The sequence below is a fragment of the Astatotilapia calliptera genome, chromosome 7 (assembly GCF_964374335.1).
Source record: "Astatotilapia calliptera chromosome 7, fAstCal68.1, whole genome shotgun sequence".
NCBI classification, from domain to species: domain Eukaryota; kingdom Metazoa; phylum Chordata; class Actinopteri; order Cichliformes; family Cichlidae; genus Astatotilapia; species Astatotilapia calliptera.
In genome coordinates this window covers 28,730,140-29,018,497 of record NC_137428.1, presented here as the reverse complement: position 1 = coordinate 29,018,497, position 288,358 = coordinate 28,730,140, and the positions used below count along the sequence as shown (strand labels likewise).

Sequence of the window (288,358 nt, the reverse complement as noted above, 5' to 3'; positions counted from 1 at the left end):
TTGAACCCGGCTGCTGGAAGAGGCAGGGGAGCCCGTGGTGGGCCCTATCAGCATCCTGGCCACAGAGGTGGACCTCGTGGTGCTTTAGTTGAAGTGCCCCCGGCCCCACAGATGCCTGTGATGGGGTGGGAGTACTACGAGGGTGGTCCCCAGCTATAGGACACCCCACAGACTGCCCAGGACGGTGAAGGGACAACGGCGGACCCTATGCTGTCCATAACTGTAGATAAAAGAAGAAGCAGCTTTTTAGTGGACACTGGAGCTACGTACTCCACCATTAAGGATGTTGCTCGTGAAAGACTTACTGACACAGTGATTACAGTGGTGGGCATATCTGGGGAACCTAAAACTCTGCCTTACACCGTGCCCCTCCCCACAACGGTTGGAGATCAGACTTTGTTACACAGCTATGTTTGTTCAAAACAGGCGCCTGTGAATTTACTGGGAAGAGACTTGTTGATTAAATTAGGAGCCACAATACTCTGCTCTTCACAAGGCCTAACTGTGACTCTCCCTACTGGTGTTGTGCTTCCCTGTTCTGATGGGCCAGAGGGAGGTGGTCAGTTTCTGCTGCAACCCTCCTCGTGTTTAGCGGACTCTGCTGACATCTACTGGGCATTATTGGAAGTTGAAACACCTGCTGAACCAGGAGTTTGGACTGCTTTTCAGCAATGGCGGCCGTGGCTCTCACTCCTGCATCCTTATGTCCCTCCCCCTGACCCACCTCATGTTACACTGTTTTATGACAGGCATGACACCACCTGGTACCAGCACATGTTCCAAGAGCAGTGTGAGGGGCGGGCTTGGTCTTTGAACATGTCGTGCATTTTTGCGGCACCGGAGGGAGTGGCAGCAGCGGTTACTTTTACAACAGATCAATTACAGTGGTACATGATGTCTGATGAGGCAGCTCCCCATGTGTCACTGGCCTTACATCCTGGACACCAGGCTAAGGAGCTGGGTGGAATGGTTAAACGTTCCCTTGCGGCCACTGACTGGACACCTACAACACTCCCACAGGTTTTGTTTTCTCCATCTACCAAGACATACCAAATTTTAAATGATTGCTTTAATTCCGCAACACTGCAACATGGAGTAGTCAGCGGGTCACATGGCAGAGAACACACAGACCACTGTGATGCTGCGCCTTTACTCGACTCTCTTCCAGATTGTTTGTGGTCCCTTGGACCCACAGATGTAGGTTTAGTTGATGTGGAGCCAGTCTCTTTTCAACTGTCATCTGCTACCCCTTTGTGGCAGCCTCAGTACCCACACAAACCGGAGGCTGAGGCTGGGATTGCAGAAACAATTTCTGGTTTGGTCACTGCCGGTGTCCTGGAGCCCTCCTGCTCTAAGTGGAACACGCCCATCCTACCCGTTGAGAAAAAAGGCACGGGGAAGTTCAGAATGGCACATGATTTGAGAAGGATTAATGCCTTACTTGGCACTCCTACTTTGCCTGTGCCTAATCCTTATGTTGCCTTGACCAACCTCCCACCATCTCATGCCTGGTTCACCTGCATTGACTTGGCTAATGCCTTTTTCTGCCTCCCACTTCGTGAGTCACTGCGTGACATTTTCTCATTTACATTTAGAGGCCGACAATGGCGTTACACTCGCTTACCACAGGGATTTGCCCTCTCCCCAGGACTGTTTAATCAGTGTTTGAAAGAACTTTTACAAACCTGCCCACTACCATCTGACTGTATGTTAATACAATATGTGGATGACATTTTGCTGTCTGCCCCCACGGCTGACATCTGTTTGGAGGCCACCAGAGTGGTACTTCAACACCTGGCCAACACAGGTTTTAAAGTGAGCAAAACCAAACTACAGATTGCAAGAAAACAGGTTTCTTTTCTAGGCCGCATGGTCTCACAGTCCGGTATTTCCTTGTCCCCAGAACACAGGAACTCCATTTTGCACCATCCAAAACCTCTAACTGTAAAAGACATGTTGTCATTTTTGGGCCTGACTGGTTACAGCAGGACCTATGTCCCAGACTATGTTGGCCTTACTTCCCCTTTGCGCGCTTTGGTAAATGAACAAGGCATGAGAAACCTCTCTGCTCCCCTCTCATGGACTACAGAAACAGAACAGGCGTTTATAAAGTTAAAACAACAGCTTTCTGTCGCCTCTGACCTTGCTGTGCCAGATTATGCTTTGCCTTTTCATCTTGATGTTTCTGGAACTGGAACCCATATCAATGGTATCCTGTTCCAGAAAAAAGGGGGAGAGAGAAAAGTGTTGACATATGTAAGCGTAATGCTTGACAACACTGAAAAACGCCACCCACCGTGCACACAACACGTTTCTGGACTTGCAAAAATCATTCAGAAAACAGCACACATAGTGATGAACCACCCACTAAAAATTTTGACATCACACAGTGTGGTGGCCTACGTCTCTTCACAGGCCTTCACACTCACGTCACTCAGGCAGAGACGCCTCAGTACCATTTTGGAAGCACCACACATCACCTACTCACATGAAGGCATAAACATGGCTGATCACATGGGATCAGGAGAACCACATATGTGTGAAGAGGTTGTGCAGGTACAGGAGAAAATCAGGCCAGATTTGCAGGCAGAACCTCTAATGGATGCAGAAAAAGATTGGTTCACAGATGGATGTTGTTTCAGAACTGAAAGTGGAATGTTGAAGGCTGCATGGGCAATAGTGGAACAGACAGACATGAGATGGAAAACAGTGAAAGCAGAGCAGTTGACAGGACAACAGTCTGCACAGAGAGCTGAACTGAGAGCGGTGATTGAAGCCTTAAGGATGGGAAAGGGACAGAAAGTGAATATATACAGTGATTCAGCTTATGCTGTGGGAGCAGTGCATGTGGAGCTCAAGCAGTGGCTAAGAGCTGGTTTTTTGACAGCCAGCGGAAAGCCTATTAAACATGAGATAGAAATGAGGGAATTAGCGGAAGCACTGTTGCTACCTGTTAAGGTGGCAGTGGTAAAATGCAAAGGACACAGTGCCGGATTGGATTTAGTGGCATTAGGTAACAAACAGGCCGACTTAGTAGCTAAGCAGACAGCTGGTTACTTACCCTCCCTGATTATGGTAATGGACCCGGAAGCCACACCCCCTCCAGAAAGACCACCCATACAACTAGGCCTAGCCACAATCAGAGAGTTACAGGACAAAGCCAGCCCCCAGGAAAAATCATTATGGGTAACAAGAGGGGCCACAAACACAGATCTCTGGCGTGGCCCAGATGGAAGGCCCATTCTGCCGCCAGGGGTCAGACAGACAGCAATGGAAGAGGCACATGGCGTGGGGCATGTGGGACCTGCACAAATGATGAGAAACTTAGCCGTCTGGTGGCACCCTTATCTAAAAGACATGACAAAATACATGGTTAAAACCTGTAAGGAGTGCAACCAATTTGGAATCAAGCCCGCCTTCAAGCCAATAGCAGGGTACTTCCCCATCCCACTTTGCCCAGGGAAAGAAATAATCATTGATTACACAGACATGGTGGACAGAGTGGGTGGTTACAGGTACCTGCTGGTGGCTGTGGATGCATTTTCAGGTTGGCCAGAAGCCTGGCCGACAGCAAGTGAAAACAGTAGAACTGTGGTGAAGTGTCTGATTAATCATTATATACCACAGCATGGGTTTCCCGAGGTCATAAGGTCGGACAATGGTTCACATTTCAGGAACCACGATCTGCAGAGGGTTGAAGCCGCATTAGGTTTGAAACATAAGTTTGGCTCAGTTTACCACCCCCAGTCCCAGGGGAAAGTGGAAAGGATGAATCAAACTCTAAAAACTAAATTGGCTAAAATCTGTGCACAGACCAAATTAGATTGGGTTAAGGCATTGCCTCTTGCATTAATGTCCATAAGATGCTCAGTAAATCAAACCTCTGGTTACACTCCATTTGAGTTGGAGCATGGCAGGCCTTTTCCTGGCCCCTCCTCTCGCCTGTTAATGTCGGATGAAGCTGATTTAGACCTCGATCCGAGGACATATTATAACATGCTCCGCAGTTTTGTTGCCCAGTATTCCTCACAGGTCGCTGAAAGAAACCAGCAAGAGCTGAAAGAGGCGGCTACACCTGGAATGGACTACGTCCTCCTGAAAGTCACAAAGAGAAAGTGGGCTGAGCCTCGCTGGACAGGCCCTTACCGCATAACAGAGCGGACCTCCCACGCTGTCAGGCTCGAAGGTAAAGGTGACACCTGGTTTCATTACACACAGTGCGCTGCTGCCACCGAACCAGGAAGAACCTTGAGAGAGGTGCAGAAGGACCTGTCAGAAGGAGCTGCAACAGCATCACCAACCACTTGAGGGAGCCAAGACACAACCTACAAGCCGGCTGGTTACAAAAGGGGGTGTTCTTCATGCTGAACTAAACATTTTTATTTTTAACATCTTTTATGACTTTGCTTTTATATTGGCTTGAGTTTTTAAGATTTACATTTTACATTGCAATAGTTTTAACCGCTGAAAGCTCATTTAAAGTTGTGTCACTGATACTTTTTGTTGCTCTTTAACTCCTAGAACACGCCCTTGGCGAGGTGGGGGGAACTGGACCACCTTTCTGTGCCCCATCATCCTCTATTAGACGACATCCAAGCTAAGTAAACATGTCTTGGCCCTTTCCCCCTGAAATGACAGGCAGGCAAAGATGTTGCGTCTTTGTTTGCTTCCTGGCCCTGGGTCTCATTCCCATTGGCATAATCTTGATCTGTGAAGGGCCCCCGACACTTCTGACACCTTCAAGTTCAAAAGCTCCGCCCCCTTGTGACAGTCCCAATCTGACAAATGTAGCCCCTAGGGTCTTGCCCACCACTTCCTCTCCAGTTTTGCCCACGCCCGATCCAGTTAGAAAGAAACGAGACACGGTTACCTCCTGTACCCCAAGCACGACTAGAATGATTACTCTTTGTGTCCCCAACAATAAAAGTTGGGTAGTTGAAATAGATTTCGCTAGCTTCCCAGTCACTCCCGTCACCAAACACCAAGGGGGGGATCTTTTTAACCTTGCAGTACATCTCTCCTCCTCAGTGTGGTATATAACCCTGGGAGGTTGGCATCAGTGGAAGTGGTCCAGTTTAGTGTCAGAAACGGACCTCGATTGGTCCAAGCACTCTAAGGGTCAGGCTTTGCACTGGAGAAACCAAAATATGCTCAGAATAGCAAAAAAACCGGATCTTTCAGGCTTAATTTTTACCCTAAAGGATCTGACCTTGACCTCCTGTCAACAATTTATACTTGCCCCTTGGACTGATCGCACCGCCCTGTATTGGCAAATGGAAATATGCCCTAGCGTTGGTGCAGCTCCAAGCTCTGTAGTTAAAGATGATAACCCCACCTTTAATGGCCCCCCGGTGACATATACAAACGGGGGGAGAAACGGCCGAATACGCATTGTAGACACAAATAAAATGTCTAAAGATGACCTCTTCCAAATTCTAACCGGTATTTCTGGAGCAACAAACAACTGGTTACTACTAGCTGAACAAGCTGCTGACAAGACGGCTTCCGACTGCATAGTGTGTATGGGAGCCCGCCCCACTTTACGAGTTGTACCGGCGCCAGTCAATAGTGCATGCCTCCTGCATCTTATGAACAATACAAAACGAGGTCATTGCTCATATCTGGAAAACCACTTTCCTAAAACTCAACGCTCGGTCTCTAATAAACCACCTTTCTTTTCTTCAGATGTAGCTGTGAACAATTTCACTTGTATTAACCTGACTGGCAATGCAGTAAAACTAGGTAGCTTGAACTCTTCTTGGTGCACTGAGATGACGGTTATGAAACCAAACTTCCGACCTACGGCTAGGGCTGATTTGTGGTGGTGGTGTGGCAATAACAAGTTATATGATGGTTTCCCTCGGGATGCGTCAGGTCTTTGCGCTCTCATAACTCTTATTTTACCTGTTTTAGTCACTCCAGTAGATCTCTCTATAAAAGTACACGAAGTTGGCCTCCCATCTTCCTCTGAACGCCGCTCTAAACGTTCTCTAATCCCAGGTTCAGCTCATAATCCAACCTATATTGATGCTGTAGGTATACCCCGTGGGGTCCCCGATGAATATAAACTGCGAGACCAGGTTAAAGCAGGATGGGCCTCGATACTTTGGATGGTTGAAATAAATGCGAATGTAGACAGAATTAACTACATTCACTTTAATGTGCAACTGTTGGCTAATTACACTCGAGATGGTTTTGAAGCTGTGCATGCACAGTTATCTGCCACTTCCCTAATGGCTTTCCAAAACAGGGTCGCAACGGATTTTCTCCTCGCAGAAAAAGGCGGAGTCTGCAGCCTTTTTGGCCAGGAGTGCTGTACCTATATCCCCAATAACACAGCTCCTGATGGTTCCCTCACTAAAGCTATTACTGGTCTCACAGCTCTTACTGTTAAAATGAAGGAACACTCGGGCGTTGATACTGCCATGTGGGACTCTTGGCTTAACATGTTTGGCAAATATAGGGCCCTTGTAGCTTCCATCCTAGTTTCCATCTCAGTTTTTGTTGCTATCCTAGTCACCTGCGGTTGCTGTTGTATTCCATGCATTCGATCCCTCTTCCAGAGACTGATTGTTACAGCTTTCACTCCTGAGGATAAGGATCTCGCCCGGCAGATGCCTTTATTGGCTAGTCAACTTCCCACCTCCTCGCCAACGGATGATGAAAACTCTGATCGTGAGGGTGACGAACATTATCGTCTTTCTCTTGTTTAAATGCTTCTAGAATGGTTGTTTCTCTGTGGTGTTTTGTATTAGGCTTGTTATTAATTGTTTCCCTCACCCACTTCCTCTTGAAGGATATATCTGGTTGAATTGTGTCTGGTCGGGTTGTGAGGGTTAAGCGATGTTCTCAGGGTCTCCGGACTTAAGCCTGAGCGAATGTGTACTCCCACCACTGGATATAAATTGTTTTTTCCACACCCCTTCCTCACGTTTTACCATATTCACTTTTGAATGTCCTTAGCAGTTACCGTTCTGAGTTTATTTTACGATTGATTTATTCTTTCACATTTTCACGTTTATATCTCTCATTATTATAGTATACTCTGTACTCTCCACATTTTTATCATTACTTATGCTTTTTGGTTGCTGAGTTACAGGGACTGTTAATTTTGTGTCACTACCCTGGTTGCACTAACTCGTTGTATCCGTGTGTGCAGGACAGCTGTTACTGCTTTCATCGGGAACCGAGACTGCTTGCAGCCGACCCCTGGGCAGGGTGGTGCCTGGACTCTTTTCTCCTCATCTGCAATGACAGATAAAGACAAATGATAAGACCCGAGGAGTTTTTCGAGCCAGGCTTCGACACGTCTCTGTGTTCCTTTGAATGTTACTTATTTTTGTGTGTTGACCCATTTAAGATGGGTCAAAAGGGGGATTTGAAGAAAATATAATTTGATCAAACATTATTCAGCTTTAAATATTGTTCAGCTTTAAAGTTACTGTGCAACTGTGTAATAAAAATGTGTGCTCACGACTTTGGCCTTGAGAGCGTTAAGAAGGGATCGCCTCATCCTGCAGGTGCAAGATATCTGCAAGCGAAGAGACTAGAACACCCAAGGCCGCTTTCCTTTTATGGAGTTGTTTTTCTGCTAATGCAGCACTGTCCTCACAACCCCCTCCTGTAAGTTTTAGAGAATATATACCCATCCTCACAGCAAATATGAGGAATCTCCTGATGTGAGCTGTTTGAGAGGTTGTCTCTGTCTCAATAAAAGTTCACTGATTCCCCCATCTGCTGCAGGTGTCCGGTTGTCTTCATTCTCCGCCAGCCTGGTTAAGTCAATTCCTCCTTAACATCTAAAAGAACCTATTTAATGAAGGAAGACGGGTTCACTTTGTGTTTAATATTATTCTATTGCTGTTGTTTTTTTTATATCCTTCAGTTTTGAGCAAACTGTTTGAAAACGTGCATGTAGCTCCAAAGATGTATTTTATGTTCCCTTGTTTTCTGCTTTGAATTTTTTATTAATAGTTATTATTCAGTACTCTGTGGTTATTTTCTATCTGACTTTTAAGGTTGTTTTTTTGTATCCTGTGACAGTTTGGCTTCCTGTCTTCCTTCACCTGACTCTCTGATTACTTTCAGCCGTAGTTAATTGTGTTCACTTGTGCCTTGTTATATCCTGTTTATCCCTAATCAGCCTAGTGTAAATAAATATAAATAGTCCTGCTTCCCCCTTTGTCCTTGTCAGACTGTTTGTGTGTTCCTCCTGTGTTTGGCCGGACTTCTGCCTTTTAGTTTTTGTTTTCCTTTTTGAGGATTTTCTTTCATTTTGGACTCTTCATCAGTCAATAAATAGCAAATTGTTATTTAACTTCATCTGCCTACATGTTCTTCACACTTCACATTACTTGAGAGTGAATGGTCATTCCAGCTACCCCTTTATTAGTTGTATTGGTAGTTGTATGTGTTAGAGTGTTAGCAATCTATCTGCATATCTGTAATACGTTACAGATATGCAGGGAGTTTTACAGTGTGCCTATTGTAATATACAAAAACGGTTCATCACTGTTTATTTGTTTACCAAATAATACTGCCAGATGTTTTCTTGCGTTATGCTTTCCAGTGGTCATACTGTAATCTTCATAAGCAGTTTATTACTGTAAATACAACTGATGTATTGGCACATAAAGCCTGACATGTTGCCTGACTTCAGTCTCATGTTTTTCATGAACTGTAACAAGAAATCAGCTGTATGGCTAACTCCCTGCTCCTTGCATAAGGTGGTTTTGTGGAGATGAGTTTAACAAACAGTCTGAAGATGGGTGCTGGCCAGATGTGGTTAATCACCTCTAGCTCATGTTAATGGTGTCTCAGTGCCAACCGAAGCATAACACTGTCTTTGGCCAAAATAACTGATATAACGCTTCTAAATGAACGATACAAGTTTGTAACAATGTGGGAAATCTGGATGACTTTGCACACTACTACCGCTACTACATAAGTTATATTTTACAGTACATGTTGATGCTTAGTGTTCCTGTCGTTTAATTTTTTTCTGACACTTCACCACGCTTCTTTAAAAAAACAAGAAAATAAAGTTAATCTTTTTTTTGTCTTTTAGTAAGTCAGAGATACAACTTACGTAATTACCAATGAAAACTTGAAATCTAAAAGAAACCAATAGACCACATCTGTGCTTTGCGGTGTATCCCTGTGCGAATGTGTGTCTTTGCATGATTGAACCTGCTATACATATGTTTTACTGATCCTCCATAATGCTGCAGGCTCAAACGCTGTCACGTATTGTAACTGTCAGCAAATCCTATTCACACACACAGAAAGGTCAGGATCTGTTCTCTTCTTTCTAGCAGCAAATCATGTTTAGTAGCAGTCAAAAGAAAGACAAGACAGACCTGTTCGTCTGTGATTATCGTAAGTCCTTTTTTTTACCAAGTATGCGTTTCTAGACAGCATGCAGCTGATTACAGGAACTTGTATCTTATCACAATTTTCCATCACAGCTTGTAGGACATGCATCTACTGAGCTCACCAAACCAAAGAACTCCCTCTGATGTTTACCAGTTTCATGGACAGTTACTTTATTCACAGCTATTACCACCCGGACACTATAGTTCTTTTTATCATTTGTTTGCACATTATATTGTAAGGTGACACAGAGAAAGGACAGGCCACTGAGGAGAAGATAATTTTGTTGCTGGCACAACAGGGGTGACTGGGTTTAAGATTCATCGGCTTGATTGTGCAACCAAGAAGGCCTTCAACTGGGCGGCTTGAACTGAAACACACATAAAAACATATATAATGCCTGATAGTGGAGAAAAAAGTGAGAAATCTTATAAGCTTTAAGATGGTCTCACTGACATAGAATATCTAAGCTTTCTCATCCTTTTAAGCATTTTGTTGGCTGAGGTTCCACAATGTTTTAAAAAACACTTCATTTTTATTGCCTATTGAAGCTGAGTGGATTTACATCTTTTACATAAATCCAGGCTCCTTTTATTTTAGACAATCACCATGACTCCACTGACTGTTCTAAAGGCTCAAATGGTAGATATTAAAAACTAATGTTGAACAAAGTGTCAATTTATTATGAAAGCATAATTTAAAAAAGTATTAAGTGAAATGCAAATAAGTGTGCAGCTCATCACAGAATAGAGTTCCTTGTAAGTCTAGTTTCTTTCCCCCCCTGAAATGATCATTTTAAGGGCTTTTCGAAGCATTTTTGTGATCCATAATAGATTTAACAGTTTTCTGTAATGAGTAAATAATTTGAATGTAAACTATTTAACATTTTCATTTAGTTTCTTGCAAATCTTAATTCATAAATACAACTACACCCGGTGTATATTCAAATACACAAGATCAGAGGAGAATGGCCAGACTTTGAGTTGATAGCAAGTCAACTGAAACAGCAACTAAAATAACCACTTGTTCCAACCAAGGTATGCAGAAGAGGATCTCTGAATGCACAACACGTTGCACCTTTATGCAGATGAAACGCAGCAGCAGAAGGGCACACCTAGTGCCACTCCTGTCAGCTAAGAACACAAAACTGAGGCTACTGCTTGCACATGCTTGCTAAAATTGGACAATTGAGGACTGGTTTTCCAGTCCATTGCCTGGTCTTCTGAGTCTCAATTTCTTCTGCAATATTCAGATGTTAGGGTCAGAATTTGGCTCAAACAACATCAAAGAATATATTCAATCTATCCTGCCTCATATCAATAGTTTAGACTGTTGCTGATGGTGTAATGGTGTGGGGATTTTCTTGGCACACTCTGAGTTCCGTAAAATCAACTGAGCATAATTTTAATGCCAAAGCCCATCTAATTATTGTTGCAGATGATGTCAATTCCTTAATCATCCCAGTGTACACATCTTCTGATGGCTTCTTTCAGCAGGATAAAGCACCATCCTACAGTGATCTCTAAATGCCCATTTAAGTACAATGAAGAGGGACTTCACTGTACACAAATGACCTCCACGATATTGTATGTGGAATGAGAAATTTTGCATCATAGATGTGCAGCTGAGAAATTTGCAGCAACTGCATGATGCTGGTCTGGCAACATGGCTGAGAAATGTTTCCAGTGCTGGATTGAAGCTGTTCCATGAAGAATTAAGTAAGCACTGAAGATGATAGTTAGTCCAGCCTGTTACTAGCAAGGTGTAATTAACAAACTGTCCAGTGATTGCAGATATACATTATACATAAAGTTCCTTTATACCATTGAAAGTGTGAGTTAACCTAAAATGTTAATGAAAAAATGACATCCTCGCTTTAGCTCAGTGTGACCCGGTCACCCAGCAGCCTCAGACAGTATTGAACTGGAAGCCCCACAAAGCACAACGTGAATGAATTCTTAGATTAGCATGCAGGTAGTGTAACAGTAGACCTTTAGGAGCCTAAGAAGAATAGAGTAAGGATGCCTGCCACATTAGCATACACATAGGTTAGACCCGCACCATTCTACCTACCAGCTGTGATTTAAAGCATTACTAATATTATATTGAAACAAATGCTGCTCCCTGTTAGCAAGCTGATACTGCAATAAAAGTCATAATGTGAGAGCTTCTGATATAGGACCCCATTCTTCACTGTTATGTTTATGCATTCACGCACACCAAAAGAGCCTGCAATTCCCAAACTCTCAAAGTTGATATTGTCTGCTTGAGACCCGGCCCAGGCCTCGTGCCTCTGTGCCTCTGTGAGGAACAGAGCAGCCAAACAGCTTCGTCAGCTTCTTTCTCTCACAAGTCCTGCTGTTATTTCCATAATTCGGAAGGTCACAGAGGGCTTCAGTGAATACAGCAACAAATACACTACCACGGTGAACAAAAGCTATTTTAATGCTGAAATAGTAGACTTCATTATGCGTTAGAGCCAGTGCGTTCATGCTTTTATTGTAATAATGAATGGTCGATGCAGAGTTTAAAAAATCCTCAAATTCCCAATCATCGGAATCAACCTACATCACTGTGACTACTCTGTCTTTTATAAACTTTGAACTTGAATAAGTTTCTTGGAATCTTGAAACATCATTGATATCACCAGCTTTCTTCTTTTCATGGGTACACATACAACTTATAACTTATATCAGACCAATAGAGAAGCTGTTTTTGAATCAGGTGTTAATGGAAAACATTCCAGGGGTTTGAGTGTTTGAACTTACTTTGATGTTCTTTGCATTGATTGTATTAATACTAAGATGACTGATGGTTGGCGAATCACCCTCCGCTCATGAGAAGTCACAAAAAGCCTGAAGGTATAACTTACCTTCTTTTATGGAAGTAATCAGCACGAAATGTTATGCTTTTACTTCCAAAGAATTTTGGATGCCTAGTGTGCCAATGTAACTTCCATCCATCCATCTTCTTCCGCTTTATCCGGGGCAGCAGCCTAAGCAGAGAAGCCCAGACCTCCTTCTCCCCAGCCACCTCCTCCAGCTTATCCGGGGGAATACCAAGGCGTTCCCAGGCCAGCCGAGAGATATAATCTCTCCATCGTGTCCTGGGTCTGCCCCGGGGCCTCCTCACGGTGGGACATGCCCGGAACACCTCACCCAGGAGGCGCCCAGGGGGCATCCTTGTCAGATGCCCGAACCACCTCAACTGGCTCCTTTCGATGTGGAGCAGCAGCTGCTCTACTCTGAGCCCCTCCCGGGTGGCTGAACTTCTTACCCTATCTCTAAGGGAGAGGCCAGCCGCCCTTCAGAGGAAGCTCATATCCGCCGCTTGTATCCGTGATCTCGTTCTTTCGGTCATTACCCACAGCTCGTGGCCATAGGTGAGGGTAGGGACGTAGATCAACCGGTAAATTGAGAGCTTCGCTTTTACACTCAGCTCCCTCTTCACCACGATGAATCCGTCTGTCGATCTTTGGCTCCCTTCTCCCATCACTCGCGAACAAGACCCCGAGATACTTGAACTCCTCCACTTGGGGCAGGTGGAATGTAATTTTTTTTTCAATGTAACTTGAATTAACAAAAAAAGCACCAAAAATTACACTATGATACATTTCTGGCGCATCTTTGGTCTCTTGCCCGTTTAGTGACACCGTTTTTTCCTCCGTTTGGCACATTTCTTGGATCTTTTCTTTTTTAATTCTCAGCTTTCAAGATATTCAGATAGATAACCTGCAACAGGCCATAAATAACCCACTACATCTGTATTTAAAAAGACATATACGATTGATAATTGTTCTAAATGCAGATAATGAACATTTCCAAATCATATACACACACACAAAGAAACCCTCACAATATTTTGAATGCTCTTTTGAAAACCTCAGCTGTCATTTGAGAATTGAGTAACTGAGAAAAAAACTGCAACAAGTAGGGTTTTTCTGCATGTAGGAGCTATTTTTGAAGCTGTAGCTTCAGCACTGAGAACCTCAAAAAATGTTGTGAGAAATCTGCCAAAGCAGTTGAGAAAAACTATAAATGTGCTTTCCTGTACTCATATTACTGATTTACACCCCTGTGCTCGGCAATTAAATGTTTTTTCCTGCATGTGGTGACTAACACAGTAAACGAATACAAGCACATTTGGTAGAAACACGATCTATTTTCATCACAAAGGCATTTGAAATTGTACGCAGTTCTTTTCAGTTGTATGCCTGAATGTGCTAAAACATTTGCCTAACAATGCTAACGAAGGCTAAGAAATGCTCTTTCTGGTGTGCACAAGTAAAAGGAAAAATATTGTGAAGATTTCATGTTACTTTGACAACTTAAATAGTCTTTAGAGAATTGAGCGAGGAAAGCAACCGAAAAAGCCATGAGTAGATATTCGTATAATTCGGTACCATTAAGCTAAAACCTGATACAATAACAGAGACAGGACAGCAGAACAAAAAGAAAATACTCTTTGGAGAGCCAATTACAAGAATATTTATTGGTGCTTCAGAGAAAAAGGATCCATTTAGTTTGCTTTGTATGAACTCCACTTGAGCTGTCAGCACGTTTACACATGAGCAGACATGAAAATATTCTTAATGAGGAGCTGCACAACTCAACCCACAAATCAAATAAGTATGCAAATGCAGACAGTGGAATTCTTAACAAACAAACAGTGGGTCTCAGAGAGTCTTTCCCCCTGTGTTGTGCACACAGATCACAGGTGTGTGTTTATGAATGTGTGTGTACAGCTTTCAGGCCTTACATCTGCTCGTGGTGAAATCTGAACTAACCAACTGAACACAGTTTGAGTGACTCGAACCATATTTTTTTCACATTGAACTGTGGGAAAGGATATCATAAAAGGATATATATAGAACACAGTAGATATGAAGGAATTAAAAATATTGATCTTAATCAATTAGGAGAGAATGCGAGATTAAATCGAAGTTTTTTAAAGCTCAGTTTCACTATTAAATCCAAACGCGGTTTAACAGCATGGAAGAGAAATAGAGAAACTCACGATCGTTTCTTTAGTGTTCTCTTCTTTTGTTTTTCTTTGTTTTTCAGGCAATAGCGTTATTGTGAAGTTGCATCAAATAGGACTTCTGTCTGTCTGTCAATATACGCACTGCCCGTCCAAACCCCGGCCTCTTATTAGATTTCAGCCATAAATAATTGATGATTTGCACCTCCCCCATCTCCCTCGGGCACTCTTTCTGTGTCGCATCCTTGCAGTTGCCTGTGGAAAAAGGACACTCAAGGTTGAGCAGTGCAATTTTCTGCGTGTTGTGTGTGTGTTCATAAACCATGACACTGGGAGTTCAAAGAGCAGGGGGAGCATCCTGGCATGAGTTCAGGAAGTAGATGACTTACCAAAGGAAGTGGCAAAAGGAAAGGTAAAATGAAAAAAGAAATAGCAGATAATTACATAGAAAAAAAAGTACAATAAAGTCAAGAGCTGTGAGAAAATAACAACATGGTTTATTGGCTTTAGATTAGATTGGGGGGGGAAAAGGGCCAGATTGCAGAAAGTAGGTCATGGTGGAGGAAACATGCTATCTACATACTGACTGATGAATCTACGCATGTTTAGAACATGTAACGGGGGAAAAGATTATCAATCTCCATAGGCTCTTTTCTATACGTAGGTTTTTACATAAACAGGTTTGCAGAACAGCAGATGTTCTTGGTTTACATCTCTTCAGATTCAAAGACTTCAAACAGGCACAATTCACACAGATACGGAGTCATGATGGTTCTGTGCTCATCTAATATGCAGATAGAAAAACATAAATGGAGAGTTATGCAAATGTGCATTGTTAGCTCCTGACACATTTCATGAATTTCAAAACAGAGAGAGAACGCATTCCTTATCCTCTGCAGTGGTTCCTCTGTCAAGTTGAACTGTTGAAATTATTATTATGCATGCGACTGCAAAATAAATAGAAATGAAAAGCCAAAAGTGCAAGATAAAGGATAAAACTTTAAAGGTTTTAGCGAGCGGATTAACAGCCGCTTATTACTGTCGGTTGTAAAGCGATAGCAGAAAGAGTGACAAATTTCACAGTTACATTTTATACACACAGCTTGAATTTGAGACCAAAAGCTCAGTCTTGACCTTACAAGCAGGAGTTGGCAAAACACTCTCACCGTGAGGTGTATTATAGGAGCTGTTCTGGAGATTTCGATCGTGTCAAACAATGTCCTTTGGGAGATAGCTGCTGTGGTATTGTAGATGCTCAAAGTTTCTTTAAATTTTCTTTCCTGAGCATTAACAGATAGATAGAGGATAGATGCGGATAGAGCCATCTTGGATGTGCTGGTTTTAATATTGTGGCTGATCGGTGTAAGCAGAGAAGAGTCGAGTCAGATAGTTTAAGGAATATCAAGCTGTGCTTTGTTTTGGCAGCCGTTACACACAGAATGATTCCTGACACCATCTGCTGTCTTCCTGTTTTTGTTCTTCACTTTCCTTCTCAATACTAATCTCTTTGTTTTTCAGTCTCTCCATTTCTGGCACATGTTCTCCATACCTCTGTTTTTCATTCTCTTTGTTTTGTAGCTTTTTTAATGATTGATACTTCTTCAGTTAGGTTTAAAAGGACAGTTGTGTTGACTGGGCAGTTCACAGTCCCAGCTGTGTGGATACTAAAAGGATTATGACTACTCTCTCTCTCTCTCTCTCTCTCTGTGTGTGTGTGTCTGTGTATGTGTGTGTGTGTGTGTGTGTGTGTGTGTGAGAGAGAGAGAGAGAGAGAGAGAGAGAGAGAGAGAGAGAGAGTGAGAGAATGTATGAATAAGATAGAGACACCCACAGAGAGAAAGAATTAAACTGCCATTAAATATTTTAATTTTAAAACCTTAGTGAATCCTTTCTCACTCTTTTGTATAGTAATTTCCTTTTTTTATTATTAATTATGCCCATCTGCAACCAGCAGGATTCCTTTTAATATATATATATATGTATATATATATATATATATATATATATATATATATATATATATATATATATATATATATATATATATATATATATATATAATATATTAAAAAAATTTAAGTGAGTGTTAAGTGAGCCCTCAGGGATGAAAATAAATAACTTCACCTGGATTTTTTAAAACACACATCTTTTAAAATAAGATGTAATATAATAGAAATAGACATTGTGGGTGAAAATGTGAAGGTTTGTTGTCAGACCTGAATATGCTGGAACCAGTGCTATTGGCATAGTTTTTTCAAAAGAAGTCTCGCAGTGTATCTGTTTCTTTGTTATTCCCTTCCTTTTCCCCTCCTCCTGAAAATGTGTAAACGTGGGTGTGCATGAGAGCTGATTTGCTTTATTCCTCAGAGAGCTGAATGATGATGAGTTTGAAAGCACTCTCTGTGATTCTGTCTGAGTTCCTTTAGACATTGTTGTCAGGATCGCTTCTGGCTCTAAAAATAGGCATTCATCGCATCAGAAGTGTCATAATTATACACAGTGACGAGGAGAACGATGGAGTAAAACTTAGTCCGTCTTAACAAAGCTGAAAGGCATCTCTCTCACAGCCAGGAGCTGTGATATTATTAGGAATATCAATTAGGTTTTACAAAAGCTATATGGCTGCGGTTAATTTTTTTATGTTAACATTAAAGGGACCGACCCGACAACATCATACATGCAACCTTTTATTTCTCCTATACTGTCCATAAAAAAGCCCAACTGTCCAAAAAGATAAACCAACCAACAAACTAGCCAAGCAAATGTTGTTGAAATGTCCAGTAGAATTTTCTGTAAGAAAAACATTACAGTTATTATGCAATTATGAAATGCTACATTTTCACTCATGCACTAGACTTCACTGGGATTTCCAAGTGTTTTCGTACAGTTTTCAGTGTTTCCTGCATACTTCCCCCTCTGGACTGCTGTCCGTGGTGCTGATCACCTTGTCCTCAGATCCCTTGCAGAGAATCAGTACACATGAGAATTCAGTTTTGGCTCCTTTTCTGTGTTGTTTGTGTAACAGCTCTGCAAGGTCTCTCTCCTTGTTTGTGTAACAACCATGTAACGCCTTTGCTCCATCTGAAGCAGCGGGGGATTTAAGCTACAATGAAAGCAAACAGCATGTCTGAGTGACGTGATGCCAAGAATTTGATACAGATTATTCAGCCAGTGAACCATCTGTACTTAAACTTTTCCCCTGGGACACCAATCTAAGATTGAATCTCGGTAATTATCAAGATCCCTTCGTGTTAGACAGTTTGTCCGAAAATTATCATCTTATCAAACCAGTTACAATTTTACTGTGGATTGCTTTAAACTTGCTTTGACCTTGACCACTGCTGTTGCTTATTAAAAAACAGTATTATAATCGGCATATAATAATATAATAATGTAAACGGTCATAAATTAAGAGAAAACAGTGCCTTGTGACCTCGGTTCCATAACGTTGACATAATGACATTAAGTAGTGTTCTTAACCTTTTTCATTAATGTCACTCCATTCAGACTAAATGCATATTAAAGCATTTCATACTTAATACTAACAAACAACTGTGCATTCAATGTAGCTCTTCCCTTACCTGAACTCTGTACAAGTGTGCTCTCATTTATGAGCATATTTTCATATTTCATATCTGTGTTTTGCAGTCCTCTAGTGGTTTATTGCTGATACTACATGATGGAAAAAGTATGGTGTCAATTTACTGTAAAATGTGCCAAAGCATTTCATATTATAAACACAGTTAGGCTGATGGAGTAATAGTGCAGGAACATTTATGTGGTTACTACTGTTTGTTGTCCTGCAGTTATAAACCATTCAGCCTCTAAAGAGTGTTCTGGCACAAGAGCTTTAGAGCTGAGTGTCTGCAGTCTGAGATACCAACAAGCTCAGGAAACATCCATCCTACTTAATCCCGACTGCTAGGGTTAACTTGGTCGTGGGCCAAAGATGGCCCAGGAACACTAACTCTGCTCCTCAGTATAGTTAAATATATGTCCGTAACCTGCAGCTGCTCCCACTGCTGCTGTTGCAAATATTCCATTGAACATTGTAGCTTATTGACCGGCTTATTCTAGCATGTAAAACCATTTTAGAAGAACACATATATTATACATGCTACATACTATAAACAAGCATTTCTTTAGATTTACTGAGGATTATGGCTGCTATATATAACTGCTTAACACTATATATTACATTTAATAAAATGTTACATTTAATGTTTATACAATAGATTCATGCAGGTAGCTACATGTGTGAATATAGTGCAAGCACATAGAATAGATGTGTGAATGGCTGTCTTGCCCTTGTGCTTTTTTCTCTTTTACTCTGTGCCAGACCACACCAATCTTTAAATTCAACCTTTATTTTGATCTCAACACAACCAGATTTCATGACTGTATCTTGCACAGCTGGGCCTCAGTACCTGCCATAGTATCTAAAGCCACCTTTGAGTTAGTTGCTTCTGCAGTAGGTCTTACTAAAGCCATGTTTTGCTTTGTTGATGAATTTCAACCCAGAGTCAGACTAACGAGGTGAAAAAAACTAGCAAGGCACATTATGATTGAGAGCTCAGTGACAGACAAAGACAGAGACCTCCTTTGTAACCTTGTGCACTGCCGACTGGTTCCCTGATCTGACCTTTGTGGTCAGGAAGGAAGGAGAGCTAATGCAAGATATATTTATGGCTGTGGTGAGAAGTGGGGACACTCACAAATGCTGCCATTTTGGAGCCTTTTCTCTAGATATAGAGGATTGTCTCTAAGTGACTTTAAGTTGCAGAGGGCAAAATGCTCACTGTTGACTTTGCCTATGCTCTTCCTCCCCCTTGGAGTCTTTAGATGTGATCCTACAAGAGGTTAGAAGATGGAGAATCCTGGAGAGGGGTTATCAAGGGTGAGCGGTCTGACTGGGAGCCTGCTTGATCTAAAGCCATGTTTTGCTATCTATCTATCTATGAAACAACTTGGTGACAACTTGGCACCTTAAGGTGCAGAGCTATCAACTGATCAGCACCTAGGGGTGAGTTGGATCCAGCTCACTCATAGCAAGCTAAACTGCAGACCTAATAAACCTGGTATACCCAAACAGGTAGTGAGGGCAAACTGCAGTGGCTTCATGTGTGAGAGGAATTTAGGAAGGTCAGGACTTGACTGGCTTCAAGGAGCTTCTGGCAAAGCTTCTGGCAAACTGTTAGACAACTCAAGAAGGGAAATCAGGGCTTGATTCAAGGTAGAGTTGGAAAGAGGAACAGAGGCTGCTCAATGGGGACATTGCAAGGTGGTGGAAGAAGCCTTTTAACGAGTCAACACATCCTTGGCAGAGGCCGTAGAGTCTGAAAACTTAAGGGAAGCTGTTTTTGATACCAATTAACTTCATCTTTGGTAATAAACTAATAGGCAGTACTACTACCATAAATATACAGCAAAATATAAAAAGAGTAAAAGATCAGAGGTATAGTATATCAAATAAATTGCAGCTTACACTCAGGAGCGAGTGTCTACATCTTGTCATTCAGCCTCACCAGGGTGTTACTATGGAAGCTGCACCTGCTGCAGATGAGTCACCTTCAGCTGGCTGGAATCATTAAAGAGTTGTGTACACACACACACACACACACACACACACACACACACACACACACACACACACACACACACACACACACACACACAGGCCTCTTGACTTGTCTGCCAAACCACAAAGGGAATGACACAGAAACTGGACCAACACCAGGTGTCGGGTAGGTAAGCATCATCATTACATCTGTCCTATCATGTCTGTTTATTGACTCTTGCCATTTTGCTGATAAGGCCACTAAACAACACTTTTTACATTCCTGTTACATTTAATTTACTTACATTCAAATTAAATTTGCCTCAAATGTATCATTTTTCCCAGCCCTGTATCTGTGGAGTTGGTGCAACAGTAACACAGAGAAATCAATTTAATTTCATTCCGTTTAAATGTCACTGCAACCACTAACACATCTCGTGCGCTCATTAACTTTTTATTCTGGTCTAATAAAAGTGTGCCTCGTTTCATAGTCCTTCAAGACAGCAGATTTAAATTAGGTAAACAAATACAGCTTTAATTTTCGAGAAGTACACAAATATAACCATGACAACAGATATGCATTAAAGTAAATGTTTGGCTGTACGTTTTGCAATAGAGTTGTGGGTCCCTTAGAGGTGGTTTTCTTTTCATGTGAAATTCCAATTCTAATGAAACTGTCTTTGGCGCCCCCTACAGTCTATAACACACAGTGACAGACTTTAGTATTATGTGAATCCACTTTGCCCTGAATCGCACAAGTAATGAAGAAAACAGATGGATGGATGGAAGAATACACAAACTTTCACATGACAGTTTGTCACAGCTGAGACAAAACAAAGACCTGACTATAAGGTCATGGCGTCACGACTCCCAGAGTAGTTGCTTCTAAGGGTTTATTAAGCTCAGAGTCTACTGACTAGAATCATAAATGCTGGTGAACTTATGCTGCAGCGGTCTTCACTGATGATTTAACTGTGACATTTTTATATTGATGTAGCATCTGTCCAAGTCTGTCTTGGCTCTTCAAAGTAAATTGTTTCATATGTACCGACGTAGATCTGAACAGACAGCTTTTGCTGCTTAAAGGTATCCTGGAGCCCAACCATCTCTGAGCACATACTGTGGAAATATAAAAACAGGTCAATACTCTAAAAATAAAGTGGTAAATAAAAGGCGATGAAAGAATAAAAAATTTGTCTGGACACAGGTTATGTTTGCTTAGGTTTGGCGTGAAGCTACTACTTTTATTCATCTTCAAGTGGACATATAGTGACATCATTTTAACAATGACAAAAAAATAATAAAACACATTAGAATTCAAATGTACCGAATTCTTTTTCAATGAATGCCACCTTTTAGGTGGTGCATACTGATTTATTCAAATTCAGGTGTTAAAGTCACTTCACATTTCTATCCATTTATTTCACTCTCCATTCATGAATTCTCAGCTATTGTTTCTTATTCATCCTGTAGAAGGATCATTAATGTAATCAGTGAACAAAAATGGCTTTCATAGAAAATCCCACAACAAATGTTACACAAATTATTCAGATTCTTTACAATTAAAAAAAGGGGTCCTTAAAAAAGTGATCTCTGGTATGGGTCCTCACAAATGCAGCAAAGGATGGATCCATGTGCGGCAGGATGAAGGTGTGCAACTGTGCAGTGTTTGGCTTTAATTTCACCCTGATGACAAACAAGACTTCAATAATTCAGCTCTCGGCCTCCCTTATGTTGTGACAAATAGAGGCCACATCAATACAGCAAAGTGCCAAACCTGATGACAGCCCAATCTAAAACACTGTCGTCTTGACCCTTTTCTTGGCCACCCTCACTTTATTTTATGATTATTGTATTCTGCAGCATTTCTGTTTTTATTAGATAGTATACAGTGATAAGTGACAGGCTGGGTGTTTGACAATGAAAGTGGAGTCCATCACACAAAGGAGGAAGGAAGCACGAGACAAGGTTTCACGCCCACAGAACATAAAGAGAGAGCTTAAATTTAGCATAAGATATACTGCTATTGGTATGCTACATCTTGCCTTTCCAGCCTCTGGAGACAACACAAGGACAACAAATACACGATGTTTGGAAATGTAGAACAAGCATAATGAAAAAAAAAGGGCAACATAACAAGCGGTTGCAGTGCTTTAAAAGTAGAAAATCTATAGCATTTTCATGGTAAGCTATTCCATAATTCGCTTCAATTTACTGACAGAAGAGTTTCTCCAAATGTGATGTGACAATGTGAGACATGACATAGTGCCCTGTGTGGTGCCACAAAGTCAGACTACAGATACATTTTACTGATGCATTTCTACAGATTTATGGACTTCTATTTATAATGACACTGTTGTGAAGCTACCTGTATTCAGTAAAAGCTCTGGACACAGAATACTTAGCAATAAACATCCACACGAAATCGGATAGCAAGATCAACTAGAGTAGGGGTGTCAAACATTGTGCCAGGGGGCAGAATTGGCCCAGCAATGGCTCCAATCCAGCCCACTGGATGGATTTTTAACTATATTTCCCCACATTTTGCACCTACCTTCCCCCATGACCATCCATGCTACACCAAATTAATAAAGCAAATAGAATAAACCTGGTTTTGGTTTTTTTCACTACCTTCTATAGAAGCTAATGTTTTTGACAGTAGGCTCACAGTGGCTCTCTGAATTACCCAAAAACCTTCGGTTTTGACAGAACTTTCTCTGCAGTTTCACAAATTTATTTCTTACAGTTTAAATCCAAAGAGTCATACTGACAGATTTCACTTCTTTTTCTTCTTTTTCTGAAGTTTGAAAACAATCCATAAGAAATTGTGTGTAATATAAAGTTTTTATTGATTGATTGACTGATTGATTGAGTGTGATTTTGACCTAATTTTTACCAAAATGAAATCAGTTTCAGCTGTTATTGGTATCTACAATTCTAAAAATGAGTATTATGTGGTTTAACGTGATCCTAATAAAGGACTGAAAATACAGTACTTATTACACCACATATCTAAATAACATCTAACAAAAAGGAAAGGACTTCAGCCTAGATGACTGTTCTTCTATTTTCAGCTGTTCAGACTTTCTGTCTCACTGCAGCCTGTGTGTGTGTGTGTGTGTGTGTGTGTGTGTGTGTGTGTGTGTGTGCGTGTGTGTGTGTGTGTGTGTGTGTGTGTGTGTGTGTGCGCGCGTATATGCTTCTGTGTGTGTGACAGTGCGGCCTTGCCTCAAAGTGACTGATATTTGTCACTGTATGAGGAAGCAGAGAGCTGAATTATTGAAGGCTTGTTTTTCATCAAGTTGAAATTAAAGCTACACACGCGGAGGGTTCAACACACACATGCACACAGTCAAACACAACCGCACAGTCAATCACTTCGGCAAATTACTTCTGCTGAAAACCAGCCTAGAACACAAAGTTCAAAATGAAACTCGCGATTACTTCAGGGTGCGCGTGTGCGCGTTTACCGCACTATGTCACATTTCTCACTTTACTTCATCTACCTCCACACTGGGTTGCAGAGCAGTGATCAGCAGTCATTTGCTGCAGTTTGTAGGCTGCTGAAGGAAGCGCTGTACATGCTTGAAACACACGTTTTAAGTTACAAGAAGGATTATATGAGATATGAAGTGTACGTCTGATGGGATGCAACAAACCATTAAGCTGGTAATTGCACAACAATCCCGTGTTTTTTATGAGCCACTCTGAGTCATCAGTTGTCTTAATGACTCCTAGGAATTTGTGATGAGGAATTTATAAGATACAAGCAAAGTGCGTTTTACAGTTGGCTTGTGTTGCCATTCGGGTGACAATTAAGGATAGGGGAGGAGCTCTGTCTAAGTACTTCTGTATAATTTAGCATCAGAATTTCCTTTGCTGATGAGTTCAAAATTGCTCCAGGGGTCGACTTCTTTGACAAAATATTTTGTCTGAGACAGACTCCCCTATCACAACCCTGAACAGTTAAAACATCCATTTATTTTCTTAAGTGTGAAATATCTTCAGTGGAACTTTGGGTGAAAAACAGAAGAAAAAAATAGACCACAAACCTTTGCTTCTCCTTTATCTCAGAATGATAAACACATTAAAAAGGTGTTAGCATTATATCTGGTTCAGGCCACTAATGTTATCTTTAATAAAAGGACTGTTTGGGTGTTTCGCATGCAGTGCAGTTTCATTCTGCTATGTGTCTTCACTGTTCACTGTTTCTAATACTGGTGTGGTTTAATGCTGACAGGAAGATGAAACGCATCTTTTTTAGAAGCTGCACACAACGACTCAACAGGAACTGAAAGAGCACAAAAGCTTGTCTCTCATTCTAAATTCCATTTAGAGTAGCACACTTCACACTATAGTCTCCATGATTCATTTATGTTAATAAAGAAGCATCTTTATTGAAATTTGACACAATAAATCACATTACTAATAAAGATGTTATCTTATTTTTTATAAGTTCGTACACATAAAGAAATATAAATAATACGTGAAATCAAATTGTAAATTTCACATTTTAGGGATTTGTTTTCTTTATTATTTGATTAAATAATAATAATAAAACATATAAACTACTATATAGAAAAACAGAAAAAAAATTAGCTTTAAAAAAAAATAAAGGGACTGTATTTATTTTTTTGAACATTTATCACTTCCAGTAAAAGCACGTCCGTGTTAGGTAATTAAAACAAGGCCTGGTCGTGGTTAAGTAAAACCAACATCTATTCCTAGCATGGTACAAACCATACAACCATACACCTGCGCTGACCCTGCCCTACTTTTTGAGTCGACTTTGTGGCTCCAGCAATGCCACCTGACTTCCAACTCTGCTCTTGTCATAACTGCTAGGGCTCACACGACGACACGAGACAAAGCGTTTAATACAAATCTTAATTTTATTCTTTCCTTAAAAGTCAAACCTTTAAAAGATCTTCCTCATGCAGAAGTGTCACCATAAGAGATTTGAAATGACTCATCAAACGTTTACAGCTGCAGCAGGAAGATCAAAGGACTCTTATTCTGATAATCAGAGATATTGAAAAGTGATAGCGATTATTACCTCTGAATGAGTTTACAACCAGCTTTTTATTTGAATGAGGCAAAATGCCACCAATCAGCACATCTGCGTTGAACACTTTGCACCCCTCCTAGTTTCCACTGGCACGCTTTCTAATCTGTCAACACCTTTTCATTCCGGCCAAAAGCCACCCTCGCACGTTTCGCATGTTCATCTCTTTATCTTACCCCGTTAAGGCTTGCCATCTCATCTTGGCCTTTCATTTCCTTTAACCACCGGTGCTCTCAGCCTTACACAGGAAGTGTCAGGTCTGCCCTGCCCTGTCACTCTTCTCAGTCTCTGGCTGCTTGTCACATAAACAAAGTGTTTGCAGTATCACCCGCAGAGAGGAACTGCGGTTCATATCGAGGTTCTTCTCTTCGACAAGAAGTTATCCTCCCTGCCTGGTTCTCCTCAGCTTTTTACAGAAACCTTTCTCAGATGATCCATTTGTGAGCAGATTGAAACTGAGCTACAACATGAGCCTACGGAAACTAAGTGAGTAGCATGTGTGTTTGTTTGAATCTATTTGGAGGGCGGTTAAACTGTATAGTAAGCAGTTCAGTTCAGATCTGAAGATCAAACATTGTTCTGGTGATAATGTGACAATAGTGACATGTAAAAAAAATCAGCACCACAACAAATAAAGTCTACTTCAAATATTTTTTGTCTGCTTTTGTTAAAGCAGTCAGGTAAGATAAATACCTTATTTACTTTATTTTAATACTGTATGCATACATGTTCTTATATTAAAATGTCATTTTAAACGCAGTCCTTTTATATCTCTGCTTCTCGGAAAGATTAAAAAAAAAAAGCGTGTGGACATTTCTGCACAAAGGCAAATTTGTGGCAGCAAAATGCAAAGAAGAGGGTAAAAGTCCCCTCAGTGCCTCTTGAAATTGGCACATATTCAGCCAAGCAGAAACAAAAGCACAGCTATATAAATAGCATTCAGTTCAAAGCTGCAGATAAATGCAAAGAAAGCAGAACAAGCGGGAAAAGAATACAATATATTTTTATCAACTTACAATATTGCTGTGACTAGATATGTCACTAGAATTGTACCTTTGGGTAGTAATTTGTATGTTTTGACAAGATTTACAAAGGCTACTCTTCTTTTCTTCTTTTCCATTTTAAGAAGCTTCAGCAATTTGAGGGTCAGATTTTTTATAGCGGTGTTGTCTAATTAAACTACTTAACACTACAAAAACAACTTACTTAAATGAGCGAAAAGAATAAATATGAATCAAAGGTTTTAGATGTACTGCAATCTAAATCTGCTTACTGTCTTTCTTCCTATTCTTGTGGGTGCTACTGTGAAAGGTCACCCCAGCATACTTGTTTCACTCTGTCCCTAGCATCTTCTTCTGTCACACCAACCCTCTGCACGTCCTCCTTCACTGCATCCATAAACCTGCTCAGTGGTCTTCCTCTTTTCGTCCTACCTGGCAACTCCATATCCCACATCCTTTGTCCAATACATTCGCAATCCCTCCTCAGCACATGTCCAACCTCGCTTCTCTAACTTTATCTCCAAACTGCCCAACCTGAGCTGTCCCTCTGATTTTACTCTTTTATAATCCTGTCCCACCTGGCCACTCCAAGTATCCACTTCCAGCTGCGCCTGTATTTGTTTGATTAGTACCGTCGTCTCCAAACAATACATGATAGCAGATCTCACTACCATCTTGTAAACCTTTCTTTTCCCTCTTGATGTCACTCTTCTCTCACAAATCTCCTCTGAGACTTGTTTCCACCCACTCCACCCAGCCTGCGCTCTCTTCTTTTGACCTCTCTTGTGCACTGTCATTTGCTTTGGATGGTTGCCACCTCCTTGCAGCTTCACTTTTCCACCTGCCTGACTTTCATTTCTCTTCTCTTCAGCGCATACCTCCCCCTGTCCAGGGTCTCTTCCACCTCCTCCCAACTGTCACCACAGATCACAGTACCACAAACATCGTAGTCCACGGAGATTCCTGCTTGACATCACCACTGCCAGTCTCATTACTGTCCTATAATTCTGAAATTCTCACACCCGCCTTGTCCTCAGTAATGATCTTTATATCTCTTTTGCAACTATAAAGAGCTTTCATTGTTTTAAACAGTTGCATCTCACCATAAATGCTTGTTAACATAGACTGAGGTACAAGCATTTTTCCACGGTGTATTTAAAGTAAGAGCAGAAAAAAAGGAGACTAGATGAAAAAAGAAGCGACCAAGATCACAACCTGAACACTCGCTCTTCTTTAATTGTCTTTCTCTCAAGGTTTCAAATGGTTTGGCAGCCTAACCAACCTCAGTTTTCGCCGCTCCACTGAGAAATCACCTTCCAAGTCCTCTAAATCAAAGTCTGGAGCAGGAGCAGATGACACTGATGGTTGCACAGTCCTAACTCCGGTTGCTGAGGCGACTGTGGATGACCTGGGGGCCATGCGTCCCCGCACTGCCAGCTATGTCCGCTCCAGTGAGAGCTATACACACGTGGGCACGCTACCACGTCTTCTGACGAGGAAGAAGGACAAGAGCGCCAAAGGTAAATGCAGCAGAAGTTACCATCATCTCTCCAGGCTGGCTGAACTTTTGGGCTTATATGGGGAAATATTTAACATGCTAAATAACATGCTTTCTCTCTCACACTCATGTACCCAGGATGCCCGAGCAGCAGTAAGAAGGCTAAAGACAAGATCAACAGAAGTCAAAGCCAGCGTCCTGCAGGGGACCAGAGCTCACTGAGACTCAAAGATGCCAAAGAGGCTGAGGATGTAATTAACACTGATACTCGGCCCCATGCACTGCTTGAACCTGATAGTGAAAGTAAAAAACCCGAAACCTCAAACGTCGCCTCTGGGCCTACATCTTCAAGTGTAGATCTGCCGCCATCTGATGGCTGCGGCGCAGAACTTCAGCCAAAGATTTGCGACAAGCAAGGCGTCACCGAGGCAGGTGCAGACTCGAACCCCGAGAAAGAGAACTCGTCACCTCCCCTTAGCAAAGAGAATGATGAGGCGCATGCAGGTCATGGTTTAGAGCCAAAAGAGGAGTCCAGAGAGGCGACAGACGTTGCAGAAACAAAAAACCAGGAGTCTGACAGCATCTACAGGTGATCTTTTTTTTTATATCTTTCATTTTTAAAACCACAGTGTTTGTAGCTATTTGTTCACCTGCTACATGTACTAGGTCTACCCAATTTATTCTGTGTTTTATAAACTAATCATACCACAGCCTCGCGTATGGTCATGTTCCAGCACAGAAAAACTGAACAAATGATGGAGGAAGGGAGCCTTAATTAAGGCCGAGCACCTCTAGTCTGGTTGTGTTCTTTGAGTAAGCCAGAGGGCGCAGATCTGCGGGTTAAACTGCAAATTCGCTTTGTGCAGACTTTGCTGTAGACAGGACTTATCCGAAGCGATGCACGTGAAGTGGGAATATAACAGGATTCATTAAATTCTGTGGGTAACATCGATTCTTTTTTATCGATTGAATTCTGCTGGGAAACTCCTAGTTTTATGATTTTTTTCTCGCATTGATTTGTTCTTACGCACAAGAACCCAAGTGAAATAAGATTTTTGTGGGCTTATTGCATGCGTTTCATAATTTATCAACAAAGCCAAAAGTTGAAGAAGAGTTTGGGGAAATGTACTAAGACTTCAACCGATCTCATGTTCTCGTAACTTTCCCATGGCATGTCAGTGCGTGTCTCGTGTTAGAGTGGGATTTGCACTGCGTGTGTATGTGAGCGCGTGCTTGTTGGCTGTGGTTATGCTGGCACGCGGGGGCTCGTGTGTGTGTGTGTGAGCGTGCACTATCAACCCATTAGTTCTAGCCGAGGGACCGTGGGAAATGCAGCTCTATATAGTGTACTCCAACTTCAGTATAGGCACATCAAAGAGTTCTCCCTCCTGTGTCAGTTCAACCCTAAATCACAGGTCTTTCCATCGCTCAGCCTAACCGTCCATTTCCCTTCCACGGCCTGTCCACAGTGCAGCTCTTTACTGGTATTTCCCAGCTTTACTGGAAAACCTTTTTCAGTTGATTCTCAGTGTTGGTAGTGTGTGGTACTTTGGGATTCTGCTAAGAATGAAATGTTGTCATCTTGTTTCTGGGCAGCTGGCAGATACAGGTCCTCTGTGTCATTGTCTCTCAAGCAACAAAACATGGACATTCAGCATCTACTCATGTTGTCACTCATGCTGTTATGGCTGCATCTAAAACAAGTACAGGATAACCTCATTTCCAAATAAGTCGAGACTGTTTAAATTGCAAATGAAATGATAATGCAGTGCCTTAAAATCGGATCATGTTTAGCATGTTTCAGAACTGACGAGACAAATTTCTGCAGCTTTAAAAAGAGAACTGTTTCCTATTCTCACTTGATAAAAGGTTTCAGCTGCTCAGCAGTTTGGGGCCACATTTGCTGCACTTTGTTTGGTATACATGCCAAACATCTTCACTGGGTGATGGGTGACTTTAGCACATGGATTACTTTATTGCTTAGCCATGCTGTTTGAATAGATGTGGAATATGCCTTGACACTGTGTAGCTGAAATAAGCAAGACAGTCTCTGAAAAGATGACAGCATGTGTTATATCATCAACAGTGCAATTCATCAAATCACAGCTGTGCAAGTTAGCCATGTCAAGTATGCTAATACATCCTCGTAACAGCACAGATGCTGGCTTTCCAATGTCATTTTCTTTAGTTGTGGACTGTTGGTCAGACAGTTGGATTGTGTTGCATGACAGCAGATGTTTTTCCTTAACTTTCTGAGATTTTATGAACTACGCAATGAAATCATCAGCAAGACATTTTTTTCAGCGTGTCTAGTGTTTATCAAGTGAGAAGTCAGTTTAATAGAGTACATAACCCACTGTCCTCATCCTTGAGTAAGTTGAGGGCAACTTGAGGTAGCAGCAGGAGAACTGTGAAACTGAGTTTTAATGAAGTATATTATCCAGTAGATGAGGTACAATGTTGCAGGCAGATTATCTCTAATGAATTCAAAAATTCCAGGAAAGCTTTCTTTTTAGTCTTCTATGCACTTTATTATCAGTTTCAGGGCACTGAGTGGGACCTTAAGTTGCATCCTCCTTTATAAACTTTTCAGGCTTTTCCACTAGACGTGACATGAAAAACATGCACATACACAGCTGTGAGATTTTTTTGAAAGTGTTGGAAAAGAGCATATACATATTTAAAACAGACTACTGCTTCTGAATTTTATGTAAATCCGGGGTAATATTTGTTCTCGCTAGTGTTATCAGATGCATAGTTATGCATTAAAATATTCTATACTTATACAATATTAAAAAAGAAAATCAGGGTTAAAAGCATAGAAGCAACTGTGGCTGTGGCACTGTGGCGCTCCTCTACTGTGGGACCTATTAACATTCCCAAGCCTACTACCATGATAGGGGCCTTTGATCTGACCTCTCTGTAGTCATGTATAACACAGCTTTGCTCTGGGCCCTGTGAGACCCTTCATGCAAGTGGGAGCTGTGCTGAGTGATCTTAAAACTTGTCTGGGAGTGTAATTGCCCCTTTTGCTTGCCACTGCACCGTATCTGCACACTAGTGCCCACACTGAGGCTCCCAGGACTGCAGCACAGTGAGTTTTGACACATGATAGGGATCCATCATGAGTGTTAAAGCGTGAGTAAGAGGCCAGCTCCATATTTAGCAACCTTAGATGCTCAGTGGGATTTGTTATCTCTCTATTTTCCTTGAAGCTGCGCTGCAATAGTGTTTTACTCACTGGAGAGCGTGCTGCTGTTGTGGGAATACAGGCAGACCTTTTGTGTGTTAACATGTGCTGCACCTGTTAGAAGAGCAGATCAAACACAAAGCCACGATTGTGTGTATCAAAGGTTTATAGGCTTCCCCCCCTGTTATTACAATCCTGAGCATTTTATGTCTTTAATCTTTCTTTTCTCCTCTTGTCCTTCTTCATTATTCTCTTTTCAGCCACATGAAGCCAGCAGAGGACCGATCAGAATATGTTCAGGTGGGTCTGCATCTGTTTTTTTAATCTTCTTTTATGATTATGCCGTTTATTCTTCTGCTCTGTGTCTGGGCGTATTTTAAAATTGCCCTAAGGAAGCATTTCAAAAATCTCTACCTTTGACACACGGACAAAAAGCCCCAATAATTTTTCACTCTTTACCTTTCCATTATCATTATATTTTTTTTTAATATACTCTTCTGTCACAAACACACATTTAAAACCTTACACTTGAGCAGATATTAGTTGCAGTTTTCACCATGAATGTGCAGTTGAATTTCCTCCTGAACTGCATGATTATTAAGATGATTAAATTTGATATTTTTTTCATGTGAGTGCTCAGATGTAATTGTGGCAGATTATTAGCCCCTCAGTTTTCAACAGCTATGCTCATTTGAGCAGGCTTACTCTGCATTTAGCCTAATTCAGCCTGCCATTTAGCTAATTGAATTTGGAGTGAGGAAGTCTGCGCCTTAGAGCCGGCACTGTGTGCTGCAGCCAGTAGGTGGGGCCATCCACTTTGGGTGTGAGCTCCTCAAAGAGCAGAGATCGTGAGAAGCTTTTTCCACGACCTTGGAGAACATGGTACAGATTCATGCATTTTCTTTTTAAAACATAGCATGAGATCAGCTGAGATCAAAGTGGAAGTGAGAATAAGAAGGTAGGGTTGAAAAGGGAGGTAGAAGGAAGAAAAATAGAAAGAGAGAGTAAAATAAGCTGCTGGGCTCTTGGGATCTGTTTTTTTATTGATTGTACATCAGAGCCAGGCAGTAAAAGTATTCTCCTATGACCTTGACCCGTGTTCCTTCTGTAAAACAAATATGTTCAGATTTCACAGGCCTGACAAATTACCTACAGTTAGAAATGACCTTTTTTTGTAAAATGTTGAAAACCAAACATTTGTGTGTGTGTGTGTGTGTATATGTGTATGTATATATATATATATATATATATATATATATATATATATATATATATATATATATATATGTATATGTGTGTGTGTGTGTGTGTGTGTAAATTATGTGCATATGTCAGTATCTTAAACTTAACTAAAACAAACTTAGATCATTAAAAAAAACATTAAGCTTAGCAGTACAACTATTGTAAAAATGTGATCACTTCATTTGTAATTCAGTTTAAATTGTTTTTATAGAATTCCAAATCACAACAAAAGTCACCTCAAGGCACCTTACATTTTAAGGTAGATCCTACAATAATACATTCAGAGAAAAACCCAACAATCAGAATCAGAAAGACTTCATTTATCCCCAAGGGGCAACTAACATACAACAGAAGAGCATAGCGTTGAAGATAAGAACAATAAGAACAGGATCGTATGACCCACTATTAGAAATCACTTTTGTGACATTGGGAAGGAAAAACTCCCTTTTAACGGGAAGCAGAACCAGGCTCAAAACCCAAACAAAGCATTGTTCTATTTATGGCTACTGGCCTGTCTTTTAGTTGTTGTGACAAAACTATTTTAGTTACTGAGTTTTTCAACTCACAAAACATTTCTTCAACCTTATACTTTGTTATACTTTTAATTCTGCATTCTTTCATTGTGATTCTTCATGTTATTGTCCAGTACCGTGCCGAAAAATGACCATGAATGTTATGTATTGATGGTGACAGACACTTTAAACAAGTATCCACTGACAGCTTTAACAGACCCACAATGGTCTGCTAAAAGCAAAATCCAAACTACATCCAATCAACTCAAAATTGAAAAGAAAATATTTTCACAGGCGGGCACAAATATAATTTCATGGTCACTGGCTTTCTGAAATAGAGCCTCCATTCTTTTTCTAGAAGGTTAGATTAGATGAAGCCCTCACATTTTTATAAATTATATGTTAGAGCTCCAGTTTAATTTCAGGCCACATGTCCTGCATCCACTATGAAACACTGTGCATTACAGCTAGAGAAGTGTGCCTTGAAATAAGCCATGGCTTCACTGCATAAACTCTACAATTACCGCCTAGAAAATGTTGCTGTTTATGATGTGGTCATATAAAACACAGGGTGCCTCATGAGTGTGTTATTCACACCAAGTTTGTAAAAAGTCTGATATATGATCAACTCGTGCCAGTTTTCCCAATTTAAAACCCTTGCAATGCTTTATAACCCAAGTTTGTTTCTTTCTCCCCACCACCATCACCCACTGTCCCACCCAGTCCTTGAAAGCTGCCAGCAATCCCTCCATCTCCTTCCATTTCTCTGAAACATTTATGACAGCTGATGTTTAAATCAGGAGTTGGCCTCACTGTTCCGTGTTATAATGTGAGAGACGGAGCCAATGACTATCTCTGAGGGGGGTGTGGGAGGTGTTTTCACATGTGCCCGCTCACACACGTTTACATTCATTTGCACACAGACACATGCAAACACAGGATCGCACATAAAGTGAAAATGAGACAAATTGTAGCAGAGAAAGGCATACAAACCAATCTGATGTGAGAAAGAAAATAAGCAATCGGTGAGAAAACCCCAAAAGCATTCAAGACAAGCACTTCATCTTTTCAGTTTTATCATAAAATATCCATAATACCCAATATCATCTATTTTTCATGGCGACACATGGTTGGTCAAGCAGTACATAGACTGATTTTGGTTTTGGACTTTTAATGAGAGATGTAATAAGTGTCTTCAAATGGTTTATAGTTGGTCAGTAAATAGACCAGACAACACTGTTTTATTAAGAAAAAATCAAAAACGTTTAGCTTCAGTGTGAGTTTGTTTTTGTGCCCATTAAGTGAACGTGTGGTTACTGTCTTTATGATTGTGTGTTTATTTTTGCCTGTGACCCAGCCTGTGCTTTGGCTCCTCTCCTGTTTTGTGGTTTGGTTGTACTTTGACAAAAGAGGCGGAGGTGAGCTGGTTCATATGAGATTTATTAACATATGTTTGCAACAGGACTCTTAAAATGAATCTGTGTGTGCACGTGCGAAGGGGCTCAGCTGTGTGTATGCGCCTTACTACATGTTTGATTATGCGAATGGTTTAAATTTCTAAAGTCTGTGTGAGTCTTTGTGCTGTCTGATTAAATTAAGGCAGTGCCCTGTGGGGGCATGGACGAGTGTGCCCGTGTGTGTGTATGTGTGACTATTACAGTAGATTGAATTAATGTGGCGCCTCTGCAAATGGGAGTGGGTGAAAACCATCAGGGCTGGTAACACACCCCTGAAAAGTGTTCGTTTACTATCCCTTTTTTATAACAGACAGAATACACTCGTGCAGAAAGCTTCACTTTCTGTAATGAAAAAGCAACTCTGAGTCTTTTGTGATTGCAAGAGTTCAGATATGCATTATGTAAGCCAGCCTGTTTAAAGTGGAACTATTGTGCTTTTCAATATTTGTCATGTATATACACGGTTACAATGGTAAAGGCTGACCTAAAATTTTTTTTGCTATTTATATTATTTCAAGAATACAAAACATGAGCTGTGAAGGAGCATAATAGACTCATTTTAAGAGTCCTCCAATGCTAAATTCTTATTATTTTTTTTATCAAAACTGGAAAACCATTATCTAATCCACTGATTTAGCCTCTCAATCAACGGCCATTTTTTAAAAATTTCTTATGAGGTCAAAGAAGCTTTTTATGGCTGCTCTCTTGCCATAGCCAGTGGTTTCAAGATTGCATTTCAGGACATGGATTGTTTAATTACACATAACCCAAACCTGCAAAAGATTGTAGTCCAAGTTCTATGACCAAGCAGACTACAAATTGAAATCTCAAAGCTTCTACCACCATTGTCCCTTTCCAGCAGATTTTGGATTTTCATATCTGTATAGAAATAAATGCATTAGAAACTAAAATAGAATTTAGTATATTCTTGTAAATGTCCTTACAGTTACAAACAGAAGCAAGATTGATATATGGGTAGGCATATATTATAACCCAAGATTGGTCTATCATATTGCTATCAGAGTATAGTTGTATATTTCAGTATGTTGTGATATGAACAGTTATTATGGCTTCTAGAAAGGCAATGTAGAGGTAGTCATGATATAATTTGGGAAATACATTTCAGTTAAGTAAATAAACAATTCAATATTTAATTTTTATTTTTAATAAAACTGTAACATTTCTGAATATTAAATGCTACGCTAACATCCTCACATCGATGATGTTGATAGATAATATACATATAGTGTCTTTGTTTAGCATGCTAACATTTGCTAATTAGCACTAAACAGTGCACAGGGGACATTTATGGAAAGTGTTTTTGCTGCCATTTGGATATAAACCAAAGTAGTGAAGTAGTACAGTTATGAACAAAAGCTTTTAGGCAATCCTCTTTTTTTTTAATGTTTTGGAGGGAAAATTTGCACATGCAGCAATTTATTGAGACACATGCAAACATGCATGGAAATACAGCAGATAAAGTGAAAAACAGAGTTTGTACAATTCTAACAAGCTTGAAAGTCAGTATTTGGTATGACCACCTTTATTCTTCAACAGCACCTGAACTTTCTTAGTCAAGCGTTGTTATAATTTCTTTAAGTAGTCGTCAGGAATAGTTATCCAGTCTCCTTTAAGGACATTCAGTTTGCTTCTTTGGATTTTTGCTGCCTCTGTTGTCTGTGAAGATGATCCCTCACTGCTTCAAAAATTGTTGAAGTCTAGAGTCTGGGGAGGCCAGACCACGACAGTAATTATATTTCCATCTGGTTATACTTTTACTACACTGGTGTAAACAACTTCATTTTTTACTACCTCAGAAACTGCAGCCTCTGAGAGAAAAAAAATTACTACATGACCAGTGCATTCTCAAGTATTCCCACAACTTTATCCACTCTTTTTTGAAGGTCACCATGAAGCAGAGATACTTGTCTTGATGGTATTACACAGTGTTTAATTTTTGACTAAGATGTGTCTAGTTGCTACAGCAACCAATTTGTGTAAAGTGTAGTCATTTTAATGTGATTAAAGCGAGTGGAGTTTTAATTGCACTGTTTAACACTTAAATGAATATTTTTCAAGGCCTTTGTGTGGATGGAGGCACAGCATTCCCAACAGACCTCTTTCTCTCTTTGTATCATTATTGCAGGCTTTGAAACGCATATCTGTGGTTCGATATGGATTAACCAGATCTGTCCTGTGAAAACACACTGATGACAATCAGACCTGCAGTTCATTAGCTGTACCTGGCTAACCCCCAGTGGAGCCAGGCACAAACACACACACACACACACACACACACACACACACACACACACACACACACACACACACACACACACACACACATAAAGATGTGCTTTCGCTAATATTCTTGATCTACCCTCAGTAGATCTTTTCATTTCACACACGTTTTCATAAAAATATTTTCCTCTATTCCCTCACAAGCAAACACACTCACGTGCTTGTATCGCTATCTTTGTGAGGACATTCAATGAAAGTGAGGCCAAAAATGTCCTTACTTAAACAAAATCACACCAGTCCTCATAAGCATAGTTGAGCAAGTACATACACATGCACACACTTCATATCTTTGTGTGTCTCTCCACATTCACACATACTTTCATTAGTGTGATGCTTGCAGGCACATGCAGGGATTCTCCATTGTGTTCCCTATCAGCCTGCGGGATGGGGCTCACTAATTAATATTTAACTGAAGACCGCCTCCAACCAAGAGAGGAGATGCAGAGATAGAGGACTGAAAGGAGGGGAAAGTGGAAGGATCATGGTGTGGAGGAGAGGAGAAGGACAGGAGAGAGAATAGGCCGGGAAGGATCAGAAGGAAGAAAAGCCTGGAAGTCTGAGGTTAGGCTATTGATCACAAGGATAAGAAGGCAGGAGAGATGAGGGGAGGAGTACGGTGACAAGAGCAGTTGGAGAAATGCTGGATTTGACAGAGCCTAGAGAGAAGGAGATGACTGATGCAGAAGCACTGAAAAGAGAAAGGTTCAATGAATGGATGACAGTGAGAGCAACAGAGAAGAAACTGACAAGAATTTGAAGAAAATGTAGGAATGAGACAGACGTTTTCTGACAGAAACACTTCTCGTCAATGCAGAGATATAAAGAAAGATAGATGGATTTAAGGGGAAGCAGTAGCAGGAACAAAGTAAGGATGAAGCAAGGAAGAAAAAAAATGCCGCAGCTCCACACTGCAGCAGATGATATTTGTTTGACAAAAATTAATTCATCCAAGGATGAAGTTTGAGTTTTACAGAATTTGCTTTAAAACAATAACAGGCTGTGCTTCCTTTACCAGCTGTGTGAACCAAATACTTATTGAAAGGTAGCCAAACAGGCTACAATTATAGCAGCAAGCAGACTACCAAAGATACATATTTAAATATAAATATCAGTTTGTGGAGTGGCTTCAGGCTAGTCTAAGACACCCTAATTCTGACACATTTAATGATAAACTCTCTCCATGCATCAAATTGTAGATTTTTTTTTCTCCCACATGTGTGGCAGATGTAACAGGATGTATGTTATGATTGTTTTGCCATGGTATTACAGAGGATTGAGAATAGAAAGGCACAAGGCCCCCCTCTTATGAGATTATTTGTGTCCCCGCTGTGTAATCTGTCTAATCCAGCACTGTATGGTTTGAGATTACGTTAAGAGGAGACGTTGCAGTTAATGAATCCGTCCTGTGTCTTGTAGCTCCTTATCGTTCAGGCTCTTTGTCTCTGGCTGTGACCTACTAACATGCATTCAGGAGGCAGATTAGAAAGGTGATTACTGGTATCATCCGATTCTGTGTGTATGTTTGTGTTAGTGGGGCGAAAGATGACCTCAGATGACAAATTGAAAAGAAGGAGCATGTCGCTCTCCTTCTCAGCCGCTTTCTCTCTCCTGTATCCGCCTCTCGCTTTCCTGCATTGGTGCGGACCTGACTAAATGCAGTGTCAGAATTTTGGATGCTGTCAAGGCTCTGGCAGTGTTTCCATGGCGAGGCGTCCTCAATGATGTCACTCACTCGGGCCTCTGGAGACAGAGCCCCACCCCTCCTGACATCTCCCTGCCGGTATGTGCGCGTGTGTTTATGTGTGTCTCCATGTGAAATGGGCCGGTGAAAATCACACCATGTTATCCTTGAAACACCTGCCTGTGTGTTTCAGCCCGTAATGAGCTGTCTAGCTGCAGTCTGCATGGCTTTGTAGAGACACATCATTATATCCTGCAACACACACACACACACACACACACACACACACACACACACACACACACACACACACACACACACATGCACGGGAAGATTTCTGCCAACGTTATTTCACCACGGGAAGCCAATGCGTTTTGGAGGCTGCTATAGTAACATATAGTGGCATGTGAAAATGTAGGTGGAATAAAAGGTGTGAGTGTGCATTCAAGCATTTGTGGAGGGGGTGCGGTCTTGTCGGGTGTCTTTCATGGCAAAAGAAAGGTTAGATTCCTTTGGGAGGCTGCACACGTACTCTTCTCACCCTCCTTGCACCCTCATCTTCTTCATTCATCATCTCATCTCTTAATTATCTTTTCTTTTTCTCCTCCCCATCTTTTCCTTACTTTCTCTCTGTTTCACTCCCTCCGTCATCTCCTCCACCCCCCACCACTCTCCCACCCCCCCTGTCAGCATTGTCTCAGCCCTGGAGCGGGGGTCATCAGGAGGGTGGGTGGGGTTTCTGCCTTCAATACGACAGCACTCCTCTCTGCTTGTGCCTCCTAGCGTTCAACCCCCTCCCCTCTTCTCTCTCTCCCTCCTTCCATCCAACCCTCCCACCCTCTCTCCCACTGGTCCACCCTCCCCCCACCCACACTCCTTTCATCAGCAAGCAATGAGGTAATCCCTAGCAGCCGCGTGAAGTGCAGCAAGTGCAGTGAGAGGGAGAGAAGCGAGAGCAGAAGCGAGAGAAGCCGGTGCAAGGCAGAAGCAGCGAAGATGTCAGGAGCTGTAATATCACTGGCTGTTATCAGTACCAGCTGTTAGCAGCTCGCTCGTAGGTAATAGCTGATGTTGTCACAGGCAGCTGCATGCAAGCTGCAGCTTTGGTGTTAGCGGTTTTAGCTTGTAGCCTGTTTTTCTTTCTTTTCTGTTTTTTTTGTAGTGGTGGCACTATGTTGAGTGGCTGTTAGCCAGACAGAGAGGCAGGCAGGGGTGGGACAGGCTTAACCCAAGGGCTGGTGTTTAGATTGGACACCCCGGGTGGGGAAGAGAGCGTGAGACAGAAAAGGGAGAGGTGAAGTAGTAGAAGAAGAAGAAGAAGAAGAAAAAAGAGTGAGGTTTGAGAGAAGGTAGCAGAGGTGTGTGCCCACCATGACGGAGAGGTGTAGTCTGTGGAGTGCCCTCTCGGCTGCAGCATGCTGCTTCTATCGGGGATCCTTCATGCAGGTGCAGGTGAGTGAGCATTTGTGTGTGTGTTGTGCTTTTACTGTTTAATACTCTGCATATGTGCAGTATACGGTCCAAGTTTCCTTGTATTTGGTGCATTTGTGTATGCATGTGTGTATGCATGTGTGTGTTTGTGAAGGTTCACGCTTCTGTATATTTGTGGGAGGTGTGCTGACTGCTGGCTCCTCTTCTGTCCCGGCAGCTGGTAATGTCAGCCTGCCTGGTAGTTGGCAGTCTGATGATATCATAGACTTTGTACAGTACTTGGGTGTCAGATAGACTGTGTGAAAACAATGTGCGGAGTGAGTTAGAGGGAGCTGGTGAGGGAGGACAAGGGTTTGTGTGCGTGGCTTTGAGAAAGAAACCATGGGAATATGCGTTTGCACTTTGCATGGTTGTGTATGGGAGGCAGAGAGGGAAAGTGTGTGCGGTACAGTATTCTACGGTATCAGTTGTACTTTGGTCTAATTTAGTCTTGCTGCTGGAAACCCAATATCTGCCCTTATTCCTGGACAAAATGACACCAGCGGTATATTTGTGTTTGTGTCTGTAATTCCATTAGTGATGCTTGATATTGAATGATCATTGGCGAAAAGCTTGTTTCAAAATTTCAACTTTTTTTAAAGGAAAACAAACTAACAGCTCAGTTCGGGAGGCGTGGGTAGTGATGCTTTTTTGGGATCTACTGGGGCAAGGATGTTCAGAGTGGGAATAACAAGGCTTTCACATGACAGGAGTAATAGAAGAAGAAAATAACAGCAATGGATGAGATAATAAGAAATGACAGACTTTGGGGTACAAAAGAATGTTATTGCCTGAAGTTGTAATACTGAGCTGGACTGAAGTGGCTCTTCTCTTCTCTTCTCCCTGCTACATGTGTTTGCAGCCAACTGTGCTGATATAATTATGCCTTTACAATGAACAGGAAGGATGCAGAGTTGTTTACAACTCGCTGTGTTTAAGCAGGCTAATCCCCATGTTAAGCGTTGACTTGTCCCACCTTGTCTCTGGCAGCAGGACATTTTGTCAGTGTCACATCTAGCTGAGAGAGTCTTCATCCTGGATTACTTTGGTTGTCTTTTTGCATTTAATACATATGTCCGTCTTAGAGAAAGACACACGCAGAGATTGTTGGCTCTTTTCCTTCTAGTTTTTTCTTTGAGGCATCTGCTTTTGTTTAGAGTGAAGTGATTCAGAGCTCAGAGTAATGAAGTTATTTTAATTAAATCTGTCATGAGGTTCCTGTGTAGTGGTGGTTTTGGTGGGGCTAAGTGTGTGCGAGTGGGGGGTAAATTAATTAGCAGTCGTTGAACAGTTAGCGTTAAGTGGGCGCTTTCTAATGTAAGAAAAAAAAAAAGAAACATTCACAGCAACTCAACTTTGTTTACAAGCAATGTGATTTTTGTCTATAGACTGATATTGATTCCCCGATCCATTCCAATTAAACATAGACTGTCAAGCACAATACTGCGTGTCACGTAACCCAAACTGTGTGCGACAGAGACCTCAAGGCTTCAATCATTACCTGTGCGCTTCAACACCACACTGCTTCTTTTTCTTTCCCTCCAGGGGTTCATTTGTTAGATTATTTGCACTTGTTACACCTTTTGTGTTAGATACTTGCAACTGGTGATCTTCCATTATGAAATAAATAAATAAATGAATAAATAAAAACCAAAGTGATTGTTTCACTGGTGTGTGAAGCCATTAGAGGACCCACTAATGCTGTGATATCTCTTCTCTTGGTGCTTTATGTCCCTAAAAGCTGAAGCGCTCTGCTTGATGAATATAACATTCACTGCTGTTATGTCATTTACGGTACTTTGAGTGAGAATTAACTGGTGGTTTGAATATGTAATTTTACCAGGTAATTACAGTGTAACAAGCAATACTAAAACACTTATTCTGTACTTTTTATTTACTTCTCAGCAAAATGATTTGTTATAGAATCCATGTCAAGAAAAGACACAGATATATTTTTATGTAAAATTCATGGTTAAAATCTAGCAACAGTTGTGCTTTTTTTCCATAATGACAAATAAGTATGTTATTCAGTATTTTCAACATGCTTGTAAAGTAATTATTTATGGTGTATATTTGCGCTACCGGTAATAAATACAGACTGGTTTTGGCTTCACCAGTGCTCATTAATAGCAAGAAATAACAGAAAGAAAAAAAAAATGGCAAAAACTGAGAGTATTGTACTTTCTTTTAAACCCAGAGACAACCCAGATATACAGTAATGAACCAAAAAGCTCATAGATGAGATGAAGAATGATGTCAGAACACATTTACACTTGTCGAAGTAAGTGTAAGTCAGCTACACAATCAGTCTTCATATCTTGTCAGTTACACTTGAGTAAAACTAGGACAGCAATCTCATTGCGACTAGGAAACATTGGTGGTTACCCGGCAAATACACTGCCAAGGACCGATTTAAAGGAGTTGCAGTAGCCAACTTGTAGGCTGGAAATTGATCGTGCAAAACCATAACCTGTTGGTGACCACTTTCAATAGTAAGGTGACCACACAGGTCGCAACCTGACGCCATGCAGGTTGTGATCAGACTCGGACTGGCAATCACCGTCAGACAGATTGGTGAAGATTTGCAAAATGCAAACTCACTGCAATCGGTGTTAGTCAGTCTGTGCCAAAGAGTGGAACTTCTTTGCAATAGAGGACTGCCTTCTAGTTATATTTCTATGTAAAAAGCATGGTTGCTGAGTGCCTGTGTTATTGTGCAGTTTAATCGCCATCCTGCAGCAAGTACGTTGCTCTTTGTTGAGGAATTTCTGAATTTCCGTTTCAAATCTATGAGGCTGGACTCTGAATATAAGTAGTTAATTTCTATTTAATGTTAATAACTGTGTTTGTAGATGGCGAGTTTAGATTTTCACAAATTTATCACACTTAATCGCTGTATTATCACAAAAAGACTGCACGCAATCGCCAGCTTGACCCCATTCATTTGCAAACTGAAGCCATCGCCTTCTTGACACAACAAAGTCACTTTGAGGATGGTAACTGACTGTGAGTGGTTACAGACCTGCTCCCCATCTTCGAAGCAAACATTTTAAATGCAACAAGATCGCAAAATTGTTCCACACGGTCACAATAACTGTCTTCAACCACTGAATGTAGCTTACCCAATGCACTGGATTCAGGAGAATCAGGGGAAACTTTGGAAAGTTTTAATGTTAATACTTCTCAGCCAAGTTTTAAAAGCATAATTGCAGCCAAAAGGGTCATATACTATAATCATCTCTTAGAGTAATTTATGAATTAATTAATAACAGTACATTGTTGTGCGGCTGACACACCGAAATGATGTTAACACAGTGACGGTGTTCTGTGACCTCAGCTCATCAGCTGTATCAGTGAAGGGAGATTACACTTGATCCCCTGGTCTAGACTGCAGTATGAACACACACACATTCATACACACAGGCATGCAGCTTAACCATTGTATTCATTATGTGCCCAGTGCTTCCAGCGCGTCTCTGTAACTGGGACAATATAACTGCCTGCTGGACTCTTGCAGTGGTTTGAACCTCCAGAAAAAGACACACACATGCACACTAATGCACACATGGAAAAAACTTGAATTCATAAACAGATGCACGGACATGTAAATACACAGAATGATCTTTTCCTCTACTTTGATTGTTTTTAAAGCTAATCCTTTTTGTCTAGCGTCCCAACCCCCCCAGTCCACCAATTGTATCTCACTCGCCTCTGTAGCCTCATTCCCTGCTGACCTGACAGCATGTGGCAGCCATCATGCCAGCCAGCAGCCGTTTTCTCTGTCCTTTAGCATTCCTGCAGCTTTACCATATCTGGAACTGTATCTGTCAACCTCCAGCCGTGGTTCATGCCACCTCCCTGCCATCCAGTCCCATGGGCAGAGAGAACCAGTTTTCAGCAAACTGATACTCATTGATCTAGAGATTTAGGCCAGAATAAGGCGATGCATATGTGAAAATCTGGTAGTTTGTTTACACTTTTTAAAAAACAATTCTTTTTGCATAGTCTATACCAAAAGTTACTGTTTCTTTTCTTCAAAAAGACCACAATTAACTTTGAGAGTTTAGATTAGATTCAATAAGAGTTGGCCTAATTTCTTTTTCTTTTTTTGGAGAATGTCATCAGGGTTTAGGGACTGTCAGAACTTGACCGGGGTTTTTTATTTATTTGTCAAACTAATTAAGTAATTCAAAGCAACAATAGAAAATGTTGATGAAACAGTACATTTATGACCTACTGCAGATGGATTTTTCTAGAAATCCTGCTACAAATAGATCTTAAATATTAAACTAGCCAGCGTTATTGCATTGGAATCCCTTCTGTAATGTCGTGTCCATGTATTGTCTACATTCCCAGGAGGAGCTCAAAATTTAATAACCGAGATTGAACCTAGTAGCACTGTCCCTTTTAAGTCCTCTATATGATGGTCATATCGCTACACAGTCTCTGCTTTGACTTTATTAGCTTGAAAGAAACAAAAATCTCCTCTTGCATGACAGATGACGTTGTCTTAAATTGGTAGGAAGCCCTTGGTTGGTTTTGGTCAACTCGCTCTGTCAGAGCAGGTTTACCAGTAATCATTTTGTGAGTCAGATCCCCAGGGGGTCCTCTGTTTCATATTAGCTTTACCCATCACCCCAGTCCCTGTCTAGTCATTGCTAAGCTAGCTGTAGAAGATATGGCCCTGTTAATGCCTTTATGTGTGTGTATGTGTGCGACTCTGAGTGTGTGTATCTGTCCAAGCCAGAAACGGAGCCCAAACCAATTGGTATGTTTTAGTATTGAAATATTCACCATGTAATCCCCTCTTCTCCACTCCTCCTATCTCTCTCTCCCTCTCGCCCTCCTCCCCAAAGCTTTTCACCACAAATCCTCTTTTGGCGTGCCTGCCTGTCACACCCTGCAGGCAGGCAGTGTGAAGGGCAGCTGTGTGCGTGTGTGTGTCTGCTTAAATTGCCTTGTTTCAGAGCCCATATCCTCATTAGAGTGCTGTGATGTTTTTGGCACTAATGAGGAGCAAGGGGGTGTGTGTGTGTGTGTGTGTGTGTGTGTGTGTGTGTGTGTGTGTGTGTGTGTGTGTGTGTGTGTGTGTGTCAGCTACGTACGTGTGTTTCACGTCTGCATGACTCTGTGTTTGTGTGTGTCCGCTTAGTTATTGCTTCATAGTAGAGATGATGAAACAATATTGTTGGGGCATTAGCTGAACAGAAAGCATAGTTTAAGCCAACGTAATTGATCAGCAATTATTTAGAGCAGTTAGCTCTATAAAAACTGTTTAATACTTGCAAATGTTTTTGGTTTATTGAGTTTTTATGGCTCAAACTAACACATTAAGTAGGAATGAATGATAAACCCCTAATACAGTCAAAGAAATAGCTGTTGTCTTCCTAAATAAAACCTTTGAGCATTTACTCATTATATTCATTGCATATTGTTTTTCCTTTCCAAAAGGGCTTCAGATTAGTCTCTCAAAAACACTATTTGTGTTAAAAAATACAGCTGCCAGTTTTGGGAGGGAAAGATGAGACTATAGTACAGTTTTAAGGACCCCCCTCTATTGGTAGGAGACAAGAAAAGATAACATTGTCAGTGCTTTGGATCCTTATCTATCCGTCTTATCTCCTTACAGGCTTTACAAAACCTTCCTCTATCTTTGCTCCTTTAAAAGGAAAGCTATTTTTTTAGTGTGACTGCTCAAAATTTTTGTCAAGAAGGCATAAATATAAATTTAAATATGCTTACAGTAAGTCAAGGACTTGCTGCACTATAGAAAATGATTCCACAGTTGGATTCAGTAGAAAGTGCTCTGCTCTGCAGGAGAACTGTTAAAGAAGGGATGTACTCTAACTGCTAATTCTCACTTTATATACTTTATTATTCAGTTTCAGCTACATTAAGAGTACAAGTACACATATAACATAAGGAGGGGGCTGGGGGGTGGCGGCAGAGGAACGGTGTTGATCAGTCGATTAATACAAATGTGCTGTTAGTGGTTCCCTTGAATGCAACTCAAGTGTTTTATGACCAAATTTCTACTAAGTTTGTTCTTAGTCCTCTATAGAACGTCACTTTTCTGCACAGTGAAGTCTGGAAGTCTTTGACTTTCAACTAATCTGACTGTCCGACTGGTCAGGCCTTTGGTGCATGTAATTTCCTTGTCCATTTCCTGTCTATTCCTCCACTGCATCAATCCAATAAAGGCAAAAAAAAAAAAAAAATCCATAAAATAAAAAGCAAAATACCTGCAGCCCCTAACCAGCATTTAATTATGCTGTTACTCAACTTTCAGCAGCCAAAGCCAAACTGCGGACTTAATGCATTTGTGCTTAAAGCCTCTTACTGTGAAACTGATTTGGAAAGTGTTGAGTTTGCTTTAACAGCATGAGTCCACAAGTATTTAATTTCTTCAGCAGTAATTTGTCCCTCTGATACATTGTGCTCGGGCAACCCTTAAATCTTCATTTTGGCTTAGGACGTCAGATAAAGCACAGAAAGTTAAGTGGTTTTCCAGCTCCAGGTCACTGTCAGGCAGGTTACTCAAAAAGATAGAACAAGCGCTTCCATTTGTAAAGGGATGAAGTGTGGATTTACATATGTACTGACAGTTGGTTCACTGAGCATTTTATCTAATAACGGTAAACTGTTTACAAGGTTGATTGTACAAATTAAATGCTCAGCTCTGAATGTGATCAGTCTTAGACCTACAGGCAGTCACGTAAAGGCATTCGTTTCAGCAGTACTGCAATATGCATGAATGTGATCAGTGATATCTGTGTGCATAATACAGACTGTCTAGTAAAAAATGTATCTTCAGAAACTCTGTGGTTATGCAGACTCAGACTCATAACATACTCACTGTTCAAACAAGTGAAAATGCAAAAAAGGAAATGGTCTCTTCATATCGTGACTTGAAGCTGCAGGCCAGGATCATAGAGCTTTCTGGCTCAGTGCTGCATGTAATCGTCTGCTCTTTCCTGACATGATAGAAGAAAGCTCTAAAATAAAATAACATAAGAACATAAACCTGTGGTAAATGCTCCGATGCATTCAATTACAGTCTGGGCTTTTTAAACAGGCGATGACGGAGAAGTGATTATTCTCAAGAATACCTGGCTGCATGTGAAAATAAAGTGCCCTTTGGCTCATTATTATATATTTTTTCTCTTCTCTTTAAACATATACGGTGGAGGACTTAAAGTAATAACGTGAATATTTGCATTCAAGTTTTTACATCATTTAGTGCCGTTGCCTCTACAGACTTTGAAGTCACAGGTTGTTTTACTTCTTCAGATGTCTGAATCTACATATGGAGAGCTTGGTAAAACACACCAGATAATAGAAACCATTGTCTATAAGAGATGGATGCAGAAGCAAAAATCTATGTGTGGGAGGAGCTAGGGGTGGTAGTAGGGCTGTGCGATATGACCAAAATCTCATATTCCGATAGAAGACATCTGTTGTTCGATAACGATATAAATCACAAAAAATTGTACAATTTCTGTGAATCTCGGGCAGCTCGACTTGCGTGAAGTGTTTCCAGCTGGGCGTTGTGTACCCAGATCGAATGTTTTAACTGATGCATGATACTATACATTTTTAGACATAAGTTGTAACGGCCGCTGTTTTCTTTGTGAGTATTTATTACACGGCGTGCTGCGGGGAAAAGCCCGTTCTAAAGTTTGAGTCTAGGGTTTATTTTTTAGCACCTGACTCTTTTTTTGCTTCTCATCCGTAAACTCTCTGCATACTCTTTCACGTGATTTAGTTTATTTTGAAAAGTCTCAACAGGATCTTGAGCTTTATTCTGAAAGGTTTATGTGGGAAAATAAACAAGCGGACACGCGATGGTTTTACCGTCGTTGTTGCTAACGACAACGCATAAAAACAGGCGCTTGTCCGTCCGTAGTGTGTTAAAATTAGAATCTAGAAGTTGAATAACAATTCACATCCAGTTAGGATTGTGCAGTCTAATATCGTTAGCGATAATAGCTGTATACGTTTTTATGTGATTATAAAAATGTTAAGATGTGATATTATAGTGCGTGGAATAACAAGATAAGCCCAGGCATGAGAGCATGAGGCGTATCCAATGTTTTAGTATCTAAAAAGCGAGCTACTTTCCAAAAAAGCACAGTACTTTTCAAAATACGTGAGAAAACTGTTCTTGCATAAGGTGGAAACGACAAACTCGTTTCACCACTTGAAGCAAAAACACAGCAAAATGAAGTGCAACCGTGATACGTAGGAGGAGATGCTAGCAGCTGGAGATGTGCGATCCAAATGTAAACGAATGGCTCCACCAAAAGTCGCTGGAGTGCTCCAATCTGTGTGACAGGAAGAGCAAACAGCAGATGGAAATGACTCATGCTGTTACATGGTGGAAAAGCAGCACTTTAAGCAGCTTGTTTCAAAGCTTGACTCAAGATACAACATCTCAGGTAGGAAATATTTTTCAGTTTCGTTATGTGACGGTGTTGTGGAGCTCCTGAAGAGTTGCAAGGTTAAATTATTTTAGTTATTGTTAAACCAAAATGTTAGGTAGTTAGATTATAGTTTTGCTTAAATTTTCCATTGAAAAAGAACATTTACTTACATTTCTAAATGCTTCAACCTGCAAGTGTCAATTAAACACTGTTCAGTGTTTAGTTTTCTGGGCATTTTAACATGGGCACCTTTGTCCTTCTGTAGCCTAGTGTCCATTTGGAGAACTGCAGGTTTGGCACTTGTTTACTGGCTTCATTTTCTAGCCACTGAGGTTGCTGCATCCTCACAAAGTTTCAAAAAGGATGATTATATTAAGAGAGGAATGGATGCTAAAAAAGCATGGACGCGCCACTAAATGAAGAGAAATGATCTTATTGGGAAAACCTTCTCACTGTGAACATAAGAGATTAATTACAGACTGAACTCTAGGTTGATTGCATTGCCCATTAGCTTTAGAGTTTATGTATGTGCAGTCACTTTGTTCACCACTGATTGAGAATAATACACTGTTCTCTCGCCATCTCCAAGTCCTCGTGTCTTCATTCATTTACAAGTTCTAATGTTGAGTTTTAGGATGATTGATGGAAACTGTTGGTTTTTGGAAACAAACTTTTCGAAGTGAAATGGATGCTGAAAATCAACCCTCACCAGCGTCTCACCAAGGAAATCACACATGCCTGTAGATCCGCGCATACGCATTCAAAGCTCACAGATGCTGGGAAAAACACAGCTGAGAGGGAGTGTGGCATAGTGAAGGGATTTGAGGCAGGAGGTTGCCAATTGTTTGCTCTCTTCATCTTTGACCTCTTCTGACCTCGGAGAATGCAGAGGCTTTTGGATCTTAGGCTGCTGCAGCTTTAAAGACTCAGTTCTACCAAATGAAACAAATAGCCATTCTGGCATGGGCGAGTTGTGCGCACATGCTTTAATTTCCATTGTTTCATACAAAAAGTAGGGCCTTCTGGTTTGAAATGACATACAATAAGTGCAATCTGGAAGACGGCGCCTACGCAGACGTTGAGGTCATGCTGATAATGGTGAGAGTGTTCTTTTGGTGAATGAGTAAACTTGACCACAAAATCAGATCACAAAATCACAAATCACAAAAATTTCATTTTTATTAAAAAGAATGTGCTTTCTGGGATTTTTGATCTTTAAGTCTATATACACCCAATCCAAAGAGCACATTAGACAAATCCAACTGAATGAAGGAGTCCCTCCTACTTGGACGTTTGGGTTTTCCACATGTTTTCTGCAATATTGTCAAATATGTAAAAGAATGTTTGAGTAGTAATTCTAGCATATTAAGTAGCCCTATTCTGAAGCTTAATTTTCCAATGATTCATTCACTGATTTAGGCTTATTGTTAAGCGCAAACGAATTTTCTCTGGGAGAATTTTTTTTCTCTTTTTCGGTGAAGGTCTTGCAGCTCCCCGTGCCTTTGTAGCGTTTTGCTCTAATTTCTAATAAATCCCACTGGGTAGCGTGTGTTTGAGTTACAGAAGGCCCTGGACCTCTGCGGAGATTTTAATGCATCATTTTCCTTTATGAAAAGACCCGAGGCCATTAAAGCGTCTCTGGGTGATTTGCAGAGAGCAGCTGAGAATGCCGGCGAACGAGCGCCTTATCGCTTTCATCCGCACACGCGCTCACATAGGAGCAGATAGTCAGTACATGCTTAAGCAGGCATGCCTAGATTGACACATTATTGCTGCAACTGTCTTGTTTTTGGGTAGGGTTTTTTTTTTTTTTTTTTTTTTTTTTGTGTGTGTGTGTGTGTGTGTGTCTTGTGTCGACAAGTGAACAAGCTGCAGATACACAATAAGAGATTTAAGATTCCGCTAAGGTGCTGATAATATTTTTCTTTTAGTTACTAATGAAGCAGACTGGGGTGTTAATGTGAATCAGATACAGATACTGATTAGAGATGGGACAGATTTTATGGCTTAAGCAGTTTTTAGCTTTTTGAACATAATTACATTTCAAATTAGACAGATCAGAGTAACACTCCTGCCAGTAAAATGGAATTAATGCAGTGTGGACACACAGATCACGTGCTGGAACATCTGCAACTTAGGCATAACCATAATGATTCGGTTTTAGCAAAGGTGATTAGTTTAAGCAGAGAGACAGATGAAGAGGCTGTGTTGATATAGCTGTAGACAGCACTTATTATGCTTCCTGAATGCAATAAGGAAGTAATACAAGTGTCCAGATAAAAGAGAATAATGGACATGGCACAGGCAAATAACATCCCCCAGCAAGACAATTATTTTTTATATCAGGACATCTTAGAAGTGTGTTATTATGCTTGGTTAAGTGGCTTTCAGCATGTGTGGTATCGGTAATGTGCATGCTGGATTCATTCATTTACATCTACAGCATATGAAAATTAAGGCTGGCTTGCATCTTTTGTTCACACGTGAAGTCTTGGCAGAAATTCCAGCAGTTACGCTGGCAATTACAAGCCCATGGGTGACATCATTCTCTATAAAAGGGGTATCAGGGGTGAGGGATGGAAGGTGTGGGTGGTATGGAAATGTAATGGGGGGAGAGAGAGAGAGGAAGAGACAATGTGCAGCGTGTTGTAACAGGATACAACAGGCTAATGTCTCATGAGCATTTCTTGGAGGATCTGTTGTGGAGTTTCTCACGGGAGTGTTTAAACATAAGACTTTCATACACACACACACACACACACACACAAGCACTCTTCCACACTTGAAGAAAGTCCCTTTCAGTTTCCTGTATTATTATTATTATTTTTTTTTGTTTCCCTGAAAGCTGTGACAGAGGCGAGGCTGCTCTTAAAGGGAGTGCATGTGCAAGCATCAATGAAAAGTGGTGTTAGAGTGCGTGTCCATGTGTGTGCATTTTTATTGCAAAGTGAGAGTCCCAGCCAGCAGTAAAAGCTCCATCTGCATCACCATGACAACAGTCCGGTAACAACAGGGAGACAACACCCATCTCAACCCTCCCAACCCCCATCCGCTGTGTGTTTGTGTGTCTGTGAGTGTGCGCATGCTTGATTACATGCATATTTGATCGTGTGCATTGTAGTGAAATTTCATTGTGTGTGCGTGTGAGAGAAAGCTTCCATTAGGGAGCATCCCAGCAGGTAATGTCTGACTCTGAATGATGGACACAGCCCTAATAGCTGTGCCTCAGTGGGGAGTGGTCACACCCACAAACACACGCACACGTTTCTTTTCAGCCTTTGGATGAATGGAACTGATACCTCAGCAGTGCTCTCCTACTGTCTGCCTCAGTCAGCCAATTGCACAGCTTACTGCCGAACCTACAGGGAGCAATGACATCATTGCCGGCCAATGGCATCACAGCTTTAGGGCGTGCTTCTTTCTGCTGGTCTGCTTGGCTGTGGGTGACAAGGAGGAGTGTGTATATGTTTTTAAAAGGGAGTTAAAACTGACTAGCAGGCGTCTGCAGCCTCTTTGTGTGATCAAACATTTTTCTTTCTTTCTCTTGATCTAATTCTTCTGTCTGTTCATCATATTACATTTTTTTCTTACCCTTTCACTTATCTTCCTTCTTCCCTGTCTTTTCTTTTTTCTACCCTCTTGCACATCTTTTGATGTCTCTCTTCCACAGTTTGATCATCAACTACATCATCATCAACTCTTTCTGTGTGTGCTTGTGTGTCAAGTTACAAGGCCAGTCAATAGGTCTCTGTGTGTACTGTGACTTGGCAGAATTTATGTGCATGCATACTGATGCAGTAGGGAAAAGGATGCCACAATGACAAAGCTTCCAATAAGCGGGACTCGGTTGCATTGTAATGTAGGGTAAAGTGAGGATTTGCATGACACTGTTTGTATCTTTGTATTCAGGAAAAGTAATTTAAATTGAATCCAAAACTGGAATGGTGATAGAATGACATTAAAATCCATCTTAAGTGGGTGTGTAATATTCTAATATTGAATTTTGGAATCATATTACCTATTATCTCCAGTTTTGAGCCTTTGTGCTGGGCTACTATACTGTATGTGTCAGGAAATATAAAGCTAACAGAGCAAGATACAAGTAGTGGTGTCAAGTGTTTCTTTTTATTCTTACCATGAAAGCAAATAATTTATTTCAACAAGTGTTGAGCTTTTCCTTAGAATCGCTACAGGATTGCCATAATTGTAGTTCTCCAGGCCTATCAGTTGCATTCTTAACAATGCAAGTGTGATTTAGTGAAGTATCCATAAAGGAAAACAATGACTTCAGCTCACGCCATTGGAGCTTTTGTACACTTGAGTCACTGCACGCCTTTTTTCTATTCTAGTTGCACATTGTGTTCTGACTCACAGATAACAAAGCACAGGTGCTGATGCAAACCTACCTTTTTCCCTGCTCAAAAAAAGATCAGGAATAAATAAGTGAATTAATAAAGAATTGGACTTATAAGCTGATGTGTGGTATAATGATTGCAATACCAGTCTATATTTGAGCAAAATATACCACAACACACAAAAAAAGATTAGCCTGATGATGGGAAATGCAGTCACACTGGATTTATACTATCACTCTGAGCACTTTTTTTTCTTTACCTACAGCGAACACAGGGAAAAGTCCTCCTTTTGAAGTCTATCCTGATTTAATCCTATTGCAATTTTGTTTAAAGCTCAAACTTGAGCCTAATCCTTTAATACTTGTATACTGTAGGTGATTTTCAATCAGAAACACTGTGACCAACATAAAGAGATATAAGTCAACTGACTGACAACTCTGGGAGTAATAATAAAAAATGCATCAAAAGCTGTAGATGTGTTTGTCAGATGTGCGTCCACGTCTCTTGGCTGTGTTTCAAGTTGCAAAGCTGATTAATCCTTGTGCTGTCAGTTTGTGACTAATTAATTAGTTGCTGTGTCACCATATGTGTGTGAATGCCTGGTAACAAGGTTGCAGCTTAGGCTTCAGCTTAATCTGAGACATTTTTGACATGAAACACAAATAGAGTGACAATTAAATGAACACAAAGGAGTCAAAACTTTATGATGGCCCACAAGTAAAGCAAATGTGTTCTATTAACTCTTAACAGTAGATGTAATAGATGTGTAATATGTCTTCATTGTCTGTCATTTCCAACAATGTGAATGTATTTTTCTTTCTCCTATTTTGGTGTTACATGCATCAACCATCTAATCCTGAAAAGGGTGGGTTTTTCAGATGTTTGGGCCAGTGGCCCTTAACCAGCACCCATTATTGCCTCACTGTCGTGTGTCCTTCAATTGCTGCTTCCTTCCTTTTTGTCCCTTATAACCAGACCTGGAGAAATGAATTGTGGGTTTTTTTTCCCTCCACACCTGTCATTGTAAAGATAGATTGGCCCAGAATGGATGGTAATGGTAGTGGCTTGTGATTAAATGGCAAATAAGGAGTGTGTGTGTGTGTGTGTGTGTGTGTGTGTACGTGTGTCTGCATTTGTGTGGAGGTTGCAGTATGTTTAAATTCATACATGCATGTCTTCAGCTAGATGAATATGTGTTTCCATTGGGGGGTGGGTGTGTGTGTGTGTGTGTGTGTGTGTGTGTGTGTGTGTGTGTGTGTGTGTGTCTGTGTGTTAACAGAGGTGGGCTAGTATTGATGAGGCTTGAGACCTTCTATCAATCAATGTAAAGACCTTTAACCCCAAAACCCAGCAAATTAGCCATTAATGGGTGAGGCCAGAGAAGGAGGTGCAGAGGACGGCAAGTGGCAAAGCCCTTAGGGGAAATTGCATGTGTGTGCGTGTCCATGTGTAAGTGGTGGAGACTGAAGCGGTGCACAGTTGAGTCTTATTGCGACTGATTTACCATACTATAATTAGCCGTTTTCTCATAATGAGGTCATTTTTAGAAACAACCACAGTTTGCAGACAATCACCAGTCTCCCAGCCCTCTGCCCCACCAGCCGCAGCCTCTTCTCTGCACTGCCAAAATTAAAGATTAGATTTGTATTTCCAGCAGAGTGAATAAACTGCCCAGAGCATCTTTCAGCTGTCCCAGCTGGTCCTGGCTGTCACAGACACTAACAACTCTGGGTTTCAATTAAAGACAAGGTGATAATATTTTTAACCGGAGTGAAATGGAGGTTAAACTTCAGAAAGATCATATTTATCCTGCGGATTAAAGAATATTGGTATTTTAAATAAATAAATATGATTTCAGAAAAATACAAATAAGGGGAATAATTAGTAAATATTTCCTGGAACATGCAGGTAGATAACGGGCAGGTTGAACCAGCAGGCAGCAATGCAGCGCATCAGCAGTGCTGATGTGTCAGAGGACATGAAAGGGAAATTTTCCAGCTTAAAGAGACCATCGAATTGGCAGGTGTGTTTGGTATAATTTGAGGAGAACGAGGCTTTAAACTACAGATTTCCCTTACCTCTTTATTTTCTTGCTTTCTAATACATCGCTTTTCTCTCTCCCTTTGCCTTTCGACTGATGCAACAAGGTGATGCCTCGGCTGTTGTTTGATATCAACGCAGACATTTCCTTGCAAGCAACTACACACTGACATACCGGCTGAGTGGATCTGTGAGGGGAAGTGCACAGAGGCGGGAATGATATGATGGCAGAATAGGGCAGGTGTACGGGTGGAGTGAGAGGAAAAACTAGAAAGAATGACTGTGAAGATCAACTTTGGAATAAAGGAATGGGAGGAGAGAGACAAAAGGTGGAATGGAATAAGTGGGAAGGATACCAAAGTTCATGTTAAGACAGATCAAGCATGATGCAGGTTAGAAAAGCAAGAAATAAGACAGCTGACCTCTTTAGGCTTACTTTCTTAACTCCATCCTTCACAGCTCTCCCTACTTAACAGGTATGTGTCAGAGAAGGAGGCGTATGGGGAAAAACAAACAAACAGACGAGTTCAGGAAAAGATCAGTGTTTGAAGACGGAGCATAACATATCGAGATAAAAGCACGAGGCGCAGAAAAAAAGGCTGCAGTGTTTGCCCATAGCACGGTAGATGGAGGAAGCGAAACCTGATGAGAGGGGAAAATTGGCTAAAGCAGCGAAGTAAAGGAAAGCCATGTGATGAGTCAGACAAATGTGTACATTTGAGCGGTCTATAAATTGCACCGCAGTGAGGGAAAGGTGAATTATGAGCAGCAGAGAAAGGCAGGTGGAATTGCAGTGATTGACCAGCAAATCCTCAATTCTCTGAGATTACTCTGAGCTTTGGCCAAGCAGGAAAGATGGATAGGGTTGTTTTAGCAGTGCCAGCTGGGGTTAACGAGCATCTTGAGTTATATTATGTGCAGGCTATATTTTGAGAATGAGTTTAAAGGTTTTTTTGCACAGATGTGATTGAGTGTGGTCTTTCTTGACGTTGACTGTAACTACACTGGTTTGTTAAACTCCCATTTCCAGCTTCAATTTTTACGATTGTGGCAATTTTATTCTTGTTTTATTGAACTGCAAGTGAACGCATCACCAAGTTTTCATCTAACGGGGTCAGGGTGCTTAGTTATCAAGCTGCATCCATGAACAAAAAAGTCTGTTGATTAGGGTAAATAAGAAAAACTAACCAGATTTTTATACTTCAAAAGTGGACTTTTTGCATGCATGTTGTGACATGTGGCGTGATGGGGTTAGGGTAACTCTAACCCTCCCTGTTTTATCTTCTTCTCGAAAATCTTGTTTTTTTTTATTGAGATAATGAATTTACAGCACTCCGGGCACTGCTATCTCTTTGACTTATGTAATTAAAAGGCTCATCCCAAATTACTCCAACCTATCCAAATTGGAATGGGGTAAGGTAATTTCAGTAAATTGGGCATTTTTACATGGAAGCCATTGAGGATTGACTCCTTTCAGCCTCGGAGGTTGGTGCTTGTATCAGAAGTGTGACCAGACCAGTTCCTGTGCCTGATGGTCTTGTAAAAAGAACTCAGTTGGAAATATGACTAATAAATGCTGTACTTGTCCTCTCAGCCATGCCGGCAGAAACACAGGTCACCGCATATTGCAATGTGTGTAAATTTAAAGCATGAGTCATGGTAACAGAGCAACACATAGTGTGACTGAGTGGGCTGCTGAAGTGGCTTCATGACTTTGTTTTCATCTATTGTTGTGTTTTCACTACCAGCACTGTGCTGGCAGTAAAGGGTTTTGAGGCTTTGTATCTTCATCCGCTGTTTTGTCCATCTTCAATAAGACCTGAATTGGAAATCATCTTCAGTCAGGGGTGATGGACTCAACTAACCACTTGTCCGTAGGGAAAACTGATGACTCAAGTGTTAAGAGACTAATACTTTGGGAACAGATCACATGTGTGCATACACACACACAATTGTACATACAATGGGATACCATTATAACTGCTCTCAACCCGCCATGTTTTCCTCTTCGGTGCACGTCACTGCACATGACAGAGCAAAGCACACATGCGGCGCATTAACCTTCTCTCTGTCACACACACTTACACACACCCAGACATTTTTCCTCAGGGAAACACCAGCTGGGGCATGCAGGGTATGGCGCTACCATGACAACGGCATCTATAGGTGTGGCATTGCTGAGTCGACTGTAAGAGAGTAGTGTGAATGCATGCAGTAATATTGTTTGGTTGAGGTTCGTAAAGCCCTTTTTGTGTGTTTTCTTCTATGTAGTGATTCTGTTTTAACCAGTGCATCAGGATATCACTCTTACTTGTCTGTCTCACTCACATTTGTATTAAACAGTTGATCCGACTGTATTAAAAATGAAAGAAATGTTTTTTTATGTTTGTGTTTCTAGAGATTTATTAGAGGTTTTAAAGCATTGACATTTAAGCAGCGTGTTTTTAAGGCCCTTGGAAAGTTTTCTGTAACATTAAATAATAAATATTTAGCATTATCAATATCTTGTCACAAGACATCCAATAAGCAATCACTGAATTCATATTTAAATCTTACCATAGACGATTGTTTCTGAGATGTACATCGGAGATATCACTATTTTCCAATTGTTGCATACACTTAAGTTGGCTCAGGAGGGAGAATAATAATTATAAAGTTGGTCTTTCAATCCTGTGTGTGTAAGTTCAAGCGTCTTTGGGCATTTTGTACAACTGTGTGTGTGTGTGTGTGTGTGTGTGTGTGTGTGTGTGTGTGTGTGTGTGTGTGGTAGGAAGAGTGCCTTATTTATCGTATAAAGACAGTGTATCAGTGTGCATATGGAAAGGACAATGAGTGCTCAATATAGCTAGAAAAGTGCTACATGAACACAGTCCATTTACCTACAATCATAGTAAGAAGCTGATGGATTGAAGAGCTTAGAAAATGAGACTCAACCATTGCCTACACACTGAGCAACTCTGCAGCTGGACTTTGCACGTTTGTAAATTGTGTTAAATTTGTGGGTGTATCCAATTACAGCAATTCTTGGTGTGTGTGTGTGTGTGTGGATACAGTGCTTTGTCATCAGCAGAAGCAGCTATTAAGGTAATCTAAATTGAATTGCGTTGAACTAAGCAGTCTTATTTCATCCTGAGAAACATCTAATTAAATCTGTGTTTTCAGTCTGTATTGTACTCTGGGTGACTGTTTCTTTAATGACTAAACATGTCAGCGGTATCTGTAGCAAAATGGAATGGCGTCATCGCCAGCTCGACCTGGGTGTGCACTTGTGTCTGTGGGTATTTGTGTATATCTGCATGTGTCCTTGTTGCGGTATGATCTTGTTTGTGTCCATGTTACTTCTCTGTTTCTGGTTGGGTTTATTTTTGTATTTTCATTAGTGTGAAAATGGGGATATGTATGGGTGGGGGGTGTCTTTACAAATTCTTTTGGGAAATGAGTGTTTACTTCCCTTAGAGTTGTATGTGTGTGTCTGTGGGTGTGTGTGAGAGAGAGCGAGAGAGAGCAAGCATAGCCTATAGGCCTGTTTAGAGAAACCGTGGGTTAGGAGGCGAGCGAGACAAGTGTGCTTGTGCTTAACAGTCAAACATCATTAAAATCTTCTTCGCTCGTGTGTGTGTGTGTGTGTGTGTGTGTGTGTGTGTGTGTCTGTCAGCATTTCATTTGTATGTGTATAAGGGTTCCTCTGTTAAAGTTTGTGGGGATAAAATATTTTTTAGATAATTTTCTTTCTTTCTTTTTGGAATTTGTGGGATGTTTGATTACTTTTTGTGCACATTTGTCAGTGCCGGAGACAGTGCTGTCATGTGCAACAAATTCAACAGATTTAAGAAAAACAAAACAGACTAAAACAAAATAAATTTACCCAAATTCACTTCACCAGAGTGCTAGTATTGTGGTTGTAAGTATAACTGTGATAAACAAAACCACCCTCTCACATGGAGGACATTCAGCCCTTTAGGCAGCTGATTGTCATATATCTTTGGCTGTGGCGCGCGCGCACACACACACACACACACACACACACACACACACACACACACACACACACACACACACATTTTACTATCTGTAATGGTCTTCTCATCAAAGTGCTGATAGATGCTGTTGACCAGGTGTAGAGACAGCGAGAGAGAGAAAGAGAGAAACAGGAAACAGAAAGTAAGTGCATCACAGAAGAAGGGAGATTAAAATATGAATGGCAGAGTCATACAGGGACACTGAGACTGTTTGGTCTATAGAGAAGGCAGATACAGTAGTATATTAAAGGAAACATATTCTCTTTTAAACTTGTCTGTCTTCATTCTTTCTGATTTTAGTGTCGCTTTACTCACCAGTTTTAACTGATTTTATAAGGATGCAGTGGGAGGTCAGGTGATGAAGCATCACCAGGGTTCAGACTTGATTTCAAATTTGCCTGGATAACCTTAAGCAGAGAGTGGAGCATTTAAGGTAAAATGATTCTGTGGAGCCACTTCTCAGTTCAACCTGCTTTAACCTAATGTGCTGAGATGTAGCAGAAGCTGCAGCTCACATGGCACAACCAGACAAAGGGCAATTACAGTGGGGCAAAAAAGTATTTAGTCAGCCACCGATTGTGCAAGTTCCCCCACTTAAAATGATGACAGAGGTCAGTAATTTGCACCAGAGGTACACTTCAACTGTGAGAGACAGAATGTGGGAAAAAAAATCCATGAACCCACATGGTAGGATTTGTAAAGAATTTATTCGTAAATTAGGGTGGAAAATAAGTATTTGGTCAATAACAAAAATACAACTCAATACTTTGTAACATAACCTTTGTTGGCAATAACAGAGGTCAAACGTTTACTATAGGTCTTTACCAGGTTTGCACACACAGTAGCTGGTATTTTGGCCCATTCCTCCATGCAGATCTTCTCGAGAGCAGTGATGTTTTGGGGCTGTCGCCGAGCAACACAGACTTTCAACTCCCGCCACAGATTTTCTATGGGGTTGAGGTCTGGAGACTGGCTAGGCCACTCCAGGACTTTCAAATGCTTCTTACGGAGCCACTCCTTTGTTGCCCGGGTGGTGTGTTTTGGATCATTGTCATGTTGGAAGACCCAGCCTCGTTTCATCTTCAAAGTTCTCACTGATGGAAGGAGGTTTTGGCTCAAAATCTCACGATACATGGCCCCATTCATTCTGTCCTTAACACGGATCAGTCGTCCTGTCCCCCTGGCAGAAAAACAGCCCCATAGCATGATGTTTCCACCCCCATGCTTCACAGTAGGTATGGTGTTCTTGGGATGCAACTCAGTATTCTTCTTCCTCCAAACACGACGAGTTGAGTTTATACCAAAAAGTTCTACTTTGGTTTCATCTGACCACATGACATTCTCCCAATCCTCTGCTGTATCATCCATGTGCTCTCTGGCAAACTTCAGACGGGCCTGGACATGCACTGGCTTCAGCAGCGGAACACGTCTGGCACTGCGGGATTTGATTCCCTGCCGTTGTAGTTATTAGTGATAGTGATAGCAGAGCTGTACATTTTGTTTTATTTTTAAAGTCTTGGAGTCAGAATATGGTTTATCATCTTTAGATGAAAACTAGCCCGCTAACTTTCTGCTAACTTCCTTCCTTTCACTCCATTAAACTTGATAAATCCTCTTTTTCATCTGTGTCTGGATATTAAGCTTTATTGTAACACCTGGGAGAACACCCACACTGAACATTTTATGTAAGAGGAAGAAAACGTTTTATTAACTCTGTGTTTTGTTTGAGTTTGGGAACCGAAAAAGAGACCCAGAAATGGCTAATGATGGCAGACTTAAGAGGTGGATTAGGGTCTTTTATCTCTGCGGTTCTTTCTGCCATACTTGGAGACCACTGTGTTTTCCTCTGATTTGGTGGAGGATATACAGACTTATGCTCCAAACTCCATGCACATTATTTTCCTTTTTTTCACTGTTTCTTGCAAATTTAAATTCTCTTAGTGCTGATATTATTTGCTATTTTCTTTGTGGCAATAAACAACTGAGTAATGCAGTGAGCTGCTTCTTAAGTGAGTCTCCAGCTCCCTGGTCTTGCATTCATTTGTGGCGATGGTAGTTCTTGTTCTGCTATGAAGGATGGGTCATCCCCATGTAGCCCCACATGAATCAACTCTCCACCTACTGCAGATTCTAGTTGAAGCCGCTGGCTCACCGTGAGGTGACTGGTGTTGTGATTTGCCACTATTTAAATAAACTTGAATTGAATTGAATCTCCAGAGTAGAAAAAGTACTACTGATGGCAGCTGCAGTCCAATATGGTGTAGTTGTCAAGCAAGAAACTGCAAACTCATGGGAGGAGTTGCAAATTAATATTGAGGACTGCTACAGCAGCAGCCTGGCCAGTGAGCCACCCAACTGGGAAATTTAGCAGTGACTGAACTTTCTCTTAGATGGATTAAAAAATAAATAAATAAAATCTGAGGAGCAACTGCGCCAACTACCTCTTCCCTATAGGTTTGTTTTGCCACTACCACTTCATGCCTGGGGAAAAAAGGGACTTGAAATTGAGTTATAGATAGACTGGGATAAGAAAAAAAAGGAGGCAATAACCCGAGAAGTCCCGAGAAAGTAAAAAAAAATCAGAGCTATTGCAGCATAAGGCAAGCGTAGTTTTGTGAAAGTGGAGCCGTGCAGCGCAGTGGCACTGTGCTTCCTACAGTCTCAGTGGGAGTGTATTTGTATGTCATATCCTGTCCACCAGCTGTCACTCAATACAGGGGGTCTCTGCGCCGACACCAATACTGACTGACAGCTCGAATCAGTGCTCTATATGTGTGCGTGCGTGCATGCGTGTGTGTGTGTGTGTGTGTGTGTGTGTGTGTATTTCTGTGGGACAGTATATCAGCATCCAGCGCTTCCAAAGGAGAGCGTTTTGTGTGTGTTTGAGTGCGTACGTATAAGAGACATTCATTCCTAATGACAATAGAAGGTCACTGTTATCACTCTCATACTCTCTCTCCCTTTCTCTGGTTGCATACTAGGCATCACTCTCTATGTCTGAGAGACTAGTTGTTTCTCTGATATTGTCCGATAACATGAGGTATCAAAATTTCTGTTTTTATCTCAGTGGGGTTTTTAATTCTTTTTTTGGGGGGGGGCACAAACTGCCAAGTTTGATTCTCAGGCCAAGCTGGGATGGGCCAAACTGATTTAGGGCAATTCTAGTTTTAATATCTCCATTATTTGATTTTGTTGTTTAATTGCGGAAGGTGTTTTTTTTGTTTGTTTGTTTTTGTTTTGTTTTTTTAACCTTAACTCAGTTGAAGCAATTCTTCTGCACCTTCTGCTCAAAAAGCCTCAGTCACTGCATGCATTATTGCATGATTGCAATGATTATTATGCATGGTTATTAGAGTTTTTCTCATCTCATAAAAATTTGATATACTCCAGAAAAGGAGAGAACCCTAACCCTCCTTGGCTTCCATGCAGGTCCACCAAGGCCCCATTGCCCCATCACCCCCTCCAAACCTCCTGTAGTGGTTTTCCCATTATTCTGCCTAATTCTAAATGGACATCTTTCAGTACCCCTTCACCTTTACCTCAAGATTGACTGACATATTCATGCTGACAGTTGCTGTAATCAAGAAGACACAAACTTAGCAACGTAGTGTATGCTGTACAGTGTAGCGAGGATTGCTCAGACCTCTACATTGGAGAGACCAAACAGCCACTTCATAAACGCATGGCACAACATGGAAGAGCCACCTCCATGGGACACAATTCGGCTGCCCGTCTGCATCTAAAGGATAAAGGTCACTCTTTCGAGGATGCCGATGTTCACACTTTATTCAGAGAAGTCAGATGGTTTGAAAGAGGAGTGAAAGAAGCCATCTATGTCCACTGTGAACAACCATCTTTGAACAGAGGGGTTGGTTTACTACATCAACTGTCTGCCATCTATAATCCAGTTTTGAGATCCTTTCCCTGACGCCTTAATGCCCACTCACATCCCCGCCATTTGACCTCACGAAATCACATGATATGGTGGGGCTAGGTTTCACAATGAGTTCACCCAAATCAAAATCTTGGTTGATTGTGACCTACACCTGTTTTCACACCTTGGCTCATGTGATTGGGTACAAGATCAACAGGGGGTTCATGACCCTCTTGGGGACTAGGACTTAAATCTGGGACTCTTCAATATCTGACCCTAGAACTGAAGAGGCTTCTCGGATGAGAGGTGAAACGTCTTCAAGCAACTGAAAGAAGTCCAGACACTTTTCTTTCCAAGTCCCTTAGATTAACTTTCAACATTTCTCCTGAAGTAAAACATCATCCATGCCTAGCTAAAGGACCTCATATAGACAACTTCAGGTCAAGTTTCAGGCCACTGTTCAAGAAAAGGCTGTATCCTAGGATTTTAGCCTTTTATTCAACATGATGGTTCACAGAGTTGACAGGACGGCAGGTATAGATTTGGGGCAAATAACATGATAGAAATGGTCTTTGGCAGACTTGAACCCAGGTCTCTCCTGTAGTATGGGGGTTGCCTGCTCAGCCAAGCAAGCTACAGCACTTATTATTTAACATAATAGGAAAACTTATTATGTTAAACTGAAATGGGGAAACTACAAACAAACCTGTTTTTTTTTTTTTTTTTTTCTTCTGTTTTTCTTTTTGTTGGTGTCTGACTCTTTCATGAGAATGGCATGTGAGCTTGCTTATAAGAGAAAGATGAATTGTAAAAGCTGTTAGTCTGACAAAATCCCAGGCACACTGCCAAAAAATGTTAAGAAGGTTCATTCCTGTTAAATGTTACAGAGGTTTGGGCTCTGGTTGAATCAAGGTCAGCTCAAAAAAGGTAATATTTTTTTATCATTGCATTTTTGTTTTTAAATTTTTTGACTTGAGCAGATATTTAATTAGTCACCAGGCGATAGAGTATTCCTCTAATTAACGCACAATCCTCTCTGACTGCATTGTCAGAGAGTGATTAGAGCAGTTTAACGTGCATTGTAGATAATGTGGTTAAAACATTTGAGCAAACCACTACACATCACACAGACCATGCTTCTTTTTCACTTTCTAACTGGCGAACGAGATTATCAGATCCACTTTTGAGCCGTCTTTATTGCATCATTGCAAAAGCAGTTGAATTAGCTTTGATTCAACGCTGCTCGTACCTTGCTCAGAAAAAATAAAGAAGGCTTGTGTTACCTGCCCTTCCCCTCTAATGCTCATATCATTTTACATGCGACTTAGAGACTACTACACCCATGAGAACCAGCGTGAATATAACAGTGTAGATCAGGCTGGAGGGCACAGAGGGATTACAGCCGGCTGGAGTGGGGTGATATTGGCCACGTATGCACACATAAACCCCTACAATGTGTATATGGCAGAGTGGGTGGGGGTGTGTAATCGGAGATAGGAGGATTGACGGCTACTTATACGATGAACTGGGTCTCTATCGCCTCCAGTGAGAGGAGATGTGGCTGAAGGGGAGCAGTGAGGAGGAGGAAAAGAAAGCGGATCAAGAAATAAAAAGGTTCTTCTGGAATTGGACCCCTGACCTCAGAGTTGGTGTGTGCAGATGAGGTGGGATCCCACCCCTCCTGCTAAAACCGCCAGTGCCACCACAGCTCAGAGTGTTACCATGACGGTGGGGTGAGAGGCCAGCACACTTGCTGAAAAAGAGAGGTGTATTCTGACATGAGCTCAGATCCAAGTGCTGCAGTCTGTTTAGAGTGCATTCATCCCTTTGTCGGTGGTTGTGCCTGTTGGAATTTGGTCCTTCTGTTTGGGTTTTTTCCCGCCTTACATCCACGCTGCTAAATTCCAGGGACTTTATTTTTGTTTCCCTGGAGGTTTTTTTTTTTTTTTTTTTTTTTAATAGTTGTCAGCAAACATTTTCCGTTTCATTTCTCACTGATGGCTTCGTTTCTGGTGTTGCTTGTTTGTAGACGTATCACTTCAAATTGCTCGAGGTACTTGGCATTGTACTCCTTCAGCAAAAATTAGCAAAGAAGCGATTTCAAGCACAAACAGCAACACGCTGGTTTGTGCCTCAGTTAACGCTCTACCCCACTGTGTTTTGCATTGTAAATACCTGTGGCTTTATATTTTCGACCTGACATCACCATCACCCACACTTCCACTTGTAGAGTTGTTTATATTTTGGACACTGGACACTAACTGGAAAATGATCTGAGAAAGCAAAAATAATAAACGCAGGAAATATCCAGTTTTGTATTAACAGGCAGAATAGAACCAAACACACAAACAACAAAAATAGTGTGCATGCATAATATATGTATAAATATGTGCATATATTTAGCATTTCTCCCCATTATCATCTCTTTCATTTTCCTTTTGGGTGGTTCTTTTTTTTTCTTCTCTCCCACTGATGCTGAGTGATAGCGGTGTCAATTTTCACTCTGGGAGAGTGCAGTGATGTCATGAGATGAAACCATCTAATTGGCCTGCTGTGAGGAGCAGTGGCGCAAGTGCATGTTGGTGTAAATTAGGTGATGGATTGCACTGTGTTATCTGTACGTCATTTTCACACATAAAACCCTAACCCCTATTGCCTGTTTCCTGACTCTCCCCCTAGTCACGTTCAAGCTATACACCATTTCCATGAAACCCTCCTTATCCTAACCGGGCTTTTATCTTTTTTTTAAAGCCCGAGTTTCTTTCTCATCAACTCTGCCTCCTTCAAGAACAGAACCCTAACCATTAAAAGCACCACCCAAGAACTCACATTTACTCTATGCACACATACACACATGTGTGTGATTGTGCATTCATCCATGTGAATGCACAATCACACACATTGGAATTGTGTGTGCACATGCACTCACACACAGACACACACAGACACACACACACACACACACACACAAATCCTTCTCTCTCTCCTAACCCCCTGGGGAAGCAAAGTCCTGAATCAGCTGCTAAATTGCCCAAACTCTCTCATCCCCTAATGGGCTACCTGTCTCCCTGCAAGTCTGCCTCACTGTCTACATTAATGAGTTTGTGTTGTCTGTCTGTCTGTCTGTCTGCCTCTGTGCCTTTTTGAATGTCTGATGTCTTGTCTATATGTATGCTACTTGTTTTGTCTGTCTGTTTCTGACTGTTACGCTGTGTGGTGGCTTCTGTTCTCCTCCTGTCTGTCTGCCTGTTGGCTCATAATGCAACTAGTCTGTTTTTGTTTAGTTTTTTTTTTTTTTTGTTTTGTTTTTGTCCTATATGACTGTTATGTTGAGGAATTCGTGCTCAGTATGTACACATCCTTCAAAGGAAATCTGTTCATGTACTTTTTGTGAAGCTACTAAACCAACAGCAAATTCAAGTAAGAGAACACTGCTTATATTTGTATTTGTGTTATTTGTTTTTTTTCCCTTTGGCACCATTTTTGACTGATGTACTGTGCATGGAAAAAACTGTTTATGAAAAATATTAGCACATTATGAATTTGATGGCAGCGACAACTCTTAAAAAGTGGCTTTAAAAAGCTAGAAAAGCTCTAAGAACAAAAGAGGTGTCCAAACACGGCAAAGAGAATTTCTACTGCGCTACATGTATGTCATGATTTAGATAAGTGCGTGTGTTTTTGGTATATTAGAAAACAGTAAAGCCAATGTTTTTGTGTGTCTGCGTCCCTCATCTAATGCTGTTTATTGTCTGTCCATTCTTTGGTCTCTCTGTCAATGTGTCCTTCTAATGTGAATCTCTTCCATGAACTGTATCATAAACAGAGTCCTCTTGACATTTCAATTTCGCTCATAGCCCCATATATATAAACACACACACACACACACACACACACACACACACACACACACACACACACACACACACACACACACACACACACACACGACATCCATTGCTGAGCATCAGTTCAGTGGCAGGCCTCTCATGGGTTTCCACGGAGACAAGGAAAAGCAATAACTGCACACTTGACCCCTCTGCTCTTTTATTGGCCTCTTCTCCCCTTCACACACACACACACAAACACAAAAACACATACACACCTCGGATCTAATCTGAGAGAGTGAGGCTCCATGGTGATATTCCTCCATCTTCCCTGGAGGATTGGAGAAGGAAGGCAAAAAAAAAATGGAGAGAGGAGTGGGGACTGGAGGAAGTTAATAATTTCATCTTGCAGTGACCTGGAGACGATAAGATTGAATCTTTGGCTCTTTGTATCTCACACACACAGTCAACCCACTCTTCACACAGAGATCATCAGTTTCCTCACTCGCACACACTTGCTGTCTCTGCCTGCTTCCCTGTCGCACACAACAGTCAGACAACAGTCTTGCTGAAACTTTATGACTGTGGGGAATGAACAGAGGAACTGTGGGCAAGAGGGAAAAAGAGTAATTGAGAGAAAGTAGATGAAAAACACTGAACCCGAACGGAAGAGAGGCTGACTGAGGGAAAATATTAGGTGGAACGACAGGCTAGCCTTAGTGACAAGGCTGTTTACTGTTTATTTTGGTCTCTAGTCTCATTTCTCTTCATATTGGCAGAGGCAAGATGATTTCCTTTTTACTGTGTTTACTCCTGTGTGGTTTTCTCTTGCTTTGTGCAAATTTGTGCAAGCGTTGTGCACACACATTTGTGCATGTGCATCCTCTGTTTTAATCATCTCTGGTCGCTTGTCTGACCTCAATCTTTCCACAATCATCATTTCTTATGGTGTCTTCACATTACCCACGCATCCCAGTGTGGGATTTCCCTTGTTTTTATCTTCCTCACCTAAGCAAATAGTAGAGTACTTTAGCACATGGCATTTTCATGATTTAGTTTCAAATGAGGAGTAATTTTTTTATGTTATGTAAATAAAAATGAACGTAATCAAACACTTGTCATTTACTGTAAAGAAATATGTGACTTTGAAATGTGAATCATGTTCCATTTGTTTGTGTAACGCATTTGTATTAATGTGTGGGGTTTGTTGTAATATTGCAGAAACACAAATTACTTCCTGAGTGGCTGCACTTCAGGCTGCACAGACTAAAGCAACGTCTCTATAATACATAAGAATAATAAGAGCTCGCTCATGATGATTTCTTCCTCTTAGTAATCAGGTCAGGGTCGATCGGATTGTTTCTGCTCTGTATTGTGTGTGCGTGTGTGCGTGCATGTTTGTGTGGGAGGAAGCACACAGTGATGCTTCCCTGCAGTGTTGCCTTCTGTAACACCAAGTGTGTGTTTTTGTGCATGTCTGCGTATTTATGGAAAAGATGCTTTGTTTAACCGTACACCCATATTACATTATCATACTATTTAATTAAAAAAAAAAAAAAATATATATATATATATATATATATATACGTGTGTGTATACGTGTGTGTACACGTGTGTGTACACGTGTATATGAACTCAAATCGCCTTTGTAAATAAATCTTAATCTCTGTGGGGTTTTGCCAAATAAGACATGTATAGACTTTTCCTCTTATCTTTTTTTTTCTCCATGCAAGTACACTGTACAAGCTACAAGTTCACCCCTAACTGATGTCTGGTTTTCTTCTCTTGTTTTTGCTTATACAGTTCTCTAAGGAGAAGTACCTGCTGGAGTCTCCTCCTGAGAAACTCCGCAAAGAACTAGAGGAGGAGCTGAAACTGAGCCCTGCTGACATCAGGAGCCATGGCTGGTACCATGGACACATACCCAGAGAGGTACAAACTTCATGAAGCACAATGTAGAATCTTTATACTTGCAACACTGAAAGTCCCGAATATATGCATGATAATATACTGGTACATAAATGTAACTAAAAGAATGACTCATACATGTAAGGGGTTGCCTACTTTTCATCGTCAATCCATGCAGTTGAAAATTGACTAAACTGATTGCCAGTTTATAAAGGTGTGCATTTTCCTCTGTGAGGAACGCACAGGGGAAAATGCACAAATCAAAAATCTTTATTGAAGGTTTTTGTTGGTTTTTATTTTGGAAGGTTATGCAAGTTTTCCTTTATTCTGGTTTATTACTTTTTTAACCTTTAGACGGATCGCTGTTATGGGCTGTATATTTTATTAGGAACATTATATTAACAACTTATTTCCCCCTGGTCTTGCTCTGTTTACGGCATCATAGTATGTCTCAAGCTGCAAATGAATAAAACTTGCAGTATTGGGCTTGCAGGCTGCATAAAATCCTACCAAGAGCCATCACTGCAGCATCACTGGCTGCACTTTGAAGACCCTTTGCTTTTGGGGTTTTGTACTAACCGAGCAATTTGCAAATTTCACTTGTGCATATTTGAACTTTTAATTTGGCAATCCCATTGTGTGTTTTGTCCACCCAATCAAAAGTTAAAAAAAAAAAAAAAGAAAAATTTTAATCCACGTTAATCCACAACTTCTGATGCACTACCTGCACACCGTCTCACTATTTGTGATAACTAACACTCTCAACTGCAGAACCTGCTTTAACTGTTGTGTTACAAATTAGTGTTCTAACTTTAGCTTACCTTCTGTTTTTGTGCTTTTATCAGGGACAGAATCAAAGCAAAGTTTCCAGCAAAGATGCCTCAAAGATTAGCTGCAGCTTGTAAACTGACTCGCTTTGATCACACCAAAGCTGTTTTGACTACCCTGTTTAAGAATGGAGTTATGTATGATATGATTGAAAAAGTTTTGATTCAGGCTTCATGCCACAGCCTCTTAGATGCGTAGTATGAATCTTTCTTCTTTTTTTTTTTAAGTTAATGATCTAATGCTGCCATGGTTTGTATCCCCCCCCACCTCCCTCACTACCAATTCATTCAGAATTTCAGTGAAGCGATTGGAGTGTTTTTTTTTTTTTGTTTTGTTTTTTGTTGTGGGTTGAAGTGGGTTGTCCTCCAGTAGTGTTAGTTGAGCGATTACTTGGCCAAAGTTCTGGCTTTGAAAGCCCAGTTTAAATGCTTTACACACAGAGTGACACTGATTAATGAATCCCATCATCTGTCACAGCTCAGTAGAAATTGCTTTAGCATTGAGGAGGAGGGATCTCTGCCAAACAGACAGCTGCGCGTGTTGCTGATGTACGCAATTGAATTTCACAGCTGGTGACTAAGACATAGATACAAAGAGACACACAGCCACAGACTCTGATGCACTGCATGCACATGTGGAGAGTATTTCATAGACGACCTCTGTCTCTTGATAAACCTCTGTCTCTTTTTCACGCGCACACACACACACACATAGAAACACAGATTCAAATCAACCATCTGTGAGTCTTTCCTCTTTGATTTACATAAAATATTCATTTATTCATGGATTTACCCCAGTGTAAACTTGGGGAAACCCCAGCCCCCTGCTTACAAAACAATGCCTAGTGGATAGATCTCAGGCACCCTGTGGATGGTTACTGTACATTAGCTTTCATAGATCCCGTTCCTCCTTCTTGATCATCTTCCTTTTGTTGTATTCTAGTTTATTGCTCAATATGGCTTTCCTTTTAGACATATTTGTTAATGTCCTTTTAAATCTATACTGTTGGTATGTTTGAAAATGGTAGAGAAAGAATATTGTGCCCTTCTGTTGAGCCTTTGACCTGTGTTTATACTGCCTCCTGCTGGTATCTGGCACTGCTAACCCTGGACTGTGTTGCCTTTCATATTCTGTGCCTTGATTTCTTTTATTGAATGAATTTAAAGCTTTGCACATTCTGCTTTCTCTCCCTCCTTGAAGGCTGCTGTAAAGGGAAAACTGCTGAGTTTGAAATATTTTTTTTTCCTTCCTGTGTGGCTACTAGATCAATATTTGTGATTTCTTCTCACAGAAACCATCTGCAGTGTTTAGTAACAGCAAGATGTACAGCCCAGAGGTGTTTCACTAACACTAACAATGCTTCTGGATTGCTTGTTTTGTCAATAAAATTTAAGAATAACTTTCTTTTTATTTTTTATTTTTATTTTTTTTTTACAAATAGTGCTGAACTCTGAAATGCATCTTAAGAAAATCAATTATTTTATCCTTCATGGCGAAATCAAACTTTCCTTAGCAGCACGGCAGACAAGTTTGGCAGCTAGACAGATAGTTGTTTTATTTTCAGGAACACAAACTGTCCTAAGGCATTGTTATAAATAATCACAATCCTCTAAATTCAATTGTTCAACAACCAGAGTGTCAGAAACTAAACGTTCACGCACAAGCTGTAGCTCAGATCAGTGAGCTGTCTTGCTTTCAAGCTTAAAACCATCCTTTCTGTATTTTTTTTTTTTCTCCATCTATAGGTATCAGAGACTCTGGTTTTGCGCAATGGAGACTTCCTTGTGCGCGATTCTCTGCTCAACCTGGGTGACTATGTTCTGACCTGTCGGTGGGATAATGAGGTGCTACACTTCAAGATTAGTAAAGTCCTGGTGAAATCCAATGAGACCAAGGTACATGTTCTTCTTTTAGGGGCTTAATAATCGGCACTGCTTGAAACATCATCTAATCCCTGTTTACTTTGTTGGATTCTACTTTAAATGTCTTTTTGTTTAGTCCTCGAAGATCAGAAAACCACAAAAAGCTACCACTGGTCTTTTAAGTTGCATGAAGTCCCTTCATGATGGTAGCAGCAGAAGCACAGGCGTAACTAATAACATTAACAATGGCTCTGTTACACTTAGATGCCTCAGTGAGTTTTCCCACTGAGTCAGCATGCACAGTACCAGTGATGGCATCAGAATGGAATCCGTGCATCCATCTTCAGTGTTGTTTCACCCTTGTATGACCTGCGAACGTGTCCTCTGTCTTTACCGGTTTGGCGCCTTCCTCCCATTTTCAGCTCAACTAAGAGCTCCGTCAAACCTGCGTGCAAACAATCGTGTTGTACCTGCAATATTAATCTGAATGGTGTTTTTTGTAGTTTTATTTGTGTTTATGTGCATGCCAAATCCATCCATTAGAAAGGCTTATTTTCTCTTGCTGCCTCTAATGACTGAGATAATTACATGTGGAGGCTAATTTGGCACAGGTGTGCCTTGTTGACCAGCTGTGCCTCTGTTAGTTTTTGTTTCCAAGCTTTAATTGCTACACCGCTTATTGATGTCTTCTTCTTCTTTTGAAGCACTTACCAGCTTCTTCTACGCACTGTACTTTGAAAGTTGTATACACTGAATTTTAGAGGGATAGTTGGCTTTTGTGCGTGACACAATTTCTTATTTCTTCCTCTCCAGGTGCAGTACATGTTGGAGTCTGATAGTTTCGACTCGGTACAAGAGCTTGTGCGGTTTTACGTCGGTCAACGCAAACCGGTCTCCCAGTCCAGCGGCGTCCACATCTACTGTCCAGTAAGCAGAACTCTCCCTCTGCGCTACCTAGAAGCCACTTTTGCCCTCTCCAACAGCAAGCAAGGCTCTGCCTACTCACCGTCCAGTCAGAGGGGAGCGTACATCAAGAGGAGGAGTGTCACTATGACCGATGGGCTGACAACTGAAAAGATCATACCTCACAGGTGAGCCGAGTGATCTGGGAGTCAGGTCGGTGTTTAAGCGGAGATGCTGTTCAACCCGCAAACACCCCCTGCTGGACAGATGATAATAAAATCCTGATGATGTTCTGCAGTCTTGTAACGTCATTGTTGCTTTATGTTATATACACGATTAGTGACTCAGACAGTCCAAGTCCAGTTGAGACACCAGTGGCAACACCAGAACCAGAGCCGGAACCTGTGCCCAACTGCAGGTTGTGTGTGTGTGTGTTTGTGGCACTGGTGTTGTTTTTGAGCACAGAGTTAGTGCACTTACCTTTCACATTCCTGAAGCCCCCCACCCCTCACTTCACTGACACCATTAGCACCTCCCTAATAATCAGAGTGAAGCTGCCCACTGTCTTATTCAGTCCTGCACTGGATCAGTCAAGTTTCAGCGACAAAGGGTGTTTGAAACTTGAAATTGAATCTACCAAGGAGGAGCAGACAAATACGTTGTTGTGTACAGTGTAAAAACATGTTGACCTTATTTGTATGAAATGGATGTAAGGCACATTGGATAAAATAACTGGGTTTGAAAGTGGGCGTTACTGCTGATAACGGTTTTAATTGGATATGAATGGCGATTGTGAATCTTAAACGTTATTTAACTATTTTTTTTCACCAGTTTAGAAGAGATTAAACTGTACTCCACATCTTTGCTCCTGCTTAAGTCACAAACTTGATTTTTGCTCAGAAAATAACACATCTATTTATCATGACGACTAAAACGTCTCCCTTTTCTCTCACCAAGAATAAATCCGTACATCCTTAACCACACCACTCCTGTCATCTGAATCTGAGCTGCACTGCTTTATGAGGTCCCCTATATTACCTTAGCATGATGTTAGAGATGTTAGATTTTTAACATCTCTTTAAAAATGCTGTGTTTGCAGCCCGTCGACGATCCACCACCATAAAGACGCAATGCGGAACTGTGCAATGAGCATGGACCAGATTCAGGAGTATCGTTGCCCCTTGTCACCTGTCGGGGAAACCCCATTGTCTCCGGCGTATAGTGCTAGTAAGTAACCAGGCAGTCACAGACTCAGGCGCATAAATAAAACATAATCATGTTCCCTAAGTCACTCAGCGGAGTTTTTAAGGTTCCTTTTTGCTCTCTCTCTGTTTCTCTTTAGTCACCAGGCAGAGAGCCCACTCAGGTGGGCGGGTCCTGGCTGTTGTCCCTCCCTCCCCTGTGATGCGTCGCTCCAGCGACCCCCAAGTCAGCCCCTCAGCCAGTGACAACCCTCCAGAATTTCCCCCACGTACCTCTCACTCAGCACACTCCTCACCGGCCCATCATCCCAACTACCAATCACATTCTTCAGAAACAGCAGGGAGCTACTGTGACCTCAGACCATGTCCCTCTGGGCCCCCCAAACCACCAACTAAAAGCTACGTAGAGCGATTGAGAGTGGAGGAGGGGACAGTGGAGGGAGCAAGAGAGGAAGGAGAGGGGGTGTTCAGCGCCCCACAAGTGGAGACATCTTCCTCGTTTAAGCCATCCAGGTACGAAACAATAAAGCCAGCCTTCCAGATTTGTATTTCATGGTGTTTCCATATTGTATATTATATGACGAGGACATACTCCATACTAAAATGCATTTGTGAGTTTTATGATTTGTCTTATATTATTGCTTGTTTTGAGAGGAAAGGTCATGACTATGATTCGGTTTTTAGTTTTTCATAATTCTTAATGAATTATGGCCATAGGACGAAGAGTAGGCACAAAAAATGTGAAATTTTTTCTCGGTTTGTTATATGTTGTGTTATATGGCTAGATTTAACATTTGGACTGACAGATATATCAACAACTGCAATGTTTTAGACCTAGCCAGAAGGCAGCTGTTACATGAAAGGATATCAAACAAAACCAGCTTATGTGTTACAAGTAACAAGCAGGGTGAATAGCCAGCCTATCGTGTGGTCAGTATACAGTTAAGGAAGGTTGAAGAATATTCTGCTCAAAGGGCAATACACCTGCTGACATTTAGAGTGCGAAAATATGAGTGAGTGAGGAAGTTTTGACAGGCTCTGCAGTAAAGCCATGAATGAACGGAGTGGAAAACAGGCTTGAGTAAGCAACTGATAATCCTGTGGGGAAACAGCCCGAGGCCAGGCTTTTTGCTCTGGTCATAGACGCAGCAGATACTGTATTTCATTGGGCTTGCGGTGCCTTAAGAGGACACAGCAGATGAAGCTTGTAAAATGAAAATGGCAGGATGCACCGAGTTGGCAGTACCTCTGGCTATCCTTGTGTCCCCCTGTGAAATTCTGGTGCAGGGGGAGATTTGCTAAATTGGTGTGAGCAATACTGGGGAAAAATGGCAGGAAAAAGCTGCGGTTGTTTTGGACACATCACATCCCATGTACCAGCTGATATTACAACAGTATACTCAGATTGCTAATGAGGATGGTCAATATTATGAGTACATGTATTGGTGTCAGCAGATGATGAGCATGAAATTGCACAGCCCCCATGCTCTATGTTTGTGCTCACTCAGGGACCATTTTTGCTATTGAAGGCACTAAATTCTATTAGGTTACAAACTGAGATACCGGCGTGAGCCCCGTAATCAATTTAAAGTCATGTCCTCTCAATCTTTTTTTAAACAAGTTGGGCCTCTTCTGGTATCCTCGCTAGTGCCCGTTTCCTGTGCTGCCTTGGTATTTTCTAATGTGGTGTAATCGTTCTTGTGCAGGTATGAGTCTTGCCTTATGCCGGCTGAGAATAAGCCTCTGGAGATGTCTGTATTGAAGAGAGTCAAAGAGCTGCTGGCTGAGGTGGATGCAAGGGCTGCAGCTAAACATATTACCATGGTGGACTGCACGGTACGAAGAAAATACAGAAATAAATACACGCAGCTAACGCAGCAAGCTTAAACTTATAAGTTAAACATAAATGCATACTGAGATGCATATTACTGCCAAAGATTTATGTACCAAAATAAACATGCATGTAGCCCAACAGAAATATAAGCATAAAACCATGAACACACTTTCTTCTCCTTTATTTGGCAGGTTGCTAGAATATTAGGTGTAACCCCAGAAATGCAAAGGATGATGGGAGTGTCCTCAGGGCTTGAGTTATTGACTCTACCACATGGACACCAACTGAGACTTGACCTACTGGAGAGGTGCAGATGCTTTTTCTTTTTCTAACATCTTCCTTTATGCATCACTGAGTAACCCTTTCATTAATCCAGCTATTGATTATCTTTTTGATTCCATTCTTATTCGTATTCTGTAAATCATCGCCTTCAATTACTCTGATTTTCTGCTGCGCTCCCCTTGTTCCTCTGCTTCCATAATAAATATTTCTTTCATGAAACAGCATGGGAATGCAGTCAAACTTGTTATAAAGCAAAATGTGAAGCATCACCCTACGCATTACAGCTCCCTTTTGCTCAACTATAAGTCCCATTCTAAAGTTTTTGTAAAATTATTTAGAGTACTTTAAATAATAAATTTCTTCTTCTTCTTTTAAAAGGCTCCTTCAGATTATTCCAACTCACTTCACTCGAGTGATGTGAATTCAGGATGGCTTTAATAGACCTTGACTTGCCTCTGAAATAAGTGTTAAACAAATAAACTTTGTTTCTCAGGTTCTACACCATGTCTATCATGATGGCTGTGGACCTGCTTGGCTGTACAGGAAGCACGGAGGAGAGGGCGGCCCTGCTCCATAAGACCATCCAGTTAGCAGCAGAGTTGAAAAGCAGCCTGGGCAACATGTTTGGTTTTGCTGCTGTGATGAGAGCTCTGGAGCTCCCGCAGGTAAGAGAGTCAGAAGCCACCGTCGTTAGTGTGGAAAATCCGTGAAGGCTAGCGCCAAACGCATTCTAATTTTGTGTCTTACACTCCCTCAGATATCCCGTCTGGAGCAGACATGGGTAACCTTACGCCAAAGACATACAGAGGGAGCTATTCTATACGAGAAGAAACTCAAGCCTTTCATGAAGAATATAAATGACGGCAAAGGTGAGATTTCTGTGGCTGGTTGGTCTTGTACAAAAATTCATTGACAGCACTAAAGTCAAAACTATCCCGTGCTTTCAGAATCCAGTGCTCTGTCCAACACCACCTTCCCTCACATCATTCCCGTCCTGTCTTTACTGGAGCGTGGTATGGCTCTTGGGGATGTACTGGAACCCTGGGAGAGTGCAGAGGTGGGAGTAGATGTAGTCATGTACCACCTAGAGGCAGCTCGCACCATCGCACATCACGGGGAGCTCTACAGAACCAATGCAGAGACGAAATTACAGGGTAAGAGGAACCTATATCCAGTCCAATATTTTATTTATTTTCAGGTTTCTGCAAAACTAATGACATTGTAGCTTTTACTGCAGGATGTAAGTTTTGACTAGTGGGTTATGTTAATTGCAGTCACTCACAGTGGACCTTTCCTTTGTGTTTGTGCTGTAGTTGATTTTTGTAGGATTTTTAAGACTTATGTGACAAATTTGATGGTGCTATAGCCCAGTGGCGTAATAAATATATGCCATAGCCCTTGTTTCCTGTCAGTAATCAGTTGGTTGTTGCCAGCTTGACATGTTATTACATCTCGATGCGTTGCTATAAATGTGTGTTCAGTGTCACAGCATCACTGTGATGTAATAACCGTGTGTGGTTGCTACCATGCAGACTGTATTGACCTCTTAATATCCCTCCACTGATTCTCAGTTTGAATCAGTTACTGCATTATCGAACAATCTGTCAATAGCTATCAGTTCACATCTGTTTTCCGTTATTCTGCTATTGATCACCGTGACCTCAGCTTGCTCCTTTCATCAACAGTTCTACAGACCAGAGTGGAGATGCTTATTTCATGCTGTAAAACGTAGTTCAGCTTAAACATTTTATGGCCAAAATCCGTCTCTAATCCATTTTACAGGTTTGGGTTTGGGAGTTGTACTTCCTTTTATTAAGCGCTGGGTACATTTACGTTGATTTCCCTGTAGACTTACTGCAATGCGTGGAATGATCATTAAGCGTGGAAAATTCAGCAGCATCGGCAACGGAAGTTATCGGTTGTCAAAGCGCCAGTTTTAGAGCTCTCGGCCTTGTCTCACAGTCTTCACCAGCAAAAAGAACTGGCTCACATGTTTGCAAAGTCTGTCATTTGGTATTAACTGGTCATAAACGGTGGGGACTGGGTGGAACTCTCTTAGGCCATTTTTAAAAAATTGAGTTGTGCTTCTCTGTACAGTTTTTCCATCCATGTTTTATGTAATTAAGTTTTCACATTTTATTTTATTTGTGATTTTATTTATAAATGCAGTTTATATTTTCATTCACAGTTTATTGTTGATGTGGTTGGGTTACATATTTAAGTTTGCAACAGTAAAGTTTGTTAGATGCTTTTTCTATAAGTTACTTCCTCTCCTCTCCAGGAATTCAGGAACGAGCTGAAATACATGACATCTTCCAGACGGAGTTTCAGATGCGTCTGCTGTGGGGCAGCCGTGGCTCTGAGGGCAGCCAATCGGAGCGTTACGAGAAGTTTGACAAGGTCCTCACCGCCCTATCACACAAGCTAGAGCCTCCTGTGCGTCACAGCGAGCTATAGCACCTGCCCAGACAAACCTACAGGGCAGGTGCTTTAGTTTACCGCTCATAGTGGTATGGCCTTGTTTTGCATTGCAAAGGATGGTGTGGGAGTGCTCAGTTTGGACACTGAAAAAGGTGAGAGTGAAAGAAGAGGCAGCTAAAAGAGTATGTGCAGTGAGCAAGAGGAACACGGAAAGGGTCTCGCTGGCAATGTGTTGCACTCACTGTGGATTTAAAAAGAGGTACAGAGTCTCTTCCGTTCCCCTTTGTGGACTTCCTCACTTACTGCTGAAATATTCAAATGAAAAGGGAGAAAAGATAATCTAAGCGGAACAGAAGATGGAGCAGAAGGGTGACCAGTTTTTCTGGTACAACATTTACACTGTGCCAAACCGAGGTGCAGAATTTGGCTTTGCTCCTGTAAAACACGGATACTCAACTGCTGTCTCACGCTGTAGCCAAACTTGCATAGCTCATGTAGATGTTTAGTCTGTGCGAATGAGTGAGTGTTTGTCTGCTGGCAAGTGTGTTTGCGTTTCTTCATTTTTGTATGTCATTAAAGTTTCATGTCTGCTTTATTTTTTTTGTCTTATTTATTCATTATGATCAAAGGATATCAAAACATTATGTACATTGCTTCATGAAACTGAAGAGAATCTGTCAGTGCTCATTCTGAGGGAACCCTGCTCATAAAATCTCATGAAATATGTATCATGCAGTCCCACTGAATCCCATTAAAAATGTATCAGGCATGCATTAATAAATGTACCAGAAGTTATGCAGCAACTTCAATATGAGGGTTTTGTGAGTGGTTAAAAACATTAAGAGGTCAAGGCAAGCTCCCCGAGTTGCCTGTTTGACTTAGCCTTCTCATATTTTCTGTCCTGTGCACCAAAATGAGCTAAAACAACATTACAAAAGACAAGAGAAATGTAGCGTTTACATTTTAAATTTAGTGAAATCAATGTCTCAGTTAAGATGTAAACATTAGGGAACATGCTTTAGTTTGAATCTGGCTCCGTTTTGCAAATTTGCTGAAAAAAAAAATGTTTGATGCATGGATCCAGAAAATGTTACGCCAACTAAAATGTTGCTTTAGTAGCAATTCGATAACTTCCGTACAAAAATGTGTCAAAGTCAGGAAATGTAACATTCAGTGCAGATATTTTGTGTCTGTGGAAAATCTTTAAAGATGAATTAATAGTGCCACATTTGTAGTACACCTGAAAAAAAGCGTCTACTGCTTGTATGTTTGAATTTGTGTTTCAGCAATACAGCTAAAAATGACTGAAGAAAGTTTATTTCTTTGGGGTTACATTTTGCTTGACTATCCAGTGTTATGTTTTTGCTTTAACATTTGAAGGGCCTGAGAGGGCTAGCGCTAACTCTCAGAGCTATGCAATCGTTTCAACCAAATGCTGAGAACCCTGGGGAAGAGACTTCCATTGTGGATGTTTAAAAAAAAAAAAAAAAAATTCTTATAACTGAATGGATGAAAGTCAAATCAGAATTCAGTTAAACAGAAATGCTTCTGAAAATTGTCCTTACTGGGATATTCTTAAATAGATGTTCGATTTGCATTTTCTAGTTTGGGATAAGCTGTACAGATCTAGAGTTCGTGAAGGAAGGAGCCATGTGACAGTCCCACTGTGGTCCAACAGGGGGCGTGGTTTAGTCAGCAAAAAACAAAAACAAACCCTGAATCATGAATTGTAACATTGAAGACCTATACGTGAAGAAATGCCACTTTTATTGTGTGTGTGTTTCGAGACCAAGAGTATGCCTACTGGTTTAGGTTTGATTACTGGTAACATTGGTTACAGTGATGTAATATGTTTTTATTTGTCCTCTGTCGAATGCTGTACAGGAAGCTGCTTTGTCAGCATGTCAAGAAATGATTGGGACTGATTTCATTTATTTTCTTTTTTCTTTTTTCTTTTTTTTACGTCCTGTACAGTTCACTTTTTTCAAATAAAATTGCTTGTGTCAATGCATTCTGTTTTGTTTGTTTTTTGCTGTGAATATGGCATGTGTAGTTTTATCTGTACGTAACACATTTATATTTTAACAATCGGACTCCTTCTTAAAGGTAATTTTTTGTTTGAGACGTTTCTGTAATCCTCAAATCAGATGAAAAGATAAGAGATACCGTCGTCATTTTTCTTCATCATCAGATACACTGCAAACGCATACAACAACCAGCCACAAAATTAAAACTCCACACGGATGCAACCATCTGCCGCAACTGGGGGATGAGGGGAAGGAAAAAAGAACAAGGAAACTACAAACAAGTACAAATATGGCAGTTGGACTGGTACTTATATGGCACTTTTCTGCTCTCATTGACCACTCAAAAGACTTAACACTACAAACCTCATTCACCCAGTCACACATGCATCCAGACAAGCACTTTAATCTAATATTCACACACACTACACAGATGCAGTGCAGGGTTATTCTCCTGAACTACCACACTGAAATGACTTAATACCAAAGCGCTGATTTGTTTGATTTTTTTCTGTTCAGCTAAGTATGTAGACTTTGAGAACTCCCAATCATAGTAAATGATAGAGAACTGACAACATTTTATATAAGAAAATTCCAAATAGTCTAAACAATAAAAACTCTCATTTGGTTTGAACCCAGCGGTGTAGCAACAGAGAATCAGAGATGAGCAAAAACTGCTGATTATTATTATTTATTTAATTAATTAATGTGTGTGGTTCTAGTTTGATTAAAGCTGTGGTGCCCTAGTGTTTAAAAGGGAAACTATATATTTGTAACTGACTTTAAAAGGTTTATGTCTCCTGTAGGAATAAATAGTCTTAGGAGTAAATGTGTTATCTTGAAGATAGACTTTTCAGTGCTGACATTTTGGGGGAAATTTACTCTCTAGGATAAGGAGAAGAAAATGGATAGCTGGATTGAAAATTCAGAATGTGGGTTTGGAATATTTCTACATTGTGATACTGCTACTTTTTTAGAAACTTAAAAAAAAACTTCCTCTGTTTGAATATTCTAGCATAAAAAGCTGAAACACTATTACTCATAGTATAAATGATGAGTAAGAGTTCTAAAACAGCTATTTTAGAACTCATAAGGATTAAAGGAAATAATGGTGCCCAAAGAAGCCATTTTCTTGCAATGTTGATTGGAAGCCAGTAGGTGTCACCATTTGATCAAACAAAAGGTGGCCCTTCTTTTATATACAGTTTACAACCTTAGCTCTCAGTGACCATTGTCATCACCATCCCAGTCTAGTTTACGTTTAGGTAGCTGGTGGTGCATGAGTACTTCACGGGTTTTAAAGGTTCAAGATTAGCTCTTGTCTGTCCACTTGTTCTTAGACTGTGCACAATGCAGGGCACTGTATTAGTGTTTTAATAGCCATGAAAATGCACAGGTATCTACCTCGTGTTTACGGGAAAATGAAGCATATGATATGTATTTGTGTGACGCATCCCACATTGTTTTGCAGACAGATCCATTCTGATGGCAGCAGGAGGGAGAAAAGACAGATGGAGGGTGTGTGCGCACACGTGTGTGTGCATGTGTGTCCTTAAGTGTGAATGCATGTGTTTGTGTGCTTTTGCCAATGTATGTCTATGTATAGCACAACACAGATGTTGCAGGAACACTGCTGTTGGTGGTTATTCCCCTAATGAAGAATGCAATAGTGACATTAAGAAGGCAATAATCCTGAGGAAGAGGTCAGCTTTTTCCAGTCAAACAATTTGTCTCAAAAAAGATAAAGTTGAAAAATGACTACATCTACATCAGCTATGCTTGTAAGCATAAAGGAACCAAACAAAAAAGAATACAATAGAATCAGACACAATAGGATGCTCTGCAATCTGCTAAGGCAAAAAATAAAATAAAATAAAATAAAAAATTATAATTTGCTTGTGTCTTTGTCTTCCCTTTCCATACAGTTCCATAGGCGTAACATGTTATGGATGTAATCTCTAAGAGGATTCGCCCTGCTTGGTATCATGGTACATGTTAATTTCTGCTCTTTATGTTCCTTATTGAAACAGACCCTAGATCTCCCAGACCTGAAAGCCAGTCGGCCAGCCAACCATCATCAATTCACCCCTAATCTCTACCCCCACTCTTTCTATAGCTAATCCGTTGTGTTGGTCATTGTCATCTGATCGTGTGTGACCTTGGCTGCTCGATTTGCTGCTGCCTGGTAGCATAACGTTAACAACTGCTGTCCATTGCAGCCAGATATTAGTGGAAGAAAGTGATGATTCCTATTTCTCATCTAACCTGAAAGGAGAACATGACTAAAAATTGGGTAGATATACTGTATGTGTGTTGAAGGTGGAGCATGATAGCAGGCCGATCGGGTCACCAATCTTCTTTCATAGAATGAAATTGTAAGCTAATTAAGAATAATCCAGTTCAGATATCTGATAATTACATATGTTTTAACTCATATTTTGAGCACAGCAATAAAATTGTTATTAAAACTGGTATGTAAAGCCTGGTATTGGATAATGAAAAATAAAAAGAAGAGAAAGAGGAAGAAAAGAACTGCAGCATGATAATTAGATTAGTCCTTTTTTTTTAAAACTTCAAATAGGCCCTTTCAAAAAAATCTTGCAGAAGATGCACATTTGAGCCATCAGTTGGCTTCCTTTAACATGTAAAGCAGAGAAAATGTGATTTGAAGTTTTAGGAATAATGCATGTGAAAAAAAAGATTCAGGTTTACTCAGTACTGAACTGAAGGCGTCATGGTCACTGCTGTGACTGTTCTTTAAACAGAAGCAAGTAAAATCCGTCTTTGTTCCACAGAAATGTGGCACACTATGCATAACAGCTGTACATGAACCTCAACACAGCTTAGCAAATGTGACATGACAAGCAGCGATGGTGTGATCATTACTGGATAACTCACTCTATAACCATGAAACTTATGGCCATAAAAATCCCACCCACACCTCTGAGCTCGCCCCGTGGCTGTTTTCACTCGTCTGGATACTTCTCATTGCAGCAGGGACAAAAGACTGCAATCATAATCATCATGTCTTCATTGTCTTTCAGAACGGCCACTGCAACCTCCGCCATCAGAGTACTCCCGGATTTTCCCGCCTGTGTCCCCACCCACACCTCACACTCCCCTCACACCCTCCAGGCCCCTGGTCGATCTGTCTATCTGCCCCTGCAGTGACTCCTCATTAACACATGAATAAAGACGAGGAAGGGCCTGCTAAGGCTTGGACGCCAACAGACGGCAGCAGATTTGCAATTCAAACCTCTGACCATCTCCTCTCCCACCCCCTCCTCATCCTTCACATTCTGTAACCTATGGCTGGAACTGTCACCAGCATGACTGAGGATGCATGTGTGAAAGGTGCAATAGACAGTGTAGTTCCATGCTTATGCATGCTTTAGTATTAATAGGCAGAGTGCAAATACATGTTGACGAGAGAGAACTAATACCTTCTAATTAAAATAAGGTAAAGTACAAGGGAATATCAGCTTTTAAATGGGAACAATAGCATGGAGTAATATTTGCCTTACAAATATGAAACATTTCAAAGGCCTTAATATACAAGAGAATAACTCAAAACGTAGATAAAGAATTTTTTAATTTAAAACACATTCTAATTTTCACAACTACGAAACATTTAACTACAGCTAAAAAACTAAACAAGGTTTAATTCACACTTTCAAATATAAACCCCTAAACTGGAGTCCCCTCCTTAAAATTTTTGTGACTATCTTGCACAGTGGCAGCTGTCATGTTGACTTATACGAGTATACACCTACCAATTTGCAGTAGCTGTTACACTCCCAAGGTGATAGATAAAGATGCTCCAGGGAGTTACAAATCAAAAAGTGTGTGGCACAGTGGCATTACATGGAAAGGGTGCCTTCCTACTTCCCTCCACCACTCCTCCCAGTACTGCCATGCAGAATTCATGAGTTGGATCACACCCATATTTAAACTCAGCCTTCATTTACGTCCAAGGTAGACGCCTGTAAGATATTTTAAGTCTGACTTGCAAGGTTGTGACTTGAGCTCTTTGACAAAATGTGTCCACAGACAGACATATCTACACAAGAACTCAAAACCGCTTCTTATCATTACATCAAGTAAAAGTAACCGATTTAATTGTTCACAAACAAGTAAATTAATAAAACCAGTAACCTAGTAACTTTTAATGGAATTCAAATAAATGTTTGTATAGTTTACTTACAGTCTGCATATGAATCCATATTTTAGTGGTTTGTTTAATAAATAATAAATATGTTTGTTTCCAACGCAATAATAATAATAATAATAATAATAATAATGTATGATTTAAACAGATTGACGGTTACGTCTCCACGTGATTTGACAGAAAACGATAATAATTTGCCGCTTCCAAATACGTCATTTCCGACTCCCCCTCCAATACTTCCTGCATGTGCCGACAATATGGCAGCGTCCATAGCGATTCATCTGGAGTTTGGGTAAGCGACTATCGAGTGTGTGTGTTCGTCTCTGAGTTACACAGACAGAGCCTCGCTGTTAGCTTAAGACGGTTATCGTGTGAACAGGGAGAAAACGCTCTCAGCTGCACAACTGAAAACTGCTATAGCGGAAAGTCCTGCCAGCCGACTGCCTCCTCCACTGCTTGATACTCGTTTACTCAGCACGGAGTCTTTCCCAACGTTGTACCAAAAAGTAATTTCCGGTATTCCAAAAAAAAAAGTTTGCTGGAATTTAAATGGTTATGGATGACTTTTTGCCTATAATCTGTCAAAAAAATATGTCAATGTGACATATCGCTCATGAATGATATCAATTAAACATGAGCTTGAGAGAGCGTTTCTGTCACAAGGACGAAGCTGCAGTCAGTTTTTTTTAAACAAATAGACTTTCATTTGATCTTTTTTTTGAAATCCGGGTAGGAAGTCTCATTGAAATTAAAATGTATTATTTTTTTTAAGATGAATCTGGCCAAGAGGGCAGCAGACATCGCAATAAAGATAACATAACAGTTCTCTAAACATTAGTGACCAAAAAGGACTACCGGTAGATCGATGTAGGTACAATTGCAGTCATAAAAATACTTGCAAAACATTTCTTTGTTTTATCTTTATTTTATATGTAACGAATTCATATATCCTGTTCATTACAGTCTATATAGAAACATTGTAAATCACTTTTTGGCAGATGATGGTACTAGACTGACAAACTCGGTAAGTAAGATTAATCTAGAGTGCTGAGTATAAGGTAACCAGTAGAAGTACTATCAACGACTACTGTGAACCTCAGACTTTGGCTAGAGTCAGAATTGCTTGAGAAAATAAGGATTTGAGACTAGCTGTCCTAGACTGATACAAGTGCAAACTGAAAGAAAGCAATATCAAATCTAAGAACACGTAATGTGATTTTCTATGATGCAAAGAGATGACAAATTTAAGGAAACCCCCTAAACTACAGTCTAACGATCTGATGGCTCTGCTACAGTGGCAGTTTCACTTACAGGGTTCTTGCAAATAACTGTCAAGTTCTGATTGCTTGCCTTCATCCACTGACAATACATTTGCAACCTGATGGCAGTATGTCTTTGGACTCTGGGAGGAAGCTGGAATACCAAGAGAGAACATGTGCACGCATGGGTAAAACATAGAAAGTTAAATTACATCTGTACCTGGCTTTCTGTGAGGCAATGGTGAAAAAAGAGAAAATACTGCCATGAAGCTGTATTGCATCACTAGCCACAAAAAAATGTAACAAAATGTAATGCAATGAAAATGGTCAACCTACAAAGGGCTTAATTCAAAGACAATGTGAAAATCAAAGTGATTAAAAATAACTTAAAATGGTCATTTGTATGGCTCCCACATGCTTGTGTGCATACCTGACAACATTGGGGCATGCTCCTAATGAGATGATGGTGAGACGATAGTGTCTGAGGGTATCTCCTCCCAGATCTGGACCAGAGCATTGCTGAGCTCCTGGACATGGTGATGGAACATAGTGTCCTGTTGGATTTAGGCCAGGCGAGCGTGGGGGCTGGTCAGTGGTATCAATTCCTTCATCCTCAAAGAACTGCCTTCATATGCTCACCACATGAGGCCAGGCATTGTTGTGCACCAGCAGAAACTCAGGACCTACTGCATCAGTGTTGGGTCTGACACTGGATCCAAAGGTTTGATGCTAATATCTAATGGCTGTCAGGCTGCCTAGCGTGTAGAAGTCTTTGGGTCCTTCCATGGATATGCCTCCCCAGACCATCACTGACACACAAGTAAACTAGTCAATGCTACAGGCGGCATAATGTATTGCATGGCTTGTCTAGACCCTTTCATGTCTGTCAGATGTGCACAGGGTGAATCCGCTCTCATCTGCGAAGAGCACAGGGCCCAATATAGGGTGTCAGACCATCGGACTACCCTCATGAAGTCTGTCTCTGACTAAAGAAGCATAAACAGTCTCATCAGTGGCCTGGTGGAGGTCATGTTGCAGGGTACTGGCAGTCCTTTCTATGTTCCTCCTTGCACAAATGACCAGATATGTGTTAAGGACCTTCTATGGCCTTGTCCAGCTCTCCTAGAGTAACTGCCTGAATCCTGGAATCTCCTCCATGATCTTGGGACTGGGCTGAGAGACCGAGCAAACATTCTGGCAGTGGCATGTATTGATGTGCCAACCTGGAGGAGTTGGACTACCTGGGTAACCTCTGTAGGGTTCAGGTATCATCTCAACACTACTAGTAGTGACAATGACCCAAATGTAAAAGTAGTAAACAAACAGTCTGAAAAGATGAAGAGGAACACCAAAGCTGGGGAAACTGATTAGCAGTTTTATTTTAGTAGGTAATTCAGACACGGGCCTAAGTTGGCAGCATAACCTTTAAAGCAGAAAAACAAAGAAATTGTATAGATAATATACACAGTTCACAAGTAATGTTGTTTCATAGACCTGTGGAGGTTACATAAGATTTATGTCCTCTCCACTGAGGGGTGACGGTGTCACTGTGTCTGATTTTATTGGCTCTACAATCACTATCAATCTGCCAGAGACTGCAAAAAAAGTACCCTACATAATAATTAAACTGCATTAGATGTAATCATCTATTTCTACACTATGTTTTGTAGTCTTTTGTTTTACCTATTAAAATAATGTTTTTCTCTCCAAGTCCTTTCTGTTCTACCTTCTCTAACTATGTTGTTATAATTATTTTAAATGTGATTGTAATTGTAGAAGTTATAAATGCCTAGCTTTGGTAGTTATTCGATGAAGTGCCACACACATTCTTTATTTGCATATCTGCTCTTTCTTTGTATAGAGGAGGAGCAGAGCTGCTATTTAATGGTGTGAAGAAGCATCACGTGACTCTTCCAAGCCAGTCAGAACCTTGTAAGTATCACCAGTCCCCTGTTTGTACACGTCAAAATTAGAGCCTAAAAGACTTCCACTGTTTGCATCAGTGTCTATTAAACCTTAAGGACCATACCATTGTTTCTGAGTTCTGACAAATCAAAGAAAGCTGCTAGTACCCAATATGTGTTCATGGTGGTACATTTATATATACAGCACAGCTTGACTGTTGAAGAAGCACAGATGCACTGCCTTGGTTTGTTCACAGCAGGCAATTTGTAATCCTGTGCATGTGTTAATGAGAACTTTTTAATGTGCAAAAATGTCTAATATTTGCTTTGGAAAGGATAGGCAGGGATTTAAAGAGATGATTATTTGATTATTTCTACATTGCAAGTTTTGTACCTCTGGCTCCAAACAAATTGGATTAATACAGGTCATTCAGCCTAGAAGAAAGGAAAACCTGCTTTCAGCTGGACTTTTTCCTCCCCAGAAAATCAACTTAGGACCAGGGTCATTGAGGAAAATGAGTATATTAAAAATATGGCTTCTTAGAGGTTAAAATGAGTAGTAAATTTATTGAAAACATATGTGTGCGTGTCACAGAAACGGCGGACAAACCAGAAAATATGTGTCTTTGGTATTTGTTTAAACAAAGGGTGTTCATCCATGGTCCTGACGTTACCACGACAACAAAAAGACAAAAGTTGACCAGAACAGGGAATGTCAGCTTCATGTGACCTTGCTGTGCCAGCTGACCCCTGTGTGTGTGTGTGTGTGTGTGTGTGTGTGTGTGTGAGAGTGAGAGAGAAAGAAAGAAAGAGGTGATGTTTTGCTTTATAGCATAGCTCTGGGTTTTAAAGACACAGGTGTACACACATTCTGACAGAACACTACTCGCCTCTGTTCTCGTGATGTTAGGCGTAGCTTCGCTCAGTAGGTTTGCTGATCCTGGAAATGTTGCTACAAACCAGCAGACGTCTGAGTGTGTGCGTGAGAGTGCGTGTGGGTTCAGAGAGGGTGCAATTGGGACAGATATAATGGGTTCTGAATCCTTCGTATTTCTTTTTTGACCCCAGCCGGTGATTGATGACCCTCAACTGAAAAACCCCACCCCCTCTCTTTCTCTATCTCACCCTCTCTCACGCAACAAAACCCCCATAGTCTAAGGACCACGCCATTTTTGCCCGTCACATCAGCAAAAAGATGGATAGCTCATCCCACTCGCACGATTGTCGTAATTGCACAAAGGCAGAAAAGCAAAAAATTAAAAAAGACCGGCACCAAAGGAAAGGAAAAAGCAGCAATGGTTTTAAATCGACATCAAAATGGCGCCCTTTCTCTCCCCTCCCTCTGTGTCTGCTTTTCGCCCACGCAACGCCGCAATCCCAGGATGCATTACGAGCTTGTGACGCACTTTCTCTCTGCCTTGTCTGTTTGGTCCCTCATTTTCTTTTCCCCTCTACCTGGACCGTAAAGCCTGAACCTCGAAGCTTCTCCGCAACCTCCATCTTTTCCTTTTTCATCTCCCAACCTAATTTCTATACATTGTCTCTTAACTGTAAAGCACTGCATCCATATAAGTCTTTCTTTTGGGTTCAGGCTGGGGTTGATTTATATTTGTAGGCCTGTGTAACATTTTACAAGAAATCGATTGAAAAGGCAGTGCCTGATGTTTCCTCTTAAAAATAAATAAATAAAAAAAAGCGCTTAATTGATTAAAGTCTGAATTATCACTAATCTGTATATTGAGCTAAAGCAACCCTGCTTTATTTTCTATGTGAAACTTTTAGTATGTTTGCCTGTTTGTTTAAAGACTGGAATATAAAAGAAGAGGCAAAAAATGTGAAGTGAAAGAGGGGGAAGAGTGCTTTTATGAGTGTATGTGTGGGTGAGAAAGAGAGAGATGCAGAAAGAGAGAGCCAAAGAAAAAAGTAAATGGCTGAGAGGATGAAAGCGTGAATAAGAGGTAATGGTGGGGAAAAATACTAATAGTCAAAGGCAGGCAGGAGTGTAAAGAAAGGAGTCACCACAAAGAAGGAGTTATGACTGCTGTAGTGATTAGTTCTGTTTTTAGCCCCACAGAGGTGCAGGTCAATATTCCCTGCCTTGTACATTTTGTGTGTGTGTGTGTGTGCACATGTTGCAAAGGGGGAGCTATTTCTTTTTTTATATGAAGTCCTGCAACCACAGAGAACTAGCTCTGTCATTATACTACTGAGTTGGCAGACAGCTCTACAATTAACCTGCACACAGGCTTGAAACTGCACGTGCCTGACCTCACTCCCAAAGATCTTATGCATCACGTTTTATGCCTTTGCAAATCTCAATGTTTTAATGTATTTATATATATGTTAGTGTTATTTTTTATGTGTTACTTTATTCAGTCACTGTTGTTTAATCTTGATTTTATGAAAGAATAATTAAACCCTGAACTCTTTTTGTCATATAGTAGCACATGAGCCCCATTGCAATGCCTGTCTCTGTGTAATCTCTTACCCTGGATCCTGCTAAATGCTAACTGAAAGTGTGCATTATAAATGAGCAGAATAATGCATTGAAAAAAGTAAAGCAAATCCAAATGTGCCTCCCTGTGATCGTTCAGTATTTTGCTTGCATTTTCTGAGTCTGTTTAATGTAAAGCCTGCAGCCTTTGTGCCGTGTTATTATGATTTTTAGCTCTGCCTTTGATCCGTCTGAACTCTCGGATCTCTGAGTGATTCATTGCCTACCTGGTACAGATTCTTCTCTTTACACCTGGCTTTGGAGGACTCAGTGTCATCCACTCATCCTCATATGTGCTGCCGCACTCCTCCTCGCTTTGGAGTATTTGTTCTTCCTCTGCACTGTTTATTTCTCTCCCTTTTTCCTTGTACATTTCCGTCCCCTCGTCTCCTCTGTTCATTCGCTCCTGTGTAAACTGGTCAAGGAGGCCATTTCTGCTTAGTTGATAGGGCGTCTGTGTGTATCATATGGCTACCAGCGATTGCAGATTGGCTCTGAATTGTTTTCACGATTCGACAACCCCAATGTACGTCAAGTAGACAGCTTTGATCGGACACACACAAACACGCAGACACATAACCAGAAAACACTCATAAGAAAAAACAATAAATTTCTGCGATTGTGTGCGTGTTTTACTTCTGTTGCAGTTTTGTGTGCTCACGTTAGATCAGTGCACCATATTTAAACGAACCCCAGCTAACGCCCAGACACCTTGAATCTTAACGTTAAAGAGAGCCATAACTCTAATATATATTCATTGTTATTCATTTAGCAGGGATTTACTCTAAAACCTCTCGTTGCCGTTGGCTTTTGGGGCTGTCATTAGCTCAGGCTTTTGTTGAGGGAAGGTCAATCTGATTGTTCAAGAGGTCAGACTCATAGAAAATTCAAGTAACGCTGATGTTCAAGCTCAGACATTGCATTTAATGTGTGACAGCAAAGTTGCTACTCTGAAAATCTGGTTTTGCGTTTGATTTTGTTTGTTTAGTACTTACAAAACAAATCACCTTAATTACAAAGTTTCAGATAAATTGATATTAGTCTTACATGATTTGAAAAAAATCTATGTATTTACATTTTTCCTTACTATTTTAATATAATGAAATAACACATTTCAGTTAATACAATGAAATTTCAGGCTTTAGATTGTCCATTTGATCATTTATACACTAAAATAATTTCTTTTATTTCTTTCTACCAAGGTGAAAAATGTTGCTCTTGGCCATTGACATCAGACAACCTTCCCCCATTTTCAGTGTCCTCTCCTTCCCCCCAACATACACATACACTCATAAATATACATGCACCTACACACACACACACACTTCCTGTCCCTTCTGGTGCCTCTGTCGCGTCACATCGACCAGGGGGCTGGAATCATGCACCTTGACCCTTAACCCTTGATCTCTATGACCCCTGTCGTCTGTGTGTGTGTGTGTGTGTGTGTGTGTGTGTGTGTGTGTGTGTGTGTGTGTGTGTGTGTGCGCACATAAGACATAAATCTGTTTACACAGTCACACAGTGGGGACCTGCCTCTGTTTTGGGCACCAAAATAAGTCTTCAATATGTAAAGCATTGCATTTTAGTAAGCAGTCTCTCTTTAGTTTAAGTAAATATTAGTTATGGTTAGGCTTAGGGTAATTCTCCAGGACATGAATGCAAGTCAATGCAACGTCTTGTGAAGTCATGTGTGTGTATTTGTGTGTTTTCTAGGGGACATGAAGCAGCTGCTGGTCTGGATCCAAAGGAACCTGCTGAAGGAACGACCTGAGCTGTTCGTCCAAGGAGACTCTGTGTGAGTGCACTGGACACACCTGAAGTAGATATGTAATTCATTACATTACACTGTCATTTGAAAAAAAAAAAACAACAAACAAACTTTCAGACATGATCAGAATAACTCTACGGGAGCATTTTTGCATTTTGGGAACAGTGTGTAGGGGGGCTTTAAAAAAAAAAAATCTTTCCAGCAGCTAAAACTGCTGAAATGTTGAGGGGGGAGAGTCTAGCCTTCAGGTTGTAGGTTTCAGTAAGATGATTACCTGTGCACACGCATCACACATGCTTGTGTATTTGTGCTTGTATGCACACACGTGTTTGTGTGTGTGTGTGGATCGTGGGCTCACAGCAGCCTTATAGGATTGGCTGACTTTTACAGCTGCCTTTGTGCAGGACTATTTATAGCACCATCTAACCAGTGAATGGAGAAAAAGACGGGTTACCTATAAACCTTATAGAAGAGATGTGTGTTTGTGTGTGCTTTATGCTTGCAGCACACATTGTTTTCTGAGCAAACCATCATTAAGGTGCTGCTTCATTATCTTTTAAAATGCTCCATGGATCCTGTGTGTGTGATATAGTTTACAAGCTTCTCTTTTATTCTTTTGTTCTTTGTCAGCACAGCTTTGTTTTGGGTGTGCATGCATGCTTTTGCAAATGTGTATTTGTTCTCGCAGGTTCCTCTCACAGAGCATCTAAGAGGTGGATAAAGGACAGATGATCACAGGCATTGTGACTTAGTTATCTCTTCAGTAAAGAAAAAAACCCACATTAGCATCTTTTATTAAAAGACAGTTGTCTGTAATCGTTCACAATTATGACAATTGTTTTAAATTTGTTTGTTGTTGTTATTTTTGGGGCCCTGATAATTTTCATTTACATTTTCTTTTTTTTATATCCTCATTTTCTACCTTCTCTTATCACGTTCGGTTTTTGAGGAATTATGACAGATAATACTTGTAACAATAAGATCAATATGTAAAAATATTAATTACATATTTGTAAATAAATCACTTCAGATACACAGTATATTACATTAGCAGCAATAAGAACAGAAGCAAAGTGGGGGGGTTGTGAGTCACCATGGCTGTAACATGGAAATCTCACACATATCTCTGACATGTAATACTCAATAGTCATTTTATCATTTTAAGACTTAAAAATAATAATGATAAAAAGCTGATTTGATTGCTTCCTGTCTCTGCATAGATTTTGACGTTCGGCAGAATTCATCGCTTTTTAAATGTGTTGTCCGTGAATGATATTAGTAGAGTTTGTCAGCCTCTGTCAAAGAAATCCCCATGCCATGCACCAACACAAATCTGTAGTTGACAATAGTTATTATTTTATTTTTTTAAAAATATGTACATATTTTAATAAACCTGTGTGTAAAACATTATAGTCGTTTTTTATAATTGTTATTACAGATTGAAATTTGGGAGGAAAAACATAAAAATCCCATAGTTTCGACTTCTGCTTTAAAGATTTTCATCTTTGTGCAATACTTTATTATATTTTTTATTTTAAATATTGGGATTTTTATCTCTTTTGTTTTTATTTTAGGTTTTTTTAGGTGTTTATTTATTAATGTATTTTTGTAGTAAATTGATGAAATGTTTGTGTACAGCATGTATGAAATGAGAGCGAGCTACCTGTTTCTACCTTTTACACGCGTGTGTGCCTGTGGTTGAATCTGCGTTGCCTTTGGGAGATACGTCTGACTGAAAATGGTGTTGTGTTTTCCCACAGGAGGCCTGGGATCCTGGTACTTATCAATGATGCAGACTGGGAACTGATGGTGAGCACTGGGAAGTTATGTTTACTGTCAGAGTGTGTGTGTGTGTGTGTGTGTGTGTGTGTGTGTGTGTGTGTGTGTGTGTGTGTGTGTGTGTGTGTGTGTGTGTGTGTGTGTGTGTTTCCTAACAATATGTAAAATTGTTTCTCGTGAATTTCACTGCATTTAATTTCAAATTATTTGAGATTACATATGTTTGCATCTTCAAAACTAAAAATGCAAAAAAAAGATGGGGGATGTGGAAAGTTGACTTGTTTGGTTGTTTGTTTTGTTTTTATTTTTTCAGTGTGTTAATGTTTCATATAATCAGGAAGAAGCTGCGGGGAAAGATTGTCCTTGGGGTCTCTTATCTGAACTCATATTTACATGAACACACAGCCTGAACACTACAGTTTAAATGAATTGATTCAATTACAAGACTCGGGATGGGATGTAAATGAAAAGTTTGGCATTGATTGGACCCCAGTGGGAACAGGAGCGATTCACACATTTATTTTAATAAACGCAGCTTTTTCTTCAGCGACTTGTGCAGATTTTTTGATTCTCAGTTATTTTGTGTGTTTTCTACACCTCAGGGGGAACTGGACTATCAACTGCAAGACCAAGACAACGTTGTGTTTATTTCTACTCTTCATGGAGGATAAAAACATTTTTTTTAAAAAGAAGAAGGCAAGGATTTTAAATGTTTCCTAACAGTTCAGCCTTTTCACAACATCATCTCTTCTTACTGCCCCACCACCACCACATCCCAGCATCAAATCACCCTATTGGATGTTGCAGATGTGTCAACCTGCCCAGCGACAACTGAGAGGATTGATGATGTTTTATGGGAATGAGGAGAAATTCTCATATAGAAAGATGGAAACTGTTAGACTGGTGTAATGGGAAGCGATACAAATCCTGGTTGCACTGGCCATCTCCCAGGCACCAATATCAGTATCTACACTTACTGGGTCTGCCTTCATCTCCATGCAGACACTCTTCCTGCATGTCTGTCCTGAAGGTTAAAAATTAGCTGCAAATCACCACTTTAGGAAAAAAAACCCACACGTTACTCCCTCTTCCATTAGTGTTTCAGAGCAATGTATTAACATTTAATAAATGGTTTATTACACACTGACTGTGCTTTAAGTGTTTATAAATATGTAAACAATTAAAACCAACTCAAAGATATTTAATATGCTTACATATTTGTTATGTTGCTGTCAATGTGTTCATATACAAACAGCCAGTTACATGTTTGTTTGTATTTGACAAGTCTATTACTTCCTAAAAACGTATTTGTATCCCCTTGAGAGCATTTTTTTAATCTCATGTAAACCTTTTATGAAATGTTTTTCCTCAATGTATTTTGCCCTAAATGTCTAAAAAAAAAGAAAGGTTAATTTTTTTTCCTTTTTTTACATTTTTTTTACAATTTCATTGTCTTTAAAATTGTCCTTCGTTTTAATATATACATCTATTTGTACCACAGTTTCTGTCACATTTTTTCTGCTACTTTCCCCCCCCCCCCCCCCCCCCCCCCCCCCCGTTTCAACATTCAGTTTATCAGGATTTTTATTTATTTTTTTTATTTATTTATTTTGGCTTGTTTTTTGGGGGGTGAGGGGTTCTAAACCTAGACGACAGAAAAATGCTACCAAAAAACTAAAGTAAAGAAGACGTTCTTTATATAAATTTGTACACTATCACAGCTGTCGTTTTAAATTTACAAATACCGCATAAATCGCTAGAAATTACCTTTTTTCCCGTAGCGATCGACCTCGTATCATAAATCAAGTCACCGTGTGTTTAGGCAATTAATATCGCACCTTTTTCTATTTGTGTTATTTGTATAATTTTTTGTTACAAATTCCAAAAGCACAATGTGTCTTACTACTTCTGCCAATTGCAAAATCTCCCTCCTCCAGCGGAGTCCATTTTTTGGCTGCAAGGTGGTATCACGCACAGGGGCCGCCTATCCAAATGTTTAACACAGTGAGGGTTTTACATCACGCTTCGATAATCCCTGATGATAGCTTATACGTGATCGATTTGAGACCAGCTCGTGTGTTCCCAGCGCATTTTTAGGCTGATTAGACTACACTTGGGAGAGATTTTACCTTCATATAACCAAACTCATGGAGAATATTCATAAGAAGGGGGTGGGGGTGTGTGCGTGTAACATATATGTTTGTGTGTGTGTGGTGAAGGTGGTGGGTGGGGTGTGAACTACAGCACCACTGCGGGAGGTCGAGGTCTAGCCTCCGGGCTGCCCTCCCTTGAACGCCCGGGGCGACCTAAAACCTTTTCGCGGTTGTGGAGTCCGATTTGCAACGGGAAACTAGCCTATAATGGCCGGCAGAAAGGAAATGCTAATGAGGCTGTGAGGGGGTTAGAGAGGAGAAAACGTTGCACTGTGTCAGCTAGTGCTGGCCAAGGATGATGTACTCAGCAATGTGTGTGTGTGTGTGTGTGTGCAAAGAGAGACAGGGGTTTAATGTGAGGAGACAAACAGAGCTTGTTGCTCGAATAAATCATTTGTCTTTAAATATCAAGGATATGTAAAGTTGTGGAGATAAATTCTGGTTATCTTTGGCTGGTTAGTTAAATCTGGTTTGTAGCTACTTTGATATGTGGATTATGAGTGCATCCGGTGAAAAACACCTGAGGTTTGGAGAGCTACCTGGGCCTACATTTCTGTATATAGGTAAGTGTGCACAGTGACTAGCTCACTGTGGAGGATGCTGCTGCTGCACGGTGGGAGAGTCGACCTGGCTTCACAGCTCTGGTTATAACAGTGGAAATAAAAAGCTGAAGCTCTCTCTCTTTCTCAGGTAAACACCTACTTAGTAAACAATGGCGAACAAACATAAAAGCCTCATTTACGCGATTGTTCATTTTACATCAACCTGACAACATGGTTAAAAAAATTATATTTTGAAAATAATATACGAATTTTTGCCATATTTTTTCCTCTTGCTTTTCTTTTTTCTTTCGCTTTGTAAATGTCAAGCTAATACTTTGTTTTCTATGTAGTTTTATCGCATGTAAGTTTATATTGTGATGAAAAAAAAAAGAAACAAAATTTGCTCTATTTTTTGATTACACCATAGAGAGAAAGCGGGAATACACATTTCATTTAAGCCAATCAAAACTTACTTCATCGTCTTCGAAATTTAAAAAAATAAAATAAAATAAAAAGAAGGCATTAGTCTATCGCCACGTTATAATACTAAGTCGCTTACCACCACAATAGCAAAACACTAAGTCTATGGATTGCTAATAAAATAGTTTTTTTTCTTTTCGTTTTTTTACATGAGTAATTGTTACTGGTTTACTGTTCGAAGACATTACACCAGCCACTCTGTTTTAAAATGATTATTTTAGAGTGTTTTGTAAAATAGATAGTAATAAATTACAATAAAAACGCTCTCTCAATATGTCAAGCAGGAGAACATACTTGTCCTCTGTATGTCCCCTGCGTTGGACACAGAAGCGTTTATATAAGAGCAAACATGATGCACTAATCCCCTGGAATTAAGTGAGGTTAGTCTTTAATGTTCAACAATACTGTGTGTGTGTGTGTGTGTGTGTGTGTGTGTGTGTGTGTGTGTGTGTGTGTGTAAGAGAGAGGGAGTGAGTGAAAGACAGGCAGACAAACGAGATGGAGAGAAAGAGGAAAAAATGCTCATATTTTGAAATTAAATTATGGGCAATTTTCCATGATTTTTGACAAATGTAGAATTAAACAGTTTCTAGGTTGTATTGCTCGAAAATGTTAAAGTTATAAATTCATTTTTGTAAATATTTATGAATTAAAAAAAAAAACCTATGGATAGTTCAGTAAAATAATCGCATTATTTTTGAAGTGGGTATAGTTTTATTCTTTATGAACAAAACGATAACGTCGAAGCATCCAATGGGCCAAGAAGTGCCCCACGTGATTTATGAATGACGCTGTTTGGCTCCAGATATTTGACACCATCAAGCCCTGCTTTTCTTTGTTTTCTATATATATATTTTTTATATAATACTACTACACCTTGACATAAATAAACAACGTAGAATCTTGTGGTGGAAGCAATAGATACTTGAGTTTAGTCTGCTGAGCCCTACTTAGAGATAATGTGCTGTAGATGTGTTTTCAGTTTATTAATAAATTTTTAGGAATTGTTGTTGCTATTTTCCATTACGTGTAGTTTATATGGTAAACGAAAACGTTAAACCTTAAAGTCTGTCTATTAAACCCGTTCACTGCTTAATGTACCCGATGGTTTTTTAGCAATGGCTCGTCTCATCCACAGCGTGCATGCTGCATACAGGCCTCACTCTCTGAGCTCTCAACTTACTGCTTTCTCCTATTTGCCAAAGACAGTCAATACATTGATGCTTCCAGTCGATATTTGCCATTTAAAACAAACATTCTTGATTAGATCTTCGACAAAGTGTAAATACCAATCGGGCCAACCACAGCACACAGCCCGAAAAACACATTACATGAGGCAGAATGCGGTTTCCTCCACTTTATTATCCCAGTCTCGCGACTTTTTCTACATATCATGCATAAATGTGGTTTGTCCCTTACCTGGAACGAGACAGATACAAAACAAAACGAGATTTAAGCCATTTCTACTGGTGTCTTTGTGGGGTTTGGGGTGTTTTTTTTCTAGAGGCCCACAATTTCGGATGTGGCGCTTGGCCAAAGACAGCAGTGACGAATGTGAGTCTGCAGCAACAGATGTCCATACACAATTCTTGGGGTTGAATATGAGTTTACTCAAGAATTGCGTTTGGACAATCAGCCGCTAAAGACTCTATATATCCTCTGCCAGAATGAAAAGACGAAATTAAGCATTTGATTATTTGACTCACAAATGTGCACGGGCAGTTATTGTATAGGTCCATGGGTGCACCTGCTAGCCTGCCTATTTGGCCTTTGACAGTATTAGCTGCCTCTGACACCGAAAAAAAACCCTGCTTTTTTCCCTCCCCCTCGTTTCTCTACAAGATAGGGAGTTGCACTACTGTGCATTATTTTTGACATGCTCACTGCTCAGCACTGCCTCTCGGATTCCTCTTTTCCTGTAAAGAAAAAAAACTGCTATACATTTCAAGCACTGAGTTGTTTCACTAAACCTATATATATATATATATTTTGCCATTACAGAAAAGCTGTATTACAACTTCATTTGCCTTTCCTTTAAAATCATTGTACACTCACAGAAACTCAACCTTTCTACTGATAAATACTTTATAAAAAGCCCACCCCTTTGCTGTTTAACCACTGATGCGGTCACAATCACTTTCCTCTTCCCTACTTTCTTTTACAGCTGCTGTCTTCACTCCATGTGTTAACACTGGTTGCTAGTTGTAAAGTTTGTCTACCCACATCTCTAGGCCCTTAAGATGGCTGAATGGACAATGCAGTTTTAAATAAAAAGGTATGTCCTTGTATTTCCTCCAGGAGTCTTACTTTTACAGTGTCTCAAAAGAGTTTACAAGCTGGGAATAAGACGAGCCGCTTAGGCTTTATTTCATCTTAAAGTCCGACGTGAGAACGCCGGGAAAACGCCATTTCTGCACCTGTGTAATGTCATCGATTTAGGGAAGGACTCCTCAGTTGATGGTGCCTCAAGATGCACAATGGCTTTCCACGGATGTTAAATTACAAAAAGAAAAAAATCCGCCTTATATTTGAAAAACAAAAATAGAGGTACTTCGAGCGGTTCTTTCTTCTGCTGTTTATAGCTGGTGACAAAACCGAAAAAAATTAAAAGGAGACCCCCTTAGTTCCCGTTGGTGCGTCCTTGGTTCAGTTCCCACGACGCGCGTTCTCTCGGATCTCGCTGCTCCTTTCCAAATGCCCCCCAGCGAGCAGCGTCGGATACTGACAAAAAGCAGCTACGGGGCAGGAGATGTGCGGGCTTCGTACACTCCAGACAGACGGTCCTGTCTTCCTGCCTTCCTTCCACCCGTCCTTTACGGGTCTCCCGGACTGACTGACTGGTTGACTGGATGCATGTGTCTCTGCCCTCCTGGCTTTTCCTTTAAGCCTCTGCAACAATAAACGCTGTGGCCGCGACGCAAGGCGGAGAGAGGAGTGGAGAAGGTCCTCGCTTGGTACTGAATTTGAATAACACCACGGGGTGATAAATGTCCATTGTACTGCTTAAGTAATGAATCTCCGCTGTCCTCTATGTCACACACACACACACACACGCTCGCGCACTCACACGCACACACGCCAGCAGCTGCGATGAGGGACCAGCAGCCCCTCTTAAAGATACAACAGCCCTATTTTCTACCCAAAAAGAGATTACAATCCCGACACTGTTTACTCTCTGACCGCACTGCATGACGTTTAGTGTTTCTCTTGTGCCCCCTCTCTTGTGTGAGCAAACTAGTGCAACGCTGTAACCAGGCACTTGGACATAAAGCGGTGCCTTCAGCGCCATGTGCAGCCATTCTGCCCCAGAAAAGAGCTGCTTACTGTAGGCCTGTAAGGAGAGTGTTGTCCGAAGTGACAGAAAATGAGTGGATTATATGATGCTCGTGTGACAAGCGACTGATGGGGTAACAGTGGGCATGTTGTCTTGTGCTTTAAATTTTAATTTTAAAAAATCTGTAGCACATTTAACAAGCAAGCAAGAGAACCAAACTGCAGTATGGTTTCCTTGCGTAAGCGACGCAATATATTGCACTGTACTCCAAATTCCTTATATGTGCTTCCGCAGCTGTTTTATAAACCCAGGGGTTAAATAGTACTGCCCTCAATTACGGATACTGGTACCAAATGTGGTATGATCATATTTGAAAGGTAATAAAGGAAGAGAGACAAATTATAAAGGATCTTTGAGCGATTTCTGCTTGCAACACTTAAAAAAAAGGCTCCCAAACACGCAGGCTTTTATTTTCATGTGCACAAGTTCTTGTTTTGTTTTCGTATAACGTTCCCGTTCGTGGCAACAGCTCAGGTGGTTGAAAGTCTTGTATGTGTGTGCTCCTCTCTTACTTGAAATGAGAATCTGAATCATGCCCATCTTGTTGTCGTGCATATCAGCACTTTTTAACGCTGCGTTTGCGCTGCAGCTTTTTGACGCTTGCAAACGCCTCTCTCTCTCGCTCGCTCTCTCATTCTAATAAATCATCCTGACTGATCCCGCCCCAGGCGCAGGGGGTCCTCCTCTTTAAAGCTCAATCCGTTTTTCCCCCTTTTCATCCCTCTGAAGAAGCCGAGTTAACCTCTGCTGATCCACACAGCCAGAGACCCTCTCAGCTCCAGCCCGCCTCTCATTCATTCAGCCAGTCACTCATTCATTGCTCTTTTTTTTGAGTGTTGAAAAGCAAAACCCTCCATCTCAACTCCGCTCTCGCTCACTCTCCCTCTCTCTGTCTTTTCATGACTTGAGTTGGGAAGAAGTCAAGAGGGTCCACTTTCACTCTCACCTTGACATCCTTCACTTGTGTTGCGCAAGGTTATGGATTAAAAAAAAAAGAAGACTGACTGCTTGGTTATATTAAACATATACTGCATCACAGAGACATCTGCGACACAGTTTCTTTTGGTCTGAAACTTTCTGTTGTTGCAGCTCTGCAAACCTTTTAGAATGTGCATAAGACGTGCATAAGACTACTTTTCTAACTGTTATTTACCATTTCTAGGTGATTTGATCAAAATAAAGGCTAGGTAGCATTTCGCAAAAAAAAAAAAAAAAAGTTAAAACACCATCAGCCAACATCAGCTGTTGAATTAAAGCCTTTTAGCTCAGAAGCTTTCATGTTGGCTGTTGGTCTTGGTGGTGTATAGTAGGGGTGTGTGTGTGTGTACACAGAAACAGTAGGGGACTGGTGGGCTCCATGCAGGGGCCACTGTGCTTCCCTCCATTCACAAATCAATGTTTAACCCGCTGGCTAAAAGGCTTGGCAGGGGACAGGGAGGCCCAATCAGCGAGGTGGGCTATGAAACCATCCCGTCGAGAGATGGAGATGAGAGGGAGGACAAAGGCGACAGGGGAATCCTTAAAATAAACCTCCTCTGGTGAAGGCATCTCCTCCTTGCTGCCAGCTACAGAGGTAGGAGAGTAAAGAGGTTAGAATGAGAGGCAACACTGTTGCAGGGAATGTCACTGACATTTATAGTGGACTAGCTGCTCAGGCAAGCCAGGACGTGGAGTCAAAGGGACAAAGAAGTAAATTGGAAGGAGAGTTTTTTTTAAAAAAGACAAAAGGAAAAACAAAAATTCTCAGGCCATAAATCTTCCTGCTGGTGCACTGTATTGTGTAAGATGATCTTGTTTATGGCAGCTTATAATATCTAGTGGAGAAAGTGATAGCGCTTTGCAAGTGTTAAGGCCAGACAAGAAACATGCAGTTGTACTTTCATTTAAAAACCAATTATGCGCCACACAGTCTCCCATGTTCATAAGCACATTTGTTTATCACATGTCATTGAGTACATGTCTTCAGCTTATTTATATAGGCACTAAAAATTATGGGATCTTGTTCTTTGCAGTCGGGCAGCCAAACCATTAAGAGTGCAAATAACTAAAAGATACATTGTTTGAGTTTTTGGGGGGTTTTTTTGAGAAAAGTTGATTCATCAGAGATCTGAGGTTCAATTTGTAAGAGTAGTAAAATGTTGGATCGTGAAATTAATAAATCTTAAAGAAATCACCAAGTGGTGTAAAGGCTGAAATGAAAAGATTAAGAGAAAATTCTCCTGTAAGTGCAAAACTGAGTGCATCCTTCGACTCTGCACTCAGACAAATACACTCGCTTTACCCTCTTACTTCTTCACTGCCACCATCACAGCCACACACACACTCTCACACACACACACACACACACTCCTTCCCCCTCAGCATGCCGCTGCCTAAACATCCCCCAGAATTCTTTGACAGTGGCTGCTCTGTTGCTTGGCAACGGGGAGACGGACAGCGTCATCCAGGGAGCAACGGAGACGATGAGAAGCAAGGAAGTCTGCACTATTCTCACCGAGACTGTACAGATCATGGGGGCAACAGGGTGATCAAAAATATCCAATAATTTGTTTTTTATGTCAAATTTTGAACGACTAAAAGAAAAATGACTCAGTTGCGCAGTTGTACCAATTTTGCTGAGTTTTGCAAGTCATGAAAAATTTGCATTATATATATTTTAGATTTTAATCTTTATTTAACCAGGCAAAAATGAACATATCCTTTGCAACGATAAAAGCTGAAATGAATGGGAGAACACAACCAGCAGACAAAAACAACAGAACAAGACACTGAAGAAGGAAAACAGCTGCATGATATTAACAAAGAACTCAGATAATGAAGTTTTAAGATCTTCATGAATGAATGTCTCAGTCTGAGGATGTTTCATCGCTTCTGAAAAGTGTGTTGTAGGCTACCTCAAACCAGGTTATCAAGGTTGGTGCACAGGGGTAATATCTAAGGTTAATCATGTACTGGACTTCCTTTATTTAAATAGAGAAGAGATGTGAGCTAGTTTGAGATCTTCGTTGGTAGAGGTTTGTAAACATGTCACATGATGCTGCTGCTTCTTCTTGAGTTTAAGGAAGTCCATCCAGTCTTAGTAATGAAGCACCATGTAAAGGTTATAACTGCTGGAGGGATGTTGGAGCAGATGGCAATGCAGAGTATCCCCATCCATCCATCCATCCATCCATCCATCCATCCATCCATCCATCCATCCATCCATCCATCCATCCATCCATCCATCCATCCATCCATCCATCCATCCATCCATCCATCCATTGTCTTTTGTGTTGGGGAAGCTGTCTTAGCGCAAAAGGTTGAACACACTTGGACAGGTTGCCAATCTATTGAAGGTTTATTTAGTATATTCAAATTTAAAAAATCCATTAAGAGAAACTTGTCAATTTTTTTGACATTGTCCTGCGTCCTGGAAATCTTCACATTTGTGCAATAAAAAGGAGAATGTCGACTGAAAATCCAAACACCACTTTATTCAATTTTTTTTTCCAATTAAAAATGTTATTTTATTTAAAAAAGAACACCGGGTCTTACTCATTATTCCTGTTACTTTCAAGATCTTCAGATGAAATTACATTTAAGTATAATGTCTTAAAAAATGAATAAAATCAAAATCCTTGATGTTTCATTGTTGACTCAATTCAGTTTAAAATGTCTATTTCACTTTAAACCAAACTGGCTCAATGTCAGTGTAACTGCGATCATCTTCTGTAAAATGAATCAACTTGACAGGTATCTTAATCGATTATATTAAAACGACCAATAAAAAATAAATGACATCAAAATAATTGATTGCTTTTAAAAAAAATATTAATTAGAACAGATGTGACCATGTGTCACTGACCTCTTTAATCACATTACCTCCAGCATTCTGAGCGTTCGGTCTGAGCCTGAGGTTGTTTGTGCTGACTTGGTGGTGTTGCATGAAGACAGGACTTCAGGTATTCTAGTCCTTTTCTACTGAAGCAATTCTGTTTAAGTGTTTTAGTCAAACAGCACCTGGGAAAACACACACACACCTGCTGTTTGGCCCAGTAGTCAGTTTATCTGCACTGTTGCCACCTCCAGAGCATCCCCTCTTCATATTGCCAGCTACAATCAGAAAATCACATCTGTAAGACTGAGTGTTGTGAAGTTAAAAATGAAATGAAATGCAGGTTTGTAAATGATTCCAGACATGCTCGTTTCAGTCAGACTTCAACAAAACGAGTACCTGTAAAACTCTTGGGGAAAACATGGATCCAAGGCCTAGAATAACAACATTGCAATTAAAATGCTGAACATAATTTTCTGATATTATTTCCTAACAGTAAATGTAAGGATTCCTAAAAATCCATCTGATATGCATCTTTAAAACTGAGCTACTTCCATGTAAAACTTAACTCAGTTAGCAAACATGTGCTGGCTAACAAACATACTTGCTTACTTAAAACTGCAATATCGGTTGCACTTCATGAAAATTTACTTTGGAAAGATGAGTTTTGATTGCACAATGAATCAGACTCCAACCTAACAAATAACTTAAACAGGTGTTTTGTGCTAAAGATGAAAACAAAATACTGAAAACAACAATTTAACAACAGCACCATATAATTTTAAACCAAACCCAATTATGTTTAAAATGACAATATTCTGGAGATTAAACAATAATGGTAACTGTTTTTGTGGCTGTTTTATTGGACTCTGTGCAAAGAAAAAAAAAGAAGCGGATGCTCAGTTGGATATGATTTCAAATGAACCGCACAGCTCCTTAAACTGTGCAAACATGACACTCCTGAGACACATGCAGGAGGACATGCGAGGTGGGGAGCAGACAGAGCGAGGCTGCCGTAGCTGCTGAGTAAGAGGGTCTGTGCCATGACTGAGCCCCTGAGTGACAGGTATTGACCTGCCCAGCCAAAAGACGTCTCTGTGGGAACGCTATTGATTATTGCCACAGCAATAAAGGTCCCGGAAGCTTGCGAGAATGTCACGACTCTGTGCTGCCCACCAGTTTTGGTCCCAACACACAAAAACAGAAACACTTACACTTTGTCACATCCAAACTTACAGCCAATCATTCGCTCACGCTGACAAGAATTTCCTGGCCCAGCAAAGAAAAGATTAAAGATAGAATAGAGGCTGCGTGACCAGTTAGGACATGTGCGTTCTGTATAGATATGAGAGTTGTGAGTATCTTGCAACCTGCACAAATAGAGCTAAAGCTATGAGTATTGATGGCTAACATTTGAGGTGATTTACGTATATTTTGTATGCGTGCATGCACAGTCCTGGTGTCGCTGCAGCTTTCTTTTGCGGTCTCTGCTGCAATCTGGTCAAAACAATGAAGATTTTCTTTTTGTCATTCTCTCGCTTTTCTTGTCCGTCTGTCCCCGATTCACACACAAACGCCACCTCCACCCTTGACCCTGCAGTGAAAAGTTAGTGCACCCGAGGTTGAACTCTCCCAGATCAGCTGCAGCCACAAGCGCTGAGAAAGTGAGCCTGACATACGTGTATGCGTGCACATGAGCGTGCGTGTGTTTTTGTGTGTGTGAGCGTGGCAACACTTGGGGTGTCATGAATAGGAGAGATTTGACCCTCAACCCTTGTGACCTGTCCACACAAACAACTCCTATGCCCCAAGTCTGCCATTGTCAGCCTTGACTGCCTTCGTTTATTCACAGAGCCTGCCAAAAGAGCCAAAATTCATTATATACGACTTTGCTTATTATTTTCCACCCACACTAATGCATCTCCCCATTCTTTATTTTTTCTCTCCACTGCCCTTTCCATCGTTTCCATTCTCTTTTGTCTGTTCCCATCAGTCCCCTTTTCGCACAACCTCTGTCCTGTCCATCTTACATACAAGTGAATTTTCCCTTGTATGCCGAGCACTCTGAGCATCAGTTTTTAAAACATTTGCCTCCTTATACTCACTAGCCCCATGGGAGCAAGCACATCTTTTCACGTTTATTTTCTACTGTTGTTCTAGACGAAAAATACAATTGAAGATCTAACTGTGTATATGTGCTTATTTCCCCCCGTACGAGTGTGTTTTAATCCTTTGTTTTAATCTGCTCTCCCGCCACACCTACACCCTGAAGCCAATGCATCTGTCTGCCCCTGCATCTTCTACTTGGCTATTGGCCATGAATTTTCTATTGCCCACATACTGACACTCAATACATTCAAGATGACCTTTGACTCTTTAATATACTGAGGAACACCCAGGCTACTGTACATCTTCTCTTGTCAACAGGCTACTCGAAGCTCTAGGACTGCAATAAATAAGAGCCACAGTGCAAAATGGAAAATGATGTTACAAGCTGTGTTTAAAATTTGGAAGCTCCCCTTTGATTAAAACCACAAACTTCCCAACTTTCTCTGTCAAAGCTCTATAGTATTTAAATGTAAAGATTTACAATGAATATTAGGTTGAACATGTCCCTTAAAAACATTTACACTTGTTTTCATTTTTGTTATTTTTGTTTTTTGTTCATGAAGCCTCAGTGTCTCTGTAGCAGACACTGCGTTTCTTATAAGGCAAATGTCAACAGAGTAAAACTGACCTTGCAACTATTATATGCATGCAAATAAGTACTATATAGCATGAGTGAATGTAGTGGAAGGTGACATACGATGAGAACGTCTCGAAAAGATAACTATTAAGTAGAATAAAATAATAAATGTAAAAATAACCTCGTAATTGATCCTAATTGCAGCATTTGAGAAAACCAAAGGATCAAAGGCCTCAGGAAGACGTGCGCGACATGATGATTCTTCTCTTGGATCAAAACCTCCCTCTGCTGGTGAATCTCTGTAATTGCTACTCTTTGGCTTCATATTACGACAAAGCTGGGTTTATTCAAAATCCAGACTAAATGTCCATACTGTGGTCGGAATATTTAAAAGGCTGTGACTGGTTTACTCAAAAACAATAATTAAATAAATAAATTTTTGACTAACAAATTGCCATGTTTAAATGCACCCCCCCCCCACCGATTTCTATCCCTGGGAACATTTTAATGATATTTTTAAGGATGTTCGACCTTAAACTTTAAAACTTTATTCTCCATCTTTCTAATCTTTCCAAGGGTATCCCACCGCTGTAAATACCAGTGTGGCCAAATCACGCCTCTTTCCCCTCTTTCTGTTTTTTTTCCTACAGGAAAAGGTTTATTACAGCGGAATATAACCCTCTCTGGCTTTAGGATTGGGTTTGCATTTCTCTTCAGAAGGGGCCAGCTTGTACATGAAGAAAGGGGTTGAACATTTGGGAAAGCCCTTTTTTCTTGGACTGCTGACGCGTACCGCGGCTACGTGCTGCTCCGGAGCCCCGCGGATTACTTTCCAACTTTAACAGCCTCCACCATGATACTTCACTTTCTAGCTTTGGGGGCCTTTGTTTTTCAGACTGAATGTTACTTTTCGGAGGAGAAGTATCCAGAGGAGTCGAAAATGCAGCCTCCAACCGTGGTTATCGCTATCATAGCGAGAAATACCGGTCACTCCCTGCCATACTACCTCGGAGCTCTGGAGAGACTCAACTACCCCAAAGATCGCATCTCTGTGTGGTGGGTTTCCTGCATGGACTGCCAGGCTGTTTGTAGAGGGGTCTCCTTTTTATCCGTCTATAGCAGCCGTTCAAAAGGTCAATGGCATTTAAATGAGTTTGTGAAAGCAGCAGCGTCCTACCCCTCCCCTGTTCCCTCTGCGCCTTTCACAGTCCAGGCTGCCTTTCACTCCGCCGCATTCGTTTCCTACCGTCGCTCGCTTGGAGTTTTATGTCCCGTGAAGTTTGTATAGAGTAACTGTACCAGCAGTGATTTTACTTCTTTATAATTCATGCTGCATGTTCAAATCTACAAACTCTAGGGATTTAGCTGTTTAGACAGCGCGGAGTGGTTTATTAGTGAGGAAGTAAAAGAGATCCCGTTTAATCGGTGTAATGATGGAAAAAGATTAACTGTTGGTTTAAGATGAGGAGATGACTCTAGTATGTTGAGTCCTACGAGAATATTGATCATCATCGTCATGAAAGTCATGGCAATTTTTGACTTTTAATTATTTATTTGAAACAAAGTAAGAACTTTATTTTGGATTTTCTCTAATCCATACAGAGTCAAAAACAAACATCCACCCACACGAAGATTTAGCAAGCAGCACCTCAGACGCCTTGGTAGCCACCAACAAGCTTCTGGCACACTTCCAGACGGATATTTGAACTCTCTTCTTAGTAGAATTAGTAGAGTTTATTTAAATTGGTTGGATCCAGATCGGGCCTTTAAGCATAGTCCACAAATTGTCAATAGAGTTGAGGTAGGTGCTTTGGGAAGGCCATTCCAGAAGCTTAATGTTGGCCTGCTTTATCCATTCCAATAACAGTTTTTATGTGTGTTTGGGATCATTGTCCTGTTGGAACACTCAGTTGTGTCCAAGTTTCGACTATCCATCTGTTGATTTCAGGCTTTATCTTTACCCCTACCACTGGCAGCAGAGCATGATGCTACCAGCACCATGTTTGACACCTGATAGTGTTATTGTGTTTGAAAGTAACTGTAAATTGTAGTCAAGCTTGAAGGTGTTGATTTTAGATCAGGGGTTTCTTTTTTCGGTTAGCGCTCTCTCAGTCCATGGTGTTGTAAAACTCACTCCAGTGTGGACAGTGACACTGGTGTTTCAGCAACTTTCTGTTCATGGCAGGCTTGAGCCTTGGAGGTTCCTGGTTTGTTCCTGAACATCCTAATCAGTTTCCTCTCATCTGAGAGTAACGATTTGGGTCTTCTTCCAGACACATGAGAGTAACTTTTACATTGTATAATTGTTTGAACCAATGATCTTGGAATCCGCAGTTGTTTAGAAATGGTTCAAAGAGACCTTCCCTAACTGTGTCTCCAGTTGCTGTACAAATATGAGTTTAAAGAAATCATTAAGAGCCCTAATATTATGATGAAGTTTAAAAAAAAAGGATGTTACTCTGCAGTGGTGTCTTATTTGCACAAATAAAAAAAAACAAGACTAACAAAAACCTGGTCATGCAATAGAGCCATTCTGCTAATTGACAGATATCTAGTATCTTTGATATACCTTGTCATTTTGTCCAACCCTACTTCACCACAAGTAAAGGTTTGCTAGAGTGACACTGCTGAAGATAACTCACAGCTGTGGACAGGAACGGGATCCAATGCATGTTTTAGTGCAAAAGCTGTCAGCCACTTTGCTCTTCTTTTCTGCCCAGAGGTCATGAAGTGCATTGGGTTAAAAGTAATCAAAAAGTAATTAAAAAAGTAAATTTTTCTTAATATAACCCCTTTCAAGATGAATATCACAAAATGCTAAAAACATAAAGACAAAAAAGTTACCAAAAAGCAAGGTTAAAAATATGCATTTTTAACCTCATTTTTAAAAGAGATCACCAACTTCATAGTGCTATGACTCAGTGGGAGAGAGCTTCAAACTCTTGGGGTATTTGTCTCATTTATTTTTATATTTGTATATCAGCCAGCAAGTCCTGATTAAGTCACCTCAGGGATGTACTGGGGATGTAAGGATACAAAAAGATACCTGATATATGCTGGTGCTTGTTAATGCAGAGCTCTAAAAGTCAAAACTAGAATCTTAAAGTAGACTGAAGTTAATGGGGTGCAAGTGGAACTGAATTAGCGAATTGCAATAATCTAGATGTGATGAAATAAAAGACTGATTATGATTTGATTGATTTCCAATTCAGACTGTGAAACAATGAAACCTAATTTGACAATATTTCTGAAGTGATAAAAACGAGAGTGAACCAGAGCTTTAACGGGAGTATCCACAATCAAAAGTTATTCAAACTTTAGCAAAAGGGGCAAGGCAATCTAGAATTTCCATTACCTTCAGCACAAATCTGTCATGGGATTTTTGCTTTCTCTTCACTAAGTTGAAGAAATTTGACAGCCAGTCTATCTAGCAGTGATAAGAAATGTCCTTAAAAGTGATGAAAATGTGCTGAAAAGGGAGCAGATATGACAAAAACGGTAAAGGCCCCAAAATAGAACCTTGTGGTGTACCGTAAACCAGAGAAGCGGAAAATGATTGTTCAGATCATTCAGTGGAACTGAGAGACAACATTAAAACGTTTACAAACCTGAAAAACTCTGCTCAAATAAGTAGTAATCATTTGTATTGTGTTGTTTTGTATTGTATTTGGTTTTGTTTGTTGATCGAGTAATACACAGGCTGAACATCAGTATTGGGCACTGAATCAAATAAGCCTGTCAGCAAATAATTTGACATTTACCAATGAGAGCGGGAATGCAGCATGGATTTTGCACCGGCATGATGAGGAGCTGAAAAATTCACATAATGTAGATTTCACTGTTCCTCTGGCACAACGAGGGGAATAAGTAATAACAAGAACCAACGCCAAGTTTAGGTTCCCTACGTTTGGTGCAGTTACTTCACCCTCTGCCTTCTCTGTGCTTTCCAGGGCAGCCACGGATCACAACACAGATAACACCACAGCCATACTGAAGGAGTGGCTGACTGTCATGCAGAAATATTACCATTATGTTGAGTGGAGACCAATGGACAAGCCAACGTAAGTCTGAAAATGTTAATGTGTTGAGCTTTGTGTACTGCTGGGATTTGAGTTTGGAAACACCCCCAACTTGATCTTACAGCACACGTGGATCAAAGCAGATCACCTTCAATAGTTGCTTTCTACAAGGGAAATGACAGGAACAATCCCTTTTACTCATCAGGAGGCAAATCTATGATCCTCTGAAGTGTCATCCTGGTATTGACAAAATAAATCAAACAATGTTCAGATTGTACATGTATTGATTTTTCTTACTGGCTCTTTTTGTCCACGTGTTCAGTGAAAGTATTAACACCCCTCTGTAGGCTGCAACTTTGCAGTTCATCTGGTATTCATTTTAAAAGCTAAAAAAAAGAGTTTGACAAAGCATATCTAGGCTTGTCTGTACATGATGCTCTGCTTTCTATTAGCAGACTCTTTTATGCCTGTCAGTTATTATTCTGAGTGAGTTCTGCTAAACTTCTACAGTCATGAAACTGTTACGTTATCCACCTGTTTATGCTCTTTTCACAGCACCACAGAACTTATTTACTGTTCTGGTTTTATTTAATCCATTAGCATCGGTATGCTGTATTCACTGTGGTCAACACTCCAGCATGATTCAGCGATGCTGTTTTTGTTTTGTTTTGTTTTTTTTACAATAGAAACCATTCAGCCAATCACATATTTGCTTCACGTGGCAAATTATACAACATTTTACCAATATAGTATTATATCCCCTAATAATACTGTACTTCTGTGTGTCTTAGGTCCTATGCTGGAGAGCTGGGTCCTAAGCATTGGCCCAACAGCAGATACGAATATGTGATGAAGCTGAAACAAGCAGCGCTCAACTTTGCCAGGAAACGCTGGGCTGATTATATCTTGGTACCTTTCTTGTGATAAGTTTCATATTATCTCCTTTCTTGATTAAGCAGATGGGATGTCTTTCTTACTGAGGCTGTTATTTCATCCAAGAAAAAAAAAAAACTTAGCAACTGTAATTTGAATGAAAAATACTTTTTCCTTTGTATTTTCTGTCTCTGTGATTCAGTACGCAGACACGGACAATATCCTCACAAATCCAGAATCCCTCAACCTGCTGATAGCAGAAAACAAGTCAGTCATCGCTCCTATGTTAGATTCTCCGGGGGCGTACTCTAACTACTGGTGTGGTATTACTCCACAGGTGAGCAGCACTTAAAAATGAGTGATTATTTATCCGCTTAAAGGGAATACTTGAGAAAAAAAATTGTTGTTGCTTTCTTGATGAACATAATGCAGAAAAATGACACAGATCTAGGACATAAGTAAGCATATTTTTTTAAATATCTCAATTCTTTAGGGATATTATCGTCGAACAGCAGAGTACTTCCCCACCCGTCATCGTCACCGAGTGGGCTGCTTCCCTGTGCCTATGGTCCACAGCACCCTGCTGCTGGATTTGAGGAAGGAGGGCATGAAAAAACTTGCTTTCTATCCTCCTCATGAGGACTACTCGTGGCCCTACGACGATATTATTGTTTTTGCCTTCTCCTGTCGGGCTGCAGGTCTGTAGATGCTCGTGTGTTATTATGTTCAGCAGTCAGGTTTACTCAACACAGCTGTTGCACTAAATCACGTCTGCGCTTGCTTCACTGTAGAATATTTGTATATTTCAGGACTCAGTGTTGAAAATATACATGAATAAATATGTTTATAATTAATTAAATGATTGCTTTTCGTTGCTACTCAGAGATACAGATGTACCTGTGCAACAAGGAGCGCTACGGCTACCTGAACGTTCCAGCCAAACCGCACTACACCTTAGAAGACGATCGTCTCAACTTTGTCCATGTTCACCTTGAGTCTATGAGTAAGAGCATAGATGATTTGTAATACTAAAGGCAAATAATGACAGTTAAAAAAAGGCACATCAGCTCACCTCTCTTTTACCCCCCCCCCCAAACTAATATCCCTGTTTGTGGAAAAGTCGACGGGCCACCCATGTATCCTTCCCGTTTCATCCACATGTTTCCAAAACAGAGAGACCTCCTGGGATTTGATGAGGTAGGTGAACCAGTTCAAGTTTTTTCAGTTAATGTGTAAAAAAGGTTAACCCAACCTTATACAGGCTTGTTCTATGCAGTAATGAAAGCATGGATGTAATTATGTGTAATATATAATATAATTATACATCAACTTTTTAGGTAGTACTTTATGTTCAGCAAGATTCAGACCAATTATGATGCATGTTTTCACTGAGTGAATAGAGTTTGAAAACATGCCGAATATGCAGTCGACCCATTTGATGAAACTCAAAGATTTATGATGATGGTACACAGTGTCCAGATTTAAATAACGTTCTGGGTCGCCCATCTCCTGCACAGATTTATCTGATTAACCTGCGACGGCGTGCTGACCGCAGAGACAGGATGTTGTTCTCTCTAAACGAGCTTGAGATTGACGTCAAAGTGGTCGATGCCGTGGATGGAAAGTGAGTGGATTGCTCTCAGGTCTTTTCCTCTCTCAGTTTTATAGTTAAGTTTGTCAAGAAATGTAACACCGTGTCAATTCAGACTCTTGGTGTGAGGCCAATTTCAATTCTTATCTTGAAAATATGGACACTTGTGGCTTATAATAAATATCAGCGTTATGGCTACGTATGCTCCAAATTTGAACGCTCTTCTCTTATCAAAGACAGAATTACCAAAAAAAAAGTGTGTGTGTGTGTGTGTGTGTGTGTGTGTGTGTGTGTGTGTGTGTGTGTGTGTGTGTGTGTGTGTGTGTGTGTATGCAGTGCACTGAACAGCAGTGACATTAAGATTTTGGGTGTCGACCTGCTGCCAGGATACTATGACCCATTCTCTGGACGCACTCTGACCAAAGGAGAAGTGGGCTGCTTCCTCAGTCACTATTACATCTGGAAGGAGGTGAGAGGACACACACTGTCACACATTTTTCAAATCCCTTTTCTGAAGTTAAAACTCAAATATTTTAATTTATACTTCATAGTATACTATATAAGAAGAAAGCATAATTGTATATACAGTCCTTGCAAATCACCTTTTTACAATATTATGATACAGTCATGTGAAAACAAAACTATAACTTCTTTGAGTTCTAAGCGTTTCTATATCAACTTCAGTAGCTTTTACGTTACCTTTAGCAGTAATAACTTGAAGTAGTGGTTTTCTGGATGACTTAATCGGTGTCTTACATCATTGTGGAAGAATTTTGGCCCGCTCTCATTTACAGCACGCAGCTTCACTTCACTGAGGTTTGCAAGCATCCATTTATGCACAGTTATCCTAAAGTCCACCACAGCATTTCAGCGGAGATGAGGTTTGGACTTTGATTCGGCCGTTGCAACACCTTGATTTATTTCTTTTTCAGGCATTTTGTTGTAGATTTGCTGCATGACCCAAAGGTTTTAACTTTTGGACAGAAGGCCTCATATTTAACACTAGAATGATCTGGTATACAGAGGAGCTTCTGACTCGCAGCACAGGTCCTGTGGTTGTAGAAAAAGCATAAATAATCACCCCTCTACCATTGTGCTGACAGTTGGTGTGAGGTTTATGTGCTGTGTTTGGGTTTTCTCCAGACATATCAGCGTCCATTATGGCCAAACATCTTCACTTTGGTGTCATATGTCCACCACACATTGTTCCAGAAGTCTTGTGGGGTTTTTTTAGATGTAAGTTTGCAAACCTAAGCCGTGCTGCCAAGAAGAGGCTTTCTTCTTGCAACCCTTCAAACTTGCCGTTTGTTTGTGGACATTTGCTGGGATGTCCACAGGAAGATTGTCAGCTGTACTGAATGCTTTCAAAAAATGGACTTCAAATGATTGAAAATGGCTTCACAACCCTTCCAAGACAAAAGACAGCAACAATTGCTTCTTTAAGGTCATGTGTAAGATGTCTTTCCTTCTTGACATTGTGTTAACACACACCTGAATGCTCCATACCACCAAACTGCCAAAACATCTGCTTTTATGTAAGTGCTCACACCTGCTGATGTTAAGTGTATTTGATTCACAGTGCCTGGCTGCTATTTACCCTCTTAATTCATATCTAAGTAAGTTGTCCTTAGCTTCTGCATTATGGAGTTGTTCTCATACAATCAATAATGACATGATGTAATATATAATGTGTGGTTGTTAATCTGAATTTGCATTTACATAAGAACTGCTAAGGACCAGATTATTTTTATGTAAAACCTTAAAATTCAAAGAAGGCGTACTTTCTTTTTCACAACTGTAAATGAAAATAATTGCACTCAGCTGAAAACCAAGAGTCATGTTTGTAAAGAAGATGGATGCAAAATAAAAACCTGCTTTTATGACACAAACCTTTTGATTTATTTAACAGGTCAGGCTTACAGTGTGTATACTTCTTTTTCCATAGATGGTGGACATGCAGATGGATAAGGCCCTGGTCTTTGAAGATGATGTTCGCTTTCAGGCCAACTTCAAGCGACGAATACTCAAAATGATGCAGGATGTGGAGCAGGTGGAGCTGGACTGGGACATCATGTAAGACACATTTTACTCCTAGTTTCCAGTCCAATTCCTGTTTTTGGTTAAGGTTAAATGAGACGCAGGTAAGAAAGCTCAGGTTAGGTTCATTATAAAGTCCAAAGTGCATTTGTACCCTTTGATATAGTTTGCTGGTTTTGTTTGAAATCATACAAACGGGATTAGACAAAACTTCAGACAAAGTTTGAAGTTTTTCTAGTGTAGAATTTGGGACAAATTTATGACTATGATATACAATAATAACTTAATGGAACATATTTTTGTAGAGCAATCGTATTTGCTATAACCATTAACATTTTGTGTACTGTGCAGAACCATGAAGTCCAGTAGGGTGATTTTTTTTTTCTCATATTATGAGATAAAATCATTTAATTAAAAAAAAACAAACCCTAATAGAATATCCCAAGCTCCATGGTTAAAGCTCATCCAAAATACTTAAACATGTGATGTTAGCACTTTCTTTTTTCGTACATATTTGGAAGGAAAATGCACGTACAGAGCATGTGCTGAAAAATGTTTTATGCCTGCTAGGCAGAAAAGAACAGCAAGGTGGAGTTTGATTGTAAAAATCACATGCCTTGACCATCCTGGGTTTTTGCTGCTTCTACCCCGCGCCTGATTTTTTTTTTTTAACTTCTTTAGTTCTTATGATCGCTTTATGTTGCCACAGATACTTGGGCAGGAAGCAGGTGAATCCTGGAAAGGAGGAGCCAGTGGAGAACGTTCGTAACTTGGTGATGGCCGACTACTCGTATTGGACTCTGTCCTACGCCATCTCCCTACAGGGAGCCCAGAAACTCCTCAATGCTGAGCCACTTTCCAAGATGCTGCCTGTTGATGAATTCCTCCCCATTATGTACGACAAACATCCGAAGTATGTATCATAAAAAAGTGTCAAAAATACACTCATGCTACTCTCTGCGCACTTTGAAGTTTTTCTGGTTTTCTTCTTGTATGTTCCATACAGTGACCGCTATAATGAAACCTGTTCTTCAGCACTCTTTAATCTCCTTCTCCTGCGAGACCGTTTAAACTAAAGCAGACCTCAGGGCTAAAAACATTCTTTTCTATAGCTGCCTAAACATGTGTACATGCTTTATATTTAGCCTAGTTTTGTTTGGAGTGTATAGATTAAAGAACTATGTGGAAGTCTGTGGTTTTACTTCACTGCGTTTTTCTGAAAGAAAGTCACTTTGATATGTTGTGCTTGTCAAGCTGAATTAGCGCACCACATTTCAAAATAGATTTAATCTTTCTCAGCATTTTCCTTTTATGATGCACAGGCCTCGTGTCTGCATCTCTTTCTGGGATTAATGGTCTGAATTTTTGTCAGTGTGGGCTGACATTTTCTTAAACACAGTGTGACCGACAGATGTGAGCAGCCAGAGTGGACTCAGTTTTGTTTGTGGTAAAGAAGATATATATTTTTTCCAAGCCTATGTTGTCGCCTTTCTCCATGAATTACACTACTGTATGGTCAGTCCAGACTATTTTAGTCCATACTTAAATTTCTATGGTTTGTTATTTAAGTTTATACCAGTGTTTGTGGCACTAACAGTATGGTCTGTACTTACTTTGGTAAAAACAAAACAAAAATTAAGCTGCAACATCAAAGTTTCTTTATTACAGATTTGATATAAAAGAATTATGCTGCCACACTAATATCAGTCATTTGTTTGGGGACTTTAATTTTGAAGCCTTATATTTAGAACTACAGCATTTTTTGGTTTGTTTATGCCGTTGGCTGCGAAATCAAAATGATGCTTTAATAATGTGTTGTACGTGTATAATCACAAAAAAGAATAATTTTAGCCCATTGATAGGTGGTCGCTATTATCATTTATCATATATATTCAGCTTTGGCAGATAGAAATGAGCTATTGTCAAGAAATGAAAGATGGTAGGATGGTTGACAAGTTGCATCATGTGAATTTGTCACAGACATAGATACCTGCTAATTAAAGCTCACTAAAAATATTCTTTTATATGCACCATAACTAGAGCACAGACAGTTCAGTCACTCTAAATAGCTAAGGCCTACCAGTTGAAGGGGAAATTGTATTTTCTGGTTGGAAGTTGGCCTACTAACATTGGAGTCATTGGGGTTGACTCACTTTGGGAGCAAGCCTCCAGTGGCCATTGTTGGAACTGCTTTTTTAATCATTGCCTTTAATTTTCAACCGCAGATGTTGTTGTTTAGTTTTAACTACTGCCATAATAATACAGACATCCATGGTTCCTCCACCATGATGACTATGGTTATCCCTTAGCGTTCATCTGGCATCACTATGAGGTTCACATTTTTGGTTGCAAAGGTCCAGACGACTGTCTGATGCAATAAAAATGCACGTTTGTCTCTCCGTACAAAGGAAGTCTAACCACATTGGCGATCCTTCAACTGCTGACTTGGAGCCATCATCTGTAAAGCTTCTATTTCATGCTAGATGGTTGCTGGAGGTCTATAAAATATCGACTTAACCTCCAAATGTATCTTTAAATTATTAGTGTAATGGGTGAATCAAATTCTGGCTTTAACAATGGTATCCTTGACAGTTTCCCCAACAAGGCAACTGTTCTCGTCATCAGGAACTAACTCTAAGAAATGAAATGCACTTTGTGCCAAAGGATCTGCAAACCAGAAGGCCTGGCTGTGTCTGTGTGCTCCATCATGTGTGGAAATCTGGCCTATAGCCAGCCTGCTTTCTCTGCACTCTCTCTCTTTTTCACACCACTGTGATTCTGATTTGATATGCTTGACTAGTCTGCTGAGAACACTCAACAAATGCACCCCATGCATTGTTGCCCTTCATGCCAAGAGTAACTGAACCATCTCTGAAATTGGCCTGTTGTCACCATCTCTTGTCAAATCAGTATAGTGTAATGAAATCACAAAATATCCCTGATGTTTATATTTAACATTTCAGTAAATGGTGAAAAATTGCTCAAACTGCCCCCCCCCCCCCCCCCCCCCCCCAAGAAAAACAAAACTTCCATCTGAAGTTCCAGCGCTGTTATTTTTGTTATTTTTTCTTTATTGTGACATCCTATCCTGTGTTTTTAAGTTTCGAATGATTTTACCCAGTCTAAACACTGCCTTTGTGCTCCCTCTGCAGCGAGGACTACAAATCCCACTTCCCCAATAGAAACTTACAAGCCTTCAGTGCGCACCCCCTCCTGGTCCAGCCGTGTCACTACGCCGGTGATCCCCAGTGGGTGAGCGACACAGAGACGTCGACCCTGTGGGATGATGACTCTGTGAGGACTGATTGGAGGGGCTCCCACAAGACCCTGAAAGGGGCTGCCCCGGCACCCGAGATGCTGTCAGTCGCCTACAGGGATGAACTTTAGTGCAGCACAAATGTAGCTGAGGAGAATCTGCAGGTCCACAGGCCATGAGGTCAGAGAGACTGTTACTGAGGAGAGAGTGATACTTTCACTCCACCTTGTGTCATAAAACTGACATGCTCAGTGTCATTTAACCTGAGCTTCTTAGATAGGAGGCAACAACATAAGATATGGTGTTCGTTTCGGCTTTGTGTAAAGACATGCACAGTTGTCTCGGTGTAATAAATGCGTCAACCTGCACAATAGATTTTTCTCAAACAACCCCATGTTTAGAGTGTTTATCCTTCTATGTGCTTTTCTTTTACTTTGCTCAGTCATCTAGTTTAGTTGCTTCATTTAGAGCGTTAATTCATTCTGTATGGTTCGTGTCAACCTGTTTAAATGTACTCCTGTGATAGTGCGTAATCTGTTGATCATATTCTAACCGAGGGTTCAGTAATTGCACTGTTAACAACTCCTGGCAAGTCTGGAAAAAAAAAGTCTGAAATGTATTGGCTATTGTTTTTTTTTCTTTTCTTTTTTTCGTGTTGCTATAATCTGTCTGTACATTTCTGTGCTTGCGTGTGTCCTCCACTGGGGACTGGAGAGTTAACACAAATCTCGAATGACCATAATTGATAAGTATTTTGTTAGTAGCTCTTACACATTGAATGTTTGCTTTTGATCAGTTTACGCTTCTTCAGATTGATTTTTTTTTTTCTTAACTTAATTAACTTGGATTATCTTCTACTCCCTAGCTGTATTTTAATATTTTCACATTTAGCCATGTTCACCCTTAGGAGTTTAACATGAACTGGAAACAAAATTACCTTCATGTAATTTTGCGCATATTACTGGTTTTAAAATATTACGTCATGATTTGAGAACCGTTTGAGAAGATTTCAGGTTTTATGACACTATTACAACCACAAGAAATTCCTAAAGTAAAAATACTTTTTTTTGAAGGCCCAATTACTTACATAAAATCTATGCAACATGTTGAGGCTTGAAGAGTGTAGCTTTGGTTTTTATCCAGTTTTGGAGAGCGTCCACATGTTATGTTTAAAAAGTATAAATGCTATGTGTTGCTTAAGTGTTTAAAGGTCTTATGAAAGTACAGCCTTTAACAGTCTTTTGTAGCATCGCTGTCGCTCCAGGATTGAGCTGACACTCGTCTAGACAGGGTTGCAGTGCAGGTAACTGATGTCGCAAGTTTGTGGATTTGATCAGGTCAAACTAAACTTGTATTTCATTTTTGTGCGCATTGATGACGGTCTGTTTCGTATATTGTTTTTTTGACATTGAAGATTTGTTTTCCTGCAAATATCTTAACTTATTTGTTTTTCTTTGTGAATCACAGATGAGTTGCACAACATGATGTACGATACGTGGGTCCAGTTTTGTCTCTGGGTCTACTTTTTGTCTCTGCATCTTTGAGCAATAAATTTATATTAATATTACGATTCATTAATTGCCACTGATTTCACATCTGGATAGCAAGCAGCTCAGAATTGAAATACAAATATTTTTGTACTGTTATATAAATGGTTATGGACTGTTAGTTAACAAATGAACATATTTTATTAAATACACAAAGCTACCATGTGCTAAGAAGAAAAAACACAAGGGGGTACTGTTTCCTAAATTCTGCTACTGCAGCCAGAGTTTACATACATGCACACCTATAGATGTGTGTGTAGATGGAGAAGTACATAAATGCAGTTTAAGACACAATTTTTGCAGTGGATTTGAAATCAGTCATTGTGATTGATGTGCAGACTTTCAGTTTTTATTCAAGGGGATTTACAAAAATTTTGCATTAACTGTTTAGGAATTACAGTCATTTTCATATACAGTGCCCCATTTTTAGAGGCTCAGAACTGATGAAAATCCTTTTCAGCCATCAGCATTAAGTCTAAAAAAAACATTGACATTGTTAAATGTGTTTGCTTCACTGAGATGCTGGCTGCCAGGCCTTTACAGCAGCCACCATCAGTTGCTGCTTGTTTTTAGGCCTCTTTGCCTTCAGCTTGTGTATTTAATAACTGAAAAGCATGCTCTGTTGGATTATGACTGACTTGGCCACTGAATAATATCCCATTTCTTTGCCTTTAGAAATGCTTACACTTTAGTTGTATTTTGTGGTTTTTCAGGCCCTGAGCTGGCCAGTGCATTTATTCTTATTAACAACGTACCAGTTTGTTGATTTGACAATTCCTAAAGTCTTTACTGCCTCTGATGGTTTATTTAGTCTTTTTCTTTTCAGCAGAATAAAGGGCTTGCTCACTGGCACTGATGTGTCTTTAGGTCTCAATTAAAATAACAGTAACAAGCTGTAGACTTTGATTTGTGTAAGATATAAATTCAACACTTTGAATCATTCTTATGTCTACTACATTTGTCATTTAATTACAAGGGATCAGCCGTCACCTGGCCACGAAACTGCTTGTCAGTCATTTGTTCGATTACTTTTCCAACAAATAGGGGCTGTGTATAAAAATGGCAACGATTCCTTAAAAGTTAAAGCATTATTTTGTTAAATCCCCTAAAGCCGAAAGTCAGCACTTCAATCAGTTAATGTTTGATTTAAAAGCCTCTGTGGTAGTGTACAGTGCAGAGGCAAAACTACAAAAACTGTCTTTATCCAACTTGATGTGTTTTAAAGTGCAGGCCACAAGGAAATAAATACAATACTGTACATTTCAGAATTATAAGGGCAGAAGCAAAGTAAGGTTGCGTGATTTATTTCTCGAACATTTCGTATTTAAAGCCACATGAATTATTTGTTTTGCACCTCATTTTACTGCTACCACATAAGAAAAGGTGTTTCCACATTAACAAATGCCAATAAAACCAGTTTTCTATTTTCATTACTTAAAATATAAATATTTACAAAAAATGCCACACATACAAAATAAAATCAGATTCTGGGAATCTAAACCCAAAAAATAAATCCCAGTTAAACACCTGAAAAACTCACAAGGAAGTCCCCCACTCCATCTTACCTGTTGTTCTCCCCTTTAGCAGGTGTTGAAAATCCTGGGAAACTTACCCAAACTCCCAGGAGAAGAAAGATGAGTGCGCACCCTGCCCATGCATTCTGCAGAGGCACTAAAAAACTGCAGAATAATCCAAAGTGCAGGATATTTCTCTTCAATTTCAACTCAAAAACAGTCTGTGCTCCAAGTTGAAGGCCAGGCCATTGAGAAAGGAGCAACTGCTTTGTAACAATAAAACTAAGATGATTGAGAAAGTTCCAGGAGCATCCATACATGTCCATGCAGACCTTTTGCAGAGATTTCCTGACCTGTGAATAAAACTTTCTCCCAATGAAATTATTGTCAAATTCCAGTCCAGCCCTATGTTTCTTATTACTAAAAATAGTGTTTCATCTTGCAGTACTGCCTCTGTAACACTGACAAATAAGTTCACATGACGCGTGGGTTCTTGCACTATTGGATCTGTGGTCTCTAGAGCATAGCCTTTTTGTTTTCTGTTGTTACAGGTGAACTGGGTTTTTTTTTCAGGTGTTAGGTAAGGGTTAAATTTCATGAGAGTAAAATTAGAACAAGTATAGCTCGTTTGGATGAATTACCAGGACAAAACAAACCAAAACCTCCTCTCACTACATGGCAGGACGGCTCAGATTTGAAAAATTGGATCTGAACAAACTGTAAGACTTCTATAGGACAGATGTCCTTTGGAAGGTACTAGAGGTACTTGGCCATATTGCACAGTCCTGTTGTTCATAAAACGAATGCCTGCAAACCTTCATGAAGTGAAGCAAAGCCGTAGAGACGAGTGGGCCAAAATACCTCCACAACAATGTGAGAGGATGATAAAGTCATAAAGAAAATGATTACTTCCACTTATTGCTGCTAAAGGTGCTTCTGAAAATTATTAGTTTTTCACAGGGCTACACAGAATCCCGTGAAGGCTTTGCCTCCAAATAACCTCTCATGAAAGAACACCTGCTCATCTCTCATCTGTGAACATTGTGTGCAAAAGGGTGAGACACTTCCACGACAACTTGTCCATCAGTTGTTAACTTACACAGCTGAAAATGGGGGAATCAAATCAACACTGCCATTTCTGAGATACTGAAAAATGTATGTGCATATCACCATGAAAGCTGATAATTTCTTCTTTTATTTCTTTGTCATCTTTACAAGTTACCAGTAAAGGACAGCTTTCTCTCTGCTGTGAAAATAACTTCTGAGAGCACTCTAAAAATGAAGGGCTCGACACAAACGTAAAAAATATTTTCTCAGTCTATTCATGTAACAGTTATTAGCTATCCCCCCCACACCCTCTAGCAGATCATTACATGAAGGAACCTTTTAAAAAAACAAGCACGTCCATGCTCACAGGTGTACACACGGGTGATCACACCCACAAACTACACCCTTTTTGGCTCCTACCTCAAAGCACACTGTGTTCTGTTGATCTTATGTGCTGCACAATAATGTTTAATATTTAGTATTTACTGTCATATTCCCATATATCATTGTGATGTTGTTTATTCTATTACTCTTGTTCTCTTCTGCTTGTTTTCTTTTTTCTTTCTCAACAGGTGATTGATATATGCATTTTTTTTCTCCCCGCCCGTTCTGTTGGTTTTTGTTTTTTGCCCTTCTCCCCCGTCCCTCTTCTAAGCTGTTTTTCTTTCCCTCTTTCTTTCTCCCCTTCTTTCCCCCAGTCAAGTCTGTCCCGTATTCAGCAAGTGAAAATAAAATAAACAATAAAATGTGAATCAAATAGACCATTACGGCAAGGCTGGGATGGTCAATTTGGTAAAGTAAATCCGTTGGGCATCTTTCTTTACCTTTAGACAACAATTCTGATGGCAAAAGAGCCAAACGGGACAGGCAAAAAAAAAAAAAAAACAACATTTATTAGCTATTGACTCAGGTTTGTTATTAATAAGTGACCTTTATGTATATATATGCCTGTATATATTGTGCTATTCTTAGTTAGTGTATTGTCTGTCTTTGTTAATGGTTGTTTATAATGGAGCACTGTAACGAAAAAGAATTTCCCCTAGTAAAGTATTCTGAGTCTGATTGAATCTATTTCTTTCTGTCTTTCTAAGTACACCAGCACTTGATACCCAAGTCTGTATCAAAGCATACACATTTACCTCTAAGCACACCCCAGCTGTCTGCATATACAGTAGTTTATCTGGTTCTCTCTGGAACACTCTGCCACATACCACAGGAAGAGAAGAGAAGCCACTATATACAATCTATGTGCTTACAGCTCAGTGTTCTGCTGCATCTGCTGGCATAGCAGCATACACATGTGCGTGCACACAAATACACGTGGACATAACACTCTGTCCTTAAGACACTGTTATTCAGTCACATAAAAAATTAGTTTAAGGAAATCTACAAAGTTCAAAGGTAGCTGTGGTCCACTTTCTTCGTTTCAGATTCTTATACATAAGATACCAGTGCTGGCAACAGCTCCTATACTCAGCTTCAGTCTAGCTCAAAGCTGTCTAAACTAGAAAGAACCACCTGGCACAGGAGGGACCTAAACTTTGCACTTTATTGGCTGCTGGTTAGGAGGTGGGGAATCATGAGGTCAGCTTGGCAGGCTTCAACTACAGATGTCTCAGGGGTCTGGAGCCAAAGTTTGAATCATTCAGTGTGGCAAGGAGCCTTCTTTTGAGGTTTAAAGTGTTTTTTTCTTCTTCCCCTGTCCTACTGCAGCATCCCCACAACACTGAGTCAAATGCCTCACACAGACAAACTCCACATGTTCAACATATATGTGATGACCTACTTCTGCTTGATTTGATCACTGGGCTGTCAATAGCAGCTGTTACCCTAGCCTCCCGGAAATACAGACACCCACACATTCATGAACCAAACAAACAGAACAAACAGCAAATTGACATTAATGTTTCTCTTTTGGCACATTATATATTTTCTTGAATATTTTCACATAGGAGGTATTTTGTGCATACTTATGTTTATGGGACAAAACCAGCGAAGTCACGAACCTCTGCTGACTCATTTGAGGTACTTGGTCAAGTCTACTTAACCTTTTTCTGGCGTTTCCAAAGTGTCATGTGTTGTTGCTCAATTCCACCACTTACTAGGCTGCTTGGGTATAATCCTATCTGACTGATCTAATTTCTAGTTGTATGCCAAACCGCATGTGAAGGTAGGAACTACAACTGCAGTCTAACACCGCTGCAGCTCACATTTATCTGACAGCTACTGAGCTGTGTCTTGTGGGCCACGACAGCAGTTCTGTCGCTCGTTGGTCTGCGGAACTACTTGACCGTTTCTCACCATAAACCCACTCCCTTAATTCTGGAAGCAGCCCCTCTCAATACTTACCTCTTTCATCGAGTGTGTTTCCGGGGCAATCTTGGACAAGCGGAATCGAGCGTAAGTGCGACATGAATGTACATCCAAAAGTTGCTGCATTATGTAATTTGCATGCTCCGTTGTTTGAGATCGCAGAACTTCACGCCACGTTGCTACCTGGAACTGCTAATGTAGTTTCTTTTATTTTGAGACTTGTCGTTTCCAGGCGAGCGCACTCTGTGCATCGCGTTCTGTACGTTATTGCATAAATTGCACATTTACCCGCTAAAAGCTTTGTAATACGCATTAAGTGCGGGGTTATTTAGTGGTGAATGTGCTGCCGTTTTTGCGCCCAGGTGCCCAAAGTGTTTTTTCCAAAATCCTTGTTTGGTCAAACTATTGGTGTTTGCACGTGGCTGAACATTATATACTCGATCCGCCAAGTCTTGCCCACTAGATTTACTAACCCTGCGCAAATTTGCGTAAATTCCCCTGAACCTGAGTATAATAAAGTTATTTACATTTATTTTTCAGTTATTATGGTTTTCACTGGGTACAAAATGTTGCAAACAAACAAACAAACAAACAAACAAAACAAATCCTAGCCAGAACAAGCAGAAAATACTTCAGAAAAGAGTTTTTGTACATAATGACTTTGTTCTGAAACCTTGAGTGTTATAACTTAAAACTTAAAATGTCCCTTTGTGTTGTCTTACTGCACACAGGGGTCATGGCCTTCCTTAGGAGCGCAGTTTGGCGAGTGTTCTCAGCAGTGAGGCCTCCTCTTTCTCCGCTGTGCCGGACAAGCACTCGGTCCTACAGCTCGGAGCCCACCAAGGAAAAGAGTGTTCCCTACGAGAAGACACTCAAACAGGAGGATGGAGCCTCCTCAGGACCCACTAAGCCATTACCCAGGTTAGATTGGGTTTTGAATGGATAAATGGATTGTGTGGGAATGTTTTCAGAAATATATTCTTAAGATTATATGCAGTGACTTTATACATAAACAGCTGATTAATCTAATGGTTGAAGTGGTGGATTAATACGTGATTGTGAAGAAAAACTAGTTCATGGAGGAATGGACACAGTGATGTACAAGTTCTGAACAGAATATAGATGCTCTGTTGATACTTTGCACTGGGAAAGGTTTGTATCAAAACAAGAGTGTTTATTGTTCGTTTAATTTAAAAAAAGGAGTTATTGGTCATTATTGTTGCTGTAGTTTAAAGATTGGAAGCAGGGGGAAAGAAAAAGGGACTGTGTTGCACTTGTGAATTGATAAGTTAGTGCTAGCTCACAGGCTGGTTGGTTACCTTCATATGTCAAGAGTAGCATCAGCCTTTTTAGTCTTTTCATATACCTCCTCCTGCCTCAGGTCAGCTGATGCGGTGGTGATTGGAGGAGGAAGCCTGGGCTGTCAGACCATTTACCACTTGGCCAAAATGGGAATGACTAATGTAGTTCTACTGGAGAGAGACAGACTGACTGCTGGCACCACCTGGCATACTGCAGGTAACAGTCTGTAACAGTACAGAGAGCTGTGTTTGCCTGAAGTTATACATCCTACTTTAATAGCAGCGTTCTAATAAGAAGTTTTAAGAGTAAATTAAGCACTCTTTGGTAATTTTGTGTAGTAATTATTATCAAGTGTGTTCACCTGCATGTGCGAGACGCTCACTAATGTCCACTAAGTTTTTTGCACTCCTGTGTCCCTCTGTTTATTAGGCCTCCTGTGGCAGCTGCGACCCAGTGATGTTGAGGTAGAGCTCCTGGCCCACACCAGGAATGTGATTAGCAAAGACCTAGAGGAGGAGACGGGTCTCCATACAGGCTGGATCCAGAACGGAGGGCTCTTCATTGCTTCCAACAAGCAAAGACTTGACGAGTACAAGCGCCTCATGTCGGTAAAGACAGAGACATGTTGGTTGTGAACATTATTAGGAAAGCATAGATTCACTGTTCAGTAAACAGAGGCAAAACACATGAAAATGTGTTTGTATTCATTGATCAGTCTGTTGATCAGTTGTTGTTGATCAATGCTTATGACAATTTTCATATTAATGATGAGGAAACTGACCTCACAGCCCAATGTTCGTCAGTGGTGCTAGTTTCAGTCATTAGTTTCAATCATTATGCAAGTGAACTGTTTATAAGGTTGGGGAAATCTCCGCTCAGCTCAGACTTGAAGAAGCAACTTGGATGAGTGACGAAGCGTTTATTCTGCTAAAAACGCTGCATCCGAATGAACAGAATTAACTTTTTGGGATACAAAAGGAGTCACACAAACACACAAAGACTTCAGATGGAGCAAGTACTTCTGTGACAGCAATTAGACAAGATGAAAGTAAATATTATCCTTAGTCAAAATTGTTTGTTTTCTATTTAGTTCACAGTGCTTCAAGAAAAGAACGCTTCATTTCAAAGTATTTGAGTTTGTAAATCAGTTTGATTGATTTTATGTATATATTTATGCACATTTACCCATCTGCAACAGGGAAATCTTTTTTTATGCATGTAAATGTACTAAATATTTCCGAGACTGAGATAGTTGTTGGTGAGTAATGTCTCATAAATAATTCTATTCTTCAGGTAAAGGATCCTGAAGTCAAAAGCACCAAAGAACAAGACATATCGGCTTAATATGTGTGCACTACAGACATGGCCTCTACAGGATGTGTTTAGGGAACACTCTAGTTCATGAAACATTCGACTGCTGCTCCTCCTTGGGGCTTTTAAATGTAAAATTGATTGTGGGTTTTCTAAAAAAGTTTTTTTTACTGCTTAACATGAGGTACATGAGAGAGAAAAAAACTTAATTTACCTTAATTGTGTGTGTTAGATTTTCAAAGTTCACAAACAACACTACTGTTCCCTTTGCATATTATAAAACTAATACAGAACGCTATGCTGCCATAGCGGCAGACTCAACTTATAGTTACAGTATTGAAAAGAGTCTTTCTGTTTGCTTTATCATGAAGATAAAGACTTTGATATGATTTAAAATGATGGCAGATTTTTCTCTAACCACTTATTTGAAATTGGAACAAAGGTGCCTTTAAAGTAATATTTACATTGAACACGTCATCTCCCCATTTTCTTTTTTCTAGCTGGGCAAAGTTTATGGTATTGAGTCCCATGTCCTTTCACCGGCTGAGACGAAGGACCTGTATCCTCTGATGAATGTCGATGATCTTTATGGAACACTGTATGTTCCAAAAGACGGCACCATGGACCCTGCAGGTACCTGCACAACCTTGACCAGGGCAGCCACTGCCCGAGGAGCCACGGTAATGTCTACTGATCTGCTAAATGCCTCTTTAGTTGATGGCCAGCTTTATTCTGTTTCTACCCATAGATTTCAATCTGTGTGTGTGTGTGTGTGTGTGTGTGTGTGTGTGTGTGTGTGTGTACACACACACACATTAGTTTTGATTTTGCATGTCTTTATATTGTGAACAGCCCAACTACTACACTACATTCTTAAGCTTTGCACAAATGACTCACATGTTCCGTTACTTTTCCTCTGTAGTAATAAGTAAATACGAGGCTTCTCCAGTCGGACATCTATACGTCTGTAATATTACTCGACTGATTCCCTGTGCATTGTACTTGCATGGAAAAAAGTGCATACAGCATTTCAGTTTTCCATTCTTTAAATCAGGTGATCGAAAACTGTCCTGTAACTGGCATTCAAGTGCGAACTGATGATATTGGTGTGAAGAGGGTAAAGGCAGTGGAGACACAACACGGAACCATTGAGACACCTTGTGTGGTGAACTGTGCAGGTTTGCTGGCTTTCTTTTTCAAAGATGACAAATCCACAAATGTAACACAGTGTAAAGCAGTCTTTATGTAACCTGCAACTGCTCTCCTGATGTAAATGTATCCTGTAAAAGTGAAATCGCAATGAGCAAAGGAAAATCCATACACTTTTTAAGGATATTTGTTTGGTGTTAAAGGTAACACACTTATGACATTTTTGCCTTTCTGTGTTACCGCAGGTGTGTGGGCCACCAAGCTGGGAGAAATGGCCGGAGTCAAGGTTCCTCTCATTGCTATGCATCATGCCTATGTGGTAACAGAGAGAATCGAGGGCATACAGGTATGACCACCGTTCCTGGAGTCAGTGCTATCAGCTAATGTCAGAAATTGCCTCAAGAGGCTTTACCAGCCTGTAGATCCCTTCGTGCCTTTAGACCATTTGATTAAATGAGGAAGACTTTCCTAAAAAAATCTTCAGCAGGAGGGCAAAAAAGGATTGAAGAAGTCCATAAAAGCAGTCGAGGATGGATACCTCTTAAAGTCGCAGCATTGCAGATTTACATCATAAATATTCAAAATGACAAACAAAAATTGTAAAGATGTATGAAAAATGACAACCCGTTCTACCTCCTAAAGCCACGTCCCGAATGATATTACAAAAATATAAAGTTAACGTTTTGTTTACATTTTTAACTTATTTGCAGTAAATGCTGCATTTGACAATGTTGTGTTACTAAGACATCATTGAATAAAAGAGGTGTTTCATTTTAATACATTTTTTTTTAATTTGTTTGTGAGTTTCCTTTTTACAAAGCAAGTTACTGTGATTTTAATAGGTTTACCAAATCTTCTCCGGGGGAATCATGAAGAAAGTTCAACATGCTTTGTTTTATTTGGCTTTGCCAACATTATAGTGAAGCAATCAGGATAAGTGGGCACACAAAGCTGTTTATCAACTTGAAAAGTTAAACCAGGGTTTTGGAGTCTAGCTAGGATTGTGTTCATATGAAAGGGGCGTCTGACCAATCATAAACATGGACAGGTCTGCTGGCAGCAGAAAGAGAAAACTACGATTTTAGCAAAATGCTGTATGAAGAAGTAAAACGCATGGTACAGGCTGTAAGCAACAAAGCTGCTGCAGTGCAGAGAGGAAAGGCACTGTGTGTGTTTGTGTGTTTTAAGTGCCTTAATCTGTATTTCTGGAAATGATCTACTACACTGATAAAGTTTAATCTCTGTGAACCCAGAAAGGAAAGTGACCAAAAACACTGACTGTTACTTACAGTCAGTGTTTTTGGTCACAGGATATCAGTTCTCTGTCATTAAAACATGAGAAAATCTGATAGATTATAATTGTTACTCTGTTAAATTAATAGTTAATGTGTTTAGGATACTTTAATTTGTATTCTTTCAGCTACAGCCCTGGTGTTGTGTAACAGTGTGAGAGCAACTATAGAATAGAGTAGGTGCATAAGTTTAAATCTATTTAGCATTTTCTCTAATGCACACACAGTAAAGTATGGATATAGGCTCAAATATTTGCATCCACTCGCTTAAATCTTTTAAGAAGTGGTGCTGAGGGTTCTACAATGTCGTTTAACTTGAGGAGGCCAAGGTCTATTAACTTCTCATTAGTGATCATGATTGACTATAAAAGTTAGTTTCTCTTTACCAGCATAAAGTGGATTTGTTTGACAGCACTCACTTGTTTGACTAATACCCAAAATAATGGGAAAGTCCAAGGAACTCTGTGAAGATCTAAAGAGAATTGTAGAGTAACACAACTTGTACATAAGTAAAAGTTTTTCTCATGTGTCACTGAGGCCTAGAATAAGACCCAAGCTGTCACCCTCAGGTAAAAAAAAAATTGGTAAGGGTGTTTAGGAACAACCCAGGAACCCTGTCGTGAACTGGAAACTGCTGGAACACCAGCTCACTGTCCACAGTGAAGCCAATCTGAGAACTTAGAGAATGCCGACCAAGAAAGAGCGGTGAGTGCTGGCCTTGTCAAGTTAAAAGATATTGTCAAACCTTCAGCGCCACTTATTAAAAGATTTAAGTAAATGTATATGTATTTTTTACCGTGTGGATTATTGAATTGAATTGATATACCTTTTATTAGTCCCACAAGGGGAAATTTCATAAGGCTGCCGACCTATTGCACGCAATGGCGGCACCATCTTACCCTCCGACCATACATACATTACACAAAACATCACATGGGGAAGACAGGTCAGAGAGGTATAATAATGGGAAAATGCACCACACGAGGAAAGATGAGGAGAAAAAAAATAACTCCCCCCAGACTGAGCTCCAACAGGGAGATCAGTTTGATTCCTTCCTTAATTCTTCGATAAGTCAGGGCCAAGCCAGCTCCGATTCGCCAGAACCCTGTTACCATGGTTCCGAATACTGTAGGTAGATATCTTCAGCACTCAGGCTCACCCAAGCCCAAACTTCTCGTTGAGAAAGGGGTGTCAATTGCATTTAGGGACCAGTTGATCCAATCCATAATTCCTCTTTTAGGTTTTAGAGAACAGACTGTGAGAGAGTGTTCCAGGGAAAAGTAATACAAAAAACACGAGACTAGACAAGGACATAAGAGGCTAAGCAGGGAAGCTAAGGAAGAGGAGGAGAGGAGAAAAGTGCGACTGCCTTCGTCAAGAGCAAGAGCAGAAGATTAGAGAACATCCAAACTAAATTCAAACGTGTGCACCAAGTTCTCTTTCCTTTTTTGAAGTCATTAAAGATGTATGCTGTACAGTGTTTCCCCCAGGGGTTAGTTACCACAGCGACGTACTCTCATGAGAGTTGACGTGAAAAACAACAGATTGTTTGCCAAAAGCGGGCGAATGTTTCAAATAACTCATTTCCTTTCATAAATACCAGACATATTATGGTATTGTTTCACTGCTACTTGGTGGCAACTGTTGCACGATGGTGTGTATTTAATGGCTAATTTATAAACAGTTTTTCAAGGTGGAGGAGGGTAATTCTGTCTGCATTAAGGTTATATAACCAGTAGGGGGCACTATGACCAAACAGATTTTCAGCCTGCGATGGCCCAGACTGTTGTTTTATTGTTTGCAATAATTTGTAATAGAAAAGTAAACAGAATAATTTGTGTGTATCTTTATATTAATGGGATGATATGTGAACCTGCATCTACTGGGGAAGCCCCTGTGTGTGTGTATACTTTATAACAGATGTTCACATGATTCACTGTATCTCTGTGATTGCGAGTCTTACGACTGTTAGATTAAATTAGTGTACACATGCATGACTGTGCTCATCTTCTCGAGGCTGGTGGTTGTAGGCGGTCTGTCAGCTCCCCTGTATTATGTAGTTTAAGAGGAGCTTAACCAGCATTACTGCTACATCACGTTCACAGACGTCAGCCCACACACAAAATGACACACTCGCACACTTGGATGTCAGGAAATCTGTTCCCACCAGAGTGTGCAACTTGTCAGGTCAAACATTTCATGTCATCTGTGTGCCTTTGTGTGACATGTAACCTCCTGGGAGGCTGTGGTGGCTTTAAAGCAAGGGGAAAAGAAACCATACCAGATTGTGTGAATACATGAAGGACAGAAGGTAGTGCAATGTTTAGTATTGATCACATGAAGGAAGCTGGCAGCTGCACCCAGTGCACAAGAGAGGGGAAATGAGCAGTTTGGCTTTTGTTATTTGGAGTGAGCGGTTTTTAAAATGTCAGCTTGTTCGCTGGTATTTTGGTTTTACCCGGAAAACCAGTTGGTGGGTAGAAAAGACCTCCATAGTGACGTGAATACAGATGAGACAGCATACCTAAAATGTAACTATTTATTGAACATTTTTGCATAAATATTTATTAGAACACAATGAAATGATTACATGGTATGTTAGACACGATGCTGTGATGCATAAAGAAATGCTTTGGTTTATTAAGATAAGTCATTGTATGGACGACTGCTGCTGTAAACATTTTTAAGGCTGTTTTTTAGTCCCATGTTGTGATGCCCCTTTTGTACAGCTCTTAACATCTTATAAAAATGTAGCACTAAACAAAAGTGCACTTGTCTTTATATTCAGCTTCCAAGGAACCAGACTTTATTATAATTATTTAAGGTAGGATTTTTAGACATTTAAAAAAAAAATCTTGACTGGTTTTTCATTCTTTTTTTAATCCAGTCCTTTTATCTGACTATTTCCAGATTTTTTTCTTCTTCTTTTTTAATCCACTTAACCAACTGAACCCACTTAATCACTCAAGCATTAAAAAGGTATCAAACTCTAGGGATTAACCAGTATTGTGTCCACATATATTAGACAACTTAGCAAAGACACATTTTAAATTGTATCTTTAGGTGCTTTGTTTCTAGCAGCCTGTTGCAAGAACACATGAGGTCATAAAATCAATAAAAATGCCAAAGATAACATTTTGATAGGAATTAAACTGTATTTTTGGCACCAACAAGGTGATTCCCAAAAAGCTATTAGCTGAAAACCTGGCAAATGCTGACATAATGTGCAGTGTATTCTTAAAAATTGGTGAAGAAGAGGCCAATACTATCTACAGGAGATGAGCAGTATCTGAAAGTCATGTACTTAAGAAGTAGGAAATATCCAGCAAAGACTTGACACAGGACCTGAGAGATGCATCTAACCCTTTAGTTCACCGAAGTCTCATCAGTAATGGTCTCAGTGGAAGTTTGGCTGTCAAGAAGCCATTGTTAAAGAAGGGAAATATAGGAGAAAAGGTTGAGGTATGCCAAATTAAACAGGAGCATGACCAAAAATCAGAGGCAACAGAGCTTATGGAGCGATGACAAATTGCTGTCAGCAGGTACAGAAGAAGTCAGGACAGAGAGACAAAAGTAAGTGTCTACATCCATCTCTAAAACAAATTGGAGGCTCGCATTTCAGCGAATGGTATTGGGGATGTTGTCAAAACGTATGGAATTATAATTGCACTTGAATCCACCATGCAGTATCAACTGGAAAGATTGTGGCAGCAGCTTCGTGTTTTTTAGAATGACAAGGAAACTCACTCTTGTCCATGTTTCAATAAGTCACTGCACCTGTTTTCCATTTTCCTTTAGAACATAAAGAAATTCTTAGCAATTTAAAATTTTTATGAATAGCTTTAGACCAGCGGTCCCCAACCCCCGGGCCTTGGACCGGTACTGGTCCGTGAGTTGTTTGGTACCGGGCCATGAGAGTTGAGGCTCAGGTGTGAAATGTATGGTTTTCAGGGTTTTCAGCGTTATCTTGTTATTGTTTTTATCGTTTACTCGGTCTTCCTGGGTCTTTTCACGTGTGTTATGAATAAATCTTCTTTTTTTCGGTACCGGTACTAGTTTTATTTTGTTGTATTTATCCACGACACCTTAAAGTCCAGTCCGTGGAAATATTGTCGGGCATAAACCGGTCCGTGGCGCAAAAAAGGTTGGAGACCTCTGCTTTAGACAGCCTTTGGGATTTCAGTCTCTGGAGCCTATCCCATCCATCCCTGAGCTCTTGTGACCCTGAATTGGATGTGCGATGAAGAAATTCACTCAATGGAGTGAATGTAGATTTTTATGAACTTGGAGAATTTAAACAACTATTTGGTAATAAAATTACTTTTTGTTTTTTTTTCATAAAAACCGTCCTTAACTGATTGTGTTCTCATTCCTTCGTGTTTTGATCCGTTCACTTTCATCTTCCCAGAACATGCCAAATGTCAGGGACCATGATGCGTCAGTGTACCTGCGCCTTCAAGGTGACGCTCTGTCTGTGGGCGGTTATGAAAGAAACCCCATCTTCTGGGATGAGGTAAGCTTGAATGTCATCCTGAGGTTAATTGTCAGATTCTCTTTCTATTCGTTTCCGTGAGTGCTGTGATAAAAGATTTAGCTTTGCTCGACAAAAAAAATCAAATACTTTAATTAGGAAGCTGAATAAACTCATCCAGTTTATATACTTATGTGTCATTTTGACCTCATCTCTTATTTACCTTGTCTATTACTTTCTGCTGTATTAGTTTGGAGGTCAAACTGTATTCATAACAGCAGTCAAAACTCTGTGTGTGTGTGTGTGTGTGTGTGTGTGTGTGTGTGTGTGTGTGTGTGTGTGTGTGTGTGTGTTAATTTTAAAGGAAAACTGTAAAAAATATTTAACATTCAGGGGAAATTGTTATTTGTTTTATTCCAAAAAACTGATATAAAGACTGATAGTTTGTGACCATCCTGCATAGCTTAGCATTAAGACGGAGGTACTATAAGAACAGTTAGCAGTTTTCTTCCATTCTTTATGATCACATCTTTTTACACTCCAATTTTGCTATTTCTCCCATAGTTTGCAGGATGCTCAGACTTGGTTTTAATATATGTATCCTATTTATTTTATTTTTTTTATGTTTTAGTTGTTTGTCTAGGAATCTGAATTCAGGATGTTTATGTGTGCTTAGCCTGAATACAGAACAACAGTAAGCCACTAATCTGGTTCTGTTTAAATTAGAGATGGACCGATCCGATATTACGTATCGGTATCGGTCCGATACTGACCTAAATTACTGGATCGGATATCGGAGAAAAATAAAAAATGTAATCCGATCCATTAAATATCACGAAAGCACCTCACAAAACTTGCAACACCCCGTAACTCACCTCAGAACGTTAGCACGTCGGAGCAGTATGCATCACGTGATAGAGCGGCTGTGGCATGCGGGACCTGTCGGTGGTCTGGATAGCATGTGGAGCTTCGCTAGCAACCCAGCATTTCATCTCCGACAAAGTTATCCCCGAGAGAAGTAAAGCAAGTGTGTAAGTCCATCTCTGAATGTTTGTAAAGCATTCCTGCGTTAAGCTTAACAAACGATATATGGAGCGACTGCCTCTCCGGCTGCTACTTCAATCATGAAACTGCTTAACGATCAGCTGATCGGCTTTTCTGTCGGGAGTCCGTGTCTCTGGTTTGTTTTTGGCCCACTTTGCACCAGAAAGAGGAAACCAGCGGCTAAACAACAGCAGCACGTTTAAGCTTGATCAGCTGTTGTTAGAATGTATTTAATATTACTTTCTACTCCAGGATCTTTTTCTACGTAGCTGACGCTGGTAACTGTGCAGGGGCGGATCTAGCAAAGTTTAGCCAGGGGGGCCGATAGGGCATTAACAGGGAAAAGGGGAGCAGAAAGACATACTTTTCTTTCTTATTCTCATTTAAAATGTCGAGCTTTTAATAAATAATTATCTGACACCCAAAGTTTTAATTTGATGCAAAATGAATAGAAGTCCATTACTGTATATAGTAACTATTAAGTCTAATATATATACCCTAGTAAGCTATAGTACTTTTTCCTTTGGGAAGGTACCATCTGTGCAGTCTGCAATTTTGTTGAAGAAAGATGTTGAATCTATTTAATATTTCTTGAAAAATAATTGATTTCTGTGCATTTTTTTTCACACTGCATCAAATTAAGGTTGATTACGTCGATTAAGCATCATGAGGTGGAGCGTGAGGGGTGGTTCCCTATTTTTTATTTATTTATTTTTGTTGTTGCTGGGAGTTGGAACCCTATTAGTTAGGTTGCTTAATATTTACACTAAGTACTCTTTAAAATACCAGAATAGGGAGGATGGTGTAGGTTTAAGTTTATTAGATTGATCAGTGTTGCTGAACTATGAAATATTTTTTTTGCATACAGGTATAACAGAATAGCTTTAGTGTAGTTGTTGTTTTAAACTTGAGTATGAACTTATACAAAATGCAGCAAGATATTTAAAAAAAAAACTGTTTTGTTGAAACACACTATATCGGATTCATATCGGTATCGGCAGATATCCAAATTTATGATATCGGTATCGGACATAAAAAAGTGGTATCGTGCCATCTCTAGTTTAAATATTCCTACAGCCTACTGGGTCGACTTTATAGGTTTTTAATATGACAGACAAATATCAATTCTCTTATCATCTTTCTGTAAAGACACAAAGCTACAAATGTTGGACTTTAAGTATAAAAACTTGAGTAGCCATTATAAAGGAAAGCGCAACAAACTGTGTTTATGATGCTTCTGAAGGCACAGGAGTAGGTATAGTATACCTAGTAGGGAAAGAACAGGATTCCCTTCCCCCCCCCAAGTTCTGTTGGAATCTTTGGCTTTTGTTGGATGATTTCATCAAATCCAGTGCCTTCAGGTCACTTACGCGAAGGCGAAGTTTATTAACCTTGATGCAAATAATGAAACAAAAAAGGGATCAAACGCTGACACTTTTGGAAAGTTTATTTTTCTCTAGAAAGTTTATACAGAAAACTATACTTAGAAAGGAAAAAACTAGTCCTATATTTGTATCCATTAATAAAACTGTTGCAAGTCTTATTGCCCACACTCCACATATATTTTATTTCTAATGTGCACAGTGATGAGCACAGTGCTCAAGAGGGGATAAGTCTATTGGATTTTAATTACCTCATACTCATTCTTTTAGCACAACCCCTGACAAACATTGTATTTTTAGCTCCGCTTGGGGTGAAATTTGTTTTATTGGAACATTAAAACCAAAGTACATCTGTAAAAGGAACTGAAGGCTCTGAAGACTAATTATTCGAACAACACTTTGGCAACTAGAAAAAGTCATTGTGCAAGCAGTTGCATGTTCCATGCAAAGACCGACTTTAGAGAGAGTTTGACTTTGGAGATTGATCTTTTTAAGAGCCTTTGAACTGACAGGTGGTCTTGGTCTTAATGGATTTGTACTTTCTCTCAAGGACAGGTTTTTAGAGCAGTTTGTTAAGTGGGCTGGCAGGAGGTTTGGTGGCATGCATTTATGCATTAGATACTTAAAACTTTTCACTCGTCATGCATTCCTTCTTGATTTATGCCTGTTTTTTTTCTTTAAGACTTTGGTCTTTTATACTATTCAGAAGTAATGAAAGCCATTAGACGTTTTCTGCAGGTCACCGATAATATCTTTTTGCCTAACTTCCTGGCTTTCTGTCCTTCTGGCTGGCTGGCTGCCTGTCTGCAGATTCCTCAGTGGTTTTTACATATTAGAGGATTTCTTTGAGCGGAAGCAGCTTCTTTGTTCTCGTTCTGCAGCAGCTTTGATGTCTTAAAGCAAGTGGAAGAAGAAAGAATAGATACCAAAAGGAGAATTAGCAAGGAGACGTGGAGAATAGAAGAAGCGGAGTGATTGAAGATGAGCTAGATTGATGGCTTGGGAAGGATTGGGAGAAGTGTGGTGCCTAGGACAAAGGTATCTGCTTCTCAGATACCCCAGTTGAGTGTCAATGCCCGGTAATAGTGCAGAACTCTTTGTTCACATGAAAGCAGCTACTGTCAGCTTAGGCATCCATATGACATTAAAGTCTTAATCGAAGCTGAGAGTGTCACAGCAGATGGTAATTGTGAAGCCAAAGGAATTTCCTTCAGTACGTCCTCTGTACTTGACTGTAGACCATAACCATCTATCTAACTTAATCACTTATGTTCAACATTTATAAAAACGGGTTGATATTGTTATCCAGTGTTCTTGTTTTGTTTTTGTTTAGGCATGTCTGTTACATAATTAAAAAAAATTGAGGAAAGTAAAGTAAAAGTAGATGAAAGAGTGAATCAGGGCAGGAATTGAGAGAGAAATACGTGACTGATAAAATTGCTGGACAGCTCTGGTGTGCTGGACTTTCCACTTTGAGTGCCCTGAGTCAGCCAGATTAGTGTTTGATGGGAAGGTGGGGGGTGGGGGGTCGTCTGTGCTGCTGGCCATTAGTTGTAGGAGTTAAAGGCTGGATTTTGGTGTGGCTGAAAAGGAGGGAGTTACAGAACTCCAGATTGGAGCAAATTAAAGCTTGGACAAGATACTGAGATGAGAGGAAGGGCTGATTTGACAGATGTTTCTGTGGTGAGGAAGAGTTGATTTAACAGATGCTACAGGATGTGTTGTGGCTGCAGCCTTGCTTCCTCCAGTCACATATGAAGAGGATAAAAGAGCACAGCAGTATTTTTGACACTGGCACTGCGGTGGTACATCAGCATTGAACATCACAGTAGTAGTGCTGACTGTAGCCTACAAAGACACACAAAGAAAAGGAAAAATATTAAAATGCACCATTATTCAGTGCTCGTTTTACTGCTCATTTGCATTTTCTCAAAAATCTTCAATTCAATTTTTCTAATTAGATGTGGTCCCTAATAGGTCCCTATTTATGTGATTTGGTGTCTTCCTCAAACAGAACTCATTTTCAGTGTGAAAATTCGTTTCAAAATTGGTGTGTTTTAGGGGTAAAAGAGAGAAAGTAAATGTGTGCTGCTATTTTAAGGTTACTCAAGGTTTCAAGGTTATTGGAAGTAAGCCAGTCATTTATTATCAGTGTGCCTTTATTTATTTATTTATTTATTTATTTTTCAATATTTCCCAGGTGTCTGATAAGTTCGCCTTCAGCCTGTTCGATCTGGACTGGGATGTCTTTATGCAACATATTGAGGGTGCAGTCAACAGAGTTCCTGCTCTGGAACAGACTGGCATCAAGTCCACTGTCTGTGGACCAGGTACGCGCGCGCGCACACACACACACACACACACACACACACACACACACACACACACACGCACATGCTCAGTTGTGTTCCCATCACCTCATGGGGAATTACATTTACTGAGGTCGTTTCCTGGAGACTTACTCTATCTGCAACCTCCTAACATTAACCCTTCCACTAATCTTAAGCTTAAAGTCTACATGCTAAGATGTAGATATGTGTTTAACATTACAGGGATTTATGTCCCTAAAAACAAAGCAGGTCATCTATTTGTGACTATGTGTAAGCGGACATATATATCCCCACAGGAAAAATGCAATCATGCACACATACAAGCACTAGTTCAAAAGAAGCATTAATCTTTGAGCAATTCCTCCATGCCTTTCCCTACAAATCCTTATGCATTACAGCAGCAAACAAGCAACTTTCACAACACTTTGGATGCATACTGTGGTTGCCCATGAATATGTAAACTAGCGAGCTGTATGCCATGTTTGCAGAGGAGATAGTTTGATTAGCTCGAGCCTGACTTCCTGTGCAGGTAATATCACATTGCCCAGCTGGTTATGTGAGCTGGTCTGTAGCCATGCTTTGTGGTTTCTGATTTGAGTTTTTCATTATTTTAGCCTGGAGCAGCAGTTTGGAATAATGATCAGAATGATTTTGTGAGGATAGAAAAGTAAAACAGAGTGATAAAATGAAAGTACAAAAGACATTTAGAAGGAACTTTGACAAAAAGCAAACATACAAAAAAGAAAATGTTAAAGGGAAATAATAATTGATAACATAAATTTTACAGAGATGAAATAAAGACGAAATGATGGAAGAAAAAATAAAGATAGAAGTCTGAAAAGCTGTCTGTTCTTCTTATCTGTGCCCTTGGCTTTAAGTTCATTTTATGTTTACTGGATAAGCTTGCTGCGTTAAACAAAACATTTTCAGAGTGAGAAAATGTTACTAACGAGAAATGAGAAGTTACTAAGGCACCTTTGGCATTTCCATGAGGATACAGCAGGCTAAATGAAGGAGAAATTTCAAATATAAATCGAATATTATGAGTTCCATCAGTATGTGCAATTCACCACTCAGAGAGACTTATTTATATAGACAGAAGTATGGAAAATTGAGTTAAAGGTTTACGGTGTTTTCTTTTGGAATATTCAGCAGTTAGTCTAATGTTGCTAAAAGACGTATTCACACGCATGTGTTTGTAGGTATTTAAGAGAAAATATCTCTTTCGGCTTGGTTCAGTTGAGTAATAAAAGTACTGATATCTTAATGTATCTGCTGCAATTTCTCTGTTACATAAGACATTGTTAGTTTTAAAGTTTGCGTGTATTGGATTTTTGAAAAAGTTATTATTGCATTGCAGAACTTGGCTAAAGTTGCCTTTAAACAACTTCCAGCTCTCCAAAACCACCCATCCAATCTGTGGTTTTTAACGCAAGTGGAAATAGAAAAGGAGACATTACGGTTTAATGAACAGCCAGCCTGCCGTTATGGTTAGGAGGCATTTACTGACCACAAACGGCTCGCTAAGTTTCAGTGTTGCACACAGCTGTTCTAAAGTCTCAGAGGACCAAGCCTGACCAAAAACTAAATGATAAATGGTGGCTTGCCAACTAAAATGAAAAGTTCTGAGCCTTAGCCTTGTCACAATTCCTCCCCACACTTTTATATCTTGTGCAAAACTAACACATCCTGTACTGTCAGATTGTCCACTGAATATAGAGACGCATTTCTTATTATATCCGCTAACATGTCAGATGATTCGGCGCTCAGACTGCTGATATCATGTTAAGACTGAAGACATCACATCTTTAAATCATCTAATTTGTGGAAGATCTGCTGCCATGTTTGATCATGAATATTTTAAAAACTACTAAAGACAAAAGCCTGAATTTTTCACTGGCCTTTCGTTTTGTAAAAATGAATCAGGATCTGAGATTTTGGATAGATATATCAAACATGACTATTTAAAATATGAAACACAAAATCAAGCTGCCCTGTAAAATACCATATTTGCGCAAACACTAATAAAACATTGCAAAAGGAAACTAGAATTCTGAATGGTTTATAGTCGAGTTTCAGAATAATGCAAAATGAAACTTTTTGAATAGATTAACACGAATTCATGGTCATAAAGTGCTATTTTCAATTAACTTTCACAATGGATTGAGAAAATATGACAAGTTGTATCACAAAGACAAAAATATCAGTAGTTAGTCTCGTCCGATTCTTGCAGGATTCAGTCTGGAAGTCAACTGCCTGATTCCTGCTTGCCTGTAGCAACTGTGGCATTAGGATTTGGGTTGGGTTAGGGGGTTAGGGTCTTGCATTGGAATACAGATCACAAGTGGACACAGCAACTTTACATTGCTACTTACGTGAAAGAGGCTACTAATCCCGTTTTAACTACTTTGAATTGTTGTGCTATATTTATTTTCATATGTGAAAAGTCTTACATCAGTACTTGTTGGGTTCTTTGCATTGTTATCGCCTCTTAGTATTTTAAGCTTACCCTGAATTATAAGATCTCTGATGGGCGTCAGATCTGGAAACGGTAGGTAGAGTATGTATCAAAATGAAAAATATGCAGATATTTATTGTTACTGAGCACATTATTTTACTGATATTTTTGTTTTACACTTTGTCATGTTTACTCAATGCAGCATGAAATTTGGATTCCTTCTTCATATTTGTGACAAGGAATTTCATATTAAAAAGTATTCTACCTGCTTTATTCTGCATTATTGTGAAATTGGGTTATATACACTTCAGAAAATGTTAGTATTTGTATGTATGCAACGTGATGTTTGTTATTAGTGTGTGCTCGCATAAGTGACTTTTTTTGGGGTTTTTTTTCTTCATATCTTGAGTAGATAATACTGTGACTTTTTTTTAAAATCTCTCTGTTCAAAATTACAGACCCTGATTCATAAGAAAGGTCCGGGAAAATTTCAGGCTTTCATCTTTTGTACTTTTTGAGATATTCATGCTCAGACATACCAAAAAAAATATCCATCTCTAATTTTTAGGCAAACTGGAGATGGATGAGCATAAAATCTTCTCAACATTTGATGATTTGGCATGGAATGACCCAAAGCCAGAGATGACACTGATAAAATAGCCAAAGTAGTCAAATATCCATCTATCAGTCCTTTTTTTTTTTTCTTTTTTTTTTTTGTGCCTGTCCCGTTTGGCTCTTTTGCCATCAGAATTGTTGTCTAAAGGCAAAGAAAGATGCCCAACGGATTTACTTTACCAAATTGACCATCCCAGCCTTGCCGTAATGGTCCATTTGATTCACCTTTTATTGTTTATTTTATTTTCACTTGCTGAATACGGGACAGACTTGACTGGGGGAAAGAAAGAGGGAAAGAGAAACAGCTGAGAAGAGGGACGGGGGAGAAGGGCAAAAGACAAAAACCAACAGAATGAGCAGAAGAAGAAAAAAAAGAAGAAAAAAAGAAAAAAAAATGCATATATCAATCACCTGGGTCACCTGCTGAGAAAGAAAAAAGAAAACAAGCAGAAGAGAACAAGAGTAATAGAATAAACAACATCACAATGATATATGGGAATATGACAGTAAATACTAAATATTAAACAATATTGTGCAGCACATAAGATCAACAGAACACAGTGTGCTTTGAGGTAGGAGCCAAAAAGGGTGTAGTTTGTGGGTGTGATCACCCGTGTGTACACCTGTGAGCATGGACGCGCTTGTATTTAAAAGGTTCCTTCATGTAATGATCTGCTAGAGGGTGTGGGGGGGCCACAGCCCCGTCCTCCAGGGCGTGAAGCAGGTATGGAGGAGATCAAGACTCCAGACATCCAGAGGCCCCCAGAACACAAGAGACCAAGGAAGACCAACAGAGGGGCAGCCGCGCCACTGTCCCAGAAAGAGCTGAGGAGAGTCCCAGATGAAGGCTCACTCAGCAGCCGCGGAGCAGAAGCCAGGGGGAGTTGCAGTGACGCGCCCGTGAGCTCCGCCGGCAGCCAGCCGTGCCTGAGTGACCCCACCTCCGAAGTGGCCCGAGCGAGCCCCAGGCTCCAGGCCCCGATAAGCGGCCGCCAAGGAGTGAGCCGGTGTGTACCTGGACGCCCATCCCCGGACACAAAGAACCACCAACGCACCGATGTCTGAGGGAGTCCGCCACTGGCAGGGGAAGTGGTGGTAGGGGGAGATAGGGGGGGATAGGCCTCCATACCTCCATCTATCAGTCCTTTTTCTTCTGCATATCCAATTCTGGGTCATGCGTGGACTGTATCCTATTCGAGCTACAACAGGAGCTGAGACTGACTCCTGTGACGAATTGGATAGAAACATTTTGTTCCCACCTTTATCACAAAGTTTCTCTTTGTTATTGTTTCAGAGTCATTCACAGCAGACCATAAGCCTCTGATGGGAGAAACACCAGAGGTCAGAGGTTTCTTCCTGGGCTGTGGCTTCAACAGTGCTGGTAAGTTCTGCGTCAGCTGACAACTGACAGTCTGAAGAAATAAAATAGTCAGAGGTGAGAAAAGAGAGGAAGGGAGGCAGGGAGTGAGCGAGAATCCCAGAGAGTGCAAAGACATCTTAGATTAAATGGTTAGCTTCATCAACTTTGCCTTAAAGAAACAATACATACACTGCACTCACTGATTATTTATTATAAAGTACTTCATCTTTAATAGCTTTCCCTTGAGGAATCTATGAAATGATTCTATGAAATGATTCCTCAAGGGGTGACAAAGGTCGAAGAAATCTTCTTAGAAATCAAATGGGCAAAAATAATGAAGAAAATAAGGGAAATGGCCAAAGAATTTTTTTCTTAGACTCTGACCTAGCCTTCACCAGTCTCTCAAGGCACAAATGAATAATAGAGTGGTTTTCATTTTTCAGCTTTCATCGAGAACATACACATACACGCAGGCACACACAGAAACAACCCGAGTAACTCCATTACTTCACTCAGGGATGAACTTTCTACTGACATTAGAGAAGGAGGAATGCGAGGATCTCAGCGGTCTGAAAAACAGAGAGAGGGGGCGTAAAGGGTAAAGTAATCACCATAAGCATTAAGACAATTCAGACAAAGCCTTTTTTTTTTCTGCACAAGAGCAAAAGACTATGGGATCCGGCTCTGCAGTCCTGACAGACGCTTGGGAGACGCAGTGAAGTGAAGACCTGATGTGTGGGCATCTCGACACTCATATGTTACACAGACCTCCCTCTTCTGTATTTTCTTTTCTTTCAGAGGTGTAGTTGACTCGCTGCAAATTAATGAGTGGTCCTTGATGTTTACCACTGCTTTTCTATTCCGCAACCACTTAACCATGAAATATTCTGTCCACCACCCTGATCAGAGTACTAACACGTCCTTCGAGTACTGCCTCATATTATACCTGAAAACAGTGGTAAAACTTGCCAATAGGCTTCTTCTCATAAAAATAATAAATTGTCATCAGTTTGGATTATTAATTCATGGCAGCTCAGTGAGCAAAAAGCTAAATGTTCAACAACCTCATGTGAGAGGCCGACCCCCATCTGTTATTCTCTGGTAATTAATAACTATAAAGTGAGCTTGGGACTGTTGGCATTACATTTTCTTTTCTACATTTACATAGAAACACAACCTGCCTGTGTGAATAGAGGTGGTTACAATGCTGTCGTACCCATTTTATTTTTTAGTGTAATGCCGGGTACTAGCTCAGTGAAATGGGCCTAGTATTACTAATATCACACCTGAGTCATTTTCACACATGCACAGCAGCCCTGAACTTTCCTAAACATTACATGGTGGAGCTGTGCTGCCTGCTCTATGGTACAAAATCAGTGTAATGTCCCATGTAGCTTATGTGTGAATTAAGCACGTAATTGTCATGCGAATTCACAGACAGTGAGTGGGAGTCGTGAGGCTGGTCTCCTGCGTGTGTTACCCGCTCACCAAAGGGAGTGCTTCCTGTAGTGAGAAGACTATTTGCACGTCTTGCAAGTATATACTTTTAAAAACTAGAGTTTGGGGAAAGCAGCGGTACGACCAGCAGCACAGAGGAGAGCAGGCATCAGTGATGCAGGTACTGTCTAAGTTGGAGATTTAGTATGACGTGTAGATGTATTGCAGATGTGCAGTAAGTGTGGGAAGGCTAAAGCAGCTTAAATAGTGTGCCCTGCATAAGAAACTGGATGTGCAGAAAGGCATTTGGAGCATCAGTTGATGTGGGCTGCCATTGAGATCAGCCGATCTGCTGGGACTGAGCTTGACTTCGTAGCCTGCCTGAACTGTGCTCGATTCGCACTCAGCATCCACACACACAAAGGAAACACTGATGTGCCATGTCGTCCCTTCTTCACACTCTCTGCATCTGTCACTCTTTCTTCCCCTGTCTTTATGCCCCTCTGACAAGGAAACGGCATCTTTCGCATTTCCAGTGACACGGCTGTCTTGGCTCAAGGCCGGGCACGGAGAGGCAGGAAAGTTCAGAGACCAAGGGGTCACTTTTGATAGATAGTCATTGAATGCTCTTTACTTGCTGGAGCTAAATTTGGTCTCCAAGCAATCACCAAGCCTTCAGACTGGTTGAAGTTGTATTTGTTGCCTGGCAACCTTTGGATACTTATTCTTGGTGTCAAACCCATCATGCTTAACATTTAACTGCTCTTGTTTATAAAGGCATTTTTTCTTCTTCTTTCTTTTAAAGCTATGAACTGCAGCCCCTCTTACCCGGCTGCATCCTTGTCTTGCTAACAATCACAGGAATAAGCACCTTTATTATTTCTTATTGTGCACAATAAGAAATAATAAGGATACTGGTGCTGATGTAAATCTTAGAAAAAAACTGTCTTTTGTTTTTTGGCCAACTTTGTTGGCTCATAAAATGGAAGCATTAGTGTGAACGTGAAGCCAAAAGAGGATCAAATTTCTAACTTAGAAAAATTATTGAAGAGGGCATCACGAAACACACTCTCTGCATTCTGAGGAGAGTATTGTTAATTTCAAGGTGAAGAACATACTGACTCTAAAGTTCTAGTTATTTTAGTGCTGATTATATGTGCTATATTCAAATAACCAAAGCCCTTAAGTAAAGAGTAAAGCATTTGTGGCAGTACTTGACTTTCTATATGTTAGAAGAGAAGGTTAAAAACACTTAAATGTGTGAACTGTAATATATGAAATTGTGTATGAAGTACATGACGTTTTCTCCTTGTTGTGGAGGAGCTTTGGCTCATTCATCTTTACAACTTCGCTTTAGTTCCTCGAGGTTTGCAGGCGTTTGTTAATGTACAGTTCCTACAGCATTTGGGATTATTGTTCTGATGAATGACCCATCTTAGGCCAAGCTTTAGCTATCACACAGATGGCCTCATATCAAGACCAGCATTCAAATGTTTAGCTAAATATGAAGACTAGGATTTTAGAGTACTGACTATCCTGGCTCTGAGGACTAATTCATTTAGTGTATCTTGTTTGTCTAACTTCTGAATAACACATCTTGATATGCAGCACTAAATGCTGTTTTAAAATTTTGGATTAATGCGCTTGCTAATCTGCTGAAGAGGATATTGGAAAAGATTAAAAAAAAACAATTGTGCATGTTTTCCTGCTCTTTCTAAGCATCGGTGGTATTGCTGGCAGCACCGCTGTAAACGTCAAGAAGAAGAATTTGACACCGAGGAGATTAGATGACACATAATGACCGTGAAAGGGGCAAATATTTGCACGGCATAAACGCGAGGAGGAAAAGGGACGGGTTAGAAGGGGACGACAGAATGAGTGGAAGCTCAAGCACGAGGATTTACAAGTATGGAAACTCACACATCAACCCAGTTATCTCGAGTGACATTTATCAGTGCCACCTCGCCTTGCTGGTTGTCCCCACATTGTCTTGGGAGAACTTCATCAACATCCTCTCACCCCTCCTCCCTTTATCGCTCAATCCCTGCACCCATACATCCATCTGTCTAGCAAAACAGCCATTCAACTGTCCACCCGGGCTCGGAGTGACAGTGCCTGCAGATGAGTGAAGTAATGAGAGATAGAGGGAGAGGGGACGCTGTGAGAGATGGAGATGGAGGGATGACAGAGGGTTGCAAGGACACACTGTTCGTGCTGCTGCATATTGATGCTGTGGTTGCAACACATGGGAGAGACATACATACAGCACACACACATACGCTTGATAACTGCAAATTACCAGCAGCACAATGCAAGCGGGGGGTTGCTAAAAGGGCCCAGCTCATTAACCCGACAGTTTTGGGACTTGACAGATAAAATATTGAATTGCTGATGATTGTTTGTTGGTTGGGTTGAAAGATGCACAATGCTGCAGCCACTGGGTGCAGATGATGAGGTCACATTGCTCGGGGGCTCCTGTGAGCAAGAGTCAAAAGATGGAAGAAGGGTTGAAATAACCTTATGTGGATCATGTGCCACATAGGAGCCATAGCAGAGGACATAAACTGCTCTGTTTCTCTTCTTTTTTTCCTTTCTTTTCTACAAATTAATGTGACTCTGTCCTCTAGGCGGGATGTAGGTGAGCAAGAAGGGGATTAGAGATCTGCTGTGACTTATTCAGAATATCCACAAAATAGTCTGTTTCTTTAAAAAAAAAAAGAAAAAAAGTTGAGGACAAACATGGGAAAGATGTATATAAGTAACAAAAGAGTGAACTTAGATGATAGTTCTGATGAAAATTTAAATTGTACAAAAGCTTAAAAGACCTCCCCATTTCCCTTCCTGAGGAACAGTTTCTTGACACCCTTCAGATCATTTCTGATGAGGCTTTGGCGAACAGTAAACAGATCAGAAACATCTCTCCGGTCCTGTTTTGGGTCTTTGCTGCATTTTTCCCTATTTTAAATACTATTCATAGAATAGATAGTTTGTTTTATTCTTCTTTGGTCCTCCACTTCTTTCTTTGATTCTTTTCGAAGGCCACACTGCACACAGTGCCAGAATGTGAAAAGTCTTTGGAAATCACGTTGCTGGCTTAAAAAACGATTTTGTGTCTGTTGAATTGTGCTATCTTTGGCATTTTCAATAGATTCAACTAAAGAAATCGGGGAAAAAAAAGATGTTTGTGTGATAGACTGCTAGTAACAAAATGCCTAAAGATGAAACTAAAAATAGATTTAGCAAAGTTGTCTGTTATGTGTACTAGTTCATCCTTTTTGGTGGTTACCTGATTGATTTGCAGGTCAGTGTTGAGTGCCTTAGCAAGCAACTAAAAAAAGCATTCCCCTAAAAATGATTAAGGACTGGACTGAAAAGGAGTGATGTTTCTTAAGACTTTTGCACAGTACTATTATTATTATTATTACAGTTTAAAGCTTTGGACATTTGTCTGTGTCCTTTCTTTTTAATTTAAATCTGTTTTAGCATTTATTTTATGGGTTTTGGGTTGTCTTTAATTTCAAACAGTGTGAATAAATGCCTGTTTTTAAATGATCATTATTTTTCCCCCTCTGGTCCTCATTCAGGGACCCACAGGGAACAATTGAATCCAAAGTGGCATCTTTTGTTTGGTTTGACTATCATTCCATCTAAATGTTATTCCCTTGGGCTGTGGAAATTTATCTGACTTTGCATTTAAAAAGCAGTTAATCAGGTACAGAAATATTGGCACTCATAATATTCACAGGCTCCGTCCTTTAACCAAAAAACAAACACATTCAGTTTCAAAAGACAGTAAAGAAGCTATAATCTTCAATTATTTTATTCCACAATTACATTAAACTGGTTAATATTGTTTCAGCATTAATTAAAATGAGCTGAATTTGACCGGGAATGCTTCTCACATCAACATCTCTTTTATCCTTACACCTTCTGTTTCAGGTATGATGCTGGGAGGTGGTTGTGGTAGAGAGCTGGCTCACTGGATCATACATGGCCGCCCTGAAAAGGACATGTACGGCTATGACATCAGGTACATCACTCCACAAAATCTACTCAAAATTCTTCAGATTATCACTTTAGCAAAAGGCAGCAGGAACTGCAGCAAGTTTTAATGAAGTCTGAATGATTGTGACTTTTAATGAGCATCTTTTGAATCCGTCTCCCTTCTTTCTCAGGCGCTTTCATAACTCGCTGACAGACAACAAACGGTGGATCAGAGAGAGGAGTCACGAGTCGTATGCTAAGAACTACTCTTTAGTGTTCCCCTTTGATGAGCCGCTGGCCAGCCGAAACATGAGGAAGGATCCTTTCCACCAGGTAGGTCAGTGGTTTGCTCTCCAGTGCAGACAGTTAATCAGTGTTTCATGAGGAGTTCAAGGAAGTGACCCACATGCTTTGTCTTTGTGCTGGGAGTTAGTCACACTCCTTTCAGCTGTGGTGTGAGTCACGGATGAGTTTGAGATAAGCGCAGAAATGATAAAAGAACTACTGTATGAACAGGTAGTCTAGCAAATGGTGACAGAGAGCACAGGACTCATGCACGACTCATAAAAAGTTTAAACCTTTTTATTAAAGTTAGGCAGGCAGAAGCTGGCAAGTAGGTGGGTGAAGGGGAAGAAGATACGCATGATTTTTTTTTTCTTTTTTTCCTTTGAGATAAACATTAAGCCTAACCTTGGCTTCCTTAAAGCTTTTTTTAGTTGGGTAATCGTCAGGGCATTTACTTACTGTGTCTGTCTTGATTTAGACAAACATGCATGCTGGTTTGTGGACCAATATCCAGTCCATGTTTTTCCCTGCATGTAACTTGACCTGTCATTTCCGATTTCTTCCCTCTGTTACCCGTCTAACTTTTGCACTTTTCTCCTTCAGTCACTCAGTTTTCTTCATCTATTCATTCAGGTTTTCGTCAGATTCACACAAGTCTGCTTCCCTTTTTTCTTCTTCTCGTAATTGTGTTGCTTTAGTTATTCTCATTAAAGTCTGCATTTTATGTGTTTCCCCTTTCTTTCTCTTTCTACACTTCTGCTACCACAACATCTGGCTGGCTAGCTGAGACAGAAATGTGCAGATAGAACAAATCTACATATAAATGATGCTGCTGAAACCCTAGCTTGTCACATTTCCATGTGTGTGAATGTCATAAAAGGGACTTAAAAGACTTGTGAGAGATATAGGCATACAAGTGTTTGTAAACTCGAGGTTTGGGACACGGGGATCTCACTTTCTTATTCCGTTGCCTTTGTTCAAACCTAGAGGCAGCTGATTCAAGCAGAAGGCAGTTAGAGGTGTAAGTTATCCCCAGCAGTTACATTTAATAATGCAACCCCTGCCAACATGAATCTAAATGCTACACTTAGTTTCAGTAGCCTGGTCTCAGATGTCTTTCAGCTTCCCCTCCCTCCTGAGCCTGGCACAAACTTTTAATGGGCCCCACTACCACACTTTATGCATTAATGATCCACTTAGACATGCTTTCCTATTCCAGAATTCATTTACATTTAACGGTTGCAATTTGTACCCCCACTCGGAAATGTAGGCATCTTTTCATGAAAGATTATTAACACAAATTCCATTAGTAACATTGCCAATTTGTCTTGTAGCTTATATCGTGTGCTTTCTCAGAGTTTGCTTCGTTTAAATATATGAGGGGGTTTTCAACATCTGGTTTTTGCTCTTCGCTATGAAATAAAAATAATTTATAATCATTATAACTTAAGTTTGCCTTATAGTCATTGGAAGATCTTGTTGTTTACTTGGATCTATGAGTATAGGTTTCTTTGTGTTGGGGAAATAGTAAAATGAAGTCAGATTGAGCAAAAAGTCAGTAAAAAGCAAAAGAATTTAAGCCTTACTTACAGTCATGGTAAAAAGTACATACACCCTCTTTCAATTATAAGGTTTAAATATTATGATTTAATCTGGTCGTTAGCAGATCTTTGAATCAAGGAAATAAAACCTGAGATGAACAACAAGAAGTACCATTTTACACCATGTCATCGTCTATTTAAAAGAAAAATTATCCAAAATGCAAAAGCAGGTTGTGGAAAAAACAAAGTACACCTTACTGCTTCCATAGCAACTAAGAGGGCAAATAGCAGCCAGGTGTTGCTAATCAAATGCACTTGATTAACTGATCAAGTGTAAAGTTTTGGCAGGTCGGGAGTAGTCAGAAATGTGTTAACACAGACATCAATGATAGCGGTGAAGTGACTGTTGCTGCTTTCTGTCTGGGAAGGCTTACCGTGCTATTTTGAAGCCCATCCTTGTACAGTGAGAAAGGTTACTCAAGTGGAGCCAGTCTTCTCGGGGGTGGATGTCCCAGCAAATTCACCCCAAAGCCAGACCGTGCAACGCTCAGAGAAGCTGCATAAACCCAAGAGCTACCTCTCGCGTCTACCGTGGACTCTTCTGTATACTAAATCCACGTATAGGCAAAATTGGGTCATGCGACAGGACAATGATCCCAAGCACAGCAGCAAATCTGTAACAGGATGCGACTCAAGACGTTGCACCGAGTCAGTGCAATGACTGAAGTTTTAAAGAGTGGGCCAAAAAATTCTCTATGGCTAAATCTATTACTTCAGGTCAATAGTGATAAAGGTGGTTTGTATAAGCTTTTGCATCATGGGGTATACACATTTATTTCACACAAAACGAATGACGTGGTGTATTATATAATATAATTGAGAGAGCGTTTACTTTATTTTTTTTACCATCCATGACTGTCTAGCACAACAACAAGTAATCTTTTCATGTGTAACACACCTGTGACCTTTCCTATTTAACACAAGACAAAGGTTTAATGTATTGTGGCTCGGAGGTACTTAAGGGTTGGATCAATCGGGGAAGCTATGCAAGTAATGAGACTGTCTAGCTTTAAGAGGCAATATGGGATTATTTCAGAGCACATGCAGGCCATCTCTGACACTGCTGCTCACACGTTTTCTCCACCTCGGTAGCACAGATGGTAAATATAGCCTAGTGTGGGAAGTTTTGGCAAGAGACTGCTAGATGCCTGCTAGGAGCAGAGCATAGCAGAACATACCTACCGACTGTGGGCGACTGTCAGTTTAACAAGGAGCCCTGATATATCTTTTCTAAAGACTGTTCAAGAAATAAGAAGTTTAATATTTCTGCAGCAATTTATGGAAAACTAACAGTGTACTTGCACTCTCATTGATTCCTGTGATGTTAGATTAGAGTTTTATTGTTTAGGCCAGACAATCTTTTCTCTTTTTGACAGAATGTACTGTATTATCTTTATACTGACAATGGATCAAAAGACTGGGTGTGATGGGGGGGAGGTTTGCTTGTTGTGACTAAACCACAGAGAATTATTATCACAATACCTCTCAGCTAGAGTTTTTCAATTCATGCTGGAGAACAGAGCTTAAAGGAAATTGTAGTTCGATCCACAGGTGTCCAGAAATACAGCATCGACTGTGTTCATGTATGTTTTCTTCTTTTGGAAATTGTCAACTGTTTGCTCCCACTTTCGCCCTCATTTAAAGTGTGAGAGTGTGTCCAAGTTTTGTGTTAGTTCATCATGTTGACCTCTAGTGAATAAATAGCAATTCTTCAAAGACAGACACGAACTGCTTTTGCTGTACTGTGCTCCGTATGTGTGGTTGTTTTCAGGTGCTCACAGAGCAGGGCTGCATGTTCCAAGAGCGGCATGGCTGGGAGAGACCTGGCTGGTTCAACAAAGAAGGACCTGCTCCTGTGAGAAACACACTTACACTGCACATATTCTGAATGCTATACATAGTCGCAGGCACACTTTTATATAATTGCCCCGGTGATATTTTTCAGAAGCCATGCTGGATAGAGGCTGTTAGAACATACTGACTGCCAATAATGGATGATGCTACCACAGTGTCTGGCTCAGTTCTACATCTTGCCTTGTTTCGTGCGAAACCGTAATGATTAATTAGCTTCTAATTGTTTTTTGTGTCATATTGCACAGGTTAAAGACTATGATTATTACGGAGCTTACGATGTGAAGAGGAATGAAAAGTACAAATACGATGAACTGCTAGGTCAAGAGTACACCTTTGACTTCCCTCCACATCATGACGTGGTAAGAGACAGTACTAAGAGTAAATGGTATGTGTGGCTGAGCGTGGGTGATCGATAGTGCAGTATTACCGTGCGGTCAGATGAGTATAAACGCACTGAAGGCTTCTAAGGGGAAGTCGGTGAGTTTAATGGTGTTTAAATGGTATCGAGGGAGAACACACGCTAACTCAGCAGCTTGCAGGATTAAATTAGAGGAGAGAATGCTAACCTTGATTTTAAAATCTCTCTTCACTGCTGTAATGAATGTTGCTTTCAGGGATCTGACAATAACATGCATTCTTCTTAGAAACATCATGCTTTGCAGAGTTGGGACAGTTTGTTTTTATCCTTTTGCTATCATGTTCTTTTTGTTTTATTTTTATTTAGATTAAGAACGAGTGCCTCTCATGTAGACACAGTGTTGCTGTGTTTGACATGTCCTACTTTGGAAAGTTCTATCTCACTGGACCCGATGCCAAGAAGGCAGCTGATTGGCTGTTCACTGCTGATGTCAACAAGAAGCCAGGTCAGAGTAAAAAAAAAAAACAAGAAAGAAAGATTGACAGAATAAAAAGGGCAGCTACGTGCATAGAGTTATGAAAAAGATGCCAACAAGCGAGGAATAGCAGCCTTCTACACAGGACTAAATACCAGCATGTAATGTGTCTGGTATGCTGTTAACAGTGGCGACAAACGTCTCTACTGCTTCATTTTCTTGTATTCTTGTCACAATCAGCAAACTGACAACCGTGTCTGAATCCTACCATTGTGCAGATATGAAAATGGAAAGCTGCGTTCTTTACATTGCTACTTTTTTGGCCCCAGAGCCTTTCCAAAGGTGAGATCAAGTTCTGAAGAAGTGAGAAGACAGATAATCCTTTTAGTTTTAAGCCTCTCTGTTACTTTCCTGTATGGATTTAAAAAATGTATGACACCGGCATCTGCTGAGGTTCGGCGCACTCGCATCTTTATAACTTGAACCCCCAAGTGTTTTTCTCTTTCTGTTTGTAGTCTTCAGACCTGATTAAAACTAGTAATAACATACTTTCTAAGAGTGCATGAGGGTCTGTTAAAGACAGCCTGTATGACTAGGTCTGTCTCTACCTCCATCTGTACATGTGTGGTCAAGTGCCACTGCATTGAAATCATTCCAGATTTGGAAAAAAGAAATACATTTCTTGTTACTTATCACAGAAAGCAAAGTCAAAACAGCTAGACGTCTGAGCTAAAGTAAAATGAAAACCAAGGGAAAGGTTAACCCCTCTTTTTGATGAAAGAAACAATCAATCAAAACAATACTTTTGCACAGTACTCTGCTACAAAAAAGCAGAGTTTTATGAGTTAAGAGGATCAGAGCCACGATTATTGTTCCTTCAGAACAACTAAGTTGTGAACTTAGTGTCAGTACACTTGAATGTATTAAATATTCATCCCTGTTCACACATAGAGCACGCTTCCATCAGTATGTTTCCACTCAACAGCATGCTTAAAATACGTCTGCAAAGTCTGCAGCACGTATTAATTGTTTGTGTGTGTGTTGCAGGTACCACTGTGTATACCTGCATGCTGAATAAAAGAGGAAGGTCAGAGGCTGACCTGACTGTGAGCAGACTGGAGCCTGGTGTGGCCAACCTGCCCCTGGCACCAGAATCCAGCGGTGAGAAATAGTGTGTAGACGTGTGTGTTTCACAGTTATTTGCTGCACTCTTTACCTATTACTGTTATTTCATTCATCTCCCTATCTCCGCATCACTATTTGTCAGCTTAGCTGTTGTATTTTGTTTATTGGATTTAATAATGTGCTATTCTGTTTTATCTTATTTCAGACTTATTGTTATTTTTTTCTCTGTTATTTGTGGTTCTTTCGCCCAATCAGTACTGTTTATCCACATTTATTAATTATTTTTACTCTTGTCTCACTCAAGACAAGAGAATATCATGAAAGATGTGTCTCCTTTTGACGTTACACAGCAGTAGCTTGTTTCTTTATGTTGTCATTTTGACTCCACTACATCAAAAAAAGCCTGGAAAATAACATCTGTTCAGGTATCCCTTATTTCTATTACCACAGCTGCTGATTGAAAAACCCCAGGGAGCACATGAATCACAGGAGATAAATTAATTTGTTAAGTAATTAATGTTGCGTAATGACATCTTAGGTGGGAAGCGGCAATTAAAATGCCATGAAAAAGTTGCTGCCGCTCTATTAATTATGCAAATTTCTTGACAAGTCCTGCTGAATATATCTACATAAAGTAAGTGGAAGGATTCAACAGAGTCAACTTTCAAAACATCTTAATGTAATAAACTCTGTTATCTCATCATCAGATCACCTAATGTAGCTGTCAGCTGAGATTCTTCACACTTGTGATTACAAACTGTATGCTATAGATAAAGTGGTTTCATGTGTCTTTCTCTTTCTTATACTTGACCTGATCGCCATCTGACTTTGCTCCAGGTGATGCATATTACCTGGCCATTGGAGGCGGTGTGGCAGAACACAACTGGAACCACATTAAAACAGTTCTTCAGGATCAAGGCTTTCGCTGCCAGTTGACGGACCACTCTGAGGACATGGGGATGATCAGCATCCAGGGGCCCAAAAGGTGAGGAAAGCAAGAGGGTTAGAAGTGAATGTTAACTCTGGAATGACTTATATCCAGATGAGAAATGAACAAGAGAACAATTGAAGGTGTGTATCCAACTGTTAAGAGACTATAGGGTACTGAGACCTTTGATATCAACTCTGACCTGCAAAATCCTTGTAAACCTTGTGAAGTTCAGGACACCTGGGGTACCTTGCTCAGTATGCAGTCTACTACTGCATGATACCACCTCATCGTACATTTATTGGTTAGATTATTTTTTAGGGCTTCTCAAGTTCACTCTTCTGCACCTCAGAGCTGAAAATAATAAATCCCATGAAGGTTTGCATCAGCTTCCAAGTTGAACACTAGTGATGAGTTTCAAGGATTAAGTGTTAATTCTGCTGGCTTACATAAATAATTTTCAATAGACTCTGTCAATGATGCAGTTTGTCAGAGATTTTGAGAAAACGGGTGCAGTGATTTATTGAAACATGTGCAGACACAACGGAAATCCATTATATAAGGCAAAAACAGAGTTGCACTAATGGAAAGTTCTGCAGGCTTCTTGACGGACATTCAAAGCTCTTCTTTGGATGCTGGATGATTTTTGCTTGCTTCAAGATGATCACAAGCTGCTTCAATAATGTTGAGATTTCAGATTTCAGTTCATCACTCCATAAGACCTGTTGTGACAGCAATTATTTCTTCAGCTTCAACCATCAACATCAGCTTGATTTCTTAATCTACGGATTCAAATTTGTGCACGGTGCAAGTAAAAATCTTACTGCAGATATGGAGGGAGATCAATGTTTTCTTTATCCTTCCCACAGTTTCCCTTTGCTCAACACTCAAATAGTGAAGCTACACCACCTTTACCTATTCCTTATCTTATTCTCTGCACTCCACATCTATCTTTTTCTTCCCCTCTCACCTCCTCTCCTCCCCAGCTCACCGCCCTCTGTCTTTGTTCTTCCCTCTCACCAGCAGCAGGGTTAGTCCACTCCGTTCCCTGTGTGGGTTTTGTCGATTTATTTTTTTCTTGAGGCTTTGCTTCTTTCTCCTGTTCTCCTAAGTTTCTTTTCTCTGTCTCTGTGGATTGTATCCACTTCTTTCTCACACACACCCCCTGTGCTCAGTGTCATCTTCACTTTTTTTTCCTAGGTTTTTCTATCCCTCTTGCTTTTATTGCTTACGTCAAACTGGAAACCACTGCGTCACTGCTAGATAGTCCAGTATGTGCTCTGTGTGTATGTGCTCTCTATGTGTGTGGTGTGTGTGTGTGTGATTTTTATATGCTCATACACACAAGACAATATCTATGATGATTACGGAGTTCATTGACTTTTCTTTAGCATCCAAAGCACATTTATTTCATGAGTGTGCATATTTTCACCCGTGTGTGTGTGTGTGTGTGTGTGTGTGTGTGTGTGTGTAATTTAGAAAAGACTGGCATCTGTGTTGCCTCTCTGCGCACATTACTGTAATCATTTTTAGCTCCTCTGTATTGTTTTTGCCACGTTTGAGAAATTCAGCATTTTGGGGGTTTTGTTTTCTTACGAAGCAAATTGATCCCTTTAGAGCATGAGGAGAGGAGCGATTGCAGCATTTATGGAAATGTGTTTGCCCGTGTTTTCCCTCCCTGAGTCGTCTCATTCAAATTCACTCAATAAGGGAGTCTTTAAACTTGCAGCCTTTCTCTCATGCAGCTTTGGCAGTGTGTTCCAGTGGGCAAAAGTAGTGCTTAACCACTCGCTTTTGCAATTATGCACCTTGTGCGCTGTATAATGGATGAAATTATGTGACGTCCTTTAATCGAGCCTTGTTTGTGTGGATGCGGATTCTCAGACGCACAGCTGAGAGCCACAGTGATGCGGCAAGTAGGAGAAACAAATTGGTAGTTGCGAGTGCCCCTTTTGCCAAATACGCAAACACACATACAAAACAGAGCAATTCACTGATTATATATAGCTAATTAGCCTTTGCTGTTGGGCTCTTAAGTTCAGTGAGAAAGGGATGGGAGGAATTGGAAAATGGCACAAAAAAAATTCTTATTAGCCCCACACATGCATTGAGACCTCCACACATACATATGTTAGAAACCCTACATATTCCAGCTATATTTCTGCAGGGAATTTTAAGAGCATTCGTTTTTTGTTTTTTTTTCCGCATTTATTTCTTTTGAATTAGAGGACACCCCTCCAGTTGCATTTCTAACCCTTCCCCTGATATCTTCATCCCTGGCTTCTTGCCACAATATTACAAAAAATATCTCTTTGACGAGGCCTCACACATTGTATTCTCTACCTGCCCACTCACAAACATACAAATGTACAAGCAGCACAGTGAGCTAAACTTAGCCCCCCCCCCCTTTTTTTTTTTTTTGTTACTGTTGACTCATTTTTTTTATGTAATATTGATTTTGTGTGTGTGTGTATGATTGTGGGAGAAGAGCTGGTACATTTTTGGATTGTTCCAGCATTATTTGTGCTGGTAAAACGTATACCAAAATATAAAAATAAATACATAAAAAATGTCAACAATAATTGTGTTTCTGCACTCTGGTTGCACAAATACAGAAAATGTGTTGAATGACTGCCAGAGTTTCTTCTTCTTCTTATTGGTGTTTTTTTTTTTTTTTTTTTTTTTCCCTTTTTTGCAGCCGGGAGGTATTACAGGAGGTTTTAGACACAGACCTGAGCAACGAAGCTTTCCCCTTCTCCTCACACAAAGTTGTTATTGCAGCAGGACATCAGGTGACAGCACTCACACACCCGTTACATGCACACACACATGTACACGATGGATGCTCTACATTTCTCTGCTTCAAAATAACCCTGTCTGTCTTAGTTAAATGAAGAATGCAGTTAATTAAAAATGCCACTATGCAAATTGCATGCTGTTGAGTGAAACGGTATTTTCTTTTCTTTTTTTATTTAAAAGGTTCAGTCATCAAAGATTGTACACTGTGTGTAGGAGGAACAGATGGTGTGTCTCAAGGCGTCCTTGTGACTTCCTTGCATGTCGAGTCTGTCCAAAATTTATGTATTTTTTTTCACATTCTACCTTTTCTTCCTCCGTCCCTGAGGTCTACTGACTCAAAACAAAGTTTATAAGGCCGTGGCTTAGAAGGACATGGGAAACTCTTTGTATTCATACCATGGTACAAATAAAAGACCAATCGCGATTTTTAAAACATTTGGTTGGTATCTTAAGGGAGGGATGGAGGTGCAGTTGCTATAAAGGAAAGGGAAAAGGAGCAAAAATGATGCTCATGTACTCATTTTTAGCTGTCTTTTTATAAATTTTTCAAGAGGTGATGCAGTTAAGTGTGATCAGCCTCTGCCTTTGACCTCCACAGACTTCCTGCCCTCAAAAAAAAAAGAAAAAAGAAAAAGAGCATGTTGTACCAACACATGCAGCGACACATATGTCCACACACATACTCGCTCTCTTAGTTGGTCTTGCATGAATTATGCAGCGCTCTGGTGGTTGCAGTCAGCATCTTCTCACAGCTCTGCAGGAGTGTTTGTGTTGCTTGTGTGCAAGTGTGCCACTTGTGCTGTCTTCCAGCTGGTTTCTGGCCTTGTCTGGGTGACATTTTAATGGCTGCACTGCTGTGAGACCAGAACCCTCTGCTCCCCTCATAGCTCATTAGACTCTCTCTCTCTCTCTCTTTCTCTGTCTCTCGCTCTCTCCTAATAGCAAATGTGCAGCGGGATGGAGGGAGATACAAATTTATGTGTAGATGCAGTCTTGTACATATGTCAGCCTTTTAGCTATCTGTCTTTGATTTTTTCCAGGTAAATGTATAATTGCTGGTCACTCATGTGCTTCAGGGTGTATTTTGAATATATGCAGGCATACATGTACCTTCCCCAGAGCTTCATGCGTACATATGGGACTCAGGGTGATCCCTACATGGCCAGATGGCCTGGCTGTCACTACACCTACTGGGGAAACTGTTGTTTTCTCTCCACGTTTTTTTTTATTTTATTTGCTCTCTCTCATATTTTTTTAAAAATTTTTTTTTTAGATGTGATCTTTCCATCTCCTTTTCTCTCACCTGAATTTGATGTGATTTCATTTTAAAGAGCAATATGGGATTTGTCACCTGTGTGTTCTCATATTGTTTCATTGTTAACATTGTACACTCACTCGCCACCTTGTTAGTTACATCTGTTCAACTGGTCATTGCTGAAAATATCTAATCAGTCAGTCATGTGGTAGCAAATCGACACATTTAGGTATGCTGTTGACCTGCAAAACAAGCGCGTCCATGCTCACAGGTGTACACACGGGTGATCACACCCACAAACTACACCCTTTTTGGCTCCTACCTCAAAGCACACTGTGTTCTGTTGATCTTATGTGCTGCACAATAATGTTTAATATTTAGTATTTACTGTCATATTCCCATATATCATTGTGATGTTGTTTATTCTATTACTCTTGTTCTCTTCTGCTTGCTTTCTTTTTTCTTTCTCAGCAGGTGATTGATATATGCATTTTTTTTTCTTTTTTCTTCTTTTTTTCTTTTTCTGCTTATTCTGTTGGTTTTTGTTTTTTGCCCTTCTCCCCCGTCCCTCTTCTCAGCTGTTTTTCTTTCCCTCTTTCTTTCTCCCCTTCTTTCCCCCAGTCAAGTCTGTCCCATGTTCAGTAAGTGAAAATAAAATAAACAATAAAAGGTGAATCAAATGGACCATTATGGCAAGGCTGGGATGGTCAATTTGGTAAAGTAAATCCGTTGGGCATCTTTCTTTGCCTTTAGACAACAATTCTGATGGCAAAAGAGCCAAACGGGACAGGCAAAAAAAAGCAAAAAAAAAAGCATCGGAATGAGGAAGACAGATGATTTATGTGACTTTGAGAACTGAAGATCTACTGTACTGGGATTTTCCCCAGAGAACCATCTCTAGGGATTGATCTTAAAAAGAGAAAATAACCAGTATGTCTGAGCAAAAATGGCTTGTTGATGCTTTGCTCGAGGCCAGGAGAATGGTCATACTGCTCTGGGCAGATGGGAAGGCAACCACTTGTTACATTCGAGGTAGGCCGAAGATCATCTCAGAGTGCCGAACATTGAGGTAGATGGATCTGCAGCAGCAGAGGACCATTGTACAGGTGGCACTCGTGTCAGCAGAGAACAAGAAACTGAGCCTACAATTTGCGTTAGCGCTCCAAAATTAGACAATAGAAGTTTGGAAAATCATTATCTGGTCTCAGTCTGAATGTCTGCTGTGAAATTTAGATGGGGCCAGAATTTAGAGTAAACAAAATGAAAACATAGATCCATCCTGCCTTGTATCAACAGCTTGAGGCTGGTGGTGTTATAATAGGGGTGGGGGCATTTTTTTTGTTGACACATTTAGGCTTCTTAGCACCAACTGAGCTTTGTTTAAACACAACAGCCTACCTGAGTATTGTTGCTGACCATGGCAATATGGAGACATATTGCCACTGAACAATATGTTCCCATATTGAACAAGCTTCTGGTTGTTCAGTGGAACAACCAGAAGCTTTCCTACACAGCCAGGCTCCACCATCAGCTAGCAGGTCCAGCCAGCAGGCCACAACCAGGCTCTACCACAGGTCTATCTGTCAGTCAGCATGTTATCCTCAGTAGTCTTTTTTTCCTTTGTTTTTATTGACAGCTTTTTGTCTACATGATGTCTGTGGAGCAAGAAAAACCATACTTCTTACTCCTCTCAAAGGGAACAAGGTGGGATTTTACATCTTTTAAGCTTCTCAAATGTGATCATCAGCAGAGATCTCATTTTAACTGATTTATTCCATATCACTGGTTTATTTCCCAATTCTCTCACCCCCCAAAGAGATTGGGCACTAAGAGAAATCAGTCTGTAATCCTACAAAAAAAAATCTGTGAAAAGAAAATGTTTTATTGTTCTTCTGCTTCTTTTATCTGGAAATGTGCAACCTAATCCCGGTCCAGATTGCAAATGCTTAAGTACTCCTTGTGATTTTAAAACTCGAACAGGTCTTGGTATCACTCATTTACATGTCAGAAGTCTTCTTCCCAAACTTGATTTTGTGAAAGTTTGGATGAAAGAGTTAGATACCAATATTCTTATAGTATCAGAAACCTGGCTTACAAAATCGATTACTGACAAAGACATTGCAATAACAGGCTATAATCTTTTCCGTTGCGACCACCTCAGAAAGGGTGGCTGTCAAGAGATTTATTTTAAAAGACACTTCTTCAGCTGAGAGTCTAAGAGTGAAGACACACACACGCTGCAGATTTTACTTGCAAGGGCGGTCACAGAGCGCTCACACGAGAGTGGGGGGCCCTGTGATCAGCGCTCTGTTCTTGCACTTGTCTTTATTTATTTTATTTTAGTGTGTGTGTGTGTGTGTGTGTGTGTGTGTGTGTGTGTGTGTGTGTGTGTGTGGTCAGTCAGAACTGGGGAAGATTCAGATAGAAATATCAGAACACGTTTTATAAAGAACAATCAGTTCTGCATGAAGAAAGGTCATCATGCAGTATTCTATCACACGTAAACTTATATCATTAAAAGCTTATACTGACTACTAAATACAGTTTTCCATTGACAGTGGCGGTGTTGCAATTTATGTAAAAAGCAAATTCCATGTTACTGTCTCTCCCTTTGCTGAAAGGAGGTGATCCTTCAGATGTTACTACAGGCCCATATCTAAATTGTGTGTTCTAGCAAAAGTTCTAGAAAAGTTCATTAGTGAACAACTGAAAGACTTTTTGGACAAAAATTCCTTTCTTTCCCAACATCAGTCAGGATTGAGAAAACAACACAGCACAATAACTGCTGCTATTAAAGTGGTTAATGACATCGTTAATTTAATGGACTGCAAAAAATACTGTGCTGCTCTTTTTCTTGACTTGTCAAAGGCTTTTGATACAGTTGACCATGCTATTTTATTAAATAGACTAAACAATATTGGTCTATCTGTAAATGCTGTAAGTTGGTTTTCAAATTACTTGTCAGCAAGAAAACAGTGTGTCCGTGCTGCTGGGTCTTCTTCCTCTTTTCTCCCAGTATCCAAAGGAGTTCCACAGGGCTCCATATTAGGGCCATTGCTATTTTCTCTTTACATAAACAACCTTTGTGATAATTTGTCAAATGCAGCATTTCATCTTTATGCAGATGATACAATTATTTATTGTTCATCCCCTTCAGTAGCACAAACCCTGCATTTTCTGCAGTCTGCCTTTGATATAGTTCAGTCCCATTTAACTCAACTTAAGTTGGTGTTAAATCCAGATAAATCCAAGTTCATGTTATTCTCAAATGGCAAGGAGTTGTTAGCTACGTCTCCTAAGATTAAAACAATTCAAGGAACTGAAATTGAAATGGTCACACCTTACAAATATCTAGGGATCATTATAGATCAGAATTTGTCATTTAAAACTCACATCCAAAGGCTTGTGTCGAAGTTAAAACTAAAACTAGGTTACTTTTTTAGAAATCAATCCTGTTTCTCCCTCCAAGTGAGAAAACACTTGATTCATAGAACTTTTTTACCTTTATTGGATTATGGTGACCTGCTTTTTATGAATGCACCTGCCCACTACCTAAAGAGGTTGGATACTGTGTACCATTGTGCTTTACATTTTATTACTGGCTATGGAAATCGTGTACATCATTGTTCTTTGTATGCTGCTGCTAAATGTCTATCTTTGCATATTCGCAGACTCTCCCATTGGTTGATCTTTATCTATCTCTCGTTGGGCTGGTTCCATCTTATTTATGTGTTTATATGTGTAAAAACCACAACCAGTACAGCCTTTGTTCCCATAATACCATACAATTGATTATCCCAAAAATCTGAACAGAATTGGGGGGGAAAGGCTTTTAAATACGCTGCCCCTGCTTCCTGGAATAATCTGCAGAAGGAACTGAAATGATCAGAATTGGTTACCTTAAAGGAACGAGAGAATAACTCTTTTACTCAATGTGATTGTTTTTAATGTACTCTTAATTTGATCTGTTATTGTATATTTTACACATGTTGGTATGGGATATTGTATTTGTTTTAAATGTTATATATTTATGTGGTATGTGTATTTTAACTTTTGTTGCCATGATGCCAGGTCTCTCTTGAAAATGAGATTTTTAATCTCAATGAGATTTTTTTTTACCTGGATAAATAAAGGACTAATAAAAAATAAATAAATCCCATTATGACCACTGTGCACCCATCTTCTGAAGGCTACTTCCAGCATGTATCGCATCATGTCACAAAACTTAAATCATCTCAAACCAGGGTGTTGAACATGACAATGACTAATGACTATACTCATGGTCAGATCTCAATCCAACAAAGCACCTTTGGGTTGAATCAGGAGATTCACATCATGGATTTGTAGCCAAAAAAATCTACAGCAGCTGTGTGATGCTGTCATGTCACTACGGACCAAAATCTCTGAGGAATGTTTTCAGTGCTTTGTTGAATCTGATACAAATTAAGGCAGCAGAGTCAGTCTTGTTATGATTAAGTGGCATATTCTGGATTTTTAAAGCTGTTACTGATAATGCAACTTGATTTCAGATCTTTACATGTATTGCTTGTTTTGTTTTGTTTTTCCTCCCTGGTGGTTAACGTTGTAATGAAGACACATTGCCATACTTAATTATAATATATAACATGTACATGTACTGGGACTTCTTGTTACATTACTGACACATTATATATATTATTGTAGTGAAAAGGGAACTGAAGGAAGAACTTTTTATTTTCATCTCATACAACTTAAAAAAAAAAAAGTTAAGATGGATTGTTTATCAAAGATAGACATTGCCTGGTAAATGTGACATCATCTCAGAAAACACTGCCGGGGTTAGCACAGATACCTGCTATATGTAAAATGATACATTTCATTTTTCAAATGCTGAGGTTGGCGTTAAAACAGCAGTGCTAATAATAATAATGCAGACTTTTAGCCTGCAGTTTTTCAGTGCTTCAAGCCCAAAGCTATCTACATGGTTTAATCTTATTTCACTCCCAGTTAAAAATGAAAATGGCTGTCACTGTTGTAGTAAACTGCATAAAATATTAGATTATTATAACCACTACATGGCCATTCTGCTGGCTGACATTTTTGCTTTATTAATTTCACACAGTTTTCTGTAAGGGTGTGAGGGCGCTTTAGCTTACATAATACCATAGAAGAAGAAACAGAAGGAGAAGATTTGTGTGCAGATTTTCACTTTGCAAAAATGAAATGACAGGATACACAGTCTGTACTCGCAGTCTTCATCAGTTGTCAGAAGGTAAACAGATTGCAGTTGCTTCTCCTGAGCCGTTCGCTGGAGTTTTTTCTCCTCTTCCCTTTTCTGCATTTGAACGTTAACACGATCTTTATTGAAAAAGACAAACTATAAAGAATGACACACAGATTGCAAAATGCTTTCCATTTTCCTTTTGATTCATAGCAACGTCTTTCATGCCTTCAGTATGATTGTATTTTCCCTCCTGTCCTTTCTTGTGCACCTTGTATCTTCGTACATCTGTCCTGATTTTTCTCTTCTGTTTTCTGGCTTTCTGTGAAGCTGCTTTTGGTATTAAAATGAATTCCATGTAAATTTGGGCCTCAAGGATGAAGTGTGTTTGTGCATGAATGAGCACAAAAAGAGTATGGCAGCTCGGTCCTCTTTGTGCATCTCTCCATCTTCTAAGCCTCTTCTCTGACCCCTCTCTCATCACAGGTGCGAGCTATGCGCCTGTCATTTGTCGGAGAGCTCGGCTGGGAGCTGCATATTCCCAAAGATTCCTGCCTTCCAGTCTACCGTGCTGTCATGGCTGCTGGTGCAAAGCACGGCATCATCAACTCAGGCTACAGAGCCATCGACTCGCTCAGCATAGAGAAAGGTAACTTGTATTTAAAGGTCATAAATCTATAACTATAATATCCAATCTAGCTCAGGTAGGATTTAACTAGTAAACAAAACAACTGAGTCTACATTTCTTTTAATAATCATCCAGCATGGAACTCAGCCAAAGTTTACTTTTAATAATATTGTACCAAATATGCAGGAAACATGGCTTTTACTCTAATCTTTTGTGTTTCTTGTTTTTAAGGGTACAGGCATTGGCACGCCGACCTGCGCCCTGATGACACACCACTGGAGGCGGGGCTAGCCTTCACCTGCAAGCTGAAGAGTTCAGTCCCTTTCCAGGGTCGTGATATGTTAGAGAAACAGAAGAAGGAGGGACTGAAGAGGCGCATCGTCTGCTTCACCACTGATGAGTCAGTAGAGCTTCTGTCGTGACATGATATTTTAGTCATCAGAAAGAAATTAAGAAAATTAATTAAGGGGGGGGCATTTATAGATGTAATTTAAATATTTTCAGCAGCACAGCAACCATCCATGTTATTCCCAGGCAACAGGATCATTATATTTAAAGATGGTGCAGTGAATAAATGCAACATTGATTTGAAAAATCAAATAAAATCAAATATATGTTTTATTCCAGAGCGAAAGATGGGAACAGGTGAAGCAGTTTATAAATGTTATCTTTAGATATATTATGTTTAAGTAGTTCTGACTATTAATATTTAAGATTCATAACCTTATTTTATGAAGTAAATAATACACCAAAAAAAATACAAATCTTTTCATTTTCTGAGACCTGAGACTGTATTTATACACCAAACAACCACATTATTAAAACCACTGACAGGTGAGATGAATAACATTGATTATCTCGTTACAGTGGCAGTTGTCAAGGAAATGAGGTATTTTAGGTTGCAAGTGAACAGTCGGTTATTAAAGTTGATGTGCTGGAAGCGGGAAACTCTGACCGACTGACAGCAGTCAGTTGTGATGGCGGGGTCTGAGTTTCTCAGAAAGGTCTTGTGGGCTGTTACTGGTATGCACTGGTTAATATTTATCAAAAGCGGTCCAAAACAAACAAATCCAGTGAAACGGCAACAGGGTTGTATTGTTGAAAACTTGACACTACCTCCAGTCTTTCATTGTCAAATGTCAAAATCTTTGCAACATTGTTTTGAGATAAAGCTGTTATCATTATCTGCATCTCTTACTCTGTGGCTTTTAGGAAAGTCCCGATGTTTGGTCTGGAGGCTATTTACCGCAATGGTGTTCCTGTTGGTCACCTCCGACGTGCCGACTATGGCTTTTATATCGACAAAACTATTGGTTATGGATACATCCGCAATCCAGATGGAGGAGTGGTAAGTGCCTTAAAAGCACCAACACACTGCAGTGCCCACACTTATTCTGACCACATTCTCTCCCGTTTTCCAGTGTTTGTGTTAAAATATGAAAATGGCAGAGATCTGCGCTGTTGTGAAAAAAATGTGTCGAGTTTACTAAATCCTTGAAAGTAAAGTGCAGAAAACTAAAATGATCACGCGAGCCGTTGTCATAACTGAATATCAGACAGCTTAGATTAGTAGCTAAGGTTGCGTGCAGCAGTTGACTTCTGTGATTTTAATATCTGCTTAGATATGTGTCATATGTCCCTGCATGTATTTCTGCATTTAAATTCTTCTCAAGGTTTTTCTTTGATTAGTAATAAACAAGTAGTATGCACGCGTATGGTTAGCGTGAGGCTCCAGGACATGGAGCATGTGTCTGTCAGCGAATGAATTCGAGACACGGTGACAGATTAGTGGGAGAGTCGGGGAGTCAGTCAGTGAAAATTAGCACTTGGTGTTACGAGCGAGCTGACACTGAGTCATGAGGGAATTGATAGCTTCCTGTGCTTTAAAACTCCTGCAGTCACATTGTCCGTTCTGGAATAATCTGCCTGCTCGGAGCAGTATTTTATACAACCAACAAGTAATGGTGTTCCTCCTCTATGACTTGTCAGATTTTTGTGATACTTGCACACAAGCATTTACAACCAAACTGTGCTCAGGGTCAGGGTTTTATTTGTCATCTTACGGACTATATACAGAACCATCCATCACAAATCGCACAGTCACAAATGGCATTTGTATGCAATTTGTGAATTGTGATGGATCGTGAGCCTGATGAGCTGCTCCGTCATTCTGGTTTACAAAGTACGTGGATTCTTGCTCATCTCTTTTTGCTCCCTTGTCATTTTCATCTTTAATGTGTCCTTGTTTGACACATTTGAAATTCTCCTCCCCATACTTGCTTATCGTTCTGTCTTTTTTGTGTTTTATGACTTATCATTTTCTCTCACCGTCTCTTTCTTCATCAGGTTAGCGCTAACTTCATAAAGAGTGGTGAGTTTACCCTGGAGAGGATGGGAGTAGTATACAAGGCCAAAGCACACCTCAAATCTCCTTTTGACCCTGAGAATAAGCGTGTCAAGGGCATCTATGATTGAGATCAGACCACACATGTAAAAACTGACGGAAAAAACACCAGCTACAGAACGGCACCAGAGGTGGAGGGATTTACAACCTTTTGTACGAGCAGCTGTTTTTGTCTTCTGTCAAATACAAGTTCATCTCAAATGTTGTTAATTTTGTTCTGATTTGATGGGACTCATGTGCATATGATCGATTTTATGCTCATTTGTAAAAATGTTGCATGTTGAAAGCTGGTGAAAAATGTGCATCAGTAAAAATCAGATATGACTGGATTGTTAAGGGTGCTTCTGTTTCTTGTCTCCACGTTTTTATATCCACTCTGAGAGTAATAGCACACTGTTTGAATCGTCATGCAAGTACTAATACCATGAAAACGTTCAAGGGATACACTGATCGTATTATCTCTAAGAGTCGAGGGATTTGTGGTCCAGATTGCCTTCATCTTTCCAGGGTTTAACTTAAGAACTTTAATAACGGATGATGTATTTCAAACCGTTTTTCTTTTTTTTTTTTTAATAATAACTAAAACATCTGTTGGTTGTTTATGTCAAAGGATCAACAGCCAGAAATAGTAAAGACAGTTAACCCTTAATCTGCAACTAACCCTGTTAGTAGAGTTTTCAGTGCAACTCTTTGGATAGAACTTGGTTGTGTGTGTGTGTGTGTGTGTGTGTGTGTGTGTGTGTGTGTGTGTGTGTGTGTAACAGTACAAACAGCTGATACAACAGATATTTGGATGTTTTTATCCAAAGTAAATATCAATAAATATACTTCTCAGTTTTTGGGAAGGTCCTTTGAAAAAGCTAATCAGGCTGAAGAGAAAGCTATCCTTTATTAGAAGTACTTTGATATTAATGGCGGTGTTAATTTGACCTTTTACTTGGTTATACTAATACTCTGTAATGGGGAGTAAAATTATTCTCATAACAATACAGACATTTACAGAGAATACAATAACTGTTTGTGCTGATAATGATGACAAAATCCAGAGGCTTTTTTTTTTTTTTGTTCTCTAAATCTGAAGCAGTCATCCTGGGAGAGAAAGGAAGGCAAAAAAAGAAACACCCAAAGGCACAACGTACCAGGGAAACAAGACACTAATGAAGTAGAATAACAGAAGACAGCAGTTTTCAGAAAACACTTTTGGGAAAAGATCTCCTTTGTCTTCTGATCCGTCCCCTCATGGTCATGGCATTATGTGTTAATGTACCGCCTTTTGTTCTTTAACAGATAGAAGTTTGCTAAATAAGGCGAGCAGTTAATTTATGCATAGGTAAACCTCTCATTTTATCTTTGCTATAATTCCTAAATATTTAAATTTGAAACTAATAGTAACGCAAGACATGACTTTATAGATGTCATGCTGGGAAAAATTAAGTTGTTGATGAATACCTTGGCTTATATAGATTTTTTTTTTTTTTTAAAGACTAAATGCTCTTAATGTACAGAGAATCTTATCTTTAATGTAGGTGCTGTTTTTTTAGTTATAATTATTCTTAGTGTTTACACAAGCATCTAAATCTGGTTTGACACTCATAAGACAATGTTTTGTTTACTCTAACTTACACGAATACACTTGGAGTCCAGCACACACACTGTGAACAGCTCAGAAAAAGGTGTCTAAATAATGGAAGGCATTTGTATGTGTGTTTCCTGCTTCTCCCGCCGATGTTTGTTGAAACCAGTTCAGCACGAAATGTTTACTAATGTGGAATGATTCATCGATTCTGCTCACAAGGCCATTAATCATTGCAATGGTTGTTCTCAGGAGCAGTCTAGGTTAATAACGAGATTTATGTGGGAAATTTGAAACATGCTGATAAAACACTGCAGCTCTTTTATCACATTGTAGGTAGAGTTTCTGTTTCTTTTGTTTGTTTGTTTTTTAGCTTCTTCCTGTAATATGATTAAACACTGAAAACCTCTCGATGGAAAACTGGCTTGTTGTTAAAATTTATCTTGTTATTGGATGTTTGGATGTACATTTGGACTGTGCGTTTATTATTAATGCTTAGAGAGGAAAAACTTGACCAGTTTAAAATGAATAAAAAATGAGAGGTGGAAAGATGTGGCGGCCAGTCAAATTATAAAGCAGATGTTAACCCTCATTCATTTCTTCTGTCCAAAGCGATTTGTGTATTAATAAATGTCTATTTAACATTCAACACTTTGTGACATTCATTATTCATCCATCCATTTACTTTAACTAAGGAAAGGATAAAAATGTGTTTATTTTTAATTATTTTTATTTAATTTCTTGCCTTTGAATAACACTCAAGTCACTTATTATGCTGTGTTTAGTACAGATTGTAATTATTTACCAAATGACATCATGTTTCCAGCCCAAATGTTTTGAGTTGGTCAACAGGATCACAGGGAACAAACATGCAGATATGTTATGTCTCTGCACAAACGTAACATGTCTGTTGATAACAGCTACAAAAAAAACTGCCAGCATTATTTTAATTTAGTTTGATACCTGCCATTCCCAATTTGTAGAGTTTTAAATGGTTTCAATGGGGGGAAAAAATGTGATTGTTACTAACAGAATTTATATGTACTAACGATAACACAGACTGCAGGAATTTATATAAGTATATAGTTACAGCAAGTAGATAACAAACACATAAAAACCAAGGCAAACTGAATAAAATTGTGGGAACTTGTTTGGGTTTCCACTCTTGAGGTCTCCCTTTTCCTCGGGCTGAAACATCCTGCGAACCCCCTGCTGCTCATATTGAAGGTGTAAGGCATCAGTTGGTGCGAAGCGTGCCTCGCTTACAGGTGTACTGAGGTTTTTCAAGGACGGAGGTCACCGCTGGTATGGGCTGTTTGTCCCAGTCACCCTGGAAACACACGTGATATGTTCTTAAAATCAAATGTATTATTTAGTTCTCGGTGCTTTAAAATCATAGCCAGACGGTTTAGACAGATTTTATTGAAGTATTAACATTGCCGCCACTGTCACACATTCCTCAAATTCACAAAATTATGAAACGCACATGAAGCTTTGGGACATAGCTTTAAGACTGAAAATGCTAAATACTGTTAAGCTAAACCAGGGGTAGGCAACTCCAGGCCTCGAGGGCCGGTGTCCTGGAGGTTTTAGATGTGTCCATGATCCATCACAGCTGATTTAAATGGAGAAATTACCTCTTCAACATGTCTTGCAGTTCTCCAGAGGCCTGGTAATGAACTAATCATTTGATTCAGGTGTGTTGACCCAGGGTGAGATCTAAAACCTGCAGGACGCCGGCCCTCGAGGCCTAGAGTTCTACACCTGTGATTTACAGGAAACACTGTGACTATGTACTACTACTTTTCAGAAAAAGAAGCTGGTGTGACTCTGATACATTTAAATACGTTCAGTGGCCTTTAACTACATCTTGCTATTATCGGGTCACAAGAGAAGGCCATGGTCAGCAGAAATACTCAGATAGGCTGTTGCATTTAAATGATGCCCAGTTGGTACAAAAGGGCCCAAAGTGTGCCATGAAAACATCCCCTACACCATTAGACTACTACCAGCCTGAACCACTGATACAAGGCAGAATGGATCCATGTTTTCATGTTTGTATCAGCAGAAATTGAGACCTGTCAGGCCAAGCAACATGTTTCCAATCTTCTTTTGTCCACTTATGGTGAGCCTGAATGAACTGCAGCCTCAATTTTGTGCTTTACAGTAGCTCGCCTGTTTCAAGATTCAGTGTGCCGTGTGTTCAGAGATGCTCTTTTGCATGTCTTTTTTTGTAAGTGTTTAACAAGTGGTCATCTCAGCCATACAATTTTCTGTAAACCTTAGTGATGGTTGTGTTGGAAAATCCCAGTAGGTTGGCAGTTCCTGAAATACTCAGACCAGCAACAAGTATGCCAAGTTTAAAGAGTAATTTGTGTTCTGTATGCAATGCCTTGCACAGTGCTTAAAGCAGGTGCTGTTGAGCTTTGGTTTTTCTTTGTTGAGCTTCACATGTTTGATTCATGTTTTGTTAAAAACAAAACTTGGATATTTTGCATGAGCTCATCCCTAAATTGGCTCCACTGCTCATTATCTCTTGCAAAGTTTTCAAGTGCCAAACAACATCTGCTGTATGTACTCTGCCATACAGAGTGCTGGCAGCTCAAATACTAAAACCGTGAGCCTGACTATAAGTGCAATTGTTGAATTACTGGGTTAATTTCACTCATTACGGATTCCCCGAAAAAAAAAAAAAAAAAAAAAAAAAAAATATATATATATATATATATATATATATATATTTGCAGTTTTGGCACCATTACTGAAATATGCCAGATAAAAAGGTGTCAAACTAGTTAAAGAAGAGATGTACAGATATACCTTATTTCTAGAGAGACAGAATTGATAATACTTCCGTATTTTAAATCATAAGATTAGATAGAAAAATGCTGCTGGTGCCATTTTTCCAAAGTTGCTAACCACAGTATATTCGCTGACGGGGCTACTGACTACTGCTATGAGAATACACAATATAATTTGAGAACATCAGATGTAGAGCGTCTGTGTTATCGACACATTTTTTTCTGGATCACAGGCAAGTGACTTTCATTACTAGAGCACAAGCTTTTCATTTTGATGTGAAAGTTTTGCAGATGCTACTGACAAAATGTGGGGATTTTTCAGGTAAAAAAAATCAATCAACAGCTTTGGCCTTAATGGATTAACTAAACAAATCCTCACAGCAGACAGATTTTCTGTACATTTAGCTGATTCAGAACTGTAGCTGTGTACCTTGTGGGTTTCTTTCATAAGCAGTCCTGATTTTAATCTGGATTTTTATGTGACGTATTTGGCCTGAATTTTAAATTGTGTGCTGTTTCCAAACCTAGATCACCTAAAATCCGTTTATCCTTTACTTGTCTTAGTCATGCTCTGTTCGTGTATCCACCGAAACGCTGCAGTATGGTATATGTAACTGCTTTTCACTAACTGCACAAATTAAGTTAAACTTAAAGACTAAAGCAAAATTTCTGACAGAAAACCTTGATCGAGGCTTCTTCGCAGTTTGTAATTGATTTATTCTCTCTGATCCAAACAGCTTGTGTGCATCTGAGTTGATTTTACAAGTTAACAAGCTGTCTGTTCAGCTGCTCTGACTCACTGTCCCACTGATGTCTTCTTTTGAACTGGCCTAATTGGTGGCTTGGCAGTCTATTGTAGCGGGTGTATGTGTGTGTGACTGGGGACTTACAGGAAAGAGGCGTGCAGTCGACTGATTGCAGTGCATCGAGATGGGGGCTGTGTTATAAAGCGAGTCCAGCACTTCTCCGGTGAATTCATCCCACTCTAGTTGAGAAAACTGCTCCGTCACACTAACCTCACCACACACACACTGGTCATTTCCGTGGAACCTGCAGGGAAGGAGGGTAGGATGGAGAGGGGGAAGAGAGATTTGAAGGAAAGTCAATAAAAGAAGGAGGCAGAGTGAGATTGAGAAAGGATTAGGAATCTGAGTTATCAGGACACAGTTTTACTTTTGGACAATGTAATCACCACGCGTCCCCAGGAGGAGATGAGCTGAGAACAAAAATGGCTTAGTCACATGTGAGAGGAAGAGGGAAAGGAGAAAGAGTAGCAAATCGTTTTAGGGAGCGGGAAATGTTGTGTGCCTGCACTACCTGTTAATGAAGTTAAAATATTTCTGCAGGTATCCTTGGTCAACGTGGCTCTTGCAGAGCTCCAGCTGGGTACGGGGGTAGTAGTGAATGTAGTTGACACACATTTCCTCCATGATGCCAAAACCACCCTGAGGAGACAAAGATATTTCAGACAGTGAAAATATAGTACACAGAGCAGATACAGGGTTGCCAAGACAGCGAGAACAAAAGAAATATGTTGAGTTTTGAAGGAGAAAGATGGAAGGAGATTAAAGAAGCTGCTCGTGGTTATCCTTCTGTTATTCACAATGATCAGGGTGAAATCCAGCAACAAGAAAAGAGTTTTCATATATTCAGAGTGCGCTGCTCACCACTGTAGGCTTGCTCCTATCTTCTGTGTTATAAGTACACTTTGTTATAAGTACGTCACCCTGTGGGATTAAGCACAGATATGAAGACATTCCACCACATTTTATATTTAGCAAACAACACTGATGATACTTTAAGATTACTGCCAGAAAATCCATGCAGTGTCCAGACAGAGGTCTGCTGCTGCTATTCCCAAGAGATGGGCCAAGCTGCCTCTTCCTGTTGGACTTCTGTTTAAACGCTTTCTACAGTAGTAAGCTACTCTAATTAAAAACTTCATAGGCGAAGGGGAAATCATATCTACAGGGCTCTAGCATTAAAAAAAACAATTTTGGAAGACAGTAATCGGAATCTGTTCGTAGAACAAGCACTGTCGTGAAGTAAACAAAAACATGTTATTGCCTTTTGTAATTTCTGTTGAAAATACAGCCATTTGTTGGATACTTACAGGCAAAATGTTCACCATTTTCCTAAGAACTCGGATTGTCTGTATGAAAACAAAGACAAAAAGAAAGACAAAAATAGAGTTTTTCAAAATTAATAATAAGTCCTGCAAGAAGCTTCTGGGTTTAAGAAGCTTCTGGGCTGTAAGTGATGATGTGATGGTGAATGGGTGTTTGTCTCTATGTGTTAGCCCAACAATAGATTGGTGCTATAACCTAAAAAGCAGTCTGCTGTTCAACCTATGACAGGTGTAGGATAGTCCCCTGGATGGATGGATGCATGCATGGATGTATGTATTGATAAAAGAGTTCACATTTACCACTGCAAAATGCAATACTCTGCATAGCATCTTAATTTTAGATATAACTGGATACTCTGTGTACAGCACAAATGCAGTAAGAAAAACCAGTGGCTGCTTTCCTTGGAGGCACCTTTCACAGTTATTAGCTTTCTCTGTTAAAAGGTCTATTAGCTTGGCTGAGACTGGTTTGATGCGGTTCTTATTGCTCAATAAGGCTGCAGGTGAAACTTAATCGGACATCAGCAGCAGCTGGACGTTTTATTTGAGAGTCTGTGTCCAGCTGTGTGTGTGTATTTGCCTCAGGATAGTGTGCATAAATAAAACACAGCAGATGTCGACAACTGATTAGATGTTTAGTTGATAGGTCTTTGCATATAAGGCATTATATAAGGCATCCATCTATTACCTGAACTGCACCTTCACTCATTCATCAATGCTTTTCTCTAATATAAAGCCGGAAATGGAGACAAATTGTGTCTCTTTGCTGCTGCAAAGCTCCTGTAAAGGGAACTATTCAAAACCAGGATGCTGCTGAAGCTGAAGACTACATCACTATCTAGTGACGTCAATACTGATGTCAGTGCTTATACAAGGTTGCTGATGGTCTTTAGATGTATAAAAATGTTAAGTGTTCTAAGTGTGAGCTTCTCTTTTGCTCCTGTTTTTTGGACAGAAGTGACTTCTGACCTTCATCACTAGATACACTTTTTTGTTTTTTAAGAATAAGAATCTTTTTCAGTTACATATTGACTCTATTTTGAAATAGTTTTTCTAAAGCACATGTCAAAACTTGTTGAGCCTTTGCTCCCCAAAAATGAAAAGCTACCCGATGCCTACAGCCAATTTAGAATCGCCAGTTAACCCAACCTTCATATTTTGGACTGTGGGTGGAGCAGGCACAGGGATGATGTGCAGTACTTTCATACTGAAAGATTTCAGCTGATCAGTAAGTTGGAACTTGCTGAGAGACAGGAGTGCTAATTTGTACACCACTGTGCCATCCAATGTGTCCCAAGTGCTTTTTAATATTAAACCCAACATGTTATTAACCAGCCAGTGAAAATATACTGTAAAAGTATGTGATTTATTCCTATTTTAACAGAACATTATTAAATTACTCAGCATTAACCACAGGAAATTAGTAAGTAAATGATGAAGAAGTACTGTGATTGACTCACAAACACGTTGTGTACATCATTAACAACATGCATGATTGCATATTTATTTGCATTTTTAGCTGTTTTTTGCCTCTCTAGCTTGTCTGTGTATCTTATGGCCTGTGTATAGTGTACACGGGTCACTTTACCACAGTCCAATCAGACTTTACGGCAGTAAAACAGCTTCTTTTTTTTAAATGTTGGAGAAAGTAGTAAAAGGGTAGAAAAAGACTTAATTTACCAAATATTTGTTGTGAATAAGCTTTGAAACACACATCTCTTTGAGATCTAAAATAAAGGCCACCTTAACCCAGTCTAATTTTAGACACAGTGTGCAAAGGTGGAGTTCCTCTGCGTAAACAGAGCCCTGCTATCTCCCACCTGGTAGTGCGTACTGAAATGCTGGTCTTCCTGTACCACCTCCAGCTCTTTGCCTCCCCTCACCAAAATCGTCCTCACCCCACGCCCCGCCAAGTGGGTGTGCAGCTGGGAAGCAAATACATAGATTCCACCTGAAGGCAAAGCCTGGGTAGACAGAGAAAGAGTCAAGCTCCAAGTAAAACTTTTTTTTTACCATAGAGACAAAGAGAAAAAACTTGGGAAAAGAAAGACATGTCAGCCAAAATATCCCCCCCAGCATTTTAACTATAAATAATGAAGTAAATCTGTACATACTGTTTGGGTACACTTGGAGGTGCAGTATCCACTGAGGTAAAAGGTGTGTTGTTTAGGTGGGATAGCCATTACAGGAGTGTAAACGAGGCCCAGCTCCATGATCCCTGCATCGTAGCGCCTCAGGCTCGGGGTGTAATACAGTCGTATCCCTGATGAGTCACGCCGGCCTGCGTGAAGAATATTAAAATATTAGAACACATTTAGCATATCTTAAGTTAACTACTTACTTTTAGATCATTTTAAAACATTTGATAGCCAGAATAGTCTTGTATTATACCAGACTAAGAATACACATAAGGAATTTATTTCAGGTGCTGTTTGTGTGCTACAGCAACAGATCTTGGAAGGAGATTAACAGAAACATAAAAAGAGGATTATAAGGTAAGGTCTAGTTAATATGTAATTATATACTGTAATATGTAGTATGTATGTTTGGCCCAGGTAAATATGACTCCTCCTATTTTCTGTCAACTGTTTAGACAACACAGTATAACAACCTCTAAAACGCTTGCTATGTGCAATTTGTTAGCATAAGATATTAAAAGGTGATCTTGGTGATATTTCTGAAATTAATTTAATAATTCAAGAGGAACCCTCTTGGTCCAGGGGTCCAGCTGGGGACCTTTGTTGAATGTCATCCTCCACCCCTCGCTTCCTTGTTTCCTGTTATTGAAGACCTGTGGTTTCTAAATTATTTTAAATCGCAGAAATACTGTATTATAAGAGCCAGGGCTGAAAAAGTAAGAAATACTTGGAAGATATCTGTGTATTTCAAGGTTTGATTGGGATAAGGAAGACAAAGTGAGTCTGCACTGACAGAGTTCAAGACAACCCTGTGGATCTTGGAGAGAGATACTGCACAGAGAGTCCTGCTGCTGCTGCTGCTGCTGTGTGTGTGTGTGTGTGTGTGTGTGTGTGTGTGTGTGTGTGTGTGTGTGTGTGTGTGTGTCAAAGAAAGTGAAAAACATTCTTAGAGGCATGCGCCTGAAGTTTGTATGTTCACATATATACTGTATGTACCGGATATAAGGAGAGGGTTGTGGTAATGGACCTCCAGACGGAGGAATCTTGAGGAACCTGGTCCACCCATAGCCAAGCCTGCATCAGGGGGATAGTAGAAAGCCTGCAAATACACATAAATGCACACAAATACACACATATGTATGATTAGTTTTTTTTTTTTAAGATCATGTCACAGGTTTTTTTCACATATCATACAACACGGCAAAAACGTTTTCGGGTTTCCTTTAATAATTTTTTTATATGCTTGCAATATATTGTTCCATTTATCCATAAGCATCATTCTTCTGTTCTCTGAACATGTGATCGCTTCGTCAAAGCAAGCTCTCCTTGTCCTGTTCAATAGAATTCTTGCTGAAGCCCGCAAAGAAACAGGGATACCTATGCACAACCAAGTACATAGTTTAAATCTGTAAATTAATTTACTTAGCACAGGTTATTACTGACAACTGAGAATTTTTTTTGTCATGTCATGTATAATTATGACTTAAATCATGTGTATCTATATTTTTCTTATAGAAAAAGAAATATTTTTTTACAAAAAAGAAAAAAAAATACTACAAACAAAAAAGGCTGTATTCTTCAGGATCATATCAGAGCCACTGCCTTCATCGATTACATAGAGAAATCCACGTTAAGCTTTAATCTTGCTCTCATGTCATAACATTAAATCCTCTGAAACATGTCCCTTGCACACAAACGCACCTTTTTCTTCGGTGCTATTCTCCCTTTTTGCATTCTGATAGCATCATTCATTATTGATTTTCTTCACTTCAGAACTTCCTTCACTCTATTTTTCTCTTTTTCTCTTGTTTTGCATGGCCACGTTTCCCTTCTGATGCGGTGCCGAGGAGAATGAAACAACACTATTAAGAGGTGATGAAAGAGGCCTGAATATTTCCCACCTAATCTTGTCTCCACAGCTCACAGCTCACAGAAGGCATCCTGCTTGTTTTTGTTTAGCTGGCAGATAATCCAATCGGAGAGGGGCCAGGCTGCCTGTGATACAGTGGGGAGTAGTGCAGACAAATATGTTGACAGCCTCACCATTCCTTGTCTGCTTTGCTTCTTGTGGCCAGCAGTAGGCTACCAAAGTATGGTAGATTAATAGCTGATAGATGACCGACTGACTATGTAGCTGACTACTTCATAACAAGCGTCACCTCCCCTGTTTATGAGAGGTCCTTTCAAAAATGTAAATCTCCCAAAGAAAACGACACAAATCGTGGAACCTGGTTAAAAATAAAACAAACTGGCGATATGATGATGTTTTATCACTGCTATGCAATCTTTTAGTGACTTTCAGAGGTAATAAGGACATGACTCCAAAACTCTGCAACCAGATGCCACAAAGAAAACTTCTAAATGTTATAATTATTATTAGATTTCACTACATAATAATTAAAGATGAATGAAAAGCTTAATGGCATTAAAGATGCTGATTTACGCTCATTTGTAACTCTGTATTTTTATACTTGGTGTTTGTGGGATTCATAGTTTAGTCCTTATTTATCATATACTGGACCTTACATCATCCCCTCTAGTTCGTCTGCTGTCTGAAACCAGACAGTTTAGCTCTCCTTGGGTTGGGGGCCCCATCTCTTAAAGTTTTCAGCCACCTTTGGTGGTGCCTCCCATTGATGTTCCTGTACACAATGCCAGCCACTTACTCGTGCCTCCGTGTAAGCATCTTACATCCTGCTACTATGTGGTGAATAGACTCTGGGACATCTATGCGCAGTGTGTGGCAGACTCCTGTCTCTATGGATGTGGTCCTTAGGGCCTGTTCTTGTGCTGGTATAATCAGAGCTCTGTAATGTCCTTTAGGCCGACATTTTGTAGCCACTAGCAGGATTTTTTTAATGTCAGTCACTTCAGTCAGTGGTACATCTTATGCAGGGACTTAGTCCTCCACTATAGTTCGTCTTCCTGTTCCTCATCACTGTGTGTCTTTAGCTGCCTACGGCACTTGGTGTACAGTGTGACCTTGGCAATGGGGGACAGCAGAGCTCTGAGCAGAACTCCTTTTTAACTTTGGTTTGTTCGCTACCAAACCTCAAACTTTTTAGGTGCTAAATGTTCCACACTGACTTCTTTGCTCTGAAAACAGCTGTCTTCTACAGCTGGCAATGAATTTGTTGAAGGTAAAAACTGTGGACAGGGAAGTGAAAGCAATGAGAAAAAAAAAAGGCAAGCAAGTTTTCGTAGAGGGGAGGCAAGCCTCAGAATAAGGTAGCAGTTTTGTGATTGAAAAGAAAAACAAATCACTAACAACAAGAATCTAAGTACTGTTTGGGTTGCATCTGTATTTTTCTGCTTCTTAAAAAGCCATCCCAACCCATGTTCTCTAGTAGCAAACACTTGGAGAATTCAGCCTCACAATGATAGGAAGAGCCAGCGTTAAAGGGTAGAAAAGTGGCACTGCTATAAACGGCTCGCTGCAGCAAGCCAAGTTATTCCTGTTTCAACTTTTCTGACACCTTCTCCTTACCTCCTCACTGCAGTTTTAATTTGTGTCTCCTATGACGATATTTGTGCTTCCATGTAAGCATGAATATTTCTGTGTGAGTGTGCATCCCACATGCAGACTGTCTCCAAGCTCTTAATAGATATGTGCTGCGTGTGGGCTCATCTATACAAGATTTTATGCTGGCAATTCTAGGCTTGGATATCACTTGCGTAGGAGTTTTTGTTTATCTCCTATTATAGGTACAAGCTTTGGACCAAAAACTTTCCCAACTCTGTGTTTCAATTAAGCACTTGCTATATGTATTGAAAAAAAAAAGTTTTTAAAAATAATGTTTATGTGGGTGTCAGTCTTTTTTAAATTATTTTCCCTTTGTGGCTTATCTGTTTTGCAAATTGAAGACATTTGGGTTAGGAATTTAAGCTTATTTGTATTTCATACTGAGGCAAGGTAATGTCATTCAGACAGGAGTAGGAAGGTCAGTATTTCCCATCATACCTCAGCCCCCATAGCCCATGCAGCTAGCACGTGTCGGCAAAAGTTGAGCTTTTTCGGCTTCATTTTGTCATCACAGGAGCCGCTGTACCCTGGAACTGCAGGGACATCCGGAGAACACTCAAACACTTCTATGTGATGCACGATGGCCTCGTTCCCTGGAGTTATCGCCGACTCGTACTGAAAGAAAAAAAGAAACCGTATATGTATTTTTATTGCTGCAAGACATGTCAATACTGCTGTGGCAGGAAGTCACAGGCTGAAATGTATCTGTTTTTTTCTGCTGTCATGTAACATTAAAGGCATTACGTTCCCATATGTGCCGAGGATTTCTTAGTAATCTATGTCACTAAAAATGCCTGTGAAAAGGGTTATTTTTTGTGTTGACACTTCTGCTTTGTGGCCATGCTGGGTATTTTGTTTGATCTAGCTTGTAGACATGGAGAATAACAGCTGCCTGTGCACAATCATCTGAAACACCCCCTCAGCTGTGTGTAAAAAGACTATTCGCTGAATATTTCTGTTTTTACAAGCTTTTTTTCCTTTCTTTTTTACCATAACAATGTGGTTCTTGGCCAAATTTTCCGGCAGGTTGTGGATGTAGCACCAGTAGGTGGTCTCTTGATTTGGTATGATGACATTTGGTGCCACTACATCTAACATTTGTACGTCTGGAGGCAGGGTAGGTGGCGGCGTGTCGGGACGCAACATCAGGACTCTCTGTACGCCGGTGCGGATCTCGGACAGGTTCAGCTTATCCAGTGAGGCAAGTGGTTTATCCAAGAAGCCGTAGATGATGTGCACAGTCCCCTCCTGACAAATTAGAGCAATCACAAAAGAAAGAGTGTTTAATGGCCACAATAGGAGAATATGAACCTCCATGATGTGCATTTCTACTTAAGCGTCCCTTCATTTTTATTAGGCTTTAATGCCTTCTGAGGCAAGCACAGCAAACTTTTCATTATGTTGTCATAGTGATGAGTCTTGCTTTGGTGCATCTGACTTAAAAATCTAATGTGGTGCCATGGAAACTATAATCATTATAATGTTCAGAGTGTTTTATATTCACACCTTAAATTAATCAGGTTCACAGCAATGAAAATACTGCAAAAGTGCAGGCACGTGCAGACGCATGCACATAGGCCCTTTCTCATTAGCATGCACAGTGCAAAGACAATGTGTTACATTGATGTGCTAACTCAAATACTTTCTGTCTGACACTCATGATTTTTCCTCCTTCTTCATCACCTTCTTGTTGTTTTGGCTTGAGGCCAAAACCAGCAAGTAAAATCATGCTGTAGTTCAGTCAGACGTGATCTGTGTAGCACCTTGTCATACAGATTATTGCCATACAAAGTGATTTAGAGGTGAAAAATCAAAAAGACAGCAAAAAGATAAACACTACAGTACTGGGGTTACAGTAAATAATTTTTCAACTTAGTCATTAAAGGCAATTAAACAAACAAAAAGAAAATGTGTGCTCTCAGAATAAAACAACGCCCTTAATTTGAAGAATATTTAAAGCACTTCCTGGATTTCAATTTGTTGCATCTTCAAAAAATAAAAATACAATAACTGAGCCTTACACCGGAGTATCGTTGCACTGGTTTACTGAACCTTACTTTCAGGGCATGTACAGAACATGAGCATCCATTTTCTACTGCCTCCTACAGGACACACTCTTCTTCCACTTCCTTACACATTAATGTAACACAGAACTAATACTGCCTCTCCTGGCATTACCATTGTAACAACACATTCATTCTGTTTCTTTCAGAAGAATAACAGGAACTTAGGATGTAGGTATCTATGAATAATAACTATTATGTATACTCATATATTTATATAACCACTTATTTCTTGCGATACCACACAATTGTTTTTGTTTAGAGTGCTCCTTAGAAGGGACACATATAAATTAAAAAATATATAGAAGAGTTTAGAGGCGCTGTCTTTTAAACAATATTTAAAATGCATTTATTCTTACAGCGTAGCCGTCTTCAAGTAAGTTTCGACAGGGAGTTAAACAGATTTCATTGAATCAATTATTCTTTTCTGGCATTGTTCCACAGACAGGAATTTTCTCCTCCAATCCTCCAATGTGGTCAAGATGGTATCTAGCCATCACAGGAGGTAATTAGCATACCTCTAGCCTACATATGACAAACAAGGTTTTACAGTAAATAAAGTGATGAGCGGCAAATTAGCATCAGCATGCATCTTTGTCTGAATTTAAATGACACATTACACGTCTGCTGAATTGCCAACATCTCCTTTCAATGTGAAGAGGTGCCAGTCAAAAGAGACTAAACCAACGGGAAGGTTTTTAGATTTACAAATTACAGACTATTAAATATCCTGGCTTACATGAGGACTTCACTGCCTTTTTAAAACCTTGTTTGTCATTTAAAATGCTTTTATAGTATGTGCAATCAGTTTTGTGTTGCTTAAGAATTTGAGGGCTTGCTGAAAACCACTGGGAGGTTTTTTCAGTTTGAACAACACCCATAACTATGCGGTTCTTCAGTAATAGGTAACTTACCTGCTAATTTCCTAACTGAGTTTATCTGATGACTTCTGGCGTGCACTCTTTTTCCTCCGTTCACCTTTACTTGGGGGAGCAGTTCAGATTTAGCAGTTTGTAAGATAAATTGTTGCTTTGGGGAGTTTTATGCATTTATTTATTCACTGCATTCTAGTGGGATAGCCGTGACGATAGCCAGCCTCTCTTTCTGAAAACTGTAATTAACAGTGTGAGCAATATTTTAATAACCTTTGGTTTTAAAAAGGAAAGCAAAAGGAAAAAGAACTGCACCATCAAATTCATAAATAAACCACCTAAAGAAAGAGTCTCTTACTAGGTTTCTCCTGAGTACCAGAGCTTTAAAGAGCAGTGACATACACTAAGAATATAAACTCTTCACACCTCTATGACGTAGTCTCTGGGATCGCAGGTACTGAATGGTCTTTTGAAGAGCAGGTAATATCCTTCAGCTTTCTGTTTGGCTTCAATCAGGTCGTAGTCTTGTTGGCTGTCTAGTGATACATGACCCTTGCTGTCACTCCAAGCATCCTGCAGGAGAAGACAGAATAAGTCTGGTTAGGTTTTGAATAACACGCAACAAATAGCAAAGCAAAACATTTGAGAACACAGCGATAAGTTAGAGTCAACACTGAGCAACCTATTCTTAACTGAGGGTTAGTCTAGGTTACATTCTTTCAGGGAATTTCATTATTCTGCCATTAATGAACAAATTTCGAGAGAGTTACGAGTGTGTGCAAAGCATGTAGCTGCTTGTTTCTTAAGTGGTGAAAAAGTTTTGGAGTTGTTTGGCAAGTAATTATAATCCAGTTAGAGAAATCATTGAAAGTGTGCCAGTTTGTGTTTTAGAGCCATCCAAGCCTGGTGTACACGATATTCTACTTCTCTGCCAGGGGGCTTTGCAGCAGCTCAGCTCGCTCTATCCACTTCTGTTATGTTTCTCACATTCATACCTGGCCAGAATAGCACCTAAGATCTCTTTCTTTATTTCCGTCTCCCTCTCTGTCGCTCTTATATAACTGTTCTGCACACACTTCATAGACTTTAAAGCCAGCAATTCTGAAAACATACAGTATGTACAAATCAGGGGGAAAATGTTCACATTAAACAATATGTGCTATGTATGCATGTATGGAATTCACAAGCTGTGAGCTCTACAGATGGCTGAGACACAGAGTTATACAACTATTTTAAAAAGTGTTGAAGCCACAGTTTATGTGTTATCTAATCTTTTTATTTATTTGTTGTTGTTGTTGTTTTTAAAGGAATCTCCGCTGCGTGTGAATGAGTGGAGGAATCTTTTGTCCCTGCCCTCTGAAAAAGCACAGATCAGTGTATAAGTTATGATAGAGGTCTTTCAGTTCTGGGTCACACAATAAACATGTTGGTAAATGCAGTGGGTAAAATTAATGTTGATTGTGAGGGTTTTTTTCCTAGTGTCATATAAAGAAATTAAGACTTGAGACTTTTGCTAGCTTTTTTTTAGCTGCTGAATGCTCCAGTGTGTGCACAAGGTAGGCAACACTTTCTAACATCCTCTTTTCCCCCTGAGCAGGTAGGTGGGATTTTAGAGCTTCCATCCAAGCGCAGGTGAGAATGATCCTACACAAGGAATGAGAGTAAACAAAAAAAAAGATAACATTTCAGAACAGAAAACCAAAGAATGACAGGCTTGATACAGATGAAGAGCTATTGAGACTAAACTGATAATTCTCTGTAGTTTTATCATTTCCAAGGACTCTTTACACATCGTCATCTGGTACAGACCATTATCAATTTTTTTTTATTGTTTATATTTGCTTTAATACTCTTGAAAAAAATTCCAAACTACCGGTACTTGCATTTGTTTTATGTTATTTAATGTTACTATATCTAATATAGCAGCTGTAAATGGCTTTGCATTAACAACTGTTCATAACTGTCATACTGCTGGACCCACAAGTTTTGAGTTCTGTGGACTTTGAAATCTTATTTATTATGTTTTTTAGCTTTTTAAATGTCTTATTGTTTTCTTTCTTTTAGCTTTAAGTTCTATTGTGTGTTTATTTCATCTTCCATACACACTGCTGTGAAGATCATAGCAGAGATTTTTTTTTCATCAATCTATTGAAAGTCCGGAGTTTCTGAGTTCCTGATTGTACAGAAATGGTTCAAGCTTGAGTAGCCAGTCACTGAAAAGTGTGTGAATATATGTGCGTGTGTGTGTGTGTGTGTGTGTGTGTGTGTGTGTGTGTGTGTGTGTGTGTGTGCGTGCGTGTACGCGTGTGTGTGTGTGTGCGTGCGTGTACGCGTGTGTGTGTGAGTATGTGCCTGAGAGGGAGCAAGAAAGAGAGGGAGGGAGGGAGGGAGACAGTGGAACAGCAGTGACCTTTCTTCTGTGGGTAATTTTGGCCTCCTGAGGGAAGAACGATGGAACTGGAGAAGAAAGAAAGTCCGACAGGAGGCAATCGATTGAACAAGAAAAGACTTACAATGATGCGAGTGTTACATGTAGATTGTAGATGCTTTTAAAAGGTGGGAATGCTAGACACCGACATTTATGGAAATATTTCAGAATTAAATGAAGGCATATCTTTGAAATTAAGTATAAATTATACAAATTGTTTAAATTTTACACTACTCCTTATTAATTCATAAACATTCTTATTACATGTATCCCCATTTTAAACTGGACAATTCCATGTCAAGATCCAAAAGCATGCAGCTTGTTGATATATATGTAAAATAAATGTATTGTACTTAATTTTTTTCCCCATCTTATTGAAGGAAACAAGAAAATTGTCTGTAATAGATATGGATTATTGGAACGTATTAGCACCACATGTGTTGCCTGTAGCTGAAAAATAAGTGATATTCCATATTTTGATAACTACACCACTTAGACTCTGTTCTTATGTTACTATTATAAAATATTAAAGAAAAATATCGAAAGGAGAAGGAATGAGAATCTAAACACATTCTGGTGCTTTCGTTAATATTTCCACATAAACTCTTTAGGAATACTAAAAGAGGGGGGAAAGTGTAAATCCAAACATTTTTATAGCTATGTATATTATTTTTAAGGACAGCGTATTAGAGAAAAAGTTGGATTTTGTTTAAAGGCTCAAGTCTGGCAAAAAGAAAATGAGGTAATATACATACACATCTTAATCAGCACAGGATTCAACTTTGATATGCTAATATCTGCTAATAATTCCCAGATGAATTTCAGCTATTAGTGCTGTTTGAGTGATTTCCAATTAGTGCAGACCGCCTGCATCCTTTGTGACTATGTGATCATGAAGCACACCATCCGCCGGCTCCTTCTGGAAAAACACCAATCTCACACTCCAAGGACCACAGGCAGATGATTTCTGAGAAAGAGGAAAATCTCACCTCTTTAAGGACTTCTGTGTAATCCCTGAGCATTTATGAATATGGCAAGCTAACTTGCAATAAAAATTGGCAAAGGGGGCACGATAGACTCTTTTACCTACTAAAATTAAAGTCCTTTTTACAGAGTCTTATGAAGATAAAATACACACATCTAGGGTTTACTTACTCCAAAGTAGCTCTGGGTTCCAGAGTCCCACAGTACCAACAGGTCAGCATTGGTCAGCTCTCCCCGATCGGACATCCCCAGGACCACCCCGTGTCTGAGCTCTGCAACCCTCAGCTCCATATAAATCTCCTGGTTGGTGTAGCTGACGTTCCAAGCCAGCTGGAGCTCCCCACGTGGATCAAGGGGCACCCGGAAAGGCATGGGGAGAGGTGGGAGAGGGCGAGAGGGGTTCGGTTTAAGGCTGGACACTTCAACAGCATTGTTGGGCGCCTGGTAAGAAGCCACCAAGATGACCATTAGAGCAGCCAGGGCAGTAAAATACATGATGGTTATGTCCTGAAGGCGAAGGTTTTTGCTGAAGATCCGCATCCCCAACGACAGATCGTAATGAGCTTCAGTAAAACAGCGAACAGAGTCTCTCAGGTTTTCTTTCCACCTCTATTTATTTTCTTTCTCTTTAACCAAAGTTGAACTGGAGTTCAATCCAAAATGTTTTGTGGAAACTTTTTCTCCAGAGCTGTAAAATTCTCCAAACTCAAGCACTCACTGTGTTTCTCTTCTTTGCATTCTGGCCACGGCAGAATCCCTTTCAGTGGTCATTCGAGGATTGTTGTTTTTTCTTCACATGTTTTCTATCCTCTCAGGCTCTCGTTTTCTGAAAAGTTTGACTTTCTTTTAAAAACCACCAGTTTCCCAGTGTTTAGGGTTCTCTGTCTCCAAACCTTTTTGGGTATTGTCTCTGAGCAACTGCCCGGTCTCTGTCTGTCTCATCCACCTCTCTGGTTTTTAAGAGACTCCTCCCTAGTGATTTGTCTGTTTTTATCCAGCCTAATGGTATTACATTTGTTGAGGAAAATTGGATTGTATTCTTTAGGCCCTGGGGTCAACCATGATTCTGCACATCTGCCAGACCCTAATTGATCCAAATTCAACCATGGACATTATCAGCGACAATCAGCTTCAGCTAACCAAACTTTATTGCTGACTCCATCTTTGTCGCTTTGTCTTTTTGCTCGGTAAACATGTATCATATTAAAATTTTGTTTTATACCTAGCTTTTTTGGGTATTTAAAAAAGCAGATTTAGGGGGCAGCAAACGGTTCGGGAGGAGTAAACAGGGCATTAACTTATTAGGCCCATTCCTTAAGCCACTGCCTGAGGCTGCAGAAGACCTAATCAAGCTGTCAATTATGGGGTTCAAAAGCAGAAAGGACATGGTTTTAAAGGTTAGAAAAGTCCCTGCGGAAACCTGTTTGTGTGTCGTGTATGTCTGTGTTTGCATGTGGCAAAATAGAGGACGAATTGGAAGAATGAAAGACTGCTATCACAGTATTTCTACCTTCTGCATATATTTGAGTATTTTTGCATCAGATAAGGAAATAATGGGTTGATATTTGAGAAGGATTGTCAGGCTAGCTGGAAGTTACTGCTGGCAAGATTTACAGGAAAATGCCGGGCACGTATTCCCCTTATATATGACCTTTTACATTTCAACGAGCCACTGGTGAGCTATACGGGTGTAATCCAGAACCCAGTGGCTGTACTTTCAGGTTTCGGGTACAGGTGCACCCTTCTGACTGTACACACCCCCAAAAAAAACAAAAAATATTAAAGTACTGACTTTTAGTCTGGTTTCCGGCTATTCGGATGGATGGGCATTTTACAGGAAATGCAATTTCTGTTCCACATTGGTTCAGCGCACGTCTATCTTTTCTATAGACGTAATTAAATCACTTTCCCTAAATATCAGGGGCTAGTTGTCTTCAATCAATATGCAGATTTTGTGTATTCAATATTGCACATGATGTCTGACTACGTTTTTTTTCCCAGAAGAGACTCATTATGAGAAAGGTTTAGATCAGAGCAGACAACGGACAGCAGATGAGAAAGGCTGGTTAATGTAATAAACTCTGTTACTCCCTGAGGCAAAAAAGATCTGTGTGTCCTTTTAGTGTCTCTGGCCTTCATTTGAGGCTCAGTAATCCTCTCTCTCTTTCTCTTTACATCTCTCTCTTTCTGTAAAATAATTGTCTCTTTTTTATCTTTCACACCACCACTTTTCAGCCTCCTGTTTCTGCTCCATTACACTGCTCTGTATTCACTACTGATCATTCTGTTCCCATCACTTCTTGGCTTCTCATATCTCATACATGCGCACTTATCTTTCTGCTGCCACTACTGATGTGTCAGCAAACAAAAACAAGATGAGACGCCGTAAAGTCAGCTGGGATCTGGAAGGAAAGGGCGAGGGGAGTGGGGAACAGATTTAGAATAAATTAGGCTTCTTTGTCTGATTATGTTTGCTTTGAAAAAAAAATGAGGTTTTTAGTCTATGTCATGTCTAGATCAATGCGCATATTGCCTCCAACACCTCTGCACCATGCAATGATTTTCTAAAAACTAAATGATGAAGACATTTTGGCTCTGGATTTATCTTTTTCAGAAGCCCTGCAGCATCTCCCAAACAATAAAGCTCCAACTTTGCTGCTGGTTCAGGGCACATCTGCTTGCTGACACCTTGAAAGTAGAGGGTGAGTGTGTGTGCATGTGTTTTTATGTCTCTCTGTGTGTCATTAGTGGGTGGATGAGAGTGGGTGAATGAGCAAAGGGTCTGTATGAGTGTATGTGTGCATGGCTGGGTCTGGGGCTTGCTGAGCCTTCATCCCTGGGACATGGTCACCACTCCCTGCTGGATGCTTCTGCCCCTCCCTGAGATGCAGGTCCTTTTTGGTTCTCAACTCGTACCAGGGTGGCTGGCCTCTAGTAAGGTTGACTGCCCATTTGCTATTGTTCTCTGGGACTCTCACCCTTTGGCCGTGGACACCCCATCTGGGGCCTCCCTCTTTCTCCTGCTTGGATGGATGTTGCAGGTGTTGCCAAGATGTGTCGCCTTGGGTCTTTGGTACTCTTGGGGGCTGTGGATGGTGTGGTTGTCCTGGTTCCATATGCCTCTGGTTTGGTCTAGCCATTTTAGCTCGCCGCTCTTTAAGGACATCGTCACTTTAAGCCAACTCTCCCCTCATTGACTGCCCTTTGTCGATAAAAGGTTTGATCAGCATTGAGAGCATACTGAAGCCTTTTGGCCTCGCAGGGACTAATTATACAGAAGATGACTTTATTATACAAAACTTTGTCCATTACTAACACGGGCATTTACCAATGTAAGACTATATAATAAAAAATCACAAAAGGCTTTAAATGTGTTTCCCTCCACCAGCTTTTCTCATGGGTTAAGCACACAAAAGCCTGTGTGGAAGCACAATGAATGAAAGATTATAGAAAAATGAGTTTTGTACTTCACTACAGTGGAAAAGTTAATTAAAGCAGAAATGCAATGGAAAACAGCCCTGCATCTCACAATAGACTTTTTCTTTTGAGTGACATCTGTTTGTACTGCATTCACTACATTCACTTTGCTACCTGTCCTTTTAATGTCTGCCTTTCTGTTGTATTACATCTATTTTTCTAGTTTGTTATGTATTCCTGTTGTCTTATTATTTATGTTTCCTGCACAGTTGGTGTGGAGCACCCACAATTTCACTGTACATGTACAGTGACAATCAAGGACTATTCTATTCTATTCTATTCTATTCTATTCTATTTTATTCTATTCTACTCTACTCTACTCTACTCTACTCTACTCTATTCTACTCTAGTCTTTATGAATATATGAGAATATTTTCAGTTTTCTACATCAGTGCAACTTTTAAGATTTGACATGTAGTCTTTTAATCATGTCATTGTCTTGCATCATCATCTTCTGTTGCTGTGATTTAATGAGCTGTGACTATAGGGAATTTCATTCCCTGGATGGGAAATTAAACTAGATCATATTAATATCAATAAATCAAATGAATACATTTGTTCTACTGTTGGCATGGGATCTGTTTTTGAGTTATATCATACTTGAAGTATTTAAAGTAATGCAATATTTGCTGAACAATGACTGTTACAACAACAAGTGACAATGAGGGAAAGGCTGTGTAACTGGCACATACTGACTGTGTTAAAGTTAGCTAATGTTAGTCACAATGAGCTACCAGAGTAAGCAAAACTGGAGCATCAAGCCCCAGAGTGTAGCGAAGTGAGAAAGATTGTTTTATTGATTGTGAATTTCAATTTTCTGTTACTCAACGAGGATTGTTTTACTTCTTCTTTCTAAAGTTACATATAGTGTCACTTAGACTTCAAATGCTCACGCAGTGATCCTGTGATTCGGGGCCCCTAAGGGTGTGGGGCTCCAAGGCAGTAGCCCACTTTTGCCTGTCTGTTTGCTAATCCAGCTTTGAGGGGGGAAGAGGACTGTACTAAGATGTGGAATTAAACTCCAACAAAACTGATGTTACTTAGTGCACTTTTATTAAATTCTGCTACTGAATCAGAAGCAGAAGCTTTCACAGACTGGCCACTCTGACACACATCACCTTGTTTGCAAGTGTGTATACACACACACACACACACACACACACACACACACACACACACACACACACACACACACACACACACACACACACACACATGCACAGAGAGAGAGAGAGAAAGAGAGAGAGAGGGAGAAATGGATAAAAGCCAAATTCACCTTGACGTGACCACTCCAAGCAGCCATCTCATTCTCTGCTTGTATAAATATTTCAACACGGCAGACTCTCAAAGTGTACTAATCTCCAATGCTTTCAGTTTAGAAAAATGAATGCAATAAAAAGTCACACTGCTATCCTTAATATGATAGCAAACTACCTCTTGTCTGATCAAAACGAATGAAGCCAGCAGCTTTAGGGTGAATTGGATAATTGGAAGAGAGGCTGGACTACGAGGTAGGAAACGAGAGAAAGAAGTGGAGGGAATAAGAGGTGAAACAATTTAGATTCAGAGGCGGATCAACATAGAGAATATTGTGGCACATATGGATCTCATACAGTCTTTCTCATCCACAGATATGTCCTAATATGTCCTCTAGTCTTGAGGATTTGTTAGGGACTGAATAAGGAGAATTTTACAGAGGGACACATAAAGAAGGACTTTTCTCAGGACAGTTGTGGGATTCTAAGACAAGATAAGATAAGATAAGATAACCTTTATTACTTCCACACGAGGGAAATTTGTTTTGTTACAGCAGAAAGTAGATAGTGCAAAGTTACATAGAAAAATTAGAAAAACACTGGAATAAGATAAGAAAAAGATAATGTACACAACTGTACACAATAGAACAGAATAAAATGAAATACTATATACAATAGAATAAAATAGAATAGAATAAAATAAAATACAAATGCTATATCAATTGAGTATAATACAACGATGATAGAAAAGAGTGGAGTTTAATGAATGCTTCGTTCCCGACAGAGGAACGGTTTGTTTTTCCAACTTGGCTGAACCATGGGGATAGGACACGTGTAATTTTTTAAATTATCTTTATAGATTTGGCTGCAGCATAAGCGTATAGCATGAATGATTAACTGCGGTCACTGTAAGTGGGAATCTTAATTAATCTCCTCCCCTGAATGTGGCAGGAGTTTCAGGGTCCCAGTGTACATAGTGAAGGTTACTTCTCGCCACCTCCTCACCATGCTCTTGTCAGCTGTTAGTTTTTTTGTTGTTGGGGTTTTTTTTTTTTGGGGGGGGGGGGGGGTTTGGACAAGTGATAATGCAACTAATTTTATATCCAATGCAGTTGTGTATCAGTGCATGTTTGTAAGTGGGCTTCAGAAATTTTGGTGACATCTTTTAACAGAGGAGCTTTGCATGCCTCACCTCACGCACGTCAACTTGGAAGGCGAAAATCAACAGCATGTTGTTTCTCTCTTTTAAATCCCCCCTTCTCTCTAAGCACCCACAGCCAATCTGAGCCTGTGACTAAAGCGCCATCTCCCAGACTGTACACTCCAGGCTGCATTTAGTAGTCTCTGGGTGTGCAGGCACTGAGCCACCTCTGGATTTAAAGCGCAGTTTACTCGTTTCCGCGCAGTTCCGGACATCGCTCTGAAAGAATCAGCAAACGTACGGAAATCCAACAGCTACCAATACTCTTTGTGACCACTTATCTGCAGAGACTTTGTGGCTTTCTGCTGCTTAGTCGCATTTTTTAAGCGAGAACGTTCACATGCGGATCATACTGTGAATAGGAAGAAAGGGGGGAAATCCGGCGGAACCTGGAGTAGCACAACAACAAATATCTGACCTCGACCTCCCTGGACGGTACTGAACTGGATGTTGAAATAGAGATGGCGAGATTTCGCATCACCCCGTCTCCTCCTCCAACACACATGCTGCCGAGGCTGATGATGATGTTTGCGTAGGAGTGTTTTATTTTGCGGACAGCTTCGGTTAACCAGTAGGAACCGTTCAAACAACTCCAGACAATCAGTGGATGGAATTGTGTGCTGCTGCCTGCCTGCTTCAAAAGCATCTTCCACAGATCACATCATACCATTGTTACCGGAGTGCTTTTCAGTGGTCTCTCTGCAAGTCGGGAACTGGAAAGAAAATGTTTTGCATGGCAACGCTGTGCGTGAAGAAGTAGTCTTCAGTACAAAGAATACGAATGTTAAAGGTGGACATTTTTTGTTTGTTTGTTTGCAAAGGGCGTATCTGCTAGTTTTTAATTATCAACTAAAGAGGAACCAGGCCCGGTGGGTTTTATTTTGACCTGAGTCGAACTCCAGCTCCACTTTGATCGCAGGCACTTCAGCGTTTAGTTCATATCTTTACCGACATTGGAGGCTTTTTTTTTTTCTCGGCGTATTCACCGGTGTCATTATTCGTCACTGAGGTTGACAGACTACAGCCTGCCGAGGTCGGGACCTGAGCCCCAAGGAGCCACCCCTACCCTCAATGTGACCCGGCGAATTCCTCTTATCTCTGAAGGTAATGCTTTACCCTTGAAGGAAGAAAGATTGTGTTGTACCACGATGTTTCCTTTGTGTTTCTTTATCGACTGTGATTATCAAGTCATGCATGTTGTTTTTGTTTTAGACATGGAGATAGATAGATAGATAGATAGATAGATAGATAGATAGATAGATAGATAGATAGATAGATAGATAGATAGATAGATAGATAGATAGATAGATAGATAGATAGATAGATAGATAGATAGATTCTAATTTCAGCACCACGGAGAGAGGCAGATACTTTCCATATGTTAGGTTGGGAGAAGTCTACTCTTTTCCACATTTCAAAACTTGAAAGTTGTTTACATGCACTGTGTACATGTGGAGTGTTTTTCAAAATCTTTAAGTAATTTAACACAGAGAGATGCCTGTATGTACAGACACAGTATAAAGGGTAAAGGCAGAGGGCAGCTTCAGTGCTTTGTATAAAACACATGCTGGCTGGCTGGTTTGCCACAAGCTGACAAAACAGCATGGCTTGTGAGCCACAGCTACTGTCACCAACTGTTAGCTATGGTCATATCCAAACTGTTGTATGCAGATATTTTTAGGCTTGGTGCAAATGGATCTCCAGCAGCATAAAAGCCCCGCAATGCTAAAATATCTCACTACATGGAGTTAAAATGACAAAATTCCTTAGGGAATGGCGCACATGACGCAACCCACCCTCTAGTGATTGTTTTGGAAACACTATGGTGCCTGTAGTAGCAATTAGCCAGCTAAAATGTCAACTAACCAGTGAATTTGGGCAAGCTTTAACAGTGTTTTGGTCTAATAATAGAAATTATTTTAGTATTTTTTAAAACTTTTTAAAATCACTTTCATTCCATATTTTTTCATGTTTTTGCTGTTAAGTGGATGGTTGGAGGGATCAGAGGAGTGTAAGGAAAAGTTATTCAGTCTTATGTTAAGCTCTATTGGATGCTTTAACTACCCACGAAGCAATAATCACTGTTCTCTACTGTCTTGCTATATCCGCAGAATTAACTTGAAGTCACTGCTTGTGTGTGTTTGTTTACTTGAGCTCATATTTCCAAATGTCTTACTTTCACCTGCACTTGCTGCACTTCAGCTTTGCTATAACAGTGATGGTTGGACACTTACTTAGAGTTATAACTTGCAGACCTTGCCTACATGGCAGTTCACTGGTACTTCTGTGAATCTGAGACTGTTACTGTCACATGTTACCATATTACTTTAAGCTAGTCAGTTTCTTACAAGAAAAAAAATATAGATTGTCATTTTAGAGGGCCTGAAACAATCAACAATAAGGTGGGGCTTGTGTTCCCATAGCGACCTCCTCAATGGCCCTCAGATTAACCTTGGCCCCCAGGGAGAGGTGTTATATTCCAGCATGTGTGCACACACAAACACACATTCAAACACACTGAAGTCCCCCTCTGAGCATAAGAGACTTGTCTGTCTTCTGCTGCTCTACAAGCCTTATAGTTTTCACAGCAGCAGCAAGATGAGGAGGACAGAGGGAGCTGAAGGACAAGCAGGATGAGTAGGATGGAAAAGCAAATTTCAAAGACAAACAGGTGATGAAAAAAGAGGAGGAAAGGTGTAGAGAGAAGAGCATATAGAATACAGAGCAAAAGGAATGGCGAAGCAGAGAAGAAGGAGCAGGGAAGGCTTGAATAGACAAGTGTGAATGCAGTTACAGAGGCACGTCTACTTTTTCGTGGGCTTTTTCAAGTGTATTCACATATCAGCTTAATTACTGTTAAAATGCATTATATTGGGAAAGGGAATCATTATGGCTATGCTTTGGCTGACATGGAGAGGGGGATTGGAGTGGATGGGTTGAGGCCGGGGGAAGGGAATATTGCTGTTCACTGATCATATTAAACAGTCACCACCCGTTCCGCCCTTCCTCCATGCATCACTCGTCCCCTCCCCCTCAGCATCACATTCTGCTCTCCCCTTTCAGCTACACCCTGACATGCTCACACATCCCACTCAGGCACAGATGTGTTCCAACACAGAGCCACAGTGTGGCCAACACACATTCAGACACAGGCACATACGTGCACACGGGCTGTTGGTCAGCTGGACTCATCCCTGTGAGTGATTTGTAAAAAACTGAAGCTCATTCAAAAGAGAAGACGAAATGTGAGGGAGGTGTGGAAAGAGAACATGAAAAGGGTGTGGAGAAATAAAAAAACATCCTGTGCTTCTTTTATGACAATCCCTGTCTATTATATTTGTGCATGCCTTTGGAGAGTCATAACTTACTGTTCTTCCATACAAGGGTGCTGCAGTGGTTAGCACTTTTATTTCACAGCAAGAGGGATCTGGGTTTGAATCTGCTGGTCATCTGAAGAGGTTACATTGAAGAGGACGCGATGTCCTCTCACTATTTAAACACACATGATTATCTTTTTATCCATGTTTTTTCAAAGACCGAAGAGGCACCTTTCACCTTTGACTTTTGAATCAAGTCTCAGTGTTGCTTAGATATCTGGCAAAATCATCTTCAGCGAGGTTTAGAAGGCAGCAATCATGGTCTGAATGCACTGCTGTGCCAAACACATTTGCTTTGCCAAGAGGCAAAGCAAATGTGTTCGCCAATTTCTCCTTTACCATATGCCTCATTTATATAGGCACAGGGTAGCAAAGCCAGAAATGACAGGTGGAAGAAAAAAGAGAAAGAAACGGGGGGAAAAAGGAAAGCGAAAGAGAATGAGTAAAATAAAAAGGGGGAACATATGAGAAAAGATATAAATAAAGGACAAGCACAAATAATTTCACCAAGTTTTTACTGTGTGTAAATATAAGTATATATGTATAAATTATTAATGTGGCATTCTTACACAAAAATCCAGTAGCATCTAGGGAGCATCACTACATTTACTTCACAAATGTGTCAATTTTAGTCAGACAAGTTGTAAACAAACAGTTGTTTACCTAAAACAAATTCCAGTATATTATATCTACAAACTCGTAAACACCAGTTAAGTAGGTTTTGTAGGCAAGATCATAGTTGATACTGGCAGCAGTTGTTCAGAGATACTTCTATTACTGTCTTCAGTTTGAAAACCTAAAAGGGAACGATAACAAAGGAAAAATGGGGAATCTCCCTGATAATTTACCAGCTAAAAATCAGTGTTGATGACTCAGCTGGAAGACCCGAGCTACAAAAATAAGATCCATTCTGTAAAGAGACAACATTTTTCAACTGTTGGGCTAGTGGCCTGTCTATGCCCTTCAGCACTGTATGTATATTACATAAGAAACCTAATGGTAAGCGGCACATTGCTCAGACTAAGTTTACAATTTGCATTGAATCTGTAATCTACAGTATTCATTGCAAGGGAGCCTCGGGGCGTTCTCATTACAGGCTTCATGGTCCAAAGCTCTTTCCCAAGCCTCTACGCTCATCACTGGAGCATGCAAGCATTGCTGTTAATGTTAAATCTGAAACTAAAAAGTGCCAAATGTCTGCACACTCCTTTGGAAATTGATGACGCGAAAAGGAAAGACAAGCAAGCTCAGCAATGTCGTGAATTGCGTTACCATAAAAGTTATTAAACAAGACAAAAGTAGACATTAGAAGAGAGTATCTTATTCATAAATCTTGTTCTCTCTTTCCAATGTGTTGTATTGTATTACTCTTTTTTTTCATTATTCTGTGCTTCATTTTGATCTGCTTGGAGATTTACATACAGAGAGTGAACTGGGTGAAGTCAATTCAGGTACAGTCAGGTTGAAACTTTTAGCAGTAAACCACCCACTCAAAAAATGAAATAGGCGATGCTAAAATGTCACTCTGTAATAGCCCCGTCGCCATAGTAACTGGAGACCCATTCATACATTTAGACACACTGCTTCTGGAGCGCTGACCATTAGCACTAACAATCAAGCCATCACCAATCTTAAGCTTAGCACATTTCCTTCAACCGTCCATCTTTACGTTCCACTAGACGTGGGCATTCGTCTCAGCCTCTGACAGCGCCCTATGCAACCTTTGTATGTCTCTTCTTTGTTCTCTGCTTATTTCTGTATTTCAACACCCTCCTTTTGCTTGTGCCTTTCCCCCGAAATTACTGCTTCTGCTAATTTCTCCATTGAATTTACTTTGGTGCATGGATTTTTGAAGTAGGGAGCTGGAAGGTTGATCCAGCTGCTTAAGACATTTGCATTCTCACATGCACCTCTGTGACGTAATTTTTAGAAAAGATCAATGCTGCAGTAGATGCATAAAAAAAATGCAAGTTTTTTTTTTTTTAATGAAAGAAGCTTGATGCTACAATCACACAGATGTGAGCAGTATATTGTTTCTAAAGCGGCATGTTCAGGAGGAAGAAAAAGCAGAGGAACTTTGTGTCAATGCAAAATATTCATGTGAGTCACAGTTTAATTTTTTTGTGACTGTGTATATTTTTGTGTGTATCTGGTGGATATGAGCCCCCATAGGGCATTTTTTCCCCCCATTTGCCACAGCTGTGTGATGAATTCACCCGTGCTTCAGATGTGTAGTAACTAGCGATCCTCCCGAGAATTTTCCGAGTTACGTAACTTCTTGTAAATGTGGTTGTTTGACAGACTCAGAATGTGCAAAGTGTTGCACAGCAGGATCTATCCATCTCCGTGTCAGCTGCAGTGTATTTGCCTGTAAATGGCACTATTGTTCAAAGTGATGCTTAAAACAGGCCACACCACTGCAAGGCAGTGTATACCAGCTGAGCACAGAGTAGAGAGGGAGACAAAGGGAGCATGGTAAATGGAAGAAAAAGCTAAAGATTCAAAGAATGGGCAGAAGGAGCAGGTGGAGGAAGACAGAAATAGTGGAAAGCAAAAAAAAGGAAAGAGGAGTAATGGGGATATAAACTAATGAAGGAGAAGAGCTGACCTTAGAGAAAGCTTCCTGGTAAGCACAGAAAATAAAAATGTATACACAGCCCAGTTTAGCCTATTTAAAGTTGAGCTACAACCCAGTCACTGTGAAGACATGCACTAATAACAAAAACATTGGAACACTAGCAGGGGATTACTGGGCCTTCTTTCAACACCGATTCTCTTCTCTTCTACTCACAAACCATATGTTGGCATCAACAGCAACAGCTGGGGTTTTGGAGAACTTAGCGCTATGATGATCAGAGTATGCTGTTATAATGTGAATTGACCTTCATTACCTCTTGTTTCACTACATTTACCGTGGTATCTGGCTAGATGTATGTGAATGTGTGTGTCCCTCAGACGCTGCATGGTACATTTAATGCATACATTTAGATGAAATATCAGATGAAATATCTATTATCCAGTGTGAGGACATTGCGATCGGGTTGCCTGTCCTTGGCTGAAGACAAGTTGAGGACTCAGACTGTAACAACAACCTCCCTCCCTCCCTTCTCTCACACAAGGACCACACAGATGACTGTTTTTGAATTTAAGAGAATACCTTTTAGAGAAAGGAGGGAAAAATACATGGAAAGTGTTGCGTGGGCTGTTGAAAAGATTTCAAAGAGAGGAGATTTATGCTGGTAAAAGTGAAGCGTTTCAGGTTGCTTCAACTTAAGTTAAAGTCAAAAGTACTGCAATGCCACAAAAACTATACACTCATATAATCCTACTTGTGTCACTCATGCTTTCAGGACCTTGGACTGATCAATGTGGGCATGTGCTTTTGTTCACCACACGCTTCTTTTTGACAAACTGACAACCTGTCACATACTGGGCGTAAACATGCAAGAAAACCTTACACAGCATGGGGTTTGCATGCACCGCACCTAACAAAACTGAAGCCCAAACTTACGATTACCTCTGAGCTGTGAAGGGACTTCAAGCAGAAAGTTTGAACCATTTCCAACAGATTGGAAATGGTTGTTTGACATCACGGCTTATGTGTTAGAGCATACGTGTCAGTAGACGGCCTCTCTGAGATGCACGGATGCATTTCTCACCAGCCAACCAGAACTAACTAACCGGCTCCCAGGTCAAGAGCTAAAATTCAGTGAATCATGCTGTTTGCTCAGGAAGACATAGCAGAGTAGGATAAAATTTCTCACTGCCGAGTGTCAAGGAGCAAAGGTCATTTAATAGCTTCCTAGCTAATTAAGGGAAATGAAAATGGAATTATATGTATTTAAAGGCATAATAACTATGTAGCCTTGAGGAAGGTGTGTGTGTGTGTGTGTGTGTGTGTGTGTGTGTGTGTGTGTGTGTGTGTGTGTGTGTGTGTGTCCTAACAGAGCTCTGAGTGTTACAGCAAACTGTCTCTGTTGTCATTGCAATTCCCCAGTGGAAAAAAATAATAACTGAAATAACTGAAAATAACTGAATCTATAAAACTAGCACCCTGTTTTTAATTCAAAGCAGGTTGCACCTTTCAATTAACATCTTTAATTATCAATTCCTCTCACATTGTTAATAAAGCATGTGCAAAGTTCACTGCAGACTTTAAAGCATTTCAACTTGTAATATCACTGCATGATGAGCTGGAGAATTTAATTTAAGATCAAAGCAAGGTTTTATGCATAACTACTAACTATGCATAACTACAAAGAGTCAAAATTGATTGTAAGCCATTTTTATGAATTAGGAGTAAACCAGAAGCAGTGTAACCAACAAGTGACCCAAATTGAATAGGCATCTATATGTGCACCCCGCCTCGATTAAGGGGCTTTGCTTGGTGCTAAGACTTTAACCCTTCTCTCCACACATACGTACTCCATACATTCTCTTGACAGGAACTTAAAGCTTTCTAACTTGCGGGACTAACAACTGCTTTTCAATTCATCAGCTATGATTTCAACCGACTGTAAGATCTGTTAGTCGACTTCAGCTCTCTGTGGCATCAAGATTACAGCCTGTCATTCACAGACAAGTGGTATGATTTTCACAGCGGAGGGTAGAACAGGGTAGGGCTGTGGGGAGGAGTAGGAAGTGCAGTGGCAGGCTGACAAAACGTGATTGTATGCAATTATTTTAAAATGATTTGAAAATGAAAGCTAATTTCCTTTAATATGAGAGGGCAGAACAATAAACTGACAGATAGATAGATGTCGTACTTTTTTTGTCCCATTTTTATCCACATAGAAAAGGGAAACTATAGCTTTTACACTGTTCAAGACCCTTGAACACCCTGCTGAGAAGTGTGGGGAATAAGTGTGTCTGCCTCTATCTTTCAGAATTGCGTGCACTTTAACTTCTGTGCTTCTTCCACACTGATGTGATTAAGACACTTTACCTGAGCAACTCACAAGAGAACACCTATAATGAAATCACTAGAACTAATGGCTTCCTCCTGTGGATTGTAAATGTAAAAGGACATCATCAGTGAGATTTGTATCCAACAGGTAAATAGCCTGTTTATAGCTTCATCAGAACAAAAAGTGATATTATTTATTCCATTTGAGTGTCTCCAAATGAGAAGTTTGTTGTTTTCAGCATAGGGATATGCAAACATTTTGGCATCCTTTTTTTATTATTATTCGTCGTTATCTGTAGTGAATTTCTCCAAACACTGAGACAAAACCTAGCATTTTCTTGTTGATAAATGCTGAAGTGGATGGTGCTGCTTTGAAAGCACTTGGAGTAATATATGCTCACAGGACATTGCTTAGTAGGGCTGGGTGAACATTTGGCTGCACAACTGACTTAATTCTTCATGAAAAAGATTCAACAAGGTGTTGAAAATATTCCTCCGAGAATTTGGTCAATATTTGCATGATAGCATTACACAGTCATTGCACATTTGTCAGCTGTCAAATTCCAAAGGGGCCCTACTGGATTGAGATCTTGTGACTGTGGAGGCCATTTGAGTACACTGAACTCATTGTCATGTTCAAGAAACCACCTCAAGATGTGATTTATTGCTTTGTGGTATGATAAAAGTGGTTTAGCATGGTTCTATGTGTTGTGCATTCAGAGATGCTCTTCTGCATAACTTTGTTATTTGAGTTATTGTTGCCTTTCTATTAGCTCAAAGCAGTCTGGCTATTCTCCTCTGACCTCTGGCATCAACAAGACATTTTCTCCCAGAGAACTGCTTCTGAAATATTCAGACCAGCCTGCCTGGTACCAACAACCGAACCATGTTGAAAGTCATTTAAAATCACTTTTTCCCCCTTCTGATGTTCTGATGTTCAGTTTGAAGTTTTGGAGTCTTGACCATGACTACATGCCTGAATGCACTGAGTTGCTGCCATATGACTGACTGTTTAGATATCTGCCTTAGCAAGCAGTTGAACAGATGTGCATAATTACTATCATACTAGTATTATAATATCATGATATTGTACCATGACATCGCCAAATATATACTCCTAAAATAAATTGGGACTGCTGTTAAAAAACAAATAGTCAACGTCTAAAAATGCTATTAGCAAGGAAGGAAAGTCATGCTCCATTACTTTAGTCCTTGCACAACACATTTAAAGTTATAGGAGTACCTTCTACCTCAGTTTGCAATTTGAACTGGAAGAACAACTAAGCAAGGTCATTTAGATAGATGAGACACATTTAGCAAGCTGTATAATTAAATGGAGAGACCCCCAGGTCACTGTTAAGTCCTTAAAATGTCCTCATGGTGCTATATTCACACAAGCCAAGAGCCATTTTTATGATATATCATTCATAGAGGGGCACTAATTACAGACATGTTGCCTAGGTAATGCTAGGACACACAGGATGGATGAAAACGATTGCTGTCTACCAAAGAAAAAAGCACCTCAGTTATCCTGAGCTTTACCTCAGGATAGGTGTGTGTTGTCATTATTCTTGAAGGTGGATGCAGGGACACAAATGCTGGCAAAAGATATTTTGTGCACCAGGTGATATTTTATGCGGGTATAGACTGAGTCAGGGACACAGAGTTGAGTAATGCCAGTCAGGGTCAGTGCCACCCGAGAGGATAATGTAGAGCAGGTTCATTTAACAAGGCTAAAGGAAAAAAGTAGAAGCCATTTAAAAAAAAAAGAAAGAAAGAAAGAAAAAAAAAAGAGTGCACTTCAAACTCATATTAGGAAAAGTGGATGTGAATTTTTTAACATTTGTCACTGCCTGCATGTGCTTTCACATGTTAAACAAACTAGAAACTTAAGTTGTAGTTTTTCATGTAGTTTTTAGTTAATTTTTTAAATTTAATTCAATATTTCAAATTTGATTGCCACATTGAATTTTATGATTATTGCTCAAAAAAACAATCTACACAGCCATACTCTTGCAGAAGTTAACCTTGGAAGTGTAGGAATAAGGTTCATCGATTGCCATAGATAAAAGATTAATGCAACACTCATAGACTCGAGAGAATCACTGCATTCCTATAACACTGATGGACTGATACTGAGCATTATTAATCCAGATTAACATTACCCACAGCTCAGTCAGAGTATATATTTTGCTAATACAAGTAGTCTTCAGTTTCAGCTGACATGTTAACTTGTTGCAGTTGGGGGTTTTTTTGTTGGGGGGGGGGTTATGCAGTACAAGACTTTCCTATTTAAAATTGATAGAGAAAGCAGTGGGGGACACAGACAATCTGGCTGTGTCAGTAATTCAAAAATAAACCGGGTAGCATCTGCAGCACTTTCTCACAAATTTACATCCAGGACAGAATTTTTGAGAAGAGGGTATGGACTGGTGACCCCACCTTTACCCCTTTGTCAAATGGAAAGGCCCTAGCCCCAATGTGACTCTAAATTTTAAACATGATAAAGAAAATGTATAACAAGTAATTATCTATTTTGATTATGCAAACAATTTCTGGAGATGCTGTATTAGAATTTCAGGAGCAGGACCACGCCTCCAAACACGCTCCTTCATCTATATAGGTTCACCCAGTTCTGCAAGCTACTAAAACGCTGTCAAACCTAAAATGAGGACGTGGGCCCAGCTAGTGAAACATGATTTATATGCAAATCTACATACAGCTCAAAGAGATTTCACAGAGATACACAAACATCTATCTATCTATCAATAAGAGCTGCTCTATGGTGGTAAAACACTGTATAATAGGAAGAAAAATGTCTGACATCCTTCAAATCGGATCCAGTGGAAGCACGCAGTTCACGCATCTCTCACACACATCTACGCTGGGAGGAGTTGTGATCTGAGAGACAGACACGAGTGATGCAAGCGAGGGGACACGTTAGCATAAAAACACAAAAAGATTAAGATGAAAGATGAAAAGACAAAAGTACAGATGTCATGGAAAAAACAAATGCCAACAAACACAGGTTCCTGTTCTCTTTGCCACATGAGCAGAGCAGTCGACGACAAGACTCATTTTAACAAAATGAGAAATCCTTGATTCAAAGCTTCCAGTTTAAAGTAACACAATGTGCTGTCCACTTTTACATTTCTCTCTATTTCACTTTTTGATATCATGACATCATTAGAAGCATTACTTTTGATTAAGTTCACAGTGTGGTCGGCAGAAATTTTGACTGTGGAATCATCTGAAATAACTAATTAAAGTTATGAATGCAAAAAGAACACATTTTCTCTGTGTGTGTCATGCCTGTTAGATCACAGGTTTCAAAGAAACGTTTGCAAATGATACACCTATGCATCCCCACTCTCCCGTAAAACTTCTCTCTCTTTGAGATGCACTTCAGGAATTGAGTTTCTGACCTCATTTTCCAGGTCACAGGCAGGAGGACAGAAGAGAGGTACAAAAATGGAGAAGTAAGGCCACAAGATGTGCTTTTTACAAAATTAATACAGAAACCAAAGCCTCAAAACGAAATGACGAACAAAATGACATAATGTCTTCCAATAAAAGTATACATCCTGCAGGTTGAAATTATGTCATTTATACTAGTTGAATGCTCCCTGATTGCACAGCTTATTAAAGAGCAAGGACTCATTACGGGCCAAAAAACTGTAATCAGACAGAGTTGATGAGGCATTGTTGTTTTCTGCGTGTCCCTATATTCATATTTTGGAACTTTGTTACCAGTTAAGATTGTGAGATTGAAAACTGGAGCTACTGGAGCAGAAACGTGAGCACTTCTTTCGCTAAATAATGCATACTTCTCAGGAGGCTTTGGATCTTGTCATTTCCGTAAAAAACCATGTGTAGGTACACTCTGTCGTTGTAAATGTGTGTAAAATCACCCTTTGACAGCTACCATTATAACAGAGCTCTTCCCATTGTTCTCAGGGCATGTTATCGTCTCTTGTGTGTGTTACTCGAATCCACCACCTACTGCGTACTTCTTCCCCACTGAACTGAAAGCCTGTCAGCAGCCATTATTCCAAGCAAGACCTTTTGCTGTGATCCCTGCCATGTTTCATCGAAGCGTGGCATTTTATTCCAAAGCCCTCTGTCTGAGCATGTTAGCTACTACTAAAATTATTGCATGTGAGTGTTTGTGTGTGTTTGTGTGCGAGTGTGCACACGGCTATTCTTCTTTTGCCCCTAACTCTTGTCATTCCTGTGGACGAATACCAGCAAAAGCAGCTGAGTGGACAAGATTGCCTCTCTCCAGTATTTCACTATTTCACAATGGGGTCTGGATTGCGTATATGCACGCGTCTGTGCGCGCACGAGCGTGAGTGTGTGTGGTTAAATAATTAACACTGTTTGTCGCCTTGCTGCAACACATCGCTCACACACTGATCTGATTAATGTAGCCCCAGGAGATACACAGCACCAGCCTAGCCTGCAGAATGAGAAATGCTACATGCACGTGTGTGTGTGTTTTTGTGCACACCATAATAACTTTCATGAAGGAATATCAGTGAGAAAAGTCAGAAATCAGCTCAGTCCACAAATCATCATTTGAGACAAGACAGAAAAGGATTTGTATGACACCGAGTCAGAATTATGTGCACGCAGTCCTGATCATGCATGTGCTCATTCTTTTGGCCTGGTGCCTGACAAACCACTTCAATTAAGCAAGCTGCAACTGGCACAACAGTAATGTCTTTTACAAAGGAACTTTTTTGTATAATGCACCTACACATGTAAGGAACATTTGATTTCACATATGGACTATTAAGGGCAACAGTCTAATGTTGGCAGTCCAGCTAATTTTTCTCTTACGTTGTTCATGCTTATATATGATGTGTGCTGATGTGTGAGGTGTTGCTGAGAATCTCACACAATGTTGAGATGCCGAGGATTGACGATGGGGATCCCGGACCTGGCAGATCCCCCTGGTACCTCTGACAGATGGTGATAAGACATATGACCGCAAGGCAGCTGTTTGGAGCGTGGCTCTATGGTTTGATTTTTAAAATTATTCATAAAATATAAACAAGTCCTACAAATAAAAAAAAGAGGACCTATACAGACACTCTAGCAGAATAGTTAGTAATATATAAAAGTGGTTGTGACTGTACTTTTGTGATCAGGGCTCCTTGACTTTGGAGCATGCTCTCTGAGCAGATCCCACATGCAGAGTCAGTGGTTTCTTCTTTTTTTGACTTACTTGTGTTGTCTTCTTTTAATCTTTATTACAGCTTTTATTCAGTTTTTCCTTCACTGGTATTTATTTATTTATTTATACTTTTGGAATGTTTTATTTTCTGTTCTTTTCATTGTAAATTTATCTCACTATAACTGGAATTTTATCTCAGTCTTGTTTGAGCTTAATGTTTGGCTTTAAGATTCATTTACATTTAGAGGATGCATTTTTAATTGTCTGTAGACAAGTGTTATTTTCTAAAACAAACAAAAAAAACAACTAACTTTCTAGTATTTTATTTTAAAATTTAAATGTAATTTTGATCATTTCCTTTTGAAACCTGTTTTTGTAGGCCGTGTACTGCTCTATGTCACCATCTGCTGGTGAAACAAAAAAGACACTAGTCAAGGTTTTCAGATTGAAAATTGATATTAAGGTCTAAAAGCCCAACACTGATGATCTGGTCTCATGATGAGTTTGCACTGAAGGGATTCAGACTGCTGAGTATAAGCAGCACTAATTATTAGGTGCTTGAGAATCTGTGTTGGTTACTTAAATGAGGCCACACAGGTCTGCACACATAGTGGGATCATCTGTTACGCGATGTTGTCTTCAGTCGTCCTTAAATCTAATTCCACATTTATAAAGCTGTGCCCTGTGGTCTTAAAAGGATGCAGGTAAATGCTGCAGACTAAATAATACTCATTTATACTGCCCCAGCACCCTAAACATATAACTTTTTAATTCATGTGCCCATCTTTTTATTATTATCATCATTATTATTATATATTTATTATTTAAGAAGTCTTTAACTTTAATAATAACTGATTATTAAAGACCAGCATATCATATTTTAGGCAGAAACTTTTTTTTGTCAGAGCAACATTGGCTTTCATCTTCATATTGTCCATGAACATCCAGGATATTGCCCACAGATTCTGGAGAAAGATGATAAATATTTAACTTTGTTGACTTGCTATTCATTCAGCTTATCTATTGCTTGAAGCTGGAAGGCGGCAGACAATTGGTCTTTAAAACAGCTGCTTGCAATCATCCAAAAGAGCTCCTGCAGTAAGAGTGGCCCAAAAAAAAAGTAAGGTTGCAGGTTATAAAATCAAATAAAACAGGGTATATTTTTACAGTATTTTACAATAATAACAAAATGTTAGTGTAGTTTTAAGCTCATCAATAAATAAATAAAACTCAAACATTTCAAGGTCTGATAGTCTGCACGCAAATCATTAAACTACTAGGCTTAGCCTAGCCACTGTCATTGTTCTGTCACTTTTCTTATGCACTCTACTAAATAAAGGTGCAAAACATTGATACACAAACGTTGCTTAGCGCCACCTGAACATCCTGTTCTCTTATTTTCCTGGCAACCATATTGCCATCGAATCACCTCGTTTCCCTATCAATTAAACTAGAAGCCTTTAAGGCCAAAACGCTCTGTTCTTTCTTGTCCTCCATATTGATTTGGTTGGTGCACTGTGCGGCCTGCAGATTGAATTAGAGTCCAGCTGAATTGAAGCTTGAGTGAGGAGAAGCTGTGCTGTGTTTGTCGATAGGGCTGGTAGCTACCATAGAGACATCTATTCTGACTTTATAAAGCATCTCACATCATGCTGAGAGATTATTTTATACAGTCTACGGTTTAAACAGTTTCACTTAAATCTAATGACTGTGTGAGAAGGTCACTGTGTCAGGTGTCATACTAAATACCAAATGCCCAGTGACACACAGCTGACAGTAAACTTAATGTGAGTAAGCTGATGGATGCTCAGCATTGCTCGCGTCATGTTATGAAAGCAGAAGTCAGGGTAAACTGGATACTGCAAGATTTGGTGGCAGTCCTGTTTATTTTTAGTATTTCCTTTTTAGTGTTTGCCCATGTCACATTCAAGTTAGATCTTGACAACATAGACCTATGCTGCAGTGTGCTTGTTGCTGTTAATGGCTTGCACCAATGAGTCATAGCTTAGCAACAAGCCTGCTGGCCTATTTTTGGTTTCAAGCAATTATCCACAATGTAGTGTGTTGGTGTGGTTCTATGACACTTCCAGATTGCGGCTATAATGAAGGGAAAAGGTCTGTGCCCTCATCTGATAAGTGCCTTCAAGGTTTTTCAAAAATATTACATATCACTGAGGTTGAATAATAACATTTGAATTATACACCACTGTGTGATTACTTTCACTATTTTAGCGTCTTAAATGGAACCACGGAGCTAATGGACCTGTCTTCTTATGATATTCTGTAGAATTCCCGCTGCATAATTTCCACCTTAATGTGAAATGTAAACCAAGAAATTTCAGCCAACAAGTATCGATCAAAAATACTCCAATCTGACTTGTGGCTTGGAAGCTGTGAATCACATAAAAGAAGCACTGTAATATGCTATAACTTAATAAATCCACTTTCAAATTTCCTGGGTTTGCATTTGCATTTCTCTTTGCTATGACCTTTGACTTAATATCCGAATTCACAGGTCACGGCTGTTTACTTGCAACAGTCCTGCTGACTGATCTTTTGATGATCTGCTTTGCACACCACCTCACATTATATTGTTTTTGGACGGGTTCCTATCAGTTCTTTGTTGAACCACAGCAGCATGAAGAATATCTCGGTGAGCTTGACTGCAAATTTTACTTGCCGCATCATTTCTCCAAACTGACTGCACCCTGTTGTAGTTGCATCTCTCCTCATCTATCTGTGCAACCGTTTACCTCGTTCCTCTCGACATTTCTGCAATTCATCCTTTTTTTCCGTCCTCCCGCTAAACAGATTCTCCCCCTCACTCACACACTTCGTGTTTCAGTCTGAGATGCTGTCTATATTATAAGCAGCACTTGTGGGATGATTCTATTACATGTCTCCTAGCTGCTGGATAATTCAATAAGCACCACTGAGATGACACACAGTTATAATCTACTTAATGAAGCTACTGAACTGATGAATTGTGTGCCTTTTTGCTCCTTCATTTCACCCCGTACCCTCCTCTATGCTCCAACTCTTTCCACCCACCACGACCCCCTGTCTCTTCCTTTCTTCCCCTCCTTCCCTCCTCTTCCTCTTTGCAGGGTGTTGATGGAGAGCAATTCGAATGACAGCCGGGACTGTGGTCATCACTGGTGGAATTCTAGCTTCGGTTATATTACTCCTTATCATCGCAGTACTGTGCTACTGTAGGCTGCAGGTGAGACTTCATCATCTGTTTTGTTCATTCTATTTACTTTTTGCAGAACTGCAGGTAAGAGATTGTACTTTGAGTTGAGTAATTATGCTGCTTTAATCTGTAAAACTATGCTAATGCATTGTCAATTGTATCTGATTCTAGTGGAAACGGAAAACCAATTGAGAGCAAGGTTTTCAAAAAAAAAATTTAATTACACAACTGATCATTCAAAACATAAAACGGACAGAGGACAAAGACCCCCGGCTCTGTCAGCCCAGGATTAGAAACTCATTACAATTATTGTAAGTTCATCACAATTTGAACAATCTTATTTCATTTTTTGTTACCAAACAAATTGTATGAAAAACAGGAAAGGAATCTTAGCAATCACCTAAAGTAGTTTTCAGCGGTCTGTAGGCGAGCTAAAAATCTACCTAACGTTGTTGGCTGCTGACACACATCAATACTGGCATTCATTTCCACACCTGTGCAACTGAGCAAGATGTGGACAGCAGGCAGAATGGCAAAGATTTCAGTAGTGAACCACAGCCTTGGAGTACAGTATGTGTTGGGACACGTCTTTCTTTTCTCCCTTCAGAAAGTAGAGACTGTCATTTTTGGCACAGTAACAACCATGCCTCATTTTAGCAAGGTAATAAACAAGGCCAAGTGTTTGCCATATGTACTGACTTGGACATCTTTAAGCAGTGGTTGATGAGTTGCTGCTGAGGTAGTTGTCTTTCCCGTCTCTGCTGAGGAGCTGTTAAAGTGAAGGTTGAGCTCTTGGATGCCTCCCTAACAATCAACTCGAGGAGGATACCTGGTGGTTCCACTCTTCTTTCATATCACAATTATTAAGGCCTAAGCTTTATAAATGGTTTTACACATTTGCTCCTTGTCTCACAGAGAATTCCTCAGTTTTCTCGATTTTCATGCTAACATTCAGCATTACCTGTGGGAGTTTGCCACAGGTAGACTTCCCTCAGGTTCTAATTTATCTGAACCGGTTTTGTCGTGCAGTAGCAAAATCATTTTAATTAAAAATATGTTTTCATTTCTCTCTTTAAAAGAAAATAGCCCCCAAAATCATTGTTATTAAGTGTGAATTAGTTAAATTCATATTACGTGTACAAAAAGTGAAGGGGCCTATGAATAGTAACTTAGTGTGTGTGCTGTGGGAGTGAAAAGATGAATAAGAAGCAAGGTTTAAAGCTTCTCAGATAAAAGCACTACATAAATGCAGTCCATTTACCGTGATCCTCGGGGAACCCAGGTAACATAGCTAGAAGGGAAACTGTAAGATCCTTTCCTGACAACATTTCTCTGGATCAAAAGTAATCCCCAAATTACAGCAGATATTAGATGGCAAGATGCCAGGAATTAATTTGAAAGCTAGGTCATACCACAACCATAATACCTCAGCTGCAAACTGGAGTCTGTTTACAACACAAGAGAACCCCTCAAGAGATAATTGAGTGATCATTGAGACAGCTCTTTCTCGTGCACATTTGACATCATTTGGTACTTTTTCTTCTTTCTTCTCTCGTCACCACTTTTTTCATCTTTGCCCATCTCCCACTTTTGTCCCTCTGTTTCTATCAGTATTATTGCTGCAAGAAGGAAGAGTCTGAGTCGGAGGAGGAGGAGCCAGACTTTGCCGTTACATCTCACCTCCCGCCGGTTCACTCCAATCACAACATTGTGGCGGCTACAGCCGCCGCCTCCTCCATCCCAAATGGCCCTGCCCTTTTTTCCACCCCTCCAATGGCCAGGAAACTGACACGATCGCAGACCTTCTGCCCATCCTGTACACACTATGAGATGCCTTTCTACCTCCAGCCACCTCAGCCGCAGCTCCACCACCAACCAGATGGGTTGAGGAACGGAGGGGACCGGATCAGCTATCGCAGTGTCCAGCAGCAGGATCTGGACCTGCCAGTGCCTGTAAACATTTCAAACTATCGTAAACCAAACCTTGCCCGTTCAGTTACCATGAGGGACATGTTCACACGCAGCTGTAGCATCAGCACTGATGTTTAGCTGGGTAAGGTTTAACTCAGTTTAAGCTGATTCTTACATTCATCTGAATGGCCTGGGCTGGACTGGGCTTGAGTGAGACTGTGTTTTTGTCGTCTTGACCTGTGTAGTCCGATCTAGTCTGGTCTCATTCTACCTGTCACTTTTTGCAGAATGGAGGACTCAGCTGGCTCTCAGGACAGTTTTTTCAAAGGTACTATGCTCAGGTCCTCACACTTGGGCCAAGACAAAGTGTTTAAAATGTTAAATTACCAACAACATAAACTTGTTTTGAATCTTTTTTTTTTTTAAAGATTAATTAATTTCTTTTATGATCTGATAAAGTCTGTGTTGCCCTACTTCCTCTGGGCTCCTCTACCGTGGCCTGTAGGATAGGCAGATTCATGATGTGTCAAAATGATGTTCAGTAGGGATTTCTCTCTTCCAGAGCTGCTGCAAACAAAATATGATTAGGAAAAGTCCAGTGTTTCCCTCTCTTATGATGGGATTATCTGTCTGGTCCTCCATCCACAGATTATAGAGGTTATGAAATATCACTCACAGCCAGTGGAGGAGGGAGCGGGTTGTTGTGTTTAGCTGCCACCCCGCAGACATTTTCGACAGACGTAACTTATGCCATAACATTTTAAGACGTAAAGGGCTCACAGAAGATTTCCCTCATCCTTTCATAGAGTTGCATAGTTTGACGAAAGGCTGGTTTCTTGGAGCATCAAAACACAGTGTATATACAGTATTTTACACTTCAGAAGAGAAAAATCTCTGCATTCTTGCAGGCAGTGTGGACTAGGTGCCAAAAAGGTTTTTGATCTTCATTTGTGTGCATATATGTGAAGATACCGGCAAGCGTGTGTGTGTGTGTGTGTGTGTGTGTGTGTGTGTGTGTGTGTGTGTGTGTGTGTGTGTGTGTGTGTGTGTGTGTGTGTCTCAATTAATTGTTAACAAGTTTTATTCCATCCAGTTATACACAACAGGTCATCGATGTGTACAATGAACCCAGAGGTGGGCTGCAATAACATTTTATTGTAAGGGGTGAAGCGATTATATTATTTCTTTAACCTAAATTTATCTTAATGCAAAGAATGACCCAAACAGATTAAATAACAAAGAAAATGGATTTGCAACTATTTTGTACCTGTTTATTTTACTAATTAATGCTATAACACTGACTCAGTCAGAAACACAAAACATTTTTACAGCAACACCGTAAGCTTCCAATGTGAACCCGATTATAGTTCTTCACTGAAGTTAGTGAACGTTCACTACATTCTTTGTGTTCTGTCTGATTTATTGATGTATGGATTCCTGGGCTAAAGATTCACCTTTAAAGGCACATCTATAAATATTTAAGAGGCCATAACATACACTGTAGTCTCTCCCCTTTTTCCATTCATTGGACTGAGGAATATATGCTCTTGCTCCAAGGTACTCAGTGTTCCTTCTTGGGATTGTTTTTATTTTCTGCGCTTGGCTGACCGGCCTGGCTGGAGGGCTAATTTTCTGACTGGAGGAGCAGTTGGTGACTTTTATGGACAGAGAACACACTAATAATAAGTTAAATCATTTACTGCTTGAATTCAAAAGAGGAAATGCCCGTGGTTGTGGGAGGGACTTGAAGTTGATTGGATTGTTCTTTCTGGACCCACCTACCACTCTCTTGCAAATGGATGGTAAATGCTGTTGTACTTCTTCTCCCTTTTTGTGTCTTTTTTTTAAATTACTCATTTGTTTTTTCCAAACTGTGAAACAGTGAGTAATTTGGGGGTTTTTTTAAGTTTTTTTTCCTTTGTAAAATGTGCTTTCATGCAAATACACTAAGCCACAGTACACACGTTTGTAAATCTAACTTTGCGAGGACATTCATTTACGTTCCCCGGTCCCTCATCCTAACTGTCACAACTAGCTGCCAAATCCTTACCTGTGTAATCTGAACCTCATTCAACTCATAACCTTAAAGCCAAGTTAAAACAACAAGTTAAAGTTGAAAAAGCGGTGAGGGGCACAAATGACGTCCATCCCAGTACTCTCTCAATTTTAAACTTGTCCTCACAAAGATAGCCATATAAGTACACTCACACATGCAGACATGCAGACACACACAATAGTTCTCAATGTTCTTATTTTTTAATCTAAAACTATGTGACAGTTGCACAGGAAATTTAGTGCCATAAGGAAGTATAGAAGAAATGTATTATTATTATTATTATTATTATTATTATTATTATTATTATTACAAGTGTACAAGTGTATATTGAAATGCAGTGTTGCTTTTACCTTGAAGTATTTGAATTACTTGCTTTATTTTATGATTCAGCTGGTTTTTCAGACTCGGTACAGTACTGCAGAAAATGTTTCTGTTCTTGTTTCTAATATATAACTGACAGACACATTGTTGCTAATAAAACAGTATGAAAATCTTCCTTTTTCTCATTCTCATTCATCTTCTAGATGAGTCACAAACCTCAGGGGTCATTTACCGCATTCATATTTGTGCATGAAGATGCTTGCGTCGGTGAACTTTTATACAAAATTGAGGCTTTTCAGAAAAAGATTTCATTAGCGTGCATTAATGTAATCAGAATGTGTATAGCACACTGGACACTACTAATCGCATGTGATCTTCTAAATGCAGGTTAAATATCAGCAAGCCGAAGCGCTTCGTGTGGAGGAGAATTCTCCAAGCAATAAATGTAACTAATTTTGTCTTGCAGGAATAGTTTTGTTGAGATTGCTCTCTAATGGAAAAAATTTTTTCTTTGTATTTCAGGGTTGTTGTTTTTTTGTTTTTTTTTAAACAGCAATCTAATTCTGTTTCATTGGGTGTGTATGTTGCCAGTTTGTTGTTGAAGGACTCAATGAGCTGACATCTGTGGCTTATATTGGCTCAAAGGGGGATATTATTGTTATTGCCATGGACCATCTGAAAATTGTGCTCTCTAAAGCTTACATGTGTAAATATATCTAAAGGTGAACCACTAACCCTTACTAATATTGTTTTTCAATATCAATTTCAGCTATGCAGCAACAGATCAAACAATAACATAAGAAAGCAGTGATTCCTGCTGAGGCTTGGACTACAGCAGGAGCAATAAAGTCTGTTTATATACAGGTTCTGTCTGCCCTTAGGCAACAAGGTGAAAGCCATGACAGCAAACACAACTTAACGGGAAGGGTAACAAGCAAGAATCAGGAGCAGTCAGATGAAAAAGAAACAGTTAGAGGCTAGGAGATGATGATTAATGAAAAACCATTCAGACATGTAGGCTAAATGATACAAAAAAGAAAATGCAAATCTTTATTTGGGCAATAAACTGAATGAGTCAGAGAGGCATGGCAAGTAATCATACAACGGGAAAACAACTGAAAACTATTTCAGAGAGGAAATAGGGGTAGTTATTAGAAGGATGAGTCAGAGGACATGAATGAAAAATAGCACATACCACAGAACACACAGACAGATGGAGGCGTAGAATAGCTGATTTCCAATCCAGAGCTCCCTGGCTCAAACATGAATAGCTATTTTGTGATGGCATTAACACAACAGAACTGCTTCAGACATGAAAAACCTTTCAGATTGTGATGGATTCCCTTTGATGTGGATATATATTCAAACTCCTACTTATTTCTACATGAATTGCCAGCACTGTAACAGGGAATTACTGTCACACTAGCATTCCACCCACAAGACAAACTAGCAGGAGATGTGTTTTTTTCTCTTTACAGTCAGCATAATTTATATGTAGTGATACTAGCACCAACAGAGACAATAGTGGACCATAAGTTGCACGGCAGCTGGATAGCAAAAAGCTTGATTTGCAAAGGTTCAGTGATGGTGTATTTATGTTGGTTTGTTATACATTTACATTTTCTAGAGGGAAAAAGGCTAGAGTCTGATCAAATTTGATCTCATTTTCATGTCAGCATTACTGCTTATGGAAAGTAAGAATAATTACAGATCAGCTATGAGCCCAGCTCTGTCAAAAGTGAAATCAACAAAGGCACGGATGATGGTCTGAAAAGCTAAATATAAACAGATTTCACTCCTTCTGCAAGCTGCCTCTAAGATTTATTCTAATCAAATACCAAAAATCTATTTTTGAATGGATCCCTTCAGGCTATTTATTTACATCTGTACTTGTGCTATATTTGTGTAAATGAGAGGTTGTGCAAGCTATATGAATTATTTAGAGGAATAATCACCTGCAGCGTAAGTAGCACGGCCTTTCAAAGTTTATTGATGTTTTATAGTGTGCTTTGCATCATCCACTTCAACCAGGAGCAGTATGCTCACTCTAACGTACTCTGTCTGTCCAGTGAATATCTGCAGATTTCTCTTACTCTGTGCCTATGTTACGATCCCTGACCCTAATTCCCCAGCAGGAGGAGCTGAGAATCCATGAATTATGAACAGGATAGATAGGAAATTTTCCAGCTAATATTCCAACCCAAAGCTTCTTGCCTTTTCTCTTTTTCCTCCTCATTGCCCAAACTGTCATGTTCCTTGCACTTCACCTTCCTATTTACTTTTTCTTCTCCAGGCAGACCTTTTTTATACTTCCTTTTCTTGGGGCCTGTTCCACTATGCTTTCTTCTATGTATCTTATAGGATTGAAGAAAATATTGGATTGAAGAAAATGAGATTTAGACAGAAAAAAGTTAGAAAGAAAGCAGTTAGTTAGAGTCTGTTGGAGCTGCCGGCATCAAATGATGCACCCATGTATGTCTCCAATAAAATTCACACACACACACATCAGTATTCTTGAAGTGTGTAGGTGCACTTCGGTCCAACAACTCACATTTGAAATGGTTGATTTATTACAGCAATAGGTTACACTTTGAGTTTGGTGTCCAGGCACTGAGCTCATCACTCCCCACAAAGAAGATGCACATAGAAACAGATGAATAAATATCCCTCCACCCCAGTGCTCACAGGTGGATGCTGGGTTGGTTGAGGGAGTGAAACAGCACCCCTTGCATCGCTGCATGGTGTCAGAGGGAGAGATGAGAAGTTCTGCAGCTTCATTACACTGCCAATTTGGGAGGGTGCATTTGGTACATGATGAGAGGAGAGTCTGGCATATTCGTTTTTATGATACAGTGCAGTACAAGTTGCCTGCCTGAGCTAGTTTAGATGTTTTCTTTGGTTTTAAACATCGACACTATGACCAAATGTGGCAACTGTAACCAAATATTGCACAGCTGGTTGCTCATAAGGTATTATTTCTTGTAAATATTCCTTTATATTTTCATGCAGCTTGTGGGGATAGGTTAATTGGATAATCCAAATTGCCACTAGGTGTGAATGTGCGAGTCAATGTGAGTGTGAATGGTTGTCTGTCCTTGTGTGTTAGCCCTGCGACAGACTGGCAACCTGTCCAGGGTGTACCCTGCCTCTCGCCCTATGACAGCTGGGATAGGCTCCAGCGCCCCCCGCGACCCTGAAAAGGATAAGCGGAAGCGAATGGATGGATGGATGGATTTTCATCCCTAAGACTCTCTGCTACCAATGTGGACATCACACTGGCTGCTAGAAATACAACCTACATTTAAAACCAACCATGAATTGATGAAACACTTTGCTCAAAGTATAATTATAACATACAGACATACACTGGCATTACCACTGTTATCTTGCTATGAAATCCAAGCAATTTATCATTAATGCAGTAATTTGTATATATTCCCTTAAATTAACAAAACTTAGACTTGGAGATAAATGATCTTGTCGGGAACAGAAACACACATCACTCTCTGATTTTTACTGCTGTGTCAGAGATAGGCAGAAATAGACATCCTCCATAAATCTCTCTTTCCCACACGCAGACATGACTGCATGCTGGAGCCATTACTGCCCAGTGTGTGTAATATTGCAATTTCTGAAAGGAGGAAAGGGCATTCCTCCTGTCTGAATTTTTCATTCCCCATGCTCTCTGTTTCTGTATAACAACCAATAAATAAGCAATGAATCCCGAGGACATAACACAAAATGGACTGGATTTTATGTCCACCACACCCCAACATCAGCTCCCCCTAGATACACAATTTGTCTGTCTTTCTCTTCCTGCTTCACCTGCTTTTTTGTCTCTGTGAAGACTTTTTCTATTTGATGTTTTTTTTTGTTTTGTTTTTTTAAGAGTTAAATCCTTTAATGTATCCCTCGTCCTTTTGTACTAACCCAGTGAACTGAACTGGAAAAAGTCTGGCCCAAATATGTGGTGAAAAGTGTGTGTCTGTGTGTGCGTGTGTTTTTGGATTGAACGTGACCTTTTGCTTTGATAATCTACCACAGATTTAGATTTAGAGTTCTGGTGGCTTTGAATCTATCTGAGAGGCAGCTTGTTTGGTGAGCCGTCTAGAGTAAACTCTATTTAGATTAGTCCATGAATATATGCCACAGCATATCTCTCTGATTATGCAATATTCTTTTCAGTCAAGACGTGTGTGGGTTGTTTCAGACAGGGGATGGGAGGGGACGAGGGGGATGAAAGAGAGCCTGTAAGTGCTGTGAAAGGAAATCAAGTGAGAGATGAGATAAAGAGGGAAATAATGGAGTCAACTTAAGCAGTACTTTAGCGCCATCTGATGGTGAGTGCAGACATTGGATCGTTGCAATATTAATATTTTTTGGTCATAAAGCAGGGGTGGACAATTAACTTTCTCAAGGGGGAACTTGAGAGATTGGGACTGTTGTGAAGGGCCCAACAATCAGCTGAAGTTTTTGATTTTAGCACCATTGTGCAGCCCGCCACAACAGTCCCAGTTTCTCATGTGGCCACTTGAGAAAATTAACTGCCCAATGCGTTTCAAGGAAACTATTCTTCGAACCTTTTAGACATAGTGGTGGCATCTGTGCTGGACGTGTGACTGGAAACATTAATTAACTACTGTTTTACTCCAATGACTATATCATTTTAGAATATATATAAAGCTCAAAGAGAATGTATATTTAAAAAAAGAGTCAATAAAAAAAGAAATTCTAAAAATATACACAATGGGGTCACTATGGACTGGCCCTGGTCACTCACTATGCACCCCTCAGGTGAACTCTATTGACATACTTGTACAACTACAAGTAAAATAAAGTCATACAATTTGTTAATGAAAATGTCGTTACAGTAACAGCAAGTTATTGGTGCAATAATTGGAGCAGGGTGGCTGAGGAGCGGACTGATTTTGGAGCACGTGGACCTGTTTTAAGTCTCTTTTGGACTAAAAAAAAAAAGGTCATAATCACTTGTAACTTGCACTTGAAACCGATAAAGTAATGTCTAAGCATGGATCAGTTTAAAAAGGCGTGCAAAAATGTGTTTTTTGCGAGATACAGGGAGTTATTATTTTAACATTTTCGAAATACAGCCACATTACATTACATTGCAAACAAATTTGAGCATACTGTGTGTTTAGGGTCATATATGCACACTGGTTCAACGACCTGTTTTAATGTTTTGTTGTTGCTTGTTTGTTTGTTTTGCAATGAAACAGGAAATTGCAAAATGAACTGAGTCCAGTGTCCCCTTGGTTGCCAGGCGGAGTTTACGTCAAATGAAACAATAATGTATAGAATGCAACAATGTAATTATAAATACTTAAACACGTCAGTATCTGTGGACAGTCATTAACAATAAAATATAAGGTATTACCCCAACAAATCACCTGAAACTGTGAGGACTTTGAGTTAACTCTGGGTTGACCAATAGTCTCTAAATCCCGCCTCTCGTTTTCAACAACCAATCAAATTACGCTATCAATCTGTTTACCATTAGCCGCGAACTGCAAACTTCCTTTTCCGTGTTCAGCTGTCCGATGTTGTATTAAACCAACACTAACACATATAATTCCTTAAGGCAATATGAACACGGAGCAGTCCGTTGAAACTATTTGTGAAAGTCACTGCCCAGTTTCGACACCGGAGGGAAATGACTCAAAGAAAGGACAGCTAAAAAGGTAACTGTGAGGATAGCTTACCATTGTTGTTAGCGTTAACGCCAGCCACCAACTACAGAGCAACTTGTATTTGCAGCCGAGCGGTTCATCTGGGTGCTTCGTTTATTCTGTTCACGTTTTGAGGCTTGATTTACATGTAAACTTTACGTGTTGTTTTCTTTCTTTTTTTCTTTTCTTTTTCTTTTTTGCTTAACACATCAAATAAAATAATTTGTAAAATAACACCAAGCTTCTGTAAAAGAAAAACAGGCAATTTACTCGCAGGTATTATATTTTTAGCCATATCGTAAAATATAATTCCTGTCACCTAGCCAAAGCTCCAAGTTTAATGTTTTAAGATGAAGTTTACTTAACTTAAAACACAAGTGACATAATGTGTTTATTGTGTACCGGTACTTAAACAATTGTCCGATCTTGAGTACCTTTACTGCAACTAAGCTATTGTTGCTGTTGTTGGCTTAACATAATTGCATCTAATTGTATCCATATTTTTTCATCATTAATTCATTCCTTCTTTTTGTAGAACTCCATTATCAAAGTTTAAGAAAATACATTCCCACTTCAAGTCACCTGTAAGTAGCTTTCCTGTCTTCTTTTTCACACACACACACACACACACACACACACACACACACACACACACACACACACACACACACACACACAAACAAACAATCACCCATAGCATGCCACACATGCCTTATTCTGTTATGATTGTCACAGCTTCAAGTACTTGAGAGTGCTAAAGTCAGCCCTGCAGAGGAGGTGGAGGAGCTAGAGAGGAGAAGAGAGCAGCTGGATACAGAGATAGCACAGCTGGAGGCTGAGTAAGTACAGCTGTGTTGTTCTTGCTGTATTTCTGTCTTGAGGTCCAATTTGAATGCTATGGGTAGTGATGGTTCATTGAATCATTAGATGAACAGAACTCAGATTTAATCGTCCACCTGCACATAGCAGTTTATCTTTTTTAGATGTTTATAATTTTGTGCCTTTGCCTGCATATGACCTTTTGCATAAATCTGCTGAGACCATGCGTGCGTATATGTTTTTAGGGGCTATAGAGTAGAGGAGCTGGAGCATCATATTGATAAGTTGCATGAATACAACGACATCAAAGACATTGGGCAGTCACTCCTGGGTCGTATAGGTAAGAGAGAAAAAGAAATTTCAGTTCAAGCTTTAAGTAGCATTCAATGTATGTAGTAATAAGTGAAGCTTGGTAAATTAAAATGATAAAGGTATATTATTAATGATGTTATAACTGCTGATGTGAATATTACTGTGATTCAGTAATTAACATTCCCCCTGAGCATCAACTCTTGTAAACACTGGGCATAGTATTTTCTTCAAGTGATGAAAATGTTTATCAGTCACTAACACTATCTTATTATAATACACCAAATTTCTCTCTGTTTGTCCCATGACACTTCTTATCTATCTGAGGTACTAATACATCATCATGTTGCCTAACAGCCACTTACCTATCAACAGGCTTAAGTGACCCATTTTTAACATTGATGCATCACAACAACGTTATAAAACCACCATTTCAATTTAATTTCACAACAGTAACATCAATTGTATTTCCACAAATGTTACCTGGCAATCACCTAATGGACTAAACTGATATTTATATAGGGATGAATGCAGTAGTACCTTTATTTTTTTTAGATGATGGGTCATGGACATGTTCCCTTAATCACACCTTTAATTTTAATAGAGCATTCTGGCGTTTAGGGTGGCACATCTAAACTTACCAATATTTTCCTACTCTGTGGAAAATCTGTCAGATTATGAGGCTATCTTATGCACAGCCCTTATCAGGTCACTCCACAGACTCGGTTGCATTCGGGTCTGAGGTCTGGCTGGGTCTTTCAAAAAATGTTAAAGTCATTCTTTTGTTTAGGTCATTGTTTTTGTTTTTTTGTTTTTAAACATCACTAAAACTGGGCATTTTAGCAGGGGTGTGTGGATCTTTCTATCCACTACACCTTCTTTACAACCATGACATGTGAAGTCCACTTGAATTAAATTTTAACTATGAGTGTTGGTTAATTTGCTGCATAACCATAAACGTACATTGTGATGAGAAGTGTGAGAGTATTAAAAAAAATGTAAACTAAGAATTATAATGGAAGATTTAACCTCCTCAGTCAGCCACTGGAGGGCAGCAAAGAGGGGTGTGCCTGCTTTTTTTTTCTCTGTTGAAACAGAAGTATTTTTAGTAAACCTTATGCAGTAATTAATAATATGCTGCACATGGGATTGCTTATAAAAACTCTTTAGAAAACAAATGACTTGACTTTTAGTGGCTGACCTTTTTTTTTTTTTAAAAGGTCAGCCACTAAAAATCATGTAGTTTTTGTGCTCAGTGATTATATTGGCTAATATTGAATGGGTTTCAAATTTGGTACTAACTTTTAGTAATTAAATTAATTAACTTGCATATCAGATAATGCTTGTACATCACTGGCATGCTGCCCACACATTTCTCCCCTTCTTGTGGAGTTCAAAAGGTTTTCTGACCAAAAAAGGAATTTCACCTTTTTACTAAAAGGGTAATTGTAATTTATCATAATCATAAGGGTTTTTTTTGTATCCCTGTTCTGCAGCTGCACAAGGTTGAGTAAGTAGGGTGAAGTTCAGTTTTCATACTGGAAGGAGTTCTGGTGATTCACGGTCATGTCATACTACCTAAGGGTGTGTGTGTTTTATTGTAGATAAAATCTTGATGTTCCCTTCCCATTTTAGTCTGTGATTTTAAATGTACAGTGCACCAATATACTTATTTCCCACCTATGAACAGTCTGTGTAGAAAAGTTAGGTGATCTCTCATAGTAAAACTGTGCTGAGTTAAATTAGCATTCTCTTCAAGTTCTCTGTCAGTACAGTGAAGAGTCACGATGATAATGACTTCTTAGTGAACGGAGATGGCATTTCCCCTCTGACACAATAGCTGTCTTTCTCATCACCCGCAGGCTGACACACAATTACAATCTCTGTCTATAGATGCATGCATTCAGTAACACGTGCATATATATTCAAATACAAAGACGTGCCGTCATTCTTTCTTCTCCCTTCTTTCTCTCAAGCACACACTTTCACAAAAGCTCTACACTTAACGCAATGAGTTGCTGTTGTACTGTATGCTGTTATTCTGAGAGGGAGGAGTTGGGTGGGCAGGCCCTGGAGTGAGGAGACAAGAGGAGATGCCCTGCATTACCCTTTAAAGACAAATGTCCTTTGTCTCATGTCCATTTGTCTGTCTGTCTGACTGTTTGTCTGAGTTCATGTTGCTACTTAAAATCTTTCCCTTTTTTGCATATATTCACCACTTTAAGGTTTTCACTTCTGAAATTGCTGAAAAGGTGGTCATAGAATATAACAGAAAAATGGTGCAGATTGTGATACAAGCACCAAATTTGGCACAATTACTTGATTAGCTGTTTGAAAAATTAAGATTGCTGATTGGACACCAAGATCATTGAAAATCAGACATACAAGTTTAAACATCTCAGATTCATTTTTCCCATTATCAAGAGCCTAGCTGTAAGATATATATGCATATGTATTATATTATTTTGAAAGTAATGTTCAGTCAGTTTTGTTGTGTCTTTAGTAGATCAACACATTTTTGCAAACATTTTATTAACAACTACTTCAGCAATAAAAACAGCATAGAAAGCAAAAATGTTCATGGTGATAGTATCTGCCTCTATACTCATGTTTACATCCATACTTGGTCAGTTCCTGGCAGCATGCAGCTATTATAGGGAGTGTGGTCCATGAAACTGTACAGACTTCTTCCTCAGCCTTAGCCCAGCCCCAGATGATTCCTGCCTGGTAGGCAGCATGCTTTGCATGGTCCCTAAGGGCTGCACTTGATGATGGAATAGCTCTTCTCTCTCCATGCAAGGCTCACTTCTTACTCATGAACTTGTTTAGTCATACATCACTATGACAAAGTGCTTCAGATGATGCAGGTCATCGTCAGACGCTTCAGAAGGAGTCTAAGTTTAACAAAGGTTTTAATAATTTCATCACACATGTCCTTATGTCCGTAGGGTATTTGAAAGTAGAATGGGAGACAGAGCCTTCAGCTTTCAGGCCCCTCTTCTGTGAAACCAGCTCTCAATCTGGATTTGGGAAATAGACACCCTCTCTACTTATAAAATTAGGCTCACAACTTTTCTTTTTGATTAAGCTAATAGTTATTGCTGGATCAGGTGATCCCTGAGCTTCCACAGTTTGTCTCTTGTCCTGTCTTCTTCCCATCACTCCCAACTGGTCACGGCAGATGGCTTCCCTTCTCTAAGCCTGGTTCTGCCTGAGGTTTCTTCCTGTTAAAATTCAGTTTTTCCTTCCCACTGTCTACAATGCTATAATGAACACATTGGTGCCCTTTGCGTTAATGAATGAGCTACTGACGTCTAGTCAGAGTTGCATCTCTCGTATACCCCAGTGTCAGCCACCTCTTGGCTGAGACAGCATCTAGGCACTTGGTACTTGTGATTGCTACAAGAGGCCCTCTTGTAGCAATCACTGGACTACTGATTGTGTCAGATTCACAAACCTTGTTGGCTAGCAACTTGAACAACTCTGTTTTATTGCCGTCATCTCTGAGAAAACAGAAGTTTATCTATGACTTTATATGCCATCAATGTCAGAGCTATAAATGAAGTTCATCACATAAACTGGATCTTCTGTGTGCTTCCCTCACCTAGTTTAGCCCACGAACCAATGTTGTTGACCAGGGTATGCTGTGCACAGGCAACTTCTTGGGAGTCACAGATGACAGATAGTGGTGAGGACCAGTGTCAGTAGTTCATCCATGGGATGTGGCTGAATGCTGAAACAAAGGCACTGCTCCTACCTCCATGCCCCATTTACCCCATGCAGTAGCGCTACTAGCCTAATAATATACCAGAAAAGTAAGCAAATGCTGCATGCTTCAAAACATAGAAATTGACACAAGATAATGAAAATCAGTAAATTATGTAGCAATTAAATGCAAAAACTACTTTTTCATGGGTCATATTGGCTGCCTTCTTGAAAAATGTGATTTTCATGTGGCTAATCAGAAAATATTATTATACAAGGGGCCAAATTGTACCGAATTTGGTGTTTGCATCACCATTGCATGATTTTGGATTTAATTTGATATTATCTGCTTCACAATTAGGGAAATATAGCATTTACCTTCTCAGATGATTATTTTGAACATATTCAACATGCAGACTTTCTAAATCAAAACTTTAGTCTGTCCATTTTTCCTGGTACACAGACTCCTTATAACAAACGATGGCAAAGTTTATTTATCCCTTTAGCCCAAAATTAGTTTAGTATTCAGAGAGAGTTTTTTAAATTTTATTTCAAATTAAATGTCATGAGACTTAAGAGACAACAAGCAGGATGCGTAATTACTAAAACCTCCTTCCACCTTCTTAGTAAATGCTTAAATTAGATGTTGGCATTATCATTATCATCATTATTATTACCAGGCGCTATGCCAAGAATTTAAGTTTAATCTGTCATACAGTATCGTTAAAGGCGGATCTGGTAGGTGCCAAAGTTATCATTCATTGTGACATCCAGCATCCACCCCACAGCCGTTGCTGAAATAAGAACGAGTCCTGCAACAGAACATTGTCTCCACTGAGCCCTGAGGGGTGTACTGTGAAGCACAAATGAGTTAGCGAGTTGTAACAAGCCTAAAGCCATAAAGGTGGCTCTCTTTTACCGCGTTAGGTCACCATAGTAACTAAACACATAACCTGATTCAGAGTTATATTCCATTTAAAATCTGCTGTAGGCACCACATCTCAACTGATTCTTTCAAGACAACATGCTCCAAATTTGATTTTAGATTCTCTGCTTAAGGAATATGTTTATACTGTACTAATACCTCCAAAGGAAGCCTGCAGTAAAGTCGCACAGCAAAGTTACAGCAGTGCAACATGCGCTGCATGGTCACAGGAATTTGCATGCATTCAATTGGTGATGTAGAAAATGTTTACATGTTTTATGCTTGAATCTAATCTTCTACCAAGTCTGTTTTACACTGCTGGAATTACAGGAAATACGCACAACATAGGTCAGATAATATATCACTCTACTTGTAGGCTAGTTATCAAGGAGAATATCAACTAAGGAAAATCAACTTCACTGTGACCAGCTAAAATCTAAAGTGGTTTCCACAACTTCTTCATCGTGTTATGGGATTGTGTCTGACATAAATGCGTTGTTGTCGTTGTTTTAAATGGATCCGTTTTGATGTTGTAATGTGGAGTGTTCATGTAAAAAGTAAATGGTAAAAGGTGTAGTAACATTTTGTCTCCTAGCATTGTTACCTATCACTCTTCTACTTTTACAGCTTTTTCTTTATAGACCTCTGTCTGCTGTTCTCCTGTCCCGATGTCTCTGTTGAAATAGGCGGCACTGAACTGATCCTTAAAAAGAAAAGTCAGCTGACATATCAGAGCTTGGCCATGTTGAGCTTGCTTTGTAGCACACGACTGTGGTGTCAACATCACACAGGTGGTCTTAGATTATATAAAGAGGCAGAAACACCTGAGACTGAAAGAACTATGCATAGTGCTCCAAGGTCACTGTAGTAACCTAAATGCCATGTGTATTGACTGATTCTGTTTTAAAGACAAAAAAAGAATAGTGAGGCCAAATGTTGATTGTACTTTTTTATTCCACTTTGCATAGTTTAATTTATCTACCTGAAAGCATTCTCACTTCATTTTTACTAACAAAACACTTTGAAACAATATTAATAGGTAATTTATTAAAAAGTATTTGCAGGTTTTTTTGCCGTGTGTGTGTTTTCATTTTTTGACTGTTGGATAAACAGATTCGTACTGACCTTGGCAGTTAGGGCATATAAAAAGTCTAATATTTGTTAGTTGCCTTTCTTTGCCAAGCACTTATCTATCAGGCTGGACCCGACATAATTCAGCATAGTTTGATTCTGTAGAATACTAACGACCCCAAGATTCAGCTAGCGGGGCTAAGTAACTGGAAATCTTTAAAATATTGGTAATAAAACACAATGTAGATTATCAATATCCTTTAAATACTTCTGTTCATACCCCTTTTACCAAGTGCAAGCCTCGTCTTTAGCCTGATTAATTATTCGGTGCTGTACTCTTGGCCTGTTCAGTGTTTTGTGGTTTGTTTGAAATGTAGGCTAGAGGCTGTTGACCCTGTAACCTGTCTTGCAGCTGCTCTGAGAGGGACCACCACACGAGATCTCTACGCTCACTTTGGTTTGGAACTGGATGACTGAACAAAAAGAGAAAATGAAAATAAAATGGTGAGGACGGTTCTTCTGACAAAGAAAACTGCAGGAAAAAAAAGTTAAAGACCACAAACTTATTAATAGATTTGATGTCCCCTTTTTTCTTGGTTAACAATTTTGATAATGAAAGGACACTGGGATTTTTCCATTATGCTGGCATGGTATTTAAAATAGTCTAGCTATTCAAACCTTTCAGTGGGTTCATTCCAGTCTTTCAAGATCTGTCTGTGTGTACAAGGATGTAAATGCTGCTGAGGGTTAATTTAAATGTTTGAGCTTACCTAAATAGAACTAAAGTAAAGGCCTGTCTGTACTGGCTACTCAAATGGCAGTCGTTTTCTAACTTTGCTTGTTTGGTTTGTTATTTACAGAAAAGATAAGAATACTGGAGTGTTAAACTGTACTACCAGTAAGTGACATGAATTTAATAAATGAGATGCTTAAATATCACAATTTATAAAGATACACCGTCTTTTTGTTTCAATTCACATCCTTCACCTAATTTAAGAAAGGGTACTGGGCAACTTTCACAGATATTTATAGTTTCCTGTCTGTCAGCACTTGAACTTCTGAAAAACAAAAGCTCTGGTGGACTTGATGTACTGAAAAAAAGCATAGCATGCATAATACAATCTAAGAATCAGTGATAAGTGTCATCTGCTATCAAGAGTTTGACAACGCCTGTGATACTCTCATTAACTTGATTGGCATCTGTATCTGCTTGTGAAACTGAATGGAAATTATCACTGGCAGGTCGAAGCTGGTCAAATTTTCTTGCCCTGATAATTGCATCTCTTTATCATTCAGCTAAGATCTCAAACACTAGTGTGTATGGGATAGCAGTATGATAATTGTGTTGTAAAACTTATCACCTTTTTGTGACTCCTTGGTATTACCACAGATCGAGTCCACTATTTGACCCAAGGTTACACTTAACATGTTTTTTGCAAGAATTTCCAAACAAGTCTCTCCTTGTCAGATCTCTCCGGGACCACTGGGAGCGCGTCCTTTGTTGACCTGCACCAGTGGCTCTCAACGGCCTGCTATCGTAGACTTTTTGTAATCCACCCTGGTTATGCAGTGCAATTCAAGAGATGTCACGTTGCTAGTATAAGCACTGTGTAAAATGTCAACGTCCTTGTGTTCTGTAAATGTAGACAACAGGACATTTCTTGGCTTGAAGTTGCAGCAGTCCGTAAAGCAAAAACAATTATTCACAATTATTCATGAGCCAACATGTAGTATAGAAATTGTTTGGTGCCAAAGTTTTATTGCAACACTTGAGAGCAGTTCTGTCTGGCTCTGCAGTCGTACATTTAAGAATGTATGTGACATCTACGAGGAGTTCAAATAACTTAATGTTATTTTCAATCAACCTAGCCTTTGTACTGAAAAATGGCAAGTTACAGATGTTATAGTAGATCCGAGTCCTCTCTGGAACACAGGACGGGTTAATCCTGTCGCTATTGTTCGAAAACCTGCCCTTCCTAATTCCACAGTCCTCCGGGAGCTCATGTGTTGACATACATAGGCTTAAAGAAAATTTCTAGCAGGTCGCAGCAGAGTAATGAGTGAATGGCATAAAGAGGCGTACTCATTTTGCATCAGGGCCTTGTCACAACCACGTTGAAACTGCTGCGCGTGCTGGCCTCGTTAACTGAGCTTGCTGGGCCACACCGCATTTCCTGAACCGCAAACACCCGCCTCCTGCTGGATGTGACGTAGAAAAAGATGTACATTCATGTTCTTGATTGGCTGTTGCACCCGTCCGTCAACTCTTATTCCCGATTCACTGATTTGACGCTGACGGCAGTGGGCGGGCGCAAGTAAGAAAATTATAAGGTCATTTGAATTACGCCTGCTAGTGAGCTTATCGGCTACAATGAAGCCAGTGATAATATTGATGATTATGACAATGAACGGATGATGATCGTGGGATCAAAGTCGACGGAGACTGCCAGGCGATTTCGAAGAAGGAGCAGCGGGTCGTTGTGATATTAACAAAGGGGGGGGATCCCAGTGCTTGTGTCAGCCCGTGTGCGTTTCTCTGTCAAGCCGACCGAGCGGCGGTGAAGAGCGGAGGGAGGGAGAGAGTGGGGGGGCGACCAGGCTAGCCTGTAAGCCGATCAAGGTGGAATTGCACACAACGACTTTCACGTTTGGGATTTCTGCGTACCTGCATGCTGTGAAGGAGGTGCAAGGTATGTAAACGGAAATGGGTCCCTGCCTCAGCCCAGATCGATCGGCGTGGTGTTTGAGGGACCGGCCCGTTTATTATTCGCCAGAAGAAAGGAGAGAGGAGCAGCGGCGGCTCGTCATCTCCTTGTCAGCGATTAACCCGCTGACGGGACTCGGGGTGTCCGATGTTTACATTTGAGACGGCCATTTGTCCCCGACAAGCAAACCGTGCGATTACACCATATGCCTCATCTTCATCTCCTGAAAGAAGCTGCTCATGGTGTCACGCTGTCCGCTTCCTTTAAGCCGATGCGCACAATACGCTGCGCATCCTGTTTCCCTGGCGCGCCTGTTACCATGATAACCTATATCAGTTTGATGATTTTGGCCAACGTCGTTGCAATAAAAAAGGCTTCGTCTGAAATGCACATGGCATGGTTAGTGAGGTGTAACCTTGCCAACAGTGGGTTGAGCCTTCCCCCTGTCGTTGCCACAGCCTCTACCGCAATGCTACGCGCCATGAAAATTTCCGGGTTCGGCATCAGCGAATGATGAAGCTCTTTTCTTACCGGGAAGTGGCCACCTCTCCCCTTAATGCATCTCTTTCCCTCGAACCCATCACGTCGATCTGTTTGAGGTTCAGGGTAATGTAATCGTCCACACAGAGCTCTCCTCTGTGCTTGTTTATATTTTAGCAGTGGAGTTATTGAATTTGCATGATGGAGCTAACATCATCACAATTACAGCCAGATGTATGGAGGCATTGAGGGGGTTATAAAATGGCCTTTTGATGATGATGAACTGAAATCAATCATCTCTATATGTATTGTGCTTAAAGGCTATTTAAAAAATAACAAACATGGGTGTGAAGATATCATTTACTGTTTAGGCTTATCTTCCTGGCTGTATCAGGTGGCAACTGGGAAACTGTGTGTTTCCCAGTTGCGCTGTCTGCTGTCACTTTAGACTGTTTGCTGTGAATTCAGAACAGAGCCTTTAGGCTTCTTTTTGTTTTCTCCTTCAAGCAAGAAGAGAAAATTTAAGGGTTCCACCCAGCTTAACACATTTTTATAAATGTTTTACAATCTCATCTGTAATCATGAATACCCAGAGGTCACCCAAGACTCTAAATTTCCGCTATTTCAAATGGTAACCCTTCACCGCAACTTCAGTCTACCAGAGCTGACTCAGTGGATTGAAATGGACTGCAGATATGTAAACAAAACCATAGACCATAACATTGTTAAGGTGTTGAGTTCTAAGGAAGTGGATTCAAAAATTCTGTTTGCTCATATAACGTGCACGTAACCTTTCAGTCATTTGGCCTGAAATGTTTGTGATCAGTAGATACAGAGGGGGCTGGCAGACCCTTCTGTATCTATTTATATGTGTTTGCATTCTTTCAGGATGATGCGTCTAGCATGCTGCACTGCCCTGCTTTTTGTGTTGAGGCTGCTGGTGGGCTTGCCCTGGTACCAGGTTCTTCCAGCCATCCTGATCTTCTATCTGGGAAGTGGAGGATGGAACTTCCTGGATATCTTTGCCAAAACAGTTGGCAGAGACTTACAGTAAGCATTGGAATTATGTTTGTTTGCTAAATGCAAAATCATAAAATTGGACCATAGATGCATTATGTCTTCCAAATCATTTGGCATGAGCTATGTCACTTTTAACTGTGACCCAGTGGCCAATTTCCTGTAGTTTTGGCTCTGAAATTCAGACAGAGTTAAATGTGACCTCAATAGTCACACAGTGCTAAATCTGCAAAAACAGGAGAAATCCATGCAAGTTGTTTCACAGTTGCAGATAAATTCTCATCTTCACCACATAATTGTCACGAACAAGGGTTAGTTCCTAAGCCCTTGTTAAGAGCTGGCTAGATATTCCTTCTGTACCTGTTTCTAAACACGCAATCTCAAATATTTAAGACAAAAGGTCCAGAGGACAGAGAGAAGGGTAGGAGCAAATGTTTTAAGTGGCATACCTAAAGCCAGTATTTACAAGTGGAAACTGGCATTGTAGTTGGTTTGAGGTTAACTTCCTTTTTTCCTCAATAGCTGCAGTAATCTTAAAACAGGAAATTGTAAATTATCTCTTTAGGGGAACAGCGACACAATAATCTACCCATTAGGGATTACTGCCATTCAGGGACCCATTATATACAAAGGTCACCCAGTTTTCTCATGATTAGAGAACGAAATATTACTGTTTGTCCTCCTTTTCTGTTAAATTGTCATAGAAAATGTGCTAGCCACATCTAATGTTTAGTCTTGTTTATACATTTTATTATCTTTGCTTCTGGCACGCTGCATCTGCTTGATTAGAATTATGACGTTAAGTTGTATTATTGATCAATTGTATTATTGTCTAAAGTGTCAAGGTTAGAAAGACTCTGTGCAGCATTGGATCTTAACGAATCATATATTTCACACAGTGACTCACGAGCTGTTGATGAGGCATTTTTGTGTGACAAAGCTCAGGTATATACATTGTAAGAGTCACTAAGGCATTAGAAATAAATAGGCTATAGTTTTATAATGGGTACTGTTCTTAAGCAATAGATCCGTATGAGTAAGAAAAGGCATGACAAAAGAAAGTAATTAGCCTCAACTAGCTGTGCAACAATAAATGCTTATCTAGACCATCATGAAATAACTCTCTTATGTAATGATAAGCATATTGTCGCTACCTCACTCTAGCCAAGAAGTACTTTGGCTTATTGTTTTTTTTATGACATTTCTGTAATTATTCACTGCTCAGGAGATTGACCACTACCTTTGTACCACAAATGTAAAGTGCTGAGAATTGCCATTCATGCATAATTTGACCTTGTGGGCCTCCAAGCCATATCTGTTGAAATATTTTATGCTTTGTAATGTGGTTTGGATACAGTTCGCAATACATTCAAGTACAGCTTCTTTAAAAGGTGGTTTATGTATTTTTGCAAAAGGGAATTTGGTGGATCGTTAGACAAATGTTTGTTGCCAAAAGACAGGATACATCAAGTTGTCTTTGTTCATTTCTCAGATCTATTGATACATGGTGTGGATTTAAGCAGATGAGCTGCAAATGTTAATGCTAATGTTTTTTTATTTTAAAAAGTGCAAAAAAATAACAGCAAATTATGAACAGTGAAATGGCTAATGTTGCTGGGAATCATTAAGTTATTTGTTCTCTTACAGTAATGTTTTCTTTTGCTCCTTCAGTGCAGCCAGTGTTTTACTGCGGGTGAAACTGAACGTCAGGCGCCACCTCAGAGAGAAGAACACTATTCCCAAGATCTTTGCTGAAACGGTGCACCGTCATGGGGACAAAACAGCGCTCATCTTCGAGGGCACTGGGGAGAGATGGACTTTCCGACAGTTGGATGAATACTCCAACAGAGTGGCTAACCTGCTATTGGAAAGAGGCTTTAAGGTAGATGTACAACACAATAAAGCTTCATTAAAAGCAATTAAGCAAAAGCAAATCTTTTTAAAGTTATATTACTGTCTTTTTTGTTTTTGTTTCTGTCATTAGGAAGGTGATGTGGTGGCCCTTTTCATGGAGAACAGATCGCAGTACGTGGGCATATGGTTGGGCATGGCTAAAATTGGAGTAGAAGCGGCTCTCATCAACTTCAATTTAAGACTAGATGCTTTGGTCCACTGTGTCACCATCTCCAATGCCAAGGCTGTGATCTTTGGTTCAGAGCTAACTGATGGTAAGAGCAAAGAGGGCAGATGAAAGTTGGATAGATTCGAAAGTTAGACGAGAAAGCTGAGGCATAACAGTCTGTACAGCATCGTCATATGCTGATGAATGCTGTTCTGGTTCCTGTGCAATAAGAGAGGTGAGTGGTGAGGGGAGACAGCCACAGAGGTCATAAAGACAAATGGGTTTTGGAGGAGGTGTTTCTTCAGTATCAGCCAGTAAAGCTTTAAATGACTGATAAACACAAAGAAGGGATAAGGTAATGAGGGAGGGACTGCCACTAGTCTGCAGTGTCCAAGGTCTGAGCTCTGCAGAGAAATGTGTTGCATGATAGGAGGCAGATAAAAGGCAGAACCACTGTGACATAGACACGTCTGATAGTACAGTGTTCAGGTCAAATCAACTGAGGGTTATGGTTTTTGTTAGGGGCTAGATCAAACCATTACACACTGTTTTAAAATCATGTTGGTTTTTATACATCATCATTGAAACAAATATATTGTTTCAATTAAATTAATTACAGCACCTAAAAAAGTAAATTGTGCATATTCCACCTAGGTTACACCAGCCTTGACATTATATCTGAAATACTGTCAAATAGATAAAACAAATGAAAAAGTCATTTTCACTTGCCAGTAAGATTAGGATTGTAGTGAGTATTAAGTTAAATGCCATGTCATCATATTTGTGTGTTTTGTATGTTTGACATTGCGTGAATTAACTCTCATTTTGCTCACTCTACAAACCTGCAAACATGCCTTTGTATTACCTGAGCTTGAACTCTCATTATCTAAAACTGCCACAGCTCGGTAGGATGGTCAAGTATTATTTGTAGATGTAATTCACTCTCCTCTTGGTGCCTTCTTGGGTCCCTGCCCAATATGGAAAGCCCTGATCTCAACAGCTATAAAGAGTGAATGATTTTTGAGCTGGTCACTCTGAGATCGAGGGAAGAGGCTCTGTACTGGGTAATGGATTTTTAGTGTGTTTTATGCCTTTAAGTAATTGGAAACACAGCTCTTTTACAGAATAGGTCAAAATTCAAGCTACTAGCTTTAGTGCCTAGGCATGACATAAGGCTTTTGGATCTTTTTTCCCCTCAGGTGAAATACGAGAGCCGTTTCGATTTGTTGTTTCCCTTTTTTGCCTGATTCACTTCCTTTTACATATATATATTTTTTGTGACACTGTACCTTTAACCTTTAACCATTTGTATATATTGTATTTTACACCACTCTCTATACTCTTTGTTTTGTCACTGATTAAAGTTTGCAAAGGATGCAAGCTTTCTTGTATTTAAATGTTGAACAATGTGCAGCTGTCTTGTGATAAGGATACGTGACATGTATTTGATGTATTTGAATTTGTTTCTGTTCTCACAGCTGTGTCTGAAGTCCATAGTTCAATGGGGAAGGCAGTGCAGATGTTTTGCTCTGGAGACTGGGATCCCAAACGAGTCCCACAGGGAACAGAGTGCCTCGAGCCCCTGGTGGCTGGTGCCCCTTCTCATCTACCCCCTCGGCCAGATCGCAGCTTCGTAGGTAAAAGCACCGTGTCCATGAGATCTTACAACCATTCAGGATCTGGAATTTTCTTTTTTTGGTTTAAAGTGATATCTTCTTGCAGGTTAAGGAAAATGTCACTGAACAATGCTGAATAATGATTTTTCTGGTTATCAGTCATAAAATTATGAAAAAATCCTAGCACCAACTCTAACTAAAACAACATACCAATTTCAGAAAACTATTTGTTTGCATTTTTGTCTCTCTAGCTGCACTGACTACTTGGCAGGTGTCGAGTAATATTTTTGGATCCAAGGAATGAGTCACAGTCATGTGAAATCAAATTTCTAAACTTATATTGACACAAAAAAAACAACTTCCACTGAAGCGAATTGTCAAGAATGTCACTTTTTTCTGTTTGATATATTTCTTACCACAAAAAAGACACACCCTTTTAACTATTTCTTCACATAATGCACTATATGTTCATTAAATGAAGAATTTGTGTAATTAATGATATGATGGGCACAGGCAAATAAGAGTTATACCTATCATTAATCATCTCCCTTTGTTTTATTTTGATAGATTTAGGGATTTACTGATGACTTGTCACGAGGCAACTAAAAGTATTGCCTTTTTAAGATGGTGCAAAAGGGAAAACAAATGGAATCCACAATGTTCACAATCAAGTCATGTCATACTGCTTTTTTCTGTCTCCATGCTTCAGTTCTGTAACTTAAAAAAGGACTTTATAATTAAAACTGTGAATATTCCTGTAAATAGAAATGAAAGGTGAGTATTTACCCTCCTGCAAAACTAATCAAAAGTGAGGACTCAGCAGTAAATTAAAAGTAAACATTTAAACTACGCATACATGTATAAGTATAAGCACTCAAGCACATGATAAACCCACTCATACCAGATTCTGCTATTGTCTTACTCTCTCTGTGCTGTTTTCAGATCGCCTGTTCTACATCTACACATCAGGAACCACTGGGATGCCTAAAGCAGCTATTGTTGTGCACAGCAGGTAGGAAGGAGGCAAACAGACACACAGGAATGCAGCTGTTCTCTTTGTTGATCCATGTAGCTTTCATCTAAAGAACAAGCAGTGTTGTTAAAAAGTGAGAGGAATAAATAAAACTAAATGCTTTTGTATTTGCTCATTTGACTTTTTTCTCTTTTTGTTCGTCACCCCGCCCTGGTGTTCAGGTACTATCGCATGGCAGCTTTGGTGTATTATGGCTTTAGGATGACATCAGACGATGTATTGTATGATTGCCTTCCACTTTACCACTCTGCAGGTATGTCTGTTAAAAGAACATAAAAAGGTAGGAGGTGTTTTAATCTACGAATGAGTTGGAGTGTTTCCTCCAAAGTTTGATTAATACATTATTCAGAAAATCGTTGCTTTTTTCTTGGTTTAAACAAAACTGTGTCAGTAAAGACCTCCAAAAAGGAAGAAACTCATTCACCACCTGTAATTGTTTAAAACAGCTGATAAGAGGAATGTTTTAAGACCATAAACATATAAAAGAGAACAAACCCCAACAAATATTTTCATTTAATCATCCCAAAATAATGAAATATAAATAAATGTAAGAAATTGATGTTCTACAAAAGGCAACCACATGGCGAGATCCTAAATGAACAAATGTGAGCAAAACTAAATTTAACAGCCAATAATATTACTACTAGTTTGAGGACTGAGGTGTTTGATCAAAATAGTTTTGCTGTAATCCAGCGGAAAATGTGAGAGGAGTCAATGCCAAATACTATGCTGCATCTCTGTTTATTTGCTTTTAAGTACATTAAAAGTGGAAAATATTTTGTATGTAATGTTTCCATCAGTTGTTAGTGGGATACTTCTTAATAGCAAGCACCCACTTTACAGTATTATTTGCGCTGTTTGTGCTCTTGACCATGAAATCAAAATGTTACGATGCTTTTATTTTTTTTAAGTGTTAAAGTTAAAAAAAAAAATTTAAAAAGGTAATTTCAGCAAATTGCTAGGTGATTGCAAAACAACATGACTATGATGATTGTAATATCATGTATACGGAGGTCATTTTAACCTGTTGCTAGGTGGTTGCTAGGCAACATGACAACATCTTAATGAAATAAAATCTGATAAGAACCTTCAGGCGGTGCCAAGCTTCAAGTTTGGTTCATCACCCTGTGATTGTGTGGGAGGACTTGGTGGATAATAAAAACAAACATAGATGTAAATTTTGTCTATTACAGTAAGATACTAATTATAACTCTTCAAACTTGGAGAGACTTCACTGGTTCATGTTTTCTTACTACAATGTTGTGTTGTAATTTTTGCAGATAGAAAGATTAATTATAAAAGGCCAGTTTGCAAATGCTAATATGTCAACCGTCTCTAACTCTTAGCTATCATTGTTCAGTTTTTTGGAACGTAGATAGCGATATCTACGTTCATCTGATAATTGCTTTGGTTTAAACAGTTTTTGCTTATTTTTTTTTATTTTTTTATTTTTTGTCTAAAGGAAACATTGTGGGAGTTGGCCAGTGCCTAATACACGGCATGACTGTAGTCATCAGAAAGAAGTTCTCTGCCTCACGGTTCTGGGATGACTGTGTCAAATATAACTGCACGGTAAGCATGTTGCACAGTCAGGTGAAAAACAAACTGCACCCTCTTTCACTTCTAAAGTTTTGTATACCACAAAATAATTTTTAAAAATCTGTTCCTTTCAAAGTCTTATCATTATGTAGATGCAACCTGAGATGAATAACAACGCAGGACACATTGACACATCACCATGTCATTATTTATTTAACAGAAACTTAGCTAAAATGCAAAAGGTTAGTTTAAAAACTAACCATGATTCAGTAGCTTGTAGAACCACCTTTAACAGCAATAACTTTAAAGTAATCGTTTTCTGTATGACTTTATTAGTTTCCCACATTGTTCTGAAAGAATTTTGGCTCACTCTTGTTCACAGCGTTACTTTAGTTCATTGAGGTTTGCAGGCATTCGTGTACGGCTCTGTTATGGTCGTACCACAGCATTTCAGTCAGGTTGAACCAGTTTTGGCATTTAGTCTCATATTTGACTCTAAAATACTTTGCTTTACAGAAGAGTTCATGACTGAGTCAGTGACTGCAAGGTGCTCAGGTCCCGTGGCTGCAAAACAAGCCAACATCTCGTCATCCCTTAAAAATTAATGTGAGGTGTTTGTCGCTGTGGCATTATGGCCAAACACTGGAGACATGATGGTCTCATCTGTTTAAAGCACACTGGTCAAGAAGTTTTGATGATTTTTCAGAAGCAACATTGCAAAACTAAACCGTGTTGCTATATTCTTTACAGGGAGAAAAGACTTTTTCCTGGCAATGTTTCCAAACAAGCCATACGGCGCAGTCTTTTTCGAAATGCACTGTCATGACCTTTAATATTTCACATGCTAACCAAGGCTTGTAGAGTCTGAGATGTAGCTCTTTGGTTTTTTGCAGTTACTTTGAGCATTCACAGTCTGACCTTTGAGTGAATTTGCTGGAACATCCACTCCTGGAAAGATTGGCAAATGTCATGAATGTCTTCCACTATAATCTTTCTTACTTTATAATGATGGACTGAAAACTATTTAGAAATAGCCTTATAACCATTCCCAGGTTGATATGTGGGTAACGATTGCTTCTCTAAGATCATTTTTCATGTCTTTCCTCCTTGACTTTGTGTTAAGACATACCTGAATGCTCCAGACCAGGAAAATATTAAAACTTCTACTTTTATAGAGGTGCTCAAACTTGGTGATGACCAGTTCATCAAGTGCATTTGATTAGCAGCACTCAGCTGCTTCTTACATAAGGGCGTACTTAGTTTTTCACAGCACTGCTTAGTTTTTTGTTACATAAAGTTAAACGGTAATGAGTTGATGACCATCTGATGTTTTATTTAATAAATGAAGCTAATATGAAGATTTGCTTAGGACAAGAAGATTTTCTATTGTTATCTCCTGCTACATGAAGCCTTAAAACTGAAACAGGGTGTCCCTGTCACAGATTTGATTTATTAGGTACAACACAGCGGCACATTACAATCTCCTTTTTGAGAATATGTCTCTATATCATGTCATTTTCAGTAAAAATCCTTTAAAGATTTAATATTATCCCCGTAGCTCTTTCAATTCTTTGTCCAACCACTGTATGCTTGCTGTAAAGCCATTAAGCAGTCTTTTTTTTTTTTTTTTTTTTTTTTTTTAACTTTTGTCTCATTACTGATTGTTTTTATTCCCATTGTCCTCCAGATTGTGCAGTACATTGGAGAAATCTGCCGGTATCTATTGAACCAGCCAGTTCGTGACACAGAGCGACAGCACCGTGTGCGCATGGCACTGGGCAACGGCCTGCGTCAGTCCATATGGGAGGAATTCATGAACCGCTTCAACATTTCACAGATTGCAGAGTTTTATGGAGCCACAGAGTGCAATTGCAGTCTGGGCAACTTTGATAACAAGGTAGGAACATGTCTCCCAAAAAAACTGGTGATGTTGAACTGGCAAAATTTTATTTCATTATGAATCCAAATGTTTAAAATGGCATCACTGTGGTAAAGTATTGTCTTTTAGAATCCCAAAGACTGCTTAATCAATCAAGTTGCATAAATTAAAAAAAATAATTCAGAGGTTTTTGTTTTCATTAATCCTCTAAGGTCACAATATTAAACATAACAGCACCTTGTAAGCTGCTGTAATACAGATAGGTCTATATATAATTGGACACTGACACAAGCTTTGTTATTTTTATCTGTTTACTAATAGATATTCAAATTATCTTTAGTTATAGTTATAGACTCCCAGCTTTCGTTTGAGGGTATCCACATTTCCACATAGCCACTGTCTTTTTAAAGGGACCAAAAGTAACTGGACAATTGACTGAAAGGCTAGTTCATTGGCAGGTGTGGGCCAATGAAATAGTATTTGTTATGTCATTATCGATTAAGCAGATAAAACGCTTGGAGTTGATTTGAGGTGTGGTGATTCCATTAGGGAGATTTTGCTGTGAACATACAGCATGTGGTCAAAGGTGCTCTCCATGCAAGCCTTCTGTAAGTGGCAAAAACAGAAAAAACACATCGGAGAAATTGCTGCAATATTAGAAATAGCAAAATCTACAGTTTGATACATCCTGAGAAATAATTCACTGGTGAACTCAACAATGCAAAAAAGACCTGGACACACACACAAGACAGAATCATTTCCATGGTGAAAAGAAATCCCTTCACAACAGCAAACCAAGTGAACAACACTCTCCAGGAGGTAGGCATATCAATATCCAAGTCATAAATGGAAGACTGCATGAAAGTAAATACAGAGGATTCACTACAAGGTGCAAGCCACTCTTAAACCTCAAGAATAGATTGGACTTTGCTAAAAAATTAAATAAAAAATCTTTTTTTTAAAAACTAGCGGAGTTCTGGAAAAATATTTTTTGGAAGGATGAAACCAAGATCAACCTCTACCAGAACGATGGCAAAAAGAAAGTATGGAGAAGGCCTGGAACAGCTCGTGATCCAAAGCAACCACATCGTCTGTAAAACACAGCGGAGGCAGTGTGATGGCTTGGGCGTGCATGGCTGCCAGTGGCACTGGGACACTAGTGTTTAGTGATGATGTGACACAGGACAGAAGCAGCCAAATGAATTCTGCTCAAATCCCGCTAAATGCACTAAAATTGATTGGGTGGTGTTTCATAATAGGGCTGAACGATTATGGAAAAGAATCTAATTGCGATTTTTTGCCCCAATATTGCGATTGCGATGCGATATGCGATTATTTTTTAAGGTCTTTGTCTTCTGTATTATTAAACAAAGACAAGCAATACATCATATACTATGGCCAATACTATATTACATTAATTTTAAACTGTTCTTTCCTGGAAGACAGACCTCTGTTATGATGACATGAGGTGATGCATGAATTGATGACTGACATTTTTATTTAACTTCTTCAATCACAACAGTATATTTGAACATACACAATAGTTTATTTTTAGCTTACAAACATCTGAGCATAAAGTGCTGACAAGGAACCCTGGTGTAAACATTAAAATGAAAGTCAGTACAATGTGCAGATTGCAGAAATATACATTAAAAAAAATCAGTGGCTTTACCACACTCAGTTTTTCGACATCTGTGAACTACTAGACAGTCATTAAATTAAAAAATAATATTAAATAAATAAAACTAATAAATAAAAAATACACACATCTTACTGATCTCTGCAGTCAGTAACATTACACATAAAGTGCAAACATAATAGCAATTGTATAAACACACACACAAACACGCCTTTAAAATTTAAAGGCGTGAAATTGGACGGTCTAGTTCTGATTAGCGTCACCGCTGTCTCGGTGGAGTTTAATAAACTCGGCCGTCTGCTTCTTGCTATCTAAAATATAACCAGACACTGGTGTAAATTCTCGACTGTCTCATACTTCTGTTTAATAAGTTTTCTGTTTGACGTTTAGTCAGCTGTGTGAAAACCAAGGAGGAACCCACCCGGGGGATTAATAAAGTTTTATTTTATCTAATCTAATAACTTTAATCTCAGCCAAACCGATTTACTCACGAACAAACAAAACACTGAAAAAAGCCCAACAATAACATTTTTAGGTTGTCTAAGTGACTTATATATTACGTTTAACCCGAGCAGCGAAACTCCGCGGTGATCTGAAAATGATGTGCCGGGAGTTGTGCCGTTCTCGGCCGCATCAGTAACCCTCGAGCTCCCGGCTAGCTGTCGAGCTGGTGGGTAGCAGACGCCTCTGAAAACGTCGAAGCACTTTTGCAAATATGGGATATCTTGATAAACCGAGCAGATATTTGATGTTTACACAGCTACTTTCTCGCCTGAAAATATGTTAAAAGTTTATTTTGTGACCCAGAAAGATTAGTATGAGTAATTTTAAAACTTAGTAGCGGCCGCCATTGCTGGAAACTGGAGTTTGGCTGGGCCGCGCTATGAATTCTGGGATATGGTAGTAATTTGGACAGCCTTCGGCGCGTCGCTGTGACGTAATCGGTCTACAAATGCGGCCTCAGGAGGATGCAGCCCATGAATTTGGACATGTCCAGAGTATAATCGCAGCCTTTGCGGTTAGAAAATTGCACTTGATCATGTCGCGATATTATCGCAAATGCGATATATCGTTCAGCCCTATTTCATAATAGAGATGGACAGTGACCCAAAACATACAGCTAAAGCAACCCAAAGAAGTGGAATATTTTTGGATGGCCAATTCTGATCTTAATCCAGTTGAGCATGCAATTCACTTGTTGAAGACTAAACTTTGGACAGAAAGGTCCACAAACAAATGACAGTAAAGGCCTGGCAGAGCACTAAAGAGGAGGAAACCCAGCATCTGGTGATGTCCGTGACTTCAAGATTTCAGGCTGTCATTGCCAGCAAAGGGTTTTTAACCAAGTACTGGAAATGAACATTTTATTTTCAGTTATTTATTTGTTTAATTACTTTTGAGCCCCTTAAATGAAGGGGATTTTTGGGGGGGTTAAAATGCTTTAGTTCCTCACATTTTTTTTATGCAATATTTATATGCAGCCCACAGAATTAAAGCTGAATGTCTCGAGTTTAACTGCATCTGAGATGTTTCATTTAAATTAATTGTGTCAACGTACAGAACCAAAATGAGAAAAATATTTATGGACCTAACTGTATGTGTGCCTTTCATTGTCCTCACCATACTGATAGATTTGTGGTTGCTGCTCTTTGTCTTTGCATCAGATGGGAGCGTGCGGCTTCAACAGTCAGATTCTACCCTTCATCTACCCCATCAGACTGGTGAGGGTTGATGAAGAGACCATGGAGCTAATTAGGGGACCTGATGGTGTCTGTATTCCTTGTAAACCTGGTGGGTTTACAGTCTACTTGTACCAAACATCTCTTTTAACCCTAACAAGCTCAAAATAAGTTTACAATGTTATTTTTAAGTAGTAATAAACACCTCGTGTAGATCCACAGCTCATACATTCCCATAAAAATGGTGCATGTTTCTTTATTAACTAAAGATGAACATGTCATCTGTATTTTTAGCAGTAATACTTTGTAGGTTTCTAAACACTAAGGGTCAGCTGACTGATAGTGTTAAAACAAAGCTAGAGTAGTTTACTCATCAGAAAGGCTGTGACCGCTCAGAATTATAGTATGGCACTGTGTTTATAATCTGTGTGTTAGACTTTCCAGAATACATAATATGCATAAGCAGTCTTATTTAAGATCCTTGGGGGCTCCAAAAAGACTAATGTTCCTTATCTCTTTCTCATTCAAGGTGAGCCTGGACAGCTTGTTGGCAGAATCATTCAGAATGACCCTCTACGTAGGTTTGACGGCTACGTCAGCCAAACAGCAACTGACAAGAAGATTGCTCATAGTGTGTTTAAGAAGGGAGATAGTGCCTATCTGTCAGGTTGGAGCACTTAGCCACACACACATATTGAGTAGTTTACCGTATGCCATTATGACTGAATGAACTGAATACTGAATCATTTCCTTCTCACTAGGTGATGTGCTGATCATGGATAAGTATGGCCACATGTACTTCAAAGACCGAACAGGAGACACTTTCCGCTGGAAAGGAGAGAATGTCTCAACAACCGAGGTGGAAGGAACTCTAAGCAGACTCCTAGATATGAAGGATGTCGTTGTGTATGGAGTGGAAGTACCAGGTAATATCTCGGAATTTCTGTTTTTTTGTTTGTTTTGTTTTTTTTGTTTGTTTGTTTTTTTAATACTTTAATAGTCATTAACATCCTGGGTAATATATAAATGTTGGCTAATCATACACACTGGCTTTTTATATGATATATTATATGATATACCTTAATTTTAACCGAAAAGGAAGCTTAGAGTAATTTAGAAATCTTTGCTTGGAGCTACGCTTGCTGGATAAACTGACTCCGTTGTTTCCAGAATTCGCAGGACCGTCTGGACTTCATATTGCAGATGAATTACAGTAGAGCAGATGGTTTTGATATTGATATTTGATATTCAAGGATGATTTTTTTTTTTTAATTTAATGCCCAGCAAACCCAGGATGGTAAACATTTTGAGTTTATTTCTTAGAATAAAACATGTTTCTTGTGCACAATTTCTTATTAACAAGTATTATCTCACGTTTTAAATGAAGTCTCAATTCATTAGTAAATGTGTAAATGAAATAGACAAGTGCAGCGTATATAAATTATATATAAATCATCTACTGTACAAAGCTGAAGCTTCTGTGATGCTCTGGTGCTATATGAAAGGGAGAAATACAAGTGGGATACTGTGTAAACAAAGGTTCTCCACAAGGCTTTTGGTCTCATTGCACAAACATGACCTGAACTTCAACCTCAGCTGGCGCTAGAATTCCTCCTCTGACCTGCCTGCATCTGTGTGCACAGGAGCAGAGGGAAAGGCTGGAATGGCAGCCATTGCCGATCCATCTCACTCCACTAACCTGGAGAAGTTTGTGAAAGACATGGAGAAGGCTCTCCCTCCATATGCCAGACCTGTCTTCCTCCGCTTCCTCCCAGAGGTCAACAAGACAGGTAAAAATGACTTCAACCAAATATTGATATCTTGCATAAGAAAGGAAGCGCATTTCTTTGTTTAGTTTACAGAATGCTTCAATTGCTTTTGAAGTGCCGTCTGAGTCTTAAACTTTCTCAGCCACTTCCATAGTTTTTTCAGTTAAGTAGAAGTTAGTTTTTTTCTGCTCCCTCTTAGTCTTCAATGGGGAAATTATATATTGTAATCTAATTTCTACCTTACAGCAAGTTTTTGATCTCTTTGAGTCCATGCAACAAATTATATTTTGCTTTGTTGACACTTTTTTTTTTCTTTTCATCACAAAACTCCATTTGTGTTTTTCAGTACTTTGAATTTCTCCAGTTTTGTTCTTCAGTGTAGAATAGAGTAGGTATATCTCAACTTTAGATAGTATTATAGTTTTATAAAACATACATTTGATGTATTTTACAAATACAGCAGATTTCATAAGAGACAAACTAGCATTGATTGGAGTACTTTGATTAAAGGGCATTGTTTGGCAAGCGAATCTCTCTACACATTCTCTTTCTGTGTATCTCTCTTAGGTACTTTTAAGTTTCAGAAGACAGAGTTGCGTCGGGACAGCTTTGATCCCAGCGCAGTGTCAGGCAGACTGTACTTCCTGGATTCCAGCAAAGGGCGCTACGTGCAGCTGGACGAGGAGCTGTACCGCTCCATTCTGTCAGGGAAATGCAAATTGTGATGACCAGGCTGACCACTACATCAACACACACACACATACTTGCACACACACACACACACACACACACTTTCACACACAAATACAGAAGACAATATGTGTGACCAAATTAGAAGATTTTGTCCCGTTAGTCACAAAAATAATACATTACAATAAAGAAGAGAATAGCCATATACAGGCCAACACACACACACGTATTCCCAAAACCACTTTGCTCTTTAACATCCTTAATAACAGATTGATGCACGTCACGCTCAAAAACACACACTCCACTCTGCCCGTCGCTCCTGAATACTCCTCAACAACTTCTCTCGCTACCTCAGCAAACAAAGAGAGAGGCACAAACCTAGAAAGCAGGTCTGCTTGGTGACTTGAAGCCACCCTTCATAACCACGCACTCCCTCGCCCACCAACAGATCTCATACACTCCCACCTGTAAACGCTGGTCCATTAAACCACAGGTTATTGTTGGCATGAAGGAGGAACAAGAGGAGAGGAATAGGCTGCCTAGCATCCAGGATGCAAAAACTTGACACTCCAGATAAACACAGACTTAAAGGATGCTGATGAAGAACATGGATTAAGTACATTAAATATGTGAGATAACAGAGGGACCTACTTGGACCTAAACTATCTCTCTGTTCATTGTTCTGTTAGTGAGATTGTTTTGTGACAGACTGAAGCTACTGCTGTCGACTTAACCTGCACAATTAGCCATAAGTGACAAACATGTGGAATAGCTACATACGTCCTGTTTTAGGTCAAATGTATCAAAGCATTTCCTTTAACTCTCAGCTCTTTGTCTTTTCTTTTCCATTCCTGTTGTATTACAGCAAATCCAAAGGTTTTCTTTCTTTCTTTGCTTTTTAAAGACCAACATATTTGACCTGTAACAGAAGTAAAAACAAAGTCCAGTGGTTGAAGGTGTAAATAGGGCTCTAGCAATTGCAGTGCAATAATTATCCACATCGGAAATGAAGAAAAACAAAGCTTTGTATTTAAATGTCTGAGATACACCAAATATATTTAAGTTGTAGTTTCTACATATTTAAGAAAATACAGACATTAATTTATTTTGTTAGTCTTTCTGTTGTCTTTTTTCTGCTTTGTGTGTATCCAAATCTGTGCTTCAATGGCTTGGGGAGTCCTCCTTATATCAGCTGTTAAAACACAAAGTCATGTGATCAGACTGATTCAATCCTGGACTAAATACATGGAGCTATTTCCATAAACAGGACTTGTTCACATACTGAGCATGAGTCCAGTATTGCTGTGTGGCTGTTTTGTGCAGGTTTTGTCCTGAAAGGTAGACTTTGCCTATATTAGGGTGTGTATATTCTTTTATATTATATAAATTTGAGTGAAGTGGCAAAAGCACCTGATCAGTGAGGAGTTCATCTGGTGCTAAAAGGGATGTTCTACAAGTTGAGGGAATGCTGAATGATCCAAAGATTCAAAGGCGGGAGCAGGAACATTTGAACTGGAAGGAGTGCATCAACATGGAGCAGTAGAAGAAGAGAAGACAACATGCTTTGTCATCAATGTTATTGTCTGTTGTTTGCAGTAGATGTTCTCTGAGGTTGTAGCAGCATGAATGAGCATCATCAACCACAAGCAGAGCACTGTGCCTTACTGTGAGTTCACCTCCCAGGTTCACAGGCCCTGGCCCACACGCTTCCTTTTTGGACTTCATCTTTCACTCTCTGTTGGTGTCCGTCTTCCATGACCTAATTTTGTCTGTCTCCGAATTACCTGACATACTAGTCATGCAAATCTGGCGCGGATCACAGGAGCTCCAAATATTTTCCTGAAAATTGTCTGATAACTATTCACGGCAGCCACTGGACTGGCATCTTTATCCTGCCAGGTGCAGGAAGGGTTTGTTTTTGTCATTGGGCAGGGGTCCAATTTCCCAAGGCTGCTGTGATAGCAATTCCAATGACCAACCTATACTTCTTGTTTTTAAACTCTTCTGTTCTTTTAGTCCTAATTGTAACTTTAACATGTCTGCTAACAGTTTTATTTGCTTTGTATTTCTTTCTTGGGTTGTCATATAGTATTTTACCCGAGTTTCTGTTTGCTCAGCACTTTTATTTTAAGCCTTTATTGTACTTTCTGCCAACCGGCCCATTCCTTTCCCTTCATCTCTTCCCCGTTCTCCTCTCCCTCCAATCCCATCCGTTTCTCTCGGGTACTCATTTCCTGCTTCGTGTTATTACTGATTCAGACATTTGTTCAAAACAAAAAATCTGAATACATCTCACATATTTCCTAAGTTCCTAATTGCAACTTGATGGTTTTATTTACGGTAGTTGACTTTTAAGATGGTTCAGAAGGTCTCGTAACATGACGTTCCAAACAAACGCTCAAAACCTTTTTGCAAATATTGTTTACCAAAGTGTGTTGTTTGTAGTCTGCCATTACCCTGTTTGTGTGTGTGTGTTTTTGTTTTTCTTCTTACATTGCAACTGATCACATCCTAAGTTGCCTACAATACAGCAAGTTATCTTTTTCAGCAGTTTATGTTTAAACTGTTTCGACAGATTTGTTGCTGCTTCCTCCGTCTCTCTCATTAACTTGTATTTATTCTTTAATGATGAGTGTGAAATGTTCTCATGAATGTATGAAAAAGAAAATAAGTGATGGTGATCATGTTCGGTAAAGTCTGATTTGTATATCCAAAGGGAACTCAGTTTGGCTGTTATGATGCTTCTACCTGAGGGGTTGCATTCATCGACCCTGACCACCAGGGGGCGTGTGATTAAACAGTCCCACAAAGAGCACTCTGAAGAGGATGTTTCCATTATTTTTAATGAGTTAAATTATTATTTTTGAACAACTGTTAATTGAACTTTGATTGTTTTACTGCTACATCTGTTTGCTTTTGTGTTGTTTGTGTGAAATCATAGCTTTTTTGTGGTTTTGATATAAGAAAAGAGGATTCATGCATTTTGAAAGACAATCGAATGGCTTTTTGTTTTTTCTCTTAGCAGGATCTGCCGGGGGGGGGGGGGGGTTGGTTCAGGGAAACACTTGATTTTTTTGCATCTACTCAGAGCTCTTTGTTTTGTGATGTCTGAGAGAATAAATATTGAGTCAGAAACTACACTATACAAACTAGGCATGGTCATGATCACGCATGATAATTTGTTTAAGAAGTTTAAAACTGATTCAGATCTTTCATTTAGCATGTCATTAAAATGACTCTGAGGAACCAAGTTCCCATACCATCTGAATACATTTACATTATCGTTGTACGGTTTGGATTTAACATGAGTCCCTAACACACTCACACATGGAGATCAGTGTGACCATTCAGCTTCTCTCATACTAAGAAATCAACAAAACTTCTGAAATGGTCAAATTTGGTGAGGAAAGCCTCAAAGGCTTCAAGCTGTCACCAGTCTTCCCAGCTCATAATGAGATCGGTCAATGTATGTCGCTTCAAATACAAGTGACGAGTCACCTCTTAAGGCACAGTTAAGTTAAACTGAGTGGTGATCACGCAGCCTGGCTGTTTTATGTATAACACATCTTTTTGTGTTGCACTTTTCTTTGTTCCTCCCTGTCGTGGTTCAAACATGTCTGCCTACATATGTGGAAAAGGATTAGTTGTTTGTTTTTAATTCAGTATATATAATTTTGTCTCACTCCATAGACAGCAGTTCTGTGCAGAGTGCGTAGAGGAGGTCTGTGAGGTGTGCTGTGTGTGTGACACACTGATGTCCCCTTGTCCACTGAAGGCTCGTTGTATACATCATGCATCTCAAGAAAATGAGATAAAAGCAGAGCTGCAAATGGAAAAATCATCATTATTAATAAAAAAATATTTAAACTCTTCACTGGACTCTGATTGCAATGACACTTTTTTTTTCTTCTGATGATGCAGACTGTCGAGTTTGAATTCTGATAGTGAGATAGGCTCCTCTTAATGGCTGTACCAAATATCGGGCTAAGCAGGTCATTTTAGATCAAGGTGTGTCCTAAAAAAGGAATGTGAAGGTAACTTTAATGTAATAAACTATTAAACTGATTTCAAAGAGAGATTTTAAGCAAAATATTATTTCTTTTCCACATGCATATATTCATCAAAGCACTGCAAAAACTTGTACATGTTGATATTTTCTAGAGAGGTGCACCTTGTTTACTAAAGCTTCACAATGCTGATTCAAATGAATGTCTTGGTCCCTGCAGATTTTGCTGAATTTTGTTTTGTTTGTTTGTTTTTAAGATAGTTTATGACTCTGCCTCAGATTTGTACAGGAAACGTGCACTAATTTAGACCCAGGACAAATCTTTTTAGACGTGACCTGTCACCTGTTGAGCGTGCACCACAAACACATCTGGTGTAATTGTGTCCTACATTTAACATTTAAATCCACAACTCATACTGTCCATTTTCCATGTTATTTTAGCTGTTGAAATTTGTTTGTTTTTGTTAACCTCTGTTTTTCAAAGATATATGGAAAAACAAGGTGACACCAGTAAATCTCTAAAGCAGAGGCTCTTTGGGAGAAACTGCTTTCTGTTCCTATTTCCTAAGGACATCTTAAGACCCAAATTCCACAAGCCGGCTGGTGAAGGTGTTTCAAAATCTGAGAAACTCCTCTAACAGAAAGGTATGAACAGCTTTCTTGTAGGGACATGCGTGATATTTATGACTGACCCTGCTGTTGCGCAAACTTGTCCTTTTAAATGCGAATATAAGTTAAGCTGGAGGCAGCAGCCAACACAGCGGTACTCCATGGAAAAATGAACCATCAGAGCTGAGAAACAGGTTACTGGTCTCTCGACTTGTTTTTCCTCATGTGTCTTTCAGTGCGGGGCAGGGAGTTGTGAAATCATGTGAAGTCTTTGCTTTTGAGGACAGCTCATGAATCGCAGCTGATTCTGGTAAACCACAAGCTGAACCTATAAAGCGTTTAAGTCCGTGGCTGTTTTCAGACTTGCACATTTCCAACACTTGGCTACTGTTCCTTGAACCTTGGCGATGATTGGCTGACAACCAGGTGGGTGGATCAGCAGGGGGGGAAAGTAAACATCACCCCAGGCTTTGCCACTCTGTACCTCTCTTTGGCAGCACAGTTCACTTTTGGCTCAGGTCAGACACCAGCTCACCTCGCGGCTTCTCTTCCTCAGCCATGACGATGACTGTTGCCATGGTGATGCTGTGCATGATGATGGTACATGCAAATGTGAAGCCGCAGAAAGATTTTAGCCTGCAGAAGGTAGGATGGAGGGTGTTTGGTTTTTAAGCTTTTTTCTTTTTATATATTTTTTTATGTTTCAAACCACGTTTATTCGTTTTGTTAAGAACGGGGTTTCTTTAAAAGGAGAACAGCTGTTCTTTGTTTGTTACATGACGCCACCTACTGTCTGCTGGTGGTTTTATGTGTGCGCACAGTTTGCTACCTTACAATAAACAAGATTAATGCACAAGTAAATCGTTTGCTGGTTTGATGGACTGTGTGAGGTTAACTTTCTTTGGCATATGTGCCACAAGAAATGTGTTTGACTGGCTATGAAGTGGGATTGTCCCGCACTTACTTCTTCTTAGCCATATTATGCCTGTAAGCCTTTTAACGTTTTATTCTTTATTTTAAAAGTAAAATGTTTATTTGACACAAAGTAGTGCTGATTTTATTTTCCCCGCCAGGATTTTTTTTTTAATGTAGGCTATTGTCTGTTATATAAGAGTAAAAGTTAACACTTTCCCAATATAATTATAATCATTGACATTAAGTCAAGTAAACACCGTTTTACATGAGGAAAAATGAAAGTGGCTCATCGGTTTTGATGTACATCGAACATTTGAGATAGGTAAGGATGCCCTGCTTTACACAAGCGCTTGCAACAGGGTACACATTACAGCCTATGATAAAATAAATATGTGAGCCACACCATTTCACTTCAAGATGTGCTCTTTCATTCCGATCAACACAAGCACTGTAGTTTATTTTGAGTCAATCCCACATACCCCACCTTGCTTCCTTAAATACTTAGTGCACCAATTACCCGACTAAAAATACTCCCAACACATTATTTGTGCCTTAAAATACAGAACCTCATTGTTTCAGGGAAATACTTCTTCCTCTTTATTTAAATAAAGAGCCCTGCATTTAACCATTTAACCAAATGGTTAAATTCACGTGCATTTAACCATTTGGTTTATGTCACCCAGTGCGTCTGGGACTGTGACAGACAGGTCACATGTAGCCTGTGCATGACTGCTCAGAAGTTCCAATAAACTGTGTCCTGTTTTTGTTTGTTTTGTGTGTGTTTAGTTTGCAGGAAAATGGTATCGCGTGGGGGTCGCCTATGACTCTCCGCGTTTCGTCCCATTCCGAAGAATAATTAAGGCCTCCATGGGCACCATCACGCCGCTGCCAAACGGCAATGCTAATCTCACAATGTGGGAGGCAACGTGAGTCTGTTTTTGCAGGGGTGACACATTTGATCACTGTTGACATATGTGGACACGCAGGGACATGCCGCTCAGTCTGTGTGAGAAAAGACTGTGGCAGAGCTTTTTTAAACTCTATTATGGGGCAAAGTCAGGACACTTTTTAAGATCTTTTAATTAAATTTGACTTGTTATTGTGTCCATGCCCTTTATGTGCTCCAGTAACCTTTGTAATTTACACAATATGCTCTCACAGTTATTTAAGATGGCTGTTGAGTGGCAAACTTGCATACAACAATAATACATATTGGGCTTTATTGAATTAATAACATCAAAGCTATCATATGTGTGCTAGTCAAGGAAAAGAGTTAAACAGAGAGGAGTAAGAAAGTGACACTTGTGGATAAACACTCATTTTTCTTTGCTTTTTTCAGATCCTTTGGTTGTGTAATCAAAAAGTACCAGTATGAGAGGACGAGTGTACCTGGACAGTTCACCTACTTCAGTGCACGTGAGTCTTTTTCTAAAGACAACTGACTTTTTCCATCATAGAATAAAAACTTGACTGGTGCTCACAGCATGAGTTGACATTCAGGATCAGCAACATGTCATGAGCAAAAAAACCACAGTGATCACAAGGATGAAGCTGTGCAGTCCAGGCACATGTGACAAAGTAATGACATAAGACTGAGAACAGGAAATAAGAGCAGAATACACACCCAAATATATTTGGGGGATTTTTCTTTTTTACTTTTATTATTTTTTACAGTTACGGTTTTCATGTGACATGTAAGTATTTTTCATTGTTTATATAGCATGCTGTCTAAATAACAAAATGTATATTATTAAATGTAGTAATTTAAAATGCATAATTTTTACAGTGGTATAATTATGATTATGTTAGAATTGTATTGTAATGAACATTTAAATGAATGTAAATTGTTCAATAATGTATAAAATTTTCATTACAATTTTGAGAATATTTTAAGTAGGTTTAAGTTTTCATGCGACACTTAAGTATTTTTTATTATTTATATAGGTCTGCTGTCTAAATAACAAAATGTATATTATTAAATTTAATAATTTAGAATTAAATCTTAATCGAATTAAGATTCATTAACATCCAGTAAGTCAATACAAAAATTACATATCTTGTAAATTAATTTTATCTTCTACCAAATGCAATTGGGGGGGTTTTACGTTCATGTTTTTTTCTTTTTGTTTTTGTTTTTTGTTTTTAGCTTTTTGCATTTTAAGTAACCTATACAGGCCTAATAGAAAAATCATATACATCCCATTTGGGTTTAGTGCAGGCAATTCTGTTTCATCCAGATTTAATGTATTGGTCTATTTATTCATTTATTTAATCTGCCTATCAATTTGCTTTTAAATGTTCAACTAGCAGGGGTGCTAAAATCTCGCTTCTGTGTCACGATTTCTCTCAGGCCATAACATGGTGAAGGACATCACTGTGGTGGAAACAAACTACACTGACTACGCCATGGTCCTTAAGCACAAGGTTTTCAACAGAGAGTACACACAGGTGGCACTTTATGGTGAGACACGCTCACAGATGCGTCTGAACATGCAGGCCACTGCAATTCTGTCTTCTATACACCACATGTCTGTTTCTGTACTTGTCTGCAGCTCGCACTCTGAGCGTCAGGCCTGAAGTCGTACAGAAGTTTAAAACCTTTGCCTTGTCTCGCGGTTTACCAAGAGAGTCTATTCTGATTCCACCTCCAGCAGGTGAAGCAAGGGGGAACACGCCTCCATATATACACATAGTATATACACATCTGCGCGCATGTTGAAGAAAAATTGTCATAATTTTGGTCTGTATGTTTTCTGGTGAACAGAAAATTGCCCGCCATCAGGGTCTGGGCGTTAGGTAAGGCAATTTCTTTTTTTTTCTTTTTCTTTTTTTAAAGAAAAATATATATAAAAAACACAGGTGGTTATTTTAAATCTGCGTGTGCGAATGATTTCTGTCCAGCTAGTATAAAATCCTTTCTGTTCCCCCTTCTAGGTTCCCTGCTGTGCCTGAGATGAGGGTGGCATCACGTGTTCTTCGTGCTGTTCCAGCTGTGTGTCTGTGTCCAGTTTCTGACAGCATTTATGTATTATAAACTATTATTAAAAAAAACTTCAGCAAACATGATGCTGACTGCAAATGGCACAAGAAGCAGATATTGCTGATTACATTTATCCTATAGATCAACCTTGATTATGAAGCGTTTTCCATTATTTTCACAGTTCACATAGTTAAATAAACATTGACCTCCAGACTTTTATTAATCTAATTTGAGGGTGGGTTTTTTGTCTTATTATGGTTACATGTAAAATATGTTAGTATGTAATTCTGTGTTTTACTGTGATCTATATGTTCATCGCCTGACAGTTACCTTTACCAGCTATAATATTGGCGATACAGTCATCATATATCAATAAATATATTTCTGATCAGCTGCATTTTTCTTGAATTAAGAAATTTTACCTGCATATGCACAAACACTTTCTCTTGCATAAAGTGTTGCTGCAGAGGTTCACACTGAAAAGACAAATGTAAATAAAAGTTGGCTGCTTCATCGACTGCCCTGAGCCATATCAGCTGTGCTCTTTCACACTGTTGACATAATTAAATAAATATTCAGCCTGGACATAATAAATAAATCTCTGAGTAGATTATCTACAGTTTCTACTGCATTTGTGGCACAAAACAAGTGGTCTAAAGGTCACTGAAAGGAAGTTTTTTCCCTCAGTGAACACCAGGTGGCACATACACACCAGTATGTGACATACAGTTTATGATGCAGATATCATGATACCATGAGAAATGAGATTAAATGAGCTGTATGTTGAAGGGACACTTCTGTCTGTGGTAACATCAAAAAGTCTCTGTAGCTGATACTAATGCTACATTTCCCCACAATCTGTTAATTACTAACGTATATTGATCAGTTGTTTGTTTTAGCTTCAAACTCTGAAGTCCAGCAATTCATTTCTGATTATTTGGACCAAAGGACACACAGTGACATGCACACACCTCTGTGCACAGACACACTGATCGTCAGAACTTTGCGCGTTAAGTTGTGTCTTTTCTTGCTTCTTTTGGTCGTGTTTTGAGAGGGGATTCACAAAAGCCACATACGCAGGGTGTCCGTTTGACCCAGAAAGGCAGCAGACAAAAGTTTCTGGGAGGTGACAGAAAGAGACAGGTTGGACAGGCAGGCTAACAAAATGCAGGGAGCGGTCAGGCCTGTGTCTGTGCTGGTAATGGGGTGGGCCCTCGTGACCTTCCAGGTATCTCCTGTGGAGCCAAAAAATTTTACCCTGACCCAGGAGAACTTTGATCTGGAGCAGGTGAGTGGATAAAATACTAAAAAATGAAATTTCTTTAGTTATTTCCCACCCCACCCAACAACAAAGTTTATCACTTCTTTTCATTCAGTAATATCTGAGGTTGTTTTTATTGCTGCACGTCAATCCACATGTTTTAATGTACAGTAATTATGAGTCTTGTCGCACCACGCCTTGACTTCAGCAATCTTGGCACAAATTCCTGAGAAACATCAGCTTATCCAGAAGTCAGCTAAACATGTCACACCCCTGCTGATTCATCCACAGTACACTGGCTCCCTGTACTGCCATGAATTCACCCTAAAAACATGACTATTAACATTTGAAGTTCTTCACAGGCTCTGCCCTGCATATTTCACTGATCTCCTCCAAACTTAAACTTCCTGCAGTGTTCATCTGGGTGCCAGGTCCTTCTCTTATGCAATACCTAAACTTTACTCCCTCACATCTGCACACTCCTTGACAGAATTCAAAACTGCGCTCATGACATTTTTAAGCTGTTCTGTTTTGTTTTGACTGGTCCATTTTATAATATTAGTATCTGTTCTGTTTTATGTCATGCCGTGTTCCTCGCAGTTTATGGGAAAGTGGTATGAGGTGGCAGTGGTGTCTACCTGCCCTCATTATATGCAGCGTAAGAGGGGAAACCCTGTCATTGTTGCACTTGAGCTGAAACATGTTGCATCTGAGGAGAACTTCACCATGACAGCCACTGCTTTCAGGTCAGATTCACCCACATGCTGTTTCTCATGGAGTGGATGAGTATGCTACACTCAATATAACCTTTCATGTGTTTGTGTCTGCATATAGGAACAGCTTGTGTACGGAGACTTCAACAGATTACAGTTTGACGGACACTCCAGGGCGATTCTTCTACCACACTGCAAGTATGTTTTCTGCTTTCCTGCATATATAGTACATCCTTCCTGTGACATGTGTACAATAAAAACATTCTCATGATGCTAAAATAATACTCAGAAAACCTGATGCGTTAACACTTTATTTTCTACAGGGCTCGGGGCCGACGTTGATGCCTTTGTGGTTCATACCACCTATGATGAGTATGCTGTAATGCTTCTGCTGAGCACAGAGAAACCATCAGGAAATAAAACCACCATAGCCAAACTTTACAGTGAGTGACCACTGTTGGATCATCAGCCATTTTACCTTTGATTTATCAAGATATCTGTGTTGATTTTTTTTTAGCAGTGCATTTCTTTGTGTCCGAATTAAAACAAGGGTCAGGTACTTTAATTTATCAATCAATATTAATTATGAGTAAGCTAATAATAGACTTCATATTCCCAACACCTAATCTAGTGTACTTAAAGCAGGTAAAACTTGCAAAGCTTCTGAGGCTACTGTATAAAATCTAATTGTCTCTATATCTGACTGTAATCTTGTTCAAATCATGAGATCTCACATTTAGCCTTTTAATTTGGAACTATTTAATGTTTTTCAATATAAAATTATAAAAACATAGAAATTTGTTGTTCTCACAGAGATTTTAGGAACTTTAAATGTGCTGATTCTAACACTGCCTTTCTGTTTCCTTCCAGTATTTAACAGAGTATGAACAGTCAGTGTTATAAAACACTAAAGAAAATCTGTCCTCTTCAGGTCGGACTGTGGAAGCAGGCCCCGCTGTGCTGGATCACTTTAAAACAGTGGTCAGAGAGCATGGAATGAGAGACGATGCTGTCATCATGAATCAGGACAAAGGTGCACACTCTCCCTGAGAACTATTGATGAGTTTACACTCGTCATCTCCATCTTTAACATTTTTTGCCCAGTATATTCACTATCCTCTGCACATGTCCAAATCATCTTTACATGCTGTTCAACCTGAGCGAACCCTCTGATTTGTTGTAATATAGTCATCGTCGCCGCCCCCCCCCCCCCCCCCCCCCCCCCCCCCCCCCAAGCAGAACAGATTTGCCCGCTGGGATAGCCATGTTTGACACCCTTGCTGTTATTGATTTTTCCCTCCTGTTATTGAATATTATCTTCATGGTTGTGTTTTGCATGTTTAGTGTTTTCTATTACTAACTGCATTTTAGAAAGTCATCAACTCTAATCCTTCTGCCTTTACAGGTGAGTGTGTTCCAGGTGAAAAGATGACAGAGACACCTACTCAGGTGCATGCTTCACACTAACACACTAACATATAACACTGTAAAACCCAAGATTTATAACTATGTTAAAGTGATGAGTCTTTAATGCATTTTAATACCTTGTATGTCATTATTTCAGGTTATTGTTCCCAAAGGGTTAAATAGAAACGCGGCTCCACGTACGACACATCCCCAAGAAGAGTTCACTGTTACCATCTGACCCTATCCTTACCATCCTCCTCTGTCAGATAAATCCTCTGCATGTCCTCCTTCACTATATCCATGGATCTCCTCTTTCACTCCTGCCTGGCAGCTACACGTTCAACATCCTTTGCCAAGTATATCCACTATACTTCCTTTGCTTATATCTAAACCGTCTCAGCCTTACCACTCTAACTTTATTTCTGAACTGCTCTACCTGAGCTGTCCCTCTGTGGTACACGTTTCTAATCCTTTCTATTCTGGTCAATCCCAATAAAAACCTGAGCATCTTCAGCTCTACCACCTTGAGCTCAACCTCGAGCTGGCAGACCTCGAGGTCTTTTTGTCAGTGCCACTGTCTCCAAACCAAACATCATACCGGGTATGACTACCAGCGTTTAAACCTTCCTTTTACTCTTGCTGCTATCCATCTGTCACAAATCACCCACTCGACTTTGCCTCCACTCTCTTGTTAACTGTTAATATAAATAAAAAATATGTAAATGTAAAAAAAATGCAATAAGGATGTTGTGTTTCTGTCAAATTTGAGCGTTTTAATAAATATATATTTGCTATATATTTTAATATACAGCTGGTACATAGTCCAAAATGCAAATTGTTTTTTAATGTGTGAAACAAGTTTAAATACAAAAAAAGGACTTTAACTTTTAAGGCCCTTTTAAAGCTGCACCACCTGCTATATATGGCATGGTGTGCTAATACTTTCCACAATTATTTATCATATGCATTTGGATGTGCAAGTTTAAGAGATGTGACAAATATTTATTTAAAGATAATATTTTATTGCCAATATTATTTCAAATAAAGCGACCATGCTATTTGAGAAAAAAAAAAGCACCAAACATATGGCAAATGTACAAATGTTTCCTGTATGTTTCACTGCCCCAAGGAATCATTTTCAAAATGGGCTGCACCGCTCCCCAACGGGACATGGAGGGAGAGAGCTGAAACAGAATCATGCATGCATGTGGATACCTTGTAAATTTACTCCAACATCATGGTTTCACATTATAAAGTTACAATTTAGTAACTTTATAATGTTACAATTTACACATGTCTGGAATCATACATCAGTCCAATCCAAGCCCTCAGAAATGTGATTCTGGCTAACCTACTATCCAGTCACATCTGGTCCTCTTTGCTCTCTAACCTGTCTGTGAATAATATTATAACATTTTTCAGGTTCCAGTGTGATCTTGAGCTGGGGTCCTGGTCTGTACATCCACTGGTACAAAGTGCAAGCTTGAGCTACCAATGGTTATTTAGGTATTACAAGGGTGGAGCTGTAGACGGCAGCTCACTCGCCAAGATACGTAACTTTTTGTATATGCGCCCAAAGCATTGTGGGCTCTGTAGTTCAGAAAAGATAACTTCTATAACTTATACACATTAGGATGAACTAGTATGCTATTGTTACTCATTAGTCCCTCCAATCATGACAAGTATTGATTTGTTTGCATTGCAGTGGTCAGGTGAGATACACAAAATCTGAACTTTGCTCTTTTACTTGTTTATTTTTTACTCAGCTGTGGGGGGGCTGGGTACATGAGGGTGACCCGGCAAACATAGCCCATAGCAGTTCAATGCACTGTCTCCTAATCAAGAGGTGAGAGGGGGCTGTTTTGATGTTTCATACTTAGGGGACATTGTTACCAACGCGTGGACAGACAAGCTGGTGAGATGCAGAAAGCAGCGACTGTGATTACTCTGCTGGTCCTGGGATGGACCTGGAGCCTCGAGGGGCTCCCTGTACTCACAGACCCGCTTTACCCCACACAGGAAAACTTTGATTTAACCCAGGTAAGTGCTCGAGTTCTGCGCTCTGGTTAATATTCTTTAACATTGTGCATATTGCATAATTCTGAGAAGTGTTAAATGCAAAAAGTTAAAAGCAGGAGATGCTGGTATGCCCTTTTCCTGTGTATTTAAATTCTAACATTTTATTTCTTTTAGTGTTTACTGAAAATTTCTTTAAGCCTTAATCTCAAGCAGAGGAAACCTAAAAATATGAGGATTATATGCTGAGGGCTTTTATAATGGAAACTAGAGCTGTTAGTTGCACAGTGCAAAGGTCGGGTATGAATCCATTGAGTGCTCATAGATAACTATGACAGAGCAAGCCTAAGGTAATATTTATCTATTTCTCATTGCAAAACATCCTTTATGATCCAGTCAAACGACTGCGTCAAATCACTTGTATTCTCAGGACTGAGAAGGTCCAAAGTAAACGTTTCCTTTAGATGTAGAACACAAGGACCTCTCCAAACTTGTATTTTTAAAACAAACTTAAAATAGTTTAATTAAAGTTGACGTTTTGCTTTAAACCCAGCATTAAAACAACATTTAACTATATACTTTTTTAATAATCTATATTTGTAACATCTTTATTTTTATACCAGATGTTTGGTTAAGCAGTCTGTGAGTTTTATATCAATTTGTGAAAATCTTCCTTTTGTTTACCTCTCCTGACAGTATTTGGGAACATGGCATGATATTGCCATTGCATCCACATGTCCCTATATGCAACGTTATAAGTCAGGTGCAGCCATCGGAAAACTGGTACTTCAGAGAGGTGATAATGAAGGCAAACTCAAGGTGACTCGAACTTCACTGAGGTTAGTAGAAAACGCATGGGTGTGCGGACACAAACAGTAATGTACAGCAAGCATGTATTTCTGACAGCAAAACACAATGTCCACTATTGTGTTCCCTTCAAGCTGTGTGGGTTTTTACAAAAAATGTTTTTTGTTGTTTGTTTTTGCTAATGTACTCATTCTAAACATTCTAGCAGACATATTGAGGGAAACTGGATTAACCAAAATTTAAGAGAAATCTGGCAAAAAAAACAAACATAATATTTAATTTTGCTGGATGAATTTTATTTGTGAAAGCTACCAAATTCTGAGAATCTCCTGTAAAAGAAGCTATCAAGCTGTAAAATACCAGTAGCAGCTGTAACATTAATGCGATCTGCTCACTGATGTATTAAACATGTTTCCTCTCTACACATTAACTGCTTTTAACTCCAGTATATTCTAAACCCCCCTCTTTGTGTGTGTGTGTGTGTGTGTGTGTGTGTGTGTGTGTGTGTGTGTGTGTGTGTGTGTGTGTGTGTGTGTGTGTGTGTGTGTGTGTGTGTGTTAAGACGAGGAACATGTATGGAGAGGATTGAGGATTATGAGCTGACCACCACACCAGGACGATTCTTCTATCATGTTGCAAGTATGTCTCTAATCTGTGTAAATAATGCTGTACGTGAGCTTTTGTACAGCGGATTTTTCGATATTATGACTCTCCCTGTACTCTCCCTCTCACAGAGTGGGGGGCAGACGTGGATGCATACGTGGTTCACACAAACTACAATGAGTACGCCATAGTAATAATGAGCAAGCAGAAGTTATCAGGCAATAAGACCACCTCAGTTAAGCTTTACAGTGAGTAAACGCTTCCTAAAAATGTAAAGCAAAATGGATTCATTTGACAGTCCTTAAGTATACACTTGATTGTTGTTATAGTGACTATTAGGTGAAGTCCTGAAGTCTTAATGCCATTTTAAGGTTTTTATTTTCCAAATGATTGTGTTCTTCAGGTCGAACTATGACTGTGAGAAACACTGTCCTGGATGACTTTAAAAGACTGGTTAAAGACCAGGGAATGAGTGATGCCAATATTATCATTAAAGAGAACAAAGGTACAGCCCACACATACAGACACACGCATAGACAGATTATCACACACGCTAACACTCTTCTAAAATGGAGTGATAAGCGTACAGTCTTCCTCCGAGATCAGTACTCTAGTTCTTACATTTTAAAGAAATCAACCCAGATCTACACTCTATCTTCATGGTTTCTTTCCTTGCGTATGTTCTACCTCTTTACAAAAGACATGAAAATCCAGGCTCACACACACACACACACACACACACACACACACACACACACACACACACACACACACACACACACACACACACACACACACACAATAAAATAAAAAACTTGAAGAATGGAACTGTGTTTCATAACATCTTAACACGACATTTTAGGCTATAGATGAAGTATATGAACAAATGACACTACTTCACTTGATCTGCAGGTGACTGTGTTCCTGGAGAGGAGGTGGCAACAGCCACAGCTCAGCCTGAGCCTCAGGTATTACAATCTATTTAACATTGAATATTTTATGCATATGCTTTAATTGTATTTCCTTTAAAATGCATGAAAGAACATCTGTTGTCCTTTGTACTCAGGAGTTTGAGTTTTATGGTAGAATTCATCATAAATGAATTACAAGGCCATCATATAATCCATGTGAGACGTTACATTATAGGAGATCATTTTATCGGTATAATGCAGATTATTTGTGGTTGAGTCATTTTTGTATCTCTGAGTCTGTGTGTCTGTGTTAAACAGCGTGTGAGGAGAAATGCAGTGCCTTCTTTGGCTCCAGATGTGGAGGGCTCTGGTGATGATACAGCTATGTTCAATGGGACTGGTAGGATATCAGTTTATGCCAAATATCAAGTTCTGATTCTGATGTTGTATATTTTCTTATGCATATGTATATTCCCTCGCTGTTCCCACAGAGGCCTGTAAAGCAGCACCAGACACAGGACCGTGTTTCGGGATCCACGTGCGTTACTACTACAACTCCTCTTCAATGAACTGCGAGCTCTTCAAGTATGGAGGATGTTTGGGCAATCAGAACAACTTTGAAAATGAAAGGGACTGTTTGCAGAGTTGCCGCACCGAAGGTAAGAAAAAACAAACACAACATGACATTTGCTAATGTGCATAGATGTCCGTGCAACACACGTGCAAATTCAGGTTTTGGGGGGTTTGGTCCAACATTTAATTATGGATTCAGCTGGGGTTTCCAAATGACGCGTAAACGGAAGAACACTTATTTTCTATGAGAAGCTACTGTGTTTGTTTTCAATGAGGCTCCTTATAACAGCCACAGAGAAAGGGACTGCAACTGTTTTACAAAGTGCAATTCATGTTCTACTTGAGACTCTTGTGGCACACCACGAATGAATATTACCTATATTATATTGTGTGTATCTCTTTTGTCATTTCAGCTGTGTGCCGTCTGCCTATGGATGCTCAGCCCTGCACAGGGAAGCCTCCCATCTGGGTTTTTGACTCCACCGCTGGTCTGTGTGTGGCCTACAAAAGCGGCTTCTGCCAGGCCAACGGCAACAAGTTCTACAGCAAGGCAGAGTGTGAGGAGTACTGCGGGGTGATGAAAGATGGTGCGAAAATAAAACAAGTATAACAGAGCAGAACTGTGGCAGGATGCAAATAAACACAAAGACACATTTATCTCATAGAAATCCCACAGATTCCAAGTCCATGGCTGAGGCACTTAAAAAAAATCTCCCAGCCTTGTTTTTTCTTCATATGTAAACACAAAACCCAATTTTCAAACAACATTTAAAAAAAAAAAAAAAACCTCTAACCCTTATGGCTAAACCACATCATCACATCAAAACAGTTTTAACCAGTGATCGTACACACACACACGGCCAGTCGGAAAAAAAACATTACTGCTATTATGCTACTACATCAAAAAAAAAAAGGAAAGAAAAGAAAAGAAAAGAAAAGAAAAGAAAAGAAAAGAAAAGGAAAAACAACAATGTTAACAACACGTAGCTCCGGTCGTCTTGCATCTTAGGATTTACTCATGGAAGTGGCTTCTTTCACATGTTTCTCATGCAGTGTAATTATAATGATTAAATGGGAACATTATGTTGTATGAGAAAAAATGTGAAAGGGGCCACTTTAATGGGTGTTTGTGCTGGAAAACATAAACATTGATTGCAGAAAGGGGCATTTTTCAATCTGGTTGCCATTCCATGAGCAAGAACACAGTCTGTCACAGCTGCTCAAATGTCATTTGGAATTACTGTTGTTAGGCATGAACTTACTCCTCCTCCTCTTATAAACAGCCCTTCTCTATCTCTCTCTGATTGTTTGTTGATATTGAGCTTCAACTCAACCAATGCCATTCTGTGACGATGGACTGATTGACTAATGTTACTTACATGACATCATTAGCAAGAAGTGTGAAGAGTTTTAATTTGTTGTCGTTGTGTTGAATATATTTTTTTTAAAGATATTTTTATGGAGGGACAAATTACAATCGTGTGAGTAAGGTTTTTCACAGGACTCTGTGCAGACCTGTGAAAAAACTAATTACACCCTTACTGCTTCCAAAGAAAAATTATGATTTCACTAAGGTTTCCAGAAAAATATGCTCTTATGTCTTTTGTTCAACAACTAATAGCCCAAATTGGGTCATGCAACAGAGCCACGATCCCAGTTTGCAAACCTATAAAGGTAAACACTTCTGCTCACTGGAAAAACTGTTGATGCATGATAAATACAAGTAAAAGTTACAGCTCAGTTTGAATCAATTCCTGCAAATGCATCAAGTTCCCCATACATGCTGGTCCAAACAATGTATATATGCTTTTTTTTAACAGATGAAGGGCTCCTCAAGGCAAACTGACTGAGATGAGGAACCACTGCTGCTCAGTCAACATAAAGGGATATGACACAAACCACCACAGTAACAAAATATGGCTTTGTCTCAGCAGCGTTGTCACCAATAAAAAAAAAAAAGTTTTTCAGTTGCTTCTTGTTTGTTACTGGTAAATGGTAAATGGCCTGTATTTATATAGCGCTTTACTAGTCCCTAAGGACCCCAAAGCGCTTTACATATCCAGTCATCCACCCATTCACACACACATTCACATACTGTTACTTCTTGCAATACCAGTTATAACATCACAGCAACACCTGTGTTTTCTGTGTGGTTTCGAATTTTTGCTTGAATCAAAAATTTTATAGCACTTAAGAGTTTAGACTGAATCACCTTCCCTGACTCAATGTGTGAAAATGAACAGACCAGGTAGATGAATACCATTATAAACAATTTTGTGTGCTAAAATATAACGCCTTTGTGGTATTTCCTACTCAAAAAAATATCATGTGAAATGTTACCAGCAGAGGTCCCCATCATTTAAGGTTTAGAGCCAAATGCTCATGTTCCCCTCCCTCCTTCCGGATGTTGCAGTCTTTCTGGTTCACAGAACAAATACTGTGCACAGTCTTTAATGTGTTTTGCGGTGAACATCATAGAAAAAGTACCAACATGCAACCATACACATGTGAATTGCATACACTAATGATTACAGCTGAAAGAATATACTTCTCCTTGGTGACAGTATCAATAATGACACAGTATGCATGTTTATGGTATACTTTCCGGTGCTCAGGGACTCTATCAACAAATCTAAATAAGAAACGTTTCCTAATATTATAATTAAACAAACTGTTTGAGACATGTAAGGGTGAAAATGCTATTAGGATCACCCTACAACAATCATCAATAAATTCTTCTGTTATTTATTGCATGGACCTCAGAATATCCTGGCCATAAATTATATTGTATGATCCTACATTGTTAATCCCATAATGTGCTAATAATTATAGCCATGGCTGTGCTAGTTTATATGAATGTGATATTTTCATGTCACATAGATGTTTTGCATACTTACAGTAATAAAAGGATCTATTCTTAGACCTTGATAAGAATAGTGTATTAGCACTTCATGATATAGTCCCAGACCTAAGTGGCTATTTCCTGGCATTTATCATGTAATTGTTTCAGTCTAATTTTTTTCACCATAAATTTTTCATTCAATTGTAATTACACATTATTATCCATGTGCAGGCTCTGTTATAGAGAATCCTAACCTTCACTTCTTTATTATCAGGGGTGCAAACTGTATTACAGAGTATCCCAATATACTTCTTGCATTGTAATTACGCATTATTATCTGGGTGTATGCCATCTTGAATAACTCTGATAACACACTTTACAGCATCTTGATGGAACAAAAAACATCAGTAATGGAAGACTCCTCTCTCACCATTGTAAAACAGAGAAATCATTCGCACCCACAGCCAGCAGGCTTTTAAACTCTCGTGTTAATAGCAGACGAGCTATGTCAAACATATGAATTTCTCTTTGGGATCAGCAAAGTTATTTTTATTCTTAAGCTGTATTATAGAGTATTTTAACCTCTAATGCTTTCATTGTTATTACACTGTATTTTGAGATAGCCTATAGTGGGCTTTGATTAATGTACTAGGTGGAGTTAAAGGGGAGAAGGTTTGGTGTGCTCTCTCATTCAAAAGGATGAGGACTAAATAATCCAGACAAAAAAGACATGAAGAAAAGCCAGGAGGGGGCAATATTTCTCTGTTGGTGTTTCACAGATATATCACACAATCTCAATTACATTCACACAGATTTGAATACATTTCGCAGAAAATGATGAGTCATTCACTGCTGCAGAAATATCACATAATATCTCAACTAATCCTAGGCTATTTGCCCTCTTTTAATTTTCACTCTTCCAAAGGAGCCAGGCTTCCTGCTCTCAGTTCCCAGAGTTCCTGGCTGCTGGCAGTAGAATGCTGGGAATATCCGGAGAGGAAGGGGAAGTGACATCACAGAACTGACCTTCCGTACCAAGCCAGATCACCTGGTGTTCCCTGGACCAGAGTTACCAAATAAGCACAAACATAAATAAGCCTGCCAAGGGGCAAATGCTTTGTTTTTGAGCATTCACAAATGTAATTTCAGAGTGCTTATCACACATTTTTGTGCTTCAGTTTATTTTCCAGAAGTATGGGAGAGACAAAGAGATAGGAGTAACTTCAATTCATTATGCAGGAATCTTTCTGTTAGATTGTCTGAGCTAATTTGGTAGGAAATTTCCACTGCAATTCAGCTGGTTCCTCATATTAACTGAAAGCCTTTCTGAGTTTCTAGTTACTAGTCTGCTGGGGGGATTTTCTTGCCTAATGTCATTTTTAATTACCAAAACATTGATTCAGTCTCACTGATTATGTTACAGTGAGCCCCACAGTACTACCCAACTGTCCTCATGAATTCTAGATTTAAAATTTATTACCCCAAAAATAATAAAAACCTATGCTAAAACCTTAAAATGAGCTAATGTTTGCTAAGAGAAACACACAATTATTTTTTAGCAAAGAGGGACGGCAGAAGAAGAGAAGGGGGTTAGAAGCTGCCCAAAAGAGAAAGCATTTGGATGAGGAGACAAAAAGAAGGACAGATGTGGGAGGAAATGTGATTTTGGAAGACGGCAAAGGAGTCATCTTTCAGCAAACTGCTGCAGCTCCCACTGTCTCATTGTCCTACCAACAGAGGACCCCCTCCACACACACACACACACGTAGCGGCCGTTCTCTCACTTCAGAGGATGCAAAACTGCCTAATTTTCATTTCAGAGGACATCTTATCCAAACTATAACCAATATTTGCCTTCCCCTTATCCTATAACCAAAACTTCACCACCTTTTTTTCCATCTTCAAGTTCAACTCTGACTACGTGGCCAACCAACAGGCAGCCACAAACATTTAAATACCCTCCTCTAAACCCCAGCTGTGTCATCTGAGTGTTTTCACTAAGTCTGAGGTCTAACAGATGGTTGCCCAAAAAGACAGAACTGGGGGGGGGGGAAAGGGTTTGCTTGTCTTCCTACAGTCCCCCAAACCTATATTAACTCACAGAGTTATAAACATTGCTCAGCATATCTCATTTATTTATCTCTTTTATTTCATATAACATAACCAAAACACAGTGCTATCTCCCAGATGTTATTTAGCAGTATGACAAATGCCTCATAGAAACATAGAACACAGAAACTATCTTCAACATAATTACTACATGCATATATGCCTGTCTGGTGAAAGTGTTAATGCTGACTGAACATGTAAGAACTTTGCTTTAATTCATATGCTTTAATATTTTGGATTTTGCATTTATAACAGCTTTCTTTGACATGCAGTCATTTTACAATGACATGTTTTGTGGCATTTTTATACTGCCTCCAACTAACACTTTTCTCCTTCCTTGTTTCTCCTTCCTCACCTGGTTTTCACAATCCTCCACAAAGACTATGTGTTAAAGGCTCTACTCCTAATAAATTGTGACTGTTCCTAAGTTTACAGGTTACTCAGACATTGCTTATGATAAGTAAACGATTGCTTAACTGAATTAAGGAATGAGTTTGACTGAGACATTTTATTATGAAATAATGTTTCAAAAAGAGGAGGAGATGAATTTATCTAACAAGCAGGAGAAGCTACGACTGAAACTCGGTTTGTGGATGTTATTTGTTTGTGTAAAAGTTAAGCTATTGCAAAAGGTGCTCATGTCTTTATTAGCACTTAACTGCTCAGGCTGTATGTCTTCGATGATAGAGTGAGCGTTATGTTGAATGGGCTTATGCATGTGTTTATGTGCTGGTCAGTGTATGTCATTATTAATTTTTGCAATATAAGAAATATATTATCCAATTAGGTTCGCTGTTAGCCAAATGCAGGTTGCTAATGGTGGTTTGCTTTTGATAGTTTTTCATAGCATTAGCTAACTTCCTGGCTATTGCTAACTAAATGAGAGAACCTGCTTGGTCAGTTGCAGTGTCGATCCCTGCTATGATGGCATTGTATTCACATGTTTAAATGCAATTTTCCACATGCAGTGATTTCTGCTTTGAAATCAACATAAGGGCTGAATGACCTTTGACCAGCTGACCTCAAGAATATCCAACCCTCCACTGTCGCTGCACAGTGTGACGCTCTGGCCCATTCCACATTTGACTGACCTCTCTTTGACTCTCACGCACACACACAGAGGGTATGACCACTCGATGCTCTCCCAGACACAGTCAGACACAATAGGAGACCCGACACATTCCTTTTCCCCAGGTGGCATAAAAGACACAGTCAGATCAATGTCCTAATAGGCTCCAAACCAGTGACAGACAATTATTAACCCCTGACGGGTGTGAGTTCCTCTCTCTCCTTGCCAGACTATTGTCTGACCACCGTGTGTTTGTATTGTCTGAGGGCCTTTTTTGGGAGGGGTCATGTAGTACTGGTTAACCACTGGATAAGAGGTCTAACTTAGAGTATGACATGCTCATTGTGTATGTAATCTTAACCTGAGAAAAGTGGATATTAACCTGCTCCAAATTGTGTCTTTAAAATATACACATTGATAGAACTGACCACATACCAATGTGACAACAAATGATGACAGCTCGCAGCCATGTGTCAGGACAGCTGATTAGGGTAAATTGTGTAAACAAGGATAAAATCCAAGAGCAACTGATATATAACAGTTTGCGAGTGTTACAGAGATACAATTTAAGCATCATGAGGCTATTTCTACTTCTGTACCTCATTCAGAAATCTTCCTTTGCACCTATTCACTTCACTCTCTGCTTCAGCTGGACCTCCCTCATCCCCCAACTCTTCACCGCTCTTTCTCCCCCAGGCTCCTCTCCAATTCCACTACAGCCGTGTGTGTGTGTGTGTGTGTGTGTGTGTGTGTGTGTGTGTGTGTGTGTGTGTGTGTGTGTGTGTGTGTGTGTGTGTGTGTGTGTGTGTGTGTGTGTGAAGGGCTGGTGGTGGTAGGACAATGGGCAGTAAGGGGGCTAGTTGAATAGGACCATTGAGCCTGCTCAGCCAAACAGAAAATCATCTCCCATCTCACTTCAAAACCCACTGCGTACAAGTAGACCTTTATTCTCCATAATTAATCCCTGATACACATATACATACATAGGCACACATGCATATAGATGCATACATACAGGCTTACAAACACACACAGATACAGAAATATATATATGGACTCTGGATGGAGTCTGACATATTAAACTGTCAAGAAGCAAGTTGTTCAAATGACTCCCCTGAATGTTATTCTGAAATGTGAAATTTAAGAAAACTAAGGTCATTTTGAATCTGAAGGCACCTACACGTCTCCAGAAATTTGGGCCATGTTTACCACTGTGCAGCATCCGCTCTTCCTTAAAGATCAGCTCGTAAACATCTGGGAACTGAAGCGGCTAGTTACTGGAATCTGGGAGAGGAATGTTTTACCATTCCTGTCTGATTGAGGATTGTAGCTCATCAGCAGTCCTGGGTTTTCTTTTCATGTTGCACTAAATGTTTTCAGTTGGCCAAAGGTCTGGACTGCAGGCAGGCCACTTCAGCACCCATACTCATCTACTTTGAAGCCATGTTGTGTTGATAGATGCAGTATGCAGTTTAGCATTGTTGTGCTAAAATATGCAAGGCGTTCCCTGAAAAAAACGTCTTTATGATGGGTGCAAATGTCACTATAAAACATGTATATACCTTTTAGCATCAATGGAGCCTTTCCATATCTGTAAGCTGCCAATTCCACAGACACTAATGCACTCCTATACCATCAGAGATGCATGTTTTTGAACTAAGCTCTGACAAAAAGCCATTCATGGCTTCTACATTTTCTAAAAAGAATTTCAATTTGTCTAACCACAGAACAGTTTTCCTCTTTGTCTCACTCCATTTTAAATGAGCAGAGACAATGGTGATGTTTCTGGCTTATGTTCACATAAGACTTCTTCTTCTTTGCATGATGGAGCAGACAGTGATTTCTAGAAGTGTTCCTGAGCCCAGGCAATAATTTCCATGACAGAATCATGCCTTGTTTTTAATGCAGTGGCACATCAGGCCCCAGATTTCCTGATCTAGTTACTGATTTATTTGGCATCGTCCCTCGCACACAGAAATTGCTCCAGATTTTTGGAGCGATATTATGTGTAGCAGATGATACAGTATATATAATCTTCACAATTTTAAGTTAACGAACATGACTGGAACTGTTCCACAGTGTGTGAACAGAGGTGGGGTTTTTTTCCTTTTTCCCAGCCTGTTGAATTTTTGCCCATCTTAACTTCTAAGAAACTCTGCCTCTCTAATAAGCTCTTTTTATACCCAATCATGTTACTTACCTGCAGTGTTGGGGAGTAACGGAATACATGTACCGCCGTTACGTATTTAAAATACAAAATATGAGTAACTGTACTCCATTACGGTTACCATTTAAAAAGGTGGTAATCAGAATACAGTTACTTTGCTGAAATAAAGGGATTACACAGCTGTATTTTCCTGTTTCATATGTTCGGCTATGCCCTCTCTATTTTTGGTTTCCACGCCCCAAACAAAACACGCATTAAGAGGCTCTAATGTCTGTCTCAATCTCCATGTCACCTCTACTTGCGGCTCGCATAATGACGTGAAGAAATGTTTTAAAAAAGATTATTCACAAAAATGATTTAATATGAAGGCAATAGGCAGAGTGTTACAGGCATAGCCCTAAACAATGTAGCCCCATGGGCAGTGTAGTCCGTGCTGCAGGGAGAATGGACTGCTATACCCGTTATGTGTCTGTGAGCGCGAGGAGGGAGAAAAAGGAAAAGTACGAGCTGTCACGGAGCAGAAACGGGAGCTGGAAGCATGTAAATATAATAATAACCACTGCAGCCAAGAAGAGTGTCTGACGAGCCCAGTTGTAAGTTATTAAGACTCGACTGTACTCTGTGTTCGTGTTTTCCTCCAAAAACAATAAGTTCCGTTGGAGCAGTCTTTCAACACCTCTCTCTGTCTCTCGCAAGCAAAGTTGACCCACACAACAAAGTAAAGCTAGTTTTCGGCTACGAGCCCGACACGGAACCGACGTATTAGCCAGAGGTCCCTTTACTACGGTTCGGAGCCGCTGACCTGTTTTATATATGCACGGAATAGTTTTCTCTACGAGATCGCTGCAAAAAGTGCAGCCTTACCTAATGTCCACCTACTGTTACTAAGATTTAAAAATCTAGTCGGTATTGGCATGGCGAGTAACCTTCAGTAATAGTAAAAATTCACACAACAATAGTAGATTCATGTAGTACGATAATATAATAGCTAATCCAAAGTATTCAGAATACGTTACTGTCATTAAGTAACGTAACGGAATACGTTACAAAATACATTTTGGGGCATGTATTCTGTAATCTGTAGTGAAATACATTTAAAAAGTAACCTTCCCAACACTGCTGACCTGTTACTAATTAACCTAATTAGTTGCGAAATGTTCCTCTAACTGTTTATGCTTAGTGCTACTTACTTTTCCAGGCTTTTGTTTCCATTGTTGCAGCCTTTTTGAGACATGTTGCCATCAAATTCAAAACATGCTAATTTTTTTTCATGAAACAGTAAAAATGTCTCAGTTTAAACATCTAATGTGTTTTCTGTGTTCTATTGTGAATAAAATATGAGTTTAAGAGATTTGCAAATCGTTGACACAATGACACAACTTTTTTGCAGTTGGGGTTGTAGAGAAACAGTGCAACAAAAGTAAAACAGCTGCATGACCATGGTTAAAAACTGACCTGTGAACACCAGATTTATTTACAAATTTATATACCTATGCTAAATATTCTCCAGTTTTCATAGCTCTTTTCTAGTCATTTCTACAAACCTCGTTCACCCATTCACACATGCATATAACAATGAATGCACTGGGAGTAGTTTTGGTAATTGTCTGTGAAGGTTCTCAGTCATCCAGGTCATCGTAGTCTAAGGAGCTTGGAAAGAAAAGCGTCCTTGAAGACATTTCACCTCACATCCGAGAAGCTGCTTCAGTTCTAAGAGCAACTGGTGGAGAGTCCCAGATTTTGGTGATTCTGTATTTTGCCCATATGAAAGGAGCCAGAGATGAAATACGTACCTATGGGTTCTGTCGACGATGATGTCTGTATTCCAGCTTCTTGACAGTTGATAAAGGAAACTGAAAATATGATTGCAAGATTTTACAAAGATAAAAAAAAAAAATACAGGAACATTAGTGACTGACAAAAAAACAAGAGCTATAGAGTTGCAGTAGTGGACAAATCAAAGATCCTCGTCTACTGACAGTATGCTGAAAAACAAAAAAAGTTATTCAGACATGGCACAGAGGTTAGCAGCCTGTCACAAAAATACATACTTTGATCCTATTTCTTGAATGGGACACATTCAACACATTTCGATAGACATAAAAAAAAGGATTTTTGTCCCAACAAGGTGATTCCAAATTAGCAATTGGAGTAAGAAACTTGCCATATTTCTGCATGATGTATAGGGACTACTTAAAAAAATTAGAGCAAGCTGTAGGAAACTTCATTTTTCACCATGACACAGTGCCAGTAAAAACATACCTATATAAGAAAACATGCAGTCGAACACTCAGCCATGGCTTGACATTTTTGGAGTAGTGTGGGACCATCTTGACAAAGAATGGAACAACAGTCAGCCAATATCCAAAGAAGAACTTTGAGTGTCCTTAAAGACGAACTATTCCTGAAGACTACTAAATAAAAACTGAGAAAAAGCTGCCTAAGAGAGTTCAAAATGTGCTGGAGAATGAAGGTGGTCGTAGCATATTGACTTTCAAGCTTGCTAGCATTGTACAAACTCTGTTTTTGCCTTATGTACTGTATTTCCGTGTATGTTTGCACATATGTCAATGAATCACTTGTCATTTGTCATTTTTCTGACAAAATGAATTTTTAAATGAGGCATGGCTCAAGAACTATCATCGACATCTTTGTCTTTCCCATGCTAACTACTGAACTTGCTAACTGGTTCCCAGAATAAAAACTACAGTGCATGCATTTTTCCACACTGGATTTATCCACCATCTGTGTGGCTTTCAAATGGGATGGGATTCACCCAATCAGCCTAGAAAGTAACAATTCGCCCAATGTATATAGAGATTAATTTCCAAAACCATTTAATTCTCATTTACTGTGCTGTAATAGCGAAAAATGCTGCACCAGCTGCATCACAATATGTGTTACCAGCCTAATTCACTGTAAGCCCATAACAAGAGGTATTATCTTAAACGGCCTGTTAAACAAAGGCAGCAGACCTTGACAGAACAAGTGCTGTCACAGAGTGCAATATCAGCGCCGGTTTTTGACAGTGTTACACAGGACCATTTAAACTCCACCAAGCTTGTTAGCCTAGAGTTGGTCCTGTGACCAGCCTCCTCATTGTGTATCCATCAAGCTGAATCGGTGTGTAGGAGGGTAATCCATACAGGATAATTGGTACACTTGTTCATGGAACACATGTGGACTATCCATCCATCCTTCCAGACTCAATAGTCATTAACTGATCCTTGGCAAGTCAATAAGAGTCAGCTGATGACAACTCCAGAGGTGATACAAGCATCCTCTAAGTAACTAACTGGGGATCTACAATGAAGCTGGTAAAGGTAATATTTATAAAGGTAAGATGCATCAGGTTAAGTCAATCGTTTTTGATGGAAGTCCACTAAGCAAAGTGCCTTAACTTTTGCACCAATAGCGATTATTGTTTCAGTAAGATCATGAAAAAAAGCAACAAACAACTATTTATGCACAGGGAAAAAAAAACAACAACAACAAAACTATGGTATAGGGGTTTTATACACAGAAACCCTCAACTGTACATGGTGGGTCAAATGGGGCAGGCAGCAGGAGACAGGATGCTGGAGGTGGAGTGCAAGTATGTGTGTGTGTGTGTGTGTGTGTGTGTGTGTGTGTGTGTGTGTGTGTGTGTGTGTGGGTGTGTGGGTGTGTGTGTGTGTGTGTGTGTGTGTGTGGCTAGTTTGGGGGGTGGTGGGTTGAAGCTCCATATGGGCAACCCACCCCTGGCACCCCCCACCCCACCTCCTGCAAACAGGCAGATGTCAAATGGGACGTGCCTCCGTGATGGGGCACAGGGTCACACTGCACAGGGGCAAATAACAGAACAGGAGGTACAGAGAGGGAGAGAAATGCCTTCTTGCCAACACCCCCCCCCCCTTTCCCCCCTCCACCAAAACACAACAAATAAGACATGCACATGCTACCAGGAAAAAAAAGCTGAGCTCACACAAACATGCCGACACAGGCGGAGGGCCGCTGCATAGCATTACAGCCACTGTGACAAACAAAACTCACGGATTAAGCGACATTTACATTTGTTTCCTGACATACATATTTAAGCCCCCTGGAAAAATAAATATGAGAAGCATTATTTAATTCATTTTAATTATATTTTCAAATGTAATATATGTTTTTTTAGAAATACCTGTGCATTATTCATAGTTGGTAAACTTTCGTCAAGATTTCATGAACTTGACTCTTGCATCTATTGTCTGTCCCTGTGTTTTGTTCTGTTCAGTGTGGCTATATAACTACAACACGTTCCACCACACTGATGTAAATGTGGCAGGCAGAATGTCAGAAAACACTCTCAGTGTATTTCATTTAGAATTGCATCAATTAGCAGATAAATCTATTTTTTAAAATCATTTTCAGGATCTTTTCAGACACTCTCCCAGCTATCTTTAGCAATCAATGTGCTAATTATTTCCCAACATGAGCAATCACTTGTTTGTGTATTGAATATTCAGAAACAGTGAAAAATGGGCATTGCCTGTGTCTCAGAGACTTTAACAATGTCTTCATTTTTCCTGTTTTCTTTTTACAAAAATTGGAGTGTGATATTGTATCCCTTTTTATTTTCTTTGTCATACATGACAAACTTAATATTGAAAAAAAAAAAGTAGTTTCAGCCGTGTGTGGATTAAAATCTGAGCAGCCCCTCAAAAATTCAAATAAGGTTAAATTATAGCCATGAAACTTTGTCGGTGTATCAGACTGGAGTAGCAGTTGCCAACCTGACTATAAATTACACTAAATAGGAATCGTTCTGTTCTTGTGAGTCCAGTGCATGCATGTTTCTAATGTGTCTACAACTACTTGACTATAATGGGAGATGCAACCAGACTAAAAGGACAGGTGGTAGCGTGTGCATGTGTGTGTGTGAGCACAGTGTGGAGGTATGGGCTGTAGTCCTAAACAAAGCAGGGGAATGGACACACACTCTCTCACGCACACACACAAGCACACACAGAGGCTGTTCTCTCTGTTTTGAGTGCTGAATGGTTACGCCCGCAGGGCAGGAGTAAGGTTACTTTACATACTGCACTTACAGCTCCCTTTACCACTGGGGTATAAAATGGATTTAAATGAGAAAGAGGGGAACAGAGGGGTGAAGGCAGAGGGGTGGAGGGTGGGAGGACTCCCTTTGTGTAACAGGAGGTCTGCTGCTGCTCTGGCATGGCTATGGAGATGGTGGAGCGGGGTCAATCTCCCTGCTCTCCCTCCCTCTGTCCTTTTACTATAGGCTGGCTGCTCTGTCTCTCCTCCTCATCTCTCCCTCCCTCCATCCCTTCCTCCCTATTAGCATAGCAGCTGCCTGATACAGGGCGTAGGGTGGAGAATGGCCAGGTTGCTGTGTGCATATGTGTGTGAGGGTGTTTTGCAGAGGGGCGGGAGGCGAATTGGGTGGGGGGAGCCCAGTCAATGGCGGCCCGTCTGGCTGGTGAATAGTAGCTAAAGCAGGCCCCCATGAGTTAGACAAAGAAGTAAGAAGGGAGGGGATAGGGTCGGGGTGTGTGAGGGAGATGGAGGGAGGAGGGAGGGGTGGAAGAATGAGGCAGTGAATGGAGAGCCTTGTCACTGGAGCTATGGAAAGAAGCACAGAATGAACTGGAAGAATGAAAGAAAAGTTCAAAAAGGAGCGGAGGGCAAGGAAAAGACCAGCCTGACCACCTGTCTCTCTCCCTCACTCTCTCTCACTTCTTTTACTCCACTTCTTACTCACAGGCAGACTTTGGCGAGGGTGGGGGAGTCCACTGGTTGAGTTTAGCGACAGGCGTGTTTTTGTTTTGAGAAAGAAAGTGCGGTATCAGCAGGATTTAAAGCTCACTGTCATCTGTGACTCTGCGCTGATTTCCTTGCATGTGGGCCGTGGTTCAAAGAATTGTGTGCTATAAAAGATATTCTCTCTCTCTCTCTCTCTCTCTCTCTCTATATATATATATATATATATATATATATATATATATATATATATATATAAAAATCAAAAACATCAAAAATATCACAATAATAGTTTTACAGTGGATGAAAATATGATAATGGTTACAAGTAAGAATAGCTGAGATGGAAGCAATCAATAAGCAATCTTATCACCAAGCCTACTTGTTAGAGAAATACCCATCCAGGCTGAATACAGTATCTACAGAGTATCTCTGTATGCTGAGTCCTTCCTCCAAACAGCAGACACATTAAGAAACTAAGGGGTATCTACAAACACGCATCTGCATATGAATATCTAGAATCTATCTTTAAAAGACATTTTTGTAGCTTCCCCTGGAGTCCTAGTCCTGATGCATGCAAGTAAACAGTCTGTGTGGAGACCAAAGAGATTTCACTTTTTAAAAATTATTTTAAACTTGTAGCTGTAAAGAAGGTACAGCCCAAAAAAACTGTCTGACAGACCAAAAATAGAGCAAACGGTAGGGTGAATCAGTTTTTTACATCATCAATTTGAGAAAAAAACATATCTGTATATAAAAGATGGATATAAACATGACTTTGTCCCATTTTTAGGCATCCACTCTAGCATTATGGCTGTTGTGCAGGTTTTTGGAGCCTGGGGTGATAATATTTGGATGCAAGGGTAAAGGCTTGGGTATAATTTCTTTATCCGCAAGTTCACTGGGATCCACTCCGGTTTGAGTGATGCCAATTTTCATCTTTTTCTTTTTTTTGACCTCGCGTACTTGTCTATGCAGAACTTAAGACTATGGTGCACCAAGTACATCACAGTAAGTGGAAGATATCAAAGAAGCATAACAGTAATGGTTACTCAGCCATCAGGTCTCCAGCTATTTCAGGGTCGAGCTGCCTATTTATAAACTGTCCATTTAAAATTGTGTTTAAAAAGTTTCTTTTTGTGTGCAGAGAGTCACATTCCTTGTTTGTGTGCACAAACTTGGCCAAGTAAAATTGATGCTGATTATGCATAGAGCAAGAAGTCAATTTGTTGTCACAGGGTAGACAACAAGAAATTAAGTTGCAACATGTTGTGTTGTCTGATTCAAGATGGTGGAAACACTATTAAACATTTTAATGCGTTTGTCTTTGTATGGCTGTCATCGCTCGACAGTCACACAGGGCTGAGTTATTGTGCTCCTGCAGTAACTCTTAAAAGTTCCTCATATGTGTTCTCAACCTAATTATACAACAGGTTTCATTCAGAGAAGCCCTTTGTTGTACATTACTACCCAATCAGAGAGCAATCAAGCCTGTATCAGTGTATTCTGAGGAAGTCAGAAGTTCTCGTGTACACTGTACACATGTTGAACATGTGCTGATTAAACAAAACAAAAAAAGAGGAATTTATCATTGCAAAACCAGTCAAATGGCATTTTACATGTATCACAAGATGTTCAGTTAATCTTGCGTGTTTCAGATTAAGTGCATCGCTTCAAATGAGGGGTGGAAGCATAGATATGAATATTTTATGAGCCTCTGAACAATGGGCTTTTGAATAGCGATGGCAAATAATCACCCAGATGCACTTTTGCAGCTGCTATAACATCACCCCACCAGCTTTTAACACTGTCTCCTCTATGTGTTTCATACAAAAACTATACAAGCAAAAGGACACAAGGCTGTCCTTTTTTTTTTCTTTACCACTGTGGCCTGTTTATTTTTTAGTGAAGCAATTTTAATGTGATTCCCCTATGTTTTCTGGACTTCCAGTTATTCCCTCGACAATTTATCCATCACAATTTCCCTCTCTGCCTTCTCTGCAAAAATTCCTCCAAAAATCTGTTGTCTGGCTCACTAATGCAAGCTTCTCCATGCAATGACCAAGATGAGCAAGGAAAGCCAAGGCACATGAAGAACCTATTAGGGGGCCTAGCAGCCAGCATCAACGCTGGGAGGCCAGCCAACTCAGTGTGTGAACAATGGGAACGCAGCTCAACAAAAACATCCTGCAGAAGTGAGAGACTGAGAGGGAGGGAGGCAGGGACTTGGGGAGAAATGTGCAAGCGAGCAGCAGGCGAGATAACACACTCTGCCTGCCATGGGATCACAACAGAGAAGGGCTGGTGTCTAGAGGAACTCAAATACATCAGATCAGTGCTGAAACTTTGAGCTGAGGTCATTTATGGTTCAGCTGCGGTGCAGACACAGATTTTAACAGTTGCTTCAACAATGGCACAAAGTTGTCAGTAAAAAGCTTATAACACTACTGCTTTTTTTTCCTCTCAGAATTGCAACTCTAAGACCACAACCGTTATTTCGAACACATGGGAAACCCTTTTTACTCAAACGTTCACAGTTGAAGCTGGTCAACACCCAGAAAATGTTGCAATACGAACAGGTCTGACATGTTGAAAAACGTATCGTTGCCTCTGTTTTCCCACCAACCGCTTTACAGCCATGCAATATCAGTTGCGAGTCATCATTTCTAAGAAAGATGTTGATGTTGATGTGACTCACTCAAACACTCAAATGAACAGGAGAAAAAACAGATTTTGCATTTTAACCAATGCTGACATGAAATGAAGCACACATGCAAAAAAGAAAAACTGAAATAGAAATCAGAGCATAATGCACACACTAATACACTCTTTCATAACCATTTTGCTTGTAAAAGAGACAACATATCAGAATAGCACAGTTCCCCCTTTTACACTTATGGCCAATTCATTTTTAAGCCCATTTCATGCAACATTATTTTGAACACAAGCTGCAAGAAAATCACAAAAAAGATGCAAAATGCCTCAACAAAGTGGATGATTTTGAAGCAAGTCGGACTTCTTGGAAGTCGTCTTACTTCTTAGAAGTCTAACTCCACAATTAGTTTTGCTTTGAAGAAGATAATTTGATAGGGAGTATAAATAGTGAGTAAGAGACTGTTAAGTAAGGTAAAACAAACACACACAAAAGTCCTGGTTGTTAGCAGAGAGCTGAAGTGTGGTGCAAAGCCTGGGTCTTAATCATTAGGAAGAGAGCATACGAGAAGAGTGTGTTGGAAACGTTTTTGTGTGTGGGGGTAACATAAAACCATCTCTCCCACAACACACACAGGGGAGGGGACCCTTCTTTAAACTGAGCCTACCCACAATGCACTGGGCTCCTTTATCCCGGCAGTGAAAGGATGAGGCCAGATGAATGACAAAAAGAGAGAATGGGCATCTGGGTTGGGCCCTGTTTGGAAGACAGGGAGGGAAAGAGGGAGAGAGAGAGAGAGAGAGAGAGAGAGCAGTGTGGGGGTGAGGGAGGTGTTTCCCAAACCAATCTTTTCAATGAAAAATGTGAAGAGAGGGGGGCGCGGGTAGCTTTTGCTTGGGACATAAGGAAGAAATGTATGCATACACAGCGGATTTTAAGTTTAATGATTTCTTTACTGGCTTGTACACAAACGTACAAAAATAATACAGCACTCATCTCCACATGACATGATGTCATCATCACAGTGTTACAAATGTTCAAAAATAAAAGAATACAAACAAACACACGAAAAAACTCCAAAATCAGACATGATGATGGAACATCTGCATCACACATGAAAAATCAACCGTTTCCTCCTGCTTGCAATGAAGCAAGACCAGAAACACAAGTTGGCCCAAAGAAGTCAGCACTCTTTCATTCTTTTTTCTCTTTCTTTTTTCTCCTTTTTTTTTCCTTTTTTGTTTTTTTATAGAAAAAAAATCATCTCAATGTGTACACCAATCCGGCAGCAGGCTCCTTACGTCATAAATGTTATGACCATAGCGAGCCAAATAACTGCACAACCGTGCAATTCTTTATTATGTTACAATGATCTTACCATCAAATGTATTATTCCCCTTTCAAACAAAATCAGGAAGACAGCACTTCAGAAAAGAAAGTGCCCCAAGATATCATCATCTTCAGCATCGATATATATATCCATATGTATATATACATACACCCAATCACAGAGATACACACGTCTTTGTTGAAAAACATCATGTTTTTTCCACAAAGTAATACACACATTAGGACATCATCACCTGGAGCATATATTTATACAATAGTATTTTGTTGTGTCTGCTTTTTTTTTCTATTCAGAAAAAAAATTAAATGTTGACACATAAAAGCCAACTTTTCAACAACAGTCATCAGTGCAATATTCAAACAAAAGAGAAAAAAAAATCAAGTTTAAGACAAGCGATGCATATTTCATTTGTTGCCTGATACCAATCTATACCTTAATGTAGTTGAACTATTGTTTCGGTTAATTATCGGTTGTTCCAGGTTGAAAATGGGACACGTGCCTCATGAGAAGACACACACAACACGCACACACACAAACATAAACACATACACCTTAACGGGAAAACACACTCGTGCACACCTTCTCAAGAGCTTCTCATGAGGTCAGCCAGTGCTGCTGTGAAAATTCTGTTGGCCATTTGAGCAGTAGGCATTTTTTTTTTCTAAAAACAAACAAAAAATAATAATAATAAAATAACAACATCAACATTAACGAGAAAAGAAACATACAAGCAGCATCGTTACAAATGTTAGGGTGCCATGACTTTCAAAATGCAGCAGGCAAATTTATGAGACCTAATTTTCCTTTTCTGTGAAATCCTGCAATAGTCATGTGTTGTTGATCATTTTTAAGTCTTCATCGTCCAACAGTATTAGGGTCCTGCTCAGTAGTAGTAACTATTCCAAAGCCTTGGCTCTTGCAGTTACCCCATACGAACACTGGGGGCGCTCAAGACTCCGATTTTGTGCAATAAAACTCCCTGCATTTATAAGTCATGCGATACAATTCCATTTTTTGTATGACTAAAAAAAAGAGAGAAAATAAATGGAACTAAAACAACCATACAGGCTGATAAGGACACAGAGAGAGAGAGCAAAGTGGAGTATTATAGGGGAGACATGCAACAATGGCTCTGTGTGTGTGTGTGTGTGTGTGTGTGTGTGTGTGTGTGTGTGTGTGTGTGTGTGTGTGTGTGTGTGTGTGTGTGTGTGTGTGTGTGTGTGTGTGTGTGTGTGTAAAGACAGACAGAACCACAGACTCTCTTGCAGAAAAGGCAAAATGATGTTTTGCTTGTCAGCACTGGTTTGGTTGTAGTGTGAAAACTGTCCCGAAGGAGGATGCAAAAATGGGTTCATTGCATCTTCTTTACTGAAGTCCATCTGGCTGTGAGGTTACTTTAGCAGACACAAACAGCCCATCGGCATGCGGATGATCACAGACTCCAAACAAGGCGGTGGTGAGGAAAAACAGAACGACTTGAGAATACTTTACAGACGAGGTAGCTGGGAAAAGGCAACCAAACAGAGTCACTTTAATGGGAGGATGAGAAAGTCCACTCCGAAGGGGTCGACAGCCTATAACTGGAGGGTGGGGGTATCTAGAACTGTGGCCAGTAGGATGAGGGTGGCAGGTCTTACCTCCACACGGGACAGTTTACACAAAAAAGTCTGAAGCAGCTTGAGTCACCCATTATATCCTTACACAATACAGATCGTTTTTAAGAAGAACCACAAAATATTTAAAAATGCATCTTCTCAATGTACCTTCATAAATTAAAAAAAAAACCCAGCCTGCTTTCACAGTGATGACTAGGATGTTAATAAAATACTGAAAGGAGATTATAAAGTGAAATTAAATGCGTCTTTTTTTATACAAAGCGAAAGCAGCGGTTTTTAGTAACACAATGACCATTGGCAAAGTGGTCGCACTGGCCTGAAAAATTGGACGCCAGCATGGCAAGATCTGCTTGCAGAGCGCTCTCATCGCTCTTTTCCTTAAAAAAAAAGAAAAAAAAGAAACAGAAACAAAGTAAAGCTATTGTGTACAGTACTTCACAACAATTATGAAGTCAGTTGTTGTTACATAATGATTACACATCTGAAAATGTGTTGGATAGCCATAATGCCGCTCTTTGAGTTAAAAAAAAAAGAATGAAGAAGAATCACTAAAATTTATTAAAGAAAATAAGACCTCTGGTAACCAACAGAGGGCAACCCTTCTTCTCTTGTTCATGTGTCTTCCCTTTCAGATATTCCAGCATGCAGCCATAAAGCATCAAGTGCCTGTTTCATATAAAATAACTTAAAAAGGGGGTTTTACAGAACAATGAGGAGCAACAGGTCAAATCTGCGCTCCCACAAAGAAACTATTCAAGGGACAGGGAAAAAAACTGGGCCATCTGCTCTCTGGAGTCCAAACACACACATGCGATACACAGAGACTTGATTTCTTTTATAGTGGACGACACGATCTAATACGAACATTCAAGAGGAAAGCTTTAGTACCAACAAACTCACGGAAATGGGTTTCTTTTGTTAAAAGATTCGTGTTGAGGCGCTGTGTATGAACCATGCGGTGCTTCACTCGGGAGTGCAGAGAGGACCCCGTTTGGTTTACAGTGAGGAAAGATTATTGTGCAGGCCTATTTTTATCTCCTTTTTTATATGATTTGGCACAACTATGTAAATAATGGCAGTTTTTGTTTTTTTGTTGTTGTTTTTTGTTTGTTTTATTGGTTTTTTTGTTTTATTTATTTATTTATTTTTGCTTTTACAAGAGCCTGGCTTTCCCGTGTGTTGTGTTGCAGTTTTATATTTAAATTGTAGTTGATTTGTTTGCTTGTTTGTTTTAATTTTTCTACTTTTTCCTTTTTTCTTTTTTACCTGACAGCAGAGTCTGATCACCGGGCGCCAGAGGAATACTTGGCCTTGGTGATGAGGTATAGCACAATGTCTTGGTGGCCCCCGAAAGCGGCGATGTGTAAAGCGCTCCACCCTTCCCGGTTGGCCAGTCTGATATCTGCACCAAATTTCACCAGCAGTTTTACCAGCTCCAGGTTTCCGTCAATTACTGACTGATGGAGGGCCGTCTGTCCTTCCGGCCCGAAGGAGTTGACGTTGAACTCGCAGTTTGTCATGTTCTGCAGCAAAGAGTGCAGCTCCTTGGTGTTGCCCTTCTTAACCGCCTCCTGGAAAACCCTTTGCGGCGCGGAGCAAGTTGACACATCCGCCTGGCTCATGGTTGCAACTCGCTGGAGGGTGGGGAACAAGTAATCCTGCCTGGACTCTAAAGCTGATAATGATCGTCTTCTCCCTGTTGAGCGTCTCTGGTCTGGTAGCAATGCCACAGTTACACTGGATTATAACCAGCTAAGGCACTTTAAAGTAGCCCACTAAAACGGAAAAAGGTCACTTTATATATATGTGTGTACATATATCCCAAAAAGGACAAGAGAGAAAATGGCACACTTGGTGTGTAAATATTTGAGAGATCATAAATCCCCTAGAAAATAGAAGGGTGCTCTCAAGTGATCCAGGGGACTTTAGAATATAGTTCCCCTTCTGTAGCAGCAGTAGCAGCAGCAGGTAGCCTGCACAGGGGGATGGAGAAGAGATGGACCTCCGACTTTACTTGGGAAAACTGGAAGTATGGCCACTATCTCCACAGAGCAGCCTCCTGTGTGTTGGATCCCCGTCGGTTTTCCTTGAACGGTTCGATCTGTTCCCTGGCTATATGTCGCTTCTCATGTGGCCAGGGTGTCTGGGAAAGACAAAAAAGGACAAGAGGAGCCCACATGAATCCAGAATCCTCACCAACAGAGTGCGAGAGACCCTACATTCCGCCACATCCAAGAATGAGTGCGCGGAACCACCGTGCGCACACGTTTACGCACGGGTACACTGGTTGAATTTTACCGCTAAACATGTGAGAACTGTAATCCGCTGCAGATTTGGGACTTACCTGTGACAGATAGACGGGTCCCTAGCGACGCAAACGATAGAAATCCACCGAGTGGCGCGATCTGTGTCCTCCTTGCGGTCCGTGTGAGTCTCTGCCCTCCGCTGCGCTCTGAGAGAATATTTTACGCGTCCTTCATTTGCATGACAATACCTTCCCAAAGAATCAACTGTGGAGGAATGGGTGGAGATCCGGGGAGGTTATAGGCTGCCGATTCGGTTTGAGGGAGGGTCCTGTGAATCTGTAGGGAGGGGGCGTGGTATTCCGAGGGGGAGCCAAATGTTGCTGCAAAGTATTAAACAAGGCGCCCGCAGCAATCCTACGGTGATCTCTATATCCGATCTCCTGCAGCCCACCCCGTGAAGCGGACTGAAAGTCACAGACACGGTGCTGCCAGCGCTGTAAACTGCTGAGAAATCGGGCACGCTGTAAAAGGTCCACCACTGGATTGTCGTCGGCAGGAACTTGCGACAAAAAGTCAGTCAGGTGTCAGTGACAGCGTGTTGGACACTGAAGGGAATTGACAAGTGTTGCTCGGTGAAAGTTGATCATTAATTGCTGCTCGATGAAAATTGTTACTAAGAAACAACATCAAATGAGTCTTAATCGCAAAAAAATATCTCAAAGAATGGAGTGTCTATTACATTTACCTTCATATTAATTTTCTTTCGAATTTCAAAGGAGGTGAAATCTCTGGAAAGGCGATAGAATTTCACTTCTTATCATGGATCGAGGATTGTATAAGTTAAATGGGGTTTTTTGTTTTTTTGTTTTTTGTTTTTTTTTTAAATCTCAGTTAAGTGAATCTATATTGAATCTGGGGAAAAAAACTGGCATCACTTCTTGTGAATTTGGGGGTTTTAAGCGTCCAAATAATGACAATTATTCCGTAGAGGGAGTGGATTACGGCTATGTGTTGATTTTGGTGTTCCAACTTTCTCCGGAGTGTGGGACTCCACACAAACGCCTCAGTTAATTTGTGGATAAATGTGAAATACAACAAAGAAAGAAGATGAGATTCGTCCAAATGCTAGACTGAGGCACAAGGAGACATTTGTACACGCCGTTCTACCAGAAGCCGACACAAGTACGCTATATTACGTCCAAACCAAATGGCATAGAGTTAAATACAAACCCCAAACGGGTGGATTGTCGCCGTCATACCTACCGGCATAAAAACACCTCAAAGGAGGAGATTATAGGTGGCTGTTTAAATCATAAACGGCGGATATAGTCCACTTGTTTTTAAATGACTAGACTGTGAGAGTTCAGATAACAAAAGCCCCGCGCTACTTCCTTTTTGCAAGTGAAAAGAGGTGACGCTTTGCACAGACTGACACCGCCGCTCAGCTACCCCCACCACCGTGGGAACTGGGCGCCTGTGAGTGTGTGTGTGGCGCAGAGAAAAAGGTGTCGATAGATATCCCACTAACTGACAGAAACACGGCTCGGCACAAATAAATAAGCGTTACGGTGACACAGATGGTTAGATAAACGCAGAGACGGAGAGAATGGGTTATGTAGAAACCGCACCAGGTAGGCTACCTGCAGCTCAGCTTCCTTCTCTGACCGTTTGCTCCGTTTGGCGACCCGTTCTCCGTGTCATCTGTGTAACACTTTACAAGCCGCTTTCCGCTCTGATGGTTTGGCGGCTTTCGCACTATCAGGTTTTCCCACAGTCAGAACTGTACATTTGGCGCACGTCTGTGGCTCTATCTGCATGCATGAGCGTGCTATTGTGGGTCGGAGCGGCAGTCCGTGGGAGAGACAGCAACAGAGGTCCCACAGATGAAGCCCCAGACTTGCTCAGTTTAATCTAAAGGAGACGACTACACAGCGATTCTTGGGAAAGGCGGCTGATTATTAGGTGCATACAGACGTTCCTCTCCCTTTTAAGCTGACCGGAGGGTGTCCTTTAAAATCATGAATGAGGCACCTGAGGGTCACAGTTTAGTAGCCACAGATAACCACAGAGTAGTGCTTTCAGTTAGCCTACACGGCTGCACATACCACATTAACTGCTTCCATTAGTGCAAACCGGCTTTTAACGCCGGCATGATGCACAGTATGGATATGAAACAGGCTAATATTTTATTGGGTTTAGTTACACGATTAAGGGATCGTGTAGTTAGGCATAAGAGAACATTCTTGCACTGAACATGTAAGAAAATATGTCCCTTTTTTTTTTTATCAATATAGGTAAAGCTGACTTTGCAGCATATTCTGGAAGCAACTCAGAAAGGACTTCTAGGCCACTCTCTTCTATGTTTATGGATATGGAGATACCTGACTTTCAGTCACGCTCAAATGACAGCAAAAACGAGCTAATTTCATCTACTCAGAATGTCTTTGGGGACATGTGCAGGTGACTATTTGTGCGCCTTTTTTTTTACCTCCTACAAGTGGTCCACAGCTGCAAATGCTCCAAAACAAAGCCAGCTCTGAGTCACCCATATGTGGTGTATTCAAACGTGGTGAATAACCAAGTCAAGTCGATGATGTAGGCTGCAATAACAGACGTGTGTTCCCCTTCGCTGTCTCCGTATATGACTGAATTAGTCAGTGAGGGTACATATGGCCGTTTGCGGAGCAAATCTATCCCATCAGATTGAGGGGAAATTTAGATTGTGGGTTGTTTTTCAAATTATAAATTAAGAAAAATACAAGTGTTGGTTTAATTGTTTCCTATTTGTGTTTTTGCTGTGCAAAGACTTAACCCAAACTACAAAAGGCTTGTGCCAATTAACCAGAACGTTTGGATAAAGTTGTCCGTCACTTGCAAAGGTATAATTATATCTTGGAAAACGCTCTATTGCATAATTCCTGAATTGTGAAGAATTTATGTATTTGTTTGTTTTCCTCATTTTACATTTAGTGCGCAAAATGTTTGCACATTACTGTACATGTGTGCATTTTTTTCCTCAGATTACTGAAGGGTGAAAAACAATTTCTGGAAAATCAAGAACATCTGTCCGCTATCAGAGCTTTTGCTGCAATGCGTCTGGACACTTGGAAAACATTTGCAGAGACTACAGGAGCCAAAAGTTTTCCATTGGATGAGTTTCTCCCCGAAGACCCTCCCCAACACATGCACTTCTCTCTTGAATCTTTCGTGGTAATGTGTGCCTGGGAAGTTGCCAGAGTAAGTTGAGATAAAATACTTGTGATTCCCCCCCCCCACACAGTTTCTCGCGTTCAGTTAATATGACGTCAGGTAAAACAACTAAATAAATAACTAAAAATTTAAAAACTTTTTGTTAGGTGGTTTTTTTTTTGGTGGGGGGCACAGCTATGAAGAGCGGTCGGCTGGGCACGGAGGGTGCAATGAGGCCAGCTTTCCTAGAACTCCTAAATGGAAAACAGTTGCATTGAGATAATGCAAGCCTGTTCTGGTTTTGTTTGTGCAGCCATGTCTTTGCTCTGCTTTCGTGCGATGATAAACAAGATAACACCCCCCTCCCCGAAATACAGAGAGGCTTAAGTGCTGCACCGCAAAAGGAGCAACGAAGACCTCGTAGCTGCGCGGTGCCCGAGTTTGGCGCCGACGCCGGGGCAGCAATGGGCCAGACGAGCCGGGAGGAGTCTCTCCTCTGGGTTCCATGTTGCAGAAGAGCCCAAACGGGGAAATCACACAACAGGAGGGAACATAAATCTAAATTTAGTTGGGGGGTTTTTAAACATAATTTCTTTTTTAAACCTGTTTTTACATTCATACCTGAAAACATGCGTGCTTGAGTTTATGAGAATAGAGAGAGAGAGAGAGACAGAGACAGAGAGAGCGAGAGGGGTGACGTTTTACCGGGAGGGGAGGGCCTTCTGCATCCAATTCATTCCGGGCACCACGTGTCCTCAGAGCGTGGGAAAGAGGCGAGCTTTTCTTCCCAGCAAAGAAAGAGCAAGGATCAAATAACACGGTGCTGCAGCAGAAACCTCGCGCTCTGCAGAGGCAGGGGCTGCGACCACCCGGACAAGGACGGGACAGCACACACCGGGTTTATTTGGAAGTTAGGGTGTCTGCTTCAGTCATACCAATAAAATACACCTCGGGGAAGATTAATGTTACTGTAGTTATTGCACAGGCTGCTTGGCGACAAGCCAACAAATGCTTGGACTCCAGGAGGCTCGAGAAGAAGAGGTCATATTATTATCGTTTTAAACTACACCATTGCCAGCATAGCGGTCTCGTTCAGCAGCACTTGATTGTGGATCTTTTTCGAAACTGTTAACACGTCACAGAGGTGGATTAATCCAGCTTCCTCTGGAGAAGGTCTCACGCAGCATCAGCTATGCGTTTATCACGAGCCCTTTCCCCCCACACCTTAAAGTGTAGTTTTACATGATTTATTAGAGCTGGTTTCCATATGTGAAAACGCATAAAATGCTCAGATGATATTTTCATTTCGCTTTTCATCAGTATTGCACTGTTCTTGGGAACTAGACTTTCAAATTAATTTTCATGTTGCAATTTTTCTGTAGCTTGAACAGGTCCAGACCTTCCCATATATACACCACCAATAAAACCTCTATGAGAAAGCAGTACAAAAACTGATAAAAAAAAAAACAGCTCTTTCAAACGTACCTATTAAATTCCTGCTATTAAATGCTGTTTGGCAATGTGTCAACGTGTTTTTACCTTCAGTTTAGCTTCAGGTAGCTTCCACAGAGTATTTTTAAGCTTACTTTTTAAAAATTAAATTTCACTTTTGACTTTACCTCGTGGATAATTTGTTTTAAGATGCTCAGAAAAATAGAATAAATTAACAGTGACAACAAATACTTGACACAAAGTCCCTTCTTAGACGTCCCAGATTTCGTAACACATGCACTAAAAGGTGCACAGGCTTCTTGTTTTGACAAATGTGACCAAATTAACAAATTAAGTCTAGTTTTATCTTCAATCTAAAATGATTTCTTTCATGTAGTTTTTGGTTTAGTTTTAGTTAACTATATTAACTTTCTTCCATAAGATTCACCCATAGGACACAGAGGAGGGAGATTCTGATGTGGACCAGCATCTCACCCAGCACTCACAACAATGAATGGTTAACTTCCCACTCACTGCCATAGACACCCACTTTGGTAACATTCTTCAGAAGTGACGGCACTTATAATGTCCCTACAGATGACTGCATTAGGGATGGTGTAGGATTACTTGCTGCAACAAAAGCCCTAAGCCTACATTTTTGCACAGGCCTTTAAAGTCATGTAGCTGGTCTGTTATTCACACATGAAAAGCTAAAGTGTCAATTTTCTCTAAATTATGTGAATCTTTTCGCCTTTATCTGATTGGACAGTGAAGATTTTTCAAACAGGAAATATGGTGGAAGATATGTAGCAAAGGCGTCTAGGTCAGAATCAAACCTGCACTTGTGCATTGAGCCTTGCAGCATATGGTCACCTGCTCAACCAGGTGAGCTAAACTAAATCCCCAAAAAACTGAAATTAGGGGATCTGAGAGAGGACTGTTACGGGACATCTGGTCGAGGCTTCCAAAGAAACCATCAGAAATTTTTTTAAGGTATACCTGTTAAACTGAAACTATCTAATCAGCCAATCACATGGCAGCAACTCAGTGCATTTAGGGATGGAGACGATCAGGATGACACACTGAAGGTCAAACCAAGCATCAGAATGGGGAAGAAAAGCAATTTAAGCGACTCTGAATGTGGTTTTGTTAGTGCCAGACGGGTTAGCCTGAGTATTTCAGAAAAATGCTGACCTACTTGGATTTTCCCACATAACCATCTCTAGGATTTCCAGAGAAGGGTAAAAAAATAAAAAGAGAAAATACAAAGTGACTGTGAGTTCTCTGAGCAAAAAGGCCTTTTTGGTATCAGAGGTCAGAAGGAGAATGACCAAACTGCATTGAGCTGATAGAAAGGCACATCCAAAGTATGCAGAAGAGCATCTCCACATGAAGCAGATGGTCTACAGCAGCACAAGACCAGAACGGGTGCCACTCTGTAGCTAAATACAGGAAATTGAGGGTACAATTTGTATGTTCACACCAAATATGGACAACAGAAGACTGGAAAAACTTTGGCTGATGAGTTTCAATTTCTGCTGAGGCATTCGGATGGTAGGGTCAGAATTTGGTGTAAACAGCATGCAAGCACGGGTCCATCCCGCCTTGTATGAACTGGTAATGTTCAGGGGGTATTTCTGTCACACTTTGGGCTCATTAGTACCAACTGACTGTGGTTTAAATGTCACATCTGAGTATTGCTGTTGGCCATGATCACAGTGTACTCATCATCTTGTGCACTTTTTCTAGCACATTAACATGTCCAAAAGCTCAAATTGGTCTCTTGAACATGTCAATGAGTTCACGGTATTCAGATGGCCTCCAGAGTCACCAGATCCTCAATCCAAGCACCTTTAGGATGTGATGCTTTCGCATAGAGCAAAATCTCCATGGAATTCCAGCACCTTGTAGAATCCATGTCACGAACAATTAAGACAGTTCTGAAAGTCGAAAGGGGTCCAATCCAAAACTAGAAAGGTGTTCCTAATAAAGTGTCTCATGAGTATATTTCCAGCATTTGTTGCAGTTAAATTTAGGCTGCTGAGCTCGCTGAAAACTCCCAGCATGTCAAGTCCTAGGAGTTTCAACTAACACAAATTTAACACTTTACATCTGAAAGCTCAGCGTGGTTACTCATGGCATGATAAACCAAGCTATAGCGCGCATGTTCTGGAGCATCAAGTTTCATCCTGAGATACCAACCTCCAACTTTTCTTCTGCAGCTGTCGTTGTTCCTGAAAACACATTTACCTCAGTGATTCACAGTACGGCCCGTCTTTGAAAATTACTGTCAGTAAAATTAAGAGCACATCTGGCTATAGTTAGGGATTCTTAGATTGTATGACTGTAAAAAGACTAACTAAGCCTTCTGGTGTAGCTTCA

General features: G+C 39.9%; 11 protein-coding genes and 1 long non-coding RNA gene across 19 annotated transcripts in view; 10 read left to right on the top strand and 2 right to left on the bottom strand.

Moving 5' to 3' along the window:
* LOC145430049 (uncharacterized) overlaps positions 1-7,738 on the top strand; it is an 11,364-nt gene extending 3,626 nt beyond the window's left edge. The window contains exon 2 of the long non-coding RNA XR_013910451.1: positions 7,160-7,738. This is a non-coding gene — a long non-coding RNA (uncharacterized LOC145430049). The remainder of the gene's footprint in view (positions 1-7,159) is intronic.
* Positions 7,739-25,310: 17,572 nt separating this feature from the next.
* Positions 25,311-79,115, top strand: sh2d3ca (SH2 domain containing 3Ca). 4 transcript variants are annotated; one of them, XM_026174133.2, is made up of 16 exons: positions 25,311-25,460; positions 27,229-27,495; positions 27,612-28,062; positions 30,924-30,963; positions 67,668-67,796; positions 70,346-70,495; positions 71,276-71,553; positions 71,706-71,783; positions 72,465-72,592; positions 72,708-73,080; positions 74,274-74,403; positions 74,593-74,708; positions 75,177-75,348; positions 75,441-75,552; positions 75,631-75,837; positions 76,965-79,115. In XM_026174133.2, the coding sequence occupies exons 1-16, from the start codon at positions 25,442-25,444 to the stop codon at positions 77,138-77,140; spliced, it is 2,826 nt and encodes a 941-aa protein (XP_026029918.2). In that variant the 5' UTR covers positions 25,311-25,441; the 3' UTR covers positions 77,141-79,115. The 4 variants fall into 4 exon arrangements, with proteins under 4 accessions (XP_026029918.2, XP_026029919.2, XP_026029920.2 ...); XM_026174134.2 differs by lacking the exon at positions 71,706-71,783; XM_026174135.2 differs by lacking the exons at positions 25,311-25,460; positions 27,229-27,495; positions 27,612-28,062; positions 30,924-30,963 and adding an exon at positions 38,755-39,308.
* A 4,385-nt stretch (positions 79,116-83,500) lies between these two features.
* Positions 83,501-93,995, top strand: urm1 (ubiquitin related modifier 1). Its single transcript, XM_026174131.2, has 5 exons — positions 83,501-83,588; positions 86,417-86,487; positions 90,667-90,748; positions 92,482-92,530; positions 93,103-93,995. Exons 1-5 carry the CDS (start codon positions 83,554-83,556, stop codon positions 93,169-93,171), a joined length of 306 nt encoding a protein of 101 aa, XP_026029916.1. The 5' UTR covers positions 83,501-83,553; the 3' UTR covers positions 93,172-93,995.
* Positions 93,996-106,228: 12,233 nt separating this feature from the next.
* cercam (cerebral endothelial cell adhesion molecule) lies at positions 106,229-118,852 on the top strand. The gene is given in 13 exon segments (XM_026174130.2): positions 106,229-106,304; positions 106,307-106,565; positions 109,460-109,570; positions 110,320-110,437; positions 110,604-110,738; positions 110,895-111,099; positions 111,285-111,404; positions 111,522-111,598; positions 111,919-112,025; positions 112,329-112,461; positions 113,938-114,065; positions 114,739-114,942; positions 117,182-118,852. Coding segments are annotated over 13 exon segments (1,893 nt in total). The 5' UTR covers positions 106,229-106,243; the 3' UTR covers positions 117,417-118,852.
* Positions 118,853-123,272: 4,420 nt separating this feature from the next.
* sardh (sarcosine dehydrogenase) lies at positions 123,273-167,089 on the top strand. Of its 2 annotated transcripts, none has more exons than XM_026174125.2 (22): positions 123,273-123,418; positions 124,438-124,627; positions 125,088-125,224; positions 125,438-125,616; positions 126,820-126,999; positions 127,374-127,497; positions 127,714-127,814; positions 133,169-133,273; positions 137,858-137,987; positions 142,355-142,441; positions 147,797-147,887; positions 148,033-148,174; positions 151,499-151,582; positions 151,827-151,940; positions 152,306-152,444; positions 153,462-153,575; positions 154,377-154,524; positions 157,166-157,259; positions 164,208-164,370; positions 164,581-164,749; positions 165,562-165,697; positions 166,696-167,089. In XM_026174125.2, the coding sequence occupies exons 2-22, from the start codon at positions 124,443-124,445 to the stop codon at positions 166,822-166,824; spliced, it is 2,751 nt and encodes a 916-aa protein (XP_026029910.2). In that variant the 5' UTR covers positions 123,273-123,418; positions 124,438-124,442; the 3' UTR covers positions 166,825-167,089. The 2 variants fall into 2 exon arrangements, with proteins under 2 accessions (XP_026029910.2, XP_026029909.2); XM_026174124.2 differs by lacking the exon at positions 123,273-123,418 and adding an exon at positions 123,653-123,793.
* A 1,949-nt stretch (positions 167,090-169,038) lies between these two features.
* dbh (dopamine beta-hydroxylase (dopamine beta-monooxygenase)) lies at positions 169,039-186,188 on the bottom strand. Its single transcript, XM_026174127.2, has 12 exons — positions 185,435-186,188; positions 182,278-182,424; positions 179,907-180,164; positions 179,355-179,531; positions 176,390-176,492; positions 175,370-175,536; positions 175,076-175,219; positions 173,241-173,279; positions 172,795-172,854; positions 172,445-172,572; positions 172,018-172,177; positions 169,039-169,656 (listed from the first exon to the last, which is right to left on the bottom strand). The coding sequence occupies exons 1-12, from the start codon at positions 185,801-185,803 to the stop codon at positions 169,564-169,566; spliced, it is 1,845 nt and encodes a 614-aa protein (XP_026029912.2). The 5' UTR covers positions 185,804-186,188; the 3' UTR covers positions 169,039-169,563.
* Positions 186,189-191,329: 5,141 nt separating this feature from the next.
* LOC113025897 (protein FAM163B-like) lies at positions 191,330-210,848 on the top strand. The gene is made up of 3 exons (XM_026174129.2): positions 191,330-192,301; positions 207,767-207,882; positions 209,464-210,848. Exons 2-3 carry the CDS (start codon positions 207,790-207,792, stop codon positions 209,899-209,901), a joined length of 531 nt encoding a protein of 176 aa, XP_026029914.1. The 5' UTR covers positions 191,330-192,301; positions 207,767-207,789; the 3' UTR covers positions 209,902-210,848.
* Positions 210,849-217,676: 6,828 nt separating this feature from the next.
* Positions 217,677-243,870, top strand: slc27a4 (solute carrier family 27 member 4). 3 transcript variants are annotated; one of them, XM_026174118.2, is made up of 17 exons: positions 217,677-217,839; positions 218,363-218,411; positions 218,563-218,666; positions 225,069-225,160; positions 228,730-228,891; positions 230,530-230,740; positions 230,843-231,026; positions 232,399-232,557; positions 233,479-233,548; positions 233,731-233,822; positions 235,032-235,141; positions 236,796-237,005; positions 240,291-240,417; positions 240,835-240,972; positions 241,067-241,231; positions 241,949-242,095; positions 242,642-243,870. In XM_026174118.2, the coding sequence occupies exons 4-17, from the start codon at positions 225,126-225,128 to the stop codon at positions 242,797-242,799; spliced, it is 1,968 nt and encodes a 655-aa protein (XP_026029903.2). In that variant the 5' UTR covers positions 217,677-217,839; positions 218,363-218,411; positions 218,563-218,666; positions 225,069-225,125; the 3' UTR covers positions 242,800-243,870. The 3 variants fall into 3 exon arrangements, with proteins under 3 accessions (XP_026029903.2, XP_026029905.2, XP_026029906.2); XM_026174120.2 differs by lacking the exons at positions 217,677-217,839; positions 218,363-218,411; positions 218,563-218,666; positions 225,069-225,160 and adding an exon at positions 226,987-227,346; XM_026174121.2 differs by lacking the exons at positions 217,677-217,839; positions 218,363-218,411; positions 218,563-218,666; positions 225,069-225,160 and adding an exon at positions 227,838-227,967.
* Positions 243,871-247,629: 3,759 nt separating this feature from the next.
* ptgdsa (prostaglandin D2 synthase a) lies at positions 247,630-251,671 on the top strand. Its single transcript, XM_026174117.2, has 7 exons — positions 247,630-248,024; positions 249,081-249,220; positions 249,634-249,710; positions 250,645-250,755; positions 250,847-250,948; positions 251,059-251,090; positions 251,229-251,671. Exons 1-6 carry the CDS (start codon positions 247,938-247,940, stop codon positions 251,088-251,090), a joined length of 549 nt encoding a protein of 182 aa, XP_026029902.2. The 5' UTR covers positions 247,630-247,937; the 3' UTR covers positions 251,229-251,671.
* Positions 251,672-252,195: 524 nt separating this feature from the next.
* LOC113025890 (protein AMBP) lies at positions 252,196-255,389 on the top strand. Of its 2 annotated transcripts, XM_026174115.2 has the most exons (7): positions 252,196-252,562; positions 253,136-253,281; positions 253,370-253,446; positions 253,572-253,691; positions 254,180-254,281; positions 254,654-254,697; positions 254,813-255,389. In XM_026174115.2, exons 1-7 carry the CDS (start codon positions 252,440-252,442, stop codon positions 254,891-254,893), a joined length of 693 nt encoding a protein of 230 aa, XP_026029900.2. In that variant the 5' UTR covers positions 252,196-252,439; the 3' UTR covers positions 254,894-255,389. The 2 variants fall into 2 exon arrangements, with proteins under 2 accessions (XP_026029900.2, XP_026029901.1); XM_026174116.2 differs by lacking the exon at positions 254,654-254,697.
* An 872-nt stretch (positions 255,390-256,261) lies between these two features.
* LOC113025889 (protein AMBP-like) lies at positions 256,262-261,532 on the top strand. The gene is made up of 10 exons (XM_026174114.2): positions 256,262-256,695; positions 257,368-257,510; positions 258,041-258,117; positions 258,213-258,329; positions 258,485-258,586; positions 258,994-259,049; positions 259,311-259,392; positions 259,484-259,651; positions 259,979-260,152; positions 261,386-261,532. Exons 1-10 carry the CDS (start codon positions 256,576-256,578, stop codon positions 261,409-261,411), a joined length of 1,065 nt encoding a protein of 354 aa, XP_026029899.2. The 5' UTR covers positions 256,262-256,575; the 3' UTR covers positions 261,412-261,532.
* Positions 261,533-278,631: 17,099 nt separating this feature from the next.
* nrarpa (NOTCH regulated ankyrin repeat protein a) lies at positions 278,632-280,879 on the bottom strand. The gene has a single exon (XM_026174113.2). It carries the CDS (start codon positions 280,730-280,732, stop codon positions 280,394-280,396), a length of 339 nt encoding a protein of 112 aa, XP_026029898.1. The 5' UTR covers positions 280,733-280,879; the 3' UTR covers positions 278,632-280,393.
* Positions 280,880-288,358: the final 7,479 nt, after the last annotated feature.

Excerpts from the sequence above, each read along its gene's own strand:
- sh2d3ca (XM_026174133.2), top strand. Across the intron at positions 73,081-74,273 it reads TCCTCGTTTAAGCCATCCAG|GTATGAGTCTTGCCTTATGC; the intron begins GTACGAAACAAT and ends GTTCTTGTGCAG. Across the intron at positions 75,838-76,964 it reads TGCAGAGACGAAATTACAGG|GAATTCAGGAACGAGCTGAA; the intron begins GTAAGAGGAACC and ends TCTCCTCTCCAG.
- urm1 (XM_026174131.2), top strand. The coding sequence starts at position 83,554 with ATGGCAGCGTCCATAGCGATTCATCTGGAGTTTGG. Across the intron at positions 86,488-90,666 it reads TCCAAGCCAGTCAGAACCTT|GGGACATGAAGCAGCTGCTG; the intron begins GTAAGTATCACC and ends TGTGTTTTCTAG. Across the intron at positions 92,531-93,102 it reads ATGCAGACTGGGAACTGATG|GGGGAACTGGACTATCAACT; the intron begins GTGAGCACTGGG and ends TCTACACCTCAG.
- sardh (XM_026174125.2), top strand. The coding sequence starts at position 124,443 with ATGGCCTTCCTTAGGAGCGCAGTTTGGCGAGTGTTCTCAGCAGTGAGG. Across the intron at positions 124,628-125,087 it reads CCCACTAAGCCATTACCCAG|GTCAGCTGATGCGGTGGTGA; the intron begins GTTAGATTGGGT and ends CTCCTGCCTCAG. Across the intron at positions 164,371-164,580 it reads CTCGCTCAGCATAGAGAAAG|GGTACAGGCATTGGCACGCC; the intron begins GTAACTTGTATT and ends CTTGTTTTTAAG.
- dbh (XM_026174127.2), bottom strand. The coding sequence starts at position 185,803 with ATGCGGATCTTCAGCAAAAACCTTCGCCTTCAGGACATAACCATCATG. Across the intron at positions 175,537-176,389 it reads CAACCCTCTCCTTATATCCG|GCCGGCGTGACTCATCAGGG; the intron begins GTACATACAGTA and ends TTCTTCACGCAG. Across the intron at positions 172,178-172,444 it reads TATTTTAACTTCATTAACAG|GTTCCACGGAAATGACCAGT; the intron begins GTAGTGCAGGCA and ends CCTTCCCTGCAG.
- LOC113025897 (XM_026174129.2), top strand. The coding sequence starts at position 207,790 with ATGACAGCCGGGACTGTGGTCATCACTGGTGGAATTCTAGCTTCGGTT. Across the intron at positions 207,883-209,463 it reads TGTGCTACTGTAGGCTGCAG|TATTATTGCTGCAAGAAGGA; the intron begins GTGAGACTTCAT and ends TGTTTCTATCAG.
- slc27a4 (XM_026174118.2), top strand. The coding sequence starts at position 225,126 with ATGACTGAACAAAAAGAGAAAATGAAAATAAAATG. Across the intron at positions 233,549-233,730 it reads GCTATTGTTGTGCACAGCAG|GTACTATCGCATGGCAGCTT; the intron begins GTAGGAAGGAGG and ends CCTGGTGTTCAG. Across the intron at positions 240,418-240,834 it reads CTGTATTCCTTGTAAACCTG|GTGAGCCTGGACAGCTTGTT; the intron begins GTGGGTTTACAG and ends TTCTCATTCAAG.
- ptgdsa (XM_026174117.2), top strand. The coding sequence starts at position 247,938 with ATGACGATGACTGTTGCCATGGTGATGCTGTGCATGATGATGGTACAT. Across the intron at positions 249,711-250,644 it reads GTTCACCTACTTCAGTGCAC|GCCATAACATGGTGAAGGAC; the intron begins GTGAGTCTTTTT and ends GATTTCTCTCAG. Across the intron at positions 250,949-251,058 it reads TCTGATTCCACCTCCAGCAG|AAAATTGCCCGCCATCAGGG; the intron begins GTGAAGCAAGGG and ends TCTGGTGAACAG.
- LOC113025890 (XM_026174115.2), top strand. The coding sequence starts at position 252,440 with ATGCAGGGAGCGGTCAGGCCTGTGTCTGTGCTGGTAATGGGGTGGGCC. Across the intron at positions 253,447-253,571 it reads ATTCTTCTACCACACTGCAA|GGCTCGGGGCCGACGTTGAT; the intron begins GTATGTTTTCTG and ends TATTTTCTACAG. Across the intron at positions 254,698-254,812 it reads TGACAGAGACACCTACTCAG|GTTATTGTTCCCAAAGGGTT; the intron begins GTGCATGCTTCA and ends TCATTATTTCAG.
- LOC113025889 (XM_026174114.2), top strand. The coding sequence starts at position 256,576 with ATGCAGAAAGCAGCGACTGTGATTACTCTGCTGGTCCTGGGATGGACC. Across the intron at positions 258,330-258,484 it reads CACCTCAGTTAAGCTTTACA|GTCGAACTATGACTGTGAGA; the intron begins GTGAGTAAACGC and ends TGTGTTCTTCAG. Across the intron at positions 259,393-259,483 it reads AGCTATGTTCAATGGGACTG|AGGCCTGTAAAGCAGCACCA; the intron begins GTAGGATATCAG and ends CTGTTCCCACAG.
- nrarpa (XM_026174113.2), bottom strand. The coding sequence starts at position 280,732 with ATGAGCCAGGCGGATGTGTCAACTTGCTCCGCGCCGCAAAGGGTTTTC.